The 288,358-nt window shown below is 38.1% G+C and overlaps 3 protein-coding genes across 8 annotated transcripts in view; 1 reads left to right on the top strand and 2 right to left on the bottom strand.

Moving 5' to 3' along the window:
- Positions 1 to 9,948, bottom strand: part of GRIA2 (glutamate ionotropic receptor AMPA type subunit 2) — an 87,433-nt gene extending 77,485 nt beyond the window's left edge. For all 5 annotated transcript variants that reach the window (XM_058024239.1, XM_058024240.1, XM_058024244.1 and 2 more), the window contains exons 1-2: positions 9,569 to 9,948; positions 9,100 to 9,240 (exon numbers count right to left, since the gene is read on the bottom strand). In XM_058024239.1, the coding sequence (XP_057880222.1) occupies positions 9,100 to 9,240; positions 9,569 to 9,656 (229 nt within the window). In that variant the 5' untranslated portion in view covers positions 9,657 to 9,948. The remainder of the gene's footprint in view (positions 1 to 9,099; positions 9,241 to 9,568) is intronic.
- Positions 9,949 to 26,784: 16,836 nt separating this feature from the next.
- GLRB (glycine receptor beta) lies at positions 26,785 to 74,825 on the bottom strand. 2 transcript variants are annotated; one of them, XM_058025046.1, is made up of 10 exons: positions 74,769 to 74,825; positions 73,180 to 73,333; positions 61,776 to 61,882; positions 59,147 to 59,214; positions 51,828 to 52,057; positions 48,476 to 48,558; positions 45,730 to 45,870; positions 42,266 to 42,418; positions 39,753 to 40,045; positions 26,785 to 29,443 (listed from the first exon to the last, which is right to left on the bottom strand). In XM_058025046.1, exons 2-10 carry the CDS (start codon positions 73,299 to 73,301, stop codon positions 29,147 to 29,149), a joined length of 1,494 nt encoding a protein of 497 aa, XP_057881029.1. In that variant the 5' UTR covers positions 73,302 to 73,333; positions 74,769 to 74,825; the 3' UTR covers positions 26,785 to 29,146. The 2 variants fall into 2 exon arrangements, with proteins under 2 accessions (XP_057881029.1, XP_057881028.1); XM_058025045.1 differs by lacking the exon at positions 74,769 to 74,825 and adding an exon at positions 74,647 to 74,725.
- Positions 74,826 to 117,222: 42,397 nt separating this feature from the next.
- PDGFC (platelet derived growth factor C) lies at positions 117,223 to 238,486 on the top strand. Its single transcript, XM_058024438.1, has 6 exons — positions 117,223 to 117,553; positions 187,017 to 187,212; positions 204,985 to 205,165; positions 230,385 to 230,592; positions 235,988 to 236,205; positions 236,860 to 238,486. The coding sequence occupies exons 1-6, from the start codon at positions 117,436 to 117,438 to the stop codon at positions 236,974 to 236,976; spliced, it is 1,038 nt and encodes a 345-aa protein (XP_057880421.1). The 5' UTR covers positions 117,223 to 117,435; the 3' UTR covers positions 236,977 to 238,486.
- The last annotated feature ends 49,872 nt before the right edge of the window (positions 238,487 to 288,358 follow it).

Below are 288,358 nucleotides of genomic sequence, written 5' to 3' on the forward strand. Positions count from 1 at the left end.
GATTAGCGGGTAAAAGCCCTGAATAACTTTTCAGTCACGACTCCGCAGAATTTCAGCATGTTCCACTCTCACCAAATGAAAGCACCTTCAGATGGAGCAGATGTAAAGCTGTGAGTGAAATTAAAGCCCCACTTATACTGCAATATGTAATATATAGTGACTCATATTCTCATCTTCTTGATCCCTCAAATCCATCTTGTCCTTCAATATAATAAAATTATATGATTAAATTTTCAACTATTCAGTTAAAATTACTTCAAAAGTTTAAAGCTGGGTGTAAGTCTGGCCCGTTAGTATTTGTTGGTTGAGCAATTGTTTAAATTATTATCACTGAATTTTCCTAACCGGGTTTTTTCCTCTATGCTTTATCATAACAACAAAGGACAAGAAATTGTCTTCCTGCTTCCAAAAGCTCAAAGTTACTTTTTCCTTCCTGCATCAGGCATAATTTAGGATTAATAAGGTTTTTTTAACAAAAACTAACTGAGGCAGGAAAAATGAAGAAGAGCAAGAGACAGTGAGGGATTCTGACATCAAAACAAGTGCTAAGGGCATTCAATTTGAAAATGAAAGACAAAGGTCTAAAATTCATGTCTTCTGCCTGACATGAACAAGAGAAATAAAATAAGTAAGTTACATCCTGTATGATTCTGCTAGCCAGTCCCTGTAGTTCCACTGTGGATCAATTCTGCTCTTGCTGTAAGTAGCATTGGTGCAGCTCATTCAGGCACGTGCCTGGTGTGCACTAACCATGCAAATGATTCACCCTGCTTTACAAATATGAATAAACTCTCAAATATCAGTAGGTCTCTGGCCAAGGTACAGCCAGGCAGGAACATTTTGCTGCTTGCCAGAACTCACATTTGTACAAAGAACCCCCTCTGAGACTGTAATAGCACAGCCTAATGGAATTTGCGACTTTCATAGAGGGGAAAATAAAAAATATATAAATCAGCATTTTGGCTCGGAAGACATTTTGTCAAAAAAACCCTCATAACTAGCATCAGGAAAAAACATTCTGAGTAAACTATCCCTCAACAACCTCAATTTCAAAGATTTATGAGATTACTAACAAATTAATCTGACTTGTTCAGAGCTGTACAGTCTATTTCATCAGCATACATTTGCAGACATTCTGAGACAGTTTACACATATACAAGGAAATACAACACATTCAAATAATTTAGGTCCACATTACATGGAATGGTAAAGCATATTAGCATTTTAATTTTACGGATCTAAATCAGAGTCCTACAATTTCCAAATACATTCATAAAAGGCAGCAAAGCAAAGAAAACAAATCCCTTCTCCATGTTGCAAAGCAGGTGCAAAGCTGTTGTGCTGAACTCTCTCGCCCTGTTGCTGACATGAGCCCCAAAAACAGTCTTCCCCATACAGATAATGAGAAAAATCTCTGCATTACCTATCAGATTGCTATTTAAATTTTCTATCATACCATACGCTCAGAAACTGTTGCTTGTCATCCTCAAAGTGTGTGAAAGAAAATCAGTTCACAGCATTTGTATAAAACAGGCATTTTTTCCAGCCCAAGCCATGTTTGCAAACTTCTAAACTCTTTTGTACTGAGGAGAAATTACAGGGGCATGACAGCCTTAACCACAGCAGCCTGGAGAAATGTAGAATGAAATAAATTATGTTTTTTTCCAATACTATTCCCATATTACTGAATTTGAGATTAAAGTGAATAGGTAATATAGCGTAGTAAACTCATGTTCAAATACCTATTTTGAACATTTTATAAAATCAACTTCTGTTCCTTATTGAGCTTTGAAACTCTTCTAACAGTTGTATGACCACGCATTCATGACTCAGGGCATTTGAACATTTTACAGAATTTTGCCCTACTCTTGTTCACTGGAAGAATCCTTGGGGAAAAACATGCCCATTTTAAAACAAATGGAAAAATACCCCTTTTTTTTTTTTTGTCAATGGTGTAATGTAAACACACTTATCTTGTGTAGTTAAGTAATGAAGATGCTATTTCCATGTGCAATAAAGCCCAGTAAGCTGTTCATGGACTAACTGAAGTGACTGGCAATTCAGTTACAGATTCAAGAATTAATACAGATCTGAATATTTTTCCTCTGATATTAAATAAAACAGTAGATTACAGTTGAAATAAGACATTTCTTTAGCTTGAGTCTGTCACTTTAAGTTGAACTGCACAAAAAATGTAACCCTCAAAAAAATCCCATTAATTTCTCAGGTTTGGGAGCAGGTGGTGGGAGTTAGTAATAGCTGTAGCTGAACCACACCTTGCTGTAGAATCACTGTGAATATGTCTGTCTTTTAAATTTTTTTTACACTTGCACAATGTGACTAGCCATTGGAAAATGCATCAGGTATCTACATTAAATCAGGTTCAGGACAGGAATTTTAACTCTACATATATATATCTCGTCCAAATGGGGACTTTGGTGGGGGGAAAAGGTAAACTCCCCATAAACTGACTGACTTTAGAACCTTTCTTAAAACAATTAAGAAAAAAGAAAAATTAATCAAAGATCTCTGGTGGAATAATTGTTAAGCAAGGAGGCACAGCATAGCTGCATTAGCAAGTAAAAATTGTTCTGTGTGGTACTATATACAGATAGGTAAAGAAAAAAAAAAGAGGCATTTCAAAAGACATCTATACCACTCTGTAAGTGCACCCAAATTAAAGACAACAGCTGTATTTTAAGCACAGTTATTGATTTTAGAAGGTTCAGTACAAATTTGTTCAACATATGGTTATTTAAAACCTACTTGCACTCCTTTCTGTTGAGCTGGTTCACAGAGTGCCTTCAGTATGTTTAACGATGAATTTATTCACTCCTTATTGCTTATCCATATAAAATTCATTATTGCAATTATTAACTAATTTAAATAAAGCTCTTTTTTCAGTTTTAACAAGGTAACACTTTATATGCATTTGTAGTCAATGCAAATTCTTTTTATGAACTTACCAAAGGAAAACATTAAGGTTTCAAGACAAAATAACAATGATGCTCCACAAACCTATGTATTTTGTATAAAAACACACAGACTTCTGTCCTAAACCTTTTCAGAAACCTACTTGACAAAAGGAATTAAGCCCTTGTCCACAGAATTCTAAAAGCAGATGCCACTGTATTAATGTTCTGATAAATGTAATGATCAGTTAAAAAATAATGGGACATATCTCTTGTTCATTTCAGAAACAGAAATTTCAGTTAACTGTCACATAAAAAACCCATTCATATACATATAGAGAGAGCTTGATCTATGCAACTGCATTTTTCACCTACTTGGGTATGTTTTCAGTGTTATTTACAGCTCTGCTTGAGCTGCTGTAACGTTGTTTCCAGAATATGGGCATGAGCCTTCATTATACAAAATTTTTAATTCACCTGGCTCACAGGCACAAGAACATGATTTAAAGAGATAAATTAGCTTACTAATAAGTGCTCTCAGATAATCCTCTTCAGAAAATTGATTGTAGAGTTTAACCAATGTCCTGCTTTTGATTTATCTGACATCCAAAACAAACTGCTGTTCACTCTTTGAAACATATGTGTGTACACTTACATACACATGTGTGTATACACACATGCATATCTATTTATATATGTACATATAAACATTAATGTTTACTGTGGGTTCAGTCCTCTTTGTAGTTTCCTGAAAATTAGTCCTATCAGCCTTTAGGATTTTAATTTAAATTAATAATTTAAAATTATATTTTCCTTAAGAAAACAGTATTTAATAATTTAATCACATTTTCATGGAAGATGCCTGATAAATTATGCCATATGAATTTTCAAAATAATGAAAATAGAATAATCTTTACCTGTTTAATGCATTTTCAAACTAATACATCCCAGGTATTATATACTTTCCTAGTAATTACTGAGTGTTCAAAAGGAATTATTTATCTGTTAAATATGCCTTAATTCTCAAAAGTATTTTAGTCATGAGAAGCTAGAAGAAAAGAACTAATGAAGGCAGCAGTAACGGCGTCACTCAGTGCAGTGCTGCTTGGTTTGGGTGCATAACACATACAGGATAGTAAAGCAAGTGTTATGTACACAAGGAGTTAAGTACATCCCCAACTATGTGCAGTCAATCACACCTATTGAAGTCAGTGTAAATTAAAACTTTCATTGGCATAAACAGAAAAAAAAATTAATACGTTTTCATATATTATATATGAGTAAAATGACATATAAACACATGTATTGAAGAGATTGACTGATAGCATTGGTTTATTTGCCAGCTTGATTGGCATATTTAAGGCTGATTGCCAAACTACTCACAAACTACTATTAAACATAACTCACTTTCAGATTTGTAGGAGTAAAATATATATTTGTACTGTATTCAAAACTGCATGGTAAATTTTTTCAGATATCATGGACAAAATTATTTCCTTAATCACATAATAAGAATTTGGAAAGTCAAGCAGGCAAGAGAAAACTGTTGGGTTTGGACCCGCCCACACTCTGGATCACGGCTGTGTGAAAATGGTCTGGGAGCCAGGCACAAAGATGCACAGCAGGGACAGCTCTGACACACAATAAATGCCCCAGGTTTCTTTATGAAGAACTCTCGGGAGTAGAAGAATGTTTAAAGTTTGCTACAGAGATCAATTTCTGGAGAAGAAATGTTTTGAGAGAAGAAAAATCACAGGAGGCTACATCCTGGTTTTATTGTATCATTTTACTGCAGAAACTCATCTGATCCTCACCATTTTAATTACAAGGAGGCACAAAACCTATTTCACATCTGCTCACTGAGCCTGAGAAATGTCTTATAGTGAAAAGGAAATGAGAAGGACCAAGAATACAAATGAACTGAAACACAAGCAGCTAATAAATTCCTCCTTTCCTTAAAATCAGTTCTAATAATTTACTGTGAAATACATTTAGGCTTGGTCCACAGTAAATTTAATTCAAATAATCATGTCTAAATTTTTTCCATCCTTCCCATTAAAGGATATTTATTTTTGCTTATTCTTTAAGCATTTTGTCAGCATTATGCTCAATGCTATTTCTTTAAGAATGAAAGCTATAGCATTATATTCCAAAATGGTTGAGGAAACCTTTGCCATGACTCTCAAGTTGCAACATGCCAGATATTCATAGGTTTTCAAAGCTGCTGGTTGAAGATATAATGAAAGGATCGAAGGTTTATGCATGAATCAGCATCCCCTTGTCACAATGTCATGGTGCAGTGATCCCTGCAGAGCTGTAAGACTTGATTTAAAACAGCAAAGCTCAACACTGACTCTTGAGCCAGCAGGATTAAACATCCAAGATTGTACATATATAACCTCTGTGCTCAAACTACCATACAAAAAACTTGTTATCGTTATGGCAGTTTTATAGCACTCCATAGGAAACCTCTCTTTAAGTGACTCCAATACCCTCTCAATTCTAAAATATGTCAGAACACAATACAACTACCCCTGAAGTTGTTGGTAGGCAGATTTAAGAGGAAAAGATTTCATCTTCATCACTTTCCTCTTCCTTGTTCTGACAGAATTAAAAACTTTCAAAAAATCTGGTATCACCGATAACACTCCTTCAATTAGACCAGACTCAATTACACTGCGCTGAAGGACAAGGAAGTCCAGAGGTCTGGATATGTTCCAGTGGTTTGGATGTGTTCCATTCTGCCCTGTGAATGGCCTCCAACGCCGTACCTTTGCTCCAGCTGTTAAACCAAACAGACAGAACCAATGAGGTTCTGCTAGAATGAACCAAGAACTGCCACACAGAGCTAAGCCCAGCCCATTTCTCTTGACAGCTACAACTGCAGTCATGGCAGTAAACACTGCTCTTAATTGTGCATTACTCTGAAAAAAACATGCACCACCTCTCAAACTAAACCACCAGGCTTCCCAGTGCTGCTGACTTACTAAGTGTCAAACTGCAATTAGATTCCAACAGCTACTCCCACTGACCTGTCAACACAGCTTTGCAGAGATGCAACAGTCCAACAAACTCAAGTGACTATTTTTATGGCCGCTTTTTAAACATAATTGAGCTGGGTTCCTTTCCCAGGTTACATGAAGCTGGCCCGTCCACCTTGGTCAAAATCAGTGGAATCGGGCCCAATTTGCTGTCATGCAACACATCATGACACGATCTCCTGGTGTTGAGGTGAAATTCCCACTGAAGCACAAGTCATTACATGAGTTAAGGCTGCCTACTCACAGAGTGTCCACTCCTACACCCATTTTTTGGCCACCTTTGAATGACTGAGTAATATCACTGCCTGGAACATTACTCAGGGGTACGTGACCACCTCCTCCTCTCTGAAGTTTCGGGACCTAATTTCAAAGTAGTGCCAGCAACACCGGTTCATCTAAAAACCATCTGCTCCATCAACAAACTCCGAGCAAGCACCAAAAATTAGTCTAAAGACTTTTACATATTTCTGCAGTGGGTTTTTTGTGTGCTTGTTTTTAAAGCAGATGGAGCAGTGTGCTGTTGCCCTGAGGCTACCAGGGGTGGGAGGGAAGCAGGCTGAGCCCCAGCAGGGTGGCACAGGGGATCACTGGGGCTGCCAGCTACCACCTGCAGGTGCCAGGTTGGGACCAGCAGGCAGGGCTGCACCCCACCTCTGCCACACCAGCCAGAGCTCCTGCAGCCTGAAACACAGCTGGCTCGGGAGTTTAAATCAAGAGCCAAAATATTTCGGTTTGGGGCAGAAAAAGGTCGTAATTTCTATTATGGTATAAGCCTGCCACTACATTTCTGTGCAGGATAATTGCCTTGTGGAAGTGAAACACTTGGGTAAATACTGAAGCATTTTCAGATTCATATTATCCTACATTTCTGTGACCTTCTTTTACACCTGCATTCTTTCATAGTGCTGGTTTGGGGCACAAGTTCTTTGAACATTATTCCAGAAATAAATTAAAAAACAAAACAAAACAAAACAACACCACCCCATCCAAAAAAAAAAAAACCCTAACAATACCAACCTGCAGAATGTTCACTATTTCAAATGAGAACAAGCATAGAGGGGACAAAAAGAGATGGATTCTTCTCAATCATTTTCCATGCAGTGCTCTGCAATCAGCTCCTAAATTCTACTTCTTGTAAGCCAAATATCCATCTCCAGAACTCCTTGTTCTCCAATCAAACCCTTCTAGGAAGGTAATTGAGGGGATACTGTACATATTTTTAGCACATGCTTCACTAGTCAATTAAATCCAATGCACAAGACAACTTCACTACATCATCGGTGGTAACTGAGGTGACGAAAAAACAAGCACATTTTCAGGTCTTAATTTTGCGCTCTTCAAACTGTTTGAAAATTGAAGCATGGGACAATGCTCAGACAAAGGAAAATCCAAGACATGGATAACATCCATCTCCCTTCTGCTGGAAGCCTCGAAGTCCACCACTGCAGTCTACAGCCTACACATAGCATCTGACTATTGTAGAAGTTCTCCACCAGAGACAAGAACAAGGCTGTTACAGGCACACAAATGCTGGTCAAAAGCACTTGATGGTCTTGGGGAAAAATATGTAACCTTTAGTTTCTCAAAGACAAGGTGACTATGCTCGTCTCTACTACTAGTAGGAAAAACCTGGTGTTTTGCAAAACATGTTTTCAGGGTTTTGTTAGCTTCACAGATTTGAGAAACACATTGTCACATTTTTGCAGAAAGCCATGTAACTGCTACACTTCATCAACAGTCCAAGTAACATCATCTGCAAATACTGACCACGTGCGGTTCTGGTTGATAGAAACCCCCATTATCTAAGGAAGGAAGAGCTATCCAAGCAGTTTGCAAAGATTAACAATTTAGCACTACTGTGGCTGAATACATGCTCTGACCTTTTTTGCCTTCAGCTATGGATGCTCTATCCTCCTACCCTCCCACAGGCCACTGAAAGCTCCTTGCGTTGAGCTCTTGCACCACCTATCCCAGCGTCTGTGCCAAGCCGCCCCTCTTCAGCACCACCGCACGGGGTAGCTGAACCGGGGGACTGAAACAAGGTCGCGCATGGAGGGAAACAGCTCGCGCTGACAGCTAACCTCCAGATTCAGTGTCCCTTACGTCTTTTTCCCCGGAGGGACGGGAGAACGCTTGTGGGGAGCGCGGCGCTGGGCGGGAGCGGCCGGCACGGCTCCGACCGCGCTCCCCGCTCGCTGCAGGGAGCCCCGGTTGGCCGGGACCGGGCACGGGCGGCAGGGAGGGCAGCGGGGCAAAGGCGGGCACGCCTCAGCGCCCCGGGAACGCGGCTGCCCGCTCTCACCCGGCACGGGCAGCGCTGCTTTGCCCGGCCGGCCCCGCCGCTCCGCGGGGTCACACAGCCCCGCCGGCCCGAGCGGCAGAAGCGCGCACGGCTGCGGGACCCGCCGCCCGCCCGGGGCGCCTCTCCTGGCGCTGCCCCGCCCCGCGTGTGCTCCGCGCCCCGCGTGTGCTCCGCGCCCCGCGGCACGCGTGCGGCCGGGCCCCGCCGGGCCGAGGGCGGAGCCGGGCACGGCCCCGCCAGCAGAACCGCGGGGGCGGCGGCTCCCGGCGAGGCAGAGCGGGCGGCGAGCGCGGCCGCCCACGAGCGCTGCGTGCGGGGGGCGAGATGGAGCGATGGAGAGATGATGGAGACATGGAGGGATGGAGCTCGCAGCACCGCGCGGCGTAAAATGGCTGATCGCCCCCCGCCGCCCGCTCCGCATCCCTCGGTGCTGGCCCGAGGTGGCTCCGGCTCTGCCCGCGCCAGCAGCGAGTGCTCCGCAGCCCGTGGGCAGCCCCGGGGCGGCGGGGGAGCGCTGCGGGCAGCCCCGGGGCCGCGCAGCCTTACATAACGCGGGGGGAGCCGCCGGGAACCATTTTGCACCTCCCGGAGGGCTGCGGGGGCGCACCGAGACCCCGCACCCCGATCGCACGGGGCCGGGCGCTGCCGCACCTGCTGGGCGGCGGGGCGGCTCCCCCGGCACCGCGCCCCGCACACACCCGCGCCCCGCACACTCACACACAGACAGACAGACAGACACGTACCCCGCACGCCCCCGCACACACACCCACACACACCCCCGCCGCACCGCTGGCAGCCGCCCCGCCCCCGCCGCCACGGCAGGCTGGCAGCGCCCGCTACTCACAGGCGTTGGTGACGGCGAAGCTGTTGGCCACCTCCAGGTTGTCGATGTGGGGAGTCAGCCTGAACTCCGAGGTGGAATACTGAACCATCCCTACCCGAAACGCGCTGTACTCCTGATCGGCGCCCCTCGGGAACAGCCCCCCTGCAGGGAAACACACACGCGTCAGGCGGGCGGGGGCACCGGCGGAGCGGCGCCGGGGCCGGGGCCAGATGTGTGCCCGCCGCGGGGCTGCGCTGGGCGCCGCTGCCGGAGCGCTCCCGGCCGGGGCTCCGTCCCGTCTCGGGGGGCGCGGGGACCGGGCGCTGCGGCCGGGGAAAAGGCGAGGGGACCTCGCCGGCGCCCGGCGGGCACCGCGGTGGGACTGGGAGCGCGGCGACATGACAGGAATGCCCGAGTGACAGCGGCGGGGATGAGGGATCGGAAGATCCGCCGGGAGGAGAGCGGGGTCCTCCCAAATGCGGGCACCTACCGATCTGTATGCTGTTAGAATTGACCCCCCAGATCAGTCCCCACAACACAGGAGCAAGGAAGACAGAAATATGCATAATCTTTTGCATTTCCAGGAAAAGTAGAGCATCCACAAAGCCACGGAAAACAGCCCTTTCTTCTTCTTCCTCCTCCTCCTCCTCCGCGGAGCGCGCTCGTCAGCAAATTAGATCCCGTGCGCTCCGGGCGAGCGGCCGGCAGGAGCAAGCGAGCCACGGGAGGGAAGGAACGAGAAGAGCCCCGCGGCGGGCGCGGGAGAAGCCGCTGTCCGAGGAGCTGCCGCCGCTGCTGCTGCCGCCGCTGGCGGCTCCGGGGCTGCGCGGGATGGGGGTGCCGGCGGTGCCCGCTCGCTGCGCTCCCGCCGCCCGGCCCGGCCCGGCCCTGCCCTGCCCTCGCACGCGCTCGCCCGCGCTCCTCGCACTCAACGGGCGGGCGGCGCTCCCGGCGAGGCGGCGGTGGCGGCGCCTGCGCGGAACCGGCCCCGGCGGGAGCGCGCCCGCCGCGCCCCCCGCGCGCCGCGCCCCGCCCCCTGCGCGCGCCCGCCCGGCCGCCTCCAGCACCGCGGACAGCGGCATCGCTCCGGGAGATGGGCCGCTCGATTATTTCCATTTATTTATTTATTTATTTATTTATTTATTTATTTATTTATTTCACCGGCCTTCCCCACCTCGCAAACACACCTGAAAAGCAATTTTTAATTTTCTTTTTTTTTTTTTTAATAAATTGTTCTCTGTTTCGGCAGCTATACCCAAACCACAGAAGTTAATATTCCGGAAGAGTTGGAGCTATTCTGATATTTCATTTTCATGCATAATGGGGATTTTTTTTTTCCCCTTTCCAAGATGAGTTCCAGCTGTATTAGCTAGACATGCTATTTACTGCAAGCTAAATTTAACATTTTTCAGTTTGGCACGAAGTCTGTTGCTGTGGGCCACACACACACACACACACACACACACACACATTTTATAGAAGGAAAGGCAGTGTAGCATTCCTGTGACCATAACAATGAATTTGCTATTTAGTAATAATTTTCTGGCATATTTTTTATTAACTTATATTTAGTTAACAATGCTGGGAAATATCAACATAGGAAAGGATACTGATCTTGCAATTAATTCTTTCCTCTTTTTTCTAGCTTTTTATTTTTATTACTGTTATTAATTTTTTAAATTCTCCTTTCCAGGAGGAGGGTGTCAAAGCTTCAGGTATTCAGATGTCAATACGAGTACATATCCTGAACACATAGGAAGTTGATAATTTTAGTCTCTTTACTCATTACTAATTCATGATGAGTTTTATTTAATTTGAGTCATTTCACCAGGAAATCCTGTGCAAGCTTTTTTCTGTACTTGTCTCATCTTCTCTCTCTCACCCACAAAAGGAGATGAGCCTGCAAAAGAGAGCAAGCCTTAACAACCTGAGCATGAAGCCCCTATGGGCTTATCTGGGTGGAATGGCAGAGTTGCTACAGCCCATCCTCACTTTCTGCCCCCAGCCTGGTGTCTCCCAGAAGCCACATTTTGCACAGCCTGGGAAAAGCTGCTGTTGAATTCTGTGAAAGGGGCAGGCAGCATTGCTGCGAGAATCAACAGATGAAGCTGTCAGGGGAAAGCTTCTGTTCAGGTCGTGCCCGGTGCATCCTGGACAATGAATGACATGTACAGACATTTACTTTGAATAAATATTTCAGGGTAAAACTGCCAATCTTCAACAGAAGCATAGATAAATTGTATGGGGTTTTTTTTCACTGACGTCTAAAGCATTCCCTTATGTATAAAAAATGAGGTTAAAATGAAGCAAAGACCTCTAAGATCTCTATATTTTAATATGGTATAATAAAACTAAAATATCAAATTTTTCAATATACATTATAACTGCATTATGAACCAAAATATAAAAAGAATTTGGGTCATGTCAAACATAAAAATGAAATAATGGTTGTTGATTTTCTAATGTATATTTTTCCATTTCAGAATTGTGAGCATGTACGTGCATGTACTACTCCAAATTTGTATCATCACATCAGAACATGTAGAAAAGAAGAGTCAGACTATGTGGCCATATTCCACTGTTGGTGTGACAGGGAAAAATAAAAGATTTCAACTGATATGAGTAAGTACAGAAGGACAGCATGGGCGAGTCAATTACCAAGGAAACAGCTCAATCAGAATTTAGTAATAGTGAAAAATGTCGATAATAAAAAAGTCTTCTTCAACTCTCTATTTTTTAATAACAATCCTATGCAAATTGAAAAGATGCAATTGGGCAAAGGAGAAAAAAGAAATTTATAGGTGATAGTAATTTATGACCATGTACTAAGAATAGATATACTCATTAACACTGTGCATGAGAAAATCAGACTACATTACTGGGAATCACATTCAATATTTTTTTTCTCAAGGGAAAAGAATCTTGCAAGACATAAGTAAAGATTGTATTCTTAAAAACAGAAGATTATATTCTAATATGCATTCTTCTGAATCTATGAAAGGAGCTCATATAAAAATGCATTAGTTCAGAATGTGAACAAAGCATCAGTGGGGAGACTTTTAATAATAAGCATCCATCACTTGTTGAAAGGAACATAGGAGTGCAGTAACAATGAAAACAATAGCAGATGACAGAAGTCCAGATATCAAATAATAAGATGTCAGACCCTTGAAAAGCCAAAGTGCTTAATCTTGATTCCCTAGAACTCCAAGAGAGGTTTGCTGCTAGCTGCAAATAATCATGGCTACACTTGATTTAGCAATTTAATATTGTCTAATGGATATTCTGAATGTAAGGTAGAAGTTGGTGAGGAAGTTGAAAAGAGCTGATATATGTGCTAATCAGAAGTACAATTTATCAGGAATACATTTCCTCTGCAATTCATCCTGGCACAATCCTGGTTGAGACAGTGGCTGCAGTTCAACTAAATGTTCATATGTTTCATCAGTTGAATACGAGATGCAGAAAGAAACTTGGAAAAGACTGAAGAACTGCAAATTTTTGCCTTGTGCCCAGAAACATTTAGCGATCAGTCCATATACTTTCCAAACAATAGTTCAGGAATGGCTTGATGACATGGAGTACATGCTTCAGGAAAGTCACGTAAAAAACATAAAACACTCGAGGGGATGGATGGAGTAAAAAACTGAGTTGTTCAATTACACATTGATCACATTCAGATTAGAAATAAAATTTATCTTTTGTTTTGCTTTTTTAATGTGTCATTGAACTTGCAGCCATATGCTGAGCAGTTTAATGAAAACAGTTAAAACCAGACTATTTTCTAAAAATGTAGCTGAAAAAAGTTAAATTCTGAGAAGGCTCTTGGCAAGAGCTCAGACTAAATGGTTATAGTAGGTCTTCTGGACTTTTATCCTGTCAATTTTTGGGGTTTATATTCACAACTATTTTCTATTTCTTCAGTATCAAAAAATCTTAAAACATGCAGATTTATTAGGATGCAAAAAGGCCGTTCCAACATATGAATCCTTTGATTCCAGGGCTGATCAGTAAATACTTCCCTTCAATAAGGATTATTGTCTTTGGATTTTTGAAATCTGCAGAACTCTTTCAAATACCAGTAAGTGTAAACAAAGAGGAAATACAAATGAAGGTTCCAAATCTATTTTGAAGAGTGCAGTCCCATATGCTCACTCTGGATCTCTGGAGTCTTTTTAAAAATAAAAAGTATGTCCTGATCTTTCATGTTCGTTCTGCCTCTGCTCTGATTAGCAAACACGTTCTGTTCCCATTAGCAGCACCCACACCCGGGGAGGACACCTTCTAAGGAGTAGCTTAGGCTCCCTTCTATTACACGGTTTTGATGATAGAAAAGCAACATCATGACCCTTCTGGCACAACTGATGTAAAATAATTGGCAATAACCATATAGCTTTCACTTCCCTTTGCTGTGCTGTGGCGGTGCAGTTTGTTACCATGTTAGCTAACTGTTTTGAGAAATTTATAGCAATTTGGGAATTACTTTTTTTTATTCGAGCTACTTGTGTTCTTTCTATTTGCAGGAAATTTTATATTTATTTTGCCAATAAAATCACTTAAGTATGTGATAAATAAACTCTGTGTGGGAAAATCTGCTAGATTGCTTCAAATTTTTTCTACTGAGATTATAGCAAATTACATTATTAAACCTCTGAAAAAACATAAAAGGAACTCTTTCAGATTTGACTATACATGCGAAATCCCTGATTCTTGTCTGGAAATATCTTTCTTTTTCTTCCAGTGGTATAAAAAACTTCCATGGCTTTGTCTCAGACCCAAGGGATACATTTCCTATTCCTGTCCTATTTTCTCCCCTGCCTACCTGCTACTTCTCTTCTTCTTTGCCATCTCCTTTCCTGGCTGATTTCCATCTGGTTTTCCAATGCATTGCCATCAGAATCTCCTTTTCTCTACAGTTATTTTGATTTTACCCTCATATTTTACTCCCCATTCCCTCTGTGGAGCACAGCTAATTCAAATGTGTTAGACTGTTGCTTTAGACTATAATGGCCAGCCTTGATCCTCTTTTTTCATCTACCACTTCTTCCATCTGTTCCACAAGCAATGCCAGCCTTGACTTCAGTGTTGTTTATGTATTCTCATCATGTTCTTATTCCCTTTTTTCATGCCAGCACCTATATTTGAAGTATAAACTCTACACCCATATTTCAGGTCAGCTCCTGATCACTGAAATTCCTCTTTAGCCTTGCAACTTTTCTGTAACTTGTGAGAAATGTATTCTTTGTTATTCAGAATGAAAAGCCCTTTGGAGATGATGGAGACATCAGTTCTCACATACCAGTGGACTGTTTCCTGCTGAGGTATGGTACTTATCAAATCCCCAGTACTCGTCAGATCAGCTCTCCATCTCACTTACCTGCATTCATAAACAACATGCTAAAATGTTAAATGGCAAACATGAGCTGACAAGAATGTTACAGTCTGCTGTCTATCGATATATCTGGGGTACACTTTTAGTGTTAGTCTCTAATTTCTACTAACTTGTGACTTGGACCACTTTTCTGTTAAAACTAGGTGTTTGTTCCCTCAGCCACTACAGAACCTTGGGGTAATCCCACATCTTCAGAATCCCGGGCAATAATACTGAGAAGCAGCTCTGGAGCTACAAATTACAAACAGATTGAAATCCAAGGCTAATATGTGCCAGTGACAGTAAAACCTCTGTACATGCTTGGTCACATATTGCTCTGCACCTACCTGAATTTATGAGTATTGTAGGAAGCTGATTGTGTCATTGTGGTGAGTATGCAGAAGTAATATTTTGAACAAGGACATGGAATAAATACCAGCCCATGGGAAACGGACTGTGTAATGATCATTCTCAGCATGGAGAAGACATCTTCTCAGTTTAATGTTTCATTCACACTATTCATAACATATATACTTACTCCATTTACCTCCAGAAACCTGGAGAAATCGCCTGGAGAAATCAGCTGACCTTTTGAAAATTTGAACCTGTTGCAAAGCTGATGAGCATCAGAGACTTCTTTTTGTATCCCAACAGGTAGGACTAGTTCATGAACACTGAACTCTCATGGAGAATGGAAGTTCTCACAGTGGTTTTCCATGCTAATCAACACTATAATTTGCTTTATGACATTACACAGGATTCAGGACAGTGTTCACATTAGCTTTTCAAAGATGCTTCCTACCACAGCAGAACTAACTGCTAAACTCCTTAATCCAGGGAAGACAGCTTCTCATAACATTCCACGTTGCAGGGGTGAATCTCTCCTTCTTGTCTGGAATGGTTTCTGCATGACCTTGTTCACATCCTCTGCACGAGGCTTTGAGGCCAAGAGCTTTCTGAACAAGCAGGAAAGCTGCAATGACTGCAGCAGTGCTCGTCCTGCTTTTGGGCTGGGGACCAAGGCAGTCAGGGCCAAAGCAGGGCAGGGGAAAAGGGCAGTGTGTCAGCTCCTTCCACCCCTGGAGCTGGGGAGCCCCGTCCAGGCTGCTCGGCGGAGCACACACAGTTTGGCTAGTTGTCAGTGTGGGGAGGTGTAGGCTGGGAAGAGGCTGCTTCCTGCTCCCTCCACAGCAAAGGGGAACCAAATTCACTGCAGTCACCAAGGGACAACACTCCTTTTTTCATCTTCAAAAGGGTGTTTCCCTTTAGAACCTTACAGCAGCATCAGAAGGCACGCAGGCATCAGGTTCCACTTGCCCCATTGCTGCTGGTCACAGTCACAATGGCTGTACACCAAACTGGCACTGTAACAGGTATTAATGTCTCCCCACATGACTGAGAATTAGGGCATAGACACATTTATAAGGACATTGTGCTAAGCTGAATTTTTTATTATTTTTCTTTTTTTTTAGTTCTGCTTTTAAGAGTGAAAAAGCCTCACAAACCTTCTTTTAAAAAGAAAGATGTTCATGATAAGGATTTTGTTTTAAAATGATTGTGTTATTGCAGTGCATTTTATTTATTTAATAGTTTTATAATTTTATCAGGGCTTCTGTCACTGGGAAAATAGAGTAAAATTTAAGTTATAGAAAGAGTTTAAACACCTATCAGTCAAATGGTCACTATTATGTTTTCCATTAAAAAAAATCAATCAAAGAAAAAGCATCAAGCAAATGTTAAAATAATTTATTTTATGACACAAATAGGTAAGAGACAATTTGTTTCAGAAATTATACTATGGAGTACAAGCACTTAGCAACATTATATTAAGTTGGAGGAATAGATAGAATTGCATGAGACAAGATAATAATTCCTTTCTTCAGGAAATATCCAAAGGATAAAAAATTTGTTTTGTCCAATTACCCATTGCAGACATTTTACACTATACTTTTAAAAACCACATCAGAAATAGGATGTAAGATTAAAAGGATTTCTGTGATTTGAAACATCAGCTCTCCCATCCTTGTCATTATGATCTTTGATCTTTCCACAACAGAAATTTCTTTTGGGTTCACCATTTACCTGTTTGACATACATAATTCTTTTTGGGTTTTTTTTTGTGTCAAGAAACAGCTTGCTCAAGTTAGCATGGAAATGTACAGAGCTATGCTCAACAAAAGTTTATTTTTAGTTCTGAAAAACCACTTCAGATGTTCAGTCCCAGAACTAGTTCACAGCACAGATATTTTTACTTTCACCTCTGCATTGGCATACCTTCCCAGAGATTAGTCCTGATAGTGTGGTGTTAGAGGCAAGATTTTACAACAGGGGAAAAAACCCAAACCAGAAATGTAACAGAAAACCAAACAATTCTTATGAGGCACTTAATTTCCCACTTTGGACTAGAAATACTTCATAGTAAATATGCAGAAAGTAACATTCTTCTAACTGTACAATTGTTTTTAATAAAGGGTTTAATAGACGAGCCTATAGTAGGAAAATTTCTGCTTATAGAAATTGTGACATTAAAGACAACCCAAAAAATGCTTGCTTGTCTTTACTGAAACTTAATTGGTGTTGCATTATTATCTTATAGATATTAACTGCTAGTCATTATTGTGGTCTGTGGAGTTGCCATTTTTCCTGAGACTGACCTTGCTCCTTGCTAATTGCATTGCCCTTAATGAGACATACTCACAGAGGTGATGTGCACACATGGCTGGGTTCTGGACAATTCCAAATTTCTTCTTCCTTTCACTACAGGGACACATACATGGCACAATGAATGAGGGAATCCATGGAGGGCTCCAAAAGAAAGAGATGAGCTGGTGGGGTCTCAAGGGCAGTTCAAAAATGGTTGTTAACAACAAGAACCTAACCTTGATCTTGGAAATATCACTGGCATAAGTCTAAACAAGCAACAAAGAGCAAAAAACATGGGCAGAGAGATGATTTATGCCACAGCTAGGAATAGGTGGGGCAATGACAAGGATACATTCTCTCTCCCAAATCCTGGCTGTACCTGACCCATCAATACCAGCTGTAGCTACTGTGAAAATAGCATTAATGCCTTGCTGTTAAATTAAGCAGATCTTCTGATGGGATCCAATGAATTAATTTTCTTTAACTAAAAAGATAAAAATGCATTTGCTGATAGTATCTGACACAAATAAGAGCACAGAAAGGCACTTTCTGCAGGAGAACTCTCACAAACATTTGCCTTTGTTCTGCTGGGCTCCCTGTGGTTTTAGTGGCACTAACAAAATAGGACCTTAATTTTAGAGGTTGGTCAGCTGTAGCAAATAAACGTCAAAGGCAATGAAATGAGCTTACACAAAACACACAAGGCCTTTAGAAAAAGCTAGAGAAACACAAAAAGATCAGAAAATTATCTCCTCAAACGTGTATCCAGAATCATCCGGTTCTTACTGATATTTTCATACTAGAATGGTAGCAATAGTTCAGATTTTTTCACAGCAAGAAGCATTCAGTTATTTGAGGCAGTTAAGAAAAATCACAGATCACACCAGCACTCCAAGCACGACTGGTGAACAAGATAGCAGATTGCAATATTGTTTCTCCGCTTGCTTCTTGTAGCACTGCACATAAAAGTCTGTAGAAAAAATGTTATGCTTCAGAATGGAATTTTCTCCATTCATCATCTGATTATTTTATAATTTTATTAATTATAGCTCATCTCAATTCAGTGCCTCATTAGATGAACAGACAATTTGGTGTTATTGACAAATGATTGTGTGATACATATGAATAATCAATTACAGTAATACTCCATGAAATGACAGTGAAGTGAAATGGATTGAAAATACCACCCTGGGCTCCTGCAAACTTTTCCTTTTGAATGTCAGCCATGAAAGACAACCCAGCATGGGACAGACAGACATGTGGCACACACTTTAAACTTCCTGTGTATGAACCAGTCCCCAGGTGATTCTATCTACACTGCTTTTGGATTACATCCTTTAAATGGCAGACAGCATTGCCTGACAGGAACTTCCCACTTCAAGGATTTAGCTAACAAACCTCCAGAAAAATATCCATTTTACTGTATCCCTTTTATTAATTCATTTACCAGTAATTCACTTAATATACCTATAAATTACTATTGATCATTACTAGCACTGGTGAATTAATAAAATACTGCATACAAACTAATCACACTTTTTCTTTAAAGGAAGAACTTGCTGTTCATTCTATGTGACGACACTTCGAATTTGTAATTGGAGGAGCTACTCCAATTTGTGACTTCAGTGTCCAGTAAAATCCTGGAAAATATTATTTTGGGAAGTACTGAAAAACATTTGTAGGACAAGGCAGTCATTGGGCACAGCCAGAATGGCTTCATGATGGGGAAGTCTTGCTTGTGATGAAGGTGATGATCACCTAGTTGATGAAGGGAAGCTAGTTGATGTAACCTTTTGGATTTAACAAAAGTTTTGATATTGCCTCTCACAGGATCCTTCTGGACAGTATTCAGCTGGATAAAGACAACATGTGATGGGTGAGCAACTGGCTCAGGGGTCAGGGACAAAGAGTTAGAGTGAATGGGGAGACATCAGGCTGGCAACTTGTCACTAGTGGGGTTCTGCAGGGCTCCACCCTAAGCTCAGTTCTCTTGAACATGGTAATTAACAACTTGGACACAGGACCAAAGAAATACTAAGTAAGTTTGTGGAGGACACTAAATTGGGAGGAGCTGTTAACGCCCTTGAGGACAGAGAGGCCCTGCAGAGAGAGATTGAAAAATTAGAGAGATGGGCAGTCACCAACTGTATGAAGCTTAAGGGCAAGTGCTGGATTCTGTACGTGGGATGGGGCAACCCTGGTAGTGTGTGTAGACAATGAAAGGTAGATTGAAATGCTGGAAAGTGCTGTAGAGAGGAATGTGGGGATCCTGGTCGATGAAGTTGAACACAAGTCATTGTGCCTTGCAGCCAGGAGGGCCAGCCCTGAACTAGGGGGCATCAGGCACAGCATCACCTGCCAGGAAAGGGAGGGGATTGTCCTGCTCTGCTCTGCTCTGCTCTGCCCTGGGGCAGCCTCACCTTGAGTGCTGGGGGCAGTTTGGGGCACCACAGTATAAAAACACTTGTTATTAGAGAGTGTCCAAAGCAGGCCCATGAGGACGGAGAAGGGCCTTGAGGAAAAGCCATGTGAGTAGTGGCTGAGGTCACTTGGTCTGCTCAGCCTGGAAAAGAGGAAACTGAGAGGGAACCTCACTGCAGTTACAGCTTCCTTGGTAGGGGAAGAGGAGGAGGGGGCACTGATCTCCTCTTTCTGGTGACCAGTGACAGGACCCAAAGGAAGGGCTGAAGCTGAGTCAGGAGAGGTTAAGTTTGGATACCAAGAAAAGTTTCTTCATGGACAGGGTGGCTGGGCACTGGAACAGCTTCCCAGGGAAGGGGTCACAGCACCAGCCTGACAGAGCTCAGGAAGGGTTTGGACAATGCTCATGGTGGTACTCTTGGGGTATCCTGTGCAGAGCCCAGAGTTGGACTTGATGATCTTTGTGGGTCCCTTCCAGTGTGAGATATTCTATGATTCTGTCATGATTTATATCCCATGGCCCACATAGCTCACTCTGTGCCATGGCAGGGGATGATTTATTTTACAGGGAACTGGAAAAATGCATGGTTTGATATGGATGCACTTTGCAAATGCTTGCCAAACAAAATAATATTAATAATGGAAAGGGAAAATACTGGTAATTTATTAAATCCTGACATACCATTTTCAAGAAGGCTTAGTCCTAGGAATGCCATTATATTAAATATAGATATTGATGCTTATGCATATTAAATTATAAATGAATAAATATATCATTTCAAAAGCTACAACTTCTTCCTTTCTTTCTCTGCACAGTCTTCTGAGGAATTTGGATCCAAGTAAGGAACTATGAGGTTATTTTAAGAATCTTTTTTAGATATCAGAAAGAAGTAATTTTAAAGGAAAGAATGCATGCATGCATGCAGTGGATTCTCCTCTGACAATAAATCAGAAAGAACTACAGTGGAAAGCCAGCATAGATGAGGGGGAAGATCAGGCACTTGAAATCATTCAGACGACTTCCAGAAATGTTAAGACTGGGAGAAGACAAATAGGTATATCACTATTTTATGCCACTGAATCTGTGATTAATAGTGACTGAAATAATTTTTATTACTACTTGTCTGCATTACAGTAGTGCCTTGAGGCATTGTACAACATATAGCAAGATAATATTTTTTGCCCCAGCCACATCCTATCTAAACAAAAGGCCCTTGGCACAACAGAAAGCCACCTTATTGCCCTCTGTCACTTGGTGCAGAGGAATGGAAGAAAAGGGAGGAAATAATCTGCCAAATTTGCAGTGGAGACCTGGGGAAGGGACACTTGCCTCGGCCTGCTGAGTATTGTGTGTAGCTACAGAGCGCCACGTGCGATGCGCAGGCTTGGGCTGTGCACAGAGCTGTGCCCCAGCAGGGCCCGGGTGCACTCAGCCAACAGCAGTCCTGCTACTGCTTGGTCAGAGGTGAAATAATTCCACTGATTGAACTCTTGCAGCAGGAACTGGCAGAAAGACCATATTAAAAGAGAGCACAATGGCTGTGTGCAGGTATGAGGTCAATATGGACAAGGCTACCTGGTCTATTTCATAAAGGTTTGGTTTCTATTTTCATCTGAGAAATGAAAACTGTTGAAAGAATAAATGCTGTCCTACCTTTTCAACTGGAATCTCCTTTCAGACAAAATAATTTATTCCAATTGTCAAAGCTCATCAGACTCTCAGTGTGAGTCTTGCATAAATGGCTTTATTCCTGGGTTTATTCCTGGCTGTTTCATTTGCACACTCCATGAATTTTTTTCCACCTATTTAATTTCATCAAAATTTTCTTAACAGACACTAGCAAAATTGCTGCAAGAGCACTGTAATGTAAAATACACTGTCTCTTCCTTATGTTCCTGTGGGGGAAAAATAGGGTAAACCACAATATATTTTAATAATTAGTATGCTAGAAAAATATCCATTTTAAAATGCTGTTCCTGAAATAGGAAGAATATGGAGGCATAGGACAAATAAGGCAATAAAGCCATGTTTATAATGAAGTACTGCCAGCTTAGATATGCACTTGCTGTTTAAAATCTCCCATGGTAAAATTTGTAACATTTGCTATTCTACCCATAGTGGTGTAGAATACTCCCATGAATTTTCAGAGCCTGGGAATATTATTATGGCACCAGCACTGTTATTTTTCTCAAGAAAGTGCTTCTCTGTTGCAAGAGAACTCATCAAGTGTTGAATGTGATGAACAAGTTATTGCAATGGAACAGGGCTTGGGAAAAAGCTGTGTCTTCCTCTGGCAGGTTTGCTTTGAATGCAGCTTTGAATACAGGGCAAGTCCTGGGCAGGGAGGGGTCTTGTCCTTGTCCAGCCTTGTGTGGGACAGCCAAAATGACTTCAGCTGCAGCATATCCTCCAAAATCTCCTTGGCTTAAAGACCACAGCAAGATAAGAGCTGTTAAGTCCAGAGAAAATTAACAAGGCCACTGTGATCCTCTCCTGCCATCATGCACATTTGGTTTCATTAATATAAGAATTATGTATTCAAGGAGTTTTCACCTTGGGGAAACAACTAGAAAATATGAAGAATTACTAAATAAAGTCTAAAGTTTAATTCCACAGAGTAGATGATATCTCATAGTGGATGCTGTATATCATTTGTATTTGCTTAAAAAAAGAGTGCTTCTATAATAGTCTGGTCCTGAAGCACGTCCAGAAGGGGAATGGAAGCAGGGTTGTCTCAGAAGCTGACACAATCAGACAAATATTTTTAAAAGCCTACAAAGATTTTACGCCCTCCAGTAGGCTGAGGCTAAACAGGATTTGTCAGAAGCAGGAGCAGGTATCAAGACAGGCTTTGTCAACAGCAGAAGCTGATGCTGGAGTGGTACTGGTCAGAACCATTACTCTTTACAGTCAGCTCCTGTCAGTATAATGCCTTTGAAATAGCCAGTCTCCAAATTAATATTTTCCAGTGAGCTGGCCCTTGAGAGTCAAAGAAACAAACAAATTAATCTGGAAGAATGAGCCTGCCTGAGACACTGATAAATCTGTTATGACAATGTAAGGCTTATTAAACACTAAGAAACAGTATTTCCCTAGCCTCTGGGTCAAATTCAAGTTTTAAGGTTAATAGAGGAAATCAACATTTTAAAAAATGCCACATGGACTACTTTTTTTTTTTTTTTATCCTGCTTTTCACAGGAAATTGATGAACTTAACTCAAAAATGCAATGCATTTAGTGAAATTTTATCCAAATATCAGAATATTTTGAGATATAGGGACATAACTGAAATGGCATAACAAACAATGTTAAAGAAACAAGTAGGTCCCAGATCTTCTCATATGTTACCATTTCAGTGCTCTTGAACATCGGCACTGGCTTGCCTTTATGAACTCTGATAGAGTCACACACTATCTTTGCTCTGACTGCACAGAGATGAAAGGTAGGATATCTAAAGCCTATTGCCAAGGAAATAACTCAGGCTAGATAAAATGAGTGCTTTGCAGAACAGAAAAGCTAAACAGTCCTATTGATTATCATGATGTATGCTACAGGAAAAGAAGGTGGAAGCACAGGGGCTGCCTACACACAGACTTTCCTCTCAGAAGCAGCCACAGTTTCAGCAGAGGTTTTTTTTTTTTCAGTTTATGCTGCCAGAGAAGGTTTCCTCTGAGCTGAAAGGATTTTGCAGGGGGCAACAGTACAACAGCTTGACCTGCTATACTCAGGAGGGTTCCTTGGCCCAAAAACCTCTTGAATTTGCTTCTTCAAGTAAAAAATAACTCCCACTGTGAATATTCATAGAAAGAAACAGAGTGACACAGATATATATGAAAAGCCCTACACTTCCCACTGCCACAGCCTGAAGAACTCATCAGGTGGAAAACAGTTATACAATACCTTATCCTTTATACTCCACAATCCTCATATTTCTTCCTGTCAAAGCACATTGAAACAAAAATCCTTAGTAACAAGATGTTACTCCATGCTGCCTTATTGGTTGGTCTCTGTCCCAGTAAACCATATTTTCATGCAATAAGATGGAAGGCGATTAATTTTCTTGTACTAAAAGACATGTACTTAATGTACTTGCTGCTTCTGTGTGACAGCTAATGGTCCCAGGCAGCTTTGGATTTATCTCAATACTCAAAAGATGGGTTGACTAACAAACTTGAAGGCCCTTCAAACACTCCCTGCTAGGAGGGAGTCAGTGGATGCTGGTCTCCAGAACCTGACAGGCACTGACATGTTGAGAAACCCCACGCTGAAAAGCAATCAGTGCCCCTCAAAATTAGCATTGACCTGCATGGACAACCAGGAAGCCAAAAAGACTCATTCTTGTTAGTCCCACTAGTTCTTTTAGTCTCATTATTCATTCAAAGATTGTGATCTAATATCCACTGTTAGAGTTAGGGACTTTAGACAGAATGGCTCATAAGAGGGGTAGTCTTATGGCCGAGACTCAGGAGGAAACCTCATACATGCTCAGGTGGGCAAATCCAACTCATTCATTTACACGTGCATTGGTTCAGGAAAAAAGCAAACTGGCATTTTTTTGTCACAGCCACCAAAAGCAAACTGGCATTTTTTTTTCACTGCTCCTGTCAGTGCTCAAAATTAAAAATGTCAGAAATGCTGTAGGAGACCAAGAGCTGTAGAGAGGACATTTTACAGTGCCATCTTTCCCAGCAGCCATAGGAAGGATCTCTCTGTGCTAGCTCCCCGTGCGTCACCCAGCACACACCTACAGTTCACAGGCACGGGCTGACAAACACCCACATGAGCTAACTTTAAACCAACTGCTCGAGCACAGCAGCCAAGGCACCACAAAGCTTTGTGGGGGTGAACTCCAAGGATATTTTTCCCTGCCCTAGTCAGCAGGTAGGCTTCCCAGCCACAGCTCACTGTCACCATGGTGATGCTTCCAGCCCGCCCCAAAACAGCCAGTTTAAGGCTCATTTGGATAAGCCTGCACTAGCTGCAGACATTTTAGTGACTGCAGCACAGACATACTTGTAGCAATGAAGGGCTTTCCGAAGGATTTCAAAGTAGCCAAGAAATCTTTATATTAAACATATGCTGACACTATTCCCACTGATGGAAGGAGGACGGGCGCAGGGGGAGTACAGGGGTGGGCAACTTTCTTGAGTAAGGCAAAATGCAAGGGAGTGCTGCAAGCAGCCCAGATTGCTTGTGACTGATCTGATACAATGGCACAGACAAAACCACAATGATGAGGAATTTATGTCCTCAATTTTTTCTTTATATTCTACTGTTTTCTTAGGGGTAGAACTACAGAGGAAAATAATTTATTTCCTTATCTTTTGGGCACCACAGATGAGCTTAATTTTCCTAGTTTTTTATTAATTCCTTATAGTAATATAAAAATAAAGTAACTCATTTATATACAAAGAAAATTTCTAGACACAAATTAAACAGTTGACACAAACAAAACCATTATTCAATTTATCTGTATCTGAATTTCTTTCCACATTACCTTCTCTAATCCTGGAATTAGTACATGAAAGCATCAAGTAACAGTGTCCTCTCATTCCCTTATCTGCTACACAACTCATTTGTACTCAGTGCAGCACTACAGTATCTCAATAGCCTGAAAAATCACCTGACACTGCAAATATTCAGGTTGCACTCCCTTGGAAATAAATAACTCAAGGCTACCTATTCTATAAACACCCCCACTGCAATCCCCCAGTAACCATAAGGATAACCTGCTTTAATTGAAGCAGAGACCATGGTCTGTATTATAACTGTATTATGAGGTCTGTTAAGAGATTCCCTTAACAGCTACAACAGACTGCTTAAGTAAGGTATTGTCTCTCTTCAGAGTAAAATATTTTTAAATAAAGATTACTTGCAAGTGCATTTCCTTTACAAGATTATACAGTCAGATCAATCGCTGTGATCGTGCCCACTGACACTAACCCAGAAGGCAGTGTTGCTGCTTTCTCTTTAATGGGTCTTCCTTTACCCTGTTAACAAGTCCAAATAATTCTGAAGACTTTTAGAATGAAAGCTGCTTGGCAGAGTTTCCAAGTGGTCAATCTTCTCTACACTGCACTTACAAAATAAACTCTTTTCCTCAAAAGACCAACTGCTCCCATGCACCATCTCAGCTAGAATTAAGGGAAGACAAGAGGAGGTGCTATTGTACACTGAAGAGCTGCTCCTAAAACCAAGTGTCAAACATGTGTTTGACACAGGGAACTAATGCAGAGCAGCTGACACATTTCTCAAATTGCACTCTTACTTATTGCCTACCTTAAATTTACAGATGCAGTTGAGAAATGAACTGAGTAATCTCCATGGAAATTCCTGATGCAGTGTTCTAAAATCCTGAAAAAATGTAGAAAGATATCTAAAGGCTGATGATACTACAAAAGAACAGAATTAGCTACTTGAATACCAGCCCTCGATGCTTAAGAACCAAGAAAATACCAAGGTTTATCTTAAAGGTAGAACACAAATTTGTAACTCTCCTACCAGTTAACTGCAGAACTTGAAGTAAATATCAGCTGATACACAGATGGGCTCTCCCACAAAACCAGATTTTGCTGTCATGTAGTTTGTTTAGACATCAGGACTAGCAATCAAGTTCCTAAGCTGCACTTCATGAACCTCATCTTTGCTACTACTTGAATGTCTTCATTTCTATACTTTGAAATTTTAACTGCATGGAAAATTTCTAAAGCTGCACATTAATTTTGTGCCCATTTATTTTTAATTTAATAATTCTTTTTTCTTTCATATTATATTTAGAAATTAGGATCCTATTTTGCCTATACAGTTTTGTATTTGCGCCTTATTCTGGAAATCAGTCAACAGGCTTAATTTTACAACTAGAGGGTGCTGGTGGACCATAATGTGAGATGGTGTGCAAAACTCTTGATGACCTTTAGCAGAAAGAAGAAAAATAAAAGAAATCAATTATTACTGCTCAGTAGGACAAGCTAATATATTCCAGGGTAATACAAATACTGCAATATTATCTAGTGTAAGTAAAAAGAAAATTAATACTTTATAGCTGATGCTTGGTTTCACTTTAAATTTAGTTTCAAATTTGCTGTTAAACTTCGCTTCTGGCCTCAGTTTTTGTGCTGTAATGAACAAAAAAACCTTTATCTGAGCAATATGCATTCCTTTTGCTTCCCTTTGTGTGAGTTGGAAAGCAATTACAGTGTATTATTGATTAAGTGTTTTATGATAAAACACAAAAGCCATCAAGTAAGCAGGAAAGCAAGAAGGAACAAAGATTAATTTAACAATAAAATCTATAATTGAGATTTTACAGATAGAATGTGGACATTAATTACAGATAAATCATTTAATAAGAGTTCTAACAAGAAAGTTATCTTCCAAAATTCATATAATTTCCAACACAAGGTAATTATTTTTTTGCCTTCCAGTACTGTAAGAAAAAATACAAGTATGAGAATAAATAATGTCTATAAATATACCATTCTGTATATATAAAAGTTCCCCCTCCCATCCTTCCTCTCTTTCATTTATCCTTATTGCTTCTTAGAGTCTCTGACAATTCTGCAATTACCTTCAACTAACAGAAATATTAAAAATTTGAACTAGACCTTAAAGATATCATTTCCCTCAGACCCATTCCACACAGCTCAATAACATCTGGGATTTGCCTTCCATTTCTTCAGATCGGAAAGAAACCCAAAACCTGAGACCCCCATGAGACAGTGGCCAGGCAGCTGGTGCAGCGTGTGTGACCATGCTATGAAGAGCAGATCTCCTCAACCCAAACAAGAGTCGCTGCAGCCAGCCTGCTGATCACAAAGTGGCAGTGGCTGCAAAAAGCTCTGGGTGTGCAGGTTCACCAGATGTCCAGTGGGGCCAGTGTGGCTTGCCATTCCTCTTCTTACATTCCCACTTTTGGACTTTTAGTTGTGCAGGATCACTGTATGTGGACAACATTGACCTTGTGGGCAACACCCAAGTGATCCTTGTGGCCTGCATTAGCTCAGCACATCCTGGACATGCCAGAAATGTAGCACAGTAAGTGGGATTGTTTGTTTCCACACTATGGAAGTTTCACGTATTTAAACCAGTCCCTTCCTAGCCTGTGAGGGGCCAACAGTCTAGATTTCCTTTTATCAATTGTCTTTTTTTCATACTGTAACTAGCTGTGGTGCCCCATGTCCCCAGCAGAGACGTGGGTGGCACGCTCTCATGGGCTGAGGCCAAGTCCTTGCTCTCAGGAAACACACTCTAGTCACAGGCCTACCTGCATGCAGCTTTCTTTGGGCCACATTTCTTCTCATGACTTGCCCTTACAAGGGGATGCACCCTGGCATTCACAGGAGACCCAAGGCCCTGCCCTATGCACACCAAGGAGCTCATGTTAAGGCAGTCTTCATGCCATAGAATTTCCTCTGGAAAACGGAAAGCAGTCTCCTGTCAGAACTATTTCATGCATAGGACCAAAATGTAGCAGCCAGATCAATGAGTTGGTGAGGGCAGCCATTAATTAGCACACAGGCACACCAGGGCTGATGAGAGTCTCAGTCCCTTAGACCTTTGGACAGGTTTTCACTCCTACAGGGGGCTACGTGCTAGCTAGCACGCAAACAAGAAAAGGTACCATCATTGGTGAAAATGGGATTTTGTCTTGATAATTGGTTTGTTTGAAATGAAAGCTTTCAAGGGGATAAACAAAACAAATCAAGTAAGACGTGTCCAATGCAATAACAAAAAAAAAATTGTGACTTACATACTGCAGGCTTGCCAGATGCTACAGATGCTGAGCCAGACGACAAGCTAATGTAAAAATCTATAACAAACCTGATACTGAACTGCATCTTGTGATGCCTCTCACAAACTCCTGGTACCTTTAGTCTAGAAAGTGGCTTGGTTTTTTTTAATATACTGTATCTAGTTTGTGCCTAAAGAAGCAGCAGTTAAAATTTGCCCCAATGTTTTATTGCCAGCATATTCTAACACACTTAACTGTGCCTGCTTCATGGACACAGATGTTGGGGTTTTTTTCCTAAATGAGCTGATTTTACAAAATTAGTAGTTCTCTGATCTTTATTTCTCCACATAGACAAAATCTGCTTACTTGATGCTGCCTTCACTTACAAAGCCTAAATAATAATAATAATTACACCTTAGCTTTTTCTTCAACAGTGCCAGCTGAAATTATACATGAACAAGATGTTTGGTGGGTGTTTCTTTTTCCTCTGGAAACCAGCAGAAAAGCTGTTAAATACTACATATACTAGAATACTGATTTTAATAATACTCAACGTGCACATCAGTTTCATTGTCAGAAACACTTTAAATTTCTGTATGTTACTAATAACTGAGGAGCGTTATTCAGCTTTATAATGTAGTAGGCATCGTCCTTCATATATATTCTTAAAGCAGGATGTATGCTGTACATTTATATACAAAGTTGGTCAGAGCACAGACATTGCAGTGTCATGCTTTCATTCAAATTTCAGATGCCATTTGTTCAGTACAATCGCACGGCATCAAGATGCAACATATTGCTTTGCAAATGCAAATAATTTCACACAGTGGCCTTCATGACTGGGAAGGGATAATGAAATGGGCTATATTTTACACATATGAAAAAAATAAATAAAAGATTTATCATAAATATATGGACCAGTATATGACATTGAAGAACAAGAAGCAAAAAGGAAACAGTGCTCTTGCATAAAGATCGATTCTCTTTGCTGCTGATGGAATGACAGGCTTGGGAGGAGGAGGCTTCTTATTGTTCTTGGCTTGAGATTTCCCGAGCCCATTGTTGACTTCAATGGGCTTTCCATAACAGTCATAATTTGATAATTCAAAATCCCTTGGCAAGCTTCCAACGATGCTGAAATCATTGGATCTCAGATCAGATTTCGAAGTGCAAACTTTTTTGCATCTGGTCTCACCAACCTATGAAATAAAGAATGAGGGGAATCATGATCGACTCACCACAACTCATTAGCAAACTTCATGCAGCTGCTAAAGAACACTGCAAACAAACATACAGAAAATTACTTGTTGATAGGGATACATTTCATCAGACTAATTTGTGGAATGGTTATGTTATAAAGTACTTAAGGATGATCAGTCAATCATATCAACTAATCCAAACATTCATAATTGTGTAATTTTTCATGCACAAGGTGCCTCATGCTCTGCAACCTGCTGTAGTCAGACGCCTTCATTTTAAGATTATAGAAGGGGAGCGAATATTTTTGTGGGGAGTATTTTTGGATATTGATTCTGTGCTGATGAACCTGCAGACCTGCTACTATTCATTACTTGCATTTTTTTAAGCTCTGAAACCTATAGTCAGAATTAGCCCTAAAATTCAATGTTTGATGCAATTATTTTCAGTTTGTTCTGGTTCTAAAGAGTTAACAGGTCAGGATCTTAAACCTCATCCTAGGGTGACCATCTTGCATTGTACCTGTGGAGTTTAGTGCCTCTCTAAAAACAGGGAACACAGATGTAACACTATTCTCAGCACTGTAAAAGTCTTTAACTGGGAAATCTAAATCCAAAACCAGAATTACTGTGTTTCCTATAGCTCCTTTACTGCTTTTAGGGATCAAGCAACACTTTTTTTTCTGTGGGGAAAAAAGGTTCCTATATTCCCTTCCTTGGATTTTATAAAGTTTTTATTTCAGATTCAACACATCTCTAGGAGGACCAACCCCACACTGTTCAGAGAGCTTGAAGTGATTTAGAGGCTAGTTGCAAGGCACTGTGCTTTGTGACTTGGATAAACCTCTCCCAAACTTTCACTTCAGTTGGACTACTCAGGAAAGCAGGGAGAAGAATACAGACTATAAATTTGTTCACATATATAACCTTAGCGTTAGTTAAAAAACTGCTAGTTTTCAGGCTATCCCCATGGGTAACTGACATAAATGTGTGTTTCAGTAAGGCTTCCTGGAGTCATTGGTCCACTAAAACTCAGCAGCTCCAAAAGCTGCCTGTCTCTTTTACCCATTAGCCTGTCTCTCCTCCACAATGACCTCAGGTATTTTACCCTCAGCTCTCTCCACCTCTGGTTTTCTGCAGTTTTTGGCTGATAGTTTGGGATATTTGCATAGTCATATTTTGTAACTACTAAAACAATAATAATAGTGTCATAAAATACAGTACCAGGTTTATGGATGAACGAAAAATATTCTGAAGAATATTATTAGCTTCTCTATGACAGTGGCAACTTATCCTGTGTGGAAAGAACTGAGGCAGTCAAGAAAAGAATTAAACTTTGATTGGGGCTTTTACTCCCATTATTGACAAAGCTGATTCTAGTGCAAGGTGGAAAAGAAGCATGGCACTATTCCTTCTGAAAAAAGTGGATACACCTTCCCAAATTTTCCAGAGTTCTATTTTTCATGAAAGCAGTACATTTTGAAACCAATGCATTAAACTGAGGTGCAGGTTTGTCCTGGTTCCAGCCAGGAGAGGGTTAATTTTTGCAGCAGCCAGGAGGAGGCATGGCAAGGGCACAGAGGTTATTCTGTATCACCTCATGTCTCATGTCATTGCCACAGCTGGGGAAAGGGATTCTCTTCTGGCACAAAGACTTTTCTTCTTGTCGACAAAATGTGCAGAGGGAGCCATCCGGTATTGCCCATTGCCAGGGAATTTTTCTGTGTGAATCATTTATTTTCTTACATCTTTTTTTTGCTAATATTATTGATGCTTGTTTTCATATCTCATTGCCATTTTCAGTAACTTTTTCTTATCTCAAACCATGATCTTTACCTTTTGTGCCTCCACTTGGAGCAAGGAGGTGGAGCAGTGCGCGGTTTTAGTGGGAGTACTAAACTGGAGAATATCATTCCTAAACCACCACAAAATCAAGATTCCAGGTTACAAAAAAGAAAAACAAGATAGGTGTTCCATGATGACAGGACAAAACTTTAGATACAAATCTCCTGCAACTGTCTCCTAGTCCTCAAAGACCTGAGATCCTAAGACAGTTTTCATTACTGGAGTAGCAGGGGCAAACTGTCTAGTAAGGTGGTGACTAAGACACAGATAAACATGATTATATGACCCTGGGTGACAGGATGCTATCATTCACCAATCTGAGACATTCCTTCCAATCAGATCATATCCAATGACATAGGTAATGAAGATATAAAGCAGACCCTTGTGCAATGAAAAATGAGCTCGCAGGACTGGGGTGCATGTTAACTGAAGAGTCATAGGAATATTAGATTTTTTCCATGGTCAAACCTAGCAAGATTTAGTAAGACCACTACAAGAAATAGAATCATGTATGAAATTCTAGACCTCCTTTTGGATTTGAAAACTTGTAGCCCATTCCTCATACTACCAGTAATATGTTGTAAAAATTCAGTGACACTAATTGCAGCTTAAATCCTCTCTTTTCTAGCACAGAATATTCCTGTTCCAACTGCAGTATCAAGAGTGCTCCCCTAAAGGCTGTTACAAGTCGGTTCTCATTCCCATTCAGGACTGAGAGTGGATTCTAGGTCACCTCTGCCTTATAAGCAGAGAACTGTTCACAGCATGTTCACACAGAGCTTTGCTTAGTTCAGTGTCAGCTGGAGTACTGATTTATCAGGGTGACACAATTTTCCTTGTATGAGCAACCTAGCCCAAATTTTTCTTTAATAAGTATATGCTACTTTTGAAAATAATTTCATCTATTTCCGTGGTTTTAGAAATCCGACATTCTTCTATTTACTGCACTCAGCTGCTGCATAAACATATTTTTAAATTTTTTCTCATATATGTCTTCAAGTCCCCAATGTTTCTGTTGTTTTAATCTAAGTTCACTCCAGCTGACCTACAGCTTTCCCTAAACAATGTTATATAATATAAAGTATATATGATTGCCCTATTTTTATTCATTTTGCCTTGGTTTGTGCTAGAAGTGTAACAATAATCCTAATAATGCCTCTGCTCCTCCTCACTTTCCACATTTACAGCACAAAAAACTTACCAAATGTTAGAGGAACATTTTCTGTACAAAAAAAATTGTAGGGCTTGATTTTAGAGTACTACACTTGATGTGTAAAGAAAAGTAAAATGTTAAATGTTATATACTTTTGACTTCATCCTGACACAGAAAGTATTTGATGTCACTTGCCTTATCCTGCCCCAGCACCATGATCTGTGAGCCAGACTCAACCCACAGGATGCTTCCACCAGATTTATGGCTTTTCCCCAGCAGAGGATGGGGAGCAGCTGTTTGGGAAGGGAAGGCTTTTGGGATAGTGTAGGGACACCCTGCATTCCCAGGGAGCTGGGCAGCGACTCTTTGTCTCTCTGCAAGGGATTTGGGGGGTAGCCAAGGAAACCACAGGAAGGTGACGGCTCATGGGGCTTGGCCCCAAACACAGACCTAGTTCCTGTTTCTTCCAGGACTGGACCACCTTGTCTAGGTTTGGTAGGATGGACTGACCACCTGTCTTTTAATGAACAGCTCAGAAGCACCTAAAATGCCTCCTAGAATCCATAAGGCCCCTTGTGATATCCTTTCTCACCTTTTAAATAATTCAGGCTGACAGGTGCTCGTTGCCAAGCTCAACACCTGCTGCTGCTCCAGAGCTGCAGCACGTGTGCCTCTGCAGAATGCCTTTGGTTGCAGAATTAGGGGAATAATGTGAGAAGAAAATGGGGAAAGAGATGAAAGAATAAGTGCTGCCTAGGCATGCAGACTGTCAGGGAGGAGCAACTAACTCCCCACCTCTGCCTCTGCTGCTTCTGGTGCTCCTCCTCACTTTCCACATTTACTGCCCAAACTACTTACACTAGATTTTCCTTTAAAAACATCCAGGATGGAGAATTTTTTCCATGACTTTGTTCCTCAGAAACATATGTACCTTATTTCTAATCTGAATTTAACTGGCTTCAATGTTCAGACACGAGGCATGACTATAGTTAGTCTGATTAACTGCTGGTACACAGAGATGGTAACAAATCTAACTTGGATTTTGCATAATTTAGATGATGTAACCAGGCTGACACATGAAGCCAAGAAAAATGTTCTTCAAGAGTTTCTTACCTTCACATCATTACCTCTGTCAACCTAATTGATAGTACTTAAAAAGTTATATTCAGTTTGATTAAATCAATAAACAGATTAATTTCACTGAGCCATTTAGGAGCTAACATGGGGCTGAATTATGAGTAATATTAAAGATAATTAATACTTACAAACAATAATTATTAGCCAGAGCCCTGCATAGTAAGCTATGCAATATTCTCCACTGATTGATGTCAGGCTTATAATTATTCATGTTATGCCACTTAGCTTTAAAAGTACTGGCACAAAGTTAGCTTCTTGCTGTATTTTGAAACCCTCCCAGATTTAAAGGATTTATTAAAAAATCAACATTAATGTTCCACAGCACTCACAGACCAGCTCTGTAAAAAAATTCTAGATGCAACTTAAGCTGAAATCTTGAATGTAAAATGTCTAACTCTAAAAGATACTGTTTAATATTCTCATCAGCTACTGTGAATGAGAGCTATTTCATCCTCACATTGAATATATTTGGCTTTTCCCCAGACATGGAGCAGAGTATTTGTTCAATGCTTCTCTCTTTTCAGTTAATTCTTGATACTTACAGTACCTCTACCTCTACCTAGTATAGTACTATTACTCATCTTACAAGGTTTTTTATTCTTGCTGTATATGTAAAGTAACTTCCTATTGCCTTCAGTTATGCTAAGCATATACCTCTTTTCTTACTTACACAATTATTTCATTGAGTTCAGCTTACATTAATTGCTATCACCTCCCACTTGCCAGTGAGGAGAAAAGAGAAATGCTTGAAGCTGAATTAGTTTTAAATCTTTGGAGAATTTGTTTTCAATTGTGCTATTTGTTAGGTTTTGTGTTTTTTCTTAAATTAGTGTAGCTTTACTTCTGGTTTGAACATTATTAGCTCACCAGCCCCATTTATACTTTTTGTTTAAATTCTTCCATCCAGATTGAACAGTTGTCAAATTTGTGAAATCTGACCTTTCACAGCACCAAAAATATCAGGGACTTGATTCAATTTGTTTTGTGCAAATAGAATAAAGATCCTTTTCAATTGACTGTTCATCCTGTGATCAAGTCCTCTTTATCCATCAGGATGAAGTGCAATATAAAAGCCATCATTTTTGAGAGCAGAAATTTATTATCCATAACTCCTAGCAAGGCTTCAAACACGCAACAGCACTGGCAGCTTCTCAAGCCCAGCACGTGTCCCTCAGGCTGAAGAGCTTCCCTGCTGGAATGCTGTGCTCCCTGTCCAACCAGCACATCCTCCTTGCCACAAAACCCCCTCTGCTGCCGTGCTCCCAGCCTCCTGTTGGCATGCACACCTGTCCCCAGGGCTGCCAGCTCTGCAAGGGGCTTCCATACAAGATGAAGGAGGAGTTTTTTAACAAGCTCTCTTATTCATCTCTCTTGCACTTGTTTTGTGCTCTTCTCTTGTTCTTGCCATAATGATAGATGTAGATCATCAATACAGTAGTGATTATTTAGCATTAGTCTGTATTCACACTGGGTATATTTTCTGGCGCAGCTCAGCAGGAATAAGCTACCACATTCCAAAATACAGGACAAAAAATATTAATGCATAAAATACCACAGTATTACAGCACAGCTGAGGTTGGCAGGGACCTCTGGAGATCATCTAGCCCAACCCCCTGCTCAAAGCAGACTGCCTGGGGCCTTTTTACAGTCATGTTTGAATTATCTCCAAGGATGAATACAGGAGTCATTGGAGCAGAAAGTACCTACTCTGTACCTGAAATGCTGTCAGGAACTATTAAAATAGGCTGCAGCCTGTGGTTTTGTGTACAAGGTAAAATGTAAGCTGGGTTTTTGGTGGTTCTACAATAAAAAAATTGAGTCTGGAGTTCCATGTGAGGGAAAAAAACCTGGGAAGACCAGGTCACCACAGGTCACCACCAGTGGTCAAGTACATCACAACTCAGTAGAGATGAACACAACCTATCTCTGGTTTCAGAGCCTAGATGTGGCTCTGACAAGATAAAGCAAGCAATAGCACCACTTTTTAAAAATAACTGGCATTAGAGCTATTACCACCACTTGCATAGTGCTATTCATCATCTGCCAGAACCATTCTTTTAGCAAATGTTCTCTCCAGTCATTAGCACATTATCTGTGGGGGACAGCTTCTAAAAATGGGCTTGATGAAAATGTGACTTTTCAAATTGAGGGGTGTTGTTATAGTTAACAGTGCAATCTCTCACTGTAATCACGTCAGCAATGAAAGCAAAAAAAAAATGAATCATCTTCAAAACATTTCCCTTTTTGCTTGTTTTTCTCACTGTATGATGTTTCATTGCTAGGAAACACATGCAAACTCCTGCTGAGGATTCCCAATAAAAAGCCAGTGCAAGCAGTTATCACCAGATTGCATAATTTTCTCCTCTGCTTAGAACAGCATCTACTTGCAGCCTCTCAGAGCTGAGGGAGCCAAGCTGTATTTTCTCATGGCTTTTTGCCTCTAAGTGCATAGCCACTGCTTCTCCTAGAAAAACACATCAGAAGTGCTTATTTTCTCTTCTTTTTCCTACAGATTCAGGGTGATCTTGACAGACAGACCACTCGACTTTAATCAGACAGTCATATTGATAAACCCCTGGGTTTAAAATGGCACTGACATTTCAAGGGTTTTTGTTGGAGGGAGCATGACTCATAAAGCTTGGACTTGAGGGGTTGGCGTATGCTAGCAGCATGCAGCTTTTGCATCAGCCATTTCCCAGGATCTGGTGAAGTAGCTATACATCCATGGAAGCCTTTCTCCATCTTTGGGTGATTGGCAAATTGTGAGCACTCTTTTCACTTTGCCATCTTCACTGTCACTGTTGGAAATTATTGATCATGACCACTGACTATTGAATACAGTGACAAAAGTGCTTTCTGCTGACAACTTTCAATGAAACCTTGCAGGTTCTGTTATAGGGGATCGCTTCGCCTAAACTGCAATTATGAATTAGATTAAGCTTTTAATATTTATCATACACTGAAAAGCTTATCCCTTTAGTCCATAAAAATGGAACAATAGCTGCTTGTATTTTTAGGGATTATTATGAGGTTTTGTTATACTTGCTTTTTACTAAAATAAAATATGGCAAGTCTCCAAACCCGATGCCATTTTAACTTTCACAAATGGAGCAAGCACACGAAAACAAGTTGTTCCACAAAGACTGGAACCAGGGATGCTTGATCTCCCCACCTGCTTCCCTTTGATCCTCCTCATAACCAAGAATATTCTCAACCCAGCAAACTCCCCTGTACCCCACATGCAGGCCCTTTCCGCAGATCTCCTGCAGAGACACCACTACTGCAACACTGCAAAAGCAGGAAGTGCACAGCTTGCTGCTCAGGGAACACAAATTGCCTTAGTTTCAGGATCAGGGCCATTTTAAAGTGAAATAAAGTAACTTCTCTTTTTAAATTTGATTCCCCTCAAAACAAGAGCTTAATTTAATCAGGAGAAACACTTATAAATGGAATTATTCATGCTCTCTGTTTCTCCTCACTTGGAATTTTCTGCTTCCACGTCTTTTCTGTTGCTTTTGCCTTCAAGTCCCATCTGGTCTATCCACTGTTTCAAGCCTAGTTATGCTGACATTTCCAGCTACACCCTCAGTCACTTTTGCCTGAATATCACCTCCTATGTGGAAAAAGAACATCCTTAAACATTTCTATAGGACATATACTTATTACAGGAGTGCAGTTATAAGTCATCCTTTTCTCCTAAAGTCACTTAAGTCTTTCCAGACATTTAGCAAAGTATTTGCTCTTGCCTCCCATACAATCCTATGTGACCCTGATGAGAAACAGCTCCTGAAGTTCTGGGACAGCACTCAGGCCTCTTTTTGTTTTGTATTCTTTATGCCTTTCAACACACAGTTTTTTTCCATTACCTGTTTCTTTAATGTTTCTCTCCCTTGCATATTTTCCATATGACAAATGCATTCTCTACTTGATCATTACTAGGTCTGTAAGGGAGCAATCCAAATTTTGTGAGGCAGGCCAACTTTTGGATTAGAAGTCAGAGCTACCAGAAGATTTACACCTGTTCTGATTTAGGACTTTAGTACACGCTTTTCCAGGGCCAAGAACTTTCAAAGTACTCCTACACAGCAGCAGGTTCAGAGACGGAGTTTTCAGTGAGGCAGATTTATAGCTTTCAAATATATAAAATCTATCATCACTGTCCGGCCACAGGCTGATGTCAAATGATTCATTGGTCTGGGACCTTCTTCTATCTCAACCTGGTCATCTTCCCAGAAATTACCAGCCCAGGATACGTTTCCTCTGATAGGTTGTGTTTCAAAGCAGGTGGATTAATTCAAGTTGGATCATTACCCATGAGCTACTCAGCCACATGACCAGCTTTTGCAGCAAGGAATACCTATTTCCACTATGGCTTGTAAAATATTTTTTTTTTTTTGTAAATCTCTGTATAAAGATCATCAGAAGCTACTGGAATGTTAAAGGTCCCTCAAAACAAATTGGGAAGGCTGGGAAGACCCTGAAAAGTGCAGGTTTAACATGAGAAGCTGAGGCTGGCATTTCAAAATCGTGGAGGGAAGATGCTACAATAGAAGGGCAGACTGAATTCTGAATTCTAAAATCCTTCAACCTGCTGCTAGACATACTCATGGGGAACATTGCTTAACTTCTGTGGATAACGATTACCCTTCTGAGTCTTAAAATACACTGTATACCTGTGCCTTCTTGCAAAAAAATTGAAATATGAAAGCACAACATAGGTGATAATAGATGATTTCATTTTCCACTTGGATATGACAATGGCACGTACCTCAGAGGATATGCATACCAAGGAGAATCAGTAATTTAGCAATTGGTTTTGTTCACACTACTGAAAAACTGTAAATTTTTGTTAAACTTGTAATTTATCGAGCTGAACACATAACACTTCTAAGTACTGAAAATAGGAAAAATATATTATATGCTGCACTGCTGGATTTTTGCAACTATTCTGTCAAAGAAACAGCTGGATTTGGGACCTGCAGATTGCTGAACACAAAATTATCCCATTCAGTTCAGGGAAAGTAAAACTACAGCAGAGCATTTTCTTTCTCCTGTTTTCTAGGCTTGGGGAATTATTCATGACACAAGCCAAAGCAGTCATGGGGTTACTCTAAGCTGAGACTAGTTGCCTACCAAAACATTTCCCAAAGATTCTTCTACCAGATGAGAATTATGGTAGTTAAGTGCACTGAGCTGCAGGTATTGCAGAACACTGCAGCTACCTGCAGCTCCTCTAGAATGGGAGCAATTAGTTAGTCAAGTTAGTCAGCTTGATATTAAGACAGGATTTCAGCCATTCTTGCATCAACTACTTCTTCCTTAAAGAAACACTGAAGTCACTGTGTACCAATATTACCAGCTGGATCTAGCCTAGCAGCTTTATTTTATACAACAGAATTGCTGAGTCATTGAAAAGGACAAGCCAAATTCATATTAGACATGTTGTAGAGTAACATATTTTCTTCTGCAGAATAAATGTCAAGTAAATATCACTTAGGACTGAAGGCAGTTGGACTGGGATGTCTGAAAACTCTTGGAGCACAAGCAGGGACTTCTAAAATATTAGGAATTTAGCAATATGATGGAAAATTTCAGCCTGAGTGAAGATGTACGTGTCATCTTTAACCATATAGTGAAATCTGACTGAGTTACACATAAACTCCATCTGGCAACGAAGAAATGCAGGAACTGTTTGACACAAACAGACAGGTCTTTTGTCTACAAATGCCTCGACTTCTGGATTCCTGGCTTCACAGGCATGCAATGCAGTGCAGCTGTGGCCATCCCAAAGAAAGCAATGAGCTGGGTGTTATTTGAGTATGCTCTCAGCAAATACTGTCTGAGAGTTCTGTCCTCTGAATAGTTACAGTTTGACAGCTGCTATTTATTATGAGAAAAACAGCAACTGTAAAGCTGCTTGCTACTTTATTTACCTGAAGCTAAGCAGCCACCATGCTGCTACTATATTAAAAGATAAATTTTTCACTTAGAACTTCTGACCCCAAATCACTAGGGACCAATTGGTCAGGCTGCTGGCCATTAGTTACCAGCATGTTTTAATGTCTTGACCCTTTCCAAGATTAAGCACTATTCAAAATTATTACAAACACTATATTCCTGGAATTAGGTTAATAGAGAAGACTGCTGATTTTGCATACAAAGCTTTGCAGCGCCTACCTGTAAAGTGCTGATGTGAACAGGAGTCCCTGTGCCATTCACAGTGTTCTTCTTGGCAGCATTTCCACCCTTCCCTTCTGCTTGCTCTGCCTTGGCAATCTTTGCTTTTTCAGCTTCAATTCTCTTTGGATTGTTTAGCATTACCTGAACCACAGCATATTCCACCAGGGATGCAAACCCAAAGAGAAGGCAAACAATCAGCCAGACATCTAAGGCCTTCACATAAGACACTTTGGGAAGTTCAGCAGCAAGAGTGGTACATTCAGATGCCAAGCTGAGCACTGAGAAAATACCTACAAAAAGAGAAAACAATATATTGAATAAGAAAACTTCCCTTTAATGACACTGGCTGTGCTCTTCCTCTGAAACAGACAATAGTGAATGATGTTTTGCAACAGTGAATGGGACTTCACAATGTGGTCAGTGCAGGAGGTGTACAAAGTGCACATGCCTTCAGCTAATGAACAAGTTAAACACTTAGCTAGTGCAGTTAATGATGAATTACTAATAATGATTACCATCATTTCATAAACAGAGAAACAAATAAGTGAGGCTAAACTGGTTGTTATGGTTTCTTGTCCCATCACACAGTTGGGAAATGGAGTTTCCAAAGACTTATCTTACAATGTGCATCTAATTCTGGGAAGGTGGAAGAGAAAAATATGATACTTAAAACAAAAAATGGAATCCTTTAAATTAGAATAGCATTGTCGCAGAAATCTAAACTGTGCTATAGCAGGAGCAATTCTCTGAATGAGCTGTTCACAAGTGTGATATTCAGACCATAGGTAAAAGGGAAGTTTTTGCTGATGAGCAAAGCTGTATGAGCAAATCAAAAATCCTTTGTTCCCAATTCCCTGAGAAGATGAAAACGTGGAGGTGGCTGAGGGTCACAGTCATTTCCTATTTGAGCTTCTAGGATCAAGAAGAAGCTTTCTAGATAAAGGGCATTTCATGAAGCCCTTATCATGAAAAAAGCCTACACGTGCAGAGGCTGTTAGAAGGTCACACTCATCATGGATTTCACCAAGCATTTCCCCTAATAAGGCTTCCAAATGTCACCATCAACAGAGGATTCATATCACAAGAGACAAATACAAGCTTGACACCAAAGAAAGATTTCCCACAGGCTCCTGTGAAAATAGTAGCACGAAGAGCTACATTTGGAAAAAGCCAACTTTAGAAATGGTTGTCATGTAGGGAAAAATTAGTTCAATCTCCATGTTCAGAAGGTCTCATTTTGGTTTTGTGAATGCTAATGATAAAAATCTTTATTTATGAGTGGGAGGCTTAATGAAATAGAATTGATGTCTATAAAAATGTTGGCCAAAAGGAGTCTCAGCTATGTTTCTTATAGTGCATGAATTTTTTTTTCATTCACAGAGATTTATTTGCTTCAGATCCATTTAAAGTAACTGAGGATGTGAAAATGTAAATTAAAATGAAACTATCTGTATTGGCCTATGAAAATATTAATTTCTACTTGATCACAAGCAACACATTCTTTAGCTAGTGTTCCCATTTGGATTTCAGTGAGATTGATTGATATGGTATTTTATTTAGCATTAATCTCAAATGGAAAATTCACTAGCTCTTGGAACACTGAAGCATAAAGAAATGTTTATGGTCATGTGATTTTAAACCACAAAATTTTATGATGTTTTATTTAGAAATATGTAGTATCAATGAACCACTGCAAAGCTGGAATTTTTTTTGCCCATGGGGATAATAAAGAATGATCAGATGTGTTATCTCAGAACAGAATGATACAGCAAATACTGAACTGAATCCTCAGTGTACACTCTGGCTTACTTTCCATCTGCTGTACCTGAAGCATTCACATACAAACAGTGTATGCACATCAAACAGCTCTGCACATCACTGAGCTCTTGGGGTCAGCAGGCCATGCCAGAGCTGTAGTCCTGTGCACAACCCAATTAGTCAAGATAACACTATTAACTCTGTGTCCTGCTATTTCATTATAAATGAAGGGCCTGTCTACTCTGTTGGGCTGAGCAGCACGACTGTATGAGCTTGAAGTACTTTCATGAAGTGAGTCTCTAATGAAATAAAGCCAGTCAGGTAACAGGAATTCTAGTTCTTTTCCAAAGATCGTTTCTATTAATCTTCAGAAAGACTTTTCCAACAGGTAGCTATTAAGAGCCTTACTTACTATCCTGCTTTCTTACTCATTATTCAAATGTTGAAATTCCTGTAAAATGCATATTGCCTGTGTTTGCAGCATCACCCGTGCACAGACAGATCAGATTTGTCCAGGCTGAGAGGAGTGGAGACAGTGTGCTCTTCACCCAAATGCTGGAACTACAGCCAAGTGAAGTCTTAATGCCAAGGTGGAGTTTACAGGACTTGGAATGCGCAGAGTTCAGTGAAAATGATGAGTGGACAATGGAAGTGAAGTTGCTTTCAGGGTCCAGTGTCATGTAGCCAAAGCAACTGAGAATGGCTCAATGGTGTTACAGTGGATTGTGACAGCACGTGAAAACGCAGGTTACCCAGTGGGACTCTTGCAGCACTTGCATCAGGATTGATCCAAAATGACAGCCAGGATAGAACAACAATTAGCAGTGTAGGAGCATAAACACCCATCATGTAAAATCCAACTTGTCTTCTTAAAGTGAAGATTACTTCTACACAAGTGTAATAACCTTTAAAGAAATAAATGCATTAACATTTAATGCGTTTTGCAGATGAAAATATCTTTGCAGGTGAAAATATCTTCCAGGTCTTTTTCTATTTAAAAGCAAAAGTTCAACGCTTTGATTTTCTTTATAAAGGTAAAGACTTTAATTTGGAAAAAAAGAATCAAAACACAGATTTACTTAAGCACCAAGTAAAGTGTGGTTAGGGTGTGGTACTTTGTGCTGTAAGGAACTCTTCCACTTCTCAAAGCAGCAAGAGGCTGAAGTGACTCCCAGCTTGATGCTGGCTTCAAGATGCAGTTCAGACAAAACCAATGGAGTCTGGCAGTCCTACTAGTTTAAGCTCATCTGAAAATCCTACTTAGCATTATTTTGTGCAAAAGATGAATTAAGAAATATTAGTCCAGCAGGTTTAGAATGGAATGAGGTGAATGAATGTGACTAACCAGAGATTTCCTCAGTACTGAAAGTCGGTACAAATGACTTCTAAAATTGGTAAAGGCATTCTTAAAAAGACTCTAGAAAAGCTGCAAATTTTGTAAACAAGGAAGAATGTATCAAATCTTTTAAAATTAACATCTAAAGCATACAAACTTCAGATGATGTTTAAAATTAATTCAACCCAAAACAAAGTTGCAGTTAAGAAATATTTTGCTGGAGATAACAAATGTATCAAGAAGTCTGATAACCAGAAAATAATTAATGTCCATATTTTCACTCAATTAGAAGAACTGGAATTTCTATGTTAATAATAACACAACAGTGTTGGAAAAAGCCTGAAAACTTCAAAAACTATTCTATCACAAGAAAAAGGCATTTCTATGTTATATTACATAAACTTCAAAATTGAAATCAGACTGTATTTATCGATCGAATTGGTGAGATACTTATTTAGAAGATAGAATGTGTCAAAAAGGTCTCCATTTACCTTCCATATTCCATCAGTTAACTGCTGTACAATAATATGTCATCACAAAAGTGCTGTTTGGGCATACAGACACCACAACAGAAAAAGCATAAAACATTAGGATGAACATCTTTGTGTAGAAGACACTACACTGTATTTTATAGCTCATTCCATCATCTTCAGCGATCACTTCGCTGAGAAATTTTCCCTCTATAATTTATGAATGGATTCCAGACACTTTTAGGTTTTGTTTTCAAATAAGAGATGACCTTCAAAATCATTATTTGTTTGTGTTATGTAGGAAATTCATTCTGTATGCCTTCATTTGAATAACATTTCATCAGACAGAGTACGGTATCTATTGCCCTCACCATTCAGCTCAAAAGGACCTATTTGATCTGTCATAAAATTGATGAATAACAGGAAATTTGCAAATATAAATATTCAATGTATTGCTTCAAAAGAAGTCCAGATTTGCTGACCCTCTTTCAACTTAGGTAAATATGATAAAACATTAGTTGACAGAAATAGGCAGTGAAGATTAAGAGTTTTTGCAATTGTCAGGGAACTCCTACAGAAGATATAATTTTGAAAATCTGCTCCTTGAAGAAAAAGATCTCTTGATTATCTGACAAAATTATTTAGCTCTGTGTGTGAAATGTGCTGTTAAAAAATACCTTCAGCATAAGAATTTTCAAGTAAATAAAAAATGGAGCATTGAAAACAGCCTTTGAAAATATTTCATCATACTAAATATTCGATTCACATTACTGAAATATTAATTCTGGTTTTGGTTATGAGATTAAATGGAGGTTCTTTACAGAATGGATTTACAGTAAAAGAATTGCAAAAACTTTTCAAAATGATTCCCTCATGGTCTTTCTTTAATGTTCAAAGCACACACCCACCGAATAATTTAGTGAACATTTTGCACCATGTCATTGGTGGTCACAAGCTGCTGAAACTTGGGAAAATACCAATAATTTTCTTTGTGTATAATTCTTAAATATTTTTTCTTCCTAAAAACTTAGGATTCCTAAAATAGGATTCCTATCTAAAGTTTTTTAGACATTTAATTTCAGATTTAGGGCATACCCCAAAATAATCACAATAGTATACAGGTTTTACAATTTTCCCATTTGTATGGATTTCATTTGGGAAATGCAAGATCCATTTCTTTAGTTTTTAATACTTTATGTACTATTTTTTTCAGTAATTTCATTTTTTAAATAGGAAAAAAAAATATTTCTCTCACTGCTAAGAAAGGTTTTGCCATATTCTGAATGCCATCACTGCTAGCTGCTAGATATGCTTTAAAAAAAATCAGAATTATTCTGAAGAGAGCTAATTTCTTATTATTTACAAATTATAAATTACCTATGAAGAGTGGATGAATTATGTTATAGCATGAGATCTCACTCATTTTGCAGTTAAAAACCAAAGCCCACTTTTATTTTCATTATCTTTTCAAATTAAATTCTTAACTCTGAGATCTGCTAAGATTCCTTGAGAACTCTTCAGGCTTGGAATCTACCACAGGAGCAACCGCAAGTAACAGAGCCTCCAGTTCAGCTGAATAGCCAACAGGAAACTTTCAGAGGGTCTTCAGAAACTGCAGCACCACAGACTTTCCAACTGAGTTTTAATGGAAGATTTATTGCCATGATGTAAAAGCACAGACTAAAATACAGCTGCTCTTGTAGAAAGACCCGTGGTTGTCACAGCGTGACTCGTTTGGATATAATGGTTGGCAGGAATCAATCAAGGTGAAAAAGGTAAATCATTAAAAGCCAGAAAGCAGAAACCATGGAAAAATTTGTGCCAACATTAAAAACATAATCATAGGAATAAATAAATAGAGGGCTGAGGATTGGAAGCAGCTTTCAAAAATGACAATTTCCAGAACATTTAGAAAAAGGAAGAATCTGTAGGGTGAAACATTTGGAATTACACTCTAGTACTATCCACTTATGGAAAAAAAGTCTAACCAGAAAATCAAAATTTACCCACTTTGCTGCAACTGGCATGATTCTGCATAAACAATCTTTCAGAAAAGTTTGACATTTACAAGCATAAACAGGTGTAAGGACCACAGAAATAAAATGGTGATAATAGGACCATGATATCTGTAAGTAAAGCCAAGGCAAACATTTAATCTCTTCTTCAACATGGATATTTCTATATTTGAACTAGAATAATAGTTCAAATTATTTAACTATTATTATAACAATTATTGAACTATTATATTCACATATTAAAATTACCATTATATGAACCACTCATTTGTTAAAAGTAATCTATTTTATCCCAGGAAATGTAAGACGTGGACTGGAATATTAACCATTAACTATAAACAGTAATTGAAGGAAGCTTAGAGTTTTTTACCAAGGAAATAGCTTATATTACCTACCTGTGCCTTTGTAATACTTGGTACAGTTACCATATTCAATATCCTCCTTTTTAATATCAAACTGAGGCAGAGCAATTTTCTCTAGCTGTACAGGATCTCCAGACTGCCAGATAAACCGTAAGTCATCAGTTGTGTAACCAACTGCAAGACAAAAGTATAATAATAATTGTCTAAGATCCACCTCAATCACAGTAAACTCTGCAAGAAAACCTAGCATATATGTATTGTATATCCTTCAGTCTTTTTCTATTTCCTGCTCAAATAAATAAATACAAAAATTAAATAATCTGCAGCTGCATTTTTATGTGGGCTGAAGTTGGGACTTAGTGGGTGAAACATTATATTATCAGCAATATTAAGATGACTAAGAGGTATTTGTTACAGGGTGTACTTTTCAAACAAAGAAAGCAAAGCTGTATTTTCCACAGCTTTCAAGCCTCCATACTCATTCATACTCTACTTCAGCAAAAATATGAACAAGAAGAATTTTAATGAGTCTGAGTAACTTCAAAAGAATTTAACAACTCAATTACCATGATGAATCTTGGTGTTTGTGTAGAACAACCACACTGCTTATTTTCTTGGATAAAAGCCCTGATTCATGGCAACATTGCCATTCAGGAAATATTTGCCCAGGAATTAGAGCAGATGTGCAGTCCTACAGAAATCAGCTGAGTGCCTTCCTGACCCACTGAGGACAGACAGACCTCAGCAAACCTCTGAGTGCCCAAATCACATTATATACACCAGCACCAAGTGAGAGGCAGTGCAAGTTAGACTCACAATATTCAAGAATAAAGCAGTATTGATTAAATATGCATAATCAGAATCATGATTTACAAGCCATTTTTTTGCTACATTCTGTTCATTAAAGATTAACTTAATTGAAACAAAGATAATGTGTGTTAGATGGAAACACAGATGAGGAAACATAAAAAAGATGGAGTTGGAAGGCATAATTGTGCAGTTCAAAGCCTGAGAAAAACGTTTAAAGAGCCATTATTTTTCTGGAGGCATTAGATTATTCTTTTTAATTTTTGAAAACCAGCTGTGATTAAGAAAGTGAAACTGTTCATAAATGATGTCTTTATGATTCACAATAATTTAATAAAAATCACAATGTTTCAAAGCTTCATAATATAATACACTATAAAAAATTGTTTTAATGTTTCACTCATAAAATCATTTTCACCCTGTTCCAACACACAGTACATCACAAAACTGCCAAGATCCTTTATGATAACAATTACTGGAGAGTGAAAATTGTGTCTATAGAGAATATGCAGAACTAAGGATTATAACTGTGGATATGAGAACATCCTAGTAACAACTGCTGGCCTTTTTTGATTTTGAAATTTAGCAAGTAAAAACAAAATACTGATTTGAAAAAAACCTAAGAATAAAACTGCCAATGGCTAGCAGGGAAAACTGGAAGGACAGATAGGTATTCATGGGTACCTTTCTTACTTTTAATAACTGAATTAAAAGGTAGAAGAAAGTTTAGTGCACAGTCTTTTCAAAGAAGCAAATTCATTGCATTTGATTATATCATCTTAGCATGATTTTTTTTAATGAGTAGTTTCTCCTTGCATGACCATACCTTTCAACTCTTGTAAAGTCAGTGGACTTGCTGGACTGAGAAACCTTAAGTGAATTTCCATTAGTATTACTAATTCCAGTTTAATCCCAAACTGACTTGGGTTTTCCATAACAGCTTACTCCAGCTAATGTACATACATAGTAGTGATGAACAAAATTATATGGACATACTAAAATTCTAAAGAAAAATGCTGACAATCAAAACCTAAATTGTAAAACTCTATTATTATTATTATTATTATTACTACTATTATTATCCTTGTCCATATTGTGATACCCTGCCAACTTTGGCTAACCTTACTATTTCTTCACTTGTAACTTCTCTTCCCTAACCTCACCTTTCCCACCAGACCTGCTGGAGTAAGAGCTGAACAAGTTTATATGTTACAGCAGGAGCAGACTGGAACAGGTCACCTTCCTTCTCTCTGCTTCATGCTCATTCCTATTTTGGAAAACAGAATTACCATGAAAGTGGGATCACCAAGGAATAAACTGTTGGAAAAAGCTGTAGTTTTTGGGGCATGGAAAGGAAGATGGATTTCAGAAACATTTGTCTGCAACTTACAGCATGGCATGAAGCCCTTCAGAGATGTGACCTGTCTGCCCTGTTGTAAGATTAAATCACCTGGAGACCAGAAATAGATTCCTGACTACATCCACAACACACCCTGAAGCCAGTTTCAAAAGGTTTGATACCAAATGACCTCACTGGTTTGGCATCAAATACTTTTCCTTTGGTACTGTATCAAAGGAGTTCCAAACAATACCAATGTTTCATCAATGCAAGGGGATAATTTGGGCCCCCAAACCTAAAAAGCAGCACAGGCTGTGGAAGTCAAAACCATCTGGCAAAATCATTCTTTTTTCCAAATGATATGTTTCCATTTATCTGAGTTTATTGTAAATGCTTTTATAAAAGGCGTCAGCTATCGTTCTGGTTGATAGCAAAAGCTAAAACTAAGAGTGCACAGTGCCATAACAGTAAGAAACATCTTTAGTAGGGAAATGTACATTGGTAGGAAGCAGTGAGTATCAATTTCATTTCATTAAAAATCTTTAGATGAAGTAAACAGAATTAATAATTTTTGTTTGATTCTCATGCATGCCTAGAAGAGAACTGTTTTTATGGACAGAGTGATTTACATACAGCTTTCCAATTGCATCTTGCAGCGCTGTGTATCCATAGGAAACAATGTCAAGTCCAAAGGGCATGACAGTGTAATAGACAATCTGAAAATACAGAAAGGGAATTTAAAAACTGTGTGAGCTGTCAGGTAAGCAATAGATGACCATGAGAAATAAAAAAAACCCCAGGTTTTTGATTTTTGTCTTTGTAAAACAGCAGAAACAAAGTTTAGAAGTCATAATTAGCAGTTCGTAATGGAGATCTCTCTAGTATAAAATAAGACAATACAATTTTATAGAGGGTTTTAAACATATAGAAGCTCACAAATTAAAGAACTACTAATACAAGACAAAATACATATAGGTCATAGAATAACCAAACCAAATGTCCATACAGACCAGAGTCCTGTCTCCAGCATTGGCCAACGACAGACTTCTAAAGAAGAATATGACACAGCAGCAATATGGAAGTGTTATTTTGTCAGATATCCAGCAGCATCCACAGCATCCAAAAGCTGCACCTCAAGGGCCTCCCAAACCAGAAGGGATGCTTCGGTATTTAAGGGACATCAACAGATTTTTTTGTCTCCAAGAAGCTGTTTTGCTTTCAGCTCCTTTCTGGAATCTAGGTGTCCTGGTTTCACCTGGGACAGTTAGTTTTTTCCCTAGTAGCTGGCACAGTGCTGTGCTCTGGATTCAGTATGAGGACAGCATGGATAACACACTGATGTTTCTGGTTGTTGCTGAGTAGTGCTTACCAGAAACCAAGGAGTTTTCAGTTTCTGCCAGTCAGAAGGTACACAAGGAGATGGGAGGCAGTAGGTAGTGAACAATTCTATTTTGCATCACTTGTTTCTCTTGGTTTTAGGTCTCTCCTTTGTTCCTCTTATTATAATTAGTATTAGCATTAATACCTATATTTTGTTCTACTTTGCCACAATTTTTAAGCTGTTTTCGACCCACAATTTCTATGGCCTTTATTTTCCTGCTTCTCCTTCCCATACCACTGAGGCCAGGAAGAAGTGAGTGAATGGTATTTAGTTTCCAGCTGGGGTTAAACCCTGACAGCACATAAAGTTTAATATGCACAGCATCTTGCAGCAAAGAATGCCATAGCTAACCCGCACACACTCTAATCATGCCTTTTTATCTATCCTCAGTCTGTCTCATAGTTTTTTCACTGTAAAAGAAGGGAAAAAAAATCAATGCCCATCCATTCTCTCTGTGCCATTCATGACTTAGAGACCTCTATGGCACCACCTCAATTATTTTGCTTTTTCCAGTGTGAAAAGTTCAGCCTTTCTCAGCTGTTCCACACCTTTGACTGTTCTTGCCTCCCCTCCTTCAGCTGGAAGACCAGAATTGCATTCAGAATGTAAGTATGGCATACTTTTATGCACTAGGATGACTTTAATCCCTAATACTTCCAAGAATTCAATTCACTTTCTCAAATAGTACTGAGTTATTAGCTGACATTTTCAGAGAACTATCAACTATTACTCAAAGCTAATTTTTTTGGCTGGAAATAACCAACTCTAGATCAATTAGGCTTTATGTGAAGCTAAAATAATTTTTTTTCCCTCATGCATAATTTCCAGTTGTTTACATTGAATTTCATCCCATACTTTGTTGCTTAGTCATTAGATTGACTTGTGGTTCTCACTGTTGTCTCTTATCTTTACTGTTCTGCATATTTTGGTATCATCAAATGCACTTGCAAATTCAGTTTTTCAGGTGATTTATGTTGAAAAGCACAGAGCGCAGAATAGATTTATTTTTGGGGGGACAGTCAACTCTTTTACTTCCCTTGATGTGAGCAGTAGCTGTTTATTCCTGCATTCAGTTTCCTAATTCTTCACTATTTGTGGAAGAGCTTTCTCTCACACAAATTTTGCCATAAAGTATTTTGATAACTGGAGAGTCTTTCATTTATACATGATAATACCTCTGTAAACTAGAAACACAAGACATAGAAATTACATATTTTAAAAATGTAATCAAACCACAGTCCCTAAAATAATTCATCTTACCTGCATACATATCAATAAACAGTATTTTTAGAAGATGGCAATAATTTTTAACTGTATTGAACCTGGTTTTCTTTTTTGCACTTTTTCAGAGATAGTTTTCTATCCAAAACACTTCCATTATTATTCACTCAATATTCACTAATCATTAACCATTCCTATTGAGCTCCTTATAAATACCTGCAACCTAGCAAAAATATTTGAAAAATATTTCGGTGTTTTATTTAACATTTGCTCTTTCAAAAGGGAAACTTCTTTCATAGCTGGAAGTTATTTTCTACCTTGAAATATTAATTTCTACACACTTCAGAACTACAGAAGCAGCTGAAATCAAACCCAAGACCTTCAGAGCAAACAAAATGAAATGCTTTGATTGCCCAATGTATTTTCTTTTCTGATCACTGCCAGCAATTGTCTTGAGACTGATTTTTCTCACTCTGTTTTGAAATGGTAAAAAAAGAACCCAAACTCTTTCATATTGTTTCTCTTTTTTTTCCATCCATTTCTACTGCAGGAAGCAATAGCTCATGTGAACCTAGCTTCTCAAGTGGTTCTCTCTTAAAGGTAATGTTGCAGTACATTCAGACATCATTCTTATGTCTATCAGGGCAATATGTTACAGCACACACTAGAAGAAAATTCACTTCCTGTTAGAAAATTTAGCCTAATCTCTACAAACTGTAAACTATAAACTCTCCATATCTGTAATTCACTATCAACTCCCTTTTAATCAACTAATTTGCTGGTTTAAGTGGATGACTATTTTTGTGTCATTGTGTATACCTTTGATAAACCAAGTTAAACCACCAAAAAGGTATATGTTAATTGCAATTCAATTGAACAGCAATTTGGAGGCTTCTGAAAAGAATTATATCCAGTGAGGCATAGAAATTCATCAGGATTTTTTCGCAGTACTTTCACAAAACATACATATTCACAAATTTTATAATATCTGCTTTCCCTATATCTTTAGCAAGTAATCATTGTTTACTTTAGTTGCTGTAAAAATTCAAGTAGTGTGCAACATATACAGCTTTATTGAAGGCTGTATTTCAGATATATTATCCACTCCACTATGCTTCTAGGAACCTAAGAAATTATCAAAAGGGTTCAAATTTAGTTAGTTCAGTGTGTTAGGTTATCATGTATATAGACACCAAATTTCTCACACTTGCAGCGCTACCATCTGATTTCTTTACACATGTTATTACAGCATTGTTTAGAAACTGTCTCATATAAATTTAAATGTTAGTAATAAATGGTATTACAATACTAAGGCTAATACAGAATATATGCTTCACATAAAATCCCTTTAAAAAAAACAGTGGAAACATTTAAATAAAATACCTCATGCTGACTAGGACATCTCCATCCCGAAATATAAAAAGAAGGATATTTTCTTGTGTGACATCATGGAAGTTAGCATTTTTTTCATTTGCAAAGAATAAGTCTGGCTTCCAAAGACACTTAAACATAGTTGGGTCCACTGTCAGTGTATCTGAACCTCTCCAGTCATTGGGCAGTTTGAGTCTGGGGTCATTCCACTTCTGTCTTAGAAAGATGTTGACTCTATAATCCTGATAGGAAGAATAAACAAACATTAGACTACCCAAAAGTCTAGCAAAAACCCCACAGAGAAATAAAACCATTCCACCAGACTTGGAAGAGAAAAAATTATGCCCTGATTTTTCTATCACAAAGACAGTAATCACTATTCAAATTACATTACAAAGTATTATGTTTAACAGACTTCAGTACAAACAGATTACATCTCACTCATGGTTTTGAATACAGCAACTTTCCTTAAACAAAGGATCAAATTGCCACTCCAGAGTAATTTTTGCATTCCCTCAGTAAAAGCTCCTGTTACCCAGGCATAGAGAAAGGCATGCAGCAGGGCAGAGAGAGGCCATAGTTTGACGGCACTAAATGGCTGCAGGCAGCAGGCATGATATCACATCTTTCAGGATATCCTGTGAGTGCCAATTCCAGTTTACTCTCCATTTGTTTGTAGCACACTGATGGCAAAATATTATATTATAAAAGCAGGAAACAGAACAAAAAGGTAGATAATAGATTTTATACTAGACACCCAGCATACAGCCTCAGACCTTCTATCAGTGATCTGGAACTATCTTGGTAACAGGAAAACTGATGACAGCTTGCAACATAAGTACTGAGGTAGCAGGTATGAAAGGAGAAACAGAATCAGTCTCAAAGAGACAAAAATCAAGGCTTTACAGAGGAAATCTCCTTCTGAAATCAGTAAGAATCTGGCTGAAGGAATGACAGTAGTAGAGCCATGCTCAACGAGAACCTAATTTTGCTTTTGGGAACTGGAGTAGCATGTGTCTCAGGGCAAAATGATACCCTGCACGTGTTCTGTGCTTAGTGAAAGCTGTGTGCATCCAAAGGAAGAATCTGACCTAGAATGTCAGCTAGGATTTTTCAGTCTTTTCTCTTAAGCCTTTTTGTTTTTTACATTTACATTTAAGCCAGCGCCTCTTTTTGACGTATATGTAAACAAGGCAGATCACATACAGAGAAAGAATAAAGTTATTGTTGAAAAAAAAGTTAAACTAACCCAAATAAATGAATTAAAATTCTGTATGTAAGATTATTTCTATCTCCAGTCTTCACAGTTGCCTTCTATAGTGTGCTTTGCTTTTTCATAATTGTCTACTAGGTACAAAGCCTCCTGAGATAAGGGCTGTGTCTCTCAGAGCAGTGAAAACACTGCTACTGCTCTGCAATTACACCAAAATGCTAGAAATATGGGAGTGAAGATTCTCAACATATTTTTGGTTTGTTAAATGGATTCTGCACACAAAAAAATTTTATAAAGTTTTCTACTCTCTGTGTCAATTAGTCTCACACATTTTTTTGTTGATACAATTGAATTATCTTCTGCTATACTTACCGCATTTACAGTCCAGAGCAGGTGCCATGTTGAGACAGTCATCCTAACTTCAACCAGAAGGAGTCCACTTGGCTAAGACCTCATGCAGAATAATTTATTCTGATTTGCTCTGTATAGTTAAATACAGTGCCCTCTTTCCCATGTCCAGTCCACCAGCTAAATTACCCCAAGTATTTCTTTATTACACTATACTGTGTAATATTTTTCCTTACTGCATTGTAAGGAAAAGCAAAGCATCAAAACTCCGCACTTGTTATTTGTTGGTAGTTGGATTTGGAAAAAATATACATAGTCTGAGTCTTATTTATACAAAGACCTATGTTGTCTTGCCAAAGTAAAGAAGAAGCAAAAAATGGTTAATATGAAGTGATTTTGTACTGGAAGGCTCTCATAGAGAAGCTTCATAATTGGAGGGAATTCAGGTCATTATCTCAGAAAGCATCTTTTCAATTATATGTATATAATTGAAAATTTCCTTTACTTGCTTCTTGCTGAAGTTCCCATTCCATATGCACTTCTTCTCTCAGTGAAAAAAAATACTCTAAACCATATGAGATAAATACTGCATACCATTCATGCTCACAAGCATTACACTCTTGGTTACACTGAATTCAATTTCCCCATAAACAAGTGCATTACCCTAATTTCAAACAAAATAAGATGCCTTCTCAAAGCCATAGGCAAATGATAAGCACTGTGCAACACTTGCCTTCAGCTTACCATTCAGTAGAAGGAGATGCTTACATCACTGAAAAGCAGAATGCACTGGCAAAATAAGAATTGGAAGATCAGGTGGATGCTATTTTATTTTCTTCCTTGCTCTATTACAAATGAACTTAAACACCAAATAATCAGATGTTTGGACATTTTAAGAACTTGAGTCTGTTCCCATTAAACTCAGAGAAAGAAAAATCTCATTAATCTAAAATGGGGAGGTTCAGGCCCAAAGTAGAGACGTTGACAGGGATACTTGGAGAGGAAGGCCACCACATACTTGGGGCAATCCAGAGAATGTAAAAAAAAGCAAAGAGATGTCATAATACAAAATTGTGGCTAGCCAGACAACAATGTGCAAAATCTGCTTCTTAGAAGAGCATGCACCCTTACAGCATCTGGCAGCAATAAACACTATGATCTGGTAAAAATTTACTTTGAAAGAAGTCTGTGACCAGTCCTCTCATATTTGCACAATGAATTTTAAGATTCAGTAAGTGTATTAGAATTAGGTTGAACAGGGGCTGAAGAAACAATCTGCATGGAGCACATGGTCTTCCTGGTGTACATTTTACAAATGTTTTTTGAATTTGCAGAGTGATTGGCATTTTATAGTAAAGGAGAGTCAAATAGCAACTAAAAAGGCTGTAAGTAGGGGAAGAGGATGGAATTCAACAGTCATCAACATCAGAGCTAGGAGGACCTGCTAGGTAGAAGGAAACACAGAAGTATTCTACAGGGCTTTGTTTTCCCATGTAACTCCAACAGAAGGCAAGTTGTTTTCAGGGAGGTTGGGAGGCATTCTAGGAAATATTTCAGAAGTCTACTAAACAGTGTGCATGTGGCCACAAAACCACCTCAGGCCAGAAAGCAAGCATAGCCTATACATATCTCTGCAAAACAGAGCACATAGATGATCACGAAATGCACTCACACAAAGAAAGGCAGCATAATAGTGTTTCCATTTAATGAAGTAAAAAATGTCATTTTTAAGATTAAAATAAGGAAACAATGTTTTTTATAGTCACAAATATTAAAAAGACCTTTCTGTAAGATATTAAAGTAAAGGAGAAGGAAGAACTGGAGTTTTGTTGCTTGAGTCAGTGAAGAAAGGTCACACTGCAAGCAAAAACCTTGAACATAGATTCTGTAGACAGAAAGTCAGATCATCATCACAGAAAAAAAAATTATAGCCCCAGGGGTATTTATACCAGAAACTCTCTATCCCTAGGAATCCTTGACTGGTCATCCAGTTTAAAACAGTTTCTAAATGTGACATAATCACCCTATTATACCACAATTCTGCAGTCTCAAAAAATGTGTGAAAACTCAGGAGCAGAGTTAACATGGGATCCTTGACAAGGGGTCTAACAATAGAGAAGGAAGCAAGTTACAGGATTCAGGATAAAGGAAGCTTACTGGAATGTAGCAGCTGTGGTGTAAGCTCTTCTCCTTTTTATCTGTATGAATTCTGATTCTCTCTGTAGTTCACAAATTCTTTTGCTTAGTTTTTTCCAAGAAACTTGCTTGATAAGTGTGGAAGCACTGCAGTTCTCTTCAATATTGAAAACACAACATGAACACTATCCTTTCTAAAGACAGAGCAAGCATTTGCCCTTCAGATTCTTCATGAAGGCTTGATTAAAGTGATACAGGATTCTGGGCATAGGACCCACAAAATGGGTACTCTTTGGCTTTGAAACAAAGTAACTTCAATGATTTTCTATAAATAAATTCCCTCCTTTCTTAAATCTAAGTGGACTCTACCTCAGAAGGAGCTAATTTCAACTCTTTGAGGATGAGCCAACTGCATAGCTAAGAACATGACTATCACAGGACCAGAAGGACAGCAAGCAAGGTCTTCTCTCACTGTCACTCTACACATTTGTTTGTTGGGCCTTCTACCATAACCTGTCTTCCAGTCATCTGGTACCCATTGTTATTTTTCCCCACACTTCCATCACGCAAACCAAGGAATCGTTGCTTTAGCATGGCTTTACCCTGACATAGATTTTGCAAAAATTTATGAGTTCAATTATTACAGCCAGCAGTGGCTAGAGAGCAAAGCATCATCACAATAATTCATTGACTGAAAAACTTAGAAATGTATTATTTCAAAGATTCTGATATCACTCCAACCAGTTTAGTAGCTTCTGGTAATTTTAGAGACAGTCTATAAATCAATACTCCTCATGATTCTCACCAATGCCAGAGAAAGTAGAGAGGCAGCCAGCGACTCTCTTCTCCAACATCAAGGAACTTTTGCAGCAGTTCTGGTACTTCTGGAAATGTCTACTTTCTGAACACAAGAGACCCCTCTGATCCTTCACCTCCAGGAAATATTTTTGGTGCCTCACCTCCAGGAAATATTTCTCCTGTGATTCCAGAAGTACAAGTCTTTTCCTATTCTGAGAGATCCATTTCTACTGTCCGGTGTATTACCCAGACCAAGTACAATCCTATCCCCAAGAGAGAAGTGATTCCTGAATATCCAGTGCCCACTGCAGCAGGAAGAGTTTTCCAAATAATACATGGAAGGACAGATTGACTGTTAGTTTTTTTCAGTGCTTCCTGTATTAGATTAAGGCAATCAAGAAGTAACCCAAATTTGACATAAACATGCTTAGCTATCATGGTGATCAGCTAGACATAGAAATCTAAATGAAAGCATAAAATAAAGTAAGGATGGTGTCTGATATTCTCAATTACAGAGAGCATGACTTATCATACAGCACATCCTAGGAAATTTGTGAGTGACCATATCAGGAAGGTATTGGAATAAGAATCCCAATATTACCAGGTAGATTGTGCCTGGGCCAGTCTGACCCTTGCTGCTGGGCCAAAGGAGGCAACAGTGGTGTATCACCCCAGAGACACCTTTAGCTTGCTGGAGGTTGCAGCTGGACACTGAACAAGTCCAGGCTTGGTAGGAACTCCGTTTACCTCAGGAAGGAAGGCTTCAGGCTAATGGTGAGGAAGAAGGAGATGGATTCTGCCAGAGGGTTTATATCCAGAGCTTTATTCCATGGTCAAGAGGTCTGAATCTTGGTAACAGCTCCAGCAGAATAGCAAGCACATGGTCTGATGACCTTTTTAAGCTCAGGGACAGGGGGAGGGGAGGTAAAGGTGAGCACCAACCAGGTGAGAGGGGCAGGGTCTCAGGGGAAGATGACACCCAGTCAGGCCAATGACCCCTGGGCCTGAGGGGCATCCTTTGAACTTGACCAACCACACGACGCCTTGCTGGAATGTTAAGCCTGATTGACAGGACTCACTCAGCATGGGGGCAAGGGGGAAGGGAAAGAGGTATAGGCACACCTGGGAAGGGACCCAGAAGTTTAAAACAGGCTATTATAAGACACTGCAACAGGAAGGCACAGACAGGCATATTTACATGGTTGTGGAGAGCATACTTTTATTTTTTGGAAGGGCTGGTGGAAGCAAATCTCTCACATTCATGTTTTGTTACTATCTGAATCTGGGTGAATTGTAAAAAAGCCTCTTTAAAAGTCATTTTTTAAAGCATGCAACTAATTTCAGAAACTTGAAAGGGCCATCTGGCCCAATATATTGGATATCTTAAGACACTTATCTCAGTCTTACTTTCCCGCTCTTCCTCCCTGCCCCTCTTTAAATTTAAGTTCTCTTTTTATTTTCAGAAATAAATCTTGTGGCCTTTGGGCAAACTTATATTTTTTCATTTTAATGTCACTTCCCACTAATGCTGTTAGTTGACTTACTATCATTTGCAATCAGACATAAATCTCTGCTAGCTAAAGAAACAAATTTTTGGCCAAGCTGCTCAAAACTGTTCCAGCCACCATTTATTTCAACTTGGAGTGTCTCTGCAGTCCTATTGAAATTTCATTAGGGTGACATGCAAGCTGGTTCTGAGTTTTAAGTGGGCACTTACTTCCAACAACAACAAAAATGTGTTTTATTGCTTATTAGTGGTATTGTGGTTTATTGCTTCTCTGCCATTATGTGTCAGAATGCTGCCTTAGTCACAGCATTAAAAAAGCAACTTGATTCTGGGAACTGCCTCAATGCCTTAGATGCAGCAGGTCACCAAAGAGATCAGGGAATGCCTCAGAACTCCCACTCAGTGCATGTCTTGGTTGAGGCTTCCGTGTACTGGCACGACACACTGCATTCCCCTCTTTTTTACACAAAAGGAAAACCTGATCAGGTCAGAACATCTTCAATAACTAAATGCATTTTTTGGCAATCTTTTTGATAGTATTTGTTGGAGACAACGTGACAAAAAAAGATCTGCAAGCCCCAAAATAGCAGAAAGTGCTTTGCTGAAGGAACTCATAGTTTGAAATTGATTTTATTTCCCAAAGAAACAAAACAAGTCAAAATTGCAGTGAGGATTATTTCAGCCTGTTATTGACATGCTGAAATTTTCTGGCTGAACTGGAAACACATTTTTATAAACTTCACTCCCCAGTTTATCTTTCCCATGTAGTAAATAAACAGCAGGAAGGCTATGGTAATTGATAGCCTATTCCTTTACTAATGCTCCTTGTATTCCATCACAATTTATTTACATCTTCAGACCCACACAAAATAAAGAACCTATACATTTCATCCTTATGCACCTCTGTTCTTTTTCTCTCATATACAGTCTTAGTTTGGGGTTTTTTGAATAACACACCAAGCAACCAATGTAATAACTCTCATGAAGATCTTCAACTCATACTGTCAAATGGGTTCTTCCAATGAACATAATAACTTACGGAAATTAGTCTAGCTCTTGCATCTTAGAAAACATGGATTTCCTTTCATGTAAATCAGATTCTAGAGCTATAGATTCTAAATCTGTGGACATATATAGAGTGAAATATATTAATAGGTTTAGGTTTACAACATAAAGCACAGTCAGACAGTAACTAACCCCATCAACTTAATTCTCAGTGTCTGCAACCACAAAAAATATTTCTATTTTATAGTTCATAATCCTCAGTATGAAGTTTAATTTAGTAAGAAAATCTCCATTTGTACTACATGAATTTAATTTCACTCTTACCATAGTTGTCTCTTGAATTGACCCAAAGCTGTTAATGAAGATGTTAACTGCAACATCGACTGGAATTCCTTTAAAAAAAATAATTCTAGTGAGCTACACAATTCAGTAAAGGTACATTATCCTTCATTTAAAGTTCCTTTATACTGGTATCACAATTTCACAATGTAACTTTATCTTTTTAAGTTAGTATATATACAGTTATCAAAGTCAATAGAAATCACTAAACCTCTTTTTAACCTAGAAGAAAAAGGTAAAAATAAAACTCCTTAGTCCAGAGAGCTAATCTTACAGTATTCCACTGACTATATATGTAAATTAATAGTGTTTGAATTCCATGATTTTCTGTTGTCTCAGAATGAGTAAGCCAGTATTCCTTTTGCACACACTGTAATGGATAAGGCAATTCGTATTTCTAGCAGCAGACACTTTTAACTGTCAAGGTCATAATGAGACTATCATCCCACATTACCTGTTTATGATTTATGATGAAGTATTTCCTTATGCTTTAAGAGGATACCTCTTTGTGCAAGTAAAGTACATAAGCCTTTACCTGCCTGTAAAATATGAATACAGGCAGGTAAAATTATTGCATGCATCTTTCACAGCTATATAGCCTTGGTGTGAAAGAGTAGGAAATGGCTACCAATTAACCAAGAAAAATTTCTAGAAGTCAGCAGCTGTGAAGACATTAAGATGGTCTGGATTTTTTTCTCTTTTCCACAGCCAGGATTCCTGTAGTTGAAGAGGGATGGTATGACAGCTGCTACATCTGCCCCCTGTCACCCTGCGGGAATTGATTGGCAGTCATTTAATCTGGTGTTAACAGAGAGTTATCACAGAGCAAGGAGAAGTGGCCTGATAATTGAGAGAACTAATTATGGACCACTACTTTTATTTAGTACCTCTATGGTATGAATGTCAGGATGTCCACTGGATGCAGGTATATAATTTACACTGTTACAAATACTCAGTGGGTTTCTTCCTACTTTCAGCAGCAAAAGAGATATAGGAATATATGAATACTATTTTGACAGACTAAGCAAACACAGTGCTAAGTAACATGTTTCTTCCAATAGCATGTTTGTTTGCATAAAATATTTTTCTGCACATTTAATACATAAATTCAAACTCATTCTCTTGGTCACCAGAAATTTATGAAGATAAAATTTCACTTCTTCAGTTAAACCAATTTGTTTGGTTTGGTTTTTTAATCAGACTATTAAAGTGTGAGGCTTTCGCTTTTTAATCAGACTATTAAAGTGTGAGGCTTTCAGTTATGCAGTAAGCACAATATTTCTTTTAATGTCTGATGCATGAGACAGAGCACCCATCACATCACTAGTAGCCAAGAGTGTACTCTCTCTTCCAGATTTGAATAGGATGTGCCATCCAAGAAAATCACTCATGTGTGAGGAACATTTTAACATAGGCAAACCACTTGTCAGAAAATGTTCTTTTTCTTCCACCTCCCTCTGAGTTAAGATTACATGTCCTCCCTTTCCCTTCTCTCTTGATTCTTACCAGACTGCCAGAAGGGTTATCAAAAATATAAAGAAATCTGCACCATGCTTTGTGATTACAAGCTGATTATGCTGAAGAACAGGTAGAGAAAAGGCTGGACATTTATTCTTTGTGACAAGACTCAGTGCTGAAAACATATAAATATGGTTCTACAGAGAATAAGAAAGAAGTAGTACACTTGCTGAGAACTGAGTTTAATATGTTTATAAAACTGTTAAATAGAACTGAAAATAGCCTCTTCAAAAACACAATAAACATTTAAGATTTCAAAATTTTTCATACTAGTGATATTCATGTTAAAATATCTCTTAATGCTCATATAATTATACGAGGAGCTTTAAAATGAAAGAGCTGTTTTATGTAAACTGCATTGCCTATATGTAATAAAATTGTCTCCATCTTTTAAGTAGTACATTATTTACAGAAGGTAAATAATCTAATTCCTGAAAAGTCTAATTTACAGCCTAACTTGTGTGAATTCTTAGAGGTTTGGCAGAGAATATGTATTTCAACTTTTTCTTCTCGTGTAAGGATTCACACACTCTACACAGAAGAATCCTGCAACATCTGACTACCAGGGAGATGTTTTAATGACAGAAAATGTGTTTCAATGCATTACCTATATGGATTCCTGAAGTGTGAAGTTTTATAACTAAAACATCTTTAAAAGATTTAATAATTCCATAGTTTGCTAATAGTGATACTGCTGACCCCAACTTTTTGTAATCATTTCAAAGGATGTCTATAGAGAAATTTGGTGGTTTAAAATGCTGTAAAGCAGAGTCCAACTAAAATGTAGAGATAAAAATATATTTTAAAACTTATTCTATAAATTCTATTTCTACACTTAAAAAGTCTTTTACAAAATAAGACCAATAGTATTGAAGCCTCACATACTATTATGATAATGAAATCCTAACACATTATCTTTCATTTCAAAAGGATAAATATCTTCTGCAGCTTCACACTATCTAGGGAGGCTTCCATTAAAAAAAAAAGCAACAACAGATATTTAGCTTGTGAGTATTATATCTACATAATTTTTCTCTGTTTGAAAAGAGAAATTAAAATCCAAAGATTAAAAAAGAGGCTGAAGTATCTGACAAACCTTTGAAATTAGGCCTTATCCTGGGATCATAGCTGAGCAATAGTCTATTCAAGATATTGCTGGTAGAATTAGCAGGTACTCTTGCAAGGTCTTCAGCTGATTGCTGCCTGTAAAAAAAAGTTCATTAGTTACTACCAAGACAGAAACAATTGCATGCTTAAACTGAAGTGATTTTAAACTAATGCCATAAATGCCTTTTCACAAGCAAAAAAAAAGTTCATTATTTTCAGGTGCCATACTGTATAGTCTTCCTTTCCTTGAGAAGTTTCAGTATTTTTCAAGAAACTACTTGTGTAATAAACACAAATGCTCTCTGACATACTCTTAACTGTAAACTTGGAAGCAAATACACTACAATTCACGAATTGTTCCCTTCCCTCCTAACAAAAATATGCAGAGGGACATGATTTCTTCATTAGTAGAAAGCAGCCATGTGAACTATTTTTAGTGACTGTCAGATTAGGAACCTTAGTAAATTGACAGCCACTTTGTAGGTGCCAAAGCATGCAGAGGCTTTTGGCAGTCTCCTGCTCTCACATGCCAGCTATTCCACCCAGAGCTGGAGAATTGCATAATCTCTTTGTCAAGTGCTAATAAAAGCTTTACTACAGAAAACAAGGCCTTGGACTCTCTCGTTTTGCAGAGGGAATTTAAACGTCTTCATTGCCTTGCCATTATTGTGCTGGGTGTTAAATGAAAGCCATTGCTGCAATTAAAAAAAACTGTGACAGGTAAATGTAGCTATAAGAGTACATGAAATTGAGTGTAATAAAAAGCAATATGGGTGAGTCAGTGCCCTCCCCAGGTATTTTAAACACCAAGCAGATGTAAATGAATTTGTATATTTCCTGAACCTGTTCAGTGACTGTTTCCAGTTTTGAATTCTGTCTCATAATTACTTTTCCATCCCGTTTATGATTACTTTGCTGTCTTTCTGTCATTATAATTCAGTAACCAGGATGCCATGTAAAGATAAGAGGAACACCCTACATAGGTATAATTCATATGCATCAACATTATCACCTCTTGCAAACGAATGTACAAATGTATTTTTAAAAATGATCAAGTTTATTTCCTTAATGTTTTCCATAATCAGCATCAGCTGCTGTTGCCTTCTTCACCCTGTAGTTTCTTGTTTTCATTATTGTCTCCTATACCAATGTCAGTTTGACAGACCTACAGGTTATTCTGTATAACAGCTAAGTTTTTTTTAATTCTCATCCTTCAGTTTCCCTCATGTCCTCTGGGATTTCTGCCTTATTTAAACATTTTTTGAAGAAAATATTAACTCTAGAGAAGGATTTTAACCAGTTAAAAAAAACAACAAAAAACCACCACATGAATGTATTAGACCTCCTGATTTTAAAATGTCCAATTATGGTATCTCCTGTTCAGCATTTTCTTTATTGATTACTGAGAAATTAATTAATTAATAAATATCAGCATAGCAAGACATTGGCATTTGATTGAAAACTGGAGATAAGACCAGAGCCTAGCCCTTGAAGAGCTTTTATTAATAACCTTACCTTTAAAAACAACTGCTTTAACTCAAACCATAAGGGCAAAGGGAATCAGATTTGTTGACTTGGTAGCACTCACTATGCCTTCCCAAAGAGATTTAATCTTCTCAGTTAATGTTTAACAACTAAAATATTTATAAATAAAACTATGAAGGAGTTCCCTATTATTAAAAACATGTCAACCATTATGAAAACATAAATGCATTTTATTATATCATAGTCTCCTTGATACCCATTGAGCATTTTATTGTTCAGGAAAAAAAAAATCAGATTTCTGTCTTTCTGTCTTCTTTGTTGCATTCTGAAACCTAAAGCTGCATATCTGCTTAGTTAGCTAGCCTAGCTTAGCTTTTCTTGTATGTACTTGATGTTATAAATGAGAAAAAAATTATGGCAATAAAATGGTACTAAATCCTCCTTGAAACTTTGACTACTAAACAGTAATTAGCAGGATAAATATGCATTCCAAAAACTACACAGAGATGTACCTACCAAGAAATATGTATCCAGGAGGATATCTTAAACTGTAGGATGCAGGAAAAGAATTCTGGAGCAGCATTAAGTGGCTGCTGTATATAATTCCCCACCCATCTCTTGCAGTAAACACACTATAACCTCAGTGATCTGTAACAACCGCATAGGTGAACTAATTGTTCCAGCAGAACTTCTCCAGAGATAATTTGTCTTCTAATAAAAAAGGAAGCATTTACTTCTAACAACATATATTAACTTCCTGTTATGTATACAGATTTGCATGCTCTGTATACAATAAGCCTCTGTTAATTTAATATTAGAGCAATAAAAAAGGAATATGTGTTCTAACTCTTTTCTTAATAATTGAAAGATTGTCTTTCAAACAATCCTCCCAGGGATGAGTTTTTATATTTTACTTAGAATTGGATCATTATGCAAAAGAATTATTTTATTTCTTCATCTGGTCAGGCAGCTGGACTAGATGATCATTGAAGGTCCCTTCCAGCTGAAATGTTCTATTCTATTCTATTCTATTCTATTCTATTCTATTCTATTCTATTCTATTCTATTCTATTCCATTCCATTTCTGTAATTTTGAGATGTGTTTGGTTTTCAGTGATGACCTTAACCAATGAAGAGGTTGCTACAGAAACACCATAAACCAGATTTGTACACTTTTTGTGCTGTTACCACTAGCTGGACAAAAGGAAAACAAAAGATAAAGATTATTTTCCATTTTCTAAAAAGAGCAATTCAGAAATAAATGTTCATTTAGCTATTAAAAAGGCAGGCAAACACTCTGTATGCTGTGTTTTATCAGATACAGAAAGGTTCATGCCACTGCTTCCTTGCAAGTCTCACAAATTAACATCTAAAATATCTACATCAGATGTCTACAAAAGGTACACTCATAAAATAATCTACTTAATACTGAAAATAAGATTTCTTTCTAAATTATGTATGTCCAGTACAATGCAATATGAAAACGAATCCAAGCAACAACTAATGAACAAACTTAAATAATTTTTTTTTTATTTTTGTCATGGGTTATACAAAAAAGTTCATTAAATAGTGAAAACAGTAATCTGAACTACACAGGATAACATGGACATATAAATGAAACACAGATGCTCATAAAAAGCAATGAGGAAAAGAGAAAAAAATTGGGAAATTAAATGAGTGAGCAACAAACAGCAAAGGAAAGCCAAATAAAGCTGACAGGTTTATTTGTCTCTTCAAGTAAGAGGAATAAAGTGGCAGCTTTGTGAGATCTGAGCTGCGCTGCAAAAGTATATTAATACAAATATCTGTTCAAGTTGTTTGTTGAAAAGCCATCCAGAAACTGGGCAAAGGAGACTTATTGCACTGGAAAGACAGTGATGGGAAGAACAACGACAGCATAGCTTGCTGGTAAAGAACACCAGAATCACATCTTGCACAAGTCCTTGGGTTGTGTTTTGAACTTACACAAGTGTGTAGTGCATTTGTCCTTGCTCATCTAAGAACCAAGTGAAATCCTTACACATTTGTCCTTGCTTATCTAAGAATCAAGTGAAATACAATGACATTGGCTGCTTTGAGTTAGGAGGACAAGCACTGAGATTCGGTACTTGCTACTTTTAAAGGTCACTTCGAATGAAGTCATTGAAATAGCTACTGGGAAAAAAAAGCTCTGCTGAGTATCAGTCATATTTTCACTGTGGTTCTTTTACAGCATGCTGTCATTAAACTACCATCATTGAACAGAACACAAGGAAACTTCACCACAATAACTGGATTTCTTTCTGAGAATCTTGTTGACCAAAATGCCTAAATTTCACTTGCAAATCAGTACATCAGATGTGTTCCTTGGGGTGAGTTAAGAAGTTAACCACACTTTTATAGCAACAGATGAGCAAAAAGACCTAATGAGAGAGTTAATGGGATGTGTTAGGTGCTTGGATAAAGAGGCTGGAACTATTAATGTGAGACATTTACCTACAGCCACAACCACCCTGGTTTAATTGGCCATTATGGAATGAATTAACGAGAGGCATATTTGTATATTACATAAGACAAAAAGGATTTGAGCTGAGATCTGCCTTTGTAGAAGAATCTTACTTCAGTGTGCTAAATGCTGAGTCCCACATAACAACACACCGACTGAGAAGTTATTTACCATTTTTTCTAATTCTGCCTCCAATTTTCCCACTTGTAAAAAGCTGGTAACTTCGATTTCCACCAGTTTCAGCATGCATTTCAATTTTAATGCGTTTATTTCAACCTGTGTTGAATGCATGTAGAGCTGATGGAAAGCATTTGGAAACAGGAATGTAGCACTCTTCACAGTAATTCATGAGTTCTAAGCAAGATACAGTAAATACCAAAGGATAAGGCAACAAAAGCCTCACAGTTGCTATGAAGTCAATTTAAAAGCAAGTAATTGTAAAGCTAGAACTTTCCCTACCAAAAATTTTTACCTAAGTAACAATTAAAAAAGCCCACACAACCAACATAAAATACTCAAACCCAAACTGATTTTTCTGTCTCTGAATAAATAAAATGGAAAACAACCAGCATTCTTGTATACACAGAAGTATCTTCACTTCTTCAAACAGTGTCCTCACAATCCAGAGAGAAAACAAGGTACAGTTAGTCTTTTGCTATAACATCCCTGTGTGAAATGCCTGATGTTTCAGAGGTTACATCTGAATCAAAGAATTGCTTTACATACTGTATTTCACAGGACATGCAGTAAGCTGCTCATCTCCTCTTCCAATGCAGCTCTACACATTTTACTGCCTTTGAAGATCATGATCAACTTTTTAAGTTGATGGCAACAGGTAATTATTTTCATAATTCACTAATCAAAATCCAGAATTTCAGATAAGCAGATATGCATGACAAAAGGAAGCAAGTATTATACTTGGTTTGAAATTTATATAGCTTTACATTTGTGTTAGGCAAATGTGTCAGAAGACATTATATTTCTACAGGTCATCATGACATTTATTCTCTCAGAGCTCACTGAAGTTACAAGGAGTCCTTTCCACATGCAGTACTATAGGAGGAAAGAATATAAACAATATTCTACACAAACAGGAAGGAAAACATTTTCATAGTTCTAAATTACTGACAGATAAAAATACATGATGGAAACTGATGATGGAAACTGACATTTGAGTCATGTAAAATGGCTGTGTACATGTGAGAAAGATAAAAATAGGTATGGGGAACATAATATCTATCTATTATCCCACCATATATTTTAAGTACAATTTTCCTGGTATAAACTATCAGTGTTCTGATTTGCAGGCATTTGATTTTTTGAGTGCAATAACTTTAAGCATAAAAACAAGTTAATAAATATAAATGACATACTATATAACTCTTCTGAGTGATCTCTCTAATCTCTAGTATGTTTAATAGCTACATTTTCAAACTGTGCAAGGTGACTTATCTATTCCTAAGAAGATTCATTACAATTACTCCAGTGAAAAGTAGTATTACTAATTACACTAAAACTATGGAACTCTGAGTCACCATTTACATGCCTTCACAAATGAAGCTGACAGCTAAACACCTAAAATGAGACAGGTAGCTTCAGTACTGAAATTTGGAGGTAGTGCGGTGTGGTAAAGAAAAGAGAAAGGTTCCTTCATAGCTAATTTGGAACAAAAACCCAGATTAGGCACTGCGAATTTTGAACTGCGAGTTGAGGGGGTGAAACAGCTCGTCTTTCATCTCATGTTGTAGACAGACCAAAGAGAACAGTCTCCTAATGTGGACATGCACACAACCTTCCTGCAGTTAGGTAGTGTCAATAGCTGTTAGTGTCACTACTTCAGTCCTTGTCTTGCAGAAACCTCTTAAATCCAGCTTTGGTTTCATAATTCACAACATTCCCAGGGTTAGACACCTTAAGGACTGTTTATATGGGAATATGAAGTGCCTTATTAGTTACTAAACTTGAGAAAGCAAGCTGGTTCATCTGCCTGCCACAGAGCTGACAGCCCCCAAACCAACAGAGCCAGGTTAGCATGGTATTTCACCCAGCCTGAACTGGTACTGCTCTCAGCAATGTGGTTTTTTGCTGAAGTTAGCTTGCTTGCTCCTAGCTTAGGCATCTCTGCATCCCACCAAAGTCACCACCTGTGACCCCTGTGCATAATGGGTGTCTTGTGATGTCTTGATATAGCACAGAGATGTAAAACAGGATAAGCATCCAAGCATTTAAGCAACATTTTGGAATTTGTCTACATCAGTTCCATACCTCAATATTTTCTTTACAAATGCTCTAAGTATGGAGACAATAGAAGGACCTTGGTAAAATCTAACCACCTGCATGGTGGTATAAGTGGAGATATAAAAGGAAAATATAAGTTGAGATACATTCTATATAATTTGCCTTAACAACAGAGTTTAGACCTATGGTTTTGCTTGGGCTTGGGTAAAGATGGTGCAATTCAACCCACAGATCCAAGTTTTTTCTCAGTCTGGATGTTATATATGAAATACAAAGTCTGTAACTTTTCCACACAATTTTGGTGTCTCACCACTCCAGAGTTGAGAATGGAGCAAACGTTGCTCACCAAGAGGAAAAGTTACTGAATGAGAACCAGCCTGTCATGCTTAACCACTGCTTTATAGGACAGCTTGGGTTTTGCTTATACAGCTTTACCTTTTACTGCCACCACATTTAACCATTTTGAAAACAAATTCACAAACCTTCTGGAATGTGGCCATATCTGTCTGGGATCACAGCTTTCCATGAGAGTTACATGATACAGAATAATAAAAGCATTCACCAACTGCTGTTACTAAAGGGCAGAAGAATTTTTATAGGAACAAGACCTAGGCTCTGAAAAGTACTTATCATTGGAATGACTGTCAGATGTATAACCAAATTCAGGCTTTCCTTTCAACTTCATTCTACCTCCTCCCACAAAGTGTATAAACCCTTCCACCACACCTACATATGAAAATGTTCACAGACTATCAACAGCGTCTTCTAGATGACGGGAATGAAGAGAGACATGATGCCACTTTCCCAGCAATTACATTTTGGGGTTGATCAGATACAGATAGAGAGGTGATGTATACCCAAACACTTGATAAAAAAGTTACAGTTCGTGAAGAAGTGGAGAGGAGCTATAGTGTTAAATATATTTCGAACTTTTACTTTAGTTTTAGTAGGAAGAGCATGTCAGAAGCCTAAAGTTAACCAAGAGAAATTTGAGGACAGAGTTTCAAACAACTCTGCTTTAAACACATCAAAGCCTTTTTTCCCTAGTTCCACAGTCTTTGTTGTTGTTTTTTAAAAGAAGCTGTTTATTGAACCTTCGCATCTGTGACCTTTCTAAGCTTCTGCCCTGGCAGATGGCACAAGCCATGTTTTCTGGAGGGCTTAGAGGGCCATTTCACAGTTTCTGAAGTAGCTGATATACTTTGTTCAATACAAGCCAAATATGATTTGTACTCTGGCTTTGTGCATAAAAAAGGTCTCTGTAGATATTATACAGTATTTAGTGAATCATCCTCAAGGATATAAATCTCCATGTGCATAAAGGTGAAGAGAGATGCTGTTTTCAAAGCACTGTTTTCCTGCTATCCAGACAAAAGGATGAGATTTAGGGACTGAGGTTTTGCTCTCAGCATTGCTGTGGCATTAGGGACGCTGAGAGATCTTCTGAAGTGAAAGCTGTGCAAGTGAACAGCTGAGTCATCCTAAACTATAATTTACAGGGATAGCTGTGATGATGACCACAGTCATTACTGGTTTTGTTAGCTGCTATGTGACACTCTTACTTATCTATTCCTTCTCTAGTACTGTAATAACCAAGCTTCCCTTTCCTTATAATTTCATTTGTCTAGAGATCTTGAGTAGTTTTGAGCAGAGACCTTCCAGGCTGCTACAGATTGTGGAGATAACAGCAGCAGCTCAAACGCCATAAAACAACTGAAGTGTTTATTATGGTATAACTAAAGGAAAAAACTTTTCAGCAGTGCTCTAAGTCACAGCTAACTGTCCCACATGTTTAAGAGAAGCAAGGTATTATGAGGAATTATGAAGAAGTTAATAATAGCTAAGTAACAAAGTCTGTGAGCAGGAAAGAGATCAAGTAATTTAATCCATCTGCAGCTGTATAAAAATAATCTGTATTAAGTATATGAAATTTCAAAATAAGCTTTGTAAACAGTAATATACTTTTTTTTTTTTCTTGAAGACATAGCCCTGATATTTTTTTTTTACAGATTTTCCATGGAAACAAAAGGCAAAAGTTTTGTTACTAAAGCTTTGTATTTCATTGCACTTTGTATCTGTGGAAGCCAGTTTCTTAGATTTATGGTGTAAAACTCCCTATTATAACCTTTTAGGCCCAATTTCTTTGTTAATCCACAAAGATTCAGGAATCAGACAGAAGTATAATTATTCTATGTTTCACTTGGAAAGCTTGAGGTAAGAAGGAAAATTATCTAAATGTAGGATGTGAAATCTTACATCTGTTCTGAGAAAGCATTAAATCAAAGTAAGAACCGAATGATTAAGCATCAGTTTCAAGAAACTCTTCAAGAAAAACCTAGGAAAAATAGTTTCAGGAATAAATGAAAATAAGAGGGCAAATCAAACCACTATCACACAATGCACTGAGAAGTACAGCATCATGAACAATCACCAGGGTTTGCTCTAAGATACAAAATAGAATTTTCCTGATTTAAGGAAGCAAATATCTGTTTATGAGACAATAATGAACTTTTTATGGGGTTTCTAATCAGCTTTTTTTCATCTTATTGTAAGAGTAGTTAATTTTATGCCAGAGGGGTGCATTTGGCAAAAGCTTGTATTCTGGAGAGCCATAAAAGGAAAAGTTAAAGTATGCTTAATTTTTATCCAAGCAAATTCATGATAAAGTCCCAAGACAGTCTTGTAGCCATCCATTTCTTAACATCAAATTAAGAAACTCAGGCAGTAATATGAAATTCAATATAAGTTTTTCCTAAATAATGATTTGCATAGATTTGGATTTCATTAGAAAGTTTGCAAGACTTCTCTGTATACAACTACTAATGCAGGTTTTTGTTCTCTCGAAGAATTAAAATTTAGCTTTTCACATGCTGCAAGGAGATAAAAGGCAATAATTTGTTACAGTTAAGCTTTAAACTTTATTGCACCAGTAACCAATGCAAATTAAAGGTGGATTAAGAGTTTAACTTCTAAATGTACATTTACATTAGGAATTTGTACCATTCAATTTTATAAATAATACAAAAGTTTTTTGGTTAAAAAATAAAATGCATTCTTCTAAAATATTTCTTTCACGATTACTAGGAAATTTTTCATTTAGACACTTCCTTGAGTAGTTTTAGTCAACCCTTATAGTGTCACTTGATTCCCTCTCCACTGCATTGTTTTGGTTAGATTCTGAGGAAAGATTGTTTGCTTTTTTTTCACAAAGAAAAAATTACTACTAGTAGGCAACCTCTTTTACAACATAGAGTGCCACCAAATCATGAAGTTTTGTGAAAGATCTTTTAAAAAATGCTGATGATTGGAAGTTTGCCAACAGCAGCCTGAGTTAAGAGAGCATTGGGCAGTTTCTCTGCCAGACAGAGCTGATTTTCATTGCTCATTCACATGACAGGTCTTCTAGATGCCAGCCACACAAACAGCAAGCCCACTATTACAAGTGGTTGTCCCTCAAGCTGTCAACTTCAGCCAAGTGAGATATGGACAACTTGGTCATTAATCAGGAGATCAAACAGGACTCATTGCTACGGCAAATCTTGCCAGCAGCACTGCACAATGGATCAACAAGTACTGGATTCACCAGTATTTTTGCAGACAGATTCAACTGGAAAAGTATCACTTTGAAAATGATAGCATGTAATCAATGTTTTTTCAAGTGTATTGGTGACAAATGACATCATATTTAATAGTACCAAGAAATACTGGGCTTAAAATAAAAAGAAACGAGAAAAATCTACTCACTTACAAAGATAAAATCACATTGTTGTTTTGAATTCTGGTAAGACTAAGTCAAGAACAGGGGGAAATGCTAGCTATTTAAACAAGACCATGGAAGACCTGGATTCAGTTCCCAGCTGCCTAATTCACTTTCCGAGGGCTTATGTTCTGATGAGTGTCCTGGGAACCCAGACATTTCTCTCCTTGCTATAAACTCTCACAGTAGCTCAGACCAAAAGCCTCATCCCAAACTCAACTTAAATTTTAAAAGGGAAAGAATAGGTAGGGGTCATTTCAGATGAGTCATGATCACATTTTAGACATACCTTAATGTACTCAAATCTAACAACAAATATAATTTTTTAGGTTTGATATAAAAAAAAGAGAAGAAAGACATGCATCATATGTAGAAACATCCTAAAATTTGAGGCAACAAATAAACATTACTGTCAATATTTGAAAAGAATGGAAACTTTAAAAAGTATTACTTGAACAATGTATCTGTCTGATTATTCTGCTTTTACTTTGTTTTTTCTTTGGAACAAGTTGATTAATGCTAAATAACCAGTCTAACATTCTGTACCTCTTCTTTTATGGTCAAAGAAAAAATATGTTTTAACTTTGTCTAAACAATTTTAATATTTCAGTCATAGCAATTTTCTACACTTACTGGCAACTTATCATAGTCCATCAATCTTTTCCTCAGATATTTACAATGTAACACTAAAAAATGAGTAAGGCTGGCCAAGAAAATTATAAAAATATCACTCGCAAATAAAATATTGTCCTATGGATCACAATGTAAAGTGTGGTAGGCATTAGAAAGAGGGAGTATTTATAACATCAATTAATCATAGGTGTCCAGAACACATCCTCTATTCAACTGGGCAATCACAGATTATAATTTCTGTATTTTTACAGGGAGACTATTCCATAAGTGCATACTTTATAGCAGCAATCAGTACAGACACCTCCATAAAAGTTACAGAATTATACATGATTGATGAAAGATGCTGAAGACCTTAGTTCTATTCAACATGCAACAAGAATATGTGTAGGGCAAGCCTTCTCTTACAGAACTAGCTAACCAGAAGCTGAAATTCATCATGACAGTTTTGAACCCTCCTTGCTTTCCCCAAGACACCTGCAACATGATGCTAGACAGCACAGCACTATGGGACCATGCTACTGTGAACCCATGAATAGCAAGGCACCTTAGCAAGGTGTTGAAATCCACCACAAGAAAAGCAACAATTACTGCGGCTTAGATTTTCCCTTGCACTAAAACAGAAGACTTGATGTAGAAGGAACACAATGACAGATGCTGGTCAACCCATTCCCACCACAGACCCCATCCTCTCAGCAGAAAGCACCACCTTCTACTTCAATTGCCACATCATTTCCACTGTTAAAAACAGGGCAGGATCACCATCATACAAAAGCATAAAAGAAAGCAGGAACATACGATGGACATAGATATTGCTTCTTTTTCCCTTTTCCTTTCTTTGAAGACTTCTCTTTGGAATAGACTTCTTCAACCCATAAGGAGAATGAGATGAAACATAAAATTGCTAGTAAGAACTTCATCTTGAAGGCTATGCTTCAGAGAAATCTTCAGTCTGTGGTAAAAGAAAGCAGTTTATGTTAGTAGGGCTGGATATGGCAAAAGGAAATACATACCTGCAAAAGTAAAGAAATATTTCATGGGAGTTGGGTTTTTTGTTATCCTTCGTCAGTCGTTGGAGAGAGAATCTGTTCACATGTATCCCTGACATGAAACTGACTTAGGCAATTTCCAGAGAGTCAAGTAGCTTCCCAAAGTTGAAACTGACAGTAAGGAATAGATTTAAATGCAGATCTGCTTCAGTGTGTTTAAGAAATGTGATGTCTTTCAAAGACTGCCTAACTGAAAATATTCCAAGAAGCTTGGAAAAGGGTTCCACACCAGAAATGTATCAACTGCATTAAATACAATGTCAACCAGTCATGTAGCAAGGCGAGGAACTGCAAGCTCTCTGTGACCTTGCACAGATAAAATAGCAATCATTTCAATGCTGACTATGACAGGAGGTTATAAATACAATTTTATGTACAGAATTTAAACACAATAATTTTGTATGAAGCATTTCCACTGCAGAGCCAGCACTGACAGGGCCTTGCAAAGATGACTAAACACAACCCGCAGTACTATGCTTTATTCCATCGTGCTCAGCGTCATATTTAAACTTCTCTGGGGCAAAAGCACGTACCCCAAAGGCCAGGAGATGAGTCTGTGTTCGGTCAGTGGCAGCCCCACCTGCCCCTGGCCACACCACTGCGGCACCCAAGGCATTTTCTATTTGTTTGCCATTCCACGTATAATTCCCATACATTTCCTTGGGCCAACAGAAATCTCGCAGATGCCTCAGAACCTGCTGCATTTTCCACTTTTATTTATTAGGATTTTTCCCCGCACTGTTTCCAAAGAGCTGTGCCTCTCCCTCTTTTCCCCCACCTCCAGGAGGTACCGGGATGCTTCGGCTGCCCCTTCCCCGGGAGCCGCGGCACCGCCATCCCCCCGGCCCGGCCGGGAAAGGTCGCGGGTCTGCCCCTGCCGCCACCGGCCCCTGTCCTGGCCTCCCGGCCAGAGGCCTCCCACGGCCCCGGCACCGGGGAGGGAGCGGCCTCCCCTCTGCGCTGCCGGCTCTCCGCGGGGAGCGGGAGGACGAGACGAGCGGGGCTCCCCTGGCAGCCCCGGCAGCACCCCCGCCCGGGCCGTGCCCCAGCGCCGCCCGCCGCCGCCCCACGGCGCTGGCCGAGGTGCTGACGGGCTCGGCCGTGCCGCCCGGCGGAACGGGGCCCTCGGGCCGGACCCTCGATCCCCGCCCGCCCCACCGCGGAGCGGGCCCCGCCCGCACATGCGGCCCCGCCGCCGCCCGCGCCCCGCGCTCACCGCCGGACGCTGCGATCCCCCCGCGCTCAGCGGCGGCGGCGGCGGCCCGGGAGCGGGCGGGCCATGCCGCGGCCCGGCCGCAGCGACAGCGCGGCTCCTCCGGCGGCGGAGCGAGCCCCTACCTCCGGCGGTGCCTCCGCGGCCAGTGAGCATGTGCGGCGCCGCGGCGCTCCCCAGCGAGCACGTCCCGGAGCCCGCCCACACTCGGGCACTGCGCGCCGGGAGGGGCAGCGGGGCCGCCAGCCCGGACCCCCGGCCCTGCCGCCGCTGGACACGGGCCACCGGCGGCACGGTGGCAGGTGGGGAAGGGGGTGACGAGACGAAGCGTCCTCTGGTCTCTGGCAGGAGGAAAATGCGTTCGATAGTGGTGTTGGGAGATACCTAACAGAGTTGGCAGGAACAAGAGAATATTACCGAAGGGGGACTGAGTAGGATGAGAGGAAGAGGGAGTGCAGGCTTGCACAGATTAGTGGAATGGTGGATCAATGGGCCGAGGCCAATTGTATCACGTTCAACAAGGCCAAGTGCAGCATCCTGCCCTTGCAGGGCTACGGGCTGGGGGAGAGTGACTGCAAAGCTGCCCAAAGGACTCTGGGGCTGCTGATCAACAGCAGTTGAACACAAGCCAGCGTGTGCCCAGGAGGCCAAGAAGGCCAGTGCCATCCTGGCCTGGATCAGCAATGGTGTGGCCAGCAGGACCCGGGCAGTGATTGTCCCTCTGTACTCGGCACTGGTGAGGCCGCACCTCAAATCCTGTGTTCAGTTTTGGGTCCCTCACTACGGGAAGGACATTGATGTGCTGTAGAGAGTCCAGAGAACTCTGGACCAAAGACCAGACTATGATGGAGGGTCTGGATAGTAAGTCCTATGGATAGTAAGCTGAGAGCTGGTCATGTTTAGCCTGGAGAAAAGAAGGCTCAGACACGACTTTTCTGGTCTCGACAGCTGAAAAGAAATTGTATAAGGTGAGGATAGATTATTTTTCCAGCAGTACCTTACCAGGCCTGGGGAAGGGGCAGGAGGCAGCCCAGGACACCAGGATGGGCAGGGAGAACTTGCCAGCCCCACTCTGCACAGCCTTATCTTGGTTACAGTGCAGATGCATCAACCAGGTCTAGGCTGATGTAGGGCCAGGGCATAGACTCAGCTCCCTGGGATGAGGACCAGCTCCTTTTCTCTTTTATTGTCCCACAAGCAGCTAGAGAGATGACTCTAGTGTTGCTGGTGCTCTCCTGTTTAGATATAGCCATAAAGGTGGAAGTCATTCCTGTCTGGCCTCTGAATGCAGGTGACGGTAGGATATGGCTGAGTTGCCGTGTGCTCCAACTTGGCATGTCACATTGTGAGCCTGTGTGAGAACCTTCACACAACACACATGGAAAACTAGCAAGGAAAGAACAAGATATGCTGCCATCAGCTTGTAGTGAGGACTACCTTGTTTAAGTGTGATTTTTAAAATTTCAGGATGGTTGAACTCAGACATTTGTATGCACACTTTGTGCATGCAGCAGCACTTCTCCATCACCATGGGCATTTTCCTACTAGAAGCTTGCCCTCCCTTCCAACTTGCTTGGGCTACCCCAGACACCCTTTACCCTGGGATGTGGCCATGGTCTGATGCTTTTCAGGGTGGCAGGAGGAAAGGCCAGGAAGTGCATGTGCCACAGAGGCAGATGAGGGGAAAGATGACAGCTGCATCCCCAGGGAACTGGCCTTGGAAGCCAATGTCCTTATCTCACATCCAGGGTTCCCAGGAAAGACAAAGGGTTCTCCCAATGGCAGCAACTTCTTGCTGCTCTTGGAAAGGAAGAAAACCAAGCTGGCCTTGCTGCAGGGAGCAGTTCTTCTTTGCTTATTCCCTCTTCTCATGTTCCTGAGCTGTCACAGAGGCGCAAAGAAGCAGCTGGTTTTGAGCTGTTTCCAATGAACTCCCTGCCCACAAATGTTAAGGTTTGGTTCCAGCTGTCTGGAGACAAAGACAGTAGTACCAGGAGGATTGGAATGGGCACACCACCTAATTATTTTTTTTGGCTGCTGAGTATGGGAAGGTTAGACTCTGGACTCCTATGATGTTGCTGTATGTGCTGCTGTGCCCACATTAGAGTGCCTGTAAGTCCCAGCACAGCTCAACTCACAGGCAAGGCCTTTGTTTTCTAGGTACAAACCCACCAAATAAAATAGCAGGAACCTGAAAGTCTCAGCAATTGCCACAGTTCATCCTCTCCTCTGGAAGTGTTACCTCTCCAAAACAAAAATTTCCCCAAGGGACAGATAAGGCTCTATGGCTCTATGCCACACTTGCCAGTAAAATTTCTTCCATGACTTTGTTCAAAGACATTTCCTTTTACCTGGGAAGAGCTTGGCAGAAGCATTTTTCTATTGCAGCTTCTTTGAAGCAGTGCATGTTGTAACACCTGATGCTGGGGCAAGGCAGGGACCAGCCTTGGGCAGCAGCCCCTGGGGTCCCTGCCAGCTCCCCAGCCTCTGCCGGCCCATGGCACCCACCAACTCACACCCCAAGGGAACCTCCTCCCCTCCATCTCAGTTTTGCTGTCCTTTTCCACATGGATAGGGGCCATGTGCTGGGCTTGGCACCACTTCCAGGCCATAGTTCACCTGCAACTGGGGAGTGCCTAGAGCAATTGTTTTGGCAGCTTCCCTGTGCCCGCCACAACATTAGGCACATGAAGGAGATTGGCAGCTCCATCCTGGTTCTGCTTTCAGCTGGGATGACAATTTCCAATCTTTCACCCTTCACAACCTCCATCTCCTCAGCCAGGCAGGCTGCAGTTAAGCCACATGCCTGGGCTGGCTCTGGGACAGAGCTGCCCATGCAGAACTGAGACACCACAGGTCCCCACACCAGCTCCCAGTTCCATATCCATGCCTCACCCACACACCTGAAGAGGGCAACATGGCAGAAGAAGCAGATGGCAGTGGAGAAGGCTGATGATTAAATTCAGAACTATTTTCTGTTAGAAAACTCCAACTTCCTCCAACTACAGCAAGCCTGGCTGGGCTGGGGCTTGCCCCCATGCAGTGGGACACACAGGAGAATTTGGCATGTCCCAGAAGGTGCAGAGCCCCAGCCCTGCTGGCAGGGAAGATCCCAGGACCTGTTCTGTGGCAGTTAGTACCCCAAAGTCATAAAACCCCCTCAGTTCACAACATTCCATGTGAGCTTCAGCAAAGGAATCACTCCTCCAGCAATCAACCACAGCACATGCTGGGCTGCATAACTGGTTGTTTTCTAATACCAAGAAACCACATTTAAAAAAAAGAAACAACAGTATGTGTTGCAGCCCAGACCAGAACAGTTCCTATTTCAACCCAACCTGACCAAGTCCCACAGGGGCTGTTCATCCTGAGAGAGGCTCTCCCATGAAGAAAGGGGAATAAAAAGCAGGCCAGCCCCAAACTTCCATAGGCATATTTCCTGGCAGAGGACTGCATGGAGAAAATAAATTTTAAAAAGAAAAAGGAGAGAATTATTTTCTCTATTCTCCTTGAGGAAGTTTCATGCAAGTGTTTTCCACTTTTGGCAACAATCAGAGTTAAAAATTTTGGCTGGATACCCTCCACTTGCCTCAGCAGGGGCACCAGCTTTTTGTCCTGACTTGCTGAGAGCCTGATCTGCCTCTGCATACTGCCCTGGCCTGGCTGCCCTTGCCCCACCATGGCCCCTATCCATTGCCAGCCAGACGTGGTGGCACCATGGAGCAGGTCCTGGAGCCTCCATCCCACTGCTAAGGCCAATCTCTTCCCTTCCATCCCTTCCCAGCCCACAGGCTGCTTTTCAGAAGCTTGGAAAGCCTGACCCACAGGGTGCTCATCCTTCTGACTTGCCCTGCCAGACTTAACTGCCCCCAGGCACATGGATTCTTTCTTAATTGCTGCCTGCATTTCCTTATAATTTCTTTTACTCCCCATTGCTGGGGACACAGAGCTGCTTCCATTTATCTCCAGAAACATTTAATTTCCCTTTTCACTTGCTCCTTCCCTTCTTGCAGCTTCTGTTCATTTGCCTTTTCAGCAGATCTCTACCCAAACTGGCACTACATCACTTCTCATGACCCAGATGTTTGACTGCTATTTCAGTTCTTCTGAAGTTACATTCCTCCTAATGCTGTCATCTTAGAGCACTTGCTGCAGACTCAGGAAAACTAAGGCTGGGGCAAATCTAACTCAGAAAGGAGTGAGAAAGAAGGCTTGCTTTGGGCAGCAGGATCCATCTCAATCCATCAGGTACAGGCATTGGCAAGAGCTTCCTGACCAGGGCAATGCAGTGAAGATTCTGTGAGAAAAGGCCTCTTCTTCTGCCTCTCACCCTATAAAGCAGCCCAAGGCCGCAGGCAACTGCTTTTCTGCCTGGCAGCACCTTCTTGGCAGTCCAGCAGGAACAGAATAATCACTCCATCCCCTCACTGCACACTTGCAAGAGGAAGCCAGAGCTGTCATGCGTGCAAGGCTCTGGAGAACAGCCTGCACACCTTTCAGACGTCCTATTGCAGAGCCAGCTGAGCTGGCAATGCCCAGACAGGAGAAGATGGAGAAAACAGCCTCATGAGAAAGCCTTATACACCCAAGCCAGTTGATCCTGGGTAATGGTCCAGCTTCTGCTGATTGGTTTTGGTCATGTCAGTTTGTATTTCAGAGATCCTATTGAAAATAAGTGAATAAAACACACGTTTTACTGGTAAATGAATGTATAGGGGAAGGCACATGTCTGTCTAATATTCATTGTATTTCAGAGTGCAGTGGTAGACTTAACTATCTCCTCTGCTTGTAATTGCTGCCTTGTCAAGGGATGAGAACATCTAACCATGTTAAATTGTCTAATTCACGAATAATTCCCATAAATTCCTGATCTTAGGCAATATTCACTAGAAAATTCTTGTGTAAACGAAATGCAAAATATAATAAGAGATTTCCTAGTGATCAGCTCAGAGACACTAGTTGATTCTTTAGTTTGCAGTAGTAGAACATGGACATCTGAAGGTCCAGCTCTGCTGTTCGATCCCACAAGAGATACTTTGTAGCTGTAGATGATAGAATTTCTTTGGGTTTATTGCTCTTTTTTAGTCTCATATTGAAGGTATTGAATTTTGCCATAACAGTCCTGTGTGTTCTGTAAAGGCTCCTGAATTAAAATCAGATCAAGCTATTGTTCCTGCAGAAGGAAGAAAAGTAAGAGAGCAAGCAGACTGGCCTGAGTGGTCACTAGAAATCAGAAAAACCACCTAGGAAAAAGTGATTACAAGTTCCTTAGCCACAAACCTATGTAATTAATAAAGAATCTACTTTGCTAGAGGATGAATTATGACTGAAAAACAAACTTCTAATGCCAAATAGCTGACCAAATTTTACTAAAGCCTTTACCAAGCCTTTTTCAGGAAAACAAATACAATTTTTTAAAAATTTCTATTAACACAAGGACCCATACCATGGTTTTCAGACTAATTCAGTTAAAAATCCAGGCAGACAGAGGATCCAAATCAGATGAAAATCATATCTCATTAGTTTCAATGCTCACCAAAGTTGTTTTTCTTATAAATTGAGTTAATTCAATTCATACAATTGAAAAACACAGTTTTAGAAAGGATTTAATGTTCTCCAAACTTTATAATTATAAATGGTTCATTTTAATCATGTCACATCTTGATGGCTAGGGTGAGCATCCAGAAGACTTAGAGATTTACAGAGGACCTAAGAAAGACTGATTTTCAAAGGATGATGAAAGCTCTTTCTTTTTCTGTCCTTCTCTACTATTGTAATAAGGTATACATCCTCAGGTCTTTGTAGGAAATACAGACATAATGCATATCTGGTATACAAGGTTTCTCCCATCTGGCACAAATGACCAGAACTGTGGAAGTAACCTGATTTTATTTCTTTGAAATGAAGACTAATGATTTTCCTTTCATTTTGAAATACAGAAATTTGAAGTAGCAAACCCATCAGCAAAAAAAATAGCAAACAGATGAACCATCAGACGAAGAAAATTATAGTCTGTCCTCCTTAATGTTCCTGTTCCCCCATCTCTCTCTCCTTTACAGATACTGAGTATGACAGATGATCCTTACAGGGTCGATGTGGCAGATCTGACTGGAAAATTCAGAATATTATGCCTTGGTGGATGCTCTAAAATTAAGACTTTTGAGAGACCTGCACACACAATGAAGTGTCTCATTTATTAGAATTAAATGAGAAAATTATTAGAACGCTGTGCCCCTTAAAACCTGTGTATATATGTATTTCTATATATGTTAGGCTTTATGTACCTGATAAAGAGCTTGTCAAAAAAGCAATTGCATATATTGATCATAACAGACATGACCATATTCATAATATGAATATGGAAGTATTAGTATGAATACTACATATGAATATTATGAATACAGGAAGCAGCCATGTCTAATTGATGTAATGGATTTATAGAAAATCGAGATCATACAAGATGCTGAAAACGTGTTCCTTGCACCCTTGTGTATTTTATTGCTTACATTTACTATGTAGCTACGCCTTTGCTGACAGATCTCCGTGTGCAAACCACTGTCAAGCTGTTTGTATGACTTTGTGATTTTTTGGCCCATGCAGTGGTGCACACACCACTCACCCAGCCCCTGCCACCCTACAATCCTGGGATTCCTAGGCCTTGAGAAGATGCACTTGGAGCTTGTCAGGAGCATTGTTTGCTCCCAGCAACTACAACAATCTAATGACCACCGGGACTTCAGCAAACAGCCTTGGAAACTCATTTTTCTGACTGAGCAACAGCCCAAAGTGAAATAATATTTTCATTATGAAATTTTCAAAGAAATTTTCTGACCTGAATTGTGGCCAGGATGGAAGATTGCTATGACTAAAGCCACCTCTCTTGTGGTTCTAAAAACAGCAGCCCAAAGTGAGACCCTCTGAGCTCTCCCGGACCACAGCAACTGCAACCAGCAACCTCCCTATGCCTGGGGCACCTCTCAGAGCCAGTGAACTCTCTGGTTTGCTCTGCTGGGAGGATCTCTGAATGATAATGATCTTTCTGGGCTGATACCCCAGCTCCTTAAGGCTCAACCCTGTGCCTGTTGAGAAGAAGTAAAGGCATCTGAAGTGAGCACTTTGCTGAACTCAAGAGTAATTTTTCACAGGTACATTTTACAGACTCTCTATGTCTGTGTGAGCAAGTGTGAATATGCTATAGCAAATTAGTAGGAATGTTACTCTCCCAGATTCTTAAGTACTTTAGGTTTGAAAGTTAAGTTAGGCCTGTAAGTGAATTACTGTTGTGCTATAGCAAATTCTATATGAATCCTCTGCTAAGCTGTCGATCCTAAGTTATGGGCTAAGTGCTACTAAATTTAAGTATTGTTAAGTTTAATGGCTGTTGAGCTTTCAGGCATAAATGTTGGTAAAGGCAGGCTCAGTTTAGCACAAGGGTCTACTCTGAACCTTGTGACTCAACAGTAGGGTCTTCTGCATTCTTCTTTACCCTTACCCTTTCCTATCCTTTTCCTTCCCAACCTCCTCCCCTAAACTTTATTGTTTAAACACTTGAAACTCTTGTTGCACATTACAACAGTCACAATGTTTGACATTATCACAGTTACAGTGGTAATACCTTAAAAAAAGAATTTTGAATACAGCCATATACTTACAATAGTGTTTAAAAAACCCAACTAAACATCTCTTGAAAATTACAGAGACTCATTTTCTTCCTGTAAGATAATATTTTAGAAAATTGAGAAATACTGTCACACCAGTTTTGTGAGAAAAACAATTATAATTAAATCAAAATATACCCATTTGTCTGCATCCATATTTAACTCATATGCTCTCATTTAACCCCTAAATCTCAATAAAATGGTGTAATTAATTGACTGAATGCATTTAGTGCCATTTTGGATTCTTTTCTGGATGATACTGTCATTGAGGAATTGAGATACAAGTCAGTGGTGGAAAGGACTAGCCTGTCAGCTTCAAAGTTCTTAAAGGCAGTGTTTGTTCATGCATAAATGGTAGATGTAAATGACTTGTGAAGAGTTAATGCATGATTAGTAATTGTTATCAGCAAGCTACAGGCATGAACTGCATGTCTCATGAATAACTGTGCCACAGCTATATCTATACAAATCAATAAACAATATGGCTTAACCTTGAAAAGAAACAGGAAGACAGTGATTGTTGAAATGTCATTTAGTAACATCATACTTTCTGCCATATAGACTCTTTCTAAAGGCACTTATTGCATGCAAAGTGAATTTGTACAGAATTAAGTACCTGTCTTTATTTCCTCTACTTACATAATAAAAAGAAGAGACAGATGCCTTGTTGGACAAGTCAAGGCAATTCCATCTAATAAGAGTTTTAAGCATGATTCAGTATTCCTCCTGGCTGACTATTTTGGAAAGGTATCTAGATGTTCCTGAGGACAAAAGTGAGGACAGCATGTAACATCACATTCAAATTTCCTTTTTGCCGTCACAGCACATGTATTATACCTAAATCACACTGCTGATGTGCTTTACTGTAGTAGTTGCTCTTTACTTAAATTCTTCTTGATTTGCACTCAGTCTGAACAGCTGTCAGCTACCTGCTAGACATATGGTGCCCAAGGCCTACAGGGAAAATTTCTTACAACCCACAAGATGCTCAGTTGCAGTCTTTGGAACACTTTTAGCACACTGGCGTGGTGTTATAATAAATTGTGCCTGTCCCAGGCTCCAATTCCAAACTGGACCTGAGCCCCAAGATTTTTACCTAAAGAAAACAGATCCTTTCTGCCTTTAAGAGAGCTATTTCAGCAGAATCTTACTTTAAGGTCTTAGTTTAGTTCTTACTCTAAAAAAATTATATTCTTTATATTTGTGCAAATATATATATCAGTCTGAACTTCAAAATCTGTCTCTTCATTCAAATTTATCAATTCAGAAAAGGGACACCATCATAATAATTGAAAGTCTGGGTTTTCACACCACTGTGAATGATCCATGCATGTTAAAGGATCTGCCTTAGGAGATCCCAAAAGAAATTGTTAAATTTACCCTGAAATTAAAGCCCGTCTACTTTTTTTTTTTTTTTTTCCAGAAAACCAGAAGAACTAGCAATGCCTGAATGCTGATTGTTTGGGTAAGGAGTGAAATGAGGACTCTGAAATGCAATAGATCCATGACCTATACAGCAGTGGAAGTCTTGGAGAATGAATAAACTCAAAAAGAAGAACAGCTGCCTGAGGCACCATCACAGGTATGTGACACTATTTAAGATATTTTTCAAGAATAGGAGTGTTGTACAAAATTAGGGGTTGGGACGATAACTGTTGTATGAACCCTCTTGACTGAGCATACTTCTCCGAGGCTTGAATACAATTAACCATACAAGAAAGGCCATGTCCTTTTAGTTTGAAAAACACACTTGAGAGTAATAATAATTATATACTTGGTGCCTAGTTATTACACTACATGGTTTCTCAGAAATTATAACAGCAACTAATAATTTACAAAGTAGAAACCTCCAAAAATATGCTACCCAGAAATCCCTGTAGAAAGCCCATTTGTCCTAAAATGACAGCTTGTTATGGAAACAAGTATTTTACACATTATGCCTGAAATGTGCAGGATAAATTACATCCCTTAAAGCAACATTAAAAATAAATCTAGCACTGAAACTTCAAGAAACTGTGGTGAAAGTTCTTGTGCTGCTATTTTTTTTATAGCATCTAGCTGTAAACATAGGTGCTAGAGAATGGGTGGTCATTCAATATTGAAGAACGTACTGACCTCTAAATGCATCCTTAGCATAATATTCTCTTGTCTAAGACATCATCCTTCCTGTCTTGAACTAGGAGAGACTTATCCATGCTAATGGATCTGACATCAGTGTTGCTGGAGAGAACAATTTTTATGCTAGAAAAAAATACATTTTCATTTTCAAATTACATCTGATTGTTATGTTTCTGCCTTCATAAAGATTCACTTTAATATCAACTCAGGCCAGTCAGCAGAGCCATTACCTTTTTGTAATTATTCACATCCTTATGTGTGTTTTGAAATGCTTTTTTTGATTAAAGGTCTGTATCTTGTGTTAGCACTTTTCTTGAACATACCTAAAATCATAGATCTTGCAGTGATTTTAAATGCTAAACTCAATGGAAATATTCAATTTTGAACACTTACAAGATTAGGACTGGGGTTTGTCTGCCCAGATTGATCTATTTTGTTGAAGTATCAGTCAGTTATTCTGTATGCAGTATGAATTCAGTAGTGTTCATATGGAGACCATGCAGTCATTAAATATTTGATGAAGATTATCAAATGACTTCATAAAAGCAGCCATGCTACTTCAGACCACTGGACCCCATAAAACAACACTTTGTCTGCACCAGTGGCCACAGGCAGAGTATGAACAGGACCAGCAGACGTTACTTTTTACCCACATATCTTTCCAAACTCCAACCATTTTCTCAGGGGATTTCTTAATACCATTTTGCAAGTACACAGACCTTAGTAAATTAGAGCAAGGGGCACTGCTGCCCTGCCGCTACAAGTTAGGAAAAGAAGAATATGGGAAAGCTTGGGTGCACAGAGGAACTGTCAGACTGCAGAGAAATAGTCTGAGACTGGCTGCTGCAACTGTCCAGTCCAGCATTATGGCTCTGCTCCAAGAAATAAATTCCCATAGGACAGAAAAACTGGGTAAATAAGAGCTAGAAACACCAGAGTCTTCATGACATTGTTTGCTTCTGATTCGCAGTACATGTGTGTAAGTATTTGCCTGTTTTTCTATTTTTCCCTCCTTTTTCTTGTTTCATAACCCAGACCTAACTCAGATTCACAACCAGAAGTGGTTTTCAATATTCATTCTGATCCTTGGTTTCCTGTGGCCTGACCATAAATTTTGTGAAGAAAGATCTTAGGTTAGCATCTGGATTCAAACATATAGACTTTCAGTGAAGACAGACCAGGCAGTAACTATTCTGCTTTCCAGTCCAGTGACTAGGAGAATGTGACTCTGAATCTGCCCTGAGCACATCTTAGAGAGGAGCCTTCAGAAGCTGTTTTCCCTTTTATTAGAGTCCCTTGCTGCTGGAAGTGCAGCTGATCAGCAAAAGGCCACAGAGTCTGCTGAGACCACACTAACAAAGGACCTGGTCAATCTCTTTATTACTGGCATGTGAACCAAAAGCTGAGACCAAGTTGTGGTATCATGTACCATAATGAACCAGTAAAGATGTCAGCAGACTGGACTGTGACTTTAGGGACAGCTGCTGTAGTCGCTATATACAGCTGGTAGCAGCCAGGATAGCAGAAGTGTATCTCTAATGGGTTTTGCAACATTTATAAGTCCCATCAACATTCTCTAATATCCAAGGAGCCTCTTTTCTTTCATCAAGATCCTCACAGTCAGTGACAATCTGGAGGCTCTTAATTATTGACATTATTTACTGGTTACTTAATGGCCTAGATACTGAGGGTGATGTTTTCTGGTGGAAAAGTGATAGTATAAATAAAATGTATCCAAGGCAGATGGTTTCAAAATCACAAGAGGAATAAATATGATCAATGTTGCAGTTGCACTCCTCAGCTATGAAACTCAGGAAAAGATAGATTGCAAGAGACGCTTTGCTGCTGCTCAGCCTCCTTCTGAATGTTTTGCCATGCTGCAGTGACATGCGGCAGTATGGTGTGATGCAAACACAGCAGCTTGCTGTCCAGAGCAGTTTCCAGCCTTTCCATCTACAGATCTCAGGCACATATCCCAAGCTGTCTGACCTCAGATTGCTTGGACCTAGTCTACCACACAAGCTGTCCTTGCTTTACTCTCTGCTTCAGTCACTATATTCCCCTCTCATTTCCTATTATGGAGTTTCCCAGTCCAGCCTCTCAGCACCCACTCTAATCTAATCTTAATGACTACTGTCAGCCTATCCAATCCCACTCTCTGAGTCTTGCTTGAGGGCCTGAACACTAACATAGAGCATGTGGGAGATATCAGGGCTCTCTCACCCATTGCCAGCATGGGGGACTCAGTTCCAAACTGCCTGGGTGGGCTCATCAGTGAAGCCTTGATTGGAATTAAGGACCTCTAGATAAAACAGTTTTAGACAACTGGCATAAAGGAGATGAGTTACACTGCTTAAGTTAGATGTTTAGGCTGGCAGTCACGAGCTAGGAAGGTCTCCAGTTGAATGACGACCAAACAGCACTGGGCATTAGAACCCTGCCTAGGGGAGAGGGAACAAACAGTGGTGTTCTGCTGAGGTAGGACCTGATGATAAGGACATTGGATTAGCACTTATAAGGTTTGAACTAGACCACATCTCCTCGGTTTTTTTATGCTGAGATACACGACACAGCCCAACCTTACTAGAGCCAAATGCTTTCACTCCTGCTTTATTCACTTCCAGTGCAGGCTAGGGCACTGCCAGGGAATGGTTGCCATGGTGTGTTTTGACAAGCCCATATTGCATTCTTCTTAGCACCTCATCTTTTAGGTGTATACAATTTGATGAAACAAATATGGCATGCCCTTTTCCTTTCTAGAATTTCACATTCTTCTTTTGCTGTCTTCTCACGATGGTTGAATAGAATTGAACCAGCACCCGGTTTGCAGGTCCAGCAATGTCTTGTTTCCTGTCTTTAAATATGTGGTTAACTTCAAAAGTACTAAAAATCTGATTAATACCAATTCTCTGGATTTTCAGATCATTAGTCACTCCAAAAATGAAGTGACTTCCTTTTTCCTCCTTTTATTAAGTCTACTTCAACTACTGGATCCTTTGCATAAAATGGATATAAGGCTACTTAACAATGCACAACTCCGCTGTTTATTTTATTAAATATTTCAAAATTAACTGAACAGTTCCCTTTAATAAGTAACTTGGCTTGGAGCTTTGCAGAGATACAGATCACAGCAAAACATGAAAATCTTGAGACGCTCGCTGTGATTTACTGAGAGTGAAAAAGTAATATAATATAACTGATATCCTTGTATGCAACACATTATCACTATCTCTGAAATGCTCCAGTGAACTTTTTGAACAAACCAAACAATAAAAGAGACCTGACAACTTGTTCAAAAGTATGGACAGCCCTTGCTCAGACACAGTTAATAAAAAAATTCCCTTTTGGTATATGTGAACCAGGATTTTGTGTTCTAGTTATGGAATATCTTTGTTGGTGTAGATGAAAGGATTTTTAAATTGTTTTTCTTGTCTTTCAAAACAACTTTGTTGCCAGTCAGATATTTACAGCACAAGTTCAGAGTAACAGTTTTGTTATTTAAGTGATGGAAAATAAACAAATGCAAACATTAATGTGTAAGGAAATATAACCAAAACATTTTATTAGCTTAGCCAGTAAAAAAAGGCCACAAAAAAAATCTTAATTTAGAAAATTTATCTTTTTTGTAAAACTAGCCACTGATGTTTACTGATGATTCAATCCAAATATGAGTTGCATGTGCAATTTGATTGATGAAACAGCCAAGCATGGCTCACAGCTTGGCTTGCTCTGACCAAATGGCAATTGTGTGGAAGGAGATCCAGCCATCCAAAGCAGACCCAGCTCTGTCCACCCAGGGATCTCCCATCCAGATCTGCTGGGAGACAGTGTTGCTGGCCACTGATGTTTAGCAAGGGATGATTCCCAGCTCTGAGAGCACTGCTTTCTTCCTCTGTCAAACGGGAAAGCCACACAAAGCTAAGCTGTTTGACTTTGCCTTGGGACAGAGTTGCAATCCTCATATATCCCAGCAGTGATTTCAGCTCAGAAGTGGGGTCAGATTTTGTCATTTCCTGAATGAACTCAAACTCTGCCTGGGATCTGATTTAGACAGTAAAGAAAAAAGGAAAAAAAAACCAAAAGAACCAAACCAACAAAAGAGTAATTATGGAGTGCAGGGTGAGGGAGAGGGGAGCAAATAAAAGGAAAAAAATAAAAGGAGAAAAAAGGAAAAATGGAAACAAAGGGGAAAGGGAAAAAAAAATCATTCTTCCTAGATAAGAACCTGGAATATAAATGGAGCCCGTATACATGACTTTTTCCCTTGACTTGATAGCTAAGGCTATCCACATCAGTGGGAAGAGAGGTTCCCTAAACCTGTTTGTTTGTTTGTTTTCTGAGATGAGTTAGCAGTGAAGTTCCTATTAGCATTTTCTTTGTTAAAATCTCCTCAGGACTTCCATGAGACTCACCTTGTTTTCACTGCCTTTGTGAGCATTAAGTCTTCAAAACTATTATTGTCTGTGTGTCATGAGAACATTGTGTTGCTGGAGAAAAATAAAAATTAAAATCTTACCTTCCCCATAATATATCTGTCCTTAGATTCTTGCTGTCCTTAAGAAACTCAGGCATTTCCTTGATTCTGACAAAGTACAGATCTCCATTCATGGGCATGAACTAGGCTGTGGTTTGGGCTTCTCTGTTAGGCTGCTGCAAATTGGAGACATTCTTTAGACATGTGGCTCCTGTCTGGTGGCTGAAGTGAAAATCCTATTTTAAAGGACACAAAGGTGTTGCACTGACATTACTAAGTGGTGCAGATGTCTTGTATTTCTGTATGGTCTTAGGACTGGGTATTTGTTTTTAAGAAAAATTGTATTTCTGCAAACATTTGACCATAGGCATGCACTGCACAGGCATGAGGAGGTAATGTTACAAGTGAGGTGAGCCAAGGGCACTCTGATAAGTGGCTTCAACCTTGGTTCCGCCAGGGGAGAAACCATTTCCCAGCACGGCAGTCACACACTCTGGCACATCCTGCAATACTCCAGTTGTAAGTGCAAGGCATATTCAACCCCTCTGGTACTCAAAATAAAAAATGTGCAACTATTCTTCCCCCAGAGCAAAACAGTCATTTCGAGTTAACTTCACATTAGCCATTTAGTGTCAGTATACCAGCTCTTTATCTGTTTCTCCCAAGACTGTGGGATACAAGTAACCTATTAGCTTCCAGCCAGCATGGATTTATGAAAGGCGGGTCTTGCTCGACCAGCCTGATCTCCTTCTCTGGCAAAGTGGTAGATGAAAGAAAGGCCCTGAATGTTGTTTACCTGGAATTCAGTAAAGCTTTAGATGTTTCCCACAACATTCTCCTGGAGAATCTGTCTGTTTACAGCTTGGATGGGTGCAGTGTTCTCTGGGTAAAAACTGGCTGGGGGGCCAGGTCCAGAGAGTGGTGGTGAATGGAGTTCCATCCAGCTGGCAGCTGTCACCATTGGTGCTCTCCAGGGCCCAGTGCTGGGGCCAGCCCTGTGTAATGTCTTTATTAATGATCTGGACAAGGGGATTGAGAGCACCCTGAGTCAGTTCACAGATGACACCATGTTGGGTGGGAGTGTTCATCTGCTGGCAGGTTGGAAGGATATGCAGAGGGATATGGGCAAGCTGGATCATGGGCCAAGGCCAATTTTATGAGATTCAACAAGGCCAAGTTCTGGCTTCTGAGTCACAACCACTCTGTGCAGGGCTATAGACTGGGAACAGAGTGGCTGGAGAGCTGGCCAGTGGAAAAGGACTCTGGCCAAGAAGGCCAAAGGCATCTTGGCTTCGATCAGCAGTAGTGTGGCCAGCAGGACCAGGGCAGTGACTGTTCCCCTTGACAGTGGTGAGGCCACATTTTAAGTCCTGTGCCCAGTTTTGGGCTGCTCACTACAGGAAGGATTTGGAGGTGCTGGAGCAGATCCAGAGAAGGGCAATTGAGCTGATGAAGGGTCTGGAGCACAAGTCTTATGAAGAGCAACTGAGGGAGCTGCGGATGTTTAGCCCAGAAGAGAGGAGGTTCAGGGGTGACCTTATCACCCTCTTCAACCACCTGAAGGAGGCTGTAGCCAGGTGATGGTTGGTCTCTTCTCTCAAATAACAAGCAACAGGACAAGAAGAAACAGTCTCAGGTTGTGCCAGGGGAGGTTTAGATTGGAAATTAGGAAATTTTCTTCATAGGAAGGGTTGTGAAACTGCCCAGGGAATGGTTCCCCTGAGGGTATTGAAAAGATGCATGGATATTCAGCAGTGAACTTGGGAGTGCTGAGTTAATGGCTGGATTCAATACCCTCAGAGAGCCTTCCCAGCCTAAATGGCTCTTTGAAGTGTGCCACAGCTAATGGTTTTCTCTTTAAAGTTACTGCAGCCACACTGAATGATATGTTGGGAAGATAGTCTATGAATATTTATCTTCTTGATAGATAATCAGGAGACATATTAATGTCCTCCAGCAGTGTTTCTCAGTAAGAACAACCTAGCTGTGCACAGGCACTAGCCTAGTTTTGAATTAAATTTCAAAAATTTTGTTTGGAATTCATATTAAAGTGAAGATACATTCCTTTGGTCGACACATGATTACATTCTTTCTGTTTTACACAGAAACTGTCACTATCCTTGACATCAAACTCATTTTTCTTAATGGACTCAATCCACTGTCAGCAAAATCAATGAAGTGCATTTTTCATCAGTCTTAATGGGATCTGGAAAAGGGCCCATGTTCCTAAATAAATCCAAACACTGGGCTGATTTTGTATTCAGTTATACCCATGCAAACTGGAAATCAGCCAGTTGGCAACTTCTTTTTTCTTTCCTTCTCTTTTGTGTTTTGCAATAGGGAAAAAAATCCCACTTTATTAGGGTGAAAAAGGTAGAAGCACAAGATTACAAGGATAAAAATTCAATTCCCTTTTCAAGTGGTGTAACACTTGATCTGAATGCCTCGGCTCAGAAGGGGATTTGTAAATTATCCAAATTTCAGCATCTTGAATAATTTGCAGCAGTGTTAGGGTTGACATGACTTAAGTGTGGCTGTCCACATACTAAAAGCCTTTAATATTGCTGACTATTGGCTGAGTAAAATAACACTCCAACAGTATTTCTTAAGTTGCACCTATGTATGAGGCAGGCAAATGTAAAGTACAGCTATCACATCTGTTCCAATCACCTCTTGTTCTTGGAGACTTTCTTCATTTATTTGCTTTGGCAAAGTAAAGAGATTTTTGCACAGTCTCTGGCACCTCTATGTATGTAAAGATGTTATAACACAATCCCTGAATTTGACATACAGGTGGACTATGACAATGGCTTAAACAGCAGAGAGCTTTAAAAGCAAGAATGACAGTCTGCTTAGTTTTCAAATAATGGCATTTTTCTAAACAATTCCTCACACATAAAAAATGGCAGAAAACCCCGTGTGTTTGAGAACATGGTTGACAATGACCTCACTACGGTTACCTCAAAAAATAGGAAAAGACAGTTCAGCACCTGGTAACATTTCCTTTCTCCTCTATTCTCTGCCAAAATAGCTTCTTATAGTTAGGAAATGTTTAGCTCTCATGTTTTAGATCTGGAAAGTTTAATAATAACTTTCCCTGCTTTATAAACTTTATGAGATTAAATCATTCGCAGCAGACAGATAAGATGTAGTTTCAATACCTCTCCTTCATTCTCTGGATTTACAAAGAGGAATGGTCAAGAGTTTAAAGAAGCCACCACCTACAGCAAGTAGAATATGGTCAAAATCACAGCTAAAATGCAAACTGGTGTGGCAGATGAGCAGACAGAGAAGACACAGGCAAAAAGGATCTCTTTTTCTTCATATATGGTAGAGACTTAACAAAACAGAGTACATAAGTGCCATTATTTTTCCTGTGAAGCTTTAGAGGTTTTTATAGCAATCACACTCCTTTTCAAAGAGAAATCCAGAGAATGAAGGAGAGGTATTGAAACTACATCTTATCTGTCTGCTGCTTTACTCATAATTAACCCTCCTTACCTCTTGCTTTCAATGGAAAAAAAAAGAAAGTGATGAATGATGCAAGGCCCCACCAGTGACAGAACTTTTCCGTGTGGAAATGTTAATGTGTTCCAGCGCTTTTTAAGATATGAGGTAACCTTTTGGCTAGATATCTTTGATTTTTTTAAAGATTGCATTGTGACATATACCTTATGATATGGTTTTTTTATTTAACATCACTAGATTATTTTATTTATTCAAGAGCTTAAGAATTCTGAAAAATGGCTTCTGTGATATGGATATTCAAACTGTCTTTTTGTATCTATTTTCCAGATGATTTTAATTTAGATCACACTCAAAAAAAAATGAAAATAAGAAAAAGAACTATTTAATGCTTAAATTCTATTAGAATTAGTTATTTTTTAAATAAAAATCCAAGGTCACTTCTCTCACACACACATTTTAGAGATCATCCTTCCCATAATCTATGAATTTATATTAATTGAAACTGGCAGATAAAAGTACAATCTCAGATTTTTGTTATATTAGAGCCTAGCTGACTCTGTAACTTTGATAAATAGCAGTGTCTGTAGAGCAGTCTATCCTAGTACTCATGATTGGTCTTGAGCGCAGTTTCATAGAATATGCTGAGTTGGAAAGGACCCACAAGGATCACTGAAGTTCAACTCCTGCCACTGGACAGGATGGTCCCATGAACCTGAGAGCATTGTCCAAACGCTTCCTGAATTCTGTCTGTGGTCATCCAGGTGCTGCGACCACTTTCCTGGGCAGCTGTTCCAGTGCCCAACCACCATGTTGAATACCTTTTCCTGAAATCCAACCTAAACTGCCCCTGACCATAGATAGCTTCAGGCCATTCCCTCAGGTCCTGTCACTGTCACCACAGAGAAGAGGTCAGTGCCTGCCCCTGCTCTTCCCCTTACCAGGCAGTTGTAACTGCACTGGGGTCTCCCCTCAGTTTTCTCTGCTCCAGGCTGAGCAGCCCCAGTACCTCAGCCACTCCTCACACAGCTTCCCCTCAAGCCCTTTGCCATCCTTGTTGCCCTCTGGACACTCTCCAACAGCTCAGGGCCTGTCTGATGTTGTGGCACCCAGAGCTGCCCCCAGCACTGGAGGTGAGGCTGCCCCAGCTCAGAGCAGGGCAGGACAATCCCCTCCCTTGCCCGGCTGTGCCTGCTGCCCCCCAGGACAGGGCTGGCCCTCCTGGCTGCCAGGGCTCAGTGACTCACATTCAGTGCCATGGACCAGCACCCCCAGCTCCCTTTCTGCAGCGCTGCTCCAGCCTCTTGTTCCCTTGTTCCCCAGTTTTAGTCTGAACCAAAATTCAGAGAAAGTCCCAGAGGGGCTGCAAGGAAATTTTGCCTGGACTTCTTTATGAACAAGTCCCAAAGGAATATCACGAAAGGAGAAGTATATGGGAAAAATGAAAAGTATTTTCCAAATTCCCATAACTACTTTCTTAAATTACATATATTCCACGAGTACTCTGCACTTCCCAACTTTTAGTATTGAACTCCTGCATTGTTATGTTTACAAAAGTAATTATTATTTACTTTCCAGTCACAAAAGAAGAAAGCATCAAAAATAAATCTCTCAGGCAGGTTTTCCTTACACAAGAAACACCAGCCACATGAAGCCTCATGAATGGTTACCATAAAAGCTAAAAACAAACAAGGATTTCTTGAAAATGCAATTGCTCAATATACCCAAAACTGCCAGCTGCAGTTTCCTCTTTGGGCTATTGACTTCATAACCTTACCCAACCCTTCAGAAATTTCCTGATCAACAAAATTTTTCAGAAGCTTTATGGAAAAAGCAAACAAAACAAAACAAAGCAAAAAAATAAAAAACCCCATTGGTTTAAATTAATTTCCTGAAGACTGAATTACTTAATTAGAAGTCAGACTAAACAATTTTAAATGTTACTAAAAGTAAACCAATTTATCACCTTAGAGCAATAAAGGCAAATAAGCAGACAAGAAAGCTTGTTGGAAACTACCTCTTTAGACTATCACCTTGAAAGAATATTCAGATATTCTTTGAATATTTGTTTTTCTGTATTGGAAGAAAAGGTGTTGCTATGCATTTTCTTTTTTTTTTTTTTTACTTTAAGTACGGGCTTCAGAGAAACTCAGGGGTATAAAGTAGGAGTAAGATTTCAGACTGAAAATGTTATTTCTTCATGAAAGTTTGGGTCATGACTATTTCTTCTCTAACTGAGTGATATATTTACAATTGTGGCATTTTAAACTTGTAGCAGTGATTTTCTATGTAAAAGCATGAAGTGCACTTTTAGTAAGTGTATTCAAATCAGAAAGGGAAGGTATTTTGTGAAAATACCTTTGCTATGCATTTACTGCTGTTAGCATATTCCTGTCCTTAGTAGTGACTTAGGTGGGACTGCTTACAGGAATCAGTTCACATACACATCAGTTTTAGGCTGTTCTATGAGTCTGTGAGAAACACATCCCCATCTCACTCCTAGTTGTAGTTAGTGATTCACATTTCAAGGAGAGACAGAAATTAACAAAGAATTATCCAGAGGACTGTTAAGGATTAAATGAGAAAGCTGGGCTCCCATCTTAAAAAGGTTGCTGTTATATTTTTGTTTACATAGAAACTTGGACAGCTCGTCTGGCTACAGTCTATCTTATGTGCTTTAAGGAACATTATTATATATATATATATATATATATATGTATGTATACACACATAATATGTAGATATGTAATTATATCTATAATTTCAGACCTAGGTCTTATGAGGTACAGTGTCTATATGGAACAAGACAGAGAAGTTACCTTTAGGTTAAAATATGTAAGTTACTTTTGGAAGTTTTCTCATTTTTTAATGAAAACTGGCAACTCACATGTTCTGATGTCAAGATTTCAAGACTATAAACTCAACCAACTGAAATCTAAATTTAAAAAAGAAAAAGTATATAAAATAAAACTTGCCATTAGAAGTGCTGTTACCCAAAAATATCTACAACAGCATTATTTTCTTTCAGCAGAGGGTTACAGACTTTGAGTCATGGAAGAGTTCTCTACCATGTTGTATAAAAATGGGATGGAAAATGCACCATCATACTCTGCTGAAGGTCTAATGAAGACCAAGTATCTTTTGTTTTGTCTTTTTCTATTTTGGGAGGTTTTTGGAAGGATTACATGAGAGCCTCTACTGGGCTTCATGGAAAGCTGAGAGAGCATGATGCAGAACTTCCTTCTGCTCCAGAGGCTTATCTCTGAGAATGTTGATGTGAAAAAGCATCAGTCCTGCTCTTGGCTCCCTGCTCAAAGCCATATACGAGCAAGTGCAGAAATACTTTCAACCAAATGTTCCCAATTGCTCTTGTGTTTGGTTTTTTTCTCTTTTTGTTTCACTACTCAAGTTTGCTGCCTCTTATTTTGATGAGAGAAAAGTTAGGATGTTTGTAAGGACAGAAAATATTAATTAAGATAATGTAAGGCTAGACCCTATGAGCAGCTTTCAGACCAAACTGAAGTCTGATGTTGCATTTCTATTAAAGTACAGATTCCTACTGGGTTTAACAGTTACAAACTGTTAGGTATGCTTAGAAGACTTTAATTAGATTTCTAGATTACTTAAGAGGAGCAGTCTTCCACTCACTTTTTCTAAATTTTCATTTAAATATTATTTGACATTGTGGTTTCAAAATACAAAGCAATTTATTCCTGGTGTTTCACAATAGACATAGTGGCTCTTTCTGACTTCTCATTTCTCTCCTGACAGCAGGGATGGCTGCAGAGTCATCAACCCTGACACTGCTGAGTGAGCTAGAATAGGTGCTGCTTCGTAAAACACTCTTTGAAAAATTTTTGTTTTTCTTGAAACCTTAAGTTTTGTTTTTTTTTTTTTTTTGTTTCTTCTGCTTTGACACCCTATAGCAATCCTCCTGTCTACCTGCCACAGGCTTTTTTCTGTAGCTTTTCCACCCATGAAAAGTATAATGAAATTCCTGCCCTGAAAGCTGGGAGTTGTGAGATGAAGGAAGAAAAAAAAGTTTTCCTGGCTGGAAGTGACTGTAGCCAAGGACCACAAAGATTCCTCTGGTGCCACATCTGTCACCAGCAGCCATGCTCCTTCCTGTGCAATGTTTACTGCTTTGTGTGTTTGTTCTGAACCAGGGCATCCTTGACAGATAAAGGAAGTGACAAAGTCAGAGGGGCAGCACTGGCTGCAGGAGGTCACAGAGGGATTTCCAGGTAGAACAGACTGGACGTGAATGAACAGGAGGAAGCAGATGTTACAAAACCAGAATTTTTCTAAAATCATTTTAGCAACACAGGAGAACCTTGGCAGTCCTAAGGCGTTTAGTCAGTCAACATTTCTGTAAACAAATACATAATTTAATTTTAAATGTCATTTCATTCCAGGGGTCAGTTCCAGGTTGCTGTCACACAGGCCTGTTCCTTGGGGAGATTTGTTCAAGGGTGATCTCTGAATACGCAAGAAGCAAAGGAGGACAAAAATTCAGTTAATTCCAAAAAGAACAGTCCTGGTTTGAATAGGGAGCAATGAATCAGGGAAAGACCAGGGCCCTCTTTTAACAGTGATAGACTGAATAGCAAGCCTTATTCTATAATGAGGTAAAATATTCCCTGCAGAAGTTTTAATTAGTCAGGGAATTCATTTTCTGTAGTTTTACAGTATTCTGTTGCAGACACAAGACTCTTTGAGAATTTGAATTAAAAAAACCTGACAGAGTACAATAAAACACTGCAGAAAGAATAAAATTGTCTTAAATAGAGAAGAACCCATGCCAGTATGGGAGCTGAGGACTCATAATCATTCTTTCATATAAAAAAACCTGTTCCTGCTTAGAGAATTTCAGCTCAGGCCTGGTATTAGAAATGCAAGGCTTCATACTGATACATATCCTTCTCCTTTTTTCTTTCAGTTCAAGGGCATGACAAAGGCTGAATAGGTTCAGTTTCCTTGGCCAGGAATTCCTACAAGGAATGTTAATATCTGCTGAGTCACAAACAGCCTTCTTTTTCATTAATTTCTTTTTGGAATAGAATCTTCTTTTTGAACAACTAAAAACAGGCCACTGGAGCTAAGATCAGATACCAAACCCCTGATGGTCAGCAGAGTGTTTGTTTCTGCTGGTGAACCTGTCTACAACGGTCCCCAGAAGCATTCATTCTGGGTAGTCTAAATTATTGCATAATGCAAAGTGACTCTTCATCTGGTGAAGTTGAAAAATAGGAAAGAGATTAAAAATGAAACTAGATTAAGAGAGGATGAAAGGCACAATCAAGATAGTTTATAAATTTATTTTTAAATTAGGTAAACTATCTGAAGATTGTCGTATCCCAGCCAAGTTTCTCTTTCCCAGCACAATTAATGTGCAGACATCATTCAGATACATTCCAAAGAAAAGAAAATGCATTTTCTAGTAATTTTCAAGAAAGAAAAAAAATTATTGCCACCTCTGTTTGTTTTAGTGCAGTTTTTTAAGTTTTGATAACATCTTACATTTTGTGTATGACCATATTCTTTCACCAAGGGGTTAGCACATAACTGTGTCCCTATGTAACAGCTTCTTAGATATAAAGAATGTTTAATATTGCTTCATAATTAGTACTTTTGGCAAAATTAGCAGAGATTCAGACAGGATTTAAGGACACTATAATCAGGTTCATAGCTGTGGGTGGAAAAAGGAAGGAAGTCTTAAGATATTTTTAACCTACCATGCTAACTTCAAGTTGTTGTGAGTGCAATTCATTCAATGTAGTTACGTTTGATTTGGAGCAAAGAAGATTAAAAGTCCTTTCCCTAGATATTGGTCAATGCAAATAATACCATCACATAGACGTTCATGTAGTATTAATTCCCAGGATATTTTTTTAGACAATTCTAAGGAGGTTGGAAGTTTACATTTAATTTGAAGAAGGGGGTTTGTTTGAAGCTTACTGGAATTAGTCAAAGACCATCAAATTGATGTGGGCTGGAAATCTCTGAAAACCTTTCATTATTTGTCCAGCATTTATGCCACATTTAATGCCACAATTAGAGTATGTCTTTCCTAAGGCTTTCCAGGGTTAAAAAATATATTTCTAATCTAGGGATAGATATGAAACAAGGTATAAAGAATGCATAAAAAAAAATTTGAAAACATATTATGCCCATCCGTAATTTCAGAGGTTATTTTCAGTCATATAAATTTGGCACCAAATGCTATGAAGATGTATCCCCCAGTGCTATCAGAATCAAAACATACATTTACTGCTCTGTCTGCATCTTCATCTGGTTAGTATAACAGATCAATTTAAGAGACTAAATTAGATTTTCCTCTGACACCTATTGCATGTATAGAATTAGTTTAACAGTATAATCATATTTACTAGCACTTTAAACAGGGAGATATTTCTACTTCATGCTCTAATGATGATGTCTGAGCTAAAAATACCACTCAGCTTCAGTCCTTGTAGGATCTGATGAGAGGCTGAATTGGGAAATTCCCACATTAGCAAAGAGTTTGAATGCAAAGCCACTGACATAGCACTTCACTGACATATTTTGGAGTCCATTCAGGTGTCCAGCTCTACAGAATCATGGAAATGTCAGAGCCATTCCCCCTGAGGGTACAGGGACTAGAGCAAACATAGTGGAAGCTCCCTGAGAGAGGAGTACAAGCTCTGTCTGAAAAGATGCTTTGTTCTCAGTACAGGAAGGAACCTATAACATTCAGCAGTGCATTGTTAAAAATCACTTATATGTATCAGTCAAGTCTACTGGAAATCTAAGGAAGTAATTTATTTTGTATACATAAAAAAAAGGCTTCTTCATCCTTTTAAGTTGTTAGGTTTTTTTGTTTCGGTTTGGTTTTTTTTTTTTTTTTGTAATGGAACTGGTGTTTTCTGTCCAAAATGAATTCCTAGTTCTTAGGAATAACTCAAGAAATCTCTGATGGAAAATGAACAAGACAGATTTCTGCTACAAAAATAATGTACCAGAATTTCAGACTGAGTAAGCTTTTGGAGATAAAATTTCTAGCTTAGAAAGACATAATGTAAAAAACAACAACAAAAATATTTAAACACTTTTAAGAGTTATTAATTCTTGCTTGATTCCCTGTCTCCTTTTCTGGTTTTGATTTGGTGGGGGTTTTTTGCTTTTGTTTTAGAATGAGCATCTATGTAAATGTTGCAGATCAGTATGCAATTAAAACTAGTAATTTGCTTGTTACATCTCCAAAGACTGAGCAGCAGACTTCCTCTAAATGCATAAATGTGATAGGGCCCTTTTCCTAGATGAGCAAAACCAGACTCACTTCATATATTTATGAATCCATTCTGGCAAAAAGTTATACCATTCATTCTGGACCTCTCTTTATAGTTCAAGTAATAAAGACAGGTCTGGAAATCCAATTGTTGTCTCTTGTCTGCAATCTTTAAAAGAACTTAGGAAAGGTCTCAATGAGAGAGAGGAACACAGAGAATATTTTAAAAGTATTTTATTTAAAGTATATCCTTATAACCTTATGGTTTAGATTTCAGAGTTTAAGTGATGTGATTACCAACATATGCTCTTTCTGTTTAATCAATTACTGATTTTTTTTTTCTGGCTACAGCACCACAGAAACAATGTATAGGATTTATCTATTCTGTTTGCAGCTCTGGTGCTAACTTGGATCTCAGTTCAAAAGGAAATGGAAACATAGATATGTTTAATAAGAGGGAAAAAAGGCCAAAAAACCACTTTTAAGAGCAGAGAGAGATAAGCATTATTAAGCAAATTTGCTTTTGGACATATGTATGTCTGTATCTGTCTATCTATCTATCTATCTATCTATCTATCTATGTATTTATCTTTTGCTTTCAGTCATTCTGAAATAAGTGTGAGGATGTGTGATGAGAACAGGTGTAGAAAATGCAGGTTACATCCTCAAACACATTACCTCAAAATGTTGTGAAATAAGCTTAAATTACATATTCTGTGGAGTTACGAGTTGTATTTAACATTATTCTGTCCAAACCAAACCAAACAAAACCTCTTTTAGTTTGAGAAATAAGAAGCATTGAAAACATCAAGAGGTGTGACCAGGAAAGAAGAAATGGAGATTGATCATTACATGAGGCAATGCCATTTCAAGGCTGAACTTTGTCAAAATACACCATGTAGATGCCAATGTGAGGCCTTAACTCTCTTTAAGCTCCATGTCTCTGTGTGGCATTTTTATTTACTGACATTCTAGGGGCTGTGGAGTGGACAGTTATTTCTTACTAACAATTCCTGCAAAAGGGGTTTCTTTCAAACTGCAATTTGAAACTGGAATCTGCTTTTGACTCGTACTGTGGGTAAAACTGGGAAATTCCAATATTTTGTAACTTTAATGTCATTCCAGGGACCTGCTACCAGAAATTCCAGGAAAGTTTCCTACTAGAAACTGCATTTGCAGTGTTTGAGTGAACACCACGTGTGGCAAGCCAGCTGCACTCCCTCCATTTTTGTTCCCTGACTGAGCCCACATGTAGGATTGAGCTTCCAGAATGGCTGCTTACAGGCAGGAGTCTCTTTCTCCTAAGGTGCCCACCCATCCCTCAGTTCCAGGCGGAGAGGCTGAACCCTAATGCTGAGCTGCTTCTGACCTGCTGCAGATGGAAACTGCAGGTGAACCCAAGCTGGCACTGGTTTGCAATGTCACCTGCCTGCATTGGTGACACGGCTTTCCAGGTCCCTCTTTCAAGGTAAGATGCTAATAGACATGGCTCTGCAGCACATAAACACAGCCTGCCCAGATCTGCTTCAGATCTCTGGGCCACAAGAGCCCAAACCCCTAGTGAAAACATCAGGGATAGCTATTGCTGCTGCCAATCTGCCTGCCTGGAAGACCTGTAGGAACTCAATTAACTCTACGTGCTTGATTAAAGTTCAGTAAAGTGTATATAGTTTCATCATAAAGAAGTTAGGAAAAATTGATTCGTTTGGGTGAGAAAATATCAACCCATCTTAAATGAAAGTTAAGTACCTAAATACCATTTGTGCCTTTCTTAAAAAAAAAAAAAAAAAAAAAGAAAAAGAAAAAAGAAAAAAAGTGGTCTCTCAGAACTTTTCCCTCAGTTTATTTCAGTTTTCCCTGAAACTACTTTTCAGTAGCATAAGCAGTGAACTGTTGGTTTGGCAGATGAGTTCATTATTGGCTTGGTTTTTTAAGAATGACTGTATCATGCAGTAGTTATGACACTACTTTTCCAGACTTTTTTCTAACCCAGTTTTGCTTCCGATTAAGAACCAATAATTTTTTTTTCTTCTGTATTTGGAGTTACAAGTGGGATTTTTACATTATAATAATAATCTGGTATATGCTGTTGTGTTTCCATTTGGTTTTTTCCCCAAATAAGAAGCAGGCAGCAGCATGGAGCTTCTGGAATATTAATGATATGTCGCTTATTTCAAGATTCCAAGATATGTTTGTAACCATCCTGATTAAATCCATCCCACAATTGGAATATATTCTGCTGAGAGAAAAAGGTTAAAGAGATAATTATTTGTCCTACACTGTCTTAAACTAACTTTGGAGGTGTGTCCCATTTAGATTTTTAATTTGTATTTCCCTTAAGTGATGTTAATTTCTCTAATGACTTCATGTTAGCAAAATTTTCTGACATTGAAGATGACGAGAATCATGAAGAAGTGGGAGAATAGCTTACTATACATGAGGAATGATTATGAAATTTAGCAAAAAATAGTGAAATGGAAAATAATATTAATTTAAACTCAGAGAAAAAGATAATAATAAGAGTTTCTGCTATGGAAGAAATTTTAAGAATTAGGCCTATTAGGATTTCCAGTGTAGAAAAGATTGGAATACATTACTGGCATTGAGGACTAGTAGTTTCCAACTACATTTATTATTTCAAGTAGTGATGAAGAAGTATTAAAGCAAGTGGAAATTTCATTTGGAATACTGTAGGCAATGTTCTAGGAAAACAATTCTAAAACTAAGCTATCAGGTATGGGAGCTGTCAGTGGTACAGGAAGTCTCTTCTAGGTATTAATTTCTGTGCTTCTTGGAAAACTTCACTGTATAATTTAATTATTTAATATTCACTAAAAGCCTGACCAGAAAAAGCAGGGGAAAAATACATTTGGCCTTCTGATTTGAGCTAGGAGCAGAGAATATTTATATTAAAACATGTCCTTATTTTCCTTATGTATCAGCTTCCCCATTTGAGAAACAATGAAGTTACTTACCCAGTTTAATAAACATAATTAAGCTAATTGAATACTCATTAGCTTGAATGATTAATGAAGCACTTTTCTCTGCCTCTGTCCAATACCATAGCTTGTGACTCTACCTGCTACTACAACTAAAGGAAACAAAACCATGTAGCTTTAATGTAGACACTAGCAGCACCTAAACTTACTGTTGTCTCCTTTTACGAGCCCTTGAATTTCTTTAGATGCTCGGTGCTCTGTTTCTGTTCAGAATCAACGTGGACTGAGACGATTCCCAGGCTTCCAGAACATTCAGGAGATTAAGTGTTTCTTTAGCAAAGCTGGAACTGAGTACATAGAACAGTTTCCTGGAATTCCCATTCTATACACAAAATATGAGTCCTTTCCAGTAAAAAACAACAGAAATATCTAAAGCCATTCCTGTTGAATAAATATTACTGTGCAAAGGATACAAGATTAGAAGAGAGAGAAAAAACCCCAAACAGCAACCATGATTCTATTATCTATTTGTTACAGTACTGAAAAGCAAAAACAGAGTTGTAAAATCCTAGTTTGGTGTTTGTAGTTTCCACTAAATTCTAACAAGAAATATTCAAGTAAGGGTTCAGTATTGCCTTGCCCACACTAAGCAATATTAGCTGGACTTAGGGACCAATGCTTTCTTCCTGAAATCCAGTGAAACTGGGATCTGTTACTGAACACAAACCTCACTTAACCAGGTCACTTAGAGAACATCTCTTTCCTCAAAGCCTCTCAGAGGGCTAGGTGTGATTAGGTCACCATCAGGTCGAAAAGGTAATCAAACATAGATTTTCTGTTTCCTAAGTACTCAAACCACTAAGCCAGCAGCGGAAGGGGTTCCCTATGGGGCAGGCATATCCTTTATGGGTGATTCACATGGTAGAAGAACACCTCCTGATGTATCAGGAAAGGATCTAATATATGGAGACATAGAACCTGAAAGTTGAATAATGCAGTGTCTGTTTCTTTCAGTCCTCAGCTAGAATGTATGATATGATAATCTCATAAATGAATGGCCAATTCATGATTCACATATAGGTCTTTATTTCACAATTTTCCAGACATCCTTTTGGAAATTTTCCAGTAATTGGAGAGTCTCTTTATCCTCAAATACCACAGAAGATTAAGGTGATTGAGAAATCCTCTCTGCAAAAGAATTTATTTTTGGAAAAGCCTTCAGATGTCAGCTTTAATAAGTACATGATGTCTGATCTCCATGGTCACATTGTGATGTAACTTAAAATGACCTGGTAATCAAAGAAAACACTATTTTTAGAAGATTCGTCACAGAATTGAGAGTTATTTAGATGTTCTGTCTTCTGGTGGTCTTTACCACCGGTGTCATGGTTTAATACCAGCCAGCCACCAGATCCCCCATAGCCCCCCTTGCTCACTCTCCCACCAATGGGACTGGGGAGAGAATTGGAAGAACAAAAGTGAGAGAACTCATGGTTGAGATATAGAGACAGTTTAATAGGGAAAGCAAAAGTCATGCACACAAGCAGAGCAAAACTAGGAATAAATTTGCTGCTTCCCAGAGGCACTTGTTCAGCTGTTTCCAGGAGGGCAGGGCCACATCACCTGTGACAGTGACTTGGGAAGATGAATGTCATCACTCCAAATCTTCCCCTCCTTCATCTTCCCCAGCTTTATATACTGAGTATGATGCCATTTGATATGGAATATCCCTTTGGTCAGTTTGGATCATGTGTCCTGGCTGAGATTTTAAACAGCATCATATAGCATTGCTTTTCTGAGCTGAATCATGAAGATTCGGAATAATGAGAACTTACTCTGAGATACTGTTCTTGCCTTCAGCCCCCAGGGCTCCAAACAGCTCTTCCTTCCATTCTTTGTTGATTTTACATTCCAGTCTTTTAATCAAGATGTTATGTTGTACCACATCATACACTCAAATTTCTATGAGGCATTATACATCAACACTATTAACATCATTACTTTTAGCAACAAAGTGTGTATTCTTACTAAAAAATAAAAAGGCATCAAATCCTTTCTGCCATAAACAGTGCTGAATGATTTCAATTAATGGATAAAAATATAATCACCCTCAGTTCTCTATTAATTTATCAAAGTCAAGCTAATGCATTTCTTCTGACTTGGATCGTTCTAACTTCTCATTCATCCCCTTTTTAAGGAACTCAAGATTTACAGATAACTTCAGACATTACTTTGCCACAGGCCATGATGTGGCTATGATTATTTTATATCCTACTCCCATCGAGGTAGAACCATAACCACTTGTTTTTTCCAGTTTTATAAATCTCCTCTATTAGTCCAGGCTTAAGCAAAACTAACAAAAATATTGAAATTCCCTTGAGACAAGATTCTTGGGTTGGGCACCAGTCAGTAAGATTTAGATGGTTATTTTTAGTAGCTGCTGCTTGCCAGTCTCCTCAGTTACTTTGGGAATAGAAAGTGTATAGTCTTCACTTTTGATGCTGTACTAACGCAGACTTTTCCATATCTGCAGAAGCATTTATTTTTCAGCTGGTGTGAATATCAGGAGAATTCAGTGGGCTGGAATATAAGTATTCTAAAGCATAACTTAGGTGGTGGTAAAGTAAACTTACAATCAAACGTACGAAATGTATGATTCTAAAATGCTGTTAACAGAGCATCATGTAGGAAAGCCTAAACTAGAGCCAAGAAAGTCAGCTACACAAATTACCAGGTACATCCTATGAGCACAGTGGTCTAAGAGCAGGAATGGTTTCCATCTCAAGCAAAGTGCTGAGTTGGCCCAAGTCTATTTTCCCCAGAATTTTAGATAATATCTTATCATAATGCTACAAAAAGTTGTGTTGATTGAGTTGGTTGCAGATAAGCTGCTACCTGCCCACACAGTGCTGCCACGTACCAGGGGGGCCTGCAGACTGCCCCACAATGGTGCTGTCAAACTGAGGATCCAGACAAACCTGTCATGGGCAGGAACAAGATTAGACTGGATTTAAGTTGAGCTGCTCCAGATGAAAAAGCTCTAGCTCTTTGAGAGGACTGATACCTCCTGAAGGCAGAATGCAGCACTGCAAAAATACACAAGCTGACATTCAAAAAGTAGCACGATCATGCTAGCACAACTTTGCATGCAAATCGGTTAGACCTTACTTAATCCCCATGGTGATTTCTCTGTAGGGAAATTTTCCATTCTGCTTTCATTTTTTGTAGCTGTTTCAGCAGTTCCAATTGAAAAAATGTCAGATGTCACTTGGTGATTCCTATTCTTTACTCCCTTTGCTTTCTGTCCCTGATATCCAGAGATGAGTGATGAGTGACTACAGAAAAGGGAATGTGTTGCTGGAAGGCTTTGGGTTTTTTTTTTCTTTTTTCCTTCTGGATGTTGTACTCTGCTATACAGTAAAATGAACAAGTTCACATCTGCAAAGTGAGCCATGAATGTTTATTTTATACACTGGATACCTGACAGAATCTTAAACTCATTAATTTCCAAAATATTATATAGTTTATTATATTATTTATTTTCCTTTAATAGTGTTTTACAAGTTAGAACCTGATTTAATAACCTTGAGAACCAAAATGGTATTATTTAGCAGCTATAAACATTGTTCTATGGGCAGATTTACCTAAAATAACTCATTATATTGCCCTAAGCTATTAATGCACTTGGTCCTGCATGAAAAAAATTCACTCAGTGTAAGATAAAGAACTACAAATCAAAGCTAACAACCTTGGAAAAAGAAATGGAACAGGAATGTAAAAAGCATTTAGTTTTCCACTGTCTAAACATGTAGCAGCTATTCTTAATGCCATAATATTCATATAAGAATTAACTGATAGGACAAATCTGACTTCCATCTGATAACTGCATTAGCAGTTTTGAATTAGTTTGTGCAATGAATAGAATTCTTCTCATCTATTCAATTAGCATTAATTTCTCTAAATTACCTAAAGCCATATGTTAGTCTTAACTAAAACGGCAGATGTTAAAAGTACATTTACAATAGCTTGGTATTTGTGAGTACAAGGATATTTGTCTGCTCATAGTTTGTGGGGTGAAGGGGCATGGTGACTGAATGATCATCTTTCAGTGGCTCAAGTAGTCCCAGCTTGATGGAATGATCCTCACAAACAGCTTTCCAGGAAATTGCTGGAAAAATAAATATGGCCCATATTTATAATGCCCTTAAAATAATAAGTAGCCCCCACTACAAAACCAGAACTGATTTATCTGTCCATAAGCAGAATTCTGCTGTATTGGAACAGAAGAAAAAAAAGGACAGTCTACTGGCCACCATCTGTTGTCTTTGCCAAAGTAAAATTCCTTCTCCTTTCCTAAGATATTCAACAGGCACAACAAAGCTATTATTATAATCACTTGTTAAAACTTACTGCACACAAAAATTTTCTGCTTGAAATATACAACCATAACAGCTAATTTTATGTGACAAAATATTTCTGTAGGTAGCAGTAAGTACACAAGCGATTAATTATGGGATGGGTGGAAAATAATAGATATGCCAGAGTCCTGAAAGCTGAGGAGGGGAACACAAACTGGACAATCAAAGATGTAATAACTCAGCTTCTGTAGCTTTACCCGCTCTTAGTGATCATTTTGCTTTAGTATGACTTAGCTGGTCATGACCAGGTGTGGCACTGAAAATAGAGCTTTCATTATTTCCTGCATCAAAAAAGATCAAAATCCATTCATCAGGCTGTAAACAGGACAGCTGAATTGAATGCAGGGAACCCACTATTGAACTATCTTTCTCATTAATTTCAAATTACATGAGGGACTGAGCACTCTTTCTTAGCTTTGTTTTTGATTTTTTAATGAATATAATGGAATTAAGATTACTCAGTTCAGTGGTTCACAGGATTGAGTAGAAATGTGTTGAGCTACAAAGGATCAAGTCATATTTGCTTTATTCAGGCGTGAACAGGCTTACTCTTTCTAAGTGTGTGACAGGACTCCTCGTGCAGAAGAGTTTTTAGGCTCTTGTCCAATAGCGTAGTGGGTGAGGACTAGGAATCTGGTCCTACAAATCCATTTAGATCAGGAGCCCTTGTGTAAATTAAGAACTATCATCTCAAAATTTGTTTACTCTTTCAAAATATGTCCTTTTAATAACATTCATATTTTGCATTGATTAAGAACTTCTTCAGGTCCAACCCTATTCACACTGTTCATTCTGGGCATTGCTGATGTGCTTTCTTAAGGAAGGCATGATCCTGGGAGGTACTGAGTTCCACCCAAAAAGATGCTGAAAACCTCAGCAGCTTCAGCTCCTCCATTTCCTTTAGCCCATGTTAAATTGTGGGCTATTGACAGTAACCAGCATGCTGAAGGAGCACTAGGGAATGACAATATCACTGTTTACATCCACAAATCCACTCTAAATACCTAACTAGACACATAGTCTAAGGAGAAAAGAGTATTTTATATAAATTTCAACATTAATGGAGTAGTATTCTTTTCAAAATGGTTTGTGACAGGGCACAACATACAACAGTATTAGAAACATAATATGAAATACGTGGTTCAAAGACCTACTGTCAACCTAAACATATTTTTTGGGATGATCTGTGATCCACATGGCTGTGAAGCTGAAGTTCTCTTTTTTTATGGTGCTGTGGGAATGAGAGACTGATGCTAGTGTGTGGTCAATAAAGAAAAATATTGGCAATGCTCTGGAATATTGTGCATTCTTAACTGGATGACATGAACACTAGTGAATCGTCGCGGGATAGCTTTGAAAAATTACTGGAAAAAGCTTTAAAATTATTTTCCTTTGTAGTATATTTCCATTCAGTGAATTGGCAAGAAAATAACAATGAGAATATATTGGTATGAATAATGCATCATTTGTATATTATTCATACTCTTGTCCAGCTGGCAGTCCAGTTGCTGCAGAATTACCTGGATTTCCAGATACAAAAACCAATGTATGATTTGAAATAATAAAACTGAAGTAGGCTGTACTCTGTGTTCTTTTGCAGTATAGCTAAGCAATAATTTAACTGCTCTTCAGTATCTCAGTTTATTCTAATATATTTATAATATGCAGAAATTCTACCTGTATTTATGTAGGAAAGAGTAGAAAAAAGTTGGTAGCATTAAGCTGCTCAGCCCTTCACAATAACTTTTTATCTTATGGAAAAAAAAATTGTAGAATCTATGTCTGCTTTTAAAACATATTATTGAATGAAAACATATTAATTTATCTTTTAAAAAATCTGAAAATATAGAGACTGTTGCTTTTTACTAAAGTGACCTGATATTTTAAAATACTCTTTCTATTTCTGACTTTGGAAAAATACATGGGATTAAAGCCTTCATGTTTCATTTTGAACTTTATTTCTGCCAAAATAGCTTAGATAGTTCTGTGAATGAAGCAACTGATGAGAAACTCAGAGTTTGTGATTTTGTATGTCCCCCATGTTAAAGCTTTTTTTAAAATTTCTGATGAGTTTTAGGAAGTGATATCAACTACTTAGAACATGGGCCTGATGCTTTTTTTTTTCTTTTTTAACATAAATTAATAAATTTTAAGAAACTTGGAAAATTAAACTTTGCATCTGATCTGTATATTCTTAAGTATTACAGATCAGTTCCTTGGAAGCTCTTCCTCTCTTCTCTGAAAAAGCTCCAGATGGCCTAAATAACACTCTGGTGTGCTTCTGTGGATGATGCCAAGCCTAGATTCAGGTGAATTGTTAGAACATGTTCTCTCCAGTTGAGTCTGTGCAGCGTGGAACAGGGAAGCTGTTCACAGGCAGAGACACTCCATCAATAAGGAGATGTACGTACTGTAAGTTAAAATAAGAGGGACCTCAGAAAATTGTCATGAGAGTTGGGAAAGACAGAATAGCAGGTAATTTACACTGGAGTTTGGTTTTGAGAAGAAAGACACCTTCTGAGACATATCTTACCACTGATTATCATCTCATATCTGTCTTGCAGAATTAGAACTTTCTTATGGAAGCACATTGAAAGATCTTCAACATATCCATGGTGCTGGTGCTGAATCTGCAGCGCCAACTGATTCACTCCACTAGCTCATGTTGAACAAATCAATGCAATGAAGGCCTGAGTAAAGCTGTGGTAAAGTCCTTCTGTGAGATGAAAATGGGGATAAAAATATTTGCTCTGGTAAGAAAATCTGGCCTGGATATTGACAGGAAATAAAACAGGGCAAACTACAAAGAGGAAACAAATATTAGTGCTAGAGAGTATCAGTCGACCAGTTATGAAAGAAAGGAGGTGGATTAGGAAAGATAGGACTTAAATCAAGAGTGGAGAGATAAGATTAGGAAAACAAGACTTTAATTAAATAATGAGTGCAGTAGAAGTAGTAACTAATTAATTGAGGAGGATGAAAGGGAGGAGGTGAAAGAGAGGAAGATCAGGGAAGAAACAGGGAAAGGAAAAATGAGAGGAAATGTAAAGTGGCCAATCAGGGTTAGGGAAGATGGACACTCCATATGCAGCAGAAATTTTGCTCCAGTGCCTCATCATTCCTGAGTGCTTGTTCCTGCTCTTCAGTTCACCTTTACACCTCTACTCCTGTTAGATTCTGATGTTCTCTAACCCATGGACTTATTTTCCATATCTTATATGGATCTCATTAACCAATTAACCTGTAACCTCAATACAGCCTTTAAACAATGCTGTTTGGAAGCTGATGTTGTCAACACAATTCCTGTTCTCTTTAGCTGACTTAGTAGTTAAATGAAGGCTCATAGCTATGTAATTGTCTCAGCATTACTCCTGCTCTGTCTGGACTGAAGTACCAGAAGACTAAAGCTGAAGTGCAACAGTTATTCAAAAAAATCTGCTTCAATTAAACACGTTCAACAACCAAAATTCTTGGTATCAAAACTATTCTAAATATTATAAACATAAAATTCCTGCAATATAGAGTAAATCAATACATGTCATTTTTCTGTTTCAAACTCAATAGATACAAATTTCCATGCAAATGAATGTGACAGATTTTAGTATAACTGATAGACAATCTGCATTCAGGCTGTTAAGTTCTAGATAAATTGCAAATATTAGTAGCAAAATTATGCTGCTGTGCCACAAATACTCTCAGCTGAGTTTCATTTCTCTGAACAGCAGTTTCAAAGTCATTGAATATTTATATATAAATAGCTTAGAATTATTTCAGTATTAAAAAAAATCTTGTAATACTATAAGTGGGTTTTATCAGTGTTTGAAATAATTGGTTTATATGTGTTTTGAATAACACAGTTTACCCTTAATTTTACTGAATCTGGACATAGCAATGTGACTTTATAACTACATGACACATACTATTTTTTCAAATAGCAGTGGTTAGTAATGCTTAAAAATACTAACCAGAATTTGTATTCTGATTGCATATCTGTATCTTGCAATGCTCAGTGAAAGGAAGACAGGCAGGAAGACCAATAGTTATGCAGAATTCAATAGCTGACACAGCTCTAAAGAGACATGCCATCTTCAGTATTGATCATGACAGGATTCCATGCATGTTGATAGAACCAAAGATGTTAGTGATCAATAAGTGATGCCATCTGATTGAAAAGGAGCCAGAAAGCTTTCTCCTGACATAAATAACCAAAGTCATCACACACATAGTCATAGACAGTCAAACATTCATGAGTACCTGAGCAAGCCTGTTGTCTTGCTCAAGTCCTTATGCACTTGCTCAAGCATGTGCCTAAGAGCACATGCCATTTGAATACTGAGGTGCATCTGAACAGGGGTGTAAAATCACAGGAACTTCTACTCTGAAAGTGTACAGAGGAAGGTGAATGCTTTGAGAGAGACGCCTTCACACCCGGAACACTCCTACATATCCCATGGGGAAACACTGACTTTCAGACTGGCATGGGCCTGATGCTTTCAGGCTGGGTTTAGTCCATGCTGAATTCTGGCAAACATGTTACAGGGCAACAGTGACCTCCACATCCCACATTTTACATGCTGACTTTGGAAGCCCATCAGGACCCAACTGAGCTAGCAGGTGCCAGAAGTGGGCAGTGTTCTTTCACACAGTTTGGGAGACCTCTAGTGGGCCTCCGTCCTGGTCTCCTGGTGTAGCTCCCACAGCCTACATAAAGTTGCATTGTAACTTGGACTATATATGTGAATGTAATTGACTGAATCATTGGAATTCTTATATGTGACTGCTCTAAAACAATGCTTATAAGTGGAAACCACACAAAAGTACAATAAGGACTTTGATCCCAAATGTTTGAAACATTTTGAAAAAATATTAGGCTATGCACTATCGAGCAGAACAGCACTGATATGCTTAGAAATCTGTTTTCAAAGGCTCATTTGTAGGTGACAAAACTGTGTTTGGAGTTCCTTCTCCTCTGTTCATGTCTGAGCAGTCCATACGACACAAGCATCAATAGAATTGAAGCCTCTTTGGACTTCACATTTTTCTTTATTATATTTTCGAATGCAGCATGGAAATGGGGCAACAAATCTTCAGCTCATTTACAAATTCAGTAGGAACAGATAAGACTAAAACACTAAAATTTATAATTACCTTATTTACAGTAGTACTTTCTAACACAGGTATGATTCAATTCCATGCACAGCCTTTGTACCTCATGAGTAATATTAGAAGAGTCACGTTTATTTGTACAAATGCCTATTTTCCAATTGCTCAGTGATCATGAGAGTAGAAAATTTTATTATTGCTTTTCTAAAAGGCAATCAATGTTTGTAATGATGTTTCTGTTTTCATATTTATCACTCATCCATAAAAAGATTTTAACAAAACATAATATTTAATAACTAATTTAATAATTAAAATAATTCCATAATATGAACATAAGCATATAAAGCTCAGCCCTTTTATACCAGTAAGTAATTCATGCATAACTATACTGAAATCAGGAGCACTTTTCACAAAAGTGGACACTTGCCTGTGTGTCTGGATGAGCAGATATTTATTAGTTCTAAATTATATTCTAAATTTTGCTAGATACTGTTTTGCTTTTAGAATGAACTTACAAGGATTATAAATGTACATTTAGAATATATGGGATTATAAAAGTATATATGCATTAATTAATAGTTTTTCCTATTTTTATTAAGAAGTGAAACAAACTTTGGAGAGAAAAGTGAATCAATTCATATTCTTTTTCCCAACAATGGGTTGTTGGGAAAACAAAGTCTTGCAAAGGTACATAAATGTCTAGCTCTGACTCTTGTGAGAATGAATTTGGTAGAAGTTACTGCATTTCTGGAGTTATACGTCTCCAGAAACATTTTCCTTTGGTTCATCATGCCTAAAAATGGGTTTGTATCTCAGCCTTTTGCTATTTTCCCCCAAACACTGTATTTCTCATCCTATTCCTTCTCATGAGAGAAATGCTTATGTCATTGCAAAGCTTTTGGAGGGGAAAAAAGTCTGAAACAGCATATTAGGAGAAGGAAATAGTGCACTTCCTCACAGAACTTACTTGAGATATTTAGACCTCCGTGAAAGCAGTCCATATCTGCATCAGCTCAAACCATAAAGGCAGTCAGTGAACATTTATGCACCTTGCCTGTTCCAGCCTGTTCCACTTCCAAAATAATGGGGAGCCTTTCTTGTTGCAAAGTGGTGAAGGAACAAGGTGTAGAGCACGTGTCTGTGATTGTCCACATCTGTTGGCACTGTGACCATATTATTTTGACTTTGGTGTGGGGAAATATTTGCTGATATAAGTGAAGGTTTTGAAGATTGTGTGATGAATGTATGTTTTAATAGTAACCCTTTCAGTTAATAATCATCAGAGAGAATGCCTTTTCATTTCAAGGATATTTATAGTTCAGGAAGGCTATACAGCATCACAGTAAGTCTCTAATATCCTAACAGGCCAAATTTCTGTTGCCTTCTATGGTGGCTAAGTCTCAACACAATAAATTCCTGTGGGATAATCCAGATAGTTCAAATTTTATTCAAGTAAAAGAAAAACTCCTTCAAAGATAGTTCTCAATGAGGATCATAAAAAAACAGTCATAAAACAATCTGAAAATATGTCAAATCAGTGAGACTATTCTACAGAAAAAAGTTGGCATCTCAGACAATTTGAATATCCCAATTTACAGAGAAACATATGTTGCAATATTTAAGTTTAAAAATAATGGAGGCACACTTTATAAACTACATTACAAAACATTTCGGGGAATAAAAGTCTTTGAAAGACTACAGTGTTGACTAAATAATTTTGAGATGAGTTATGGTGAGGTGAGTGATAAAAAAGAAAAACTGAAGTGCAATTCTAATCATGGAGAAAAATTAGGAACATAAAGCTCTATGTAGTTAAAAATATTTATAATGTATGTAGAAAAAAAATGATATCCAGAGAAATTTTTTACTGGGTCACCAGAATTGAGTCACCAGAACTGTTAGCTGCATTAGCATTGTGGTCCCCAGTGAAATTCAGTATGAGCAATGCAGTATGCACTGGCAGCATTTATCTGAACTACATATGCATTATTTGTATTATTTGTCATAATTACCTAGACGTTTACTTATTTAATGCCAATACTTCCATGGGTTATTACATGAGTATATCATACAAAAACTTAAAGGTATGAACAACAGATACTATATACAATGAAACATTCTATTTTCATTCACTATATAATATTAGATTAGGCCTTCACTTGGATTGTTGTGTTCTGTTTGTCCCACCCCAAATAAAACAGCAAAAACAGGTGGCACTTGAGAAGCCTTAGAAGTATAGAGGTGTTCATGTGAAAACCATAGCAAAAAATGCCAAGCTGGGAAAGGATGTGATACAGCTGTTACACAGAAGATGAAGAGGTTAAAGGAGGCAAACATAAATTATTTATTTTCATAACCCAAGCACACAGATATACCTGATGAAACTGGAGAGCAATAACATTAAAAATAAACGTAGCTGGTGATAAATGCTTAGCATGAATTTCAGAGAAGATTAGACACATTTAAGGATAGAGATTATCTCACATGATATTTTGTGTGGAATTTGCAACAAAAGCACTATTTAGAGAAGTAAAACCTCAATGATCAAAATATACCCTGACCTTCAATAATAGGAGGTTTAGAATGGAAGCTTCCACCCTAGGCAGTGTTATTCCATATTCATCCACTATGTGGGTTCTTGCATTTTCCTTTGGAAAGTCTGAGCCAGGACAGAATTGTGGAATCATTTAGGCTGGAAAATACCAAAATGACCAAGTACAACTACAAATCCAGCACTGCCAAGTCCACTACTAAACCATGTTCCTATGTGACATATATACCTGTCTTTTAGGCACCTTCAGGAATCATGATCACCACTCCTCCAGGCAGTTTTTTCCAATGCTTCAGAACCCTTCTGTGAAGAGATTTTTCCTAATATCCAAACATCCCCTGACCTAACTTGATGCTGTTTCACCTTGTCCTGTTGCTTATTACTTGGGAGAAGAGACCAATCCCTACCCTGTTATAGCCTCCTTTTCAAGCAGCTGAAGAGTGCAGTGGAGTCTTTCCCCCAGCCTCCTTTTCTCCAGGCTAAACAAGCCTACATCTCTCAGCCACTCATAAGAGTTGTGTGCCAGATCCTTCCCCAGCCCCGCTGCCCTTCTCTGGGCATGCTCTAGCACCTCCAGAAACCCTGGTCTGATGCAGCCTAGATTTTTCAATGGATAGTTTATTTCTCATGTACACAACATAAGACATTAGGTCCATATTTTTCAGAGTGAACTTGCCATCAGTACTCCAAAGCACAAAGAATCCCACAAAATCCTCAGGCAATGAAGGTTAAGCTACATGTAATACTTCATCTATTTGATTTAAAAAAACCCAAAACACTGCTTGTAATCATCAGAATAGGAGACCTAGAAAGTTGTACGTGTTATTTTTATTTCCATTTTAAAATAACAACAGTGAAGCCAAAAAAATTATAAGGATAACAATAATAAAAGTAACTGCGTAGTCTGCTTTGTGCAGTGCATTTCTGCCTTCACGCTCTGTAAGTGAAGGGTTGCTATTTACGGTATGCTCCAAGTCTGCTTCTCAGAAGACAGCCCAGCTTGGCTGGACAGCTTTCAGTTGCTACTGGAAATATGTCACTTATTAGGAACAGAGGGGTTGTTTATCACTGTCTCAAGGGTTACTTTGGCTGAGGCAAGGAATCAGCTCGGTTATATAATGGAAAGAGCTGGGTCAAAGGATAAGAAATTTATGTAGTGTGTGCTTGAGATTCTGGCAATGCAGACTCAGTTTCTCTCTTGTATGTCTTGAGCATATCATGGTTATATAGCCCCCCCCAAAAAATATATATGGCTGTATAGGTCCCCCATCCATTCCCAAAACAACCTTAGAACTATGGGGGCCGAAGTCAAAAATTTGAGAAACTCTCCCAAAACTTTTCAATCAAAAAAAGGGATTTTTCTTTATTATTTCTTTTGCCCTCCTAGCATCCAGTTAGCATTCAGTGCTGTTACCCAGACTCACCACATTGCCACATTTCCAGTCCTGTAGCAAACTTGAATTGCCATCTCTAGCAAAGATGTACATGGGTGCTCAACATCATCAGTCCTTTTAGTCCTCACCAACATTAACAGGGGAATACTCCCTGACATAATCTCACTTCTGGTTTCTGGTGAAACAGCAAAAAGGAACCCAATCCTCTCTGCTTTACTACAGTTACTTTACTTTGTAACTGTCCCTGGCTTGTTGCAGTACCACAAGGCAGTGCAACAAGCCAGGGACAGTTACAAAGAGTTGAACCTATGTTTCCATCGGCTTATATAACTGTTAGATGTCCCAGTTCAGGGTAACCAAAACAACTTCTGGTACAAAAAACACAGAACAAACAAACCCAAACAAGCAAAGGAAAAAAAAAAAAAGCATTCATAGACTTTTAAAAACCCCCTCTCAGTGTTTTAGTTCCCACTACCAAGGGCATCCTTTAGACGAAATGTTTAACCAAGCACCAAGTTTTCAAGCACAAAACCAATTACCATAATAACATCCCAGTGAACAAATACGGGTAAATCAGCACCTCGCCCTAATTGCCAAACACACAAAGTGTCTCCGGACCGCAGGGACCTCGGCTCCTCCTGGGGGGACGGCGGAGGGAGCCCCCTTGGTGGGGCACACGGGGCTGGGGGAGCCCCTGCCCCGGTTCCCGTCCCAGCACCTGTTGCGCCGCCACTTGGCCGCTGCAGAGGGGCAGCGGCGGGGGCCGCCCGCCGGCTCCTGCTTCCCACCGACAACTTCCCGGGGCGTCAACGGCCGCGCCAGGTGCCGCCCTCGCCGTGATGGGACGGCGGGCGTGGGAGGGAGGGAGAGAGAGAGGGAGCGAGAGAGGAAGGGGGAGCCGGCAGGCAGGGCCCGGGCTGGCAGCGCTGGTGCCGAGCTGCGGGCGCGGAGGGCAGCGCTGGAGCGAGAGCGCGGGCTGCCCGCCCCCCGCCCGCCCCCGCTGCCGGCTGACAGGTGCGCGCTCCTCCGCGCCGGCCCCGGCTCCTCCGACCCCCGCCCGCCACGGCCACGGATTGTTTAGTCCTTGGGAAGTTGGTCTGGGTCCAGATTTTCCTTTGATCCTTTTTTTTTTTTTTTTTTTTTTTTTTTCTTTTTAAGAGAGAGAGAGGGGGGGAAAAAAAAGCCAAAGGAAAACAAAACCTGGAGACACAGAAAAGGGCTCTAGGAAAAAGTTTTGGATGGGATTATGTGGAAACTACCCTGCAATTCCACGCTGCCAGAGCAGGCTCAGTGCTGCCTTCTCCCCAGCGGCGCAGCCCGCGCCGGGCGCTGCTGAGAGACGCCCGGGCCTCGGTGCCGCGCCGCCAGTGCCTGCTGTGCCGGAGCCCCTCGCCCCGCCGGCCCAATGCTCCTCCTCGGGCTGCTCCTGCTGACATCTGCCCTGGCCGGCCGGAGGCAGGGGGCCGTCGCCGAGTCCGACCTCAGCAGCAAGTTCGCCTTCTCCGGCGCCAAGGAGCAGAACGGTAAGGAGCCGCAGCGCCCGCCGCTGCGCAGCCCGGGGCAGGGCGGGGGCGGGCGCCCGGCCGGCGCGGAGCGGAGCTGAGCTCCCTCTCCTCCCGGCTCCTCTCTTCTCCTCCCGGCTCCTCTCCTCCTTGGGGTGGTGGGCTTGGGGGCAGCGCGGCTCTGCCCGCCGGCCCCGGGTAAAAGGGCAGCGGCTCGGCGGCCGCGGGGGGAGCCCGGCGGCTCCCTCCTCTGCGGTGCTTGAGGTGCAAAACGTGCCCCCTTCCCGTCCACCGCTTCGCCCTGCTAAAAGCCCAAACAAACTGAAAAACAGCAGCCTAAACACAGCAACGACCCGCGCACCTTTGTACCCCCAAGGCTTCGCTCTCGGGGGGTGGGTTTTTGTGTCTGTGCATGAATGAGTGGTGTTTTGTACGGGCTGGAAACGAGCTAATCCTGCATAGGAAATGAGAATTACTTTCAACTTTCAAGTGTACCTGAAATGTTTAGAAAACTCTCAAATGCAAGTTCCCCTGGGCTGGGGCTGCGCAAGAAAGACTCCTTTCATACAGCAAGGGCAGCTTCGGGGTGTGTAATTTGCTTAGCCTCTGAACTCCATATGATTTACATTATTCAGATTTTTAAGCGCCTTTCCTCTTGATCTGCTATTATGAAGTCATTTTAAAGAATACTTTACAAACTGTAACGTTATATACTGCATGAAACCACACTTACTGTAGAATACCTAAAATTAAGGCTGTTTGCATACATTTGTGGAAACCCTGGTGTTTAATGTAGGGGGCGGGGGGGGGGTGTGTTTGAAAAATTTAGTACTTAGCATGTCAGCTAGAGCAAGCTTTCTCCCTGGGCACAAACCAACACAAAAGGCCAAGCTGGGAGCTCTCCAAACTCTCTGAACTGTAATGAAATAAAGCAGAAACACAGATTCGAGGCTAATTCAATTCTCTTAACTTTGAACTTGGGACTCCCCAGATAAAAGTATTCTATGTTATATCTTCTAATAGAAAGCAAATCAAATTTTCAGAGACCTCTGCAAGTGTTCTTTGAGTGGGTAGAATATGCAGTGCACTAACAAATTTAAAAGGGGGAGATTAATACTGCTGTGGCCTGTTAATGTGATGATATATGGCACCTGCAGACTGCCGGAGCTGCTGATCAAAGAGCAGCGTGGGGATCAATCTCTAATCAGAGCAACTGTGAAGGGCCAGAGGAAAGTGATCAAAAGACTTAGAGACTGGGCTATTCTGACAGGAAACCAATCAGACTTTGTGCACAGTACAGGAAATTATCTGCTCTGTGTGAGAAATCACTCACTTTCTACCCCTTCCTATCCTACCTGGTGTTTAGAGGCTTTAGGGCACCAGTTTGTGACAAAGGGGGCTTGGCAATTATATACCAATGTCTCAGGCTGTTATGCTGCCTTCTCTTAAATTTGCATGGTGTGCATATGGAGCTTATCAACATGCAGAGTATTGTCATTGCTTTGCTTTAACTTTGTCAGGACTGGCAAGAAACCTGCTATGCTGTCAGTCTCCTCTAAAAGGTTTGTTCCAGGATTCCAGGATAACGCAGCTGGGCCCTAAAAGGCCTCCAGGGTGCAACAATGGGAGCACAACAGTGTAAAAGGTAGATCATACAGCACAGAAGCAAAACTGGTGTAAATAGGTGTAAGTACATGTGACAGTGCAAGCTAGATTCTGTTCACATATATCAGAAATGCAGCTGCCTTAAGTCAGGCTTCAACTGATTTGCAATGAAATTTGGCATGCTCTAAGATATACTCACTGTGTCTTAGAACAACTGCAAAGCCAGGGGAAATTTTATTAAAAAAAAAAAACTGCCCTGAAACTGTATTATGTGGTAGTTTATACTCAGAACTGTCCAGATTCCTCTTGTAGATTACTTTAAGTTTGCCTAATACTTGTTGAATTGCAAAAATTACTTCAAAAAATTAGCACAAGTTTAGGTATAGCTAAGTACCAACCTCTGACTTTTCTTAACTGATTTTAATTATTTGGGGGATCAGTAACACTAGTCCAACCAGTTCTTACTTGATTTAATTAGAGTGATTTTTACACTCTGCTGCAATCTGAAGATTGTATAGCTTTTAGCTAGAGGCAGGTTAAAACTCCCTGGAGTATGAGAATGAGATATTGCTGTTCATGTGCCAAATAATCTCTGGTCAGGAGAAAGGGAGATTTTTTTACTCACACAGTCTACAAATAAAAATTCTGTCCTCAACTTGTAAAACTGCTAAGTGGCCAAGAAGTTTTGGAATGGATTACAGTGTTATTCAGCTGCACACAAGGGTGCTATAGCTATTGCTTCAAGGTGATGCTGAAGATGCCTGTGACCAGTTATTAATTCAGTGGGACTGCTTGTGTTTCAAAGGAAAAAGCATGTGCTTAAGGATTAACTAATATTTACTTATTTAATAGCTGAATTATATTAACTTCAAAATTGCAGTTTGACTCATTTACTAATGGTTTGCATAAGAAGCTCTCTTGGTTTTGCTGCATAGTGAATATTATTTTGGGAGGCAATTTCCTAGTACAAATATTTAAACATTTTTTTTGCAATTGTAAATTAAATATTTTAGAACACAGTGTTTTACTGGTACCTCTTGGAAATTCACTGTGTTGGTTGTTGTGGGGCCAATGTAGCTCCATTTGAAACCACTAAAAACTACCTCCATGTTTTTATTTGCCTGCCCTCTGTTATAGTGAGATTTTCTTTTAACAGGTTTTATTTGTAACTCTGCTTGACAGCAAGGGATTTTATGTGATTTCTGTGAAAAACTCTTATTTATAGTTAATGTTTTAATTTTATTCCACTCAATAAATAGTCATCTTGAAGATCAAAGAAGTTTATGCTAACAGTTTTCGGGAAAGTAAAGTAGTAGTAAATGGTGCATGTAGTGAGGGCTCCCATTTATCTGGGTGGATTTAATTTCTACAATTCTTTGTCAGATTATGCTTTGGAGGGTTTTTCATACTTAGGTGGCTTTATCATTTCTCTTATGGCTCTTTGAGGTATTTACTACAAATTTTCCATATTGAAGAAAAGAATCAAGAAAACCTGAATGCTCAGTTTCTTTTAAATCACAAAACTGAATGTCTTATATTGAATTTGATTGATTGGATGGTTAACTTCTAGTTTCTTCATTTCTATCTACTTTTGACTCCTGTTGTTGACATAATATTTCATAGTCTTTCTGTAGGTTCAGAAATGTCTGAAAGGGCTATTGGTAGGTTGAGTACTGGGAATGACTTAATTCTAGTGACTTAACTCTTGAGTGCACCTGCTTGTGTGATGTTATTAGCTTGATCTGGATTTGATTACAACATGAGATGGCAGGAGAATCTTAGATCTATTTTCTTGACTGCCTTAGAACAAGATGCAATAATTGTTTAAAGTAATTTTGCTAAGCTATCAGCTGTTACGTTTTCTATGAGAAATATGAATGTATCTATAGAAAATAATGTAAAAACTGCTATTGGATGCCATAAGCAATAATGCGTACAGTTTATGTGGTGTGTACATTTCAAGTGTGGTACTGAGTGACTTCAGAAGGCTGAGAACCTGAGGTCAGTTAGAAACTCACCAGGACTGATTTTCCTGCAGTCAGTTTCAAGTATGAATGAACTGCAGTAAACAGAGTTGCTGAAGCACATCTTAGAAAACTGAAGCACTTGATTTCTGCAAATTCTGCAGCACAGGTAATGTGTCAGTCATGATCTGCCTTTTCACAGATCTCAAAAGGAATTAGGTTAGTTTTCTTCTTCTTTCACATGAATGAAAACCCCTAATAATAAGTTTCACTAACTGAACCCTTCATAATCTATTTCTTAAATCTTCTGAAATGGGAAAGATTCATGTAGCTTAAAAAAACCAAACCCAAAATGTGTCCTTGAGACAGAGTTTGAAACTTGCATATTTCAGGCCATGCTTGGGAAAAGTTGGTGGATGCAGCTGGAACTGAGTGAGTAGCTGAAGTGCCAGAGGAGGATTCTCTCATCACCTCGATGTGTGTGTGGCCTGCCACGCCTACTCTGAACCACAGAGAGGATTCCCTGATTTGTCTGTGTCCAGAGAGAGCTCCCAGTTAATTCAGGGAGCGGGACAGCATCACAACAAAGGGATTCTGATTAAGTTCCTTTACCTTGGACTGAACATCAGGAAAATGTGTGGATGTCCACGTGATGCAGCACATTGAATCCTTACAGACAGGAGTGTCAGTCCTTTTGCTTGAAAGCAGAAATAAAATTTGACTCCAAAGTTTTCTCTTATAACTGAAGATACTTTATCATGGTTTGATGCCATTTCCACTGGCTCATGTTGAAGTGAAGAGTGCCAGCACAGCTTATTGACTACTGCTGGCTGGCAAAAATTGTCTTAGTTTTGAGAAGATAAGGAAGAATAATAGATAAGCTGTGTCATCTAAAGGGAAACTTGATAGCAATGCAATTTTTTTCAAGTCAAATCTATTTCTGCCTAGTTCAGGGCTTGTTTTGAAATGTTTTAAAGCTGTTTTCCTGGAAAGTAATAAATTACAGCACATCCTCTTGTGACTTTAAGCAGAAGATTGTGGCAAATTAGAGAAGCTGTTCAACACAACAACTAATTGCAGGGGAAGAAAGTTTTTAAAATGGGTTTTTTTGTGTTTGTAGTTGACTTCTGGCATATTGTTTGCCATTCAGCAGAGTGATGCTTGGGAATTCTCCTTAGGCCTGTTGCTTCTCTCAGTTTCTTCTGTTAGGTAAAATAAGGGTTTTAAAAGCACAGACTTTTTACTCCTTGTCTCAAATATGTAGTCATTCCAACCTATCCATATATTTCTTTACGATTGGAATGGAATTTAGTGTAAAATGGAGTCCTGAATGGAATTTAGTGTCAAATCTTATTTTTGCATTAACTAGTTCTTATTAAGTTGCTAAGCTGGACTTCAAAGCTTTATGTCATGTTGTTTGGGGGGGTTTTTAGTTTGTCAGTCAGAATTTTATAATGGAGAAGAAACATGAGGCATACCTTGAGTCAGGGACAGCTGTATTGCCAAAGAGCTTATGTTCAACTTTGTCTTCCTATAAACATAATGTCTTTTATATCTTAGAGCTTTTTCCAGATCCTTTGAGTCTTAATTATTCCATAGTTGACATGTAATAGCAAAGTACTGGTTAACATCATACAGCAGTGGTTGGGAATTACAGCAATGGTTTGGGGGTTTCTGTCTCTGCTGGGTGGTTGCTGCTTTTGGTTTTTGCTATGTCTGGCAGTTCCTGGTTACTAGAAAGAGGATGTGCTGAGCAAGCCCACTTCCCTTATTGGAAAAGAGCCTCTTCAATTGCTTTATAGATAGCTCTTAGCTTTGAGAGAGAGCCTTTGGGTCTGCCTTTGCTTTTTAGTCCCAAAGTGCATGCCATGGGAAATACACTTCTTGGTGTGTAAGCATCTTAAGAATTGGCCTGTACAAGATGTAGTCTTTTAGAAGAAACCAGTGTGACTTAGAAATAGTTACTGGAACAGAAAGGAAATAGAGCTTACACATAGAAGCATAGTTATTTTAGTAGCACTTAAGTGTCTGTATGAGTGCTTTGTTGTTTCAAAGTTTCTGAGAAATGAATTGCATGTTAAGACTTTTTCAGCCCTGTCATTCCCTTTTGGGAAGAACTTTTTCAGCTTGTGTTTGAATGTGAAATGCTTTTATTTAATTAGGTAAGTGAAAATTCATAATGTGTTATTGTGAAGCTAAAATATCAATTGGTTTTTTGAAGGGGCTTTCTTAGACTGTAGGATGTTATTTTAAGGTGACAATGCCTGGAAAATTTGTCCATAGACATCTTAGCCTGCGGGTTCATCTGTCTTCTGATCACCTCTTCTTGGCATTATTCTACTGAGATTTTTCCAAGAAATCTTCAGTGTTGCATTGGGCTATTTGTGTTTAATTTCATAATTCTACAGCATACTAAGAAGTCTTCTTATGTGTGAAGGTACCTCATCTTCACAAAGCACGTGTGCAATAAAAACTCACTGCATTTCCATAACTTATTCAGTTTCCACAGCAGTTGTTTGGCTGGGTGACAAAAGGCAGGACTCTGGATGCTCTGGGAGAAAGTCTTACACACAGAGAGTATAGGAACTATTAAAAAACTGGTATAAACAAAGGAGAAAGCCCAGATAATTCCTCGATTTCCTGCAAGCCTTCTGCATTAGGGTTTGCAAGTGCTGGTTTTTTTCTGATCTTAATTAGTTTTCTTCCAGCTATTCCCTCTTTGCTGAGCATGCCCTCAGTGTTGGACTTTGGTGTTCTCCCTGCATAGGCATGACCTAATGTTTGCCCTGGGCTCAGAGCCTGCTTGGCTTCTTGCCACGAGTGCTATGAGTGTGTGCCACCCCCAAGCCATGGCAATGTGCTCTCACCTTTGCTGACCAGACCCTCAGGTGAGCTGGCTGCAGCTGAAGTTAAAAACTCCTCAGCTGTTTCGCTAAGTCTCTTTGAGCCACTGGATTATTATTCTCATTCTCTCTCTCAGCTAATTTAAGACTATACAGGTTAACTCTGCAGTGAGGATCTTTACAGTGATGGTTGCTGCTTTTGTTTTCGGAATTTTATTTTCTTTCTGCCATTTTTACATGCAGGTGTTTGGAGCTGGGGAAAGAGGATATCAATTTAACTCCCTTTAATACAGCACAGGCAGAAAGAGAAACAAAATAAGAAAATTTTCAAAGGTTATTTCCCATGAAGTGGCATCCTTTTGTACTACTGAGAATGAGATTTGCAAGGGAATAATCAATAACACCTTCTTTTTTTCCTTCGGCAATGTGCCTTTTAGTGAATTAATCCTCATAAATTATTCATTAAACTTGCCATTTTGTGGTAAATTCATTCAAGGTATCATTATAAACATGGGGGTTTTAAGGAGATTCTTCTAGGCTGAAGGTCACTTCTGTTCCTACCTCCCTAAAAGCCCAAAACACTGAAATTTCTCATTGAATTAGTTAAAATTGGTTATTAACTGCATTAAAACAGCATGCAGGCATGGCTTAGTTTGACCACTGTTCTACTGATTTCTCCCCACTGATCCTGAATAAAGCTTGGTAAAGGCAGGCAGGCCAGGGCTTTCCTTTGGTCATGCATTATGACTGGAATTAAAAGTCTTTGGTTTTAATTTTTTAGGGCTTGGTTTTCCTAGATGAGCAGTGCTGTTGGTTGGGTACCTATCTGTAGAAAGCGAAGGGAGACGACCCATCCTCTGATCAGCATCGAACTCCAGTTTATTGATCCACCAAGCACATTTTATAACAGTGTTAATTAAGTTCATACATATTGCAAAATCCGAGCTCATCACAGGTTACAGATTAAACATTAACCCCTCCTTTTGTTTTCAATACCTGTGGTTTGTTATTGAAACCAAGATTTATTTTCTCACCCTGTTATGAAAGTTCTCAAGGCCTCCATGTTTGTCAACTTTTGCTTTCCCATACCAGCCAAGGACAGAATGTTTACCTGTTATGTTAACTCTGCTGTTTACAGAAACAGGCTGTGAGAATTTGCTCCTCACAGCTGCCTTTACTTTTCCATCAGCTGTATATGATTATGGCATGTCTGAACAAAACACTATAAGCCATTTCTGAGCAAAATTCTCCAACACCTATCTTAATATGTTCTCTGGATACAACAGGACTACTAAAGGAAAGCAGGGGAGGTCTTCCTAGTTTCGACACATGTCTGGCATAGCCAGTGATAATTTTGGCTGCTGGATCCCTTATCACCCATATCTGGCTTTTCTTGGAACCTTCATCTATCTTTCTCAGAAAAAGCAAAGGTTGTCTTGGGAGGAGGAAACAATGCTGCTTGTGTTTTCTGTACAGTTAATTCATTTTTACATTGCTGCTGCTGTAGTATTCTTATTATAAATTGGCAATAAATCATGTAGGAAGGTGGGAGGGCAAGGAGTTAGATGCTGCAGTTAATTAGGGAATTGGTCCTGTAATCTGATAAATGGGCTTCAAACTAGGTTCAAACAGTAAAAGGTAAAGGAGTGGTGCCCTTTTCATAGTTTCAGTATTCTACATCTTAAAACCATTATTCAGCTTGGCACATATCCGCAAAGTTGTAAGTTTCTCTGTTTGTTAAATACTAGGGAATGTCACATTTGAAGAGTAGTTAACACTGGCAAAATTATTTTGGAGATGCTCTTAGCACACCTTCCCTGTCAATCTGTAGCTCCTAACTTCTCTATGCCTCTTTTCAGCATTATTTGTTTAAAAGCACATGAAGTGGGAAAGTGACCTTGCTGGAAGAGGTACTTATTTCTGAACAAACGCACAGTATCACTTGTTTCAGTTGTTATCTTTAGTTAATCTTTTTCACAAAACTCAGTTGCCCCATCTTTTACGAATCTGTTATCTAGGAAGCTTCATTGAATGAGCGATTGTATGATAGCAGCTAGAATATCTAAGTTTGATTATATTTTCTATTTTATTACTTTTTCTCCCTCAGTGTAATTCTCAGTGTAACCACCCAGCCGTGCTCGCCTTGTTCCAAACAATCCAAGGCATCAGTCCTAGGGGCTCTGAGTTCCTCCTTGGATTGACAAGGAAACCAGCACTCATTTTCTGCAATAGTTAAACATTAAAAAAGACATATGGCGCAGGAAATTCTTTTGCTGTGTGTGAAGGTATGGCATTTCCAAACTGGAAGTGTTGTTCTGACTATTCCACCGGTAGTGGAGAGTTATATGAGGCCACTTCCATCTGCAGAGAATCTGTTTCACTTGCTTGTGGTTCTGGGGCTCATTCAAATGCTTTAAAACAAAATAAAAGGAATGGATATAATAACTTCTTTATGGAAAAGCCATAAAAAGCTACAGAGCCATGTAAACAAATTGGGTCATTTACAAGATGTTTAAGTGATGGATATTCAGTCCGAATTCAAAGGTGTGGATTAGGTTTTTACAGTCTTCTTGACTGAATTTTGCCCTCAACAAGATTTTCTTTTTCTGCCAGGAATGCCTTTGACTCTACAGATGACAAATTTTCAGAAAAAGTGTTTTCAAACATTTCAGTGCATTCAGAGTAAAGCCAAGATGTAGGAGAACAATTCAGTACTGTGATTTGTTATTTCTCTAGGTGAATGGGGAGCCTTTCTTAATCTTCATGGTTACACTGTGAAGCTGTAGTGGAACTTTGTAGTATTCCCAGGGAAAATCAACTAAAAGAGTTTCCCTTCTGGATTCAAACATGCCTGAACTAATTACAAAGCAACCATTTTGGCTCTCTGCTCTGTCAGTATAAATAGGTTTGCCCAGAACAGCAGTGACTGTGATCCAAGCTAAGCTGTGTTAGTCACAGAAACGTGTGTCGTATCTCATTGAAGTGCTGAACGTCTTATCCATGGTGTGTCACCTCACAAGGCCCTTCTGATTTTATCACTTGTTGGAGAGGAGTGAAAAATGTGATAACTACAACTTAAGATGGGTTCTGTGGGTCATTTATTTGTTTTGATATAAATATAAGCCTAAGGATGGACTATTTTCTCACATTTGGGGGAGGGATATTGGTGCAAGCTACTATGGGGTGCTTCTCATGAGATGAGCTTGCTCTCTGGCTCCCAAAGCAACTTCAGTTACCTTTCATAACTCTTCATGCACTCAAAGCTTCAGATCATTTCAGAAAGAAAGTAACTTTGCTAAGCACAAGTCTGGAGTTAGTAGTAATCAACTGTACATGGGTGAAGCTCCCTATGTGTATGTACAGTGCTAAATAATGAACTGTTGATGTATGTCTCTTGTGCTTGATAATGTACCTGTGACACTAACAGTTCTTACCTGGAAAATGTGTATCTGTGATTATGCAGCATTTGAAGAAGTTCTTCAGAAAATGATTTGAATTAATGTTGCATCAGACAGTGTCAAGTATAAAAGATTTATATGTATATTATTGACAATTCGTGTTTCAAAAGTAAATATCTTACTATTTTAAGGCTTCCATCTACTTAGTCTTACTACTCAGTTGGTCTGTTGTTACCCAGGGAGGTTCATACCTACCAACATTTCTGTTGCTTGTGAAAGTATAATGGATCTGAAAGGGAGGTAAAACCTCTTAACTGGGAGCTAACAAGTAATGGCTCCAAAACAAACATGATCTCTATAAAAGGATGTTAAACAGCTGGATTTGACCTTGCCTATTGTTTTAAAATATGGCTAAAGACTCTTGATGGCCTTGCTTTCTTTGTGTCATTCAAAAATCCCAGGCCTAAGGTGCACTGCCTATTTTATAGGCAGACTGGAGTCTGAAAATACTCTAAAAATTTTTGCTATAAGTGAGTAAGCACTCACTATATTTCTCACAGTGCTTGCTGTATGAGTACTTTTGAGAAGTCCCAAAGTACTTGCCTGTAGTGCTAATGCAGCCTTGAGTTCCTTTTGAAATGGAGATTGAATTTGTGACAGTTGAGTGTTTCAGCAATCCTTACCTATCTGCCAAAGAGCCTTTATAAAGATTGGCATAAGATGCTGAGAAAAGCCTTTTTTTGACTTTTGTTTCTTCCTTGGGAATCTTTCTTCTATACCTGTTGTCAGTCTCTGCAAAGCTGGTATGTGTGTAGTGTTGGCATAGAGTTTGAGTTCAATAATTTTCATTTGGAGAGAGACTACTGAGATTGTCTTTGATATTACCTAACACCTCAAGAATGCCACACCTCGGCACAGTATGACATTAAAGAGAACTCTGTTGCTTAAATACCTACCTGGTTTGCAAAATTTTCATATTGCTTGTGGGGGAAAAGATGGTTTTGTATAGTTGTCAAGTAGAAAGATAAACATGTTTTTAGAGCATGTGCCTGGCTTATCAGCAAGAATCTGACAAAACTCTGATGGGCCTCATTTGTCAAGATGCATGTGGAGGTTGGTGTAGTGGTAATACCCAATGAAGTAGCAGTGAAATGTTTCCAAATTGTTATTGCTTTTAACATAATTAAAAGAAATGAAATGAAAACTCTCTAGTTTGAAAGAAAGCAAGAATCCTAGAACCTCTTGTTTCAAGTTGGCTTGGGGAAGCAATGGAGAATATTGGAGCTAAAAGTATTTTGAAGGAATTTAAGGTGGGCTATCAGTGTGTTAATAGGTCTTAAAACATTCAATAAATGATGTAGAGTTTAAATAGTAATCTTTTATGTTTACATGAAGATCAACTAATGCTGGGTAACATGAAAATATTTACATTTTATTTTCATGTTTTTGGGTTTGGGAAGAATGGAATCTTCTCTGTTCTTCTGCATGTCAACTGTTCTTAAAATAATTTAATTCCAGTCAGTAGTGTCTGTTGAACATGTGTATCATCAGCCACAGCCAAGCTGCACATTGAGCTCTCTGCTCCACAGAGGGATAACGTGTGGCTCCAGAGGGTTCACAGCATCTGGTTTTGGAATTTCTGTGTACCCAGATGTTGCTACTGAGTCCAGAATGTAGGAGCTATTTGTTTCTCAGTCCTGATTCCTTAGCCCTACTCTAGGACCTTCAAAAAGAACTTTTTAATAGGTAGAAGTTTTTTTGTTTGGCTTTTTTATTTTTTTTTAATTTTTAAGTGCATGATCATGCATTTATTAATAACTAATTTATTAAAAAAAATTTTTATTGCTGTCTCTACTGCAATCCCTTGGCTGATTTAAGACTTCAGCATCAACTAAAATATAATTATTTTCAGTTAGCTGGTTTTTGTCAGTTACATCTTTCCATTGTTTTTCTGAATATTCATTACTTTCAAGCTCAAACTCTACTCTAAAAGATAGCTTGTAACATACTTAAATAAAAGCAAGATGTTATAAAAAATATTAATTTCTGTCCCTGCTTTAGTGAAATCCTTAACATAAAAGCAGTTCTAAAATTGCTAATTGCTATAAAGTATGCTATTATATCTACCAGCAATTTATTACCTGTACTAAGTATGTGTACTTATTTTATAAACAGTGTGTTACCAGCTGACTAGCTCTAATCCCTGAACTCCCCCACTGACAGTACTTTGGATTGGATAGATGTAAAAGATGCAAAGCTGTATTGTGGATTTGTTCCCTAAGATACACAAAAGGACCTGACCTTGAATGAGGAATTCCATTGAAGCTGGGAAGTGATTTGATCTAGTTAGAATGAAAAAATTACATGATGCACATTAGCAAGATCAAGACCTTGTCTTTAATTCAAAGCCTGGAAAAGGGAAACATCTTGATGGCTTCTTCTTCAGATTTTTGATTTTGTACATTAAATGTGAGATAAAACTCAGCAATGGTGTTCGTGTTTGCTATGGTGGCTGTGCCTGTCTAGCTATAAAAATCATTGACTGCATCTGAATTACTTCTTATCTGAAAAAATCCCAACTAATAATGGTTAAAGTGTAATAAAGTTTATTTATGTAAAATAGTATTAGAAAGATAAAAGCTAATCATGCTTTCATATTTTGAGTTTTATATTCTTTTATAGCTTTCTTATACTCAGTAAATTAATCCAAGCTGTATGCTGAACAACAGAATCTCTGCTCCATTTCCAATAAAATGCTAATGGACAGATAAGAATATCTGTGCTCTTGTTAAAAATTTGATAAAAACTGTAACAAAATCCCCCATGCTTCTACCTCTGTGGCAAGGAAGAAATGCTCTATTTTGCAGTTTGCAGAAGAGTTGAACAACATCAATTGCCTTAAAGCATAAGGAAATTGTATATGTTGAGTGGTAAAGACAGAACTGTGAAAGAAGTCTGTATTGAAAGTTAACAAGAGAAGAAACCAAGATGCTGTGACAACACTGCATGGAAATTGTTTTTCTCTGTATCTTTTTTGCCTTTATGTAGTAGAAGAATGAACCGAAGGGCTCCAGCACAGTAGCTCTTCTTTGATGATTACTGAATGGAGTTAATTATTTTTTTCATCCTGTTGTGCATGAGGAGCCTGTTTGATACTTCTAGATTGTCATCACCTGATTTTTCCATCAGGTAGAGGTATTTAAAAGGGAAATTTGGAAGATTTTTTTACTGGTATAGGACATGAAGCTGTAAACAGCAAAGACAGTGATCAGTTGATAAACACTTAAACACTGCAGTATACTGGCTTGGTTTGTCCTCAGCATTAATGACAGCTCTTTTTAATTGACTGTTCCCCAAAACATAGGGTGTGTATGCTGGTGGTGCTTTAAATATGTAGGTAATCAGGGCTCATATCCCAGGGAGTGAAGAGAGAGACTTTCTTTCAGCTGTTACAATTTTTTCATGCTAAAACATTTTTCAGTGTCATGTAAGCATTTATATGTCTTATGAACTACAAGTAAAGTAGCAGATGCTTAGGCTTTTTATCAATATTGGATTCATAACACGAGCAATCTCTATTTTCCTGTGTTTTTTTTTCTGGTGCACCAAAATTAAGAGATCAGACATGGCCTTTCAAATTGCATGTCTTCTGTGTGGCCAGTAAGTGTGACTTTCAGGGATGGCTTTGTACCAATACTTGTCATTATTTTAAACAAGAGGAAATTGTAATACTTCTAAAAATCAAGACGAAAGCATTTAAAAAATGAAGCCTCATGGCAAATAGGAAATCATAGGTCTCTCTGAAAATTATCAATATATTTACTTTTCTGGCATGTGCTTATGCTGTGACAGGGAACTTGATCCGGAAAGCCAGAGGATAGAATGTAACAAAGTGCTCAGTGGTACCTTGGTGCCAATATAGATTCACTACCACCTTGGGTTTTTTTTTTTTTTTGTTATTCCTGACACTTTTTAAAACAAATGATTTCATAATGCCTGTAATGTTTCTGAGAATAAATAAAATTGCATCCAAGGCTTCCCTTCGTTTGGATTTTTTTTTTGTGTATGTTTTTAGATGTGTGTGTTTTGGAAGTTTTTTTTAAAAGAAACTGAGCCCTAAGGAAACGGTGTGCAAACCAGACAGTGGTGAGAGGGTTGCTTTTTGATTAGAAAGGTATTGCACCTGGCAAAGACATTTTGATCAGAAATGTGTATTTATATGTGGATGGGGAAAACAGCAGGAAGAGGAGCTTTGGTAATTTCTCTGCCTGTGAACAGCACTGGAGCCTCTGGAACCACCTTTAGCAGAAATAAGAGTTATAATGGTCAGCACTGGGCTTTGAGTGCTCAGCTGGCATCTGCTTTGTCACAGTTAGAAAGGGCTAGAAGGAAAGATCCTTCTTGCATCCTGCTGGAGTTCTCTGAGGTGCAGTTCCTGAAGACTGAACAAAACAAAAAGTCATCAGTCCTTCTCTTCAAGATGACTTGATAACAAAGAATGCCCCATAAACACAATGGGATTATTTGCTCAAAGGACCAAGATGTTTATGTTGCTGCTACCTTTGGCAGCAAACAGTAGAGGAGGACCATAAGAAAGATGGTTTAAAAAAAAGGGCACCCACTAAAATACCATATATAGTAAATAATTTTTCTCTAGATCTTTTCCACTAAAGATATTGATGGTTTTTAGCCAGGTAATGGGTATAAATGCTTTCTCTTCAGTAGAGGAGGAGATGCTGCTAAGATGCTATCTTTTGCAGTTCCATAAATTCTGTGTTTAAAAAGTAGTGACAGTAGCATGGCAAAAGTAGTAATACTATACAGATTTTAAGAATGTCTGTAAGCAAACAAGATCTAATTGGAAGAAACTACTTTCATTTGCTGAAAATGAAAGGTCTGTGTTTTGTTTTTAAGGTGGGTACCCTTGTTCTCAAAATTTTTCCTGCTCTGGAATTTTCTTCAGCTCCACAACTGAAGCCTTCTGCATAAATTCAGCTTCTGTGAATTTTATTCCTTTATTGATAGGGTATCTGGTACATTGGTTCTAGGTGCAATATTTTCCCTACTTCATCAAACTTCTATTTACAAATACCAGTTCAAATAAGCAATATTACATTTAAAAGGATTGTGTCCAGAAAATAACTCTCTAAATAGCTTCAGATATTTAGTTGTCTTTTTTAAGGTAAAGTATTTCTATGTTGTTAATTTCTGAGGTTATGAATAATTCTGTTTTCTTTTCATAGCTTTCTCATAATTTGCTTTAGAATTTTACCATCTAGATCTCTCTTCAGAGGATTATCTAATGATGAAGATGTCACCTCCTACAATTGTATTCATATGCAATTCAAATATACACTTTTCAAGCTGTAGCTGTGTATTAGGCTTTAGGTCATGTCAACATCTTTGTTGAAACACTTGCAGAAATCTTCCAGGATCATGAAGACTTTTTTGTTACTGCCTTGAGGCAAAAATGTTGCCAGGTACTTCATTTAATGACAGTCTGTGTGTAGCACATCTGTTGTATTTCTTGGAATGGTGGCATCATTCATGTAGCAACAAAGCATGAGCAGTTAGCAGTTGAAAACACAAGGCTGAGGTTCTGTTCTTGCATCTTAGTTGAAATTAGGTTTAGCTACTACCCGAGTGGGCTTTCAAAGAAATACAGAGTGTTAGATGAGGAGGGTTTGAAGGCTCTGCTAGTCTTCATCTATTTCGGTAGTGGAGGGGACGTGAAGGCTCTTCTTTAATTGTTTGTGAGGGTTTTGTTGCTTGGTTTGTTGTGTTTTTGCCTTTCTCTCCCCCATCCATGCTGGAGGGTTGAGACAGTGACTGACAACCCCTATCACTTGCTGCAGGTTAGCACACTGTTTGACCAAAATGAAACTGGAGAATTGCTTTTGGTCCATAAATTCCTTTGTAAACACTAAATTTTCTTGCTCTACAATAATGTCTGTAATTAGAGCAACCTTTTATTAAATACTTTGAGGTTCTTATCTCACCATTTGCATCTGTTAAGAATGTAGTTGCTGTTCTGTTGCCCAGCTTTATACAACTTTGGATCTGTTTTTAGTATTTTTTGAGATATTTACATGGAAGATGTGACTAAATAATAGATTTGTTAAATTTCATTTTTAACTTGGGGAGATTGTAGGAAACAGGAATTGAAAACAGAACTAAAACCTTTGAGAAAGAGATGAGAAATGGAACAGAATTATGAGCAGAAAAAATGCAAAGTTCACTCAGACATGACTCCTATTTACCAAGAAAAAAATTAAATAAGAATTATCAGTTTACCTTGTAAATATGGATATTTTTAAAGAAGTAAAACTTAGTGGTAGGTAGCTTATATAATTAGTATTAGGTTGAAGAGAATTCAAGAAAAAGGTATTGTTGATTGTATTCAAAAAGAAGTGCTTTGTATTTGAGATGAAACAATTTTATTAAAGGTAGGCAAGGCAAGGTAATTACAGATATGGAATAATATGTGAATTTTTAATATCATCAAGTGGTAATGGGGCCAAAAGGAAGAGATAAGGTTAAGTATAATGCTGTGATCTCAAGAGTGTAGATTAAAAGAAAGCACTAGTAATGAAACCAGTGTGCCAAGGCAATTCCCTGAGAAAGTTCTAGAAGGTAATAGCAGCCATTCCAGGCCAAATGAAAGGTATTGTTGGCTCAGTGTGTTCTGCTTGACAATACCCAGTAAGGAATGTAACAACGATTCCCTGGACTATTCTCCTGCCTTCCAGTGTTGTAGGAGTCAGAAATTTGTCTAAGCTGCAGGCAGAATTTGGGTGTTTTGTAGCCCAAGGGATTTTTACATCTTGAAAACTTTTTCTATTTACAGTTTCTAATGAGAAAATTTAACCACATAACTGGTAAATATCTTATTTTGGCTATTTCATGCACACTGTTGAAGCATTTTATTCAGTATCATCTTGCTCTTTGGTTTTGCCTATGATTTTTGTGTTCAATCAGCTATTGTGGAACCTCAGCTAGTAGCTGCTCCAAGTCTTGTTCTCCTGCACAGTGTTTGTGTGTTTGCTTGTAGCAAATATGCACACATATGTGCAAAAATGCACCTGAACACATATCTTCTGGTATTTCAAGTATCAAAAAATACTGGGAAGCAGTATTTAAGATATGAGAAGACCCTGGATTTACACAGTAACAGTGTTTTGTCTAGTTTTTCATGCTTTTGCCTCAAGTTCCTAATATTCAGGTTTTCCTCTCAGACATGTAGTCCTGTCCCAGTAGGACGGACAGCAGCTCTGCACATGGGAAAGATGCTCAGAAATTGCTTTGTGTAGCACTCAGATCTTGAAATGATAGAGACTGCAATGAGTCAAAGCTATAAATTTCACAGGATCAAGACATTTCAATGTTCCACTTCAAGTATATCATTGTTAATATGGGTAAAAGATGCTGTAAATCAGGTGGTGACTGTAAAAATGGAAAGTAAGCTTTCTCAAGTGCTCTTTCCTAGTGTTAGGTTGTGGTGTCAAGTGGTGTTCGGTTTGTTTTGGCCTTGGTTTTCTTCCCATAGACATTTTTTTTTCATTTGTAAATCTTCATGGCCAGAACCTATTCCTCCTATATTATTCCTCTGCCTAAGAAGAGCAGAGACTTAAGGGTTTGGGGTTTTTTAGTCTTTGCTGATTATTTTAGATACTAGTTTGAAGGAGAACCTGCCCCTGGGGGTAAGCTGGTTCTTCAGTGTGGCCAGTGATATTAAGATATTGCAAAGGAGTTGCTGATCTCCCATCCTGTTCCTTGCCCTATTTTAGACTTGAATTTTATTTGTTTACTATTGAGTTTCTCTCATGAGGTAGCCCCACCTTTGTCTACCTTGTGTGTGAATAGTGATTGATTTCCACTCCCCTTTCCTCTTTAAACAGAATATTTTCTAGGGTTTCTAACATGAAGAAAAACATATTTTAGAAAAGCATATTTTAGATGCTTCACCTAACTATCTTTCAATTTTCGCTTGAGTCAACATTTGGATGCCATTCTGCATTTAGGAATGGGGCTTTTGACTGCAACCAAAATAAAAAATATTCTTAGAAAAGTAATTAGAGAACTTGTGTACCTCTGGTTTGCCCTGTGCTCTGATAAGATAAGAACCATGAACTTATTTTCTAGTAGTATTTTTAAAATCTGCAGTTCTAGAAAATTACATGGCACTATTTTTTTTAAATTGTCAAATTGAAAGTCACCTTTAAATTTACACTGGAAAATTATTTATAATTTATTTTGAGATAATTTAGAAGAATAATTTCCAAAATTGCCTTTTATACTTAGAGAAAGCCTAGCAATTGGAACTATGGTTTGTTTTGGTTTTTTCTCTCTAATGGATTTTGGGAGAATGAATGAATTCTGCAATCATGAACAGCCTAATGCATGCTCTGCTGAAATTTGGGTGACCCTGTGAAGTGAAGCCTGTAGTGAACCAAGGCTGGTTCTTGGTGGGCAGTGCTAAGAGCAGGGCCTGGTGGCCCTGGGGATGGTGCCAGAGCCACGCTGCTTGCCAGGGGCTCTTGTCTGCTGGAAACCCTTCCCAAGGGAAAAGCTGCTTGCTGTGACATTCATTTCTTGCTTGCTGCTGGATCCAGTACTGATCTCTTCAGCCTTTTCCCCAGCTCTCCTGTCTCTGCCTTACGAGGGTGTAAAGGCGTTGGGGGTCATATGAAAACTGCAATTCATATTTGGGCAACACTTTCTGACCTTATTCACTGCAATAATTAGACACTTATGAAAATACAGGCTGAAGTGGTGCCCTGCCAGACAAAATGTAATAGAAATCTCAGATCAAGTTGCTAGTACTTCCTTTTCTGGCTCGCTTTCAAGTGTGCCTGTGAGCGCAAAGGAATGGCATGTATTTATACGTTTGTAAATAAGATCCCACACATTTTCCGCCTGAGAACATGCACTCGGACCTTTTATGGTCAGGAAGGGGTGTTTCCCTCTGTCTGTGAGCTGCCCAGAGAACTGCACATTTCCAAGTATGCAGTGCAGAAACTTACAGCTAATACTTTGTAAACTTCAGTTTAAATAAAGAAGTTTGGGGGATTAAAGGCAAAACAAAGTAATTTGTTTGATTTTTTTTTCCAGTAGTAAAATACTTTAAGATAAATAAAGAGGTTTTGCAATTGATGTTTTTTGCTAACCTAATTTGCCTCATTCAGGTTTACTTATAAAATAGCACTTAAATCAAGCTCTCATGACTGTGTGTCCTCTTTTCAAAATGCCTATTTATCAAGAGATTCAGTTGATAATGTCTTTTTAAAATATCTAAAACTCTTTCTAGATACTCAGTGTCAGTTTATCATAATGGAACAATAGTACCTAGCAATAATATTCCTAGGGGAAAAAACCTCACAAACCAACACAAATTAACCTTGACAAAATGGAAATATTTCAAAAATAGTAGTTGCTTGCAGGCCTATTTCACCTATCAAAGAAATTTTGATTCAATTTGAGTGATCTCCAGCTCTGTAAGATGAATGCAGAACACTTAAATGTCACTGTCAAAAAGTATCATTGTCTTGAGAAGGCACAAATAAAATAATTTACTTGTGTAGTAATTTAGCTGCAGAGAGCATAATAAATATGTTCTTTCTTTTATGTGAAATGGTAAAGTGTTTTAGGGAACCTGTAATATGCCCCACAAAATGTGTCCAGGTGGGGTTTAATTTTCCATCAGCTGTTTTGGAAACTGCAAACAGTCTGAAACTATAGGACAGTTGGAAACACGTGAAATATGCTACAAGAGCTAGAGGTTTTTTTAGCTATTGAAACAGTTTTTTAGTTCTTATGCCATGATGCACACAGTACTCCACTCTAACTTTTATACTAAAAAGTTTTAAATAGATTTTCTTAAAAGTGGTTACTTGCTGTCTTCAGTTTAATCAGAAAAAGACCCTTTGGTACCTTCTGGAAAAAAAGAATGCCTACAGGAAGAAGAATAATCACTTTTGAAGACTAAAAGGGATAGGTTTCAAAATTCCCGCTCAGTTTCCCAAAGATGCATTGTACCACGTGTCTCTTTGTACAGTGAGATGTGAGAGTTGCCATAGAAGTGTTTTTTATTCCAGGACTGTTCAATTAGGTCAAAGTCAAATGACATCAGGCTGAACATTTTAATGACAACAAGCTGAATGTTGTAATAATATAGGTGTCCTATGTGCTAAGAAGGTATTTTCAATTTCAGTGGGTTTTAGGTGTTTTAAATATACAGCTTCAAATCAAGATAAAGTCTTTGGGAAGCTCAGGGGTTTTTTTTCTACTCAGAAAAGATGAATTGCATGTAATAGCCAGTTCCCTTTCATTTAGGCTCCCTTTGGCCATACCATTCTGCAAAGGTAGATTTGCTGTGGTTAAGTTCATAGAGATCTAAGTTTGCATTCAGTGGAGACATTAATGAAGAATTTGGCTTAAAAATTTGCAAGTGGGCTGTGTGTAAGTTCTCAGACTCAGTCCATACAAGTAGGAATTCATACAATTAAGATTATCTTGCAGAAGCTTTCATAATATAGGGAGCTTTCTCTCCAAGGTCGAGTTCTTGCATTGACTGGTGCTATGTAATCTTTGAAAACATGTAACCTACCACAGGCAGACCAAGAAAGTAATTCCTGTTCCAAAGGAGTAAAAATCAGTGGCATAGCAGAGTTTCTAGGGCACTTGCTCAACTTAAGTCTTCACTATTTTGTGTAGACCTAGAAATCCCAGTGCCACTAGTTAATTAGTGGTGTAATCCTGAACTTTGCTCAGCCAGAGGCAAGCAAAGCTATTATTTAAGTGGAAATAAGTGAGCAGGATTAAAACAGAGAAAATTGGGCCTCAAGGGGATCAAGTGTATTCTTAGAATTCAATTGTTGTCACTTAATGTGTTTAATTATCTCTCGATTCACAGGGCATGCCATGTGCAATTAGCTGGAGTTACAAATAACTAATCCACAAATTTTTGAGTTAAAGCTGCCTTTTGATGTTAGGCTAAACTATGTCTTCTATGAAGTATTACTCTAGAAACCAGGACACCATCTTTTTATTTTCCTGTCTTCTTTAATTTTTGTTTCTCCTACTTCCTTATACCAGTTTAATTACCTTTTTGTGCTGTTTTCCCATTTCTAGCTGCCTATGGTTGTTATTGGTGTCATTATATGGTGTGGGTTATTTTCTCCTATGTGTGATTTTTGTAGTTGATGTTGGTTAGTGATGTCATTGCTGAAGGTATGACCTAGGTGACTTCTCAAAGGTCTTATTGACCTCTCTTTCCTGTGATTGCACATTAAACTTGTTCATCAGTTAACCATACTCGGTATCAGGGAGCTGATTCATGTTTCAGGTGTGAATCTCACGCATGACTTGCTAGACAGGAGCTGATTCTCTTGTGTTGGATATGATGTGAGTTCTTTGATCCTGATCAGGAAACTCTTCAGAGGGACTCTGTGTTGAAAGATCAGCTGCTGCTTCAGTGCATTGCTAGACTGGGGTCAGAGTGAGGAGTATCTTGTAGATTCAGACCTATTTCTTCTGTTTTAGTGACAAGTGGTAGTTAAACTGTAAAGGTATGATCAAATAAGGTGTTTTGATGGAACAGACTGTGTGTTATAACTGCATACTCAAATGTGGCTACAAAACAGTAATTTGAACCTGACTACCCATGTAAAGTATCAGATTTCATATTAAAATAAAGAGTCATGTTGTTTTGCTTCTTATCTGTGGTTTTTTAATGGACTCTGTGCATGTAACATCAACTTCAGGTTTTGCACTGAACTACACAAAAATTTGTTTGGTTGCTCAAAGGCTACCTCTTGCTTTGAATGATAACATACTAGATGGCATCCTCTATTACCACTGAAGCTGAAAACATGGTATGGAGGGAATAAAGGAACAAAACTCTGCAGTTGTGGAATCATTAGTGAAAAGTGCCAAAGACAAAGCCTTTCTGTGATTCAAAGCCTTGTTAAAAAATTCTGGTGGCTCTTTCCAATCTAAACTGACAGGAAAGCTGTATTTGTAAGCCTGGGATATTTGTGAGAGCTGTGGTTGTGATGGCACCAAAGGGTTAAATTTCAGTCTTTATTTTCAGATATCTTCACCTTTAAAGCAGTAGGTCATTAGTTTTCATGTTCCATGGTTGTTGGTTTTATATCTGAAATTAGGGGAGGAATAATTCCTAGCTGTCAAAGCCCTGAAATTGTTTGCACCATCAAAAAAGCTTAATGCAATTTTTGTGATGGCCATGTATGCAGTGTTATTGTTCTCCCCAATAGAAATGTGATCTGCTTTTAAGTACAGCTTCAGGATAGTCTTAACAGTCTTTTTATTGTCATTGTGGTTAGCTATCAGAAGTCTTGTATTTGAGTGAGGAGAAGGTAATCCAAAACCTTCCTTAATAACAGGAAATATTTGCCATTTCACCTCCAATACAAAAGAATTCATGTTTGCTGAAAAGCTGGGTCCTTCTAAAGGTCAAAACTGTGCACCTGTTGCATCCTCTGCTTTCACAGCTCCTTTCAGTTTTGTCTGTTTAGAGTCAACCTCTTCTGCATTCCCACCAGATAGTGATTGGTTTGGGGTTTTGTAATGTGGGTGGGCTTTTTCTTACTATGTGTGGGATTTTTAATGGGATGCAGAAAAATGGTATGAAAATAGGATTTTAAAGGTTTTGGACAGGAAAATGGAAGTCCTGTTTTTAAACTGATGAGGCAGGGAATGTGACACTGAATGTGGTATTACTAAGGTAGACTCAGCTAAAGTTGATTTTATTGCCAATTTTATATTTGTAATAGTATCCTCAGTTACTTCTCAAGTTCAGGACTAAGGTTGTTCATTTATTAAAATTGTAATGAAACAGAAGAATATTTTGGAGCTGACATAATTCAAAGCTGAAGTAATTGATGGTGGCATTTTCTTTGTCTTCTCTTGTTAAAGTGTGTGCAGTTCACGGGCATGAGGAAAGGTAAGTTTTTTTGTGTTTTAAGGAATTTGACCTTGGCTGGAATGTTTACTTCAATCTCAAGGTTTTCCAGGATTTTTATCTGGCAGTTCTGGCCTAGGTAATTATTGTCATTTGTGCATATCCTCTATGCCATCACAAAATGACTGTCCTATCTTTGCTGGTGAGATGGGAGAGCAGAAAAAAAGCTAATGTGTCTTGATACTCTTCTTGTTAGTAGTTGCTAACTACCCAAAAAGCTTGGCTCCAGTGTATATCCAGAAATACTCTGCTCCTGGTAAGCTGAGCTGATGCCTTTTCATCATATGAGCTGTCTCCAAATGCAGATGGCATTTTTTGCTCAACTTCCCAGGTGGTTTTTAATTAAGTATTAGTCTGTACTTTATTCACTTTTAAATAGTATGTGCTCTTAGAAAGCTACAATGGCAATGCCTCTTTCTTGCAGTAAAGAAATCTCATGTTCTTTCCTCAAGCTTAGCACATGATGAGACAGATAAAGGACTTTTCCTTTATCAGAGGGATTTCAAACCATTTGTCTGTTTTTCCTGGAGAAAAGCTGTAGGATGGCATTTCAGGATCCCTCCAGGAGTATATAATTTCATAAATTTGAACATATCTCTGAGTGAGTAGAATTAAAATATGACTTAAATAGTCCTTAAATACCTTAAGAGCTTCAGGAGGAATTTTTGACTTGCAAATCTGAGTAGATCAGCTTTGGGTGTAGCACTGACATCTTTGAGAGAAGAGGGGCTTCTTTCAAAGCAAAACTCCCAAAAAGAACAACATCTTCCCACTAAGGTGGTTTTTTTTTTCCCTTGAGTCTGCTTTAAGTCTTTTCATGGTACACATACTGATTTGAACTGGGATGGGTGTGTGGTATTTTGTTCTTTAAATAAAGTTTTTCTTTCCAGGAGCCTAATACAGGTTTTCAGATTTGTTTGGAAACCAGACCATGTGCCAAATGTTTAGGTATTACAGCGCTCATGAGATTTTTTTTCTTGTAACTTTCCTTTCACATTTTCATACTTTGAATGTATGATTTTTATATGGTTCTTCTAAAATTGATAGTTTAGGGTTTTTTTTTGAAAAACCCAAGACAATCAGCAAACAAGCCTAATGAACATAGACTGTAACCACAAAAAAACAAAGCAAATGCTTTTTTTGGCATTATTTTTGGTAAAAGTAAAATTTACACTTTTGATTTAGGTTGTTCTATAAATGAATGGTAATCTATGGAAAGAATAGTCTGTAGTGAGGAAAAATCCAGAGATCTGCGAAACATGTTTTAAAATGCAGTCACATTGAGAGGTTTATAGTATTTTAAATAGTAGTCTTTGATAATCCACATTTCAATATCAGTAGATAGTAAGTACTGCTGTTGGTGAGATGCATTTGTTTTCATTTTATTCCATTTGCTAAATACAAACATAAGAAAATAGAAATAATGTACTCTATTCAGAGATTGTCAGTCAATTCAGCTTCTAGACTTCATTTCACCATTATTCTCTTCCCCTCTAGCCCCTTTTTTTTCTCCTTCTTGTTTGCATAAAGCCTACAGTGAAGTGTAACTTGAGGCCCATTGACTGTGAGATTTCCAGAAATCTGTTTTGCAGCTGACCCTTTGTGTTTTATTAAGAGTAAAGCTATAATACAAAACTTAGAGGATTTTGCCTGTGTAACAGGTAATAAATATAATTAAAGCTTAATCCTTGAAGTATTTTAATATTTTCAAAGACTCAGGTATTTCAGGTTTCAAGAAGTCATCACATTTACAAGAGAATTTGATACAACTTTGGTTACTGGAAACAAGCAAGCAAAACAAATCTATGAAATAGAGTATTTATCACAGTTGAATGATACTGTGAGAGTGTGAAATAATCTTTCTGTACTTATTAGGCTTTATTAATACTTTTTAAAAAGGTGTTATAGATTTGAATGCAAAATAATGAAATCCTCTTGTTTAGAGATCTAGTGGAGATAAAGCAGCAAATGTAGCCTTATTTTTCTGTTGTATGAACATAATGTAATATTGAGTGCGGGTCTTGTAAACTCACAAATTTAAATGTGAATAAAAAGTATTATACCTTATCAACTTCAGTATTCATAGCAGCTGGTGGACAGACCTATAAAATGAATACTTTGAAAGTTGTGACTTGGTGTCTTTTCTGGTGCCCTGTTTTTATTCTAAAAAAATAAAAACATTCTTGGCCCATCTAAGTGGGAGGAAAGTGAACTGAGGCAGTTCTGAATTGTGGCTTTTGAGATTCTAATTTTGTAGTTAATTTGATGTTAGAAATGCAACCAGTTCAGCTGAACTCAGGGTTGACTGTCAGTGTTATCCCAACTTAAAACTGAATTTAGTTGCTACAAATTTTGAAAGCTCAGTGTATATATAAATAAGGGGGTTTTTCAGCTTCTCATAAAGGTGATGGGTAGCTTCAATTTCCAGTTATTGCTTTCATGTTGTTGAGGTTTCTTTGATGCAAATGTCACTGACTTCTGAGATATTTCACATGGGCCTTTTTTTTTTTTTTTTTTTTTCAACATACAAGTTTTTACCAACACTCTTGTCTTGTTTGGTCTGTGTTGTAAGTAGAAAAGTAGACTGTGGTGGTCACCACTATGGTGGTCCTATTAAGAACTGGAGCATATGTAGATTTTCAATGTCCACAAAATTCTAATTGCTTGGCAAGTATATGGAAAAAAAGGAATTTTCACATAATCAGCTTGATGAAGGCCATTATATCTGAATTCTTATGGAAGCCATCTATTGCAGAAACCCGTTGTATCATACCATAAAAGGAGAGTTATTTTGCTTTAAATTGACGAGAAGTTAAACCAGAGAGATAGGTGTAGAATTTAAAAGCTTTTTAATTTATCATCTGAGACATGCTGTCAGCATTAAAACACTGTGTTGGCATGGGAGAAAGGTGAATGTTGTCCCCCTGCATGTGAAGCAGTGCAGCACTGTTCTGTTCAGTCTTTGATCTCCTCTGTAATAAAAGAGGAAGGAGACCCTGTTGGGCATGCATCCCTTGGCAGGACCAGCCTCTGATCTCCTGAAGACAGCTTTACACAACTAGTGGGATCAATCAAAGCCCATGGAGTCAGTCCCAGGGAATGTCTGGCTAACAGCTTGTAGGATCAGGCTTCACGTGTAATTGCTCAGCTGGTAAATTGTGGTTGTGTTCAAGATCTGTGAATCTAGAAAATATCTTGTCTGCTGTGCTCTGTGAGGTCATGCCTACCCTACCAGGTCAGGTGGGAAGTGAAGAAACAGTTCAGAACAGAACACCTGCGTATCTTAAAAGTGTGATGTTAAGCATGGAGTGAGTTTCTTTTTCTCCACAGGAAGGTGAATACAACTGAATTGTTATGTTTGGTGCTTCCTGTTGACTTGATTGTTACCTTTTCTAAGTTAGTAGGCTTTACAGCGTGGCTGGAGTCCTGAAACACTGTCCCTTGCTTTGGTGAGAAACCACTAAATAAGTAGAGCTGTTTACAAATTGCACAATGTTTTTGCATCTACAAAATAAATCTTAGAACTCTCATCTTCCCTCTTGTGTCTGTCCTGTCTCTTCATGCTTCCTATTTTTCTTTTTCCCTTTTTTAATGCAATTTTTATTACTTAGGCTCACACAGGTTGTCCTGTCAGGCTATAAAAGTAGTTGCTTGACCAATATAAAGAGACTGCCTGAATAATGCTCGTTTTTACATTTAGGACTGATCTTGCTTAGAAACCCTACACAGGATTTATGCAAGAGAGCAATAAATTATATGTAACTTGTAAAACATTCTGGGCTACACATGGGATACAAGATCAGTCAGCAGCAAAAGTTTTCCCATGAGTTGTATGTTTCTAAGGTATCTGGCAAATTGGTTCATCAATCTTTCCTGTTTACCCCTTAATAATGGCGATAGTTTACTTTACATATTATTTTTTGTGGTAAAGTTTGTTGAACAGTCGTCAGGATCATGTGACCAGTGGCTGATGGAGTTCTGCTTCCAGCCCACAGCTTTTCTGGCTTGAAAGGGGAAAAAAAAGTGACTTGTGGAGATACGTTAAGCATGTTAGTAATTAAAGAAACTGTTCAAAGTGAATGCATGGGACACATTTATAATATGTATATTCTGTGGCCCATGAGTTTAAAATTTGATATTATCTGTTTCTACTTTTTGCTGTCATGAAGTATGTATTTTTTTAGAATAGACACATTCTGAAAACTGTTCTTTATATGTGCTAAAAATAATGGGAAATTAGGAAACTGCGCTGATGGAACAGTCTTGCACTGTGGAATAAGGTGGATGAATGAAAAATCAGAAATAGTAGTTGCAGACTCTAAAAGTCCATGAAACTGCCAACAGGGGCAGATCTTGCTACTTTGTTTTATGCACAGGTTCTTGTTTTAATTGTTGGCCCATCCAGAGGCGCTGTTGCAGTTGCCTGACTCTGGTGGGCCTTGAGAGATGCAGATTAGTTTTTAAGCTAACACCCAACCAAAAATAAAGTCAAACACTCCAAAGTGTGTGTTTTTCAATTGGCCTGAAAAACAAAACAAGCTATTATCTATTTTTAGTTTGTTACTATGAATACAACTTGGGTTTTTGGCAAAAATGTAATAACAGAAGGACTGGGTTTTTTTTCCCTTGAGGATATGTGTTTATATACATGTTTATATATATATAAAAAGCATATGAAATATGCATTTGGGCATATGTGTATGAAATATTTTTATGTGGAATGCTGTAACAGCAAAACTCGGTGTTTAGATGATGATTTTGAAGGAAAACCTTTGAATTTGTCTAGAATCAAACTTAGTTTCTACAAATAATTGTGGCAAAGTGAAAGGTTATGTACAAGGTGCTACAAATTTTGGGATGCCTATATTTATGCATATGGTTGACTCTTTGGTTCTATATGTATGTAAATGAAAAACTAGCAAGCCTTTTGAAACTAAATATTGTGAACCATTCCATTCCAGATTGGTTACAAAATACTAATCTCTATCCCTGTAAAAGCAGGAATTTACTGAAGGAACATGGGCAAATCTTTAGCTCTAGAAATCTGAGCAGTGTCTATGTAATATTGTGCATGCTATTTAAATAATCCACGAATTAGTCACACATTTATCATCTTAACATTGTGCTATTCAAAACTTCACACTGGACAGCAAACATTGAATCCCATAAACATTTTCCCTAAAAGCTAATATATGAGAAGGCTTACTGAGGCTTTTTTTAAGGGAAAAAAGGACACCAAACCCACAAAATCCAGCAGAATAGTGAAAGGTTTGTTAAGAATATTTTGAACTGGTTTTAAATTTTTATATGTCAGTATTAATCTCAGCTTTCACTGAAGTGCCATTGTTGCATTATGTGCTCCATTACTTAGGATTTAGATCCCATACTGATATGATGTGGAAAACACAGAGATGGCTCTTTCCCAGGAAATAAAAGGGTAGGGTTTTGTTTTTTTTCTTTGTCCTCTACTGTGCTTGGGTGAGATTGCTGCAGTCACAAAGCAGCATTTCCAGCATTTACCTGGATGAATCCTGTAGCTCTGCGGCTGTGTCTGACCTGACACAAGCAGTCTCATGAGCTACAGGAAGCAAAAAAAGAGTTACAGGTCTGCCAGGTATTATATGTAAAGCTGATTTTCTTGCCAATAGCTGCAATGATCAGTTCTTCCACTCTGTGTAGTGACTGCAGCTGCATTACCTGTGGGTTCTGTGACGATGCTTTAACTACACAAAAATCATCCTAATGACCTCAGAATACCTGCTTCATTGTCAGATAATCATCCCAGTGGACTTGTTAATTTTCAGGCTCTATTAGATGCCCTGAGAAGTATCAGTCCCCTAATTAGTGTCTGTGACATAAAATCTGCAAAGTACTACAGGTATAATAATGGGTATTCATCTTTTTTGAGGTGGTGCTTTTGTAGCTGCTCTAGCTCCTCAGCAGCCCTTTCTGAAGACTTCCCATGACAAGGGCCAGAAGCAGTGTCTGGGACACCTGGCTTAGCCTTGCTGTCTCAGTAACTTGCAGTGAACAAACAACATCCTTGTCACCTTTGCAGAATAAAACGTGGCCTGAGCATCCTGCTTTAAAGCTTCTTTTTTTTTTGGCCATATTGGAATTAAACCTGGTGACAGAGTTTCAGGCTTGTTGCAAGGACATGGTGGCAGTGCTTTGTTTTTCTTTACTATTTTTTTGTAATGATTTTGCTTTCTCCTAAAATTAATAAATGTGATCATTTCAGTGCCACTTACTGTAGCAGTGCCTGTACTATATCTCTTAATAATGATAAATAGATCTGGAATCTCTATACTTGAGTATTGTATTGATGACAAACTTCTTACTATTGAAAGATGTACCTCTCTTGATTTTAGCCTGCATTTTATGTATTAGTTCACATGTTCATGTGAAATTGGAGGTAATTCTTTTACTGGAAAATGTAGTAGCACATGAATGTGTTGGCCTGACAAACTCTGCTTCACTGGATGTGAAGCATTTTCTTTCCTACCTTACACCTATAGAACACCCATTTCTTTGGTTAGTTGTGGGGTTTTTGTTTGGGTTTTTTCTTAAGCTACAACTAACTTCAGACTAGTAGTTAAAAAACCAAAAAAATACATAAATAAATCCCTGTCAGCTGTGTACAATGGTTGTGGACAGAGAAAATACACCTTGGTGCCTGCTGAAGTCACTGGGACTCTTCTCCTTGGCCCCAGTGAAGCAGTGATCTTCATTATACTTCTTTGGGCCTCAGAATATTGCTCTGACCAAGGAGTCCCTGCTTGTGTACGCCTTAGGAAACAGAGGCAAAGAATATGTTTCCTGAAGACTTTTTCCCCTTTAAAATCTTAAGGGGTCTTTTTTTGTTAAACAAAGCTGAAAGGATAAAGTTGGCACTTAATCTGTGCATGTACTGGGTAGCCTTAGATAGGTGGTGGTGCTCAGCTCCCTTGTTCAGTGTGTTGGAGGTGACTTCTTTGACCCCAGTAATCAGCTGTTTCCACAGCAGAGACCCACCACACATGTCTTAGTACCAGGCCCCCCGTGGAGATGCAGTGGTTGAGTGCTCTCAAGTAATGGATTTAATCTCTGCATAAATCTGGAGTTCTGTAGATAAAGAGCTCCAGCTCTGTGCTCTGCTCCTGCAAACAGAGGATTCCCTCACTCTGCTTCAGCGAGGTGTGTCCATGGTGCTCCTCATTAGCCTGGTCACAGGTTCAGTGTTAGGCTGCAAAAAATGTGTCCTGTTTCTTCATAACACTGTATTTTCATCCATCCTTGCTTGTTACTCTTTTCCAACAGCCAATAGCACAGGATTTAGAGGATATCTTTGTCTCCACTCCTTCAGCCCATAAATTAATTTTCTCGAGTAATATACTGGGCAGTGTTGGTGTACACTAGAATAATCACTTGGAGAATTTATGAGGTTGCTTACCAGAGGTTTGGTTCTGAATCACAAAGTGCTTAAAATGATTTAGGCTGAATTCACAGAAATTTGTCTAGATCAAAATGTGTTAGCAAGTGGTGCTGTGGTGGTTGAGTTTGGTCCCTATGGCTTCCTGTATGGAAGGATATAGACAGATAGGGAATATGTGACAAACTGATATGGAAAGGAATGTAAGAACTAATCAGTGAGCATGAGAAAAGAGATTTCAGTTCCTTTACTGTGGAGGAATGGCAAAATGAAATAAATAGGAGATAAGGAAGTACAGATGCAGAAGATGATAAATACACCTTCTTGGGAAAGGCAAAATACTGGGTAAACTAGGATGACTAGGATAAAATTGCAATTGATTGAAATAATTCAGTGTTATTCAATGTAACCTGGGGTTACATCAAAACATTTAATCTGCAAAAAGCAGATATGTTGCTATACTGCAAAGCAGCCCATTTTCAGGGCTCATTTTGAGAAGATGAAATAGACTACTGTCCTAAAAACTCATTTTAGACATTGTTTACTATTTTAATGTCTTCATATTACAAATACAATTAAGCCTGCTTTTTCTCTTCTGTTTAGACCTTTTTTCAGAAATGAAATACCAATTAAGAACTATGACTGATTTGACATGTACATCAGTTACCTCATTAATATTATATTTGATATTTTTAAACAATGTGATTTAGTCTATGTTGTAGGACATACAGAGGTTTTCTGTATAACACAGATTTCTAAAGCAGAATACAGTTTATAATTTCCTCAGAATGTCAAGTACAAACCAGTTATTCTCAGTAGTAAGAAAATGTGGCTTTTTGGCACTGCAACGTGTCTGTTAAAGTTTCCCTAATGCAGACCACCTGCTATTCTGATGTTTCTGTATCTTTCCTAGATATACTTGGTGTGAGGGGGAAATGTGCTTGTGTAGTTTGCATTGTGTGACATTGCAAATTTAAGCTTCTTTCTTTTCATGGCTGCTGTCTGAGGCACAGCTGTTTTTTGAAAACACTTGGATTGATCTGCATTTTTTTGGTCATCTCCAGGAATATGGGATACTGGGAAATACACCTGAAGTAGCAGTGATATTTCTTATCAGGTTAGCTGCTCTTTTCCAGTGCTCACATTATTTTAACAAATTTTTTTTTCTTTTGGAAACCCTGTGAATATGACTTCACTGTGAGGGGGTTGTGCGATTCAGCATTTGTTTACTTTGTTAATAATTATTTTGCTTTCTATGGGTTAGGCCCACAGCTTAGAGATTACAAAAGTAACAACAGTAGGACAGTTGATAATGAAGTAGTACTTGACTGCAGTTGAAATAAGAATGTGGAGACTTGAGCAAATTTCTGAGATATTAAAGCTTGTATCTTCCATGTCCCAATCTTGGATTATGGCAAAATGTTACCTCAGAGTTACATTCATGTATGTTTTTAGTCTTGAAAGGTTCCAATATTCATCTAATGTAAATTAATCATCTAGTTTACTGGGGCAAAACTAGGGCAGAACTTTTTGCTGAAGCATTTATATGCGAAAGAAGGATTTGGGAGATATTGCAAACATAGATATGTATGTATGTACGTATACACACACATAAATATATATATATATATATTTGGAGGTATATTTATACATAAAATCTTCCTTAAGGAAAGTTTTTTTTTCCCACAGGACGACTTTTCTTTCAAAGCAGTAATTACTGTTAGGAGCGTCATATTGTTGGTATATGTCAATACAATTTGTATAACAAGAAATTCTGTGTAGGCTTCTTATGTGTAAGAAGCAATCACAGCATCATATAGGTTGGAAAAATACCTCTAAGGGTAAGTCCCAGCCTTGACTGGTCACCACCTTGTCAACTAGACTATAGCACTAAGTGTCATATCCAATTGTTTTAAACACAGAGTTTTAAAACTGTGAGCATTGAAGTATTGCTCAGCCCTAAAGCCATGCTCTGTGCATTTTTGCTTTATTTTGCAGTGGGTCTATAATGGAAGGATAAGTCAAACATCCCCATAATTCACACTCCTTAAAAGTTTCAATTAGTTTTAGATAGTGGATTGGAAGAGAGAAAAAAATAGGGCAAAAGAGAAAAAAAATATTTTTTTCTTGTGTGTATTGCAGATTTTTGAGTTATAAATGTGCAGTGTCCACATAAATTCTCAGAGCCTCTACCTTAAATTTAAGCTTTTTTGATGCTTACTCATGATGACTTTTAGGATGGATCCTTAACTCTCGTTGTGGTATAGAGCAGTTGAAAATTTATTTTTAGTCAGGCAGCACCTCACCATCTCTGTGACTGGATATTCTGTGTCTCTGTGTTGAGTATTCTACCATTGTAAGTTTTAGTGGTTAAAAAGTAGCTTATTTTTATAGAAGTAAGGAATTTGATGCCTCAGCTTGTTCTTTTTAAGTTGCTCGATCTTTTTGGTAAATCAATCCAAATCTATCTTTAAAGGTACAAGAATTTTTTTGGTTTATTTTTGGTTTTTGAATCTCTGAAATTCCTTTAGCAGGCCAGAGGGAGATGAAAAGTATGAAGGAGGTGAATAGACACATAATGAAATAGAGTAGATGATTGCTGCTGAGTTTACTACATGCAATATCAAATTAGGAGGCAATTCAAGTTCAGAAGTGCTGACTTCACTTAGATCTGAGAAGGGTAAGGCTGAAGCACAGTATTAAGATTGCATTATGGTTTCCTGGTATTGTTATCAGAAAAAGAGGTGGAAAATGTGTGCTGCAAACTATGAAGACCACAAAAGCAATACTTACAGTAGAATCAAAGGTGAAGAATTTCTCTGAATATTTTTTCATAGACAGATAAAGAAAAATGAGTACCTGACAGCCAAGAACCAAGAAATAAATATAGAAGATGAAGAGATTACTTTGATAGCAGTGGAGCACAGAAATGTAATCCAAGGAAGAACTAGTGCAAACAGTGGTGTCAGAGAGGACTGTGAAGCCAAGTGGTAGCAAAGAAAGACTTTTTCAACTTGCAGAGATGCTGGGCAATTGCAACTTCCCTCGTCTAAAGTATGGGACTCCAGTGAGACTGGTTTTGGAGCTAGATGCTGTTATGACTTGGATAAAGCTCAAAGGAAAGTTGCAGAGTTATTTATAGCACATTATGAGCTGAATATGTGTATTTTAGCTAAGCAATACCTAAGGCAAATGTAATAAACCTTAAAACAATTGAAATTGCTTCAGTTCTGGGGAAAGAGGAAATTTATTTAGCTGAGTATGAGAAGAAATGGTAGCTAGACAGAGAGGAAGAAAGAAAAAAAATGAGACATTATTATGAGGAATAAAATGCAGATTGAAATAATACATGAAATTATGTGGTAGTTTTCCAAGTGAAGTGGAAAATCTATTTACTGGAGAAATTTGCAACCACACATGCTTTTCTTCTCCTGCTTTTTCTCCTTGTTTCCATTTTGCCTGAAATGAAATAGGAGGGCAGCTCTTGTTCTGCCATCTGAACTTGCAGAGCAACAAGTTCAGTTGTCTTTATGTCAAAATATAATGATGTATTAATACTTGGCACTTCACCTTCTAAGTCTGCAGAATAATCCACAGCTATTTAAAAAGGCCTAGAGAACTTGAGACCTCTTAAACAAATGCAGTTCATGTTGTCCGTGTACAGCTAGAAAAAAGTGACAAATTGTCCTGCTCATTCACTGAATGCACCTGGGGAGAGCTGAGGTTGTCAAGTGATGGTTGAAGATGCAGGTTCCACTTCACTCACAAGACTGCCAAAAAACTGCCTTTATTTTTTCAAACAGCACATCAGCAGCTCTGTGAAAGCTTTGAGCATCCCCACGTGCATGTTTGTTCCTGTAATGCTGTTTTCTCCTCCATGTGTGCTGCTCAGAATTGCTCCTGAGGCAGCGAGAGGTACAACAGACAATTCTCACTTCAGGTCTCCAGTGTAAACTTTGGTTTAACCCCTTTGATCAGCATTGCAGGGTTTGGCTGTTCAAAGTTCCTGGGGAGATGCAGCAGGAGAAGGAGAACTAAGGGAGTTGCAAACAACTCCTTTAAGAAAAGCTTACACAAATATATATTTAAAAGGGGGAAATTATCCATTTTCTCAGGGTTGCCTCTTATTCTTTGAAAGTTTAGGAAGTCCTGCTCCAATAAAATTTTTCTAAAATAATTAAAAAAATAGTAAGCTGATGGTGACAGTTGTGAATGCCATTTCTTTCAAGAGTTATTTAAAATAAAGATTGTAAAGTCATTTAACAGAGAAAATTTATTCTCATTGCAAAATTGCAAAATAAATTGCAAATTTATTCTTCCATGGCTTTATGTCAGCTTTCCCTTTTTATCAACTGTTGCTTCTGGTGAAGCTGCTGATAACTATTTGAGGATCTAATAGCAGGATGGGGGTATGTCATCTGAGAGATTAGTGATTTATGTTATTCCCTTGAGATTCCCACTAACAGTTGAAATTGCCTAGCTTTCTACATTGGTGTAACATTTTGAAATGCAGAGTGGGAGATGGTTTTTATGAATGCAAAGCCATACACCATCACTCTGAGTTCTTTGAGCAGCAGCATTGCAGAATCTGTTCCAAGGTGGATGTTTAAAGCATTTTCTTCCTAGAGTGAGGAAAATCTGAACTATATCACTTTTATTAAACACAGTTCAGAATGGTATTTCCATGTACAGTGTAAGCAGTACTGGAAGCTGAGCATCTGTTTAAGCATCCCTTTTAGAGTCTAGTGAAAGATGCTATAGAATGACCAAATATTAAAAATAATATTTAAAAAAAAGCAAAATCAGCAGCAACAAGCTCAATATCTGAAGAATAAACAGCTTTCCTAGTAGTAAAATCATGTCTGTTTAGGCCTTGGTCCCTAGGGAACTATGAAAGAATTGCTATTACTTTTTTGCTTTAAGCTCATGTCACTCTGAATGTTAAAACAACAGTTAGTTAGAACATGTATATGCTGTGCTGCTGCTTTTGGTATTCATCCCAGCTTCATGGTAAATCATCAAATTACAAAAGTACTGTGAGATGTACCTGTTGTAGTGGTTGCTGCAATTTCAGTAGTCACCAGCTGATACTGCTGGGACCAGGAACGATCAAGCTGGACATTGTCTTTTCTAGGGAAACTGGCAGCCAGGGGAATGTACTGATGTGCATCCAACCTTTCTCCACATGGCATTGAAAACCAAATGTAGGGTGTATTTGAACTGCTTATTGAATGTAATTATGCTAAAATTATGACAGTGTGTTCCCCTAGAGAAAGTGGCTACTGACAATCCCATTTTCCAGCCTGTAAAATGATTTCAGCCATGTTTGAAATGTCAATAATATATTTATCTTGTGAAAGTTCAGCAGTAACTGATCTGATTTACACAAACACATTTTCAAAAGCCATAGGATAAATTACTGCATGTTTTAAATCTGACTGGGATTAGCCATTTTTCTCATAGCAAAAAAAATATTATAAATACATGCATTATTGCTTGTAGAACATTATATCCAGCTATTAAAAGCATGATATTTTAAAAAAGAGTGGATTAAGTAATATAGGGAGCCTAAAAAGCTTGGGTAGGTATGTAAGAATTTGAATTTAATTACCTGAAGTATAAGATGATTCTCTTACTGTCTGCTAAGTAAGCTGAAGATTTCAGTAAAGGGATTTTTGTGTCAGTATCCTAATGAAGATCCTTTCTAGGAAACTTCATTGCAACTATAATAGCAACCATCAATATATTGATATTTGGATTATTTCTTCTTTCTTTTTTGTTTTTTTTTTTTTTTTCTTTTCAGGAATACTTGAGTTCCTGGTAATTTGGAATATATTATCTTGTGTTTATTATTTCAGCACCCAAATATGCAGAGGGAATTACAATACTTTCCTCTTTTGAGCAATGCTGCCATTAAATGACTCTCCAAGAACATAAGACAGGAGTTTCTTGGATGCTCTCATGTAACATTATTAAGTAGCAAAACACATATGTTTGATTAATTTAGTTGTGTGCTTTTTAGTCTCATGAGCTGTTAACTGGTGGAGAAGATTTTGGCCTTTAAAGTTGTGTTTAGTTTATTGCTTATGCTTCATATTCAAGCAAAAACTTGGATTCAAATCCATCTACAAATAAATGGTTTTCTATTTTTGAAGTGTGAAGTTTTCTAAACAAGCTGGTTAATAATGAATGCCAGAATAATTTTGACTTGAACTAGGAGAGTTTGGTGACTATTTGACATAGTAGTCATCAAAAGTATCCCAAAGGTTTGCAGTCCAAAAGAATTTTTAATACTTATACCAGATGTTCAGATTCTGATAATACTAATTATAATTATAAAGATGTTGGCGGGGGGAAATTTTGTGAAATAATTGTTTGAAACGTGTGTAACCCATACTGTTTAATATTCATGACATATTTTATTGTGTTTTATACCAGCTTCAGGTGGGTTTATTCACTGCAGTTTTTCCTGGTTGTACGTTGGATCTGCTCACTGTCCTGCTCTGAATTGCTTTGAGGCTTAAGAAGCTTCTCAGGCTTGTTTGAGGATAGTCCTTTCAACAGCCTTTTGGAAATACATCCACAATCTCAAAAAGGAAGGGATTAGACATCATTAAGGGTTCAGTGGACCATTCAAATTTAATTTGAACAATTTCAAGTTATCCTACCTTTTATCAGTAAAATGCTCAAATACGCTAAGACTGACTTGTGAGAAATATGACTTCTAATTGCAAAGCAGGAGTTATTGAAGTCAATGTTAAAATGATACCTGCCTCCCTAAAACTTCAAAGAACAACCTTTGTCCTCCTCTCAGGCTTTAATAACTATAAATCAATCTGTCTTTCCAATATTTTTCTCACTTCTCACCATGTTTAATTATAATGCAATTTAGTTAAGGAGATTTACCTTGCTCCTTACCTTTTCCATTTAGAAGTGTGTTATGGTTGTGTGCGGTTTGGGCGAAACCTGGGATATTGTGAATGGCTCCTTCTATTTTAGAATATGTAGAATTAAAAAAAAATATTTTGAAAAATAAAGGTAAGACTTTTAAATAAAAAAATGTAAGGAAAATTTTTCTTCTCTCCTAACATATTTGTGATTCTAATTCTTGGCAACTTTTTCTTTTAATACAAATTAGTAATATGCCTTTCTCTTGGAAAATTGCATATTTTGAAGAGCATTTAATAAAATGTAGATGAAAGCATATTGATAAACAATGTGACTGATAACAAAATGATTCTGGGCTATAAGCAGATCAAGAAGACAGTGTGGAAACAAGCAGTTTAAAAGGCAGTGAATTGGGAACTTTGTGATGGTGCATAGTTCAAAATGGATACTCTAAATCTTCTGCTGAGACTGTGTTTCTGTTCTTTGATTTGTCTGTAACAACCACGTTTCAAGTGCCCTGCCTGAGTCATGCAGTCAGTCTTTTTGAAGCATATTTGTTTTTTGTTCAGACCTAAATGTTTTGCAGACATGCTCTTTATTTCTTATTTTGGAAAGCTCTGTGATATAATTTTTTTTCTATTTATGTAATATGTTGTCTGCTATGTGATGTGTTACAGTGGCAATTAGGCCATGGTTCTTAACAGTTGTATATCACAAATTGTGCTGATAGGGCATAAGCTCAGTGTTTTAGCATATACCCACTAACAAATGTTTCTGAGAAATTCTGCCTTTCAGGTAGGTTGCAAATCATCTGAAGTAAGATGCAGGGATTGCTACTAACTGCTTTTTTGGGGACAATTTATTTTGTTTTCCTTAGGTTCCACCCATATTTTGCTCAATCTGAGGATAAAGGGTGTGGGGATGGAAACACAGTGCATGCCATTCAATGTTTTCTGAATTATATGTGTCTATGTGGTGGGTAGAACAAATCACACTTCTTGAGAATTCCTTTTGCAGGGATTCTCTCAGGAATTTACAGATAATTGGGGATGACAAGTAAAATTGCAGATAAGGGTTCTAGTGACTTGGCTTCCTATGGCTTGTCTTAGAGCTGATGAGGACGTTTTTTCTGCAGAATGGTGCCTTGCAGACAGAGGAGACAGAGCTTTCTAAAACTGTGTTACTGACTTAGCTGGAGGATGTGAGAGTTGTGGGTTCTGGCTAAAGGCAGTGGACATGACTGGAATGCCCTTGAGACCAGAATTATGATCCTCAGCTCTGGCCTTCCTTGTTAAATTTAGACAGCATCTTAGATTTGTCCTCTAATTAGAAGTATCTGAGATGGACAAGCTTGCTGCTCAAAGAGAGTGTGGTGATGTGGTCATGGCTACCTTGGAAAGGAGGACTTCAGTAGTTTAGGCTAAGTTTAGGCTCTTTGTGGTCAGTGTGACCATTTGATACATTTGAAAATGACATGGCAATCCTCACTGGATGTAAGGAAGATGTTTATGTTAAATAGCATCTGATGCATGTAAACCAAATCTGAGCTTGCTGCTTCTTATAACTGTTTAAATTAGAAAGTAAAATAATAGATTAACATCCAAAATAACATTTTGCTCTGGTTTCTTCTGGTGATTTCTTGGGGAATGTGGAGATAATGTCCTTTGAGGCAAAATCTCCTTTTAAGGAGAAAATTAAAACTGAGAAAGCACAACTCTCCATGCATGTTGGCACAGTTAAGTGTAGTTGGATGGCAGAAAAGTTTTGGGGGACTTAGTTTTGTTTCAAAGTGATGTGAATATATGGTGCACTTCAGTAGACTTACAGCGGCTTTTTTTCTGCCCTGCACAGCTTTATCCAGGATTTTTCTGCATGGGCTAGATTGCCTTTTTGAGAAGCTGATACAGGGCTCTGTGTGCTTAACTACAGAGCAGACCTGGTCTGTCCTTTACAAAAGGAGCTCCTGTATTCCTGAGAATACTTTGAACCCAGGCTCAAATATTGTTTGCACAGGAGACCACTGCCCCTATTAGTCAAACACTTGTTGAAAGAGAAGAGTTAAGATTGTTTGTTGTCCCTCTTCCCTCATTTGGAGGAGAAATGAAATACTCTTATCTTCAAAGCTTGAAATAGATTTGAGGCAAACTCTCTGAAAGGCTGTATTTCCATCTGCACTCTTCTTCAACACCTGCATTCCTCACACTGCTATCAATGCTTGCTGCTGCAGTAATAAAACTGCAGAGGTTGCAAGCTTGTGGGATTTATTTTTAATAGGTTTTGAATCAAATAATTTATTTTAAACAACTCTTGGTTAAAAATACTATAAATATTGATTTGGGGACATCTGCCTAAAATTAATAGGCTATAAATAAAGTGGTTCTTTAAACAGATGTTTCTTAGCCTGCAATTTCTCTAGTTTGTTTTCAGACCCTTTTCATATATGGCAGCTAAATGTCAGTGAAGAAAGCCAGTCATGTGTATTGCATTTTATTTGTAAATTGTATCTCAATATCTTGTCAACACTGAATGTGATTTTGCGGTTAAGTAACGTGTTTTTTTTTTTTTAACCATAGGCAGCAAAAATATGTACTTAGTTATCTTCATCAAGCTGGAAAGGAAAAGGCACAATGTCTGGCCTGCCTGGGTAAAAATAGGGCCAAACAGTTATTTCTTTACTGTTCCTGGTCTCCTTTCTCACCCAAGAAAAAAACCTAGTTCCTTGACCTTCTAAATATTGTATTCTATATACAATTTAGCAATAATTGGATGCTTTCTTTGGCATGCGAGGCAGCCTTAAATGCAAGGTACCTTATTTCTTCCTGAAAGGGAGAAGTCTTGAAGAAGTGGTTCCAACTCTCACATTTTACCATGGTTTCTTACGATTAGGAGTATTCATCAAAGTATGAGAGATGAGCTCTCCTCAGCTATTAAAGCATGCAATGTTCATGTTAGAAAGCTTTTGTTGACAGACATTTCTTTCAAAATACTCTTTTGGAATGTTGAAGAGTATCTGGTTATACATGTTGGGTAGGCTGAGCTGCAGAGAATCACAAATTCTTTGTTTTATTGATAGCAGCATACTAATTTCTTGTGGTTTAAATATTTAAGTTACTTTATTGCATTTATTGTTCATTTCCCATTGGAGCAGGGCATCCAGCTCTGGAGTCCTCAGCACAGGAAGGAAATGGCTCTGTCAGAGTGAGCCCAAAGGATCACCAAGATGATCAGAGGACTGGAGCACCTCTCCTCTGTGGAGGCATAGAGAGCTGGGGCTGTCCAGCCTGGAGAAGAGGAGGCTCCAGGGTGACCTTACAGCAGCCTTGCAGTGCCTGAAGGGAGCCTACAGGAAAGCTGGAGATGGACTTTTCACAAGGGTGTGTGGTGATAGGGCAGGGGGGAATGGCTTTAAACTGAGAGTAGGTTTAGATTAGATATAAGGAAGAAATTCTTGGCTGTGAGTGTTGAGGTTCCTCAGAGTAGCTGTGGCTGCCCCATCCCTGTCAGTGTTCAAGGCCAGGCTGGATGGGGCTCTGAACCCACCTGGTCTAGTTCAAGGTGTCTCTGCCCATGGCAGAGGGGTTGGAACTGGGTGATTTTGGAGGTCCTTTCTAATTCAAACTTATCTATGATTCTATAGTTGTTTTTTAAAAAAATAATGCACAGGTTGGGCAAACAAGATATTTTGGTAATTCTCGACTAGACTGATGTTTGTGGAGGAAATGCAACATGGTTAAATTCCTTTGTCTAATAGTGATGCACTTCAGAAGACTGTTTATTAACCCAGTTATTTTTATTTTTCTGAATCTTCCCATGTTATTGTGCCAAATTTTACTGAATAAGGACAAGATACTCTTTAAATACAATTTGATCTAAAATAATTAGCAGTGTAAAAATCAATGACGTTCTTATCCATTTCATTAGTCTGTCACACAGGATATTTTTTTTTATTATGGAAATATGAAATATTGGAAGAAATCAAAAGAAAAATCTACAAATGCATGCATAACTTTTTTTTTTTTTTTTTTTAACAAGACCATAGCATGTTCAGAGATTTCTGTATGCCCTGTCTGAGAAGTGGCTGAAGGTAAACAGGTCAGTAAATATCAAAGAGAATAAACATAAACTATGCAAGAATTCTTTCCCAGGCCGTAGCTCATGAATCAGAAGCAGTTTCTGTGCATAGTGAACTTCTATTCTGTTAACATGTCCAGCCTTCTGTCTACTTCATTCTGTGTGTATTTTCAGCACCCACAGGACTCTGTGGTAAAGATATTTACAGGTCATCCATGCATTTTTGTAAGGAACTACATTCTTTGGGTTTTTGAGCCTACTATACCAGCAGCTGCTCAGTGATTGGACCTCTCCTCACTCACCTTTTTCTGTGAACCTTGTGCTATGACAGAAGCCTGTCCATTTTACATGCCAGTCTTACTCTAAGGAAATGGAAATTCTTGAAGGACACAAACCTTGCCATACTCTTAGCTGCCAATTTGGTGTTCCTGTGGTGTTTGCCTCGCCCAGCTCTGCAAAATTTGTGTCACTGCTAGCTTACAAGTGACTGAGCTACTGTGGCCCTTCAGAGGAAAAAAAACCCCATTCTTTGCATTTGTGTTGTTGTTTTGCTGGGTTTTTTTTTTCTGTATATATGTTTTTTTTCCTTCAGTCTTATTTATCAATCTGGTTGCACATGAAGTATAAGTGAATCCTTTTTGAGCCTCATTGGGAAGGAATGTGATGCTAGTGAAAATATATATTAATGTAACAAATCTGACTGTGGAATAGCAAATGGTAATGCTGTAAAGGGTGAGTGCTGGAGTAAATGTCCTTGAAACTCCATCTTTACCTTGAATGAGAATGGCTGAAGCACTGTAGCAGTGATTTTGCAAATTCCTTTGTTTGCCATACATATGCATTAAAAGTGGAGGATATTAATTTTTTTGTAGACTACTGTAGGGATGTGTTGGTTCATTTCTTCAGTCATTCATGGCATAAAATTTGGTGGAAATGGTTTTGGGTTTTTTTGCTGTTCTGATGCCAGAAGTTTTGGAGAAGTATGCTCAAAGGAAGAATCATTAACCTCCTTTGACCATCCCACTGAAGGCCAGCTTGAAGAGCTCTATAGTTTGTAGTGCTAGCACTTCCATCACTTTTCTCAGCCTTTTAACTAATAGAGTATGAATGCACTGAATGTCTGTGGGACAACAGATGCCTTCCTGATACAGTCCTTAAAAGTTACCTCACTTTTCCTTTTTTATGACCATTTTAATTTCAAGGAAGCAGAAATTTAACAAAGGCTTATTGAACAGAATTAAAGCCTTCATGTGTTTAATGAAGCATAATTTACTATTGCTGCCTCCCTAGGCCAGCTTGTTTTGTCTGCTCTTTGGTGTGCTACCCTGTAAAGAAATCTAATACTTTGCAGTTGCTTGTTGTTCACTTCATTTAAATTTGGCTATAAATTACCCTTGGCTCTATTACAAAGCTTTCAGAAGATAATCAGAAGAAAACAAGAGTCAGGAAGAAATAATAGCAGTTTGTTTTTATTCTATAAATCTGCTTTACTGCCAAGTAGCTGGGCACAGTGTAGGAAAAGAGACGAGTCCAAGGAGTGATAGAATTTCTGGTTGGGATTGCGCAGGATTTAATTTAATATGGCAAATCTCAAGGACTTCCCAAGCCACCATCAATATAAAATCCTCAGAATTAGCAAAGAGAGTCTTTGTTACTCAATATTATTATGGCAATTTTCATCTTTCTCCAGTCCAGTTTTATGTATTTTCAGTGCCTTTGATGAGTCTCGTGATCACTCATTTATTGATATTTCCTAACATTGCCTAGAGAGTCATAAAGTTTGTGGCAGTGTACAATTACTTTACAATTTATCATGTTGTGACAATTTATGGCAGTAAATATTTATGGTGGTAGGTGTAAAATTAGATACCTTATCAGTGATTGGAGGGAACAAGATAAATGGAATGAGAGAAAGACGGTAAGTTCAAGACGCTAATTGAACAGTTGAGTTTTGTAGATTTTTCACATAGAATCTACTAAATTGTACAGACACTTGGGTCATTGCTAGAGGCCATATGAAATAAGTTATTATCTGCCCTGTAATGTCACTTTCCAAATTTTCAACAAAAATTGGAGCATAGAATGTTGACAGCTTATGCAAATTAAGATTCCCCCTGTGTCATTTTAGCTCAAGCAGCGGCATGCCTAATGAGGAAAGAGAGAAATGGAGCTATTCTGTCTCCTCTTATATGCTTTTGGATGCAGAGAAATGATCCATTTTTGTACTCAGGCCCAGTTAAATGCAAAAGCCATGTGTTGAGTAAGTACAAAAATACAATAGCTTAAAAGTAAAGAAAAAGATCATTAGATCACATTACATGTTAAAAATAAAATCAGTCACATATTTGTTCTTTTGGGTGGAGTTGGACCAGTGGTAGGTAAGTCCAAGTGAGGGAAATTTATCTCTTCTGAAGTCTTACTGTATCCCCATTTAGGGAATATTTTAGTATTTTTGTGTAGGTACAAGTCTTTTGACTGGTAATTGGTGGAACCAATTTTTTTCATTTGTTCTTTTGTTTCACCAAAATATTGCTAAAGCACATTGATTTATGAATTCCATACAATGTGGATCTTCTCCTCTTTGTCCTTGCTATAAATGTTTCATGAATGTGTCTTTTTCATTTTTAAGCAACATGCTGTAGGACATTGCTGGTGCAAGGAACGCTTATTTCTTGCAACTTGCAGTAAATCTATAGTTTTCAGAGAAAGGATTGTATATTTTTTGCACATTTTCAAGGTAACATTGACACTGATGAGTGTGTTGGTTGACAGAACTGGTCATAATTCTGAATCACAGAATATTGGTTAATTAAAAATTTTGTGAGGTTTAATCATGATGCTTCTGTTCACTTTTATATTTAATGTGCATAGCAAAGCCTGTGTGTGAAATTCCAGGAATATATTCTAGAGATTTTAAAGGAGACATTCCATGGGAAACATTTCCTTACTCTTCTTTTACTTCTCTGTGTTTAAGTTTTTCGCTACCTATTTCAGTTTCTGAAGCAGATTTGCAAGCTGTTGCTTTTTCAATAACGATTCTTTTGTCTGTTTCTTTACTATTACAGGGAATTTTACTTATTGACTTGCAGGACATTCCTGCATGTTACTGCATGAAATATCATCTTAAATGGGAAGAACTGTGTTGTACTTGCAGTTTTAGACGTTTTCTTTCTATTACGTCTCTTTCTACCTTTTTTTAATATTTGATCCTATTCTAAAACCTGTTTGTGCAAAATTAAGTACATCAGCAATTAAGCAAAATGCTATTAATGCAGGAAAAGTCATTCCATTGTCTTTAATGCAGCATAACCATATATATATATGTATGTGTATATATATGTATATATATCTATGTGTGTGTATATATATATATATAAATAATATATATAGATTTAGCAAAAGAACCTTCCTATCCTTAATTTAGTTCCAAAACATGGAAAAAATTATCACTGCATAGAGTACTAAAATAGAGAGGGAAGAAGAATTTGATTTGAATTTTTGAAAGAAAGTAGCCCTACGTTTTTGTTTACTTTTTTTTTTTTTTTTTAGTTATTGCTTTTCCCCAAATGAAGTTGTGGAATTTTTTTTCCAAAACAGGACATGAGTTTTTATAATAATTGCAGTTCTATTAAAGATTTAAAACCTCTTTCATGAACACATAATAATTCCGGCAGATTGCTATTAGTATGGGCACAAATTGTGAGATTTTTGTAATTTTTTTTTTTTATGTACATAGTCTTGTTGCATACATCAGAAAATTATTTGTGTTCTCTTCTCTTCAATCTGCCTGTAGAGTGAGAAATTGGAACCTTTGTTCCTGGAAAGAAATTGCATTTGATAGTTGCTAGTGTATACATAATACATAGGCATGTGTTTTCTGTTAATATGCAGCAACTACATCTTAATATTGCTGATAAGGATGGAGTGATTGGTACCCATGGAACATGGTCTTTTTGGCACCTTGGCTTTTGGGATTCACTACTTGGATTTCCTGTGGGGTTTAGCATCACCTGTTAAAAAATATGTTTTCTTTTTGTAGTGAAGTTATCTTGGTGTTTTAGGATAGCATAAAACTTATCAAGCAGTTCTGCTTCCTGTCGTACTGTGTTGTGTAAAGCAATTATATCATTTGAAGTTGAAACCATTTTAAAGTTCTCAGGAATAATGTCAAGCTCTATGCTTAACTATGTTAAAGATTATGTTAAAGATATCTTTCTGGGTAGTTCTGCACACATGCAAAAAGATTTCTGAGGGTTCGTTTTGTGTTCTGGGCTATCCTCAGCGTTCCAGGTAGTTAAAGGAGTACATGAGAAATACCTGGTTTGACTTAAAGTTCACTTGACTGCCAACTGCTGCAGTCTTTGTGCCTGTGCTTGGAGCACTGAGTTTGTCAGGAGCCAGCCTGTGTCTGCCTGCAGCTAAAATATGCTGCACAATGTAGACCAAGAACAGACTTCACGTGTGATCATGCTTGAGGTTCTTTTTACGGAGTATTTGGAGTTTAAAGAAATCACTATGTAATAGATTTAACAAGTTCATTTGTAGGCTTTGGTCTTGCAATTTGACTGTTTTCCAGCTTCACTGAAGCATAATGAAGCTGTTCCATGCCACTTATTCTGAAGTTTTAGCTGGGGAACTCTGCAGGTCACCTTATCCAACCTTCTTCTTGCACTAAGGGGAAGTTAGATGGGGTAGCTCAGGGTCTTATGCAGCTGAATTTTCAGTCTCTAAGGTTGAGGATTCACAGCCTTTGTAGGTACCTGTCCCAATGCTTGACAGCTTTCTGTGAACCCTCATTACTCCCATGTTCAGCCAGACCTTGTCTTCCTGCAGCTGGCTGCCACTGGCTTTTGTCCTGTTACTTGTGTCCCAGGTTACACCTCCACGAGCTTTGTTTAGGTTGTGGACGACTGCTATGAGATGCATCCTTTCCTTTCTTTTCTCCAAGCTTAACAAACCCAGGTCCTTCAGTCTTTCCTCCTGCACCATTTGCAGCACACACAGGAGCACTTTGAGCAGTCCCACCCTCAGGTGCAGCCACGTGGGTGTTTAGCCCCTGTTGCTGCAAGGATGCTCACTTGTTCATTTTTGCTGCCCACCACGATGCCCAGGACCTTCCTTGCAGAACCACCACCTTATCAGTGGCTGCCCCTGCCTGCCCCGGTCTACTTAAAAAAAATCAATAATAGACCAGCAATGGTACTTTTAGCACTTGAGGGGCCACATGGTTGTCTTTAAATTAAAAAACAAACAAGAAAAAAACCCCAAACACGTAACAAAATATCCCTCTCGAGCCCCCCAAATGCCCGCCCTTCATTTTCTGGGTTTTGCTAGTTATTAGGCTTTAGGGAAACCACTTCTGACCTAAGCCGCTCTTATAAATGTCATGTAAAAATAATAAAAAAATAAAGGTTTCTACATAAATTCTATCAAAACAAAAATATCCATTGATACCACTTCATTCATTTATGTGCCTGCTTTTTGTGAAGATCTAAATTTGTTTGACTGATTCCACTGACCTTTGTGGTACTAACAGCAGTCTTTAACATTGAGCACATGAATAAGTGTTTTCAAAATTGAGGTTGTAAATAATAAGCTGTTTTACAGGGAGAAATATGTCTCATTGATGTGGTTTTTTGTTTGTTTGTTTTGAAAGATTTTGTAAATTTACAGTTCACATAAATACCTTATTAAGGTCACCATTAACATACCAAGGCATTACAACAGTGTTTTCTTATTTCAGAATGATCAAAATTAAAAGCACAGAATAATCTTCAAAGAAAAAAACTTGCACTACTTTTTGCTTCTGCTGACTTCAGAGAAATAAGACCTGCAAATGAGGATCCCTTACTAAATACCAGACTACCCCAGCTGCTGCATGCCTTCAGTATTCATTTATTTCAGTATCTTTCTTTGTTGGGTATTTCATATAAAAAGGTGAAATATTTCCAGGAGTATTTTTGCTCTAACTGCTCTGTGTTGGTTTTTTGGTCTCCTTGTCATCGTTGTCTTGTAGTGGAGTGGTTACATCTCTGATTTTCCTCTGAATTGTCTGATGTTGGACTGCTGATGGAAGTGCAATCTGCCTCGTGTCCCACTGGCATGGACAGCTGCTGTATGCCTTCAATATTAATTTATTTCAATACGTTTCTTTGTTGGGTATTTCATATAAAAAGTGAAATATTTCCAGGAATATTTTTGCTCTAACTGCTCTGTGTTAGTGTTTTGGCCTCCTTGTCATGGTTGTCTTGTAGTGAAGTGGTTACATCTCTGATTTCCTCTGAAAGGTCTCTGCTGCTGAGCTGCTGATGGAAGTGCAATCTGCCTCGTGTCCCACTGGTCCCTCTGGGAAGTGGCAGTTGTGTTCACGTGTGGCCTCCTGGAGACCATATGCTAGGAGATACTTTCATGTTCTTCAGCTTGCTAATTCTCATCTGTACTGTTGATCTGCACTGTCTCACAAATGGCCACTCGAGATCTGAAGAAAGAGAAGTTAGGGTTGTTGAAATGAAGCAGATTTTGTAGCCATGAGAGTAGAATTGCTGGAAGGTCAAACAAAAATTTTCACTCAAGTGGAAGGGGGACAAGAAAGAGGAATAGGAGGTGAACTATTTCACAGACAGGGTATTGTCATTAGCCTTTCTTTTTGAATAACATGTTCATTTAAAAATAACTGCAAAATAATTACTCTTGTAAATCACTTGCATTCTTATTCTGTATAATTATGTATTGATTCTCAAAGATAATGTCCAGCAGGACATCAGTCCTTGGGATGGAGTAGTAATAGCCAACAGCATTATTAGCTCTTAGTCTTCAACTTTTTTCCTAAGTAAATGACCAGAGCTCATAAGAAAACCACATAAAATCACATGCTGAACCTCCTTTACCTTGCCAGCCATTTGCCAGCCCAGTTTCACTTCCAGCAAAGTGAATTATGCTGATATTTCATTTGGTATTGAGAAGAGAGAAGAAAAACTTTGAAAGTGCCTCCTAATAAGATATTAACATCAGCTTGGTTATGTCTTGAAAACAGAGACCCGTGCTGCTTTTAATGCCAATTTCTACAGTACTTGAATTCTGACTTTAGATTCTGACATTCAGGTCCTCTCCAGACAGCACGTCTGATAACCTTTGGAGAATCCTTTGTAGAGGTATAATAAAGTGTTCTTATAAAAAACTAAAAGCAATGCTGGCACCAACCTGAATCATCTGAGAACTTGAATTTTCCAGAATTGGAACTGGCAAAACAAGATTGGAATGCCTATGATCTTCAACATCTGATTTTCAATTGCGTACTTGTTTAGAATTTTAATATAGACACAGTATTAATTTTAATGCTAACTAATGATGCCATCTAATGACATACTAATTTTATTTGAAGGCTGGAGATATATTAGACAAACTCCAGTCTGCCTTGTGTCATCTCTAAGCACGTATCCTTTTTGTTGTGGAAATATTACTGTGGTCAGAAGTAGGATTTCAGATGGAAAATAACAATTTTTTAATGCTGTTGAGCCAGCCGGTAGGATGAGTGCTATAAGAACTTCTGAATAATGCCATCTGGAGCTCCTGAAGTCTGCCTCAGAAGTATTTGGCAGTTGACTTCATCAGGTCATTATGTCATTTTCAGATCAGTGGAGTGGAAAAAAGTTGGGATTCTTCCAAAATTCTGTCTTTCAGTTTGGAAACAGTATTTCTAGGTGTTACATTTTTTTTCCAAAAGTAGTAAAGTAGGATAAAACTGTCAGATGTGCCTGCCAGTCTGGTAGAAGCTTGGCAAATATTAAAAGATGGATTTTTAAATATTCCCCCCCTTGAACATGGTGACATAAACAATAAATTATGGTCTTTGAAAGTGGAACACCATCTGAACATACTGTCAAAAAAATTTTGGTGTAAATCTGTCACTGGCTTTGGTAATTTAGCAGCAAGATTACACGAAGAGATGGTGCCTGCTCCCTTCACTTTCCCTTAACAAACTTGCATGGGATTTAGGAAACGGATCAGTTCCTAGCCCGAAGAGATTTTCCCAGGATTTTCAGACACCTCCAGTTTCCCATGAGGAAGGTGGCCCTTTGATGCTGCTAGAAGTGTGGTGCTGACCTTCAGCTGAAGCAGGAGCCCAGCTCTGGCTGTGTGGTGGTGCAATCTGTGCCCCCCTTTGCCAGCTCCAGGCAGTGCCCTCGCTGTGGGGGAGAGCTCCTCCAAACTCTGCTTTGCTCTCCATTCTGCTGCTCAGCACGGGCGCGCTGGGACTGTGGGCATTGCCGTGCTGAGACCTGCTTGGGCCGAGTGGGCAGTGCCAGAGTGCTTGTTGCAGGTTTGCACCATGCTGTTTGCTCCATGGTTTGCTCCAGGTTTGCACCATGCTGTTTGCTCCTCTCACCCCATTTCTGGCGTGCCCAGAGTCCCTGTGGGCAGGGAGCCGCTCTGCCTGGCTCACCAGGGAGCTGAGGCACACTCAGGAATTGCAGAATGGGTTGGCTGAAGCTGGATCCACAGCAGAACAAGTCTACTGGGCTTGGAGCTAGAGCTAGTTTATAATCAATCCATGGTTCAAAGAACAAGTCATCTTTTTTACTTTTTTCTTTTTTTTTTTTCTCTTATATATTTAGGGTACTTTTGAACTTGTGCTTTTTGTGACTTGAAAGCTTGAAAGAGATGAATTACTCCAGTATGCTTACTCTTGGAAGCTTCAGCTGCTGCGGAGAGAATGCCAGCCTGCCTGCTGATGGGCACATCTGTTATATTTTATCTGTTTTGTAATCCAAATCTTTCTGAGACCATTTCTGTCCATATACAGTCAATCCAGTTGTGCCATTAGCATTTGAGTACAGATGGCAAGTGTGCTCATAATAATGTTCCTGACTGCAGCCTAGGTTCTGTGAGACAAAGATGGGCTCTTGCTATTTGTGAACACAATTTTTTTAATCTAATTTTGTTAGACTTATGCTGGGCTTTGGGTAGACGTAGTCTGAAAAAGTAGTTTTACTCTGAAGAGCTTTTTCTTTGAAGATGCTGCTAATTCAGACTGTCTGATGTTCCTGAGGAGCCCATCCCACTGGATTTAATCATTGTGAAGAATGTGTTAGTCTGAGAGTAATCCCCAGGGAGATGGCAGAAGCTGACTGTGCATCAATGAGACCTTGGTGAAAGTTGTGAGAGTGACTACAGAAACTGGAGACCTCAAAAATAGTAGTGAGAATAAATATTTAGACTGGAAAAGCTCTCAGATATTTTAAACAGACTTTTAAAAAAAGTATATTTATGTAGTACAGCTATATCAAAAATAAATAATTTTTACCTATAGTCTGACAGAAAATTAGGTAACAGCAGAATGTTACAATCCTGCCAAGTTATGCTTGTTGGAGTATAGGAACAGCACCAAAGCAGTACAGGACATGAGTATCCTATAATTAATCTTAAAATTTTAGGAGTTTTTCTCCCAGGAGTTATTTAAATAAACAAAAAACAAAACCCAAAAAGCACAAGTAATCTCATTATCTGATAGTAATGCAGCCAAAAGAGAAATGACATTTACTGTATAAAGTATCTACTGAGAGTAATTTGTCACTAGCAGCAGCCATTAGTTAACACTGTAAGCACCACCATGATTCTGACTAAATAGCACTTATTAAGTTTTGTTTAAATACTATAGCAGTAATTATACTGACGTATATTAGGAGCTTCAGCATAGAAGTGACTGATTATATGCCTTTTATAGAGGAGATGAGAAGTGAAAACATAGTAGTTAATTATGACGTAGACTTTTCATGTCTTGCACAGCTGTATTAAGAGAATGAGGACAGCTGCAAGAATAAGCTGCAAAAATAGTTTGTTTAGCTTGCCTGCTTCCTAACTACACACATGGCCTTCTGGAGGGAGGCAGCTGGTATGGAAATGTTTCATCTTGGTGTCTGATCATAAAGCACTCCCAGCACCTTCTTGGTGGCTGCAGAAGCACTCAGTGACTGTCAATTTAAATTAGGAAATATTAAACACCTGTACACCTGTATATGTGTAGTAATTCTCCATCCTGATTTTTCCAAGTCCCAGGAATACTTTGCTTTCACTGCATTTTTAGACTAACTAGTGATGAGGGTAGTTATGTAGAAGGAGAAAAGAAGGTGAACTTGTAGGAGGAATACCTAAAACACCTTTCTGAAACAAAGACACGGTGAATAAATTTGGAGTGTTGTTCTTTTATGAGCCATAATTTGAAGTTGTTTGCCTTTGAAGGCAAAGGCTTTTTGATCTGTATTCTGCTGTTGACTAGATTTTTATCTTTTAAGAGAGATGAAAGTAGCTTAAATGAATCTGCTAAAACAATGGAAAGCTACTTGAGGGAGGTCTTATTTTGGAAAATAGAGTTACTCTGCAAAAAGTAGAGTAGTAGAACTCTCATGGTTTCTGTGCAATTTGGGTAAATTTTAAAAACCCTTTAAGTTCTTTTCATAAATTAGAACATCAGTGTTTTCCATGGTTTCTTCCCATGTATGAAACTTAGTTTGCACGTGTAAGTGGAAAATAGCAAATTAGTTTTAAGCTTAAATTTTAAAACTCTGGTCTTACAAACCAGAAATGTTTCAACTTGTAAAAGTTGTTAATTACTGATTAAAATATTTATACTTATTTTCCTATTAATTTGATGGGAAAAGAAGAATAAAAAGTGTTTGGTGAAAACATTTTCTAAATTATTTTTTCCTCATAAGAGAAAGCAAAGACTTTTTTTCCAACTGACTTTTTTCCCCATCCCATTCACTTCAACCTTTTTCAAAGTTGAAAGGAGATGTAAATCATAAACACTAAAATAAGGAGAAAGAGTAATGCTTCATCTTTGTTAAGTAAGAAATTTAAACTCCTGCTTTTGGAAATGGAAATGGAAAGTATGAGTAATGGGATATGAAAGAGTATAATTCAGGGAAAAGAAAGGCCTTTTATTAAAAATTCATGTATTTAAAAGTTTCACCACTACTGTCAGTGACTGACTGCAGTTGATACTGAATTATGTCTTGTAAAAATGGTATTTTGTTCTAAAAAGCCAAGAACCAAAAAGTGTAGGATAATATGAAATTAAATTGCAAGTTGTTTTTTCCCAGTTCAACCTGGTGAACAATCATGAGTTCAAAATCTTAGGAATTTTGTGTTACATTTTCACGCTTCTACATTTCTTTTCTGAATATAATAACCAGTAAACTATTACTCCACAAACTAAGCAGGAGGCCATTTTGATAATCTCACCTACATTTCAGTGTAAAATATAATAATAATAATAATAGCAAATAATAATAGCTAATAATAATAACAACAATACTACTACTACTAATAATAATACTAATAATAATACTGTCTATAACCAGCCATGTTGTCAGTCAGTACTTGTTAAGCAATGCCTGGTTTTGCTGCTGTAGTGGCAAAATTGAGAACTCTCATTATCTATGAAATAGTTTTCTGATTGGAAAACCTTTGCAATGTTCCAAACCCAAACAAATGCAGTAAAATTATGATCTGACAAAGGAAAAAAAAAAAGGAAAAACTTGAGAGAAATTACATCTGAGGTTTTTGTGCACAGAACTACTGCATGGCAACATGTGGAAATGGGAAAGGTGTTTGTCAGTGTTTGCTGTCGTGGCAGTTACACTGTTGTGACACACATTGTTTATCTTTATTCACTTTGTCTTAGATACTCACTAGGCAGGAGATGGTGACCTATCAAAGTTTTCTTAAATACACTGTCTGATCTTGGTCACTCATGCAGGAGAAAGGTACTGCAGGACTGCATTTGTAGAAAAGGTTTGGACAGTTTGTTCCTTAAACTTAGACCAGTTCTGGGATTCAGAACTTCTCTGTGGCCTCCCACAGGGCAACTGGTTCACCATTCCTTGTGTTCATGCTCCCCTCTCTATTATTCAGCTGTCTCAGACTATGCTCAGCTGCACACTTATGCTAAAATTCTGCAATATCACTCTGCATTAAAAACTGGGAATTCGTGATACAGAGTTGGGCAGCTAGCTGCTTTGTTATTCAGAGTCCCTGCCTGATACCTCACTCAGAATTTCATCTGGGGGCCAAGTGTGCCACAGGCAGGTAGGTGATCCCTTCTGAGCTATTTAGACAGAACTCTGTGCTTACAGAGAAAATATCCACAGGCCTCCTCACAAACATGATAATTTAGAATTGTGCATAAGGTGTTTTTTTGTGTGTGTATGCGTGGATAAATAAAAATAATATATCTTAATTTGGCCTAAGTATTTTATTGGGTGCTGCATAGTAAATGGCAGAAAATGTTTCCTGGTTGCTTTCTGTCCTTTTTTTGTTAAAGAGACCAGTCTTGGGAAACAGTCTGGCATGATGACTAACAATTAAAGTTTCTTTATCCTTTTTCATTACGTTTCCCCATGCATCTATAAAAATGGAGATTCTCCATGGCCCTTCTTTTGTTGCTCATATATTTTCAAGTATACAAACACTGATATTTGATAATTTCACATTGAACTTCACAAATCTGATATTTACTTGAGATTAAAATAAAATTCATCAATATCCTCTTCTTTCCTTTTTCTTTCCCGCTAATCTGTTCTTAATGTGGTGTTATTCTATGCTTATATTAGAACTGGAGTTTTATTGGTGGATTTTTTATTTGATTTTACTGCTGTGATTAATCAATATTTCCTTCCTCTCTTAATTTACCTATAAAGTGTGTTATGAATAGAAACAATATGATTCTATATTAAAGCAACAGAATGGGAGAAAAACAAGAGCTTTCATTTGCCTTAATGAACTAGGACTGCAGATTCAGATAAAACTTTGGCAAACCTTGGAAGAGAACAGGTAATCAGCTTTCAAATACTGCTGTTATGTACATGTGGATGAAAATAAAAAATAAAATGGGATAAATAGTGAGCTTATGGGGAAAAAAGTGCACAAAAATTTTACACAAAATGGTATGCTTTATCATTGAATGAATAAGTTGATCATCTAAGTGGTATTCAGCTTTAAGAACTGAGTTTGGCTGAGGGTTCTTTTTGACTTCAGTTAACAAGGCATAGCAGCTGACTTAATTTTTTTTCCAGTGAAGTGATCTCACAGACATTGAGTGTATAAGCATTTTCTGTATATGAGTAGAAGTACTGGAGGCTTAAATAGAAGCACATATTTGCAGCTGTTTTACATAACATCTGGATTTCATCCACATTACCAGCTGTAATGTACATGGAATAAAAGAGGGAAAGAGAAGAGAAGGATTCCAGTAGATTGTGTCATCAAATGACTATGACTAATTTAAACATTTAGGTATTAATAGTGGTACAGTACTCTGAATTTAAAGGGTAAAAAAGCAAACTTCTGTCTGCTTTTACTCCTCAATAACGGTAGAAATAAATGACAGTGGTAAAGGAGGATGAAATGAAGTTCTTGTGTTCTCATGTTAAGGTAGTACTAAAATCTAGACATTAACAGTGAACTGTTTAGTGCACTTAAAGAAAATAAGCTGTTTTCTTTAGCTTTGGCGGTCAGTAAACATTTTCAGGTTATGGGGTTTTGTTGCTTTGACTTAAGATAAATTCCATTGTACTAAAGGTGTAAGATTTTATTATGTTAGCAATATAAGACTGGTGTTCCAGCCCAGACTGGTTGGTAATATGAGCTGGGTGAAAAGATAATTACATGCTCTGCTGGAAAAGGGGATGGGGTTCTCATCATCTTTCAGGATTTATCTCCATGAGTAGACAGGCACAGTAAGTATTTATCATTAGTTGCTTTTGTTAATTTATAATTGTTATTTTAAGTCCTGCCTTTTCACAATGATACACAATTATTTTGGCTCATAACCAGAATTAGAATAAATATTATTAAATAGAAATTTATAACAGAAAAGGAAGTGGCTTTTGCTTTCCTCTTCATACAGTAACTGTAAAAGCTTTAGGGGATGAATTAAACAAGTCCTTGGGATATTTAATTGGGAATTGGTGGAAGGCATTGACTTTGTTCAAAATTTATGTGGCACTCTTTTTTAGTAGCACTAACAAAAAAATGTTGTTCTGTGAAGGGAATTATTAGAATTGAAAACACGAATAGCTGTAACTATATGCCTTCAGTGAGACCCCGAATATTGTGTTTGTGAATGGCTTTGGGCTTAGCTGTGAGTAGATACCCAGACTTGCCAGCTTCTGATCCCTCGTAATCCCATTCTGCACCAGGCGTTAGTGCTTGAGGGGTATGTGCTGGGGAATGCTGTCTGTCTCCTTGAGGAGGAGGATGGTTTTGTTATCAGCTTGAATTTTAACAGCAGCCACAAGGAAATCAAGTGATTTTGCAAATGGATAGAGTGGGTTTACTGTCGTCTGCAGGATGTACCAGGAACCAGAATGAAAACCCAGTCTTCCAGCTGTTGGGGGTTGGAGGGAGTTGTATATGAAGAATTGCCAAAATAAAGAAAGAAACTGTGCTTCTAGACCCTTTATTAATCTATACTATTTTTACTTTACAAAGTTACTTTGTTTCAATTGAGCTTTTGCCTAACATTTTCCTAGACCAGTCACTAGGAGCAGTGAGGGTAATAAGCAACACTGGAAAAAGTCTAAATGCAGATCCTTGTGGAAACTTCCAGTCCTTGTAGGAAGTCTCCTAAAGGAAACCTTATCAGTACTGCAAATGTCTGGAACGTCCCACTACATCTTCATTCTTCTATCTCTTCTCTCACAGTGAAGTACCATTCTTTTAGTATGTGAGATGATAATGGTGTGGAAAACTGCGCCCAGAACAGCTGGAACACTCTGGGCTCACGGGGATGAGCACCTGTATCAAGGAGGGCTCCTGTTATCTCCAGCCAGCAAACATAAAGGCATTGCTCTCTACCAGAGTGTGAAAAGGAAGGTATTGCCCAGTGGCTATAAGATTTTAGTGGCTCTCTGATGGTGTGCATAGGTGGTGTTGCTAAGACATGTGAACTGCCTTGAAGCCCCAGTTGCCCTGCAGTGCAGCTGCTGCCAGCCTGAGTGCAGTGAGGGTGGCAGAGGGAGCAGCAGGAGCGGGGCTGTCCCGGGGCTGGCATCGCCCCCCGTGTCCCACGGAAGGGCCCCGCGCTGGGGATGCTCACAGCTGCAGGGAGCTGGGCTAGAGTAATGCAGCCAATGGGAAATACAGCTTGTGGGAGGAGAAGAGGGCACTTTCTGTTCTCCTGATGTGTGGAACCACTTCTGATGCTGGTGGTGAGATGTTTTCCCTGTTCTTTTTGTTACTCCTAAAGTCTGTTTAACATCTCTCCAAGTCTCTGTGAACTGGAGTTTTCTTTTTTTTTTTGAACTTTCCCTTCCAAGACTGATTACTTCTGATCCAAGGACATCCTTGGGTTGTAATTTGAAAAATCCCTGGAACTGTGCTAGTCTGAATCTGGCACATTTTTAATTTCTACCCTTAATTTTTTTTCTGCTAGTAATGATTCTAATGGTATGGACTTGTTTTAATTCAGCTGTTAGCACTGTTGACTTCATGAATGCCTCTGATATTTGATATATTTCACATCCATCCCTTCTGAAGTGGGCACAAAGACTTTCATCTTTATGAGTTTTAGGCCTGCAGCATCAAAGATAGCAGAAACAATTTCTGCTCTCCTCTTCCAATTTGGTACAACAAGAATCTTTCAGAGGCAAATGTGCATTCCCATGAGCTGAGAGTATGTGATCACTTTAGCCTTCATCAGATTTGGCCGATTTCAAAATGAGATGATGACTTATTTTGTTGTTACTCCTTTTAATTATTTTCTCACTTTCCCTTGTGCTGTGAACTCCCTGGGTCTTACAAGTAGATTTGATGTTACTTCCAGAAGTGCACTTAGCAGTAATTAGACATACCATAAAAAATTAAAAGATTAGGTTGAGATCTCCATCCAAGAAAACTTTTTTTTTTAAACAACAGCGTTAAATTTGAAAAGACATCACAGAAGTACTTCTGCTGAACTGTGAAGTAACAAATAGTATTAAATGGTGGAAGAATTTATATTTTTTTCACCAGTTCTTCAGTAAATGCTTGTATATGGATGCATGTGGTTTGTCTTTGCAACAATGCAGCTCATAAGTCATCCTGCTCTTCATATAAGAATGTTTAAATAGTTTAGGTGAAAGTTCTGTACATAGGTATTTTGTAAAAATAATAATTAAAACCATCAGGTCTTTGTATTGGGTGTACCCTGCTGATAATCTAAAAAGAATTAGTCTAATTACTTTTAATAGAGTGAGCTTTAATTCTCTTTAAAATATACAAAATAATGAATTTGAAACCAGAATAAAGTTAGTACCCTATGAAGGAATGTATATCTGTTAGCAAGTCTGTATTTGTAGATTTAAAAGAGAAGACGTGTTTTAAAGTGGGTTTTTTAGTGCTTATGGTCCTGCAAAGTTCTTTGAACAGTAACACCTCAACTTAAAGGTTATTTTGAAAACTTTTCTCATTGCAGAGAATCTCCTAAACTTGTTGTGAAATCAAGTATTTCAGTTGCATTCAGTTCTATGCAAATTGGTGATACCATGAAATACCAATCCTCCTCTTTCTGCTTCCTCTGAAGACCTAAACCTAGAGTGAGGTGAACTTAAGACATCTCTAGATTAAAAGAAATAATTCCTGACCCTTGCTTTTTTGAGCATCTTGGAAGAACTGTATATGATGCCCATGTTTTAAAAGAATCTGAAGGAATAATGTTATCAGAAGAAAACTTCTTTATTTGGAGATTAAAAAAAAAATGGTGTTTATTTAAAGTGCAACCAGCTAGACATAAATCAATTACTTCCCTCAAATTGAGTCAGTGAGGAAGAAGTCTTAAAAGAGTGAAATCAGCAATCATCAAGTCAGATTTGCTAATGTGGTAACGTAACTTCTGCTTTTACAGAAGACCTGAAAAATATAAAACATGTTAATATACTGTTTCAAAAAACTCTAAAACAATCAGAAACTGAAGCAACAAGACCACCCTCACCTACCCCCAAATCCTAAACATTCTCAGTTGATTTTCATTCAGCAGTCTTTGGCTCTTTTTCAGCTTCATAGTGGAGGTAGTCAACACTTGGCATCTGGTGCTTCATTTTTCTTTATAGCAGAGATGCTTTGATGTGCAGATAATACTTTACCTGTGGCATATTATAATCTTAACTTCAAGATTTCAATTTCGAATAAAACATCTGCCATAGCACTTTGGATCTTTCTACTTATTATTATTTTTTAACTGTGCTATTTTTTAATAAAATAGATTTCTGCTAATGTGCCAAAAATAAGAAAAAAATATTAGCATGGATAAAAATTTCTGCAAGCTATTAATTAACAATCTTCAGATTCATCTTAAGCATTCTATGTGTATGGAATTCTTTTTCATGCAATGCTATGGTGGACTGAGTAAAACAACACTGTGGACCATCAAAGTCTGTAGACACTGATATTGGTAAAATTCTGCAGAGGGAAACTGATTAGATATGAGAAATATTTACTTTCTTCTTCAGCCGTCATGTGTAATATATATATGTTTAGTTATTGCAGAGCATTTATCACCAAGTGATTCAGACATCTCCTTAATTGCAGTGCTGGATTAGATTGAGCATGTATTAATTGGTTTTTTCCTACTAATTTACGTGAAGGCATAAGCTTGAGGGCTTGATATTCCTATCTTGTTTGTTTTGCAATTGAATTGCTAGCTTCACCTATTAGTGTTGAAGCTGTTGATAAATGCCTCCTGTTGGGGATGCATTGGAATTCTTAGGCATAAAATTATAAATGAAGCATGCATTGAGATGTGAATCTTTACAAAAGTGTTCTCTTTCATATAGTAACTTGCTGCTATGCCCTGGAAAATGCAGTGCATTAATATAAGGCACAATTTCATTTAATTGAAATTACTATAGTTTTCTTCTATTTTAAAATATAAATACCTCTTAAAATTCCAGTACGGGGATTAACGCTTGAATCATTCTGTAGTGACTCCAAGGGTAACTATGGGAAAATTATTTCTATTTACCTTCTCTTTGGTAAACAGAGTTCTGGCATTTAATTTCCTTCTTGTCTTGAGACTCATGTGATGCGATGTGAACTTTGAATTCAACTTGTCCAAACTGCTCTTAAAAAGTGTAATTCTTTTCCTGTGAAATAAATAGTTCTACCTTTCTCCCCAAGGACTTCTAATGGCAATACAAACTGGCATCCAAAGCCCATTCCAAATGTGAGTGAAGAGACTGGAATGTGGTTTTCATTAAGTATCCTAACCTAGTTTACTGTTCACCTAGGATAAATTATCAGGAAAACAGGTCTTATTTATTGGTGGACCAATGGGTTTCTTTATCTACCTCTGTTGAGGTTGGGATTGAAGGCACTTGAGAGGATTGTTTCCACCCTGTGATATCACACACTCATAACCAACTACACACCTGTAATCCCAGTGCTATCAATCAATTTTGGAAGCTTGTTTCATGGCCTCAGGTCAAATGCAGTGCTTTCCAGGGAGTGAGAGTCTGTCTGGAAAGAAAGTTTTATTTTGTGGAAAAAATCCCAAATTGTTTGTGAACAAATAAAATTATGAATTAACATGGGAAATAGGTGAACATTGGCAGCTCTAGGGAGTAATGCCTAAATCAGTGTATCAATATGTTTCTGAAGACTGCAACACTGCATATAACATTTTCAGTGGCATAAATTGTGACTGATGGTGCTTGGGCCCTGCTGTCAGCCCTCCTTAAAGACACCTGCTATACTAGATTAGCAAAAGGGACTTTTTGAAGTGTTTTTTACATAAAATACCATATGCCTATGGTATTTTATACCCACTAGCCTATGGAATACAGGTCTCTTGTGGGTACTGCATTATGCCATTATGGTCTTTGGAAAAATACAAAGGCCACAGGAAAACAAGGATAAATTGTTTGGAGTGTGATGTTATTGTTCATCTGTCTTCCCTGAAGAGTAAGGACTGAATGACCAGTTAGGCTCGTATCACTTGCAATTACCTGAAAAGGAAAAGTGTTTTTACTTTTTTAGAGAGAATGACAAGAGTTCTCTCCCTGAAGCTGGAAAATCTTTCTGTCCTGAGAAAATTCTCATCAGTTTGTCTAAATATCAGATTCTTGTCATTGTGGTCTGTAAAAGCAGATTCTGATTTTCACATATGCACGAGTTCAATAGCCAGCAGGATGAGAGATGCATGATAACAGAGTTGTAAAAAGTATTAGTTCTCCATATGGTATTTTTATATACTCTACAAAACTTTCTCATTTTGTCCTTGCAGATCAACAAACTGTCTGCTGTACCTCGACTTTTGCTTCCTTTCTAAATTTCTTCCATACATGCAAATACTCTTAAGTGTTGCATGATTTAACCTTCCATTCAAAGACATTAGAAATGAATGTTTCAATTTTGATTTTTACTGAGTTCTGTCTGCCTGAAGGTCTTCCAGTTCAATAACAGTTGCATTGCATTCATCTCTGCAGACCTGTATTGATAATACATGACTGCTTCCTGTGAAATCATCTTCTAGGAATCAAATTTTAATAAGGTGAAGACAAAATATTATTCCAAAAGCTCTGTTTTAACAGACTAACACCAGATAAAATATTTTTTTGCTCAGTTGGACATTAAAGATGTAATGTTTTCGTGTCTCTGAATTTGGAAGTATAGTGTAGTCTAGTTCAGAAAATACATAAAGAGATGCCAAATGATTTCTTTATAATATTTTCTTTGTTTCTCTTGCTTTTTTAACACAATAATATGCTGGAGGTACATATTGTGTGTATGTGAGATAAGCCTGGGACTTATCAGCTGGTTTTTGGAGTTTCCAGTAGCAATGTCACTTCTGTACTGAGTTTTGCTTAGGACCCTCTGCATTTTTGATAGTGAACTGAATGCCACATGGGCTTCATTCTTATAGTTACTCTTGCTGTGTAGGTAAAACTGGCCCTACATGGGCTGCATTCCTACCTTCAGTTGTAGTGCACAAACCCTTCAGTCTCTGGTTTCCTTTTATGTCCCCTCTTACAGGACTTCATCACTGTAATTTTCTGGCTAAAAGTATTTACAGTAATGCTTTTCAATATGGTATTGGATAGCCCTTTTTTTTCAGAACTTGGACTATTACTGATGATCTTCATAAATGTTTGAATTGCGTTATTTATAACATACTCTTCTGTGTAAAGAATTAAAAAAATAAAATCCATACAAGTAGCAAAACAATGCAAACAGCAAACCAAAGCATTTCAGGGCTGGTGTTTCTAAAGATTAGGGTGATAGTTTTATCTTATTTTTTTTTCTTTCCACCTCTTGAAACATGATCAGTCTAGGATTATTTTTTTCATTCTGAATAATACCTAAAATGAAAGAGAGCTGTTTAACACATTCCATATCCATAGAGTCTATTTATTCAGACTGAATTCCACATGGACCATGGATAATCTTTTTCCCAAATGTTTACTAGTATCTGCTCTTAACAAGTGCTGCACAATATAAACTGAAGGCACCATAAAGAAAAGGGGCGTAATAAAATTAAGCCTTGTTTTTCAGCAAAGTCTGACTTAAGATCAAGAAGTGCAAGTTTCAAATTATTTAGATTTTAAAGAATTTTAAAAGATTTTTTCTATAAAGGACATGAATCATATGAATTTAAAAGCATATGAAGAGCCATAGCTAGTATTAAGAAATGAACTACAAGTAGGTTTTAATATATGGCATTGAAACTAATGCTTTTAACAGAGATGAAAAGAAATCCAGTTTCATTTCATTGTTTTGTTGAAGTTATCTTTTTGCACTTGTAACCACTCTGTGCCTTGCACAGTCTGGAAAATCAGGGAAATACTGCTCTGTTTCCCTGTCCCTTCCTATCTCGGCTGGTATGTACAGCTTTCCAAGGCAGGCTGGCTGATACTGTGTGGGCACGTGTGTGGTCTCCAGTACTAACAAAGCTAATTTTGGATGTAGCTTCTAAGCACTGTTGGAATAAAATTGAAAACAAATTGGAAGCACTGGGCTTGAACATTTATATGTGATTATTTTTATATTCACTCGTGTTTCTGTTGTTGCTGTAGATACTACTTATAGTTGTACTTCCTGTTGATATTTGTTTACATGTCAGAATTAAACTATGTTTTTCAAAACTCTTCTAAATCAGTTCCCATAGGAAAAAAAGAAACAATTATTTTTAGTAACAGAACTGGAAAGATTACAGATTTGAAAGTACTAATATTTCTTCACCCAGACCTCCCAAACACATAAGAGTTTAAAAATACTTTTTTTTTCCTCTTCTTTATAAAGTAAATAAATAACTTTGTTATCTCTTAGTAGATATAAATATCTCCAGCTGAGCAAACCTTTTCCTGGTTTCCTGGTTAACTGTTTGTGTTTGCTTCCTAGTCCCTCTCAGCATTAAATGTTCCTGCAGGTCTTTTCTACTGAGATTTTTCACGTAGAGCAAGTTGTACTTTTCCAAAGAGACTTGCAGTTCCTTCTATCCCAAGCCATTTTGTTAAAACAAAGTGTTAAGTTAAAAGTTAAAAATTAAGACTAAAGTAGGTAGTTTTCAAAAGCCTTTCCCTTCCTGAGTATTGTTACCATTCAGGACCACCCAAATTTACCTGTTCATTATTAAGGGAGACTGAACCTGATGTTCTAGCCTTCTATGAGATGGAGCTGGAAAATGGATCCGTCCCTGCATACTGTTATGGTTTGCTTTGGCTTCAACTGTTTTCCATTGAAATCATTTTGCAGAGAGAAACTTTTGAGTGGAGATTGCCTAAAATGTTTACCCCTTCAGTAGGGCAAGAGAAAATGGGAAAATATAAAAAATATTATTTAGCAGATTGATGCTCTGAAATATAGCAGGGAAGAAAAATGTTAAGAGTGGTCTTGTTGCAGGAAGATGAAGAAGTCATGAAGAGCTCATCTGTTGCAGAGTGAAGGCCAGGTATTTAGGCTGATTACATTTGTTTGCCCTGCATACTGTTGATCATAGAGCTGTTTACTATCTGCCAGTCCCTCTCATGGTAGGGGGAGTGATCTACTCAGAATGATGGTTTACCTTCTTTCCCTTTTCCTCTCCTCTCTCTCTCTGTCTATTTTCCACCCTTTCTTCCTCTATTTTGTTGTGGCTTTGTTTTTGTCATTGCATCTTTAGGTACTGCTTTGACATTCAGAGACCATACCCACATATGTAAATGAATTGGAAATAATTTAAAGTAAAAAAAAAAAAGGGGAATGGAATGAACTATAATATAGTGCCTTTAAAACTTCTGAAACCCTTTCTGCTAGACATTTGATATCCTTTCCTCTTTATAGCTTTACACCTCCAGAAAAAAAAGTCACGATTGTGGATTATTTTGATGGATATAATAATAGCATTGGTTTTAAGAAGAGGCCAGAATTTTCTTTCCTTAAGTGATGTCTCTTCTGTCTAAGATGAACACTCAAGCTAGAGGACAGAGACAGGGAGAAATCCTTGACTAGAGACTGTTCTGTGGTGGTTACTGCATAATAATTTTACTAGGAAAAAAAAACAAGAGATGAGAAAAAAAAAAAGGATGAGCTTGGTATTTATTTTATCCATAAGAGAAAAGAAGAATATTTATAACAACTTTAACTGCTAATTTTTGTATTACAGACTAGTTTGTTAATTTTTGAATGACTGGTGTATGTATTTGTCTTATGAATATGCAATTCATAATAATCCTATTTTTTTCAGGATAAAGAAAGCAGATCATATTATTATCAGTCCACTATAAAAAACTTCTAACAGGTTTATGTATTTAGCATAGATGGAATTCCTTTCATATTCCAGTCAGCAGGGGCTTTAATATTGATGCCAGTGCAGCCAAAATTTTACCTGTGGACATTGGAATAAATGCTTATTGAAACACTCTACCATAATTACATCTTGGAGCATGTGATAACAGCAAAAAGTTACCTCATCTAACATTTAGCACTAGGAATTCTTTATCTTGGCTAAAATGTAGTATTTATCTAGTTTTAAAAGATATTGAGAAGTTCAGGACCAAGACTGCCTTCCAAAAGAATTCGGTCTGAAAACAGATCTCAAAAGAGGTTACTTTTAATGCAAGAAGATTTACTGTGCAGGAAAAAAGAAAAACCCGTAACAACAACCAGCCAACCAACCAACCAACCAAAAAAAAAACCTACCAAGAAAACCCCACCAAAAAACCAGCCCTGTTTAATTGCCATTCTCTTATTTGAGCAGAAGCCAGAGTACTAGGCAAAGTGCTGGCAGAATGCTTGAAGGTTATAAAGTGTGAGCTTGTAAAGTAAAAGTATAAATTCATTTCTGTTTCTTAATGCAATTTGGAATCAAAAACGTTTGTTACTTTCTGATCAGTCATTATTATCTTCTGCAGGACATTAAATCACACAGCTGTGTGGAAACTTTATTAAATCTGCTACTGCAACTCCATGCTCTGTCACCCATTGATGTCTTCCCCCCTCCACCCCTCTGTCCTCCCTTTCTTTTTCTTCCTTTTGTCCTTCCCTGTTGGGCCAGCTGCCAAAACTGAGGGTTCCTGAAGATCAATTAGAGAACTTCTTCTTCTCTGCTCACTTCATCTGTGTTCAGTCTTTAACATAATGTGAAAGGCAGAAAGAGCTTTAGCCAACAGTCAAATAGTGTATGATATTCAGTGCCTAAGGTAACAGTACAAGTTTGTACTCAAAATAGTAACTGAAGAAAAAAGGAATAGGTTAAATTGTAGGATTTAAAAAGAGCAAATACAGTTTTTCTATGCATTCATCTTGAGTTGTGTGAACTAGAATGTTTTCACATCTTTCCAAGTGTGTGAGTTAAGTATGTGTCAGAGGGAGGAGTAATGTAAACAAAATGTAATATTTATCTTACATGTTCCTACTTTGTTACTTTATATCCATATGATATTTCAAAAATTGAATTTTCTAATTTGGGGTAGCATGTAACTGTGCAAATTATCAGATTTCTATTTTGAGGTTTAATTTATCATGCTGTGATGTTGACAGATCCCGTGTGTGTGTACTGAGGGTAGTGTTCATCTCTCTAATTTCTTTCTGATACTTGAAGAATCATGTCAAGACTTAAAATAGGTAGCTGTATCATAGAAGCAAATGAAAATGGAAAATTCACAGAAGATCCAACTCAAGAAATGTATCCCAGAAAAGCTGCAGATCACTCTGCTTAGGGAAGCTCTCTTGGGAGAGACAGCAAGTCAGTATTAACCTTTCTTTCTCTTAGTCATCATAAACTGGAAAAGTCGATGATGAAAGCAAACCCTGTGAGCTTCAAAAACATCTCTTGTGCCACTTGAGGCAAAAGTTTGGGAAGAGTAGACTGCTTGCTTAGTTAGTTTGAACACTGTCTGGATGGCCAGGCTTGAAGGCTCAGCTGGCTGGTGGCAGGCAGTGATGGACAGTGAGGAGCCTGGGCTTGTTTTTTTGAGGGAGAGAAGTTTTGAGGCAGCCATAGCAGGCCCCCAGTTGACTGAAGAGCAGTTGCAAGGGATAGACAAGTTAAACTCTTCCTGGTAATATGAGAATGAATCCTGAAAAAGACCCCAGAAACCAACAAAAAACCCCCACCAAAACCAGCAACAACAAAAAACACCTAAACCAAACAAAAAATCCCAACAACAAAAAATAACCCCAATCCCCAAAAAAACCAAGGACCCATCAACCAACTCCCCTTTACCTCCCCAAAAAAACCCAAACAAATAAACAAAAAAGCCCCGCAAAACCAACAAAAGAATCATGGCTAAAAAGTTGCAGCTTGAGAGGATCAAATTTAATATTAGGAAAAAATATCTAAAAGCATCTTTCCTAGAGAGGCAGTGCAGCAATGGAACAAGTTATCCCAAGGCACTTTGGAGTCTCTATGTGTGAGGGGCTTTGGACATTGTCCAGAAAATGCAATCCTCCAATGACTGAGCTGCTCTGGTGTGAGCAGGAGCTGGGACTGGGGGTCTCCAGAGGTCTCTGCATAGCAGCATTTGTATGACTTTGAATGACTTTGCCCTGATAGCCTTTTTATGTGCAAACAATGTAGAACAGAGGTATTTGTCTTCAATTTTCTGCTAATAACAGATGATTTTCCAGTTTTTCTTTTGTGCCTGGCAAAAAGAGTTAAATTACTTTTGACTGTTGTATTGAAATAATAGCTAAGAAGTGCCTGGAGGCAACTGAATCAGAGACAGGTCAGAAAGAGGTACCCCTGCATGGCTTGAGTTACTGCTTTTGAAAGCAGGCTTAGTGCTTCTTGAAATTCTGGTGAAAGAGGAAGAAATAGGATGTTATGTTACTTTTTAAAGAATTTCTAATATAGAGTCTGTTTCTGTACAGATGGGTGTGTTGTAAAAATTATATGTGAATGCTGTCTGGAAATCCTTTCAATGAATTAAAAAACCCTGTTTCCCTCTCAAGTTCTGTGGTAATGACCAAACAGTTACTGGCACATATTTTTCTCAGTTTTATAACAAAAAATTCACAAACTGCAACATTTCTGTATATCTGGAAAATGTCTAATGTTTATTGGTAAATATTTGGAGTTCAGACTTTTTTATGTTTGGATTTGGGTTTATTTTTTTAAACAGTTATAACCATACATGTGCTAATGTTCTTTCTGAAGGCCTAAAAGTTGTTTTTCATAATTTAAGGCTATAAGATGAAATTAACCAAATAATATATATTAAGACTGTGTGATTAGCAGTACTATTGATTACCAACTGTGATTAGTTGTCGTGTTGTGGAAAAAGTGTTGTTTTAACAAAGAGATCTAAAAACTAATTTTTCCAGTACTGTGGCCTTTTAAATGAATCAGTGCTGAGGTCATTATTCCACCCATGGTGCTCCTCTCTTCTTCTGCAGTTCCTCTTCTGTCTCCTGAACTGCATGCAATTTGTCTGAGTTTTAACCATGACCCTTGCTAAAATGTAGAGATTACAATGTAGTAAGAAAGAGGTATTTGCTATATTTAAAATGTGTCAGTGCTGATCTTTGTGAAATGTGTTGTGCCCATGGGGGAAGAGACTTACTTTGAAGTAGGCAGGAATGAGCTTGTCTAGTCGGTGGGTTTAATTTCAGTTTACAGTGGCATCTACTGATCTGTTTGGTGATACTGTGGTTTTTCATCTGCATTTCTACATGGGTGGAAGGGGTTAGGCACCGTGCTTTCAGAATGCCTGGAATCTTGTAATTTTCAGGGGCAGACTTTCTGCACTGATGGATGTATAAATCTGGTGATAGCATCTTGTACCACTTCAAAGACAACTGCGGCGACTCATTCTTCAACTTCAGGCTGTGTTAAGTGTGTGCTGTCCTTTCCTAATAAGTGTAACCGTGTCGTATCTCTAGGGCAGCTCAGGGATTTTTCCTCTCTAGTTTGATTCATTTCCAGGACTTTCTCCTGAAGCTGATCTCAGTTGCTCATCATCTGCTGAAGCTTTTTACTGAAGATGCAAATGCATTGTTCTGGTCCTTGTCTATCCCTATTTTCCCAGTTGTCTCCTGGCTGAGGTGGTGCCTCAATCTTTACCTAAACTGATGCTTCAGAATTTCTGTTTGTACAGTAATAATTTTTTCTATTTCCTTTTTACAGACCACAACAGCTATGTTTATAGATTTGGAGTTCTGCAGCTGACTGCTGTAGATCTGAGTGAGCTTGTTACTGCCTTTTTAGTGTAACTTGGACTGATTTATACCTAGAATAAAGCTGGGAATTGCAAAGTCATTCCACAAAGATCAAAAACCATAGTCTCATTTTAGCCACGCACAGGTAGCTGTGCTTTCCACAGTCTAGTCAAAAGCAATTTTCAGACCATGCATGAACTCAGTAGAAAAAAGCTAGAGTTTTGAAGTGCACTGGTACAAATTTTGTGGAGCAGATAAAAAGGAATATTGCTGCTTATCTGAAGAGAAATAACAAGCTTCATTCTCCAGTGACAGCAATTACTTGTCTTTGTAGTCATACAAAATAATTCTTTTGTAAGAGAAGAAATTCCACTGTGCGAAAGCAAATATTTGAAATGGAGCAAGTGGTGTGTGTGGAAATTTGATATGTTCATGTAACACTGTTGTGTATAAAGCAAATAGATATTTTTCCATTACAAATGGAAGAGCTTGAAGGTACTGGAGATGAAATTCACTAAATAATAGATATGTCTTCATTCCTTTCCCCTTTTTTATTGACTTCTCATTCATGATACTGGACTATTTACAGTCCTTACTTGCAGTGCTGTTATTATCAGTGCCCTGATGATGCAAAAGAAAACACTTTTTAATATGTTGTGATATATATAATGGTTTGTATTTCTGTTTGTGTTTTTAAGGACAAAAAGTACCACTAAGTATAATGTCATCAGATACCACACTTTGACATGTTTATCTGAAATGGTGATCCTTTGAATGCTTTGGAAATAGCACTCTGGTGCACTAATCTCTGGGAAAGTAATTTTTATCATTGTTGGCTCCTGTGTTTAGCAAGCAGCTCTCAGTTGACAGACTGTACATTATACAAAAATGTTTGTGACTCAGCTAACAAAAACCCAATGAAGTATCTAAATTAGGAATTCTGGTTGCATGCCTTTTTTTATTATTACTGCATGCTGTCCTCTCTCACTGCAGTCAGTCCTTTGCAAGTGTATGTGGATGTTGGCAAGACCACACTCCATTAGCTTGATATAAGCAGCTATTCTACTTAAAAGAACATTTGCCATTTTCATAACAAAAGTAGAAGGCACACATCCAGAATAATAGAAGGCAAAAATTTATCACACTTTAAATTATATTTAATTATAGATTGATTCTTTTAAAATAGCAATGTGTGTCTGTAGCCTTCTTTTCTTGCACTACATTCATTTAGCTGTCAACCTTTATATATGGCTATATTGAGGTATACAATTGCAGTGTGTATTTTCATAGTAGACTGAAATATGTATGCCTTTTATAAATTCAAATGAATGTTCATGAGAATGCTGTTTATAAAGAAAAATCAGAAAAATAAGGTAAAATATCTAACTGAAAAAAGCCCAATGAATAGCTGAAAAGAAAGTAATATAAAATCTCCAGTATAAAACTACGACCTTATTTTGTTACAAAATTTATTAATAGCTACCTCTAAGAATTCCTATAATTTACTGAGTGAAATACCAATTTGACAATATACAGGTTTTAGAAAAACTCTTGTCTTATTGCTATTATATGGACTTTTCAAGCAGAAATTGTTGCCAGACGAAGAAAAGCAAACAAGACAAAAACATCTTTATCTGTGCATGCTGTACTGACACTTTGGGAAAAGGAGAAGGAATGAGTATTGATGCCTCTGTTTTCTGTCCTTCCTGTAGGTGTGCAGGACCCTCACCATGAGAAGATAATTACTGTGACTACTAATGGGAGTATTCACAGCCCCAAGTTTCCACACACATACCCACGCAACACTGTGCTGGTGTGGAGATTGGTAGCACTTGATGAAAACGTATGGATACAACTTACTTTTGATGAGAGATTTGGGCTTGAGGACCCAGAAGATGACATTTGCAAGTAAGTTACATTCCCTTTCACTTAGGAAATGCTGAAAGGATGTGATTGAGATAAGAAAATACTATTGTTTGAGTTTTGCAAAATCGACACTTGCATGTTAATTTATGTATAAAATGGATCTTTTAAAGTATTGGTTTATTATTTTATTTTATAGTGCTAGGGGAGGTTTTCATGCTTGAAAGCTCTGTGGTGCTCCCATTTTTACTTCTTCATTCAGTATCTAGGCCATAGATATATTACAACACAAAAATGTGACATATTTAATCTCCCTCTCAAGTGAAAGTTTTGACATCTGGGAAAATATTATTGATGGAGTGTTAGAATGATGAATGTCTAATTTTTACAGAGTAAATTCTGGTGAGTAAGTTACCTGAAGGAGAATTCAGGTCATGACAAAAAGTACTACACTGCTGTTTAAGACACCCCCACACACTACTCTACAATATTTTAATGGCCTTAAGTTGTCAAGTTATCTATGAAAAACAGCACTTAAAGTACTGTGCTAATTGACATTCTTCAGTGGTACTGCTTTTCTCCTGACTCCAATAAGCATCTGCATGCTCAGTCACTGGCGAAGGTTTCTGTAGGACTTGTGGAATCTCTGTTTCCTTCCAGGATTCTCAGCTGAAAGCTTTGTAATTTGGGAGAGAAACAGTTGTGACATAACAGGCATCAGCACAGATGTAGTTCTGAACCAAGCCATGTGGTTGATAAAGTTTTGGATGTTTTGTGAGGCAGTAGGAATGATATTTCCTGTGGGAGGGTGAAAGAGGAGAGACCCTAAACTCTTGTATCCTATATTTGTCTGACATCTCAGCAACACATCATAAAAAGTCCTGATGTGTGAATAGTGGTACATTGTCTGGACTCTTCAGTAAATTAAATAAAGTATGTTATTTAAATGGCATTTTCTCATTTGATTTCTTCCTGGAGAAGTACTTCACACAAGATTTTTGTTTCAAAGTAATTTTTTTGGGTTTTTTTGTTTTTCTGGTTTGTTTTTTATTTTTGTGTGTATCATACACACATTTGGCTTGATTCTTGTTTTCAGTTTTTCTAATTAACTGTTATTCCATTGGTTTTACATGTTGTATCAACTTTTAATAACAAATTTGAATTTTTTAGAGTTTTTTAGAGGTTATTGTTGCGCTTATCCTTAGTTTGGGAGAAGGTGTTTATAACAGATAGATAAATATCTTTTTCTCATAATTCTAAAGGAAATAATTACCAAGGCCATATCAGTACTATACTAACAACTATAAACATAGATTTGCTTGAATGAGTGCACTTCCTTCGCACAATGCCTTTTCTTCAAGTAAAAACTTAGCTTGCTTTTTCTTTGCACATGGCAGAGTGAAGTGGCAAGTAAAAGAAAATCCAGGTAGGGTGACTCATTCATCCACTTGCAAAAATAGAAGATAAGTTAAAATATTTTATAATATTATAACTAGAATAGTATTTTAATTGTGAGTAGATTTATTTTAAGTAAACAAATGCTAAATACAAAAGGACTGACAAATTAAGAAACAGTAGCAAGTCACCCAGAATCTTATCACACCCATATTTGTGCAGGGATACCAGGAACTTGTAGGACTGCAATTCCTGATGTGTGTCCTGCTGAAAAAATACTGGGCTTTTTGGCTTGGAAGATTAAAAGGAGAGTTATATTTCTCTCTGGAAAAAATTTATATTTTTGATTTTAACTCTAGGATTCCTCTGAACTTTAATTTCAATAGCAAGTTCAGTAAAAGAAGAGAAATTGCACCTTGTTTGATGTAAAGGGAGTATAAATAACTGACAAGTTGAGGAAATCACTCAGAGACAGATTAAATATGTAAAATAATTCTACACAGGTCAAGGAAGTTACCAGTTACCTGAGTAATATCTCTTTACGAGTTATGTCCTGTATTTGTTACCGTTAGGGTTCCTAATAAAATTATTTATACTTCTTCCAATACTTTGTGTAGAAAAACTAAGGGTTTTTTATTGACTATATCCCACAGTATTTAGTACTACACTGTGTTTCTGCCGTCTTGAAGCTCTCAAATTAGTGCTGTTGATGCAGAGTGCTCAACCATTTCTCCAAAAGCAAGTTTATATGACAAAGGACAGAATGAAACATTGTGAAGTTTAATCTGTTATAATTCTATACCTTTAGCTCTGACATATGACTGAAACTAAGTAAAAACTGCAGCCAGGAAACATCAGGCTTTCTATGCAGAGTACAGTGTGGATCAGGATATAATTTTCTCCCTTCTGTAGTGTATGAGACAACATCATGAGTTACCTGCTGTGATCATTGGCACAGTTTTCAGTCTCTCTACCTGTTTCTTAAGCTGCTTGTTCTGGGTAATGCCAGAACTTTCTCCATCATCTCTGCAGACTGTGGTGCCCTGTGGTGTCAGCTCATAGGGCCAATGAGAGAATGGTCTGGAGTATATCAGCTTAAGATAATTAGCAGTTTTTACATTTCCTAGTAATTCAAATACTGCTCATAATTTGGAGAAAAATGAAACTCAATCATATCCAGTTGTTGCAAGTGTTTTTTGTTTAAAATAGTCCTATAACAGGAATACAATAGTAGTGTGACTAAAAAATGTCATAGATGTATCCTGAAGCTATGGCAAATTTTTTCCTGTACCTGACTTTGGATTTCTTCAAAGTCAGTTCTGACATTTTAGACTATTCAGTGAAGTCTTTTCATCTAGAGCAAATATCACATTTTACAGACTTTCGCAGGTACCAGTCTTTGCTCTACTTCAAATATTTTCCCAAATGCAAATCAAAGTGATCCTGCATGGCTATTTTTCCACTCAGATTTTACTTGCCATTCAACTTACAGTATTTACTAATGTAGCAAATTTGCTTTACAAAAAATTCTATGTTAAGGCCAGCCCTTCTGACTCAGCCTCATCTGTACTAAAGCACACATTCTGCTAATTCTCAGCAGTCTTAAGCATGATTGCTGTGTAAATTTAAATTATAGGGTTTTTAGAATAAAATTCTGGTATTTTGCCTGTATTTAACTAGGTGATTTTTTATACTGGTTTACAATGGTGATGTACTTGAAATTCAGGCACATCATGTTTTCATTGCTTTAAAGATAGTCAATGCTTTTTGGTTTTTGTTTTCTTTTTTCACAATAGTTCTACTTCATCTGCACTTCATCCTTCCTATGGACAAAATGTTAAGAATCCCACTTTCTCCTTTCCAAAGGGAACTACAACAAACTCCACTTATTTTTGGAAACTAGATCCATACATGTGTCTAGAAGAGGTGTAGGTCATTTGGTTGACAGTAGGGATATATAAATCTCTGCAATATTACGGTAATTTCAGTTTCATACACTGTGTTTGATTTCAGTTGTGACTTGCAAAAGAAAAATGTTACAAGCAAAAAAAAATCCCCCTTCAAACCAGCCAAACAAAATGGAGAAGGATGTAACTCTTGGGTGTTTTGTGCAGTACTGTTCACATGATAAAAGTGGCAGTGAATTTCTAGCAGAGGCATTGCAAATTTGGATTGCGTACGCCTGCCCTTTCTGATGAAATGAAAATGCAGTTTTTCTGCTGTTGATATGGTAGCTGATATGACAGGTCATTATTTTCATGCTGGTATCCCCTCAATCCTGTTTTAATCATAAAGCCATTAGATTCCTGTGCCAGACAGCTCCTATTGCCAGGGATCTGCCATAACTCTTCTTGACCAAAAACTGACTTTTGCTCAGCTGTTGCTTGTTGTTCAAATTTGTTATTTTCTGTCAATAAGAACATGAAGTGATAACAGCTTTATGATTAACTCCTCTGTGACAGGAGGACATAGATTCAGTTTTCTTCCAGCAAGAGCACAGATATTACACTTGACCTTGAAGGGAAGTCTGATGATGTGAGTTGGTTGGAGCATTACAGTGCAAGGCACTGGGAAAGGGAGAGGAAAGAATCTTTCTTCCATCAGGAGCATGTCTCAAACTTGCTCTCTCCCTGTGCGTGGAGTGGCTCTAGTTGTCCATCTGAATAGTGGTTGCAGCTGTTCTTTCTAATCATCTGATGATTACAGTCTGAATTTTATTAGATATAATAAAACACAGAAATGTGTCACAAATCCAAAGTGCAATTACAGTAGATAAGGTGATAAGAATAAAATGCACGAGTAAAAGGCTGTGGAACTAACTGATAGTAGAATAATAAATACCATTTTAGCAGCATCTTCATTTTAGGATGGTTACACTAATTTCCAACTCTCTTTAGGCCTCTAGTAATTTAAATTATCAACTATAGTTTGTTTAGGGGGGAGGGAGGCTTTTAGCAACTGAAGATGTGAGTCTGTTCATTTACGTGTATAAGTAAAGCATTAACCTATAATGTTTTGAAGGAGACTTAAAAGCTTGTCTGCTTGATATGTGTAATTTGTGGAACTTTTTCCTGCAGAAAATTAGTTAAGCTGAAAGCACCCATCAGTGCTAACTTAGGGTAAAATCTGTATGACTTGGTTTTCCTCTTCCTGTCAAATTTCAGTACTTAATTTTTTAATCCTGGGAATATTTTTCCTCCGAGGATTCTTAGGATGATGCTTTATTATCCAGTGCCACATGTATTAAATTCAGTACCTCCCCTTTCCGTGTATCCTTAGGCTGCTTTCATTCACAGCAGATCTGTTGTGACTGAGTTATTGCCTTCCATTCATGGAACATCCAGATTCTGTGGTAGAAGCTGTAATCCAGACTGCTTCAACAGTCATTTGGGTTCCTAATGAATGTGTTGTTAGGAAATTGTTTATAAGAATTAAAGAATTAGAAGATTTGACTTAGTCTGACAACACAGAAAAAGGTGTATTAAAGAGGAAACATACACACACACTGTCTTTCTTCTGTGGCTGTGAAGAAGGAAAATGTTTGCTTAGCAAACATTTTTACCTTTTTTTTTTGCATAATTTGTTTCAAATGAATGCTAGACAGTGATAATTTACAGTAAACACAATAAAAAGACTGAATATTTTTTTATGTAATTTTCCAAACAGACCTTTCTGTGTAATATAAGTCACAGTGAGTTACTTGCACCATATGGAACTTTGTTTCTTGTTATTATTACAGTGTCTAATATGTGAGTAAAATATGCATGCATGACTCTCTAATGCTTCAGTAAAAAAATTTTGCTTCTGTTTTGCTCCTTTGTATGGAAGCACCTTGAAGCATCAAGAGTGTGCCTGCATGAAAGGATAATATCAGCATCATTTTATTCTATTCAGAAGAAACTCCTGAGTTCTGAAGAGTTTCTTCTGAATAGAAGAAGATGATGCTGATATTATCCCCTACGGCAGGTTGTTTTTCTTGTTCTACCTTGGTGCATTGTAGAGTCAATGTTAGTGTATGTGTGAAGACCACACCAATATCAAGCACAGATTTGTGAAAGAAATATGTCTTCACATAAGTTAGAATTACTTCTGGGGCTTTTAAGGGCAACAAGTTCCTTATCACAGTCTAGGTCCCAAGAAGTTTTAAAACTGTGTTTTCTGGACACAGTTGATGGGCTGACTTTACTATCAGTGTTAAATTCTTCTCATTGACTGTGGTTTCAGAGGGTGAAGTTATCTCCTGAGTAAGTACAAAGTTCAAGTTGGCTTTGAATAACTGGATAAGGACCTTTCAGTGAACTCTGTATTTAAAGTGGAATTGATGCAGACAATGTTCATGGTGACTCATGTTGCTAAGTAGCTGGGCTTCTGGGATTTTTACTGCTTCCTCACATGTTTCTGAAGATGAAGGGGTTGCTGCTGCCACCTTTATTTGAGAATTCAGAAAAGAGTCCCCAGGAATTTTAAGGCTTCAAACTGGGAAAACCTCCAAAACATTGAGTACCAAAACCCACAGAATCCTGAAAGCAGATATGAAAGTTATAGCGAAGACTAACCCTTAAAATTCTTTTCTTACAGCTGTTGCCTTAGTACTAGAGTATGTTTGATTTTAACCACCTGCTTTTTTATGAGATAATCTCCAATGATTTGATGTTCAACAAGGGCAAGTGCTGGGTTCTGCACTGAGGTGGGGCAACTCTTGGTGTACAGACAGACCTGGGAATGGCATGCTGGAGAGCAGTGCCATGGAAAGGGGGCTGGGGATGCTGATCGAAGTCAAACCTGAGTCATGGTGCCCTGGCAGCCAGGAGGGCCAGCCCTGTCCTGAGGGGCATCAGGCACAGCATCACTAGCTGGGCCAGGGAGGGGATTGTCCTGCTCTGCTCTGAGCTGGGACAGCCTCACCTTGAACATTGTGGCAGTTTTGGGTGACAAAATATAAAAAAAAAATAAAAAATGCTATTAGTGAGTGTGCAGAAGAGGGCCACAAGGATGGGGAAGGCCCTGGAGGGGAAGCTGCGTGCAGAGCAGCTGAGGTCACTTGGTCTGTTCAGCCTGGAGAAGAGGAGACCTCATTGCAGTTACAACTTTCTCGTGAGCAGAAGAGGTGCAGACACTGATCTCTCTCTGTGGTGACCAGCCATGGGACCCGAGGGAATGGCCTGAAGCTGTGTCAGGGGAGGTTTGGGTTGGACATTAGGAAAAGGTTCTTCACCCAGAGGGTGTTTGGGCACTGGAACAGCTCCCCAGGGAAGTGGTCGCAGCACAAGCCTGACAGAGCTCAGTAAGTGTTTGGACAATGCTCTCAGGCACAGGATGTGACTGTGATGGGGATGATCCTGTGCAGGGCCAGGAGTTGGACTCTATGACCTTTGTGGGTCTCTTCCAACTCAGAATATTCTGTAATTCTGTGAGATTTGACATGTGGGTGGGCTGGGCTCTGTTTAGGTGACTCTATATATCAGTCATACTGAAGTGTCTCATAATTGGCTGTAACTTCTGCAAAAATAACTGAGTTAAAATTTATTATAACTCTGTTCTGTGACTCAGATCCATTTGGAAATGAATGATTCAGTAGTATACCGGGTTATAAAAAGCATATGAACTCTCATTCCTCAATACAAAACATTTAATTTTTTTCCCAACACATAAATAACTTGTTAATAATTTTTATTCAAAATCTGAAAGGGGGACATATAATTTAAATGGTTGAGATGAGTTCTAGCATTCAAGTGTCTTGGTTTAATTGAAATACTGATGGCAGAGAATTAGCATGAAGTACCTAATTTAATCTGAAGTCCTTTGTAGCAGCATTGATGTTTTATCAGTGGCAGAAAGGTGGCATTTTGGGAACAGTGTGTAGAAAATTACATAAAACTTGTGTCAATGTAGGCTGATGGAGTAATTTCTTCTGATGTTTGTGGAGTGGTTTTTTATGGTTTTGATTTTTAATTGTTCGATCCATTTGCAAGAGATCTAAAAAGTAGTGCTAATGCAAGAGAAGTTTGGATGCTAAATGGATAAGAATGGGGATGGAGATGAAAATTTGTTAGAAGTTATATTGACTTAGGAGCAGAGTTCTCTGATTATCTAAAAATTCTTCTTTTATATGTAAAGAAAATAGTTTTATACTAGAAAAGTTATTTTTCTCATGTGAGTTGCAATGTAACAATATTATTTCAGTTTAACGAATAGAATTCTAATGAAGAATCCAACAAACTTATGCTTCCTGCTTTCTTAGTGTTTTAAAGAAAAAAATAAGTGGATTTTTTTTCATAAAAAGAAATATCTGGATCTGTTTCTTCTCTATTCTGATTTCATTGAAGTAATTTGACACCTCTTTTCACAGCCTGGATGAGTGTGTAGAAGAACGATTGCTGATAAGTGGGCATTTGACATAATCCCTTCCTCCTTTTTCACACCACAGACTACAGTCATTGACTTAAAAAAAAATTTAGACTTCTTAAAATTTCTTCCTGGTCCTCTCAATCTCAAGCAAGCAGTTTGAATAAAGTAAACTGTGCCCCCATGATCAAAATATTTTTATAAACGACCCTAATCCTAATTTTTTGCTTCTGAAATTGTTTTATGTTACTATTGTTGGCAGTGTTTCTAATGGTGGAGATTGAAGTTCTTTGAATGTGGATGTGCAACTGATGGGTCTTGCTTCTTTCTAGGGTGTTCTGGCAGCAGTTGTTATTGATGGAGTTCTCCAGCTCTCACCCTACCACTAATTAAAATACAGAAGTAAATCTCTGCTTGCAGGGGCAGAGGAACATACTGTGAGCCACCACCACCTGAGCTCAGGGACACAGACAGACCCTGCAGCCACCTTTGGTATCTGATGAGGCCCAGTTTAGCCCCTGACAATATGACTCTGCAAGCTGCAGAGTCAGGACCAGCAAAACAGTCTAAAGTTACCCCATGTAGTGTCTAAATATGTCAATTTAAGCATAGCATACACTCCCTTCCTGATGTTTTCTGATTACTGGAAGTCTAAGTGCAGTTACAATATTAGACTCACCATCAGGTGTAAAAGCAGGATTAAACAGGAATAGCAGACATTCCAGCTCTGTCGTTCCTAGATGGACAGTGTGTTTCTTCACCTGTTGTGCAGCTATTCCTTTTACCTTTCTCCACCTGCCCGTTTCCTAAATGCTCTTCTTGCTTCGTTAAGTGTATAATCAACATTTTAACAAAGTAATTTTATGTTTTTCACATGCAATTGTAGTCAGACAGCGCTACCAGCAAATATTTTCAGCCAGACAAGTTAATAACAATCCAGTCTTGCACTCAATGATGCTCCATTAGGATAAGGTAGAAGTAAGATGTAATGCAATTTACATCAGTCTGATCATCAGGACGTCTGAGAAGATGCAAGTGCATCAGAAACTGTGGAAAGAAAGATGCATTATTGTAAAAAATATTAGGTGGTCGTATGAGAGTATTATAGGGGTTTTATAAGACAAAATTACTAGATCATCTCATTTTCTGAAGTAGCATGTGAAGAGGGAGACCAGCACTGTAGCACCAATTATTAAGACATATCTCTTCAGACTAGTCTTTGATTCACATACTGTGGCTGGACTGAAAATAGATTTGCATAATTTTATGACCATCAATTTTTAACTAGTAAAACTGAAGTGAGAGCAAACTTCTTATACTCCTTAGGTGAAAAGTGATCTCCTTATAGGATGGGGAATACATTTTTTTTCTGGCTCATGCAGACTGGTCTGTTGCATTACAGGGTGTTTTCACCCTCTGTTTGAGTAGCAATTACTAGCCTGTCCTGAAGCGGATATCAGACTTTGTGAGAACTGCTCTGTCCTGGATTGGTAATTCCTGTGTGCAGGTGTAGCTGCCAAGAGGCCATATGTTATTGTGAGCTAGAGAAAATAAAGGTATTTTCATTTAAATGAACATAGATAGAGCCTAGAGCCCCAGCCTCCCCTGAAGTAGGCAGGAGGAGGGGAAGGGAATGTGAGGAACTTAGCCAGGCATGCCATGGTGTTCTAATATCAGAGGCTGCTTGAGGGGAAGGGAAGCAGCCTGCACTGCCCTGGCAGAATCTTCACATTGATAAAAATGCCCCTTACACTCCTTATGTTTTTTTTTTCAGCAAAAACTATACTTGTGAATATTGCTTAGCGAATAGTTTGCACATGATTGACTGGAGCCATTGCTGCATTCCAGGATTTATATCCTGGAATATCTTGGAGAGTGCATAAAAAAGAAATTACTCTTTGGGATACTAGCATAAATATTTCTAATGCTGCTTGAAAAACAATAATATGTGTGTGTGGATTCACAGAAGCTGGAACAGATACATTGACCACTGTGAACAGTGTGAGTAGTGGAAGAAATATTACAGTGGCTTAGAAATAGTGCTTTACAGCCTTGGCTGTAAATGGGAACTCTAAGGTCCATTAGAGTCTTGGTGTTCTACAAAATGTTGATCTGTACAGTAGGAACATGTGATTTATTATGATTGCTGTAATTCCCAAGATAAAATATACCAGACTTTACAGAGGAGTCCTGGGAAAAATTTGGTGAGGCATTTAGTTCTTCAAAATCTGGAATGTGAAGTACTGTACAGTGCAGGATACTTATTAAGCTGATTCACTCTGTGAGGAGAGACAGCAGCTGCATCTTTATGAAGGCAAAAGTGCTTTGGAGTGTGTAGTGTCCAGTGCAGCAGGACACCCTGAACTTTGGTGTTCATTTCCACACAATGTTTTATTGTAACATAATAATAATAATAATAATTATAAGTCAGGTAATGGCTTGCATAGCAGAAGACAAAGCAAATAATAGAAGTACTGCTGTACAAAACAGTAAAATACTTTGTCCAATTACCATTTTTTGTTGTGTGTGTTATTATTTAGTTCATAACCGGTGCAGAATACTAAGGAGGCCCACTGAATAGCACAAAGTAGACAGTTGGAGGTGAAATGGTACAGGAAAGGGTTTCTTGTAAATGTTACCCATCTTTAGTCCTTGAAAAGTAACCTTTCCAAGTAACTTTGTGGAAAATCTTTTTTATTTACTGTATTGTATAAGACTACAGGAGAATCTCTAGTCAGGTAGGAAAAAGGTACGTGTAGCATATTAACAGTGAGTGTTGGAAATCCTTGGGATCTTTATCTACACAGAACTTAATTCTTTGTATTTAAAGATAAAGGCCAAAGTAAGTACATGGACTGGAGCATCATTTGCAGACATATTTGTATGTGTACATTTTTTCCAAGCTCACCCTTTTTCCCAAATTCTTCTTTGATATAAAATAATAGTGATGGTATGAAATGCCATTATTTGGTTTATATATCTGTTGTACTCATTAAAGGCCATTTTTGGACGAAATTTAATCTGTGTTTAAAAAAAGCTAAACATATTTCTGACTGGCATTGGGAATACTGTCATTCTGTAATACAATGAAGGTAAGTATAAGTAGCTTGTAAGAAATTTGAGAATCAGTGTTTTAAAAGAAATAGTTTGGGAAATCATCTTCTTTTCTTACCTCCAATTCTGATCTGCAGGATTATACTGTCTCTTTCTATAAGGTACTTATTCAAGTGCTTGAAATGCTGTATGAATAGAAGTTGTATGGGTATAAATTAGTTTGTAGCAGAGGCGGAATTCTGTGGCTCAGTAGTCCTGAAATTACTTGTTTATGTGCTTAATCCATATCAGTAGTGTAATATATGCTTAAATAGTTGAAAGCTTGCTGTTTGAACAAGCTAGAATTGTTTTTGTTTCAGAGCCTGAAGTACATTTACAAATGTAGCTAGTTTGCAGTTTCTCATTCTTTTCCCTTTGTCCCCACAAGGCAGATGTCACTTTCGGAGGCTATGGGATATTCATGTGCTCATGGTTGAGGAACATCAGTGTTATCAGTGCACCTAGATATCAGTCATGAGGATTTATTTCCTAGATAAAGTTGTATGTCATCTTCCTAGTCATCGGGGAAATGTTTTCGGCAACACAGTTTATTAATTGGCACTGAAGCAAACTTTTGATATAAGTGGGAGTTTTTAGGAGAAGAGACACATTTCTTTAGGTTTCTTATTCTTGCATGCAGTGCAAAAATGCATTCACCAAGGGAAAAAAGCTGCTTTGCAAAATGTGTATGTCTCATGTTCACATGGTACTGACCCACAGAAAATGGATAATATATTTTCTGGTAGACTAGAGTGTAGTAATGCAGCAGGTAATTTCTCCAAATCAAACAATCAGTGCATCCTTTTAATGAAAAGGGTTTTAATGTTTGAAGAGTAGAATTTGGGGGCTTTAACTCTGTCTTGTTTTTCCTTTCCACTTGTAGTGTGGTTAAGTGTATATTTATGATCAAAGTGGCTTGCAATGAATGAAAGGGAAGAGAATTGAAATCTAAGGATTAAATTTTTTTTTCCCCGTGTATTCTAAATAACAAGGTAGAAATACAGAGAGAGCTGTGTGGTTGTGTTAGAAGCCTCAGGCTGTTATTAATCAGTGTGAGAAAAGATTAAACAGGGAGAACCATGGCAACCATGTAACATTTGTGAATGAATCTGTGTTTCCATAAGGCAGCTCCTAATGTGCTGTATTGCATAATCTAAAATAGATGTATTCAAAGTAGGTTGGCAGAGAAACTACAATCCCTATTTGGGGAATGGCAGTTAGAAATGTTCTCTGTTTATACCTTGAGTATCTTTATTTCATGGAAAATGTAGATATGCCAGGATACTTGGGGGTTTTATGCTCATTTGTTGGCTGGAAGTGATGTCTACTGCTAGAAGTGATGTTTGTATATAATTAGACATCATTTTCTGAGTACAAAAACTGACCTCATCAGTTATTTATTTGGATTATATCTGGGTTTGTTGTTTCTTTCCAGCGACTGTTATGACACAGTGTGTGTAAGATTAGCAAATACAGAAACTACCATGGAAATTTATTTCTCATCAAATCATGGGTGTTCCATCATCTTTTCTCTGTTTATATGTTAAAACATCAAACATGATGATTTCATGACAGAAATCATAGACTGTAAGTCCTTTTTTAATTGCTGGATGATCTGTAATGATATCCAAAGGAGTTTCCTATTGCAGGAGAAGACACTGCCAAGTCCTCCTAAAGAGGGTGAGTCTTAGGGGTAAATCACCTGCGTTGTTAGCCTCAGGAGCTGCAGTCAAATGACTCTGGGTAACTTTGTTTGGAAATTGATATCGGAAAAACAAAATCCAGAGGGAATATTTAAAATAATCAAAAATTTGTATTGGCTAGTTTTTGAAAAATGTTTTGTTCTGGTATCCTGGCTTTAGTGTGACTCAAAGCAGCCCCAGTTAAATATTTCTGGTGATATTGAGCAGAATAGTTTTACTGAACTTTTACCCTGCATGGAGTATTTTCTGGTGCTGTCACAGAGCCACCACCATTTAAGTGAAGGTGCAATCTTCCTTCTGTCCCTCCAGGAAATCTGCTTTTCTCTGCTGCCTATCTGGCAAGTGCCATTATTTATAGCTAACTTTTACCAATGTGCACTGCTAGTGGTTGTCAATTCCAGGAATCTTGTATCTACTGTGCTGAATGGGGGGCTGGACTAAAGAGACCTGTCTGGCATTAATACAGATATTTCTGTCTGGCAGCAAATGCAAAAGAGTGTGGTGTAAATTAATGCATATGAAAGGCAAGGGAATTAAATAGCTCCTCTGAGGCTTGCAAACTTGAGCATTAGGTGGTTGTGCTGCCTGACCCTGTCACATTGTAAAGTAAAAAAATTTTAGGGGGATACAGTGTGGGTAAATGAAGGTGGTATAGAATGTAATCTTGGCCCCCAATGAGTTGCAGCTGGATCAATTACTAAAAATTAGTAGCAGGCCTGATCTTAACAGGCCACACCAGTAGCCAATAAGAACAAGTGTTATAAAAGAGTGGATTGGTGGGCTCTGGAGTCAGATGATTACTGTGAGGACCAGGAATAGTCAGTGCTTAGAGGAGCTGCCTGCGAGAAACATCGAGGAGGTATGAAACTCTGTTGATATGGAATCCTTGTACTATAATGATAATACAACTCTTGATATATAAGACAACAAAAAATAATACCTGAGTTAAAATTTCATGTTACATAATCTGAAAAGTAATGCATGAGTACCTGCAGTTTCATTATTACCAATAACTTAAATTTTGTGTCACTTGGTTTGAATCTCACATGATGCGTCTTTTGGGTCTGTGCTTTTGTCTTTGAGGAAAATGTAATTTTTTCTCAGTGAGAGTGATAGTATTTGTATTAAAAAAAGAAAGTTCTCCACCTCTTGAATGGATGATGGAGTATGCTTTTCTTTTTACTACTGTATTGCTATGTCTGTAGGCTTGTTGCTTACCTGGAATAAATTTTTCTCTGAAATCCAGCATGCTACTCTGTCCTTTTCTTCCTTCTTGAGGTTCTCCTATTTCCCCTCTGCCCTTTCTCAAAAACTCTGCGTTTCTCTTGTCCTGTCACACATCTTTGCTGTATATTGGCCTCCAGGGAATAACAAAGCTGCAATTAGGTACCATGGATCTGAGTGCCTGTGTCATGCTTCACTGTTCCCTTTTCCACTCAGATAAACGTGAATCTGCCAAGCTTTGAAAAAAATGTTGTTGAGCTAAATGTTTGGCCTTAGTTTCCTCTATAGGCAAATATGTTTATTTTACAAGAAGCAATATTATTACTTACAGATGTGATTTGAAAGTGATCTAAGAAGTGAAGACTATATAAGGTACCACCAGTACCTCACAATTCTGTCTATACAAAAGCACAGTTATGTCAAATGATGGAAACGAAGACTTTTGTTTCGTAGGAAATACAAATATTGCAATAGCAGAAATTAAAATTATTTCAAATAGAGATGAAAGAAGGAAGTATAGTTTTATTTAGAATGATGGTGTTAAAATTCTTATTAGTAAAATATCAAAGTTATATTTTCATTATGACAGTTTTTAATAATTTCCAGTGTTTCCAAAATTGAAGCTGTCCAAATAATTTCAGTGCTATTTTACAACTGTTTGTCTGGTGAACTGCCAGAGGACCTTGGGTGTTTTGGGTCTGCAGGTGGGTGTGCGATGCCAACCAGGAAAACCTCAAAATTCTATGTGCTTCAAAACAAGTTGGACTAGAAATATTACATTGCCCCACAAAATGCTATAAAAAAATCAGTAGGGATTGTTAAAAACTTTTTATTTCTTAACTAAAGGAAAAGAAACTTGTTTTTAATCAAAAGGGGAAGGAAGAATAAATTTTACCTGTCACAAACTGTGTCAATGGGCCTTCTGGAGTTTTGACTAGTATGCATGGAAAGGTCCATGCATGGATGGACATGGAAAGGTCTACCGTACACATGGAAAGGTCCAACACCACTGATATGGCAAATGGTTTTACCTGGTAGATTTTTGCTTCTTACGTTTTTGATATATTTGTGAAATTCTGGGGGCAGAGAGAAGTCATAGAAAGGTCACAAAACTTCAAGCCAAGATAAACAGCCTGATAGAATATGTTTAGGAAATGACAGTATAAACCACAGAAAAACATAAAGAAAGGAGAGGAAAACATATACTCTTGGAAAAAACATTTCCTGATTGGAAAGTTGTTGAAGCTTTGAGCTGCTTATGTTACTTCCTTGCTCCTTTCCAGTAAATTGTCTTTGCTCAGGTTGTTGATTCAATCCATGTTCTAGGCACCCAGGCCTTAAGGGAGGGGAGTAGAACTTCTGCAGCAGGTATAGCAGAAGGCATTGCAGGCATCCTGCCTAAAGGCCAGAGCATCTTTAGTCCCAGGAAAGGAGACTGGACTGCATTTTTGCCATAAATTTTACTTAGGAATATTTTAAAAATACTACAGATACAGCATCAGAGCATTTCTTTATCCATTTTCAAAGAGACATTGCAAAGAAAAGAATGTTTCTGTGTTGGTAAGTTCAACACGCGTTTTAACATTTTCTTACTCCATCCCAGTTGTAAAATGGCGTCTCAGTTCTTGGTTATTTATCCTAGTTCTCTTGTGTTTCAAGTACAAGCTTCTCTTGATGGGGAAATAATTTTCTATGGCTGTGCTATTGTCCCTGCTCCTCCTTAGCCCCGTGACATCAGCTGCAAAATTACGTAGCACAATAATGTAAATGCTGGAGCATCTGAACAACTTTGTTTTGTTATTTTTACAGAAAGTTCAGACATCAATCCAGGTCTGTGATGAGAGGAATTTTAGTCTTACAGAAGGCTTTTTGGCAGGCTGTTGTAGCACATTTAGCTTAGATAACTGACAGGAATAAAGTTATTGGCTAAAAATGTCATTATCCAAGCTGAATTTTATTTGGTTTTTCAGGATACTTATTTCCCTTAAGTTTACCTCTCCACTAATGGAATTAATTAGCTTTTATTTGAAGGGTCTAGGAATAAAATTGTGGAATTTGAGTTTTTCTTTTACTTCAGGTGTACCAGAAGCCCAAAGAGTGCAATAAAAAGTACTGCAAGTTAGGCAGAGGCACTAAGCCCCCTGGCTCCCCTCAACATCTTAAACCTAAGTCAATAAATGTAAATATTAGCTTATTTCACTCTTTAAAAATCAGAAAGGTAGGTAATTATTTCATATTCTTAACTGAAAAATAAAAAGGTTATCTTTAGAAATTTCAAAAGCTGATCTTGAAAAGAATAAAAGCTCAGCGCTCCAAATAAATTTGATAAATGTGTTGAGCCCTGAGGCTTTAGTACAATTAATGTACACATTGCCTTTGTAATAAGTTGTATACTTGATCATAAAGTAAAAACACTCGTGGATCTGTTAAAGGAATTAGTTTGTGTTTGAGGGGAAAAAAGATAATGATAAAGTAATTAGTATCATAAGTTCAACAAAGATTTAAAACTGTGGTACATGGCAGTAATGGATTTTGAACACAGTTAATGAGCATATTCATTGCATTCATTTTTAATTAAGTGGAAAAAATAGTGGTCCTTTAAATGGAGATAATAAATGTGCTAGTCAGTCTTGCACAAACATGCAACACAAGAATTTATTGCCTGCTGTCTAACTAGGGAACTGGGAATCATTATAAAGATTAGATTTACTGAAAAAAAAATCCAGCAAAATATTTAGTAGAAAATGTTTATGAGGTAATAATTTTCACATTAACTATAGTTTGGCATATTTGGTAGAGTGTGTTTGTCTGCATGTTTTTTAAAATATGAGCCTTTGCTGTCATCAGAGGTAGGACTGTTTGTACCCTTGAAAAGGACTCTGCTATTTACGAATTTAGATTTATGTGAGATGTATTTAATATATGCCTGCACATACAAGAGGACATAAAAATATCAGAAACCTCAAAACTTTCTCGGAGGTTTGTTGTGCTCATGCTTAGGATACAAATTGTGGTTTAAAAGTAAAAACTTGGCTGGGGAAGCTGGAACTGGAAACAGCCGAGTGCCTGCCCTGCCTTAACCAGCACGCACTCACCTTCCCAACCCACCGGGCTGTGCTGCCACTGGGGATTCAAGCTGCAGCGGGGAGAATGCAGCTGAAATGCTCAGTGTTTATGCTGTCAGTGGGCGGCTGGGGAGCTGACATGAAGCAGGTTACAGCACTGAAACCAGATGTACCTTCTAGAGCAGTGGCTTTCCATGGTTTTATGACTTGGAACCCACTAAACATTTCCAGTGAAAACGAGGGCTTTTGTATGGCACACTGAAGCTTATTGATGGTTGACTGGCTTGTCTTAGTTACCTTCCATAGATCTGGTTGAAGTTGTTCACCAATCCCCAGGGAAGCACAGACCACATGTTAAAAGCAATGAAACTAAATCAAACTTAATATGTTTCATTCTCTCAAGGTTCCCTACCCATGTGTTTCTTGTCAATATTTCCAAAATACCAGGTTCTTTCTCACATGCAGTGAGGTCTAAGTCTTTGCTCAACAAATGTCTTCTTGGGATATGCATCAACGCCTTCCAAGTTTCTCTAAGCCCTAACTTAACCTTTAGGAAGTTGTTCACCTCTGGTGTTCCAGGAAAGCAGGTTTTCAGTACCAAAAACCCCCTGAACTTACCCTGGTGGCATGCAGGGTAGTGCTGGTGACATTGCAGCACAAATTTCTGTGCCACTCAGGCAATTACAGCCTTTTTCTTCTCTGATTTTATTCTGCCCTGTCACACATGTGGTAATTGCTTTCCGTACAAGAAGCAAAACCATACACTTGGGTCTCTTCAAAATGCTAACTCTGCTTTTATTTTCTTAACCTCACTGCATGATTTTATTATGTATGTAAGTCAGTAGCAACTTGGGAGCTAAGTTTAAAATAGCTGGCTGCATACTTTTAGTGTTTAAAAAAACAAAAAATTGTGGAGTCAGTTTATTGGTTAAATTATAAAGTTTATAGAATTTTTGTCAATAAATAAATATTTTATTTTCTTTTCTGTTCAGGTATGACTTTGTGGAAGTTGAAGAACCTAGTGACGGCACAGTTCTAGGACGCTGGTGTGGTTCCAGTACTGTGCCAAGCAGACAAATCTCCAAAGGAAACCAGATCAGAATAAGATTTGTGTCTGATGAATATTTTCCTTCTGAACCTGGATTCTGCATCCATTATACACTTCTTATGCCAGTAAGTAACACATTTCAGATTGAAGCATTTCAGGATCCAAAATCTTTGAAGTGGTAGTTCAAATGAATATTTTTATAGGGTAAGATTAATTACTGTTTATTTCTTAATAATAATAGCAGTGTGCAATCTGTCTTCCTGAATTGTACATTTTGTTTCTGTGTTTAACTGAGTGTTCCTGTGATTCTTTTTGGATGACTTTGAACTAGGAAATTGTGGGCTCAGTTGTGTGGAAAATTCAGTAAAATGTTTGCATTCCTAATACTGTACTGTGGAAAAAAAAAGAATTCCAGCTTTGAGAATAAGACAGATCAATTTATGAATCAGCAGTGTGATGTTGAAAGAGGATTGGGAAGTTACAAAAGAGAAACTGAGGAGATTAATGTTCTTATTAGTCAGCTGCTGTTGGACATACTCAACCTGATGATTATGCCTAGTTCCCAAACAGAAGAGTTCTCATGAGTCTAGGTAATTTTATTATAGAGACAAAGCAGACAACCTATAATATTCATTTTTCACTGCATTTTCCTTGTAATCTGTACTTTGGACTTCTCTTGAATGTTGCTTAAAGCTTCTAAGTCACAGATATTAAACTAATCATTGTCTAAATGTGACTAACTTCAATGTCAACAGTTTTCTGTTACTATTTTGATGAAATGAAAGACCTGTGATAGCAAAAAAATGTTTACAGAATCTTAAGGGTGAGATAATGCCCTGAAACATTAAAATGGAGGAAAACAGGAGGTTTTTAAAAAAATAGGTATTCCATATTTAAAGAGTGTAAGGACTATTTTTTGTTAAATTCCTCATAATTCAGATTCAATATCCTAAGTAGTCTCGTGGTCTGTGGTATTTAGTTGGTGGAAAATATCTCCAAGCTCAAAAAAAAAAAAAAAATTGATCAAAAGAATCCATGTTGTAACACCACTGAATAGTGCTTCACTCAGAATACACTTGGCTGGCTTTATTTTTCTGCTATTTTTGCTCCTTCTCCTCATTGGCAAAATTTGAGTTATTGAGAAGAATATATTTAGCATGCTGATGATGGTGTCAGTGTAGTGTAGTGGGAGTGCAATGTTTTTGTGTGTGTATATATATAGATATTTGTGTGTGTTGTTTTTCTATAAATATTTTTAACTACTTATGCCTAAGGAAGAACTACTTCTGGAGTGACTAAAGGTTTGATCTGCATATTTCACTCTTTTATGAGTTAGAATAACTTCTGTTCGTAGAATGTTATGAGCTGATAGTGGTAAACTTTAAAGAAAATGTCAGTCTTCGAACTTGAAATAAGGCCAGGTTTAAACATCAGTGCACCCAAGGGCAGAATGTAATAAGTGTGTTTCCTTTTAGAAAATGGTAAAAGAAAAGCAACAAATACATCTATTTGTGGGGCTGGTGCCAAATACCATTTTCACAGCTCTACTATTGCACCCTACCTGCTGTGTATCTATCTAACTCATGTGTGATCCCATTTCTGTGGAACTGATTAAACAAAGGCACCTGAAAATAGGAGTATATGTATAATTATTTTTCTGTCATGCTGTACAAAGAGACTGATGGGGAAAACCAGTTAGAAAGTTCAAATTACCAGCACTCACAAAAAAATGGTTAAATGTTCAAAGTAGTTACACCTAACACATGCAAGGGGCAAGAGCAGCCCACTTGCTGTCATAAGAATTTGGAATGAGTCCCAAAATGTGCAGTATAGCTACTTCTTATCAGTTAACTTCTAAATTTACCACTAAAAGAGCGGTGATCGTTTTCAACAAAAAATGGGTTTTTTTCAGAATGCAAAATACAATTGCACATTTCAGACATGCAGAATACAATTAAACATTTCAGAAAGCAGATTGTAAGTTAAATAGTTATTGTTTAGTTCCAAGATTAAACCTTCTTCTTGTACCTAAAGCAATTGAAAACCAATGCCAAAAAAAGAGTAGGTTGCTTTACTACTATAAAGTTATCTTATCCAGCTTTTCAAGAGAAAATAAAATTTACAGCCCCTCCTCCCACATCCCCACAAAAAAGAGGTCAGCTATAGGAATGAGCTTAAATTTTAAATGATTCTTGCAATTCACTAAGAGATTCAGTTCAATGAATTGGTCCTAAACAGTTAATTTTTTTTTTCTCTTTTTTTTTGACAAGTAGTGGGAAGGGGGAGATGCCTGGTAGACTAGAAGTGAGAGATTGTTTGGGGAGAAATGAAGCAAAACTGAAATAAAACAGTGCAAGCTTGTTTCTGTATTTGAAGGCCACACACGCAGAGGGGCACCGGACACATTTTCAGGTCTTTTAAAGAGCAAGAGAAATGGCTTTGTTTAGATCTGCTGTAATTTATTGTGTGTGTAGATATATATAATTTTTTAGTTTAATTTTTTTTCACTTTGTATATTCAAACCAACTTTTCACTGATAAGTAGTAGGAGAAGTCTTATTGATCTGATTATTTCTAGGATTTAGTTACTCTAAAGAAAGGACTCACAGCCATTCCAATGTCAGTGGATCCAACATCATCTCTAGAGAGGTTTGATGTGGGATTGGAAGACACTGAATAAAAGCATTGCAGATACTGTATACGTGCAGAATGTTCCCCAAGAAAAACTTAACCCTTGTCTTCAGATTCTAATTAATTACGTCTTAATTTGAATTTCCATTTTAAATTGGCTACCCTGGCTGCATCTGGAACTTTCTGTAATTCTGGTCTTACTCCCACTTTCTTTCTTCTATTTTATAGTTACAAGTTAATTTTGTCGGCAATACCATGAAGTGGAAGCAAGTGTTGAAAAAGTTCATTCTTATTAAGCAAACATAGTTTATGTTACTCCAAAATTATTGTGCTCCTTTCAGCACAGCTGTTATTCTCAGTCACTCTTTCATGCTCTGCCCTGTCATTTACTCTGTGCTTACTGGAGAGCTGCTTTATTCAGTAAAGGCTGCCTGGTGATGGTTCTCAGTTTTGACCAGCTATCCATTTATTAAAAGTCATGATTTTGGCAGCACTGTGCCACCTAAACTGTCCTAGAACTTTATTGCAAAAACAATCCATATCTCATTTCTTTTCCTCTTCTTTTCACTTGCTTTGTGTAGCAGCCACATTAAATTGGGGGAAATCTTATAAACTCTTATAATATACATTTGGGGCTCAGTCTTCCTAGTGACTTGTTTAGTTCAAACTATGTCAGTTACAAGTTTGGCAGAGAAAATTTGATGTAATAAAGTCCATTGTTAGTTGGGGAGGGAGTGAATGGGATACTTGATGCCTGAGGTGCCATTAAGGAATGCATGACTGATTGCCAAAGTAGTTATTAATTATTCAGGGCACTCAGAACAAAGCAGCTCCAGTTAAAGTTGAAGCTGGGGGTGACTGTATTCCCCTTCTTTTTTGGCATATGGTAGCATGTCATTTGTCATCAAAGATCATGCCAAAGATCTTTGAAAAGAACAGACTTAACCCTCTTTTATGCAAGCAGAGATGGAACTCCAAGAAGCTGTCTAAAGCCTGACCTGACTTAAAAGTGACTTTGGGTGGTTTGGGATTTTGGTGCAGTACCTGTTTGGCTGCATGGGTGTCAATCCAAGAGAGCAGTCTGGTTTGGATTGATTTTCTTTTTTCCCCTTTTGGTGCAGGTATTTTGTTAGTTTTGCTCTTGCTTTTAGCAGTAATGAAAGTTAAAAAGATACTCTTTTTAGAACCATGTAATTAAACTTCCCTTATTTCATCCAAGTTGGCTAAGCTTTGCTCTTTAAAGATTGAGCATATTACATATTTTTTGGTGGAACCTTTTTAATTTAGCTTGTTGATTGAAACAGGCAAATAAAATTAAAATACTAATAGAAAAAGTGCATAAAACTAGAACAGAGAGGAAAGTTCATACCCTGATTATACTTCTCTCACAAGTCTACAGTCTGCACAGCAGTCAGGTGTGTTTCTCATGTGTTCTCATGTGCTGAAGCCCAAGAAATGCTTAACTGTGCCTGCAATAACTGGAAATCCATCCAAAAACAACATAAAGAACATTATTTATCTCCTAAACAAGTGTTTTTTCTGTTCTCTCTTTAGAAGTGGTCAAAAGGTATTAGAAATAAAATTATTTCAGGGTTAAGCCAAGGTGGTAGGAAGGATGGGGAGAGTGGATGAGTGTTGTGCAGTAATTTGCAATTCTACGCGAAGGGAAAAACTGTGGAAAAACCTTCACGTGGTGGGAAGGACTCTAAAACAAAACCTGTGTTCAGAGTTTCCACTGATTAGGTACAGTGAAACCTTAGTCTAGATAATTGAACAGGCTACTAAAGATGCTCCAGTGGGCAAATTCCATGTATTAATTTTCTTTTGTGTGGCAAAAATTCATTGTAAATCAAAGATGTTTTGGAATTAATTCTTTCTTGGAGATTCCACTTTGCATTAATTTTTTGCAGAGCATCTTCGATGAGACGTTAAATATTACCCCAAAATACATAGGTAGGAGTGAAATGCTTAACAAAAAAATTAACAAAAAAAAAATGAAAAAGGTACAATCTGAGTGGCTATTATCCATGGGACTAAAATGAGTGATGGGACAAAAAAACTTGGAGGCAAAAGAACCTCTGAAGTATGCTGTCTAAATAAATCATAATGCCTTTTTTTGCTGTGACCATGTCTCCATCTTTCCCACGGACATCATAAAAAGTTTAAAGATCTGTGTGTGTGAAGCAGACTTGCAGAGTCAGGAATCTAGCAAGATTATGGACCCGCACCAAAGTCCATAGAAGTGTATCCTTTACCTTCACATTCTGAGGTGTCAGCGAGGATTTTCTGAGACTCTAAAAGGAAGAGGGACATTTTGAACTATTTTGGTGTTGACATTTAGTTCTTAAAGGGAATGAGTATACTTAGCTGATAGCAAGTTTTGTTCTTTGAAGGACAAAGTTCCTTTCCAAAATCTGAGTGCAGTGAGACAAAATCTGAGTGCAGTTTCTCGTGTAGTACATAAAGTATAAACCATTTGTTTCATATTTTTCTGTGATGTTAGTCTTACAGTGGCTGAGGCTGAAAAGAATCACAAATTGTTTCACTTTTTGTAGGAAAGTAATTTTGATTCCTTGGATTAAACCTTTTTACAAATTTATCATATATTTGACTAAGATTTAAGTTCATTGATTTAGGAAATTTATTGAATATCACATCCTATATCACTGAGGCAAGAGATGAAAAATCAGCTAATTTTCTTATTTCTAAATAACTAGCAGTAATTTCAACATTAAATGCAATTGCATTATCACAAATGTCATGCTTTGGTGTTTTGTTCTTTACAAAAAATTCTGTACAAGTTTTCTTCCTGAAAAATTCAGGAATGTTCAGCAAATATCAAAGTGTTTTTTAATGGACCATTAATGTAAGTCTTAACACTCTTTAATTTATGAGTGTGGGGGTATTTTTTTCAAGTATTGAAGGGGCAACAAGTGACATGGACAAGAGCTCATGAAAACTACTCTCCTTTTAGTTGTCTAGAGCATTATGTTCAGGTTAGATCACTCTCTGTCAACTTGTTTGAAGCAGAAATTATTACAAGAGATGGGGTAATGCATCTGTCAAGGATAAGCAGGCAACCTTTATTGCTCCTTGTCCCAAATAATGCCTTTGATCACATATTAACCCTCTCCTCCCAGATGAAAGCAGACCATAGAATGATTCAGTGGAAACAATTAAATACCCTAAAAAGTGGAAAGTTTAGAAAATGTATTGCAAAAGTATTTAAAATACATGAGACAATCCCTTTTCTTCATTCTCTGTAAATTACCCAAAGGATTTTATTAAATTACCATTTAGTAATGAATATTTATATTGTCAGGGACTCTTTTAGTATTTGAAAACTTTATTAGTGCCTCATAGCATTACAGCAGAGAAGTTTATGTAGCATATTTAAATTGGAAGTGAGTTTTATGTGGTCCATCATTTACTTGTTTGTAGTGTTTTAGTGTAAATTTTCATGTTGTGTGCTCTGCTATTTTCAAAAATGTGTAAGTTTTAAATGAGGGTCCTCAAACAACAAAAAAATTCAAGCAAGGCTGTGACCTAAGAGCAATCTGTATATATATATAAAAATGCCACTCTTCAGCTGTAAACTCAATGATGTCATGTAATTGGAGCTTTGAATGCTCCTTCAGCAGAAATATTTCACAATGATGTTCAAATGTTCCTTTAGTCTTGCAAGATTATTCTGTGGTCATGGTTCAAGTTTATTTGTTCAGTCTAATTGATCATATCTATCCTAAAGAATGCAGTGTATCAATTATTTATATTTTTTTATTTAATCCTTAGCTAAATATTTTATAAGCTACTTTTCATTTGATATGTCTGGTTTAAAAAACCCAAACCATCCTCCCTCCAAAAACCCGGAACAAAAATAAGACAACAAAATGTCCACACAAAAAGTCTCCCAAAACAGCCCAAGCAAAAAGCATAAAGAACTCCCAACACCATCTTCCTCTTCCCCAAAGTTTTTCTAGCAATTTGTCATTTTTTTATACTTAAGTATTACAGAATCACCTAGTTGACTATCCCTTCTCCAATTTTCAGGATCAACATTTTTGAGAAAGCATGGTGATTGCTTCACTACAAATTCCAAAGCAAAGTGGTTCTATCCCATTCTTAAAGTAATCCCCTGTGTAACTGGCACAGTCTTGATTTTTTTTTTTCTTCCAATTCACACTGAGACATTGTCTGACATGGTTGCTAACTGAAAAAAAGGTAAGCAAATGTACATTTGATACTAAGTTTCAGGCACCAACATAGTTTTCAGTTATGCCATTTAGGTGCATTCCTGTTCTGTCCCTATTCAATATAAATGTCTTAGTCATGCCACAATCCTATCCATTGCCTAACCCCAGCAAAACAGGCAGTAACTCTAGTGGTGTGTACTGTGCTAAATTTTCTTACTATAATTCTGAAATGAATTTAAAGAAGTTGGTATAGAGGAGTGCAACTTCTCAATTTATTTTGTTTTATTTAACTTTCACATCCTAGAGCTCTGAAGGGGGCAGCTCTAGACATTTGAGATAAACTCTGCTTTGGGGCAGCTTCTGTAGATGGCTTACAGCACAATTTAGCTCCACAGGTTGGTAGAGGCACCTCTTTAAATTCAGGAGAATTCTTGACAGATAATAACACTGTATAGTGGCTTCAGGGTAGGAGTTTGCTTGTGGGAAGATTAATGTGGGATATTGGTAGTGGTGTTAAGACAAATCCTTTTCTTTCTAAAAAGGGGTAGTTAATAAGCACTATGGGAATACCAAAATTTGCACCTGTCTTTTCTTTGCAGTACCTGGCCTCTGGTGTTACAGATGGGGATTATGAGCTGTCATTTGTTAGCTTCTATAAGTGCTCAAAACCTTTTTAATGATGATGATGAAAGGTTTGGCTGAAGAAGCCAGGATTGTTGTTGAAAAGCTTTCAGTTTTGTTTTCATGGGAAAGTCTAGGAAATCACAAAGCTGTCACATCTGTTCTTGCAATTATCTCAGGCTAGGGTAGTAGACAAGGAATTCAGGAAGGCTGCTTCCATGTTTGCTCCTAGGTGGCCGATGTTGCTGAAGAACTGTAGTTGTTTAAAAACAAAACTAAATTTAAAAAACCTAGCATGTTGCAGTGGAAGGCAGTTTGTTTGACCAAAAACATTTCCAGAGGCCTGACTATTAATTTCACTCTGCTTTTGAGCTGAGCAATAAATCACAGGGGGGAAAAAAAAAGTAAAGGTCATTTATGAGGAGAAATAGAATGCTGGGCTTCATGTTGAAGGGCATGCTTTAATGCATGAAAGACCAGGTTTAAAGGCACTTGAAATGTGGAGGTGTAAAAGCAGATGACACAGCCTGTCCAAGAAATTCTGCATATAATCCTACAGGCACTGTGGAGGCTGGTGGATTCTAATAGCCTTTCCCTTTCAGCTGCAAAAGGGCTTCTTGGGGGAGCTCTCTAATAACTCAGTAACTCCGCCCTGACATGACTTACAGAACTTCTTGGTCTCATCCGAGTGTGTTAGGAAGATGGGGGATTTTCAGTGTAGTGTCAATAATTCAATCAATATGGTGATTTATTGTTCAGAATCTAGCTCTGGTGTCTTTTGGTAGCACTTAGCTTCAGAGTTTGTCAGTAGACATCTCTTATTCTAAATTGTCTTCTAATAGTATGACAAGCACCCTCTAGAAATCATCACCATCTTTAAAAAGACAGATACAGTGCTAAGAAAATTTTTTTTAGAAATCAGTGTCTTCATATTTTAGTGAATTGCTGGCATAGTAAATGCAATTCCTGAATTTGAATTTTCAAGTGTTTTATTTTCACTATTTTTCTTCCTGTGCCTGCATGTGAGTGTTTAAAAGGCCACTGTCTTTGAAGCTTGAAAACCCCTAAATTTAAAATATATTTGAAAACTAATTTTTGCTAGCTGTGCAACCAACCCTGAACTTCCCTTCTGACAGAACCAAAATGACTAATTAGCCATGGAGAGTAAAATAACTTAGTTGAGCCAAATCAACAAATCATCTCAGTCATCATCTATATTTCTTATTAAAAATAATTTTTAACTTTCTAACTGGAAGAACAGTTAGCCAGATATATGTAAGCTTTTAATATATAAGCGGTTAGTAGGGCTGCCCTTGCTTATCTTCTGAAATCATTCTGATCTGCTGAACTCTTCTGATTTGTGTGTGCATATTTGTCTTTGGGCTTTTCAATGTGATGTGTTCTGGGTAATCAAAAGTTAGTAATAAAATACTTCCTGCTCTTAACTCATCTGTGTAATGCCTTTTTTGGCTTGGAATGCTTGTCTTTTAGTTTAACTAAGTTCTGTCATTGATCTGCTCCTGTTTGCACTCTGTCAATATATATATCTTAAAGTACTGTATTTACTTTACTTTTTACTTTATTTTTAATTGCATTTCTGCTTAATAAAGTCATAGGCACCTTTCATGTAGGAAAAAAACCCTTTTCAATTTGGTGCCTTAAACAACAGTATATCTTTAATGCAAAATTAATGTGGAATTAAGGTTCGTAAGAGTGTTTTGAAACTGTTTATTGGTATAAAAACTTCAGAATATAGCTCAGCTTTTCACCAAAAATCAAAGATAAATGGTCAAGTTAAGAGTACAACTAAAGACAACTAAAATTTTTCAGAAAGTTTTTCAATTCTTTAAATTGAAAAAGAAACTGGCTGTTAAAGAGGAAAAAAAATCTTAAAATTTCCATTATGAAGTTTGATATTTCATCACCTGAAACTTAGAAGTCACACAGGTATTTTGAAAATCAATCAATTAAAAGATATCAAAGTGTGAACAGGACCAACTTTTCTGTTCAGGCCATTTCAAATAAGTTGTTGATAATTTTGAAACACTTGTGCCCATCTAAGGAGCATCATTGAACAAGTCGTACAAAGACACAATTTACTAAACCAGTGCTATACAAAAATGCTAATGGATAATTTGTAGCTAGAACTGGCCTAAATTTTGTGGTTCATGTTTCAAAGAGTAACAAAATATTAAAGGGTAGTCATAATGAAAATCTGAAACCAGAGAAAAGTTATTAAATAACACCACAGCTTTCTTAATTTTTCTCTGAATTTGATTCCCTAAAAAATTATAAGAGTACAATTACTTTTGAAAGATTTCTCCATTGTCCTTAGTTAAATACTTACAAAGGTAATCTTCTAATCGAGCAATTAGAGAATTAGTAATGAAGCAATTAGAGAATCCCCCAAGAGAAGGAGGAAGCAACACATCTTGCCTGGGGTACAGCATGGGAATTTTTCAGTTTAGACCTTTTACACCCTGCTCTGACTTTGTCATGCTCAGTGTTCTGTCCCCAGTTAGAGTCTGCCATGGGCCATGGCTTCCTGCAATTTCCGCTATTTTTTTTTCTGCAGGAAAAGGATTGCAGCTTGTTTCTGCCAAGTATTGAGGTTCAGAGGAGAAAGTGAAAACAATAGTCAAGTTACCCAAAGGGTGATAACTGGCAATTGCCAGTATAGAGCCAAATTGTCATGGTTAGGTCATTTTGTTTACAAATGGTATTCCTGTGGGTTTTATCAGGTGAATAAATGTATTCTAAAGTTATTTTAACAAAGCACCAACTTGCATTTATTATTCCACACAATTTTAATGTTATTTCTATTCATATGCAACGCTACTGAAATTTCAATAAGAATCATACTTTCCAACTTATAGGCTTGAAATCTTTGGAAGTTTTGATTCTAGATTTTTTTTGTCATTTACAGTCTGGCTGGTGACAGATTTTTAAACATGCAATTCACATTGCCTTCAACAGGAACTATTGGGTATTGTGAGTCTGAAAAACAATGACCACGTCATCACAATAATGGTCACATTATTCAACCCTAGAGAGATTTTGGTGGGGTTTTAATTTTTTTTAAATATATATTAATTAATTAATTGACAAAGAACTGTTTCCCTATACATATTTATTACACTGAGATTAACATTCTACCCAGCATCTATGTATTCCTCTAGTCTCCTAGTTAAGTGAATTATACACCATGGACCAGATTCAGTAATGAAGTAATGATTGCTTGGCGGAATTAAACTTTTATGCTAATCAGGTTAAAAACAGTATTGATGCTTTCATTCTGAGATTACAGTCAGTGGTAATCCCAAAAAATTGGTTTAATTTTCTTTGGGAGAAGCTGAATCGTAGGAGATAAAAAAAGAAGAAAGTTGTCAGTGTTTTAGTTGCTTACTGAGGCATCCTAGTTTCTCAGAATTCTCTGACAACATAATAGTTGCTAAGGTAACTCATATCTAGTACTAATATATTGTTTGAGAAGAGAATATAACTGAATTGTTAAATAGCAAAATGTCCTCTTCTGACTTCTTAACTGAAATATGGCATTACAAAGGGAATTCATGCTCATCTAAATTCAGGCAATTTACATTACATTTCTGGTGATGTACTCGAAATGACAATTTGTCTTCCCTCCCATTCCCCAAGTGATTAGTGCTCAGGCATCCTAATTTGTTCATTCAAATCATTGTTTGTCCACTGGGACTGCACAGATAATCTGAGAGATGCAAAATAGCTTCAAATTAAATAGTAAATAATGAAAGAAGGCTAAGAATATGGTAATACTATCTTTTAGGCAATTAGGTGTCTCAAAAAACATTTACAAAAACAGAAAATATTTTCTCCAAATACAAGACTGAGTCTTCCCTCAGCAAAGCATGGCAGTCGCCACAGTCATTTTACTGAGCTTGTTTAACGTTGCTTCATCAGTGTAATTTATGCAGAACATCTCAATTAAGTTTCATTTTTGGTATTGATAACCTTCAGAATGTGTTTTTATCCTTATTTAAACAAATAGATGATCTCATGGGGCTTCACTGTTTAGGGCAGGTGGAAGAAATCCCACCGGAATTAACCATGCAGATCTCTTCAATGACTGTTCTTGACTGGAGTTTTCCTTTTCCCTCCCCCCTGCCCCCCTCTTAAATTATCTTCTTATTTGGCTTGTTTCTGAGATGATGCTTTGTTGGGGATGCAGAAGGGCAATTTCACTGATATGGCTGTGAAGTAGATTTTCTGACTTGGTCAAAAGATAAACTTGTGGTTAGGCAGTATCTTTCAGTTCTGTAGACTAAGGTAACAAATCACTTTGTTTTCTCTGTGTTGAACCCCACAATGTCTGCAGTTCACAGAAACTCATAGTTCTTATGAGCTGGAAAATTCAGGTGCAACCAGTGCCTCCCGCTTTGGCTTTTTACTTGGACTGATAATAAGCCCTACATCTAACCACTTCCCAGATTGCATTGAACAGCAGCTTGTGAAACCACAATTAACTAAAGTTTGGAAAACCACAGTTTTTGATATCTTGTGTTCTGTAATTAGCTCCATATATTCTACATTAAATCATCAGAAACTGACAGTATTGCTGAATCAGTGAATGGAAAAATAAGAGACACGGGCATATTTTAAGCGTATATACAACTAGAAAAGTATGTTTCAGAGCATAAATATTAATTTTTCAAATGGGTGTTGAAAAGGATACATAAGGGTAGTAGAATGAAAGGTGCCTCTTTAAAAGGCTTTGCAACTCTTCTAAAATTATGCTTTTGAAATACAAAATTGAAGAAAACCTTCACCTCTTTCAAAAGTGGCAGTAAGGCACAGCGGATAGCAGCAGTTTGTAAATGGGTTGTGGTTGGTGCAGGGTTAGTGTGCAGCACTTTCTTTCCTGGGCAAGTGCTTTGATTTGGTAGCTTTGCAGCAGAGTGAACGTGCAAAACCAGAGCAGTGTGAAAGGAGAAAACCAGATAAAGGTCTGTGCACATGGGGACATCCCTTTCAGTCAGTGTCACTGCTATGAACAGTCTGGTGGCAGGACTGGGGACAGAATCAATGTGTTTAAATAAACTTGTTTAAAATGCTGCAAGGAAGATTAATGGCCTGGTTGTGGACATAAAACAGCATCATTTCCTATAATTTCTGTTAAAAACAATACCTATACCCATGATATGATAGCAAGCCCAAATAAATATAAATGTTTAAAATGTCTGTGTATCTATCTGTCTATCTACTATCCATCCATAGCAAGATACTTGATCTAGTTGACCATCAGATTACTTGGAGAAAATTTGGACACGTCTGTGGACAGTGACATTGTTATAACTGAAGATATCAGGCTTAAAGGAAGACAGCTCATTAATTATCAGTCCTCAGGAGAATGGACTTTGTCTCCAAAATATTGGATTTGTTAATACTATGAGTTTATTACTTAGCAGAGGTCGTATTTCATTTTTTTCCTTTTTGTCAAGGAAATGGGTAAAAAAGGAATTTCATGTACAAAGGAAAATGTATATTTATTCATTATAGTAAAATTAATTAGACTGTTTCAAAGATTTATTTCATTTTTAATAACACCAAGAATCAGACTGAGGCAGTTGTTTATAGTGGTGATTCAACCTCATTCTATTTTAATGGATTTTTTCATGCTGTAAGCAGCACCAAATTTCATGGGAGACTATTAGAAATAGAATGAAGCACTCTGCTTTCAGACCATGTTTAAAGGATCAATTTTAAATAGCTTTGAAAAAGTAGAGCATGGTAGAAATGCAGCTACTTTTATTTTACAGCTGATACTAAAACCATCTTCTCGAGTGTGTTATATTACATACTATTTTGAGGTTTCAAAGAAATTGTTAATGATCCTGCCAAAAGAACTTCTGCTACTCCCAGGGAACCAACTTTTAATAAAAAACCTGTGACTCCCTAATTTTCTTCAAGAGATAGTAGCTAAATTAAAGTCCAAACTTGAAGTAGTTTCATTCTCATTTTAGTTAAAGGTTTATGGTTTAGGCTGAAAAAGGCTAAAAAAAGAATGCATTTTTCTTTCTTCATAAATCCAAAGGGTTAAAATGTACAAATGGACAGAGTAGCTGAGGAAAAAAAGTGTTTGGTTATGTATTCAGAAGAGCTTCTGGCACAGTTAGTCAAAAGAGATTTTAAAATTATTTAGAATTAGTTACTTTCTAAAATTCAGCATGCTCCTCAGCATAATTTCACGGCTCTTCTAGAAAGATCAGGTAGATGCTGTGCAATACAATCCCAGAGATGCAAGGCTGGAAGGGAGCTCAGTGGGACTGGATGTTTCCTGAGCAATTGTCCTGCTCTAAGGGGGAGCAGATACACTAAGCTCATTCTTGCTTGATTCTAGTGCTGTTCCTGAAGTCCAGGGATGAAGATTTCAGAGATTCCCATGTCATCTCTTGCACACTTTTACGTTGTATAAAACTTTTTTCAAACACTTAACATAAATAATTCTTGTCATTGATGGAACAGCTGATCATCTGATGCTCTTTTGCATGTTTGTTATCTCCTGTCAGCCTGGTCTTGTCAAGATGAAAGAAAGTTGTATCACTTAATCTTTTATCGTGGTTCATTCTTTTGTTTTCATCTTGTTCTTTCATGTGAATATCCTGTTTCTCTCTGCCTGTATCTCACAAGTGCTGGAGTTAAATCTAACGCTGTATTTCAGCTGGGACCTCTCTAGCAGCTCGATATCTGTTTTTATGATGTTATTCTGAAAGTGTGTGAATGAGATTTGATTTTTTAGAACAGAATCCCATCGCCTCTTATTCAGGTTTAGGTCTCCTCCGTAACACTGTTTATTCTGCTCCAAACTCTACTTATGATTTTGTATTTACGCTTTTAATATTTTACTCCTAAATGCAAGGGATTTCAAAATACTTTTTCTTCAATTTCTCTTATTAAGCATACTATCCCAATTAATCTTGACTTTATTTGTTGTGCAATCACATTACTTGTGTAATACATATCAAAGTATAATGAGGTAACATGAAATATTTGATGACACTAAGAATGGATATATTAGGACAGAGATGAGGTTCTTTCCCTGCAAAGTAAGGCTTTGTTCAAGGACTTTTTACCTTCAAGGCAGGACAAGCTCTGATTTGCAACGTCTGCTGTACAGGAATGTTGGGTGTGTTCATTTTATTGTGATATGAAATGAAAAGAAAGCTGTTGTGGAATGCAATTTAACGTATATACTGAAGGATCAAATTAAAGTAGTCTTCACTGTAGAAGTAATTTTCATTGTCTTTCACAAATACACTTTCCAGTTGTAACAAACACTCATTCCTGGTGTTTAATGTTTGATGAAACTCCTGTGAGCATACTGGGATAAGTAAACATTTTATTAAGAACACCTACGCATTTCCAGTGAGGAAGTTCCTAGAGGGACCTTAAAGAGCAGTTCATTCACTGACTCCAAACACTTACTGTTGTTTAATTTGATTAAGCTGTTATATGTGTTTTGAGTAAAATGAGTAATTTTAAAAAAGGTCTGCAGACATGGTGCCCTATAACCATGGCTGGCCATATCCCCTGTCACAGAAGAATGTACAAAACCCTTTTTCTATTCAGAACAGCTGCACTTATGTTGGCTGTTTATTCCTTATCAACTACTGTCAGTCAATTAAACTAGAGCTTTGTGTGCAGAAAATTTTAAAAAAAGGCTACTGTAAATCATAAATATAGCAACCACAACTTTTTCCTGCTTGAATTTTAGGTGTGTCTATAAATGTAGTGATTAATAGTCACAGTAACCCCATTTGCATTAAGATCTGAGCAAACATTCATAAGACTACATCTTAGACTACATAAGACTATGGCTCACTGCCATCTGATTGCAGGAATCTCATTTTGCATTGATTCATTTGGGCACTTTATTTGCTGTCAGTTCAACTACAGTGTTATTCCTCCTTTTGGATGATAATTTCATATTGTAAGCAAAATTCAGGTTCCACAATTCAGCCTTCAGGTATGTATACTGGACTTGCATTTTATCCAAGTGTCAGGGAAAGAAGCTAAGCTGTGGTGGAATCCTATTCTGCTAAAGTTCAGCTAAATCTTGGAGCCATAGTATCTGTAAAATAAATATAAAATGTAGAAAAGATATAAGGATATCATTATGAATATTGAGAAGAGATATTCTCTTTCTTGTTCTCAGTATTTGATATATAAATCTTGATAAGGTTTCCCTTCTAGAAGGGAATTGCAGGCATAATACAACATTAATCAGAACAGGACAACCTAGAAAATTACATTTGACTTTATATTCACAAAATGAAGGTAAAGAGTTTATTTATAGCAGCATTTGGTAAAAAAACTTCTTATTTAGCTGTCAACTCATGCATTTGAATGTCCATGAAGGAATATTTTAGTGCAAAGTGATGTCACTTCTATTTAAAACAGTCATTAAATACCCTACTGCTTTAATCACAAGGTCAGTTCAAGCACAAAACAAAAATGAAACTACCTTAAGAGCTTGGGGTTGAAACATAAAAAGGTAATTGTGGGTATATTCAGTAAGTCATCAAGCAATGAAATATGGATATAGTTTTTGAAGGGTCTCTGTGGAGTTCTACTTTAACTCCTCAGTGAGAGCAGTATGAGCAGAAAATATCCCATTCTTTCGAAAAGTCAGCAAGCAATCAATAGAGAGTCCTGCCTTGCAAATGGGTACAAGACTGCAATGATCTCTTTACAATGAGCTGGATTAAGCAGGGAATAAACTTTAAATGTTCTTAAATGTGTGATGAGTAGTTAATAAGGGAGAGTTGAAAGGAAAGCACTAAGACAGGGCGGACAGAGTAACTACTTACGAAAATATTTCACGTTTCCAAAACTTAACCTGCAGCAGTCCCATGAGATGTGAATAGCTGACCACCTGTCCTGCACGTTTCCTCACACGTTCCACACATTGTAAGGATTCACTGCAGCTGCTAATTTGTTTAGGACAGTCCTGTGAATATAAAAAAGAAAATGCTATCAGACATGAAGGTTATGATTTCTCAGATGCTGGGGGATTTGCCTGTTTTAGCACCTTGCTGCAAGCACATGACAGGATCTTTCTCCAAAGAAAGATTTTATGAGATTGTGATGAGAGAAACTGTACTTCAGTAAATTATTTTGGTACTTCATTTTGCCTATATGCAGTCTACTTTCAGTCATTTTCAGCAGGTACTTTATCTATATAAACACACAAACATACTTCATACCCTTTAAAATGTGTATCTAGATGTTAGTATTGTCCGTGGTCTGAATTAGACTAAATATTTTTATTGTACATTTAAATTGTACAAGGCATAACATGATCTACTGGGTTATAGCTTTTTAAAGCTGCAGTTATAATCCTCCCATGTGCTCATGCATGGGACATGGGAAAAGCCAGATAGTTTTGAATGCATTTCATGAATTTGTTTTGAAAATGTTATAATGAAAGTTACTCTGAGATTCAGAAATCAAAATATTTAGCAGTTGTTACTAGGATACAAATGTAGTCTTTTACTAGGATACAAATGTAGTCTTTTTCTTATGGCATATATATATATAGTTGTGTGGTATGGGGAAAGCTCACTCTAAATTTTCTTTTAAAGGATCATTTAAAAGAGAGAAATGTATAAAAAAGCAGAGAGTTCTCACTAAAAATTAAGATTTTGGAAGTAGTTATGGTTTATATGTTGTTCTGCCACAAGTTTGCTTAATAGAAACCCTGGCTCTGGGATAATCAACCTAAAATTAGTTTGTATATCTACAGTAAATTGAAAATGATAAAAAAAGACAAATTATTTCAGGAAGTAACTTGAGATTCAAACTGACATACTGATTTGACTTTGAAGTTTCTTGTCTTGGAGATAATCTATGCCATAACTTGTTCTATGTGATTATCACAGGCTGTTTGCTTTTTAAATGCTTCCTGTTCAGCCCAGTGAATTTCAACTTCATCAGGTTCTGCTTTCAGAATAGTCAGGCTGGCTCTTTGCCTACTGAGTCAAAATGTGTCCAAGTCGAGAGATGTCCCACATTTCTTCGAGTCTTCTATCTAGAATCCTGTTCACTACCATGTCCACAGATTCCTCATGCAGGCAAATGCAATTAAAAACCAATTAGAAAGGGAGAAAAAAAGGCATCAGAATTTGATTTCCATTGCAGGTATCTGGCTGAATCTGCCAGCTTTCTGGATTCTGGGGCTTGCAGGGGTTGTATGCTTCATGGCTTGAGATCGCTGCAGTTGACAAAGATGTTGACAACACAGCTTTCAAGCAGAGTCGTTTATACAATTCTTCGCTCCTTAATTAGCTGAACGAATAAATCAGTGAATGAAACTTCTTACCCAAAAGAGTACAAGAATCACTGGGTCATTTTGTCAAAAAACAGATACTTACAGTAAAGGAGAGGCAGGTAATTTTGTAGTGCCTATGAAATACTCATGAAGTAGCTAGCATGTGCTGCTTCAATGAGACTTAACAGATGCACTGAAAAAAATCAATGCAACTGCATCCAAGAAATATAGTTGTGTCTGTGTATATGTCTCCTAGGAATAGAAACCTCTAACACTATCATGATGAAGTGTATTGACAATAAGTTCTCCCATACAATACAGGGCTAAGCATCAGTTTTCTGCTTTTTGCCTTTAAAATGAATAAGTGTGATTTATTACTGATACGTGTGATCACAGAAAAATCAAACTGTATTTTATGCATATATAAGCACAACCATTAATGTACACATACTTGTTTATATATATTTATGACAACTAACCAATCCATAAAGGTTTTTTGAAAATAGATTCCAGAGATTATTGCAATTGATGGCATCCTCTGAGAGTTAATGAGCTAGCTCTAAATGTGTCAGCTCTGTCTCTCACACCTGTACTGTCTATTTCAAAAGGTGTCAGTGTGCATAGACTTCAGGCAAAAAGCTGCAATTTGCCAGAGGAACGCTGATGATTAGTGACATCCTGTGCTATTTCCACGCTGCTAGCTTCCTTGGGAGCATCTTGCAGTTGTTTCCAGCACAATTAGAATTCCAGGCCTTCTCTGTGAAGTGCACAGAAACTCTATTTAGGGAAATTTTTAAACATTTTCAAAATACATTTTGTCTCAGAAGTTTAGCCTGAGGTAATGTTATGCTGTTAGTTAAGCTGTAAAACTTTTATCCAATGCTACTTTTGCACATCTTTATTCTTTTATTCCCACCTGTTTCAGGCAAAACCAGAAAGGCTCAAAGGTGTTCATTTTCCCTAGACATCTCCATGATGTTCCTCCTGTAGGTGGTTATGGAGAGTAGAGGTTACACATATTGGGAACGCAATCACCAAAATGCAGTAGCAAAAATATGGATGTAGAGTTTGGAAAGCCTTCTCATCTCTGGCTTTAAGATGTAAATTGATGCAAGGGCAGGCCTGGATACTCAGCAAATGAGGTCCTCAGTGAGATAAAAGGAGAACCCTGCATGCACACAAAGAGAGCCTGGACAAGCTTTTGATAAGAGGTCGTAGCGCTCTATAGGAACAGAAAATTTGGGGAGCCTGTGAAAGGCAGAGAGCTGGAGGCCCAGGAAAGAGGGGTGGGGTGCTGTCATCCTGCAGTCTGGTTCTCATTTTCAGAAGCGCTAAAATGAGGAGGGCTGGTACCCCCTTACCTGTGTGTCACTTGCCTGGCAGAGGTTGCACCCCTGGAAGGAGGCCAGCTGGAAGAGAAGGATGTTTAACTCAGTGCCGCTGGAGCTTATTTCACCAGCCCTACCTGCTCAGCATCTCCAGGGTGATGTGTCTCTCATGCAGCCATCCATGATGCTGTGACAGTCACTTCATCCAAAGCAGGAAAAGGTGCTGCAGTGGATGGGAGCTGTGGCAGCCTTCCTGACTTCCATCTGTACCATGCGCAGTAAACATCCTCACCTTATTCCTGGATTTGGCAGCCTAAATTATCTGCCTCTGTGGCTTTTTTTTTTTTTTTTTAATTTTTTTTTTTTTTTCATTTCTTTTGCATAAGGCATAAGAAGAGGATCCTGGAGCTTGATTTCTCTGCTTGGGTATTTGCACACAGGCCCCGCTACACATTACTTCCTTCTGCCTTGAAACTTGAACAGTACTAACACTTTCTTAGCAATGCACATTAATGTTGCACAGAGAAGATGTCTTTATAAATGAGAGACTTTCACTAGTGCTTTTTCTTTTGTACTGCATAGGTGCAAGCAAGTAAAAGTGTGTGCTTTTTCAGGCAGGTCTGGATTTCTAGGGGCTCTTCACACCTATTACTGCATGTACTCCTGGGAGAAAACAAAGAGCTATTGTTATGTGAAGAAATTTGTATCCTCAGGGCAAACTCGAAAGAGTTGGAGATCTGCTTTCTCTCAGAGATTCTAATGATGCTAGAAGGAGGGTTACCTGTGATTATGAAGGAAGAAAACACGTTCTTGAGTGCCTGTTACAAGAATGTGCATGTACTATAACTTTCAAAAGCATATCTTTAAATCTGAGCAGGACTTGGAATGTTCCTGTATAATAATTTTTAAAAAAACCCTACAAAATCTACAGATATGTACAGAAATATGTTATTTCTTTCAAATTACTGATCCTAGTTGTGTTTCAGGGGAGACTAGGTTCCTTTGAGGCTTTTTTAGAGTCCCTTCTAGTTTGATTAAACTACTTTGATGTTTATTATTTTCTGTGAACTGCACCAACTGATGAATGGATCATAACTCAGAAACTGCTTGACAATATTTTCTTCAAGCCAAGAAAGCAAAAAGAAAAAGTGGGGATTTCTTTTGTGGGGAGGTAATTATTTTAGACATAGTATTCAGTACTTGTAAGTGTCCTGTCATGCCAAGTATTTGACTCACTTGTTTTTGTTTTTCCAGTCTTAACTTAGTGCTTGTGTTATTAAACATGAAATTCCTTACTCCTGGCGGCAGCAACCTAACATTGCTATTTTTTGCCTCTTCTTTAACTGGCAGAGGGTGGTGTTACCCTTATCCTGAGAACCAGGAGCAAAAGAAAGGCTTTTCTTAGGTCATAATAGAGCTATTAAGAGCTGACCTTGTGTAGATTGTAGGTCAGTGCTGTTGTGTTCTGAGTTGTTTATCCTTGGAATAGGTACAGTGCAAGCAAAGAACAGAGAGAGAGTGGCAAACAGGAAAGGTTCTAATATCCAGTCTCATATCCAAATTTATACCTGCTATCTGTCTAATACACTTCTGTATTCTTAGGTAAACCAATAATGAGTATCTAACAAAAATTGGTTGTATTCATCCTCTCACCAAATTTGTGAGGTCAAGGAATTGCCTTTATGTTCATTTTACAAATTTGATAAGGTTACAAACCTGTATGCTGTGAAATTCCTGGTGCCAGAGTGAATCTAAAACTGTTTTTGTGTTAGCAGCTGCTGTGTTTTCAGTTGTGATGGCTTTGCTGTTGCAGGTATATTCTTCTTTTTCAGAAGTTTGCCTCTTGTTTATTGTTCAGCCACATACACAATCATGCTGGCATAGCAAGGAGATACTACCCTCAGATGCTTTACATGATGAAAATTTGACCTAAATACTGTGCTCAGGTAACACAAGAAATATGTGTCAGAACAAGAAATTAATCATAGGTCTTCATGTGTAGGCTGCATACTAAATAATATTTTAGACTTTAACTTCAACTAGATAATTTTAAATTTGTTTGTGGAAGCTTTTGTTCAAATCTGCTGCTTCAGTGAGGATTGACTTCTTATTCTACTTACAATAGTGTCCTACTCTTTTTCCCTTTGAGAAAGAGGCTAGATGGAGTAATTTTGATTCCTTTAATAGGGCACAACTAACATTGTGAGCAACCTAAGATGCATTTTGGTCCCTAAATTTTTTCTGGGGCACTGTTATGTGTGATGTTCTGGGTTGGATGGTCTTGTGACATTAGTCTGTATTATTTCCATCCTTTTTCCCAAGCCTATATCTTTAACTGTTGCCTAAACTGGTCTACTGGCCTGTCTTGTATGTTTGTAAAAAATTTGGGGATTTCTGTGTGGTATTTGTTTTGATAGAGCTAAGTGCATGTACAGAAATACAATATAAACAAACCTGAAGAAAATTCTGTTTGATCCAACACCAATTGTCATTCTTGGCTGTTGTACAGGCCAGCAGAAGTTCAATGATTTCTGCTCTGGTTTTCATCCTGAATCACTTTAACTAACAGTAAATATGCAACTGTTTGTCTCTATCTTCGTTCTAAGCATATTTATGCTTATTAAAGCAATTTGCAATTGTTTCCTGGGCAGAAAAACAGAAACAAACCACAGCACGTTGTTTTTTTTTTTACTACAGGAGTCATATAGAGAACTTGATGCATTTGTCAAATCTATCTTGACAGAAATTATTCATGCTCAGGGAAAAAAAAATAAGAAAGGTGATCTCAAACCTAAAACATTGGCATGAGTTGAGAATGTGTTGCTATGACAGAATAAGTGTTTACTGTCAATTAGTATTTATTATAGCAGAGTGTGGAGAACATCACTTCTCAGAAAATGGTTTCCATCAGGAAAGATATTTTGGATAGGTGCTACATTTGGACAGCAGAAGTGTCTGCGGTCTTGGGTTCTATCTCCCCAGTCAGATAAATAAATATATGCTAAATCAGATGTTGATTATTTTTAGGTGACCAGTTAGGGGAGACATGAGAAATTTCTGTGGAGTAAATTAGGTGATGCCATCTATAGAATAAATGTCCACTTGACAGATGGCTGCTTCATTATCAGATCATTATCTCCATCAGTGCTGAGCAGCAAAACAGCTAGAGATCATTGGTGGTCCTCCTGGGAGGCTTTCCCAGCACCATTCTGCTGTGAAATGGCATTGCTCTCTCTGACACCCACGGGCTGCTGGTGCCATGGCACAGCACAGGGAGTGCCTTGAGATCACCAGTGAGTGTCAGCCATGCAGGTGGAGTGGGGCATCCAGGTGGGACTGCCTAGAGAAATACAGATTAAATTGCAGCAGGAGTGATAGATTTACTATAAAGTGACTGAAAGTTCCAGGTAAGAAGCATTTCAGCATTACTGAGTTGCAGCTATGATGTTACTTTTCAGAATCGTGCTGGAGTTCCACATTGGCTTGTTCTAAAAGGTGTGTACCATCCACAAAGTCAAGTTTTAATTTCTTGCATCAAGTAATTTCTGCTTTCTGCTCTGCGAGTAACACCTTATTGCATATGTAAACTCTGCCTATAGATGGCAAACTTTGAGAAAGTCAAGTGAAATTATAAATAGTACAGAATTCCATATAGTTTTAGTCACTGGAAGGGGTTTAGTCACTTATGCTGCCCTGGATATTCTGTCAAAAAGATTTAAATTATAAAGTAATTAGTATCCACTAACAAGTAAAACCAATGTAAAGTATATTTAGAAGTACCATTTATCTTGAACAGTTTATTGAATTGAGATTTCATAAAGGTTATTAGGTCACAAATTCAATATACATCTCTATGATATCAATAATCTTTAATCTTTGGTACATTTTAACTGTTATATAAATTGACTAACATTAAAGATCATTGGGAAAAACACTCTTAATCCTGAGATCCTAATGACTTTATTCTAAAACATCAAAAGCTGTATGATTTTGCTGTTTCAAATACTTTTTCTTTGTTTTTGGTTGCTATGAGAATGACTAAAAAGTGATGGCAATTTTAATTGTGTTCCCATTAAGTGCAGTGATTCACCATATCCTCACAACAGTTTAACTCATGCCTATTGAATCCAGAATGCCATAAACTGATGGATTACTTGCTGTGTATGCATTGTTTAGTGTGGATGTTGTAAGTTGTAAATATGGACATAGATTCTAGATCAATACATTTTCTTCTAGAATCCACCTGTTTCTCTGGCAACAAAAATCCTAGCAGAAGTAAGACACTGAAGCAAATCTTCAGCTGAAAATAAAATAGAAGAATTTGTTTTTTTACTTCAGTTATTAGTTCCACCATTGATTTTGTTTTCCATGTTAGTAAAACCTTGCACTTTCAAACCAGGAAATGTGGCTTTTACAGTATTGCAGAGAAAAACAGGAAGAAACATTTTGGAATGTTTATTTTTCTGACCATCTGAGTTGCAATGTCACAGCACTCTTCTGAACCTCGCTAAGTAACATATTTTGCTAAGAGCAACTATTTAAATTATAGACCAGAATCTGTTGCTTTATTTTCATAATGGAATAGATGGATAAACACATTACTATTTTTAATGCAGGCAATAGAGCAAAGAGAAGAAGAAATATTTTAATATTTTGAAAATCACATTCATCCAGGATGGGAAACAACTGTTTCACCAACTCTAATGGAAATGATTAGCAAGATGAGAATATTGTACAAGTAACAGTAGCAGAACACTTAATCTGTGTTTTGTATTATTTTTGCAAGACTTACAGTTAAAAAGCAGCACAAATCCTTCTGGTGGCTGCATTTCTTGAAGTTGTAGAGAAAGCCTTCAAGCAAAAAATAGGAGGGCCATGGTGGTTACTCCCATTTGCTGCTCTTTCAACCACACATTTGGCTGAAACCAAAACTGCATATTTAATAGAATTTAGAGGACAGAAAATAAATTATTGTTATTGGTATGGGGTGCAGCTACCACACAGAGTATATATTTTAGGAAACTTCTGCTGAGTGTTGCACTAAATCTTCTTTTCCAGCATAACTGTTACATTTCTCATCAATTTCTCTGATCATTTTGAAAAGGAAAATGACTACTCTACCATTGACCTGACATTATACATGGGAAAGATTATAGTATATACACAGTTCACATTACGGTACTGACAGTGCCATTTTGACACTAAGTGGTATGAAGATTTTTAAATATAGATATCTATATAAACACATATTCTTGTCCTCTCCATCCCCTAAATCAGCAGCGTGTTCAAATTTTTCTTCATCTTTCTTACATGATCCAGATGAATTACTCTGGTGCATTACTGTGGACATAATGTCTGTAGTAATGTCTGCATACAGAAAAGCCTAAAGTCTAAACTTCAGGTGCCTCAAAAGCAGCTTTCTCCTAAGGCTTACCTTCCTGCCATTTTTTATTGTTTTGAAAATATAAATCAATGCATAATTTTAAAACAGATTGTAGAGTGAACAGAAACAGATGCCTCACTTTGCCTGAATTGTCTGTGACTAAGTATTCCTGTCCACTGAGCTTGTCAGTGAGATTTGTGCTGTGGTAGAGTACTTTGTCAGGGCTCAATTTCAATGTTTAAATACTTTTGATTTCATTTGGGACATTTATTTTCTCTTTGTAAGCGAGAAATAATTTTAGTTATGCCAGATGTTGTTAATACACTGTTCATTATTGTTTAACCAGAAACACAATTCTTAGCACTGTATTAAACATAACTTTTTTTTTATTTACGGATGACAGCAAGAATATTTGCTGTCTTTGTACTGGGGTATGTTAATGTTTTGCATTGAAGGACAAGAAGGCAAAGATTGTGGCTAACTTTCTGAGGAGAGGCAGAATGTGAAATGTTTCAGATTTCAAGGGGTTTGGGAAATGCCTGTAAATGGGGCCATATTTTTAAATCACCCTTTATTCTGTTTCTGAAGTCCCATCTGTCACTCAGTGAACATGTTCAAAGGACAGCAGGTGTAGTGGCATGCTGGCTGCAAGACAGGAAATATAAGAAGTAGGCAAACTCTGCAGTGGAGGTTTGTTTACAATTATTGCTAAAGAATAATTAGGTACTTTTTGACTCTTGTCGTTTGTCTTATTAGATAAACTGTACTTTGGAAACAAGCTTATAAACTTTCCCAGCTATGTAACTGGGTAAAGTACCGCACTTTGTCACAGCCAGATCCATTAACCCTCTGACTGGTGCTCTTCTCTTGGGTTTGCTTGCAGCACCACACAGAAGCCCCCAGCCCATCCCTGCTGCCCCCATCAGCCTTGCCCTTGGATGTGTTAAACAACGCCGTGGCTGGGTTCAGCACCGTGGAAGACCTTATCCGCTATCTCGAACCTGAGCGGTGGCAGCTGGACTTGGAAGATTTGTACAGGCCAACGTGGCAGCTGCTTGGGAAAGCATACATTCATGGGAGGAAGTCAAGAGGTAATTTAGTCTTCTGTCTGGCTTTGCAGCTTGCTGTGGGTATGATTTCTTGACAAATAATTAAGAACGTTCTTCACCTTGATTTTTGGTTCGAAGAAAGGAATACTTTAGAAAGAGAGCAGGTTCCATTTTTATTCACCGCCCTCACCATTGTATTATTTGAAAAAGGGAAATAGCTAAACTCAAAACTTAAAGGAATTCAGCAGGATAGGGCAGCAAAGTGGAATTTAAAAAAAAAAAACAAACACAGCACTTTCCTGTAGGGAACCTGGGAGATCTTTATTTCCCTAAAGTAGCAGGGCATCTTGATGGAGTAACACATTTGAAATTTGTGGGTTTCTTTTTTTATGGAGGGCAAAAACTTTATTTTAATTTGAGGTAGGTAATATCTTATACTTACGGTATTATGTGAGTGATTGTTTATTTCCCTAAAATGTTTCCAGTCTCTACGTGAAATGAATTGAGAGCAATACCGAAATGTTTCTCTTTGACGACACCTTAGGGAATACCATGTGTCCATGTCTGGGTTGATCGTGCAGTTGTCAACTTCATCAGAAGTAAAGTAGACTGTGTTTTCAAAATTTGTAGATCTATTGATCAGCTACTCATTTTCTTCCTTCTACATCTGACACTCCTGAATTTCCTGCCACATCCCCTCCAGATGCTACCCACTATTTCATATTTATGGGTAAACATGGATAGCGTGAAGGCAGTACACTTGCCCACCATACAGCATGAAAATAAAAACATATGAGCATAACTGAACAGACTTCCCTGTTGGTGGGGGTAAAGTAGAAGGTTATCATCTGATCAGCAAGAAAAGGGAGGAAGTAGAACTTTGCATAGCCCAAATTTAAGGGTTTGACAATTTATTGTTAGATCAGAGCCCAGAAATCAGCCTTTGTACCCTATCCATATTGCTATAGCTGTGCATAGAGCAGCTAAATTATGAGCCAGAGAGGAGGAAACATCTTTAAAAGCTCTCAGATAGTCATTTAACACTTCCTTAATTAAAGAGATTTAGTATTTGCCAAATGCATGCCATAAGCTCACAGTAAGTGGGAGAAAAACAAAATGCAGGTGTTGGATAACATCTATATTGACAAAAGAAACTCCCTGCAAGACATAACTTAGAAGGAAACTATCAGGGTAAATCTTTTAAATACTTCTAATTAGATGCTGAAATAGATTTTTTCACTGAATAAACATATCATGGTATTGCCACATTTATCTTAGAGACCACCCTCAGACTGCATTACTGAGTCTGTAATAGAATAGCCTGAGATGGAAAATATGTCCAGTTGAAATGCCATAGAACTATTCAATAGATAGGAAAAGCAAAACCTTTTCCTTCTTTTTTATTTTTTCCCATGTTATTCTCTCAAGCAGCATGTTTGCTGTATTTCAAAACCTTTTTAAGACATGTTTGTGAGAAGGACATATCCTCAAAATTTTTGTTTCATTTAAAGTCTTTGATTCATGATTAGATCAGTTTCATGTTTACAGTGTTTCAGTGTAAAAACTGAATTACTGTCCTATTATCATAAACAAGTTATTAAAAGTGTATCTTACTTTATGTAGAGAAATATCCTCTAGTCCTACATAATAATTGGTATGAAAAACTATATTTAGACAACCTAAATTCCAGAGAACTTCCGTCTCTGATGTTCTCTCTGGATAAAATGCTTCCAAAAACTTCTAGTCAGAAAAGAAGACCAAGTTCAGAGGCTTTGATGTCAAAATATAGTCATAGATTCTCTTATACTATTAAACATGCATAAAAATAAAATAATTTTTTTGCACAGCAAAATATATCCCATCACTTCCCACTGAAATCTATATGTAATCTTTAGATCATATTCTGAAATCTCCTTAAGGAGGGAAAAAATAGTCCCAGTGAAAGCGTAGTCCTTAGCAGTTGAGGGTTTTGTACAGTTGTGTCACTTTTTTTTTTTATTTATACCCCACTTCTTCCTTGAGATTTTGTAACAGCTCCTATTGTAGAAGCCAGTAAGAAACTTACATTCCCAGGAACATCTCCAAAGTGCTTAGGAATGAAACCATTCTGCCGCTATCTGTGCTCACACACAAGTGCCCCAACAGGAATTTAATTTGTTTCATTGACTTTGAGAGCAGTATCCAGCTGGAAAAATGTTTTGGGAAAGAAGTTTCCCTGTGGTACTCAATACACATCCAGAAGATGCCAGAAAATTGCATTGCCAGTTGCATAACACAATTAATTTCAGGCTGCTGTGAACATGGATTAGTTCAGTTATGTGTGCCAGTGTTGGCATGCTTTTGAAATGCACTTTATTGTAAGCCTACCTGCATCTAGATTTTTTATCCTTCACTTATTTTTATTTTAGTGTTTTGCATTTATGTGCTACTGCAGAGCCTTCACTCCTCCTGAGCTAGTGCTAGACAGAAGAACCTTGACTGTTGTGTCATAGTGTCAAGCATGATACATGAGTGGAAGCCAAGTTGAAGGAGTGTTTAAATGTTCACATTAGAACAGGTACTGTAACTCAGTGCACTTGGGAAATCCACATAACCTTTTATTGTGGTTAAGTAAACACTTTTAAGGGAATATATACATTCTCTCATCTAGTTTCGTGCCCACAGTGTGTTAAAATAAATTTTGAATAGACAGCTACTCTTTGAAAAAATAACAGCTTCATTCACACACTTCAAAGAAGTGATTATATAAGCACTAGATAAATTTGCCACAGACCTTTTAATGAAATTGAATTACATAAGATAGGGCAAGGGTTCATTGTGAGGTATTATAGCAGTATACCTTAGTACATTTTAAAGCTTGGAAATCAAACATGACATTTGTTCATCTCTCCTGAAGCCTGTTGTAACAGTACAGAACCCTGAAAGATATCTGCTAAGAGCTGACTGTGTGTTCTCCAAAAGAACCCTTTTAAAATTAATGTCTGCAGGTCTGAGGGGTTGAGTTCAAATTAATTTCTTTTTGTGACAAAGTGAGTACCATGCTGTTTATTTTAGCACATTGCGCTTTTCTCCATAAGTACAGCTAGCTGTAGGTAGGGAAATTGATGCATTCCTCTGCTGCTGCCAGAAGGCAATGTAGAAGGACATCACCACACAAGAATCTCTCTCCCACTGCTACGTGGGCCTGCTGGAGGGGGTGTCAGTGCCCACTTTCACTTTCAATATCCCATGGTGAAGGGCTGAGCAGCACGTAAGATTAGCTCCTTCAAATTCACTGCACCAAGCATATCGGTCTCTGCAGAAACGATCTTCCAGGAGAAAGTACTAGCAGAACTAGCACTTTTCACAGTGTGCTTCAGGCATTTTATCCTCATTCAGACAGCTCACTTATTACATGTTTGAAAACACTACAGAAGAAAGAAATACTCCATTCCTGTCCGCAGTCTTTGATTAATGGAGGTAGACACATCCACCTTTTAAGTGACTCAGCCTAGAGCTATTAGCTGATCAGAAGGGCTTAAATAATTTCTGGTTTTTCACAGTGAATTTCTCCCCTGGAAGTTTTGTTTCTCTTTTCCTCTGCTCTCTCCTCAACTTTCTCCAAGGAATGCTCTTGCAGTGTGGGAGGCAGGCTGGTGTCCTATCAGTAACGTTATTGGAGCTATTACACACTCCTCCCTCTTAAAATTCAGTTTGTTTATTTAGGAGCCTATGTTAACCTGATAGTGATGGAATGAAGTTCCCCAGCTTGGCATTCACTGTGAGTGCAAGCAAAGAGAAGGCTTCAGTGTGTTTAACTGACCTTTCACAACAATAAATCCTTACTTATGGATGCCAGTATGTGGATATGCCTGCAAAAGAAATGTTTGAAGGAACATGGATTGAAATTCCTTCCCAAAGATCTGCTCCTTGGAGAGTACCACTGAGGATTTCTGCTAAAGAAATCCAGCTTCCAAATTTTTTTAATGTCTCATGTGTTTAAATAGAATTAGGAGGAATTATCTTGCCTTGATAGGCTGAAGTTCTTCTTGATGACCTCTTAAAGCTCTTTACATAGTAGAGAGAGAAAAAAAGATATTTCTCTAGAGGGTGATTCAGATCAGAAACTTATTTTAGCTTTATTGTATTTATTTTTATTCATGAATAGATGACATTAAAGTATTTTTTAAGCTACATTAATGCACTGGGGTTCTTTCAACCCCCCCCTTAATTTTCTCTTGATTTAGCTTAAGACCAGTTGGTTAAATGTCTTTGTCACTTTATTCGGGGCCTCTGTTTCACTCATCTCAATAGTCATGTTATCATAGGGTTTTCATTTTCTCTTTATCTTTTGTTTTTTTTCTAGAGAGAGTAGTATCCCTGTGAATTAGACATCACTTCTGTTCCTTAATGGTGGGTGTGGAGAAAAGCAATTCAGACAAAAGATCCTAGATCAGGATCACTATAGTCTGACTTTTCTGAAATAAATTCAATTTCCATTGCTTCTCACTGTTTTTTCCCCACAGTCTTTTTTTTTTTTTCCCAATTTCAACTGGTTATTTCAAGGCTTGTTAGCTCTTGACTATGCGGCTAAGATGAACATAAAGGAGCTTGTTCTTTCAGATCTTTTCATGAACCTTGCTGTTCAACCATTGGCATAGTGAAACTTTAGTATGATATAGTGGAACCAGTTTATAGGGAAACTGATGCCAAATATTAATATGTTTAACCTGCACTTCAAGTTAGTTGCTTACAAGGAGGAACTTTTATTTAAGACACATCAAGAGAAAATGAAACCTAGTTAAACAACAGAAATTCTTATATATGCTGCTGTGGAGAGGGAGGAGAAAATGGAACCTACTAATAGTTACATAGATATACAGTCTTGCGCAGTTATTTATTCTGTGCAGAATTCCCTGATGGTGACAACTCCTTGAAGTTCTTAGTCCATGAAAGTGACTTCTGCTTAGATATGAATGGTTTCATTCTTCTTATAATTACCATGCCCCAGCAAAGAAGCAATAATTGAAATTGCAACAAGAAGTTTGAATGCTTTATTGCAAGTGAATTGAAAATCTCTTTGAAATTTTGCAGGATTCTAAATAGCTCTGGGTGTGTTTCTCCAAATCCAAAATGACCGTAGAATAGCAACACTGGAGCTCAGAGTATTGGTGTGAACAAAGTGACTTCCATTAGGGTTGATTTGATAAAACATGTACTGGAACATAGCAGCCAAATCTTGCTTTAAATGGAACCAGCTTTGCCAGAGTTATAAAATAATGGGTGACTATCACTGTGCAGCGATCATTCCATTTGAGTTTCATGGTGTTCATGGAACTGTGCTGAACCTACACAAACGTGAACCCTCCCCACGGGTTCTGCACCGCTGAAGGTGATCTGCCAGGAGGGAGCTTGGATTGCAGATGAGATGAGCACAATTTTCTCTGTCTGTTTGCAGTGGTGGATCTGAACCTCCTGAAGGAGGAGGCGCGGCTGTACAGTTGCACCCCGCGCAACTTCTCGGTGTCGCTGCGCGAGGAGCTCAAGAGAACGGACACCATCTTCTGGCCGCTGTGTCTGCTGGTGAAGCGCTGCGGGGGAAACTGTGCCTGCTGTCAGCAGAGCTGCAACGAGTGCCAGTGCGTGCCAACTAAAGTCACCAAAAAATACCACGAGGTATGCACTGCTTTTACATTTGCATGTTTGGAAACGCTGAAAGCCAATCGGGGCACATATTTTTAATAAAATGGATGCACCGCCATTAATATTTTAATATTTTATGTATTGCACTTTTAGTAAATAATTTTTTAGCATTTTAATTAGGTATTACATTGAAAAAGGTAAAATCTTTCTTATTAATATACTTTTCTGTGTAACTATTAATTTCTGAGGTATTTACTAGTGCAGTTCAGACGCATCACAGCCGTACCTTTCATTCTTTCTCTAGTGGTAGATATTGGCTTTATGAAGAAACAAATATTTGATCATTTCCATTGCTGTAAGTTTATAGCTAAAATTGTTTATTGTAGAATTTTCTAATTGGGTTAACTCTACTGTTTGCTCTTAAATAAAATTAGGTGGAAATCTGAAATTGCAAGACTCTTCTTTGGCAAAGCAACATGATTTAATCGCGTTCAACATGATTTAATCAATTTTGTAAATGGCTTGAGGTAAAAGCAAAAATAGTAATGAGTGGGTGGAATTAATGAAGAAATTCAGTTTTAATATGCTTCCTGTCATCCAGTGGGTTTCCAGTGCAATCTAGCTCATAGTCTAGGTGTGTGATGAAGCACTTGCTGTTTTCTTGATGCTTGGCTTCTTCTCCTTCAGGTTCTTCAGCTGAAGCCAAGGATTGGTGTCCGAGGATTGCATAAATCATTGACAGATGTACCCTTGGAACACCACGAGGAGTGTGACTGTGTGTGCAAAAGGAATACTGAAGGATAAACATGATATAATTGTGCTGTTTTCTTTTAAAGCACATTCAATCAATGGCTGATTCTATTATGGGGCTTGTGCATTATCTCCTTCTGTAATCTCAGTTGTTTGCTTTGGGGATCTTCCGTCTCGAAGATTTACAGTGAGCTCTAAAAAGAGGAGAAGCCAAACCGGGATTATATGTTGTGTGACAGCTCTGTTTGGAGGCCCAGTGAAAGGATGGGAGAAAGGCATCAATGAGGGATTTAAAATATATGTATTGTTGTTGTTCCCCACAATTTTCTTGGCAATACATGGATTTATGATTTAGGAGTAAAAAATAGATTTAGAAGGCTGACATCATGGAGACTTGATCCTGCTGGCTGTCTCATTTCTACAGCTCGAGTACATCTGGCCTCTGGTTGAAAACACCTGAAACCTTTGTGTTCAGCTACTCCTACGTACCTAAATTAAAGTGTTCTCTGTTGTATAAACTTGGGTTAAAACAGACTGCCTTTTCCGAATTAAATTTAATTTGTCTAATGCTGGTAGGAAGGACTGGATTTTTCCATATGCTCTAGTAAAGCTCCTGCCTTTTAGAAGGAAGACTGGACAATAATGTGAGCTAAGGAAGCAAACATTGAAAAGATCAGTGCCTTTATTCTTACTACTATGGCTGATGATTTTTTTGTGTGTTTGTTATTTTTTATTGTGTACATTTTTATACTCTCCTTTTGACGATATAACTATTTGCTTTTCTAAACTTGTTAAATATATCTATTTTTACCAAAGGTATTTAATATTCTTTTTTTTTTTATTACAACCTAGTTCAACTATTTTTTAGTTTTGTGAGATTTTAAAGCCAGACTTATACAGTTGGAGGAACACAAATGTGACTACAGTGGGAAAGAAGCATGATCTCTTTGCAGTTTGTTTCTACAAAGTGAAAAGTACAGTTTTTTTACCTGGATAATAGTAGAGAAAGATATGTGGATGAAGCTCTAAGCTTGCTAGCTCCATGAGCCTAAAAATATGAGACAGAGGTTACTATAACCAGTTTCAAAAGCTGACTTTTAAAATTCCCTCTCTCCATACTGTCCTTTGTTCAAGTAGAGAAGAAATGAGGATAGATGGATGCATTCTGGCTTGTTTAACTCTATAATTTCTTTAAGGGAGAATGACCTACAATGTAAGAAAAGAAACCGGTGGCTTGCAGCCATCATGATGCATCATGGTCATGGGAAGGCAGCCCTGTCAATGGTGAAGTGTATGATTTTCCATTGACAGAAACTGCTGCTTAAGTACTGTTCACTCACAGGAATGTAACACTCTGCAGAGCAGTTTGATGAACTCTATGGTATTGTTCTTCTGTATGTTTTATTCTTTAACCCGTACACTTATCCCACCCCATGCAAATTGAAACGGAAACAGTAAAGTATTTTGCTTGTAAAATGCTTTAACATTATGCCTAGTTTATTTTTTTTGACTATTGGATTTTCAGATTGTAATGAATCACAAAATAAAGTAATAATGCTAATTTTGGGAGAATAAATGTTTCAGTGTGGTTGCATATTTGTACCTGTCAGTATACAATTTAATGGGAAAAGCTAGGATGGTGATTTTCTCCTTACCATTTTGAAAGTCAGCTCTGAATACAAAAGTCTTCTGTTGCCAAGATTTTCCACTTGCTTTATTAATTCTGCATTACTGTAAATACCCCAGGAAAAAAAGGAAAGGAATTAATGTGATGCTATTTGTACAAACAGTCAAAATGTTCAAAATTGTGTGGGATGTGAAGCCATCAGATTGAAATAACATCTTCTGTTATTGTTTCCATAGTGAAAATGAATTCTGATGAAAATTTGGGTTTTTTGCAAGTTAGTATGACTTTCTGGTACCAATTCTGGAAAATATTCAGGTGGCTTCTTATTTTGTCCCCACCCTCAAACACCTACTCAGTAAGAAAAATTTCTGGTGTAAATGTGACATATAATTCTCCAGTCTGAATATTAACCCTGTATCAGAATTCAGAATTATGGTCACAAAGAAACCTGGTTTACTTGAGTTTTGAGTCTTTGACCTGAAGTGTTTTGCAGGGATGTTGGGGATGTCTTTGCATTTTTTTGGTTTTTTATTTAATTTAAAGAGTTTTTGAACAGCAGGTCAAGGTAAAGACAGACGTCATAGCCTCTGGCATCATAATTCAGCAGAGGACTCAAAAAATGTAGTTCCATTACAGGAGATTCTGCTGTAGGAAATACAGGAGGTCTCATCCTCTCTGTAGACTTGCTAGGAGAAAAAGGCTGGTCATGAATTTTGGGGTAGGTATTTGGTGGCAGTAGAGTAATGGGGAGTTTCGGGAACCATGTGGGATGTGGAGAATCATGTTTTCCAAATGTCCCAAGTAGTTTTTTCCTATTGCCCCTCTCTGTCTCACTTTCTTCCTTGCCAGTTCCTTGAACCAGTTTCCTCCCCAACTGCTTGCTTTGGACCTGTATTTGAGCTCTCTACCCCTTTGCTCCTTGTATTGCCTTCACACTATTTCTGTTTGCCACCCTCTTGCGGAGCATCATTGAGCTCTGTTCCTCCCCCTTGTCTCCATGCTCGGGCTTTGTCTTCTTGCTACTTCTGCCAGGTTTTTCCACCTCTCCTCAGACATTCAGCAGATTTGGCACTGCACCTCCTCCCTAGCTGAGAGGGTCTGGAGAGGCTGATTTCTCCTCCAGGCGGGGGTGTGGGAAAGGCTCCAGCTGAGGGGAGCAGTGAAGGGCGCAGTTCTCCTGCCTGGTGCTGCATCCCAGATCCTGCCAGGCAAGCAGCTGCTCCTGGCTGTGGGTGGCTTCTAAGCAAAAGGTGTGGTAAAAACTGACTGAAGATATCAATAATGAATTGCTAACAAGCAGCTAACAGTGCCTTTCACAGCTACAGGTAATGGCAGCTGAATGCCAAGGATGTGTGGAAATAGATTGACATAAATGGGTAGTAAGCCTTTTCTAATGTGGAATAGAAGTTGCAAGTTTTGATGTTACATCTTAGTGGAGATTTTTTTTTTAAATGTTGCTGTGTATTTTAAGCCATGAATTCCTGAATTGCATCAATGTAAGCATCAGGGTTTGGCAATAATGGCTGTTGCTAATGAGTCTGAACAGTGGGAACAACCAAGTAGAATAAAGTAGCTCCTGTAAACAGACAAAATCCAAATTGCACAGTTTGGATTTTGTAGGTTTTATCCTATGCCCAATAAATGTCTTCAGTCAAAAGAAATTGTTCCCCCCAGAGGAATAGGTGGAGGAGCTGATGACTGATGTTGAGCCTTGTTTTTATGGATTCTGTAGATACTCACATTCCTGGAAGCCTCCTGTCAGCTGTGGCCAGCATGGGAGTCGTGGAGAAGCACCAAATCTTTACTCACCAAGGGCGTTAACTGCAGATCTCTTGGCTCTTAAAAGACTTTAAGTGTTTTTGCTCTGTGTCTGCCTGGTTGAACAGGCTTACAGCTCCTTTTCAGCAGAAGAGGAGGAAAAAAATGTGGATGAGAGAATAGAGTGTGTGGAGAAAAAAAGATAGAAACACAAAGATTTGTTTTTTATTAGCTAATGCATCAGCTAATGCAAGCTGTTACCTGATTAACTTTCTAACAAAACTGTGTTGAAACTCTTAAAAATTTGCAGTTCAGGTGCTAGCTGCTTAAATAGTCCCATTTTGTTTACTCAAATTCTGAAAATAAAAATTATAAAAATTTACATTGACATTTACATTGTAAACATTTCTGTTTGACTTCTGAAGATATAATAATAGTGCTACTGTTCAAGGCTTTCTCATAAACATCATGCAGAAATGCTGAAGAATCACGGTTGCATGATTCTTGTTCAAACCAGGTGCTGAAGCTAAGTAGACCAACTTTTCTGACTCTGTGATATGATGTTTAATTTTCTTTCAGCAAGATTGCTCTTTTTATCACTTTTTGCATGGGATGCTTTATCAATTTGCCTTTGAAACTCCTTTCATGCACCTTTGAAACCAAAGAACAGTGGTTTTGTTTATCTGCCAAAGACAAATTGTAAAAAAATGGCTGCTTAATTCAGCATAAATTGGACAAACTTCTCTGAGAAGACAGTTTGCCTGTTGCCTCACTGGAATTTTCCCAGACTGTTGTAAGAAAGATATGTTTATGGCTCAGTCATGGGAGAAAGATGGCAGCTTTTTTTGCAATTGTGACAGTACATAAGCTATATCCCTGCTCTGAATCTTGCTCTGTGTCAGCCTTCATTGAGCTGGTCTGTCTTCAGCAAGTACAGAGGCAAAGCCTGGCCCTCCCAGCTGAGGCAGCTCTGTTGGGTGTGTAAGGTTCATCAGTGGGAATACTTCATAAATAGTTGTGCTTTCTGAGCACAACACTGCTTTCTCCAAGAGTCTGAAGGAGTTCTGAGTCTGGAATGGCTTTCTATGTAGCTAATCTGGGCAGCTTTTCTGCCTAATGAAGTAAAGACAGAAGTGCCAGAGTGACTCAAGCCCTTATTGCCTTCTTCAGATTCTGCTTCAATGAAGACAGATCCAAGCCTCCTTGGATCTGGTGTCTCTCCTGTTTAGGGTGAGTGATAAACCACATCTCAGTAAACTTGCTTTCCTTTCACTCTGCAGACTCCCATTAAATTAGCAAGGTTGGGAAGAAAACTCATTTATCTTTGTCCTGCTTCACACATCTGTGGGGTGGGTCTTGTCCCAGACATGAAACTAAAACTTATTTAAGAGTGAAGGCCATAATGTTTAGGATTATTTGGAAAAACAGCATCACACATTGATCAGAACAATTAGCAACTTTGAGACTCAAAAGATAGTAAAATGAATTTCACTACCTTGTTCAAAAGGCTTCTTTTAGAGACTCAGAAGAAGAAAAATGTTTTGAACTTTGATTTCACTCTTTTAGAGGTTTTCTGCAATTTTGCAATAGAGACTGCTTTTCATCCTTATTGCTAGTTTTTAAATTCTGTATTCTTTTGTCATAAATTGAGTGATTACCTTCAAAAGCAGTAAACACATAAGTCTCTATTTCCTCAGGTTTTAAAAGGCTGGACCCCGGATTCTTTCAGCCTTCAGGGTGGCATCTCTTTTATTGTGACTAATACACTTTTCAGTGAGGAGAAATCAGTGACCTGGGAGCCATGTAGCATCTTTATGCTTGAAGGCTAAGCAGACTTTTGGTATACTTGCAGAGAGGTGGTGTCAGGCAGGAATTAGCTTTTTTGGTGCCTTCACACAATAGAAAAGTCACAGCAGACTAGCTGAAGGGGTGTATGGAATTCAAATTAACACAATTCCACCACTGTTCTCCAGAAAGGATATGCCCCACCATGAAAATACTCAAAAATAAGCCTGTTTACCTGTGACTCACTTTAGTTACTTTTCATGTCACATGTTGAAGATAAGTGCTGAAAGACAAAGCATGTTTGAGCTATAAAATCTTTTTCATCCAGAGCCTTAAGCAAATAACTATAACAACAATCTTACTCTGTGTTATGCTGTGTAGTTAAATCTCGGAGCTTAAGCACAAATTTCTGATATGGTCAGAAACAACCTCCTCCTGGCTGAGGGTACATCCTTTCCTGAAAATTTTATGGCATCTGGCTCTTGGGGAAGCAGTCTGTACATATATGTGGGATATGGTTTGCATGTGGTCCTTGGTGACAGCTGGCTTCCACTTAGAAAACTGGTTGTTGGTTATGCAGAATTAGGATTGAATTCATTTTCATATTAATAAGAAAAGTGAAGGCCTGTGTTGCCTTAGACCAAGTGCTCGTCTAGTTCAGCATTCTTGTCTCTACTCGTGATGATCATTGATGAAAGCATACTTGAAAGTATGCTATGTTTTTCAAATTCCATAGATCATCAGTTTAGGTCTCCTTTAGCTAGAGTATGAACTACAGCCCATAACATCCTCAGGAGGAGCTGTAAAATGCAGCCTATTTAAATAAGTGAATGTGTCTTTTGCACTGTGGGATCGCAGTGTGCTGAAATTCAGCACTGGTTCTGCCTCACAGATTATCAAAAGTGTCTTAAACTTGATTTCCTGGGCTGAACAGGTTCAAATGGAACAGATTAGCTGTTTCACTACCGAGAAGGCAGTGGGATCTTGAAGTAACTCTTACGCAGGAGAGGCAACACAATTCTTGTATGCACTGTGAAGTGTTCAATAAAAGTAATAAAAGTGTCATACAGACTAATTAGTTTCAGGAAGGATAGATAAAGGTTACTAAATGTTCTTTTGCAAAGCATTGTTAGTAAATGTATTTCCTAGTGTACATTTCATTGTACCCAAGGCATCACTAAGGTTGAACAATCTTTTCTAATACATTTGGAATTTTCTTTTTTTTTCCATGACTTTCAGGTATATTAAAATATTAGGAAATTTTGGTGCTGAAATTTTGACTATTGCTAGCAATATTTCAAGAAGTATTGGAGGCAACCTTTAAAGCATAGCCATTGCTAAATAGAGATGATGTGTTAACATCTCAAAAGAGACAAAATTATAGCCTAAACCACAATCTGTGACTGTGAGCAATTCATTTCAGCCACCTTGGCAACTGTACATTTCCAGTAGTTTATCAGTGCTGTATGTTAATGCCAAAGTAATGTAGCTTTTTTCCTACTTGTAAAAATAAGGATTTATTCCATTCAATCAAAGAAACTAAATTAGACAGCTATGTTAGAGAAGTTAATGAAGTGTGGGCTGGATGAGCTGGCAGTGAGGTGGATTGAAAACTGGAAAAGTGGTCAGGCCAGAAGAAACTCCAGTGGGAGAGCAGTATGTGGCCCCCAGGGTCAGTAGTGGGTCCAGTCCTGTTCAGCATCTTCATCGATGCTCTGGACGTTGGGGCAGAGTGAGTGCACCCTCAGCAAATTTGTAGATGACTCCTAACTGGGAAGAGTGGCTGATGCACCAGAGGGTTGTGTGTTTGACAGGCTGGAGAAAGGGACTACAGGAACCTCATGAAGTTCAGCAAAGTGAAGTGCAAAGTCCTGCATATGGATAGGAACAACTCTAGGCACCAATGTATGCCAGGAGCCACCCAGCTGGAAAGCTGCTTTGAACAACAGGATCTAAAGGTCCTTCCTGGTGGACGCCAAGTTGAACATGAGCCAGCAACGTGCACCTGTGCAAAGAAGGCTAACAGTGTCCTGGGCTGCATTAGGAAGAGTGTTGCCAGCAGGGCGAGGGAGCCAAGTCTTCATCTCTCCTCAGCACAGCTGAGGGCACACCTGGAGTGCTGTGTCCAGTTCTGGGCTCCCCAGGACAAGAGGGACATGGATGTACTGGGTAGAGTACAGCTAAAGTCCACTAAGATAATAAGGGACTGTGTCGAATTCCAGGGTTTTCTCTTTTTGCTAATTTAGGCTGATTTAGGCTTGATTTAGGCTTTTTGGTTTTCTGTTTCTCCTGCTGGCTGATTTATGTCCGGAGATAGCTCAGGGATGCCACTTGCTCGGTTTCTCGGCTGTTTCAAAGACCTGGAAAGGCCCAGAGTGGCCTTGGGCAGCCCGCGCTTCAAAGGACGAGGAGAGACTTCTGATCTTGTTTCGGTCTCGGTGTTTATTAATCGTTTATCCAAAAGATTTTCTTTCAGCCCAACAGAGGTCTGCACAGCAAGTCAGCCATGGGCACACTCCGCAGCCCCTGGGGCGGTCACTTATCTTTATACCCGAAGTTACATGTACAATATTTATAATTTTTCTCCAATACCTTCTACTCTTATTAACCGGTGCACTTCTAGTAAAGACCAATCCCAAAGTGCCAACATCACCACAGAAGATGGAGGCCAAGAAGAAGAAGAAGAAGGACAGGACACACCCCAATTCCTCCATCTTACTTCTTTAGACCCCCCTGTACAGAAATCCTAAACCCTGTGTTCTACACCTTAATTAACTTATCCCTTCACCATTCACCCAGTAAAATCCTCCCAGTCCTCATACAGATGTCATCTCCTGTGTAGGATCAAAGTCCTGCCACCAGACACTTCTGGCAACATTCCAGGACTCCCGAGGCCCCCAAGGGTGGTCTCGGTCACTCTGCACCTTCATCCTGAGGTGCTGAGATCCCACAGGACTGGAGAAGTTCCTGTACGAAAAAAGGCTCAGAGAGGTATCAATGTGCAGCCTGAAAAGGAAAAGGCTTGAGGGGGATCTCATCAATTTGTACAAATTACTGAAAGTGCAAAGGGGATCCAGCCAAGTTGTCTTCAGCATTGCCCAGTAATTGACAAAACCAGAGGCAATGGACACAAACTGAAAAGCAGGAGTTTCCCTCTGAACATCAGGAAAGGCTTTCTCAGTGTGAGGGTAACAGTGCTGGCAGAGCTTTCACTAATCTCAAAGGGAGATTTTGGAGTCTCCCTGCTTGTAGATATTCAAAAGCCATCTGGACGTGTATGTGGCCAACCGGCTGTAGGTGGCCCAGTTTGAGCAAAGAACTGGAACCACATGATTTCCAGGGGCCCTTTCCAACATCAGCCTTTCTATGAGTAGCACACGTATAATTTCCACAAAAATTAAATCTTCATCTTAACACTGAGATATTCAACTCATCATAGAGCAAAGAATTAATAAGCAGAGTGTCAAGTACTTTCTTATGCTGTAAAGGATATACCTAGGCATCAAATTGCCTTGTAATGTTTATGATCTGATAAATTCTTCAGTGTCTCCCTGAAAAAGCTTCTAAGGGTTTATATCTGCTTTGTTAATCATTGCTTTCAAGACAAAAACTGAAGATAAGGATGTGAAATAATAGTACGTTATGTGATAGGAAATGGCCTATATCTAGACCAATATCCTGTGTGAAATCACACCTTTATTTTTCAAGTAAGATCAAGTTTCTTATATAAGCAGTAGCCTTTGAACTCTTACCAAATTTCTTACTTAACAGTTTCTCTGTGTTTTGGTTTTGCTTTATGTAGCACATAAAAACATAGACATTTTCCCCTCGTACTTGCTAGCAGTACTTTGCCCTGACAAAAGGTACCTCACAGGAGCAAATGGAGAATGTGAGTTTCTAGTCATTTGGGAAATGACATCAGTGCAATTTTATGGCATGTTGTCCAGGGGCAGCAATGGCAGGAATGGTGCCACACAGGATGATGATAACCATCAACTCACAGATAGGCCACTATGTAAATACCCACAGGATGCAGGGCTGGGGACCAGCACCCCTGGGAGTCAACAGTGGAAAGGATGCACTTCTTCAAAGTTGAATTGTCCTTGATTTACTTTGAGAGAATATGTAAAGGCAAATGACATCATCCTAGACTTCCTGGAAGGGGGAAAAAATGAAGAGCTAGTTAAACTCGTTAACTAGTAGTTAAAAATTCTTTTTGCCAAATGGGAATGTGAAAAAACAATAGAGCTTTTAAGCAGCGCTGCTGTTCCCCTTGCCCATGCTCAAGGTGGCATTTAGATCAGTAAAGACAGCATTCTTTCCAGTGTGAAAGCAGTGAACAAGGTTCTCTATATAAATAATTTACTCCCTAAGAGTATGTGAATTAATATATCACTGCTATACTAACCACAACTAGTCATGTAAAAGCACTATGTGGAGGATTAAAATTGTTGCCTTAAATATGGTAGCACAGTTCACAACTTTTTAAAGAGACCTTAATGGATTTTAGAATTTTGGCTGCCCTTGCAGAATCCTCGGAGGTCACTCTGAGTGACAGCTGGAGTGAAAAACTTCTTTGTGACCTTTGTAACAGTTTTAAACAGTGAGATCATGACAGGAATCTTATTCAAATTTAAGAGAAGAGGTCAACTACAGATTTATTTTTAAGTTTCAAGAAGATGGCTTGAGACACTGTTCTCTGTTGGCAGAAAGATTCCTGAGCTAGGGCTGGTTTGTCTCTTAAAACTTAAGTTTTCTTCCCTCTCATAGGAAAATGTAGTGAGATTAAAATAGAAATCTTGTAATCTAATATTTAACTTTATTTGTTTTCATATATTCTTTTTGTGCACATCCTCCTGCATTGCAAGCAGTGCATCAGGACTGCCAGAGCCTGTGCATATTCTTCCTGCCTACAAGCTGTGCTAATGGGCCTCAGAAAACAGAAACAGTCTTTTTTGGATGCTGGAGATCAGTATCAGTGTAGTTAAGCAATAGAATTAGTAAGTGGAGAAGAGCAGCTAGTCCATGCCAAAAAAACCCCAAAAAGCTCAGTATCTCTACAGATGAAAAATGGAAGAGTCAGAGGAACCCATTGCAGACACAAATATAAGGTAAGCATCTCTTAAGAGGCAATGGGCTGTAGTTTAACTTTATTTCTGCTTTTGAAAATCTCCCCTTTGAGCAAAGAAAAATGGCATCAGAAACTAATCTTTGAAAAGAGACTGGGGCGTATGAAGACTGAACAAACTAAGACCAAGGCAAAGGATGGTGTTTACAAAGGGAGCTGGTTGTGTTTGGGAACGGGTGGTGGTCATTGTTTGAAGAGCTCTGAAGGGATGGGGTGTGTATCTCCATTGCAGGAAGGTGAGTTGTGTTTTCCACTGCTCTGAGTCTGCCTGGAAATGTAGGGTGCCAAAAACAAGCATGACAGAGACTTGTTAATGGGCACCTTGACTCCAGTAGGCTGAAGGGATGTCACTGGTGCCTATGTAAGAGTCTTCTCCAAGGCCACAAAGGCAGGAAAACTCCTGACTGGCTTTGCAAGGGTGTGCCATCAGGGGCAGAAAGCATCTAGGCAGAGGGTATGCTGTAGTGGGAGAGATCTGCCATGCCTTCACACCTGGGTACCAAATGTGCTGCTCTGGGTGACGTTTCTTTGGATGTGTTGTGAGGTGTGGCTTCTCTCAGGTTGTAGAAGGAAACTCATCTCCCAGGGTTCTGTCAGGTTGTCATTGCTTTGTCAAGTAGTAAGAGACAAAACTTTGTCAGAATGTTTTCCAGTCCTTTTCCTCTCATTGGATGCTTTGCTGTCTTTGCCATTCTGCCATAAGAGTGTATCTTCGGTTTGAGCTGCAGTTCCCAGTGGTGAGCCAAATGCTCAGCTGTTCCTATTGTATGTTGTGGTTACCTATTTTCTGCAAAGCACAGAGGGAAACATTGCAAGGAGGAGCAAGGATTAGGGGAGATTTTCTGCTGTTTGCTGAAAAGCCATTGAAGACTGTAATGGAAAGAGCTGGGTTGTGGTTGCACATAGCTGAGGAGGACTTCAAGAGGCTGAGAATTTGATTAAAACATTCAATATGCATAAAAAATTAGGATCAGGCCTATGATTTAGTTTTACTATGGCTGAGCGACTGGCTAAACAGAAAAAAAGAAATGTTTAAATATATTGGCTATTTCCTAATTATTGGGGCATGTAATCTTTGACTTCAGACTATTGCCGCTTAATTCAGCAAATCCTAAACCTTTAGAGCTGGAATGAACTGCTGCAATTTCTATTTAAGTGACATGAGTACTTTGAGACTCAAATCTAGAAAGTGGGAAATCAATTTTAAAAAACTAGCTTGGATGCATCTCTTAGAAATTTCCTCCCACTGTGCAATCAAGAATATCTTCACTTTGAAAGCTAAGTCTTCTGTTTGCTGTATGAAGTTCCTTGGTGTTCTCTCAGCCTATTGTGCTTGATTTCATTTTTACTGTAGGTACAGTATTTTCAGTAATTGGAGGTATTATGTTTAATTTTCTGCTATTTCAAACTTTTCTTTTTACTGGAGCTCCAGCAAAATTGTTTACCAGAGGCATGTACTGTGAAATATATTTTCCTGTGTTTCCCATGGGTGAAATAAATTGTTTCATGTGGGAAGCATGGGAAAATAACATGATGCATTCACTCTACAAGAGATCTTTAAAAACATTTTTTTATTTGCAGTGGGATATTCAGCTTTCTACCTAAAGTTAGAAAACTTTTTGATGAATACTTTTTCCCCCCCCTAACATGTTTAGTCCTTTCAGAAGAAACTGAGAGCTTAAAACTATTTCCAAATATGTTGGCTGTTAATTTAGTGACTGTCAAGTCAGTTGTATCAGGCATCCGACTAGGGATTAATTTGCCCAATAACAAACACAAACAGACCCTCTTTCCTTCTGGGCAGGAACAAAGGCACTTGGGGAATATCTGAGGGAAGGGCTGTGTGTTTTACAGAGCTGCCTGACCCATGTGCATCCTCACCTCTGGTGCATGACATCTCTGAAGCAAAGTGAAATTTTAGTCCTGTTACCCTGCACTCCTTCAGCTGGAGAGCTGGGCTGGACACCTCTCTTCTCCATTTTTAAAAATGCTTTTGCTTTCCCTTTATATTGACATTTTTTTTCTTTACATTGACAGGCAGATATTGAAACCATCATATTTTCTTCATTTTAAGAAGGGGACAGGGACCCATCAAACAGTCTGCCCTGTTTTCAGCATGGTCTTATGTCTGCACAGTGTATGGAGCAGGAGAGCCCTGTTGAAGCACGAGTGCATGTAAACACCTAAACACACAGGCTGTGTACAGCAGATCACACCATACGCCTGTATAGCTCCTTCACAAATGAATGAATGTGCACAAATGCTGTAAGGCTTCAAGTTTGAATATTTATCACAGAGAGATGCTCGTAATGGAAATCTTTTTTTGATTGAAAAAGCATGAAAAAGGAAGAATTGTCCAAATGAATGCTGATTTTTGCCTACTGTACTCTCCTCCAAGGTTGGAGTTAGATTGTTATGAGCACCAAGCGATTTTAAAATCAAATTTTCTTTGATGACAAAGGCACATTCTAAACTGTGTGCCTATTATCTCTCTTGTGATACTCCATAAAAACATTTAATGAACTGGCAGATTTCATAGTAATGAACTGCCCTTTCAGTTTGCATGATAAAGGTTCTCTTTTTTTCCAGAGCAGAACACTAAACATGTCTTCCATGACAAGGAAATAGAGAAATTGAGACTGTGATTCTGAACTACAGATTCTGTGCTTTTATAAGCAAAGATTATTCTTCCAGATTTAATGCAATAACATCATCTCCTTCTCCTCTGCCTTTGAGCTGGTGATCTTTCAGGCTGGAAATCAGCATTATGTTCTTGGTGCCTGGTGAATTGCTGATCTTGCTGAATTGCTGAGCATCTCCCTGTCCCTTCCTTAATTTACTCTGTTGAATGTAGGTTGTGGTACCTTCTTTTTACAAGGCACTTTTAATTCTCAATACGGAATTGCCATGCTAAATGCAACTTTATTTGTTATAAGCTGGTTTGGAATAACTCCACGTAGATGAACCCAGGGGAAGATGGAATGAAAGAGAAATGGAACTGCAGAAGTTTTTGTCATGTAATTGAATTGCTGTGTAAGGGGAGGACAGTGATTTCCCCAGGCAATTATTTCATGAGGTGCTGAGATGCTGCATGCAGCATCCATAATTTGGAAACTCCTGCTTTCTCAGAGTAACCCAGGCGTGCATTAAAATAGAAGTGTGGTACCTTTTTGTTTGGATTGGATTTTTTACCATATCCTCATTAGTTCAACTTTGTTCCCATACCAGCAGAACTAGTGTTGGGCACCCTTTTAAGGTTGCAATGGATTCCACAGTTTGTGGGTGGATGTGTGCCTGCACTGCTTCAGACACACTCTAGCCTGGCAAATTAAAATTAATTAAAGTGTGAATTGCCTGAAAAACCAGGAATTGAGCAATAATTGTTTTTTCAGTGGTTTGTCTTCCTTGCAGTTTTTTCTTACCACCTATAGCTTGAAGAGTAATATGGAGATCATTTTACTTTCTGTGGATTATTTGGACATCTGAGCATAAATGGGATTGAAATAAATTGGTTTACATCAGGTCAGATGCCTTTACCATGTATGCAATAGATCAGAAATCCATGTTCAATATATCACTAACATCATTTTAATTTCTGGATGGTTTTGCTAATGGTATTTATTTCTGGTTTTAGGGACCATTTTTGATGTAACTGGGAGAATTTTATACTTCTTAGTCTTCTTTATAGACATGGCAAAAGCTTCTCTCTAACCTAAAGCATCTTATGGTGTTCAAATGATTTACTGAAGAACTTTTTCTTCTTTCTCACTCCTTTGAGATTGAAAGAGATCCAGATTTATTCTTCTTTTGGCAGCTACAAATGTAAAAACTTATCAGCAAGAATACAGAATTTGAGGCTGAGTATCTAAATTAATGTACTTTAAGAAAAGGACCCAAACTACACAGCTTAAATATAACATGTGGTTCCAGATTGGCACTGGATTGTTGAAAATCTCTGTGGTATAGTGTTAATGTTTCAAAATGACAAGTGCCATTTCTTTCTATATATATGCCTGTCTTTCCTTATTTGTGCATTCATAGGCTAGACTTTGCATTTAGAGTGAAAACATCCCTGGTTGCATGTGTGTCTGTTTCAGCTCTTACCTTTAATATGAAATTAGCTTTGTCTTCTTATAATACAGTCTTGTTTTATATACATTTTTTTAATTAATTTGCTATGTTGTCATTCCTGTCATGTTGGCAGTTTCATGCAAACAGAAACCCATAATAATGACAAAAGAATGAGTGGTAGAAAGTGAAAATTGGAGGGAAAGGAATATATTCAGTGACAACAGGAAAGCTGCTTCCTATCCCTAGTCCAATAACCCCAATTATGAACCAGTGTTGAATGTTTTAAAATTCAGACACACTGTTTCAAAGATAAACATTTTATTGATAAAGTAATAAGGTTATGTTCTCTTTTTCATCTTTTTTAATTGAGACCTTTGTTCAGTAAAATTGGTGATATCATTGCAATAATTTTATGTTGTGGGAAAATAATAGCTTGACTTATACAGTGGGGCATGTGGTATTTATAGAGATAAGTTACAAACTCTTAAAACCAAGATTTTACAATGGAAGTGTTGACACAGGCTTCATTCTGCTGGCATAATAAATTCTATTATAGTATTCATTATAAGAATTTCCAGTCCTTTTATAGACTATGGAGTCTTTGGAAAGCAAATGAAGTCAAGAATTACTAGACTATCACAGAAGATTCCTCACAGTTATTACTCAAAAGTAGCATATGATTTGGAGTGTTACTTTTTTTTTTTTTTCAGGCATATTTTCCTTTTCTCCAGACAGTGAGACTTCAGTGTAACTTGATTTGTTTGAAGCTGTCTTTGTTTGGAAAAGAAAATCAATTTGATATAATCTTATTCTTAGTTATCTGGGAAAAAGAGATACAACAGCCTTCTCTGAATAGCACCTTTTGATCCGCCTCACAAATGCGTGATGTTTTTTAATATTTTATTATTTTCTGAGTCCAATAGATGAGATGTGTGAGCTGTCTTTCTTATATAAATCACAGTGCACCATCTTTTGAGGGGTTCATATGCATTTTCAACCCCAAAGAATTTCACTGTGTGTAAAAGCAACTCCCACACATTAGCCCCATGTACAGCTTTAATTCCTTGTGTCATGTATGAGTCACTGCTAGAAGTAACTCTTTCTTATTCTTATCTTGTCTGCAGTTGCAGAAAATCATAGGAGACATTAACTAACATATAAAAGATATGCTGTACTTTGCATTACAGGAAAGAGACTGAACAGAATATTTGGATTCCCTCATATTTTTCTGTAGGTTCATTTTGGTTGTCACACTGGAGCTGGCTAGAGAAGTTGTATTCTATTGTATTGTATATACACATATTTCTATAAAATAAACTGAATCTTCACAAAACAATGTGAATAAATCCTCAGGCATCTCACGAATAGCAGCAGAAAGATCCAGGAAGACAGGTTTTAATGTTCTTTTATGGGTATTTAGTTATGTATGAAATTTCTGTTAAGAAACTGTGAATTTTAGATGTATATATCACAAAAACTCCAACTCTTCTTCTGAAAGTATTGGGTGTCCTTGAAGTTATTCAAACATCTACATGGAATCAGATATGTCAGGTGGACAAGAGAAGAAGATATTAAGTCCGAACAACTGTTGGATGTTCTTTAATGGACCCAAAAGTATGTTATGGCTGTGGTGACAACCCTAGCAGAAGACAAGGGGAGGTCTGATGCTAAATGCAGCACTGGGTGACAGTGGAACAAGTTACTACCCTGAGTAAGACCACAATAAATTTCTCTCTTCAATGAGAAGTCTGCTTGCTGCATTTGCTTCCCAGCATCTCCTTTTTAGTAGTTATTCCAGGAAATGGCTTAGGAAGTACTGAGCTATAAATAACATTCTTTTCCACTTAGGATAGAAGTAGAGGGAAGAAGGTGTAGATGTTTAAATGAGTGGTCTGATTCTGAAGCAGGTCAAGCCAAGCTGTGAGAGCTGGCTGTGTTTAATTAGGAACAGACAGCTGACAATTTATGAGTGGTACATGCAGGCCATCTTTAGCTCACTGAGTAGCTCATGTATTTGTTCAAATTGGCAAGTACAGTATTCCTTTCACCATCCCATAATACTCATCCCTTTCCCATTTATGTGCACAGGCAGAGAACAATAAAGTGCACCATAAGTAACATGAATGACAGGATTGCATTGTGAAGAAATAAAAACCATCAGAATATCCAGTAAGTAAATTTCCATGGGCATTGGTGGACATTCTCTATTTCAACTGCTAATATTGCCCTCCTGAAATTTCAGGGAGCTGTAATAAAATATGCAGAGTCTTGGTTTAACATGTGCTAAAGCTTGAAGGTCACACAGTGTTTCAAATTGATGTATTCAGTTTGTTAATAAATACAGGGATATTATAATGGTACCCTTCAGGCTGCTGAAGACCACCCTCTTCAGAGACTGTCACTGATGCCTTGTGTCTGTGCTCTGTCCAAGAGCTATCCTGTCAGATTTCTTAAGGCTGATTGTTCATCTGTCTGTATTTCAGGAAATTTATAGGCAATCAGACTAAAAAGATAGAATCTAGACATGCAAACTATTTCAGGTGAAGAAAGGTCTCAGTGGGAAGTTCAGGAAAGAAATAATAGTTATTATGAAATGTATTTCCTTTGACTAGGTGCTATAACTTTCACATGCCCTGTGGAGCATATTTCAGTGAACCACTTCAAGGGAAAAATAACACAGGAAGCTGACTGAATAATGCATATGGCAGATTCTCTTTCTATTTATGTTTGCCTTCTTTGGAACAGAAAATAATGAGTTGAGGGGACAGGGGAGATTGATACCTCAGGGAAACAGAGAGAAATGTTCAATTACAGTAAAACATATAGGACAAATTTTATGCATGTTTATTATATATTAATACCTTATATAATCAGTGAACATGGAGGAACTTTTAAGAGATATTCGTTGAGTTAATAGCTGAATGGATTATTTAGGTAAACATGTATGTAAATGTGGTCTGTAGGAGTTTCTATCACTCATAAAATTAGATGTCCAAAAAAGTGAAATTCCTATGGTGAGATATCAGAATAGATCAGTCCTGAAAATCATGCACATTAGTTATGTAATAATTGTGATAATGAAATACAGATTTTAATATTTATATTTTATTTCTTTAGATTTAACTTTTATTTCATTTTATGTAGTACATTTTTCTCTATTTAAAATGGAAAAGTTACTCAGAAATAAGCCTTAAGGGAAATTGAGAAAATTGTGATTTTTATTTTATTTTTTATGAGTCAATATTGATTCAATTATGTTGTGAAGATATTGTAATTATGAAAATTCTATTTGCAAACATGAATTTGATAAGAATCTATTGATGGATCTTTTTCTTCTCACAATTGTTTTTGTCACTTCTCAGAAGAAAATACATTTAGAGAACAGAAAATCCTAATTATGAAGGATTGAAGCTTCTAACTTCAGGAGTGAAAAAACGCTTTAATCGTTCTGAGTTGTAATTAGGTTCTGCTGCACCTACATGATACATCATGCCATGCCAATGCCTTTTTCCTATCAAAGTGATTATACCAGAGACCCCAGATTTCTTCCCACTGCAGTGCTTCACCATGCAGCTCTGGCACTGATAATCCTACATACAGCAAAGATTTAGGAGAATTCCTGGCTCATTGATAACCATGACCAGCACACCTTAGATAGGTGCAGTGAAGAATTTACAGATTTACAGGGGTTTGAGGAAATTGGATGGAAAGCACAGGACTTGTTCTGCAGTTTCGTGTAATTCTGATGTAGAGAACATTAATATGTGGTATAAATAATTAATGCCACATAACAATTACTATGTTTCTTCCTGTGTGTCATTTCATTCCCAACAATAGCATTAAATTAAGATTGAATACTTCACTGTTGAAATAATGATTATTCATACCCCTTTAAAATGTGATGTGTCATTGGGTGAGTCATAACACCCTAGTGTTTTTACATCTATTTTATACTTTGAAATATATTAGTATTATTTGTGTTAGGGTGGTGATAGTATTGGGATTTTTTTGTAAACCAGTGAAATTAAGTTTATATGTGTTGTGTTTTTCATTGTAGATAATCACTGTAGCACCTGAGTATCCTGCACACAAAATTAATAGGAAAGTCTAATGTTAAAACCTTAAAATATTTGAATTATTTTGACAGTTCCAGAATGCTACTTTTTTACATTTTCTTTGTTTTCATAGGGCAGAGAGGCAGGGTTGTCAGGTTGTCATGGTGGTATTAAATGTAATACTGTAATTGTGTGCATCCCTAATATTGGCAAGGCTTGTTCAGAGAAGGCTGTGAAATGTTTCCAAAAGAGGTAAGTCTAGATCTGCCTGCTGTCTTCTGACAGAGGCTGTGCTTCATCCCCTGCGCACAAGAGTATTGATAATGGTGCCACTGACAATGAATCCACCTTGCCTTGTTGTACAGTCTCCCTAAGGACCTCAGTTCTAGTGCTTTACTAATGTATTTGCTGGTTTTCTTCAAAGATTCTGTAGCTGCTTATCCCAAGGTGGAGGAGATTCAAAATTGCCAGAGATCAGACTTCCCAGGTCTGTTTTAAGTTCCTTATAAGGACTGTGTATTGCTTTTGGCGAACCTTTTTATATTGCAGACTTCTTGCAGCTATGTTAACAGTACAAAGCCTTTATAAATGGAAGAATATATTTATAGGGTTGTCTACTCTGTGTCACTCAGTCAGCATGCTGAGCAATTGACCCTACAGAAGCAGCTGCCCAAGACCTGTCTTTTGTACCAAGTGTTGATTTGTTTGTGTGTCTGCTAGTTCCTAGCAAATCGTGAGGGAATGAAAAACCTCTCTCATATGAGGTCATTGTTGTTTATGCAAAAGATCCTAGCAACCTCCCCAGCCACTCTGCTTCCATGTTTTTTCTTCCTGTACCCTCTTTCCTGCCCAGTTCTCACTGTACCATTGCGAGAGCTGCTCAGTGTGCCAGGACTACTACCCATCTGGTGTCGCTGCAGCTGGGTGGTGTGGCATTTGATCCAGTCCTTTTCCCAGTGAATTTCTACTAAAGGTCAGTTTTGATACAAGCTTCTTAGAGAACTTCACTGTCAGCAGCTCATTGTCACTGGTGCATTTCATGTACTTTCCAAGGGCTTGCTTCTACAAAGGCTTAGAGATAGGCTCAGTTCAACACACATGAGTAGTTCTACTACAGTGAATGAGACCTCTTTAATGTGCAGGAAGTGCCTCTATGAGCTTTTGAAGAAGGTTACTTAAAAATTCCTTAAATATACATGTATTTGGAGGGTCCCCAGATGAAGGAAGGAATGAACAATGAACCTGACTCCATGTTATCAGAAGGATAATTTGTTATTTTATGATACTATATTATATTAAAGAATGCTATACTAAACAATACTGAAGAATACAAAAAGGATACTTACAGAAGGCTAAAAAGATAATAATGAAAACTCGTGACTCTTTCCAGAGTCTCAACACAGCTTGGCACTGATTGGCCTTTGGGTCAAAACAATTCACAGAAACTCAATGAAACAACCACCTGTTGGTTAACAATCTCCAAACACATTCCAAAAGACAGGAGAAGCAAAACACAGGAGAAGCAATTCAGATAATTATTGTTTTCTTTTTTCTCTGAGGCTTCTCAGCTTCCCAGGAGAAAAATCATGGGCAAAGGGATTTTTGCAGAAAAGGTGTAAGCTACATACGTGTTCTTATACACAACATTGAACTTTCCAAGGACTGCTGCTGTTGGGGAGGTTATCTGCCTCATGTTGTTTTCTGGAAGGTACACAAAGCCCTGGGTTATCTGTGTGCTCTTTCTCACAGATCTTTATCTTGTCCACTCGTGCAGATAAGTGAGGTGATATCTCCTTGCTGTTGAGATATCTCAGAAGCTCTGCAAGCTCAGTGGGCTTTGTTAGGACCTATGCTCAGGTCACACATACTGTGGACTTCCATGCCCGTAGGTTTAGGATTTTCAGGCAATTGCACCTCTCCACCCAGTATAAGAAAGCTAACATTGTGCTAACACACGTGATCGGTAGCACTGTCCTCCCTCATACCTGGTATTCCCAGACTATTTGAAAAAAGGAAAAATAAGAGTATCTTCTGTCCCATTATTTCTTGGAAAGCAGTGAGATTTTGTTCAAATGTAAATATTTCTCAATTCTTTCCCCTCCATAAGTTTTCTAACCGTTAACCTGTTCTAAGACAGTCTTGACCTACTTCCAGTCAAGTCTTCAATTGTTCCTTTTGCCTTGGAAAAAAAATTACTGTCACCTAGACAGACAAAATCATTGTCTGCTCAAATAGCAAGTGGTAATCTTGTCAAATTTAACATGCCTGAAGCAGAATATTTTTTCCAGACCAGAAATAACAGTGAAAAAATTACTTTGTGATGAAAATGCAGCCAAACATTGGTGACCCCTAGTTCTGCCTTTGGGTCTGTGAAGTTTTCAAGGAAGGCCCTGTGGTTTGCTTGATCTTATAATTGCAGACTGGGCAATTAATGCTTCTATTAAAATACCTATTATTGGTAATGATGAAGAGCAAGAGTATAACTGTCCTGCAGTGCTTTCAAATATTTATCATACGCTTACACATCTGCTGAAACACCTTCCGAGAAGCCTTTAATTACATTATTGGCAGAAATCCATTTCTTACTTCCTTTCACTGCTTTCAACATCTTTCCTTTAGAACTTTTATGTGTATGTTCTTGTTCTTTATGTATAGCTAGTAAGTGTTCCCAAATATGTCTCACTGCTAAAATAAGACGGGTTACAGGTAGCAAATTAGGATAAAAAGGGAGAAAAGAAAGAGGGAATCAACACTAAACCAATGTTAGAGGCAGAGAAACTGAAGCTGGTATCCCAGGCAGTATAACTAAGTCTCACTTAGAGCAGTTTGTCTTTTCTGGCAAACCAGTAATCCTCTCTTCACACTAACTCTAATGTTTGTCCAGCCTTGATTTTGGCTGTTCCTGTGCCTCAAAGCTATAAAAAGCAGGAGAAAGGAGGGAGGGGAGAACAAAACCCTTTCATACTGCTTTTCAAACTGAAATGCCTTAGCCAGGGCTGGAGCTGAGACAGGGAGGATGGCAGGGCTGCAGCAGCCAGCAGTCAGATTAACTCCAGGATCCACCACCACAGGCAGGAAGGAGACTAAATAGCTTGTCCTTTATCAAGTCTGAGATAGAGCCAAGAATGAACCAAAATCTGAATCAAAATCAGTGCCTGCCTAACACAGAAAAATCTCTTCTCTTGATTATTCCATTTAGTGGTATTTTTCACTACCTGGTTTAACATTTGAACTGTGCCCACATAAAGTACCTTATTTCTTTCTCTCCTTTATTTTATTTGCAAACAGTTTATATTCTTTTGGTTAATCTGTGTATGTACATCATGCAAACTTAGATTACAAAATGAGAGAAATTTAAGTACTCAGATTAAAAGAGCAGTGTGGAAGTTTTTAAGTACACAACAGACAACTTAGCTTTGAAGATATCTCTATAATGTTAGAAAAATATAGAATGTGCAATTAAAATGGTACAAAACCTAAATGTGTTTCAGCTTAAAATGGCTATTTTTGGGATAGAGAAATCCTATGTCCAAATACAAGTACAGTTATGTGTGGCCAAAAGTATGGAGGCACCACATAAATGATTATATATCAAAGGAAATATACTGTGTACTACATTTGCACAGAAGAAAATAATATCCCTAAAAAGTTGAAAATAAATGGCTGTCTGGAGTATTTAAAAAATTAAGAACTCTAGACTTCAAAAATATGTTAATTGAACTGAGTCCTTTTTTTGTAATACAGACAAATGTGTAATAAATAAAGTTGGCATTTACTTTCAAAACAATGCTAAAAAGCATTCAGAGTTAAGTGATTTAGAATAAATGGCTCTGGATTATGTGGCTATCAGAGTAATAGAAGGAGAATACTAATTAGCACTCCAAATCTTTAATAGTGTACCAATCCAATTCTCTCCTTTGGTAATTCTTTATTGTAGCCATAGTAACAAAAGAAGAAAACTTAAGCCACACAGACATTTTCAATTCCTTTTATTTTTCTTAAAGAAGTCCTAATTTCTCTAAGAATCTCTGTTTTGTACTTGTAACACTTGTAATTATACCTTTCTGCATTTAAATGTGACAGCATATCCTTAGGCATAATTCATTCCTACATAGCTCATCTAGATTAAATTTTTTAAATGTTGCCTTTCCTTTCATTATTTCATGAAGAGTCCTTCAAAATAAGCTGCAGTATTCTGAACTTATATATATATATATATATATATATATATATACACACACATATATATATAATGACAGGACTTACCTAAAATAGAACAGTTATTTTGAGGGATGTTCTTTTAGATGTACTTTTAGAAATAGTTCAGAGGATTTTCATGCCAAAGCAAAAAGAAAGTTAAAGAAGGTAGTGATTTGAAAGCTCCAGGAAAGGTCTTAAAACATGTAATGAATCATAGATTAATCCAGGTTGGAAAAAGCCCCAGAAGATCTCTAGTCCAACTTGCCACTCAAAGCAGAATCAGTCCTGAGGTCAGCTCAGGCTGCCCAGGGTTTGATCCAGTTAGGTCTTGAAAGCCTCCAAGGCTGCACAGCCTCCTTGGGCAGCCTGTTTTCCTGCTGGACTGCCATCAGAGTAAAAGAGAATTCTCCTGTTTTCAGTGGGACCTCCCCCATTCCAGTTTGTGTCTGCTGTCTCTCACCCTCCTGACAGGGACTCTTGTGGCCCTGTCTTCATGTTAAATTTACCATAAGCACTGGGGGCTCCATTGGATCCCCCGAATCGCCATTCCTTCTCCCTGAAGAGCAAGCCTCGGCCTCTCCTTACAGGCTGCCTGCACTCCTGCTGCAGGCCCAGCCACCCTGGCAGTCCTCCACGGACCCTGCTGCATTAACAATGCCTTCTTCACTGCTCAAGAGACCTCAAACCCAACGCAGGCTCCTAAATAAGGTCGACATGTGAAATTAAAGGGCACAGACCTCTCCTTTGCCACTGTGTATGTTCCTGACTGCAGAGCCCCAAACACTGCCAACCTCCCCTGCTGCCAGAGCATGTTCATCTTTAGATCCACCACTGTCTTCTCTACAGAGCTGCTCCACAATCCTGTACCACAGTGTGGGTTTCATGCATCCAAGGGGTACAGCTTGGCAATTGTCCTTGTTTTGTTACCTAGGGTTCCTGCCAGCCCATCCCTCCAGCCTGCCTGGTGCTCCTGGAAGTGCCCATGGCTTCAGGCACATTGGCTGCGTGCACCAGCTAGGTGTCCCCTGAAAGTTTGGTGAAAATGAACTCTGACCTCTCCTCCAGATCACTGTAAAATGTGTTAGACAAGAGAGGTCTTGGAAAAATCACAACTGGCCTCCAGGTACAGCATGTGCCATTAACTACCCACCCTTTTGGCCTCAGGGCCCAGGCAGGTTTTCACCCATCTAGTAGGCCACCCATCCAGATCCACCACCCATAATGTTCCAGTTCAGTTATCAGGATGCTGGGGAAAGGAAAAAGTACCTCGTGATATTTTTTTGAATATAATTCATATTTCTAAACTGCAGGAAAAGTTCTTTACAAAAAAAACACTGCAATATTTTAGAGACAGATTTTTATAAATATTTAATCTGACAAGAGCAGCTTTATGTTATTGCAAATTGTACATAATACAGTACAGTGTGCTGATTTCTATACAGTAAATAGAATAGTTTCTTCTCTATCTATCTAGTATATCAGCAGGAATGAGAAAAGTCAGAACTGCTCAAAGAACAGGTTCTTATCATAGTTTAAATCTACCACAACAAATGAGAGATTAAATGGTAGATCCTGACACTGATCACAGCTTTTTGGAGAATGATTTCTATTAAAATGCATTTATTTCATTCCTCTAGTAGTCTATGAAACTGTACAGATGTTTGCAAAACAAAAGTGGCCAGGGAATGGGAGTTTTTGCTTGGGAGATAGCAGTTTTTGAGGTGGGAGACTTAGAGTATTTGATATGAGGCAGGATGGGTTTTCCTAGCTATAAAGAGATATCTCTCCTTTCTAACTTCTTGGTGGGTGCCATCTGTGACTGACTTGGCATCAAGGATGCACAGCTGTGTGCTCCTGTCAGATTTCAGGAAGCATGTCCATCCTTGCACAATTTTCTTTGCCACCACAGCTAAAGAGAGTGGCCCAAGAAGCAGCTTTGTCAGGGCAGACAAACAGATCTGGGCCACTGGAGGCTGTGATACAATCATACTGAGCACATACCTTATGTGGTGTGCTTTTTATAGAACAGGTGATTGGAGCCCTCCCCCTTAAACAAGGGCTGGTACCTGCAGATCTAAGTCAAGTAGGTTGTCCTTCTTTTCCATTCTTGGCTCACACCTGACAGGTTGTTCTTTTCACACCACCATCTTTTGTAGAGTAGTTGTGTAAACCTTTCTGCCAAGCCATTTAAAGTCGTGTGAAATTTTCCTCCCTAAAATTTTGGCTTTCTTTTAGAAGGATTTTCTACCACATAAATAATGTGAAGAAAATCAAGACAGGATGAATATGAAAGAACAAAGGTGCCTAATACTTGCTTTAAGGCTCTGTGTTCCAAACTGCAGCCTTTATGACTCCTTGAAGTCATGAAGGGGTCACATAAATTTGGGGCCACCTGAATTCTTTAGTTTCCGTGCATTTTTCTGAGCTTTCACGCTGACATGGCTTCTCAAATGGAGCAGGCTTAGCTAGAGCTGAGTCAGGAGTGCAGACTGAACCTGTCTTTAGCCACCCGTTCATGTCAAAATCCCTGTATTTCCTGGAGGCTTTAAATTCTTTTTTCCTGGACATCCTGAACCAGCTTAGTGGGGAGTGACCCAGCCACAATTTACATTTAACCTAATTTGAATTCATAAGGAAGGCATTCCTCAGTCTGTTTCACCTGAGGGGCTCTATCCAGCTGGCATCCTCCGAGCATGACTAATGGTGCAGGCTGTGCATGAGGCACAGCAGCAGCAGCAGCAGCAGGTGATGGGAGTCTCCATTCATTCAGGAGTGTGAGTATGCAATGTGGGTTCAATCTTCCCCTGGCAGAAGGGATTCGTGTCCATCTTTCACCCCGGTCTTCCAGATAAAAGCTACTCTAATGGGGCTTCCCTCTGTGAAAAGCTCTACATTTAAAAGGAATATGCAGGAATAAAAGAAATACTTATTTTCATTAGTGGGAGGAGGTGGGGGAGAGTGCACAGAATTTGTGCCAAAATAGTAATGTAATTTAAGTGTCCTGGGGCAGTTGGAGCTCTTGCTTGGGAAAAGGGGAAGGCTGACTTCCAGTCCTTGCAAGTGCTTATTTAAAAGCTTTACCTGATGCCTGATTAACAAAAAACCCTATGAACATTAGCCTCCTGGCTATTATAAGTATCAAATGGATGCCTAATTCTACTCGGAGGTTGAAGAAGAAAGAGAGATACCTGCCGCGGTAGGAAGTGTACTCTCCTGCTTGGCCCTCTTTCTCCCACTCTCCCTCCATCCCCACCTCCTTCTAACAGGTCTTTTATATCTTTTCTGGATTTAGACCCTGAATATAGGCTTCAGTCCTTGCATTCCCCAGCTATATTGATACCAAGGAGCATGAAATGAGATTTGCCTTAAGGCACAAAACCACAGTGTATGCATTTAAAAAGCTTTGTGTGCACAAAACTGACTATTACAGTGGTATTTGAAAATGAACAAAAATGCATATTATTATGCACATTTGATGGCAGTGTGTACAGAGCATACAAAGTAGGAAAGGCCTTGTGGCTTGTCTGTTCATTCAGAATCAAAAGCAGTGAATAGAAGAGGCTAAATCAAGATAATTTTGACACTTAAAATTGTTTGCATGTTATTTGGTAGAATCCTTTTTTCTAAGGCATTTTAATGCAAGTGCCCTTGAAAGGCATAAAGCACTTAAAACACTGATATATGTATGAATTTTCACTTAACAGAATGTGTGTACTGTTTGTTTTATTAAAATGTTGTTTAAGAAATATTCTTACTGAAGATTTGCACTCGGTACATGAACAGTAAAAGTGCCCAAACTTTAAAATTTTCCCCATATAAAACTTGAACGAGTAAGATATTATTGCAAAGCAACTCCATCAGGATAAAACTGTAGGGGTTAGAGAAGCATTCATCTAGCTCAAGCTGTTTTTTACACTTCTCAGGGCATTATCCAGTCTTTATACCATTGGCATCATGAGTGGCTGGGATGGGTATGTGGTGGCTGACAGGCTGCACAGGACTATGGCAGTCTAAGGGCACATCCTTGGGCTCTTTCTGTGTGGCAAAGTCAGTGCACAATCCAGAATTCTAGTGTTGTGATAAGACAGTCACCAGGGATGCAGACAGCATTCTAAAAAGACACATTTTTTTGTTAAAGTAGGACTAAACCTGTGAGAAAAACCGTGCAGTAATCTGTAGGTTGTAACAAAGTAATTTAGCCAACAGGTTGTTCTTAATCAGGTTAAAGCAGAAAAGCTGGGAATTGTCCAGCAGCTAAAGAGGGGATCAAGATGTTGAGAGATTAAGATTTATCACCAAAGTATATTTTCCCAGATTTTAAAGAAACTGAGAGGTCCTTTTTTTTCTCTTTTAACACCATTATAAAAGTATCTAAGACAGTCCATTATCTCGGACACTAGATTATCTTGAAACTTCAGAAACTTGAAAGCAAGTTATATGGGAAGTTTAGTACTGCATAAGCACTCAGACTTCAGCCATCAAAATAAAAGAGAAATTTAATACTTCAACAGTATTAACATTGTATTTACAGCTGCTGCTGCTGCCCACATGAAAAAATGTTTCCCAGGGGCTGAGATCAAAGGTACTGACAATGTGACATACTATGGGACTACACTATAATAATTTTACAGTTTTAACAGATTGTTTCCAGTGAAAATGTGTGTGATAAAAACTGCAGGTGTTCATAAACAGGGAATGAAGAACTTTTATATTAATAAGGGTTAAATTTTAAATTAGCTACTTGCTTCAGCTGTGCAACAGCCTATTGTTTGAAAAGTACCTCCTTTATCTATAATTTTCAGAGCACTTTTAGTCCAAACAGCCTAGAATTTTTGTGAGACCATAAGTCCTGGGTAACTGCTAGCTTACTCTTCCATATTAAAAAAAGAGGTTGACAGCAGTTTGTTTTCTGCTTGATATGGGGTTTTGCATTTAGTTTTTGTAAGGCTGCTAGTTCATGTAAGTTCACGTGCAAGTGGAAGGTCCTGTGTAAGAATTCAGGCAGAACCCTCCCAGTGATTTTACTTTTCAGAATGTCTTAGCTGAAAGGAAGCAGGCTGTCCCTCTCTTTTTTACTTTGCCACCCTGATGCCAAAGAAGGAAACATCATATCCAAAAGGACTTAGAAATGGCAGCAGGCTCCTTGCCAGCTGCTGCGGGTACGTCACCAGAATGGTGCGCAGGCATTTAGCCTTCTGACTCTGTTAATGTTAATGAGAGTCAGGCAGTTCAACATCCATACACCATGCTCTAAACATATCCATTGAAGTCTGGCAAAGAAGCCCTGAGGCTTCCTTGTAAAAGTCTTTGAAACTGTTGCTCTTCTCCTGTAAGATTTGTGATGGAAAAAAAGCCAAAAAGCTGCCCGCTACACAGAGATTTCCATGCAAAAGCTGTGCCTGAATATAGATAGCTCTGGTGTTTTGCCATACTACTAAAATCAAAGCACTGTGAGGGGAAGAAGGGTGATGTGAGAAGTACGTGCTTCCCATGGGCAATGCTCTGAATGGCTATGTAGAGGCAACTCCAGGCAGGCATTTTCTCTGCAGATCGTATTGAAAGCTGCTGAGAAACACCTGAACCCGGCATCAGAGTTCATATCCCTGTCCCTGACAAAGCATTGTGATTTATTGTGTTGTTCTGGTCCAGAGCAAAATGGCTGTATAGCAAATTTATCTCTCTTCTGAAAGTGTGGAAGGCTATTCATGTGTTACAGAGGGCTGATCATAAAAAGCTTCTTTCTCAGTAGGGAAAATAAGCACATCCCTGTGGTCCCCAGTTACACGGGGAGCAGGAATTGGAGGTGCTGCTCTTACAGCAGCTGATCAGCTAGTTACCTGTAAGAGGAGGAGACTTAGCTCATCTATGGATAAGGCCCCAGGGAGCTTGTTCTTCATGCTTTCTGTCATGTGTGGTCTCATCTACAATGAAGTGTGAAGGTAATCTATATTCTCACGTAGGTATTGCAGCAGGATCACAGATGGTGCAAAAATTGGTTCCTGGAATGCAAATAAAAAGGGGCAGGAAGCCAGCCTCCATTGCTTCCTTCCTTGTACCATCTTAAGTGGGAAGGAATGGAACTCCCATCATCAGAGCTACTCACTAGGAAGGCCCGGGGAGAAAAGAGTCAAATTCTTCCTTACTTTGAAAGATGCCTTAAATTCCTTATTTCTTCAAATGGATAAGTGAAGATAGATGGTTCCAGGTTAAGGCAGTTTGCAGTCACACTTGTACATGCTCAGAATTGCCAATTTGTTTTAACACTGGCCTATTTTTTCTCTTCCTGTATTTCTCCAGCTGTGTGGTCCCCTGCAGACTGGGCTGCCTTCCACAAGCCATAAAACAACCTGAGGACTGCCCTGATTTAGGCTTGTTTAAAATTCCCCTTGATTGCAGTCATTGGCGAGAAGTGCAGCAGTGCAGGGTGGCAAAATCCAGCCACATTGCAACTAAAAATCTGCACCCAAGTTGGTTGAGTTTAATCAAGTGCTGTGCAAGACTTGTCAAGTAACAGATTTCCTGTAAGGAGAATGCATTCAAACTCTTCTTGGTAGCACAGAGGGGGTATTTCACTTTTTATTCCTTTGCACTCGTTCATACAAAGTGTCTTGCAAAGGAAATGTGTGGCTGGGTAAGGGGAGCTGAGCTCGGTGCTTTGTGCTGTGACACGATCTCAGGCAGAGGCAGAGGTCTCTCCTCACACGCTGTCCGTGCCTTTGCCCCAGCAGTGCTCAGTGTGTGCTGAGACAGGAGCCAGCAGGAGTGGCCCTCGTGGTCCTTCCACATCCCCTGGGACCACAGCAGAGAGCTGTAGGACGGATGAGAGTGAATGTGTCAGTCTCCACAGGTCACACTGCATCCCTTGCCATCGTGTCGTGTCACATTTCCACCTATGCTACCCTAACCTGCAGAATTTGCTTGACTGTCACTCCAAATAGTCTGAATTTACTTCACCAGCAGTTGTACTCTCTGGAATGGTTCCATCTACCGCCAGCCACTGTCTCTGGAGTAAGATACTCCCACTCTTTTACATGCAAATGGGCATTCTATTTTTAACCTCCTCCATTTTTTCTCTTGAATCAACACATAAACTGTAGTTTATATTTTTCTGCTGCTTCATACTTTTTTTTTCTGGCAACTACAGGACATCTGGTGAACTATTATTTCAATGAATAGTATTTTTGATTCATCAGAAAACCAGTTAAGCATTTTCGGAGGCAAGGATGGTCCATATATTTCTGAGTGTGTTTCAGAAGTACAAGTTTTCTCTCTCAGCATGCCATTCAAAAAAAAAAAAAAAAACCCAGGCAAATGCTTTACCAGCAAGGACAACTGAAAAGAAACTCTCTACCTGACTTCCTAATGCTTTGAGGTTTGAAATAGAGCATCACTCAAATTTAAAAATAAGACATTATAAAGCTAAAATAGACTTGTTTTGTTTGTGCTGATTTTTCAGCAAACTGTGATTATTCCTCTAAGAATTACTGGTCTGAGTTTAAGATTGCTTTAAAAATAAATTTGCCTCCATTTTTTACTGAGCAGCTAGATATACAGTCTCAAAATAATACTTATATCTCATTCTTGTAGCAGAGAATGCGAAAGCCCCCTGTTTATGTTGATCCACTTCATTTGCAGAGAGGTACACATATTACAATCCCAACTAGTAAGACAAATTTCTTATTCAAAGGTTCACAGAGAGCTGTGATGGCAAGAGAGATTTTTAAAATATTTTTTTCCTCAAAAACAGCACTCCCTGAGCTGAGGATCAGGTGTTGATCTCAGTTTTTTGCTTGATAAATCTGGACACTGCCTTTGCCATGCTCTACACTGCCAGGCTATTCAGATCTTCTGTTTGGTTCTGCAAGATTCTGCATTGTCTTTTTAAATTTGGTTATCAGCCTATTAAAAAGGCAAAGGAATTTCCACTGACACAATGACCCCAGATTTTTTCCCATCATCTCTGAAAATAATTACATTACTGGCTGGGTTTACTTGTTTATAGAAAAAGGATTTCAGAAATGCATAATTGTGTTCAGCACATGGTTTACTTTGTGTCCAGTTTGGCTTATTGAATAAGAGGTGAGAAAAGGTCAAGATCCTGTGATCAAAACTAAATCCTGCTGCTTATTTGTGCTAAACAGAAATTCATCGCATGAGTAAGATTACAAAAGACAAAAAGAAAAAATTCTTGAAAATCCAAAGTAAAAGTTAAAAACTTCCCATGTTCTTAAAAATCACAGAAATGACTGTAAGAAAAAAAAATCTAACAAATTAATCTCTACTTTTCATCAACATACAGTAACAATATGAAATACACTTACACTATACAATAGAAGTCCTGAGTTTTGATTTTGCTTCTTTCATCAATACTTTAAAAAGTTAGAACAACTGCTTTTTATACAAACGAATTTTTTTCAAAAAATTATTATTGAAAATAAGCCTGTTTTGTTTTACTGTTTTACCATGATGAAGTAGAATTTTTCATGTACCAAATGCATAAGTTTGCAAAATTGTGTAAGCTTACAGTTTTCATAAGAGTAACAAAGCAGGTTAATTTACAAAAGTTTGAAGATGCAGAATAGTGTATCTTTAACTATATTTCAGCAACTATATTTTTCAAAAGGAAAATTGAGCCATCAATCACTGTCAAAAATTTGTCACAAAAATATGCACCTTCCACATTTCTGAGCACTTGCAAAGCTAATAGTTATGAATTCCACCACTTCTAAGCAGAAAACTCACCTATTTGCTTTACAATTTCTAGTTAATATGTGATAAGACTTGATGGATCTGAAACTCATCACCATTTAAAGTGCTGTAATACTAAGCCATAGGTGAATTCATTTCCTAAAAGTTGGCAGTCTGGCATTTTCTAATATTTGAAGGTCTCGTGATTTCATTAGATTCTTAAAACAGGCATATCTAGTGACCACACTTAAAGAGATAATGGTCATGTAAATTATCTGAAATTGGAGGACAGATATAGTAATGCCGTTTGCTAAAAGTTTACAAAGTGGAATCTAATGGCATGATATGAAATATTTCTATTTCTGTCAGTAGTTTGCTTGTGAAACAGAATTCGCCCTTTCACAAATATAATTTTATCCATTGCTCATTACATTATCAGAATTTTCACTGATAAAAAATTCTAAGTATTGCATAAATAATTTAGTTTTCTGTGTAGTAAAAAAGAATCATGGGTATTTCCTGTCACATCTGTGACAGGTAAGAATGCTTGTTATTTATTTTCTGCAGTTCACGTTTCCCTTTACCTCCATCAATTGGAAAACAAATAAAGTGACATCAAGTTTTTCTAATTGTGGTCCACTCCAGAGACCTTAGAAGGATTTAAGATATTAAAAGTATCTATCAAAATGTTTGAAAATACTCTCTTTTTTGTCACCTAAACTGAAATTTGCAACACCTGGGCACTCCCCCCAGGTGTTTCTTAGGGCCCTGAAGTTCATTACTATGCTGGGCAGGGCTGACCTTGTCTGGGGGATTCTAGCAAAGCATCTTCACCTTCTCCAAAAAGTTGGCATTGGCTACACAGCTCTCAGCAATCTTGCTCTACTGTTGTACATAGGGAGTACCTGCAAGTATTGACAGAATCTCAGCTTAGGAGGACATATATGCCCCCCGTTGTTTTTTTTTTCAGTTGGTTTTTAAACAAAATTGTTGCTGGAACTGTTATTTAGGTATTGGGTGCAATTTTGCTGCTGCTCTTCAGCTGATAGAAATTTCAAACACCTGTTGTGCTTCCTGCTCCTGCAAAGCCCTTGGTGTTGCATTTTCCTGTGCTTGTACCAGCACAAAGATCTTCAGCAGATGCAGCACTGTTTGCATTCCTCTCCTCCTTTGTATTCCTGTGGTAGTGAGGGATTCTTTTTTTTAAGAAACAAGCTGCTGACCTGTGTTCTTCATCATCACAAAGGGTAAGAATACACTTCAAGTTAAGAAAATCTGAAGTTTGAGAAGGCTAGAGGAAAAAATGCCAGTAAAATACAGAGGTTTTAAAGTATTTTAAAGTGGCCTTTGAAAAAGTTAAGAGAGGATTTTTTGGTTTTTTTATGCCTAATGGGGGATGAGGGGCAATGAATATTTTTGTTAGGCCTATGGGCAAATCCATGTATGCCCTGCATCAAAAGTCAGTAGCTGCTTGTGTGTGGCTCTGCATCTCTCTGGCTTTTTGCTTTGTCTCTGTGTGTCCCATATCTGAGTGATCTGTGTCTGTGGCAATTTTGAAAAGAATGTTCTGTGGCCGAGATCCAGAGGGTTTTGAAATGGCAGTTTTGAAACTGCAGCAACCTCCGGTTGCCCTTAAGGAAGAAGCACTGTAAGACACAGATAGGTACTGTTTTCTGGCACTCCTTTTCCAATCTCCTTTACTTCATTTCATCAAATTTAATAAATCCAATGTCAGTGAATGTGATAATCTGGCAAGTACAGCCAGTCAGATACTTAGTGGGACACCAAGCTGTCTTTAAATGCAGTTTTGTTCCCTAGATGAAAACCACAGATGGGTGTTTTAAAAGAACGAACTAATTGTTCCCACAAAATGTGACTGCAGTATATCCACCCCATCAGTGGCTTAATAAGCTTCTCAGAAAGAAAACATTGTTGGAACAATACCCCTTTAAAAAGAAACTAAAATCTAGGAAGAAGCTAAAATATTTTATCAGGTTCTGGAAAGCTAAGGCTGAAATTCTTTCTTTAATGGCAAGGTTTGATCCCTACATAACTGTCTCCAGTGGGAATGCTTTAAGCCATGGAGTGGAAAAGTATTCTGTGATAAAGCACTCTCAGTTTTGCTTGTGGAATTGTTCAATTAGCCATTTAAATAATGGCATATGTAATATAAAATACAAAGTGTGGTTGGCCAGCAATTCCTATCCTGAATAAATGTTCTAATTCTTAGGTTGTGCCAGTACATTTGCTCTCTGTGGACCCAATTTTCTGACATTGAGTCATTGAGTATAAAATGACTTACAATGTCTTTCTTTTTCACTTTCAATGAAGTACTTTTTCCACACAAGAACTACTTCTGTGGGGAAAGACGCCAGAGACCCTTGTAAAACCATAGTGTTTACTTTTCCTGTTCTATCACCTTCAGCAGAGATGGGAATTCAAAGCTATGCTCTGTTCCTTGGCCAGGTGTTCCAGTGAAGCTGCTTCTGGTGTACAGAAAGCCCTTCCCTTCTCTCCAAATATGTGGCATTTAGGTAAAGAATTGATGGTGTTTTTTTTTTTGTTTTTTTTTTTTTTTAAGCATGCAAATGAGAATGATAAGGAAAAAAACAATCATAGGATGAGTAAACCTGGCAAGGAAGGGGATCACCTTCAGATTTCTTGGCAGGACTGTGCTCTTTGTTTAGCTCTGCCAAGGTTTGGGCAGTTACAGGCAAGCCCAGAAGATCTTTTCCTTTGTACAGAAAGAATTTCAGCCACCTCTTTAACCTCTTCAAGAAATATAGGTATTACAGGGAAAGGTAGGAGTCAAATGAGATCTCTGAGTATGAAACTTTCAGACTGGTGTGGTCAAGTTGCCTGAATATCTTTATGCTACTTCTAAACTGGTACCACTAGCTGTGGCTTTCTAAAATGAGGTAAATGCAAATAAGAGGGTGAGTAAAATAGTGTTTCTGCAAACCTTCTGCCTCTGCTTTACAATTGCCAGGAGCCTTTTACTGCTCAATAGGGATATTTTTGTGTGAGTTACTGGTTAAGCATAGGAACAAGCATAATGGTTTGGAGCCTGTTAAATGCATGACTATTTCTTAGCTACTCCTGTTCTACAAAGAAAGGATTTCTACCTCCACAGGTTTGATGTGCCATCTTATGTACTGCACTGGGTACTTGGAATGATTTGCCTGACATTGTTTCAGAAGTAAGAAATAAATCACAGTTGAAACTGCAAATGGTTTCTTGTTCAAGTTCAGTCATTTCAGTCATTGTCTTCAGATTTATCTACTGACTCATATATTAGGTAAAATAAATTCCTTTCTTTCTAAATTCATTACATTTTGCACACTATAGCCAAATGACAAGGATGCCAAGAAAAGGTATTTGCAAGCATTAATTCAATACTATTTAAATGAGACAAATTGGCAAAAAATGTTTTTAATTGAAGAAAATTTTTTGAATATTTCATATCAAAATTAAGAACAATATTTTATTTTTAAATATTTAAAGAAAATACCTCAAATTTAATCAAACTAATTTAATCAAAGAGTCAGTTCATAAGGCTTTTGGGGGGATTTTTAATGGTGGGCAATAAAGATAATGCTTATTTTTAAGTAAATGGAGAGAACATTGAGTTTTGCTGAGTTAGTACTTCTTATCGCTGCAACCAACCTGTACATTAGTAACCTTGTAATTGCCTGGATTGTTATTCCCTTTTAACATGGTTCAATTAGCTTCAGAACTATGGATTTTATATTTTTTTTTCGGTTTTTAACATCAGCTGCAGAGTAGGTACATATATGGGTATTTTACTGAGAAGAATATAAGAACTAAGCTTGTTCAATCTGCTTCCTAAGCAAGCATCTCCCCTCTTGTATAGAGATGCTTTTATATTTGCTTTCTATTGCTACCTAAGGGGCTTAAAAAAATGTTTAACTGCTTGAAACAGCAGAATGATGAAGTGGGGTATGATTTGTTCTCCACCTCCATGCTCTAGTAAATTATAATTATATGGCTATATATTCTGTGGAACCAAAATCAGCTTTCCAATAATTTGTATGAAAAGTCATCTGCAATCCTATGTGACACTGTTACAGTTTTTATTAGGCTTGGAAAAGAGAAATTTATTGTCTTGTTTTACAAAGTCTTGCAGGAGTCAGTGATGTATGTCATTGGCAATCAAACTTCAAAAGTTTTTGCAACAGTAAAACAGCACACAGTTTGAAAACCACCAGAGATGGTTTCAATTTTTTTTTACTCATTTTTACCTGCCTTTAATTAGGAAGTGTCAAAATGCATACAGGGAGAAACACTATTAAGCTTCTAAATTTTAAAATAATGTTGAAGTCAGATAATGTGTCTAATGCTGTCTTCTCCTAGTGAGGCACTGCTTAGTGAGCATACAAACAGTGGATGGACATAGGTGAAAATGCAGATTATTTTTCTGTGTGAGTCACAACAGGACCTATGGTCACCCATGAAGCTCCAACTAGGTCATTAGGTGGGAAAAGAACCAGTGCCTTGGCAGGACAGAGGTTGCCAAGGTCCTGAGATTAGTCAGCAACCACGAGAAAGTGTTTACAGGCCTGGGGTAACCTTGACATTTCTGTCACCTTGGCCTCAGGCTTCTCCTGTGTCAGCAACTGAAGAATCCTTTGCTGTTTGACCCAAGTTATGCTGGCCGTAGAGGCTTCGGACTTCAGTAACAGTTCAGAATTTTGCCTCCCTCCTTTCTCCTTCTCCTCTTTTTCTTATGCCACCCCTGGTGCCATCTATGTTCCAACCACATTTTGTGAGAACTATGATGCGCCTTTTTTGAATGAACCCCCCTGAAGGATCTGTCTGTGCATGGCAAAAAACATAAAGGCACAAAAATGATGTTAAAATATACTTGTAGCAAACGTGTCTAGATTTTAGTGAGTTGACTTATTTGAGCCCAGCTTATTTCGCTTTCTTATTGTTCAGTACTTCTCTCTTTGCCTTTGTTAATCAGATGCTTGATTTTTAATAGTAACCTGCATGATACTGTCCTTGATAGTTGACTTGTTATCATGACTGAGTATTCCTTGGACTTTCAAATGCAGCATTCCTTGTTTTTACCTAGATGAATGAGGGGAGGAAAAATCCTGCATATCAGAACAAAGATAGGAGTCTGGGAAAGTAGTTGGGGAGTGCAGGGCTGGCAGGGCTGCTGCCTCTGTGGTCCCCTGTTCCAGGATTGGGAGCTGTGTATAGTATCATCTCCAGCACAAGTGGCTTCAAGTAGCCAAAATTCTTGCAAATATTTTGATCAAAACCAGGTGTGATTGGAAATGAAGGGCTGCTAAGACTTTTGCAGAAACTATCATTTTGTGGTTTGTTGTGAACTTCAGTGCTGGCTATATTTGATAACTGTGGTGTTCATAATGATGGCCTAGGATGGTGGTTTCCATGGTCCTAATTGCCAGGCTGTGGTACATGACCTTCACATCTGTGCTGAATGTAATAACAGCTCTGGATTCACAAAGACTCAGCTCACTGTGACCATGTAGCTTCCCTGACTTTCTTGTGTGCCTGCTGGTCTATAGGAGATGCTGAATAATTAAACTAAACAAGGAAAATGAGGTTTGTCTGTTGGTAGCCTCAAGAATATGAGACACAAGAAGAATGATCCTGATGAATTTCACTTCCATCGAAGTGAAAAAGGAACTTGCTGCACTTTGAGCCTAAATGTCACACATTTTCTTTCCTTGACTTCTCTTCCTGTCAAGATATGTAGGCCCTATATTAGCAGTCAAGATGGGGAATCTGGGGAAAGATTTCCACAAAAACACAGTGTGATTACTTTAGTTTGGCACAAAACATGCTTCTCTTTTTCCCCAGGCTCCTGCAAAGCTAAACATGTATGAAGACTTCTCTTCACTCATGTAAATATTCGTTTGGGAAATTTCATTAACATAAGTAGGTGCCTAACTACTTTCATTCTGGAGATGGTTTAATGTGCTGAAACAGAATCTCCATTTTGCAACACGTACAGCTCTCTAAACTTCCAGATAACTATTGTGACAGAATAATTGGAGGTTACTATGGATCTTTTAACAGGGAGGAAACAATAAGAGAGAGTCCTATTTTTCTGGGAACTTTTTATTCTGTTGTAAAGTGCTCTGAACAAACTTGTCATGCTCTACTTTTTTGAGCTTTTTATTTTTTCCACTTCTGTTGAGAGAAACAGGATACAAGGTATGTGTAGTGGCACTGAAATGACTGGTATGTATATCGGGGGGAAAAAAATAATCCCCAAATGGTAATGGTTTGAACTTTGCATCTAAGAGCTGGGGTGACTCCAACCCTAGAGGTTTTGTCAGAAATGGGGCAGAGGAGTTTTCTGATGTAGGTGCCTGCCCCTTAGCTTCTCATCAAGTTCTTGCAAAAATCTTTGAAAAGAAAGAGAAAATTATAGGGTATGACTGTTCTGATCTGTTTAAGATTCCTTCTTCCAGGCAGAAAAATTAGTTATTACTCAGAAATACTTCTTTCTATTGTCTGTAAAGAGAGATTATTTCAAAACTAGATGGGTACATTTATTGACACAATTGTAGCAGGGTCCTTCACTGCTACTTTAACACTTAGATGAATAAATAAATGTAAAATAGGTATTTTAGCAAGACGAGAAGTTTGTCTTGATATGTTAGCTGCTGCAAGTGGAAGTAGAGTATTTACATAATTTATTTAGAAATTTCACTCTTCTAGCCAACTGGCATGTTCATGTTGTTTCCATTCCTCATAAAAATATTAAAAATGCTTAGAATAATCTGGGCAATTTAGTAATTTAAGTAATTTTACATATTGGGGGTTTTTTGCATTCTTTTTGGTTTTTTGCCCTTCATTCTGTATCTTATACATTTGCACAGGCTATTACAGACTGGGTTTTAATTTTTTTTTTAATGTAAATAGCAAAAAATTTAACCCAAAGTTTTCCTCATCTAGGAAGCTCTGAAGAAATCATTAGTCAAGGAACAGTTCAACATTTTCTTGAACACTTAAAAAATAAATAGTATTTAACTCTTATGTGTTTTGTTTGCCTGTCTTTTATTTTTGGATGTTTATTCAAGAACTTTTTTTGCAAAGGAAATTGCAAAAAACTTCGGACTTGTTAAGGAAATTTATTGTTTGAATTTTATCTATGTTTTAGATATTTTCCTGAAATATTCTGCATTATAGCTGAGTTGTGAACTTCCAGCCAGCTTCTGGATTGTGGTGTCACTCTTTTGGGTTCATTCCTACCCAGCACCCAGTAAAATTTCAGTGTAATGTTACAGATTTTTGGTACTAAAAAAGAGGTCAGACATTGTCTGTCTTCCTAGGAGAGCACCTTTCATTGCTTATACATGACTGTGGTGGGTGATAGAGATTAAAGCTTCGCTGCAGTTTGCAGTTTCCTGATCACCTCAGGGAAGCTTCAGCAGGACCTGTTTGAGTGGCTTTTTAAGTTTTGTACTATGTATGCTATCTCTTCCAGAGGAATCCAGGTGTGTGGCTGGCTTTGCAGAAAAGTAAATCCAATACTGTGAGTCGGATGTGAGGGAACACCATTGCAGCTTTTTGGATCTGAAGCATTTGGCAATAAATTATGCATTACAAATAAACAGCCAATGCAAACATGTTCACTTAAGTAGCATCCGAGGACCATTAGCATTTCTGACTAATTGCTATCTGGTGAGTAATACAGGTGCACAAGGGCCAAACAGTATTTTTCAATAAAGTTTCACTTAACTGCGGCTATAAATTTCTTCATTTTATGGCTCACTTTTTTTTTCCCAAGTGGTGTAGCCTTTGTAGTCAGGTGTTGCATATAAGATTGGCATCACTCTGCTGGGTTGTGTTAATTATTTGCACTGTATTGTCACTGTGCTAGAGTTGAAAAGACTTTATAAACATCAGAATAAATTGTCCACTACTGATGTTAAAGTAACAGCAAGGAGATTAAAGCCAAGAGGGACAAGGTCAGAGCATTCCCTGGGTGCTTCTCTTAGTAGATTTTTCTGGCTCCTCCAGTTGAGTAAGCTCCATGTTATCCTAAGCCCATTCGAGAGGAAGCTGGCCTGTTGCAATATTGCATTTTCTCCTGCCTCAGGAGCTCCAATAATTTTGCAAGTATAATTGTTTTTATGCTGCTGTTGACTTCGCATGGGCTGTGCAGTGTGATGGTTGTCTGTGTCACAGAGGCATTGATCATCAGCTGGGCAAATCAATGGAAAATGTTATGTGATTTTTTTTAAATTTTTTTTCTCACAGCTGGTACTGTAAAACATTAAGAAAGGGGATGTGTTATAAACATACACTCTGTCAGTCTACTTAAATATAATGACGGAATCTTGTATGCAAGTGCAAGTGTAGCTATTTACTGATCCTCTCTTTTCTGGTACACAGGAGTAGTTGTCACTTCACCTGATGCTTCTGAGAGCAGTGGTGTTAAAGCTCTGTCAGCCTAAATGTCAGTGCTGATGGCCGATTTACATTTCTGACTCTGTTTAGTGTATTTACAAAAGCTTAAGCTGGTCTAGAGGAGCAGTGTGCTTTCATTAGCTCATCACCTCAGTGGTGTTGCGTTGGATCTGTGGTGAGAGAGAGCTCTCTTCCCCCTTGGTGCTCTATTCCTCCATATTCATAAACTCGTGGGACTGGAGTTGGGAAATTTATGAGCTCAGATATAGTGGGTTTGATGCTAATAAGTGCACCAGGTTTAAAAGAAAAAAAGCTATTTTGGGTAGTTGCAATATGCTTCACACTCCAAATTTCAATTTTTCACCCCATTAAAAAGAGGAGAATGATTCTGACATAGAACTGAAAATAATTACAAAAGATTGTTGTAACTTTAGTAAATTTCCTGAATTTCATTCAACTTGGTAAGAAATCTAGCTTGCCATTCTAATACTTCATTATTTACTTATATCATTATACTTTTGGTTTTTCTGGCCACTGGAAAATTTCATGAGACTTCAAACTAAGTATCAAAATATGAAAAAAAAGTTAAAGTATATCCTCTACTCCAAAAATAATGGAAGAGGGCTGCTATGTTCCTGAATTCTTTACTCTGAGTTAAATCAATTATTTCAGCACTATAAAGAAAAAGCTTGTGTCTCACACAATAATTACCACATAGACATTCTCTAACACTCAGAGCAAACATCTGGATCATGTTGACTGACTTTTCACCATGGCAAAAAGGATGAATGAAATATAATTCCTGCTTTCTGATATCATTAGGATTTCTTCATTCCCACAACAGCTGGGGCTCAATATATTATAAGCATTTTCTTTTTTAAGTGTTGCAGATGTTATGTGTAAAAAAATTCAGACAACTTACCATGAAGCAACTCTTGTGTCAAGTGTAGTAGACAAATGAATTAGTCTTTACATGAAGTCTTTGTTAGTCATTAATTCGAGCAAAATTTAAAACCCTGATGTCTTTTCAAGATATATTAATAGTATCAAAATAAAGTAATAATAGCGAATTTTTATGAATAGATTAAGCTATTACATTTTCATTTTCTGCATGTGTTTTTGGAGGTTTATTTCTTGTATCTGTATGTATGTTTGATTTTCCTAAGTATTTCTAATGCTCTATTATATCTAGAATAATATTCTTACTACAGCATAATCTTCTGTGATAAACTGCAGCAGACTGGCTCTGGGACAAAAAAAAGCTGTGCTAAACTGTGGTCTGAATTTTAGGTCGCTTGTTAGGTTTAAAAGAGAAAACGTGCATTAAAAATAGTTTGACTCTTTTATGTGCTGGATTAGCCTGGTTTGGCTTCTTTGAAATCTGGTAATCAGATAAAGTTCTGCACAAAGCAACTGCAGCTCTTTGCACCAGCGCTTGCAGTGCGGACCAGCTTGAGGTCAGTGATCAAAATGAAGGTACATTTCAAAGAATTTCCCTTGGGAATGTGCCCTGAGAACTGCTGATGGATCAAAAGCACTGGTCTGTGGCAATGAAAAGACACAGAGAAGCACTTACTGTCATGGAAGTGCAAACTGTGCTTGCAATAGCACTTGGCATCTTTTGTAAAGTGCATGGCTATCAGGACAACGGGAAGCATGACAGCCCGCCTTGCGTACTTAATCTTCTGAGCAGAATTATTTAACCAGCTGTGGCACTTCTCTTTCATGTCTGCACAAGGAGGCCTAGGCACTGGTGTAGGTTTTCTGAGAGTGAACCTGGTCCATTTTCCTTGACAGTGGAGCTGATTCAGTGCTGCTGAAGTGAATGTCTTCATCAATGGGGCTGTGCCTGGCCATCCTGTCAGTGCCTGCAGGTAGGGTTGTGATGTGCATAGTCAGAGGGAGAGATGGGAGCCTCCAAAATAGACAAAATAGGGCCTTTGCTGCCACTCTTGAGCACAAGGAAAGATTTTCCTACTGACTCTCTATACTTTCTCAAAAGTGCAAGCATTTCTGTTGGTTGGACTTTGTATCCTGGTAGAGGTGAACATGAACAATACCATTACAAATAATGTCTTAGTCTTGCTCAGCCATGACAAATCTGTGTTCAGACTGCTGACTTGAGTGGTACAGAAGTAGCCTGGTAATTAGCCTACAGCTATAATATTTTAATCAGGTAAATGCCCACACAGGATGAGCAGTACCTGTGTTTAATGATAAATGTAACAAAATAAAGAACATATTAAAGTTACTGGAGTGATTTTAGAAGAAAATTGCTTTAATATGTCTTACACATGCAGTAGGCCCAGGATGACAATCAAAACCTAAGCAATTTACATTTTGGGACTGTTAAAAGTTATGGCTCTCATGCTTTGTCTGTGTTGCTGTTCTGGAAAGGAGAATTCCTGCCATATAGGATATCTGTGTTCATTTTGCTCCTGTCTTTGTTTTGATGTTTCTCCTTCCCATATGGCTATTGCTATGTACTAGGACTCACCTCAGTGAATGTACAGACTCAGAAACCACTTGGAAAGTTACTCCAAGATTGAAGAGAATTCATCTGTAAAATTTTAAAAGTCTTTTTTTGTCTGAAGCTCTGAAGAGAGCACTGGAAATGAGAACATTAGTATAGTTATTACCTCTCAGATCAATTACAACTGAAATGTTTTCAGCTAACGTATGCAGCTGCTGCTTTGTCATGTTGATATCCAGAACCAAATGGAGAAAGACGAGACAGGAAGAGCATGAAGGGCAAAAAGATGTAATTGGATTTAATTTTTTTAAGTTAGGCTGATATGGCACTCTCCTTAGGCAGGAAAAAGCAACAGCAAAAAGGAGGCAGAAGAGATGGGATGCCAAAAAAGACTAATTTGGTCTGGTGGCTGCTGCTCCCCAAGCAGATGTGCTGCTAGTGCAACAAACTAAGAGTTATTTGCAAGCATTTCTTGTAGGTTTTTCCCCCCTGGGCTTTTCCTTAGAGACTGGAAACACAATCCGGAAAGTAGCCGGTAGCTTTGCTTTAGCTCACACTCATGTATGAAAGTGCCAAAGGTACTTGGCAAAGGGGCACAGAGCAGAAATGGATTAGATTCTTAGTGCTGAAATGTTAATGGGGCCCAGTGAAAGTTTGTCTTGTGAAGGTATTATTCTGTAAGTATCCAGTTTGTACCTTCCTCAGAAATACTCAATTTTAGTCAGCAGTAGATAAAATATTCTGGCTACAAGCCTGGTTCAGGAAGGCAATATTTGTTAAACATTGTTTAAAACTGTACTGAAAAATACTTTCAGACTATGGTTAAGAACGTACACAGATTGAAATATTACTCAGTACTAGACTAAAGTACAGAAAAAACATTTCTATTCCATTTTCTTTAAAACATTAACCATGATGCAAAACATAAAAGAATAGATGAGCTGAAAAGTTCACCTTGTGTTTATGCTTCTCTGTGTCCTCTGAGGCATTGGTAGGATGAGCAAGTGACACTTGCACTCCTTTGCTACCACAGGTAAGAGGATTCTTAAAGAAGCAGAGCTTGTATTCCCAAATTTGTTTGCTGGCATATTTTCATGCATCCCCCGAATATGCCTGCTCCTGGTTCTGCTTCATGACTGTTTGAACAAAAAATGTAAAAGCAAGACAACAGAACAGAAGTTGCAGTGTTTTCTTGGTTATCTAAGCTGTTATTTACAAGTCCAATTGTTATTTAAAATCCAATTATTATTTTAAAAATCCAGTTTTGTACCCTCTAAATTCTTTCCCTATTTTTTTTACAGTTTTATTTTATAATGGTCCTGATTCTGGCGGCACATTGGACTGACCTAGCATCTCAAATCAGGGATGTGCTTTTAAAGCAAATCTCTGAATTGTCCCCAGTTTTCACTAAATTATGGGGGGGGGAGATGGGGGAAAGGATGAGAGAGGGGTGGTCTGCAGGCATATAAAATAGATTCCAAGCACATCAAAGTGAGAAATGTCATCTAGGCATCTTGTGTGCTCCTTTTTCAATAAGAGACATCTGGTATGCCCCTGATTATAAGTTGCAGTAGTAAGAGACTTTTTTTTTTGATGATTAAGTGCAAATGGTAATAGAAAATAAAGAATAAAAAATGAGCCATTATTAAGTTTTTGGTAAGATGATGCAAATAATTAATGTTCCGTAAGAGTTTTTCTTCAGTAGGTAATTTTTAGCTTGTTGATTTCCATATTTGGGGATGTCCTCCAGTGAATGTGCACTTTTTTCTGCATAGGTCTGCCAACAGTGAGCAATGTTTCAGACCAGTCAGAGCTGTGTTAAGCTTTTTCTGCTCTCCCTAATAATTTTACTATGGAAAAGTATCAGAGCAGAGCATGGTGGAGGTGGTATTTCTCTGAATGCTCTTACAGATTAGGCAAACACATTGTTCAGGAACCAACCAAAGCAGAGGGAGTAACTTTGGATTTAATTCATTTTCTTGCACAGATTCTTGTAGAAAAAAACAACCCAAGCAAACAAAACCCCACCCAAAAATCACCAAAAAACCCCAAGCAAACAATAAAGCACAACAATAAACATACATGTGAGTAGTTACAGTTTGGTGGCATGAAGCTTAAGTATACAGTGTACTGTAAAAAAAGCCTCATTTTGGTTTGTTTTGACTACTCTGACCCTAGTCTCATCTTTCTTTAACCCTTATTTTAAAACAGGCAGCGAATTTTTTTTTCATCTCATTTTGTCACAGTACAAGGGGTTTTATGAGCCTGTGTTACATTACCCTTCAGTGTTGCCTTTGTCAGAATGAAAATAAGTAGTTTCTTGTGTGGGAACAAATACTGAAAATCCCTGTTGCATTCACTTTATCACTTACCAATTCTACTGTTCTCCTCAGACTCTTGTGCTTCCCTTGTAGTTGTGCTTTAAAATTAAAAGACAGCATGTTTGCACTGACCCGATATCTTCATAGGGTTATGCACTGTACCTTTAAGATGCTTTTCTTCTCTTTCTGCATCTTACAGAATTATGCTATGGGCCATTTTCACTGCAGTGTAAATAAGAGGTGCTCACATCGCTTACCTGTGTTGGGACTGGGATATTGGCCCTTCCTGTGAGCTGATTTTACTTGGTAGTACAGGAAGCTAAGCTGAAGAAATAGCTATGCTACACAATATCTGACTAAGTGATTCACAGAAGGGAGCAATGGGAACCCAAGCCCTCTGAAGGGAAGGATAAAGTTCTTTTGATTATCACCTGGGCCCATAAAATTGCAGCCATGATTATTTTTTGCACATCTCTTATACATAATTTGGGGGCTTCTAGTGGTCTCTGGGCAGGAGGTATGAATTGCATCATAGGATATATGAGTGTGAAATGAGATCAGGTGAACTAGAAATTATGCTTAATTTGCATATTTCTTAAAGTTTAGCAGTTATTTTGAGCTGAGTTGTGTTGCTGTGACTCAAAACACATGAAAGATGAAGTTATTTTAGACATAGAGCAGGGGATATCTGAAGTATATAAACTTACCTCTAACCAGAGATGATAAACCTGTGGCACTTTTGCAAATGACTGTAGAACCAATGACTTTGAACTATGGTGTCTTGACTGGTCAATGGCAGTTGATTCAATCAGGTGGATGTTTGCTAGTTAGGATGGATTTGCCAGGACTGCATCATATCTCTTTGTAAGAACAGTAATAAAAAGTTCAATGAAGCAAGAGGCAAGCTAAGTTCAAATTTATAATTACAATGAATTAGATTAGAATTATTATAAGTATTTGTTTTCTCAAAATAATTAATGGAAAAAGTTCTGACTATTCCAAATGGGAAGTTAGTTCTGAGATTTGCATGTGATGCATTGTGTGTTAAAGAGTTTGGTGATTCATGATAATTTATTATGAAAAATTATCATTGTCCCAAAAGTTGATGTAGATTTGTTTAATATTTCTCTGCTTCAGTGTTAAAAATTTTTCTTCACGAAAATCTGGGACTGCTGTTAACCAATCCTACACAAAGCCTTTTGGAAGTGTCAGTTTATTGTGTCCTCTGTGTATTTAGAGTGTGAATAGCTATCTGTAAGAAATTTTACTCTGAACCACTTTGCTAGTGGAACATAAAACAATCTCTTATGAGGAATTTAATGAACTTATGGAAGTTCGCTGTGTTCAAATAACTTTCAATCTGCAGTTCTTTCTGTTAATGGCCTGGTTGTGGGGAGTTAGCATCTACTGTTATCTCAACAATTTCTGCTTAGTTTTGAGAAAAAATCAAAATGGAAGAAGAAGTAGATGATAATACTGAGAGGAAAATGTTTGTATTTCAGGTGGCTGCCTGATTATGTTCAACCCTTAGCTCAGCTTTAAGAACAAAATGGGACAGTGCACTGAGTGTAAATATTGAAGAGGCAGGACAGGAAGCATTACCCTTCTATACTAATTTGACACCTGATGCAAGTCTTTATATTACACTTGCTTTGAGGTTAGTTGAAAACATTTTAACACTCAGCACACTTGATTTCTTCTTTTTTAAGCTGGGCATAGCCTGGGAACCATCAAGTGCCAAATGCTTTCATCAAAGCCATAAACAAAAGGGGATTCTATAGGAAATCCATTTATTCTCAGGAGGTTTCAACAAAACACATTTTCACTTATTCAAAGTGGAAGAATAAATCTGTAGCTCTTTTTAAAGAGACTTACTTTACGGCCCTAGGAGGCAGACACAGTACTGGATTTAAAACAAAAGCTGTAACAAAAGCACCCTCACCAGGCTCAGTAAATTGTGGTAAAGTTTTATAGGTCTGCATACATCTGCATGTGTGAGTGTTCAGCCACTGCCCAACCTTGCAACATAGATAGCCTATGAGGGGGAAAATATGGGCTGTGGGGATGCTGGTTTTTGATCAAATAAAGTAACATTGAATGAATTGTCTTCTCAAAAAAATAAGGAGCTGTGGTCTGATAGCTGTGATGATAAGATAAAAAATTACTTTTACAGCAATGAAAATCTTAAACAAGCAACTTGGTGTTTTACCTGTGTTTAATCTTTCTTGTCAGAGATCATCTTTATACATAAACATACTGGTAATTAACCTTGCCTGATTATTTAAGGATTCTTGTTTGCTGCCACAGCAGAGGCTCCCAGCTCAAATGCTGGGGTGATGTTACTGAATAAATACAGTGAGGGGAAGCTGACTAGTTTTAGATGTTGGCTCCTGCCCCACGTAATAACCTATATATATGGGGTTTGGTGGCAGAGACTACTTCTGCTTGTATTTCTACCAAGCACTGGGGTGTCAGGAGCTATTCAGCTGCTTGTTTATTTAATACCAAATGCAGAAATACCTGCTTGTGTATATTTTCTGGACAGATCAGGTTACAGCATCTATCAGAACTCTGTTTTAGGGTTGTTTATGGGTCAACACATGCTAGACCATTTGCAAGCATCCCTCTTTCCATGCTATATCAGAATACTCCACAGAAATGTAGCTAAATCCAAACTGCTACAGACATTTCACCAGGGATGTGTGGACATGAAATGCAGAATGTTGTAGGAGCACAAGGAAGGCTTTCATCTGATGATCAGTGTCCCTCCTCCTCAATGATGCCATTTGCCAATGGAAATTAAAATGTTCTTGCCGTCCTGATCTTAGAGTCTAGGACTATAATATACTCCAAAATAGTGCCAAAAAAGAATAAAGGAACTGTGAGTTATTTCTCATCTGTTGTTTATAAGTTTGGTAGAAATACCTATTTTTACAAAAACATAAAGAATCACTAGAAATCATAATTCTTATCATAAGTTAAAATCTGTTTTAGTTGCAGAAGACACCTTTTTTCTGAAAAAAATTGAGTTTTTAAAATTTGCTTAATAGCGTGACAGTTTAAGTCAATATTATGCATACTACGTAAAAATGGAAATGGACTGCAAAGTTAGCAGTACAATCCTGATATATAAAACTACTTAAACATATGTTATGTATGACCAAATAAATTAGCAGTGGGAATCTCTGATTTGTCTTGGTGAAGTGATATTTTGTGTGGTTTTTTGTTTGGTTGGTTTTGTTTGGGTTTTGTTTTGTTTGGGTTTTGTTTTGTTTTTTTGTCCTGAAGCTATGGTTTCCAGATGTGTGGGATCAACAGTAGTCTTGGGAGTTTTGATGATGTGTTGTGGCTGAAGGCTTGAGACTTTAAAGATGCAAGTTATGTGCAGCAAAAAGAACTGCAAGAAACTGCAGACTGGCTGGAAACATTAATGTTTAGAGCTCAAAATTAAAGCATATAAAAATGAATAGAACAGGGATCATTATATTTGTCATAAGGAATATTTCTGTCTGGCAACATATTAAGAGAAGATAGTATATAAAACCTCCATTGCTTCAAATTGTGTTATACTCTGATTTCAGTTAAAGTATGTAGGATGAGCTAAGAGGACAGACTCCTTTTTAATGGATACTGCTTCATTGGAAGTCATGATTTTTATTATTTGCTGATAATCTGTTCTTTATGTGTATATGTCTTTACAGTTTCCCCTGGAAATAAAAAAAACCATATGGTTGCAAGAGTACACAAGACAAAAAAAATACCCAATGTGATGATAATTGCAAGATTTAGCAAGTGTTATAGGCATGTCTTCCTAGGATAGTAATTTGGCTGCTCCACAGATAATGTTGTAGACATTTTTTGGTATAATTACATTATTCCCTTGAAGGTTTGTTTATATCCTGTTGTTAGACAGATTCTGATAATGCTGGTGGAGCCCACTTAAAGAATTAGAAGAGACACTGCTTTTAGGGTCAGTTCTTGCCCAGAAACTCCTAATGTGGCTTTCTCACAGAAGTCACAGGAACAGCATAAGAAGCAGTCTTTAAATAACAAATTACTCCAAGTCTATAGTCAGGATATTTGGAGTTTTGATGAGAATGGAAATAAAAAGGAACAGGAATGGATTAATTGCTTATGTCAGCACTAGACTGGAAAAAAAAAAGTAGCATCCACAGTTGGTTTCAAATTAAAATTCAATTTCTTCAGAATAATAGTAATGTATTATTAAGGGAGTAAACGGTTTGACTCTTTCTTAAGCAGCAAAAACATTTTGGCATTGACACTGTCTTTAAGGCTTGAAAGGAAAAAGTATGACTTAAGCCCAGCAGCTATAAATAACGAGTCAGGACATGTTTCCTAATCACATTTACAGAATATTTTCATGTACCCATTGGGTTAAAAACCATTTTTAAGGTAGGCAGATTTCCTTTCCTCATCATATGTAATGATGCTACTTCTTATCATAAAAAACCCCAGTAGATAACCAGTACTCAGAACAAATCTTGGATTGTTGGGGATAAGCTTCTAAATGTCTTGCTCATCCACCCATGAAAAAAAACCAAATGAACAAACAAAAACAAACCCCAAAAAAGCAGCTTTCTCCTTGAAATAATAGGTACAGGGCCAATCTAGCAGGTAATTCACAATCCCTAAGAATATGCCAGCCTTTTTCTAAGGAAGTTCTGCTTTCACCCCCAATCAAAATCAGTCCAAGATGTGTCCTAACCCCATCATGCTGTCTTGAAAAACTCATAAATTATGGTAAATTGAATGTTCTGTCTCTTCCTCACAGTAGCTGAATGATAATTGCATGTACTTCTGGATTTTGGACTACTCAGTGGATGTCACTGAAGCTTGAAGTCATAACCCTCAGCTGGGTTGTGTACAAAGAGCGGCTGGGGCCTGAGCTGTGAAATTCTGCATACACATACAGAGAGTGAGGAAAGGAGGCAGTCACTCCTGTGTGGGGAAGGGCAGCAGGAGTTGCTTCAGTCTCACAAGCCAAATTCATGAGCAAATCGTGTGAGATACAGATAATTCAGGCAGGGACAACTTCTTAAGCATTTTCCTCACCCTCCCCTTTGCCCCTCCTCTTCCCCCCCAAAATGAGACAGATTCTGATAGAGTGATTTGTAAACCTTGTGGGTGGAAGATGTGGAAGACAAGATAGCTCACAACACAGAAAATAGACCAAATATTGTCCTATTTGGATTCAAATCTGCCCTTACACTTTTAAGTCTATGTACCAGCAATATGTAACAAATGCCCATTACTACCTATAAGTTTGGTCCTATAAAATTTGGATACCTTACTGACTTAACCTAGTTGAGGTACTTGGACATTTTAAAAAAAGGATATATACTATTACATTCTCTAATATTTTTCTTGCCCTAATAAATGTTTTAGGCTTTCTGTGCTGTTGTCTATACCAGTTGATTTTATTTAGGTTAATTAAAAGTTCATGAATGTTGTTTTGAAGAAAAGAAAATTATGGGTGGATTGGTTAGAAAATATCTGAGGTGAGAGGATATGACAATAACAGGAGAAATTTAGGTTTCTTCAAATTCAGTAAGTCTATGCAAAACAAAAAAAAAAAAGGAGGTCTCTGTACAGATTTGAGTGAATTTGGTGATAAGCAGTGGCGAAAATATATCAGATACCAACCATAGATCAGTTTTCCAGGTGGTAGAAACTTTCACTGTCTCAAAACACTTCTTTTTTTTTTTTTTTTCCAAGCAGCCTAAAATATAACTTGATTTTAAATGCACTTTTCCATTAGACAGATATAGTTTCATTATAATAGAGTAGGTGATCAATTAGAAGCAGTTAATAGTCTTTGAGAGCTTCTTGCCATAGTAAAATAAATAAATCTACAAAAAAAAGAGTAAGATCAGTCTTGTGACTGACAGTTTTATTAATAAGATGATATGAGAAGAATCTTGGAATCCAGAGCAATAGATTGCCAAGGCTCCTGCTCCCTGTGGACAAGAACGAGGTATAAATCTTAAAAATTAAATTCTTTACATTCTTGAGATTAAGTTGAAAACAGTGGTCTATATTCAGGCAGCCTGGGCTATTCTTGATTAAATTAGTGCTGCATACAGTATGATGTAAATACATATCTGAGAAAAGTAAGCTTTTCTCAGTCTGACATGTGCTACTGCCACCAGTCTCCTACAAGTTTATGAATAAAACTCTCTAACAACAATCAGATCAGCTGTGTGTGGCAGCATACAAATATTTCATAACCACCCACAGAAATATATACTGTGGGTGGTTATGAAGTATATACTGCTCCTTAAATATAACAAATGTGGGCATTCTGTAAATTTGCATTCTCTGATGAAATGTAAGATAAAATATACCTTAAAAAGGTAGTGGTAATACAAATAATTATGGTCAGTTCTAACATTCAGGCAATTTCAGCATAATTTCTAAAGTGCTCTATGTTCAATTGTGGGTTCAGATATGTGCAGTGTCACACTTCTGTCACATTTTGTCATTTTGCACTTGCAACAGCAGAATACTTGAATAGAGTTCTAAGTCACATTCATACATGGAGAAATATCTCTACAATATCTCTGCAACTCAGTTTCTGGAAAACTCCACACTGGACTGTAAACAGCTTCCAAGAAGAAACTATTGACCTTTGATTTAAAGAAATATGATTGTCAAATATGTCTAAGAACTAAAACTGTGATGTTCTTGCTCACAAAACCTTTCAAAACACTTCTAGATACAAAGGACAAATCTTCAGCAAAGATTTGTCAGTGCAGCAATCATTTTCAAGGACTACTATCAGTAGAGGCAAAAATGAACCAACCAAACCAGCTCTGCACACCTATACTAAAATAACCCAAATCCAGCCAAAACCCTTCAAAACCTGAGGAAGATATTTCAATTCTACAGGTT

This window comes from Melospiza georgiana, chromosome 5, assembly GCF_028018845.1.
Source record: "Melospiza georgiana isolate bMelGeo1 chromosome 5, bMelGeo1.pri, whole genome shotgun sequence".
Classification (NCBI taxonomy): Eukaryota; Metazoa; Chordata; class Aves; order Passeriformes; family Passerellidae; genus Melospiza; species Melospiza georgiana.

Bases quoted from the DNA above. Each gene is read 5' to 3' on its own strand.
- GLRB (XM_058025046.1), bottom strand. From the start codon at position 73,301: ATGAAGTTCTTACTAGCAATTTTATGTTTCATCTCATTCTCCTTATGG. The intron at 52,058-59,146 runs GTAAGAGTGAAA...TCTTCCTATCAG, and splicing joins CAATTCAAGAGACAACTATG to GATTATAGAGTCAACATCTT. The intron at 40,046-42,265 runs GTAACCTGCGTT...CTCTTTTTGTAG, and splicing joins TGCTGCAAGAGTCCCACTGG to GTATTTTCTCAGTGCTCAGC.
- PDGFC (XM_058024438.1), top strand. From the start codon at position 117,436: ATGCTCCTCCTCGGGCTGCTCCTGCTGACATCTGCCCTGGCCGGCCGG. The intron at 187,213-204,984 runs GTAAGTTACATT...TTTTCTGTTCAG, and splicing joins CCAGAAGATGACATTTGCAA to GTATGACTTTGTGGAAGTTG. The intron at 230,593-235,987 runs GTAATTTAGTCT...GTCTGTTTGCAG, and splicing joins TCATGGGAGGAAGTCAAGAG to TGGTGGATCTGAACCTCCTG.